The sequence below is a fragment of the Alligator mississippiensis genome, chromosome 1 (genome assembly GCF_030867095.1).
Source record: "Alligator mississippiensis isolate rAllMis1 chromosome 1, rAllMis1, whole genome shotgun sequence".
Classification (NCBI taxonomy): Eukaryota; Metazoa; Chordata; order Crocodylia; family Alligatoridae; genus Alligator; species Alligator mississippiensis.
In genome coordinates this window covers 292,301,573-292,589,930 of record NC_081824.1, presented here as the reverse complement: position 1 = coordinate 292,589,930, position 288,358 = coordinate 292,301,573, and the positions used below count along the sequence as shown (strand labels likewise).

The 288,358-nt window shown below is 42.5% G+C and overlaps 4 protein-coding genes across 7 annotated transcripts; 3 read left to right on the top strand and 1 right to left on the bottom strand.

The window, feature by feature from the left end:
- Window positions 1-21,532: 21,532 nt before the first annotated feature.
- ATP5PO (ATP synthase peripheral stalk subunit OSCP) lies at window positions 21,533-29,853 on the top strand. The gene is made up of 7 exons (XM_059720727.1): window positions 21,533-21,629; window positions 21,753-21,803; window positions 26,150-26,260; window positions 26,937-27,066; window positions 27,315-27,427; window positions 29,363-29,449; window positions 29,664-29,853. Exons 1-7 carry the CDS (start codon window positions 21,600-21,602, stop codon window positions 29,775-29,777), a joined length of 636 nt encoding a protein of 211 aa, XP_059576710.1. The 5' UTR covers window positions 21,533-21,599; the 3' UTR covers window positions 29,778-29,853.
- Window positions 29,854-49,525: 19,672 nt separating this feature from the next.
- Window positions 49,526-236,065, bottom strand: ITSN1 (intersectin 1). 2 transcript variants are annotated; one of them, XM_006259443.4, is made up of 39 exons: window positions 235,919-236,065; window positions 187,695-187,754; window positions 175,106-175,198; window positions 172,906-172,969; window positions 161,073-161,233; window positions 159,868-160,047; window positions 159,068-159,161; window positions 156,142-156,242; window positions 154,598-154,661; window positions 152,009-152,146; window positions 150,764-150,879; window positions 147,877-148,139; window positions 145,181-145,330; window positions 144,763-144,903; window positions 140,058-140,145; window positions 139,757-139,896; window positions 123,464-123,588; window positions 117,013-117,242; window positions 113,566-113,687; window positions 104,292-104,539; window positions 101,866-102,025; window positions 100,368-100,573; window positions 98,645-98,727; window positions 94,414-94,580; window positions 91,049-91,094; window positions 88,603-88,724; window positions 84,154-84,271; window positions 79,562-79,753; window positions 66,360-66,481; window positions 64,887-64,993; window positions 62,464-62,647; window positions 60,962-61,060; window positions 59,747-59,914; window positions 58,244-58,456; window positions 57,551-57,672; window positions 55,611-55,693; window positions 55,422-55,505; window positions 53,364-53,537; window positions 49,526-51,775 (listed from the first exon to the last, which is right to left on the bottom strand). In XM_006259443.4, the coding sequence occupies exons 2-39, from the start codon at window positions 187,720-187,722 to the stop codon at window positions 51,627-51,629; spliced, it is 5,145 nt and encodes a 1,714-aa protein (XP_006259505.1). In that variant the 5' UTR covers window positions 187,723-187,754; window positions 235,919-236,065; the 3' UTR covers window positions 49,526-51,626. The 2 variants fall into 2 exon arrangements, with proteins under 2 accessions (XP_006259505.1, XP_014454616.1); XM_014599130.3 differs by lacking the exons at window positions 49,526-51,775; window positions 53,364-53,537; window positions 55,422-55,505; ... (6 more) ...; window positions 64,887-64,993; window positions 66,360-66,481 and adding an exon at window positions 77,718-79,246 and having other exon boundaries at window positions 235,919-236,060.
- Window positions 236,066-236,734: 669 nt separating this feature from the next.
- On the top strand, window positions 236,735-269,122 carry CRYZL1 (crystallin zeta like 1). Of its 3 annotated transcripts, none has more exons than XM_019476406.2 (13): window positions 236,735-236,796; window positions 237,082-237,153; window positions 242,360-242,437; window positions 244,236-244,308; window positions 245,537-245,581; window positions 250,834-250,902; window positions 253,566-253,699; window positions 255,531-255,642; window positions 263,514-263,612; window positions 265,202-265,323; window positions 265,806-265,911; window positions 267,232-267,277; window positions 267,939-269,122. In XM_019476406.2, exons 2-13 carry the CDS (start codon window positions 237,088-237,090, stop codon window positions 268,036-268,038), a joined length of 1,050 nt encoding a protein of 349 aa, XP_019331951.1. In that variant the 5' UTR covers window positions 236,735-236,796; window positions 237,082-237,087; the 3' UTR covers window positions 268,039-269,122. The 3 variants fall into 3 exon arrangements, with proteins under 3 accessions (XP_019331951.1, XP_059576708.1, XP_059576707.1); XM_059720724.1 differs by lacking the exon at window positions 236,735-236,796 and adding an exon at window positions 236,876-236,984; XM_059720725.1 differs by lacking the exons at window positions 236,735-236,796; window positions 253,566-253,699; window positions 255,531-255,642 and having other exon boundaries at window positions 236,870-237,153.
- A 4,807-nt stretch (window positions 269,123-273,929) lies between these two features.
- DONSON (DNA replication fork stabilization factor DONSON) lies at window positions 273,930-287,642 on the top strand. The gene is made up of 10 exons (XM_019476077.2): window positions 273,930-274,233; window positions 274,979-275,056; window positions 278,006-278,209; window positions 279,502-279,680; window positions 282,004-282,182; window positions 282,277-282,400; window positions 282,495-282,593; window positions 285,030-285,228; window positions 286,719-286,931; window positions 287,231-287,642. The coding sequence occupies exons 1-10, from the start codon at window positions 273,976-273,978 to the stop codon at window positions 287,366-287,368; spliced, it is 1,671 nt and encodes a 556-aa protein (XP_019331622.1). The 5' UTR covers window positions 273,930-273,975; the 3' UTR covers window positions 287,369-287,642.
- Window positions 287,643-288,358: the final 716 nt, after the last annotated feature.

Here is a 288,358-nt window from a genome sequence, read left to right as displayed (position 1 = left end):
GCCTCCATCCCATGCCCCCCTCCATCCTCCCTGGGAAGCGCCTGGCCTTGCCCCCTCCCTCACGGCAGGGGGCCTTGATCTCCCCCCGCCACACCCCTTCCCTCCCTCCTCCCCTTCCACCACACTGGACTTACCACCTGGAGGCAGCTGTATCAGAACGGTGTCAGCCAATACGCCTCCTTATCAGCCCCCAAAATCTCTATCGGTTCACCCCTAGTAAAATACAAACCACCAGCTACAAGAAACCCAAGGACCAACATACATATCTACAAAGAACCAGCAATCATCCAAAACACACTAAGAAAGCTGTAATATATAGCCAAGCCCTCCATACCACCAAATTTGCACTGAGAAGAATACCTGCAATCATCACCTTGTAAGTCTCCAAAGGCCTTTCATCCAACAAAGACACTCCTCCAGAGAGAGAGATATTTTTAAAAGAGCCACCCGGATACCATGTGAAGAATTGCTGCTGTATAAAAAGAAAATCCCCATGAATCTCACACCCTTAGTTATGACATGTCATCCTTCCCTGGAACTTATACAGAAAATCTTCAAACAATTGCAACCCATACTAGAAGACCCAATTCTTAAAAAGATCTTTCCAGAACCACCCACCCTAGCCTTTAAACAAACACCAAACCTCGCCAACCTTATCACTAGAAGCAAACTTCCTATGGCCCAAAGCACACTGAATGGATCCAGATCATGCTGGGACATGAAATGCAAAGCCTGCCAACACATCTTCATCATCCCCACAATAACTACACCCAACAACAGAACCATCACCATTCTAGGATCTTACACCTGCACCTCCAGAAATGTAATATATCTCATCCAGTGCACCAAATGCCTTGATGGAAATTATGTAGGAGAAACCAAACAACAACTCTGTACCAGAATGAACATACCCCAAAAATCTAACAAAGACAAAAATACCCAATTACCTGTGGGTGCACACTTCTCACAAGATAACCACTCTCTCTCCAATCTCTCAGTTCTAATCCTCAAAGGGAATTTACAAAACACCTTTCGTAGATGAGCTGACAAACCTGACTTCATAAATCTACTGGATACAAAAAATCATGGACTAAATGTAGACATTGGATTTACAGCACATTATAACCTGCCTGCCATCTGATAACCCCAGGTAACCAGTGCAGACTCTCCCAATGCCTGAAGAAGGGTGTTTGTGCCCAAAAGCTTGCAAAAAACTTTTTCCAACTATTTTATTTGGTCTAATAAAAGATACCACATTTACCCAAAGAACTTTACTTGTCTATGTCCTTAGACCAGCATAGCTACAAACAACAACCCAGGTAACTTGTCTGCATTTTACCAGGTACATTCTTCTATCAACAGTTCAGCATTTCCACTTCCCCTTCCCATCCCTTCCTATCTTACGCCTATTGTCTTCCACCCCTCTGATCCTCACTGCCAGGCTTTTGCATTTTCACAAACCAGCTTTTTGCATATTGGCTTCTCTTCTACACAGAATAGCACACAGTTCACCAGCAGACTCCCTATGACACCTGAAGAAGGGTGCTTGTGCCAAAAGCTTGCAAGGAACAATTTTTCCAACTATTTAGTTGGTCTAATAAAAGATATCACATCTACCTAAAGAACCTTGTCTGCCTATGTCCTTAGACTAACACAGCTACAACCACCAACACCCCTTGTCAGTACAAATGTCTTACAGCAGGCCTAAACTAATTAATAGATTCATATGTTATGAGGCTGGAAGGGACCTCGGAAGATCATTGGGCAAGAAAGACAACTAGGGTCAGGTGAACCCAGCAAGGTGACTGTCTTTTTTCCTCTTGAAGATTTCCAGGGTAGGCCATTGCACCACCTCTGGAGGGAGCTTCTTCCACAGCCGGAACACCCTAGCTGTAAAGACTTTTTCCTTATGTTGAGCCTGAACCGGTCTTCCAGGAGTTTATGGTCATTACTCCTGGTTTTCCCCAAGGGTGCCCTGATGAACAGTTGCTCACCAAACCCTTGATGTACGCCCCTGATGTAAACTGTTACCAAGTTCCCTCTCAGCCTTCTCTTTTTCAGCCCATATCTCTCAGCCTTTCCTTGTATGGCTTGCTGTGCAAGTCTCTGATCATATGAGTGGCCCTCGTCTGGCCTCTTTCAAGCTTTACCACATCCTTGTTAAAGTGCAGAGCCCAGTACTGGATGCAGTATTCCAGCTGCGGTCTCACCAATGCCAAGCAGAGTGGAAGAATCACTTCCCTAGTTTTGCTGGAGATGCATCGGTTGATGCATGTCAGGGTATTATTTGCTCTGTTGGCTACAGCGTCGCACTGCTGGCTCATATTCATACTGAGGTCTATTATTACCCCCAGGTCCTTTCATTCATGGTGCTGGTCAGTTTGACATTGCCAAGCCTGTAGGTGTTTGGGGTGTCGTGGAAACACATGCAGCATACTTTTGGGTCAGGTCAGCAGAAGCTTTTATTCAAAAGAAACTACAGCTATAGGGGGAGTTTTAAAGTGACATGGATTTTCCAAGCACTTGGAAAGGGTCCCCCCCCAAGAGCAAAATCAGGAGGCTTATATACTTTTTAACAGTTGCTTACAACTCACGTGATCATATAGTGAAATTAGCATGAAAAGCGGCTATAATATTACTTCATTATTTTTTGCTGTAATCAGGATGGGAACTAATGGGGGAGGCGAGATTAGTTCACAAACCTCCTTGCACCTGGAAATTAACTTTGTATATACTTTTTTTTTGCTACCTTCAAGGCCACGGTGAGCAAAGCAGTTGCAGAGGAGTTACAAAGAACAAACACTTGCCCTTATCTGTTCTACTGTACAGAGCCAGCAATTCTACACAAAGCGGTTATGTCATCTTATAACTAAAATAATCAAAGTTTAAGGCATATATTTTTTCTGATTCCACAGCCCCCCCCCCTTTGAGACTATTTAGTCTCACTTTAGCCTTAAATTTTCATTCTCATGAGCCCCTCTATTTTATCATGCAGCCTTTTATGTTTTTTTTAAATATGTTCACACTTTTGTAACACCATTATTCTAGACTCTGCTGTGGGTTTTTTTGTCTTGCTAAAGCTTCTTCTGCTGGCTTTCATGCAGCAGAGGATCAGTTGCACTAAGACATAGAACATTATCAGAACTATTAAGACAAACAATATTCCATACAGGATTTTTTTGCCAAGGGCCCCGAAATCTGGAAGCCAGGAGGTTAGCCAAGACCACATTTTTTCTAGACCCCAGTCAGTATTTTTTGAGGCCACTTGATGTAAGACCCTTAACTGATTTCGGATTTTGCGAATGTCAGTTACGATTCGCATGTCCTGATTGGCATAGACACAACAGGTGGAGTTTACTAAGGCACATACTCCTCCCTGGGATACCAATAGGTAATCTAGGGCTATGCGGTGTTGTATAGTTATTTGTGAGATCTGGGAGATCTCTTTTTGTAGAGCCTGAATTGTATCTGCAGTGGCATTTCCCATAGCTTTCATTGTGGCTGAAATGTTAATTATGCCTAGTTCCAATTCTCTTACTCCAAGCCACGGTATGAAGGTTCTCACAAATCGATGGAACCCTGTGTTTCTGGTAGCTAAGGGGTTAACCGCCCTTTTTATGTGATGGTTGAAATTTTATACTTGTTCCAGATATATTGCACTATGCATTTCGAAACCAGGGATAACACGTCCAAGAGTGCATGCCCCCACCCAATTCCAGGGCAAGATTTTATGAGCCCTGTTTCCGCAGAGCCAGTAAAGGCCTGGGGCAGAAAGGGTACTCAAATCTCGACAGTTGTTGTGCCCTATCCGGCACTTTTGATTGATATGCATCGTATAGGACAGACCACGTTTAGCTGCTATCCTGCTGGATCGAGATATATTACAAGAAGTAAAATTGGAGTCAATGTGAAATTCCGATCTGTTTGTAATGAGAGCAACATGAGGTTCCTTAGAAAAGTTGTAAACCATGAATCCTGTACAATTGAGAGAGGGTACGTTATCCAACAGGATTTCACTGGTGCTACTAGGGTTATAATCTAGAGTAGTTAGGCAATGAGGGTAGTGTCCTACAGGTGTGGCTTTATTATAAGCTCCGGTGTTGTTGGATCTGTAACAGAAAGGCGCCTCTACTCTTGGGGAGATTATCCAGTTAGCAGGGGCGGCCCTCCATTCTTTAGGAGCGGACCGATGGGCAGCTAACGAGTAGTGTCTAACGAAGCCGCCGTTTATTGTTCCCCATTGCTGGAGGGATATTGGCACTCCAATCACTGGGATTCCTTGGTGTAGGTGTGCTGGGCTGTGAGAGCATATCCAGCAGTCACTTTTATTTCCAGCTTGAGCCACTGTACGGGAGATCTGCAAATACAAATTTTTCTCCCACCCCCCCTTGGGTGATACTGAGATACCCAAGTGTGATATATAAGGATATCGGTGCCATTTTTAGATACAGGAGGGACAAAGAATCTTAACTACAAACATAACCAGCACCAGTAAGAAAAAGATCACTACCAGCCAAACCCAGGATGGCAGCCAAAGTCTTTCTTCATCCTCTGGGCTCAAGTTACCTAAAGGACTGATAATGTCGGCTCTTGGTCTTGATCGAGGTGGTGATCTTCCGAATGGGAGCATTCTCTTTCTTCGAGGCCGAAGATGATATCTTCGTTCTTCAACTGATGAATCCGGCTGGGCTGAGGTGTTGGGTGCAGGGGAGAGGTTACTAGCACTTGCACCCTGATGCTCCTCACTTGCCTGAGTGAGGTCCTGAGGGTCTTTGTCCTTGGCCTCAGGGAAAGATCCCAACCTTGCTTGGAATACAGCTACTTCGGGGTCCAATGGAGGTGATACCTTCTTGCAGTGCGAGGCGTGAGTGCACGTTTGGTGACCTTGGCAACGAACAGCAGAATTAGTGGTCAGAAGTACCTGGAAAGGTCCTTTTTATCTGGGTTAAAGTGCGTTTTTCCGTTGATAGACCTTTACGTAGATCCAATCCCCTGGTTCGAGATTGTGACAGGGAACATCCGGTGGTTGAGGTAAGGCTTCTTGGACCTGTGAATGAACAGACCTGGCATACTTTATTAATGCCTTGCAATAATTTAGTACAGTTTCATCAGTTAATTGTAGGTCTGTTTGGTGAGGGGCAACAGGTGGTGTAGCTGGCATCCTCATGGGTCGTGTCATGAGTATTTCATAAGGGGTTAGGCCATGTTTTCTGTTAACAGTGTTTCTAATGTGCATAAGAGCAATGGGCAGTGCATCAGGCCATTTGAGGCCTGTTTCAGCACAAATCTTCGAAATGCGCGTTTTTAAGTCAGAGTTTTTACGTTCTACAGCACCACTTGATTGTGGATGATAACTACAGTGTAGGTGTTGCTGTATGTTGAGTGTTTGGCAGATGTTTTTTACTATCTGTCCTGTGAAATGGGTGCTGCGGTCACTATCTATTGCGAGGGGCAATCCAAATCTAGGGATGAATTCTTTGAGCTATTTCTTTGCTACAGTGATGGAATCAGCATGTACGCATGGGTAGGCTTCCACCCATCCAGAGAACACATCAATAATAACAAGAATGTATTCATAAGAACAGCACTTAGGTAGCTGCACAAAATCAATTTGCAGATTTACAAATGGTCCCCATGGAGGGGGATGGGCTGCGGGTGTTGTTTTTACCCGTTGCCCAATGTTGTGAGCTAAGCAGATGGGACAGGAGCTACAGTACTGTTGTGTCATGGAAGGAAAATTTGGGGCAAACCAGTTTTTTTGTACTGTAGCAATCATTCCTCCTTTGCTCGTATGGGCCACAGAGTGGGTTAAACGAGCAAGATGTGGTAAAAGCTCTCTAGGCGCCACCAGGCGGCCATCCAGGGAGCGCCAGAGAGAGTCGGGGTGCAGTGAATATCCTGCACGCAGCCAGTCATTTATTTCCTTTTTTGGGGCCTGATTTTGAAGAAGGGCCAGACTTGAAAGGCTAGCCAAAGGAGACTGGTCTGCTGAAAAACAAACAAGAACACAGTTAGGAGCCTGTGGGCCAGAAAGGGCCGCATTTCTGGCAGAACGGTCTGCCAGATCATTTCCTCGTGTGACATCATCAAAGGGTTTCTCGTGAGCTTTATATTTAACAATAGCAATAGTAAGAGGCAATTGAACAGCTTCTAAGAGCGCTTTTATATAACAACCATGACTGATTTGGGTCCCTGATGAAGTGAGGAACCCTCTTTGTTTCCAGATTTGTCCAAAATCATGAACAACACCAAAAGCATACTTAGAGTCAGTATAAATGGTTGTGGTTTGATTTTTTGCAAGAATGCAAGCACGTGTTAAAGCAATGAGTTCAGCAACTTGAGCAGAACAAGCTTGGGGTAAAGAATAGGCTTCCAAAACAGCATACTGAGTGCATACTGCATATCCCGCAACTAATTTGCCTGCATCATTTCTAAGACAGGAACCATCAACAAACAAAACAAGGTCAGAGTTCGGGATAGGAATGTCCTTGAGGTCAGTTCGAGGGGTTAACAATTGAGTTGTGATAGACAGGCAATCATGAGGCTCACCATCAAAGGCAATAGGCAGAAGTGACGCAGGATTCAGAATTGAACAGCGATTTAAGGTTACATTTGCAGCTGACAGTAGAAGTTTCTTATATTTAGTAAGACGGGAACTGGAAATGTGCTGAGTTTTGCCCTTGAGCAGAAGGGCCATCACAGCATGTGGAACTGCAACGGTTAAAGAGTGTCCCAAAACTAGAGAATCTGCCTTTTCAACCAACAAGGCAGCAGCTGCAACTGAACGGAGGCAAGGAGGAAGTCCCGCAGCTACGGGATCAAGGGCAGAGCTGTAATATGCAATTGGGCAATGCTTTTTACCATGCAGCTGAGTGAGTACTCCTAAAGCGATTCCTTCCCGTTCATGACAAAACAAGGTAAAGGGTTTCTTATAATTAGGAAGTCCAAGAGCAGGAGCAAGAGTGAGGGCTTGCTTAAGGGCCACAAATGCTTGTTCGGCTTTAGGAGTCCAAGGGAGGGGTTCCGGGGTGGTATCATGAGTGAATGCTTGCAAGGGTTTTGCAAAAGCAGCATAACCCAGGATCCACTGTCTACAATAACCCGTTGCACCTAAGAATCCCCTCATCTGTTTTTTAGTCATAGGTTTGGGAATGTTGAGGATAGCTTCAACTCTACTAGGGGAAAGGTGTCGTTCTCCTGCTGAGATATGATGCCCTAAATAATGTACCTTAGACTTGCAGAGCTGCAATTTAGATTTTGAGGCCTTGTGGCCTTTCTGAGCTAAAGCTGTGAGGAGTGTCAAAGTATCTTGCTTACAGGCCTCCAAAGTGGGTGAGGCTAACAATAGATCAACGTACTGAACAAGGGTGGACCCCCCTTTGAACATGATAGGATCCAAATCTTTTTTTAGGATCTGGGAAAACAGGGTTGGGGACTCTGTATATCCCTGAGGGAGTCTTGTCCAGGTATATTGAAATCCCTGATAAGTAAATGCAAACAGATACTGGCTATCCTTATGAACGGGGATAGAGAAAAAAGCAGAACAAAGATCCACTACTGTGAAATATATAGCATCTGAAGGGATACAGGAAAGAATAGTGGCAGGGTTAGGGACCATGGGGAAAGTGGGTAAAACAGCGGCATTTACAGCTCGAAGATCTTGCACAAAGCGATATGTATCTTTACCAGGTTTTTTGACAGGTAGGATAGGTGTGTTGCAAGGGGAACGTATTGGGACAATAATCCCTTGCTCAACGAGTGAGGAAACGACAGGCTTGATCCCTTCCTCAGCTTCCTTTGAGATGGGGTACTGTGGGACAGGAGGAAGTGGCTTGGCAGGGTTCAGGATGATACGCACTGGTTCAGCACTCAGCATGTGCCCCACTTCATTCGCATGAGTGGACCACAGCTGTGGAGGTACTCGTGCCAACAGTTCTTCTTGCAAGTAGGAAGTGTCAGGATCAGAGTACTCCTGGGTTAGCAAAGCCACAAGCTCGGTTTTCCTATGTTCCGGTACCTCAAGGTAAACACCATCTGGGCTATAATAAATCACACATCCCAGTTTACACAGCAAATCCTTACCAAGAAGGTTGACAGGTGCACAGGGGCTAAGAAGAAAGGCATGATTTTCAGGCAAAGGGCCAATAGAGATGGAGACAGGTTCAGAGACGGGATGTGGGATAGGTTGTCCACCTATACCGACAGCATTTACAGTTTCAGGAGAATAAGGTAGAAAAGGAAACTCAGCAGCCTTTAGCGTGGAGCGGGACGCTCCAGTGTCAACAAGACAGGAGACAGGTTTACCAGAAATAAGGCATTCAACAAACGGACCAGATTGGTCAGTAGCAAGCAAAGGAGCAATGATGTCACTGTCCCTCAGGCTGTCCTATTCAACACTGGGAAAATTGACAGGAAGTGGAGGTGGGGGTGGGGTCTGGGTCCTTGGCCGGGGCGGTTGGGGCATTTTGATTTCCAATGTCCTTCTTGCTTGCAATAATGACATTGGTTCCCATAGCCTGGGTTTTGTGGGCTCAAGGATCTCTCTCTTCCCCTGAATCTACCTGGGCCTCCCCTTCCCCGTCCTCGTCCCCTTCCTCTACCTGTACCCTGCAACTGAGAAATCTGTAAGGCCATTAACTTAAACTCGGCATTATCTTTAGACCGTTTCAATTTGTTATGAAAATAGTTAGCCGCAGCAAGGACTTTGGTCAAATCTTTAGTTTTCCAGCCAATAATTACTGTTTGAATTTTCTCAGCAATTTTAGGGTTAAGTCCCTGGACGAATGCTGCCACTATTGCTTGTTTAGCATTTCTGACTGGGTTATCCATTCCTGAGTATCGAAACAGGAATGCCTGTTTGAGGCGTTCTAAATAGTCACTGGGGTGTTCATTTTTGTTTTGTTTACAGGTATTTATTTTGGTCCAGTCTGCCTTTTTTGGGCAAATTGTGAGAACTGCCTGAACCAAAGCATTTCTCTTGTTAATAAAGTCTTGGCCAATCCCTGGGTTTTGATCTGGCCAAGTACAGGCAGCGTACAGACGTAGCATAGTTTCCTTGGGCAAAATCGATCGCATGAGCTGATTAATGTCAGCCCATGTTGGATTATAACAATTTATAACAGTCTGCAATTCTTCCTGAAATTTTTCTGGGTCTTCCCTGATTTTTGGGAACTTTTGAGTTAAATTGTAGAGATCACCTGGAGTCCAGGGTGCATGCACAGTTACTATATTTTGTCCATCGGTGCCAATGCCTGGCATTTGTCTTAGGGGGTAAACTTGTGCAGTTCAGGATCTCAGATTGATGGGAGATCTTTCCATGCCTATTCCCATTTTTTTTAAATACACCTGTGGTGGGTTGTGACCCAGGAGTAAATTGCCACACTGGTGATGATTGAGTGGCAGATATGGTGGATGAGTCCGGACTATTAAGCTCCGTGGATGGATTTACTGAAGGAGCTTCAGCTAATGGGTCACTAGCCTGGGCTGCAGCCTGATGTTGAACCGGTTGTTGCTGATGTGGGAGTCCCAGGAGAGCAGGGTTTGAACAAAGGTCAAGGATATCCTCTGCTGGCTCCGGTGGTGGGGGCGTCCCAGGCAATGCTGGATACATCGGAGCGGTGGCCAGCGTGTAATTTGGGGGAGCAGCCAATTTTTCCGGAACAGCTTTTAACTGCTGTTTTAATTTTTCTTGAAAGTCTTTTAGGCTCCTAGTTTGAGATTCTGTCCGCCTTTTGGACATTTCATCATACCAATAAAAGAACGCGTCCCACTGATTTTGTGGTGTTTTGGATCCACGGGACTCTAACGCCCCTCTCAAGTGCACTATTTTATCCTGACCAAATGTTCCTTCCTGTGGAAAATGCTTCACAGGATCATCCCTAGTATACCAGTTCCACTTATCTAGGTACTTGCAAGTCTCGGGAGAATAGTGTGTGTACATAAAGTACGCCGGAGTCCCCTTAGAGGGGACAGGAACTTGTTTAGACTGACTTGTTCCCATTTTTAGTCACACAGGGAGACGTAGGAGAGGCTTATTTAGGATGTCCGGGCCGCTCAGTGCCTTGCCCCGCAGTTTTTCACTGCCCAGACAAAAGGCTTCTGACCCGACACCGGCTCATAAAATGGAAATGGGGAGGGAAACACTAGAGGGATCCTTTCACTCCTGCTTTCGGCAGAAGCTACTGGGACAAGGGGTTTGGAAAAGACAAAATCACTCAGACGCCCTGTCCACTGGGTCACGAGGTTCCAGCTGGGCCCCCTTGCTTTCAAAACTGCCCTGTCAGGAAGAATTGGGGTGGCTGAACCCAACCGAAGTCTCAGTCCTGGTCAGTGGCTCATATTTCTAAATACACACACATGCACATTTATTCAGTCAGCCAGACCTCCTACCCCACACCGCCTTAGTTAATTAACTACAAGCCCGATGTGCTGTTGGATGAAGGTGCCTCAAACAGTTTCTCCCTAAATAAAACGTACATTACCAGACACAAAATGGGATCCTTTACCAGACAGAAAATTTTAGCCGGCAGTAAGGTTCAGACTGACCTGTTTTAACAAGGTTCAGATCCAGTTACCATGGCCAAGTTGGGAGCCTACAGGCAGTCCTCCTCCGAAACCCCAATAGAGATTTTGAATTAGGTCTCTTACCTCTCAAGTTTGGCGCCTCGGGGTTCGGGGGGGGCCGCCTGCGGTCCTCCTTCCTCAGCCTGTGTTATGGATCCGAGTCACAGCACCAGGAACTGTCGTGGAAACTCATGCAGCATACTTTTGGGTCAGGTCAGCAGAAGCTTTTATTCAAAAGAAACTACAGCTGTAGGGGGAGTTCCAAAGTGACATGGATTTCCCAAGCACTGGGAAGGGGTCCCCCCCCAAGAGCAAAATCAGGAGGCTTATATACTTTTTAACAGTTGCTTACAACTCACATGATCATATAGTGAAATTAGCATGAAAAGCGGCTATAATATTACTTCATTATTTTTTGCTGTAATCAGGATGGGAACTAACGGGGGAGGCGAGATTAGTTCACAAACCTCCTTGCACCTGGAAATCTACTTTGTATATACTTTTTTTTGCTACCTTCAAGGCCACGGTGAGAAAAGCAGTTGCAGAGGAGTTACAAAGAACAAACACTGGCCCTTATCTGTTCTACTGTACAGAGCCAGCAATTCTACACAAAGCGGTTATGTCATCTTATAACTAAAATAATCAAAGTTTAAGGCATATATTTTTTCTGATTCCACAGCCGGAGGGCTGCCCCCAGGTGGAGCACTTAACATTTCTCTATGTTGAACTTCATTTGATTCCAGTCTGCCCAATTTGCTAGCCTGTCTAGGTCCACCTGTATCTGAAGCCTATCTTCAAGTGTGACCACACTTCCTCACAGCTTGGTGTCGTCTGCAAACTTGGCCAGTGAACTCTTCACCCCCACATCCAAATCATTGATAAAAATATTGATGATGATTATTACTGTGCCTACTCAAAGGCCCCTTAACACTGTGTAAATAAGAATCAGGCCCAATGCATTTTGCTTCCCTGTACTGCCTAATATATAAATGTCAAAGGTACCAATTCTCTGTCATTTGGGAGCTTCAGATTTGTCTCTGCTTACTTTTTACTAATTCATCTCTGTACTTTAATAAGTGATGGAAGTCTCCTGTTTCCCCAATGAGCTACTAATGTGCAAGGGTGTGAGCCTTAGGTACCTCCCACTTGCTCTTCATTTGCCCAAAAGCATAACAACTTAAGTGTTTTGTTGAACGCTTGAGATCATTTTATAAAACAAATGTGAGATCTTAAAAATTATGGTAAAATTGTGCAACATGATGATGCATCAAGAACTTTTGTGTGACATTTGTCGGTATTTACTGTAAATGCTTTATGGAAAAGACTCCTCTTTTGCCATATATACTGTATATATAACTAACCAAACTAGTCTGGATATTTGCTAAAGTTAAGGCCTTTTAAAAACTAAGCAATATCAGACCATCAAAAGACTTCTACCCAGACCTACACTGTTGCTATTATTGCAAGAGTTGAAAAGACCAAAACTACTTTCTAGTGGATATTTGTGTCTAAGCTAGAGCAATGGAAAAATACTGATTCCCATGTGTACAGTACTGTTTTTCATCTGAGACAAATTCTGTTCTCAGTGAAAAGTCTTATTCCATTGCAGTGGGCTCATGTGTGAAAAGGGATTTAGCTATCTAATTACTTTTGAGGACCAGAGCCTTAGCCACTGAACTCACTCATATTGTCATGGGGTGAAGGAAAATATTAAATGGAAGAATGATTGCTGACTTTGTTCCACATTTGTACAAATGCCACTGAATGATTGATATGAATTTGCTTAATTTGGCTAATAATTTGAGAGTGATTATAAAAATTAACTGGATACTGGTTTCCCCTCCTCCATACTCATGTGAAATCTTTAAACATGTACAGCTCTATCCTAGAGCAGTTTGTTGTGCTGAGCACACAGGGTTAATTCATACAATTTTAAGTCAGCAGGTATATATTAACCTAGAATTAAACTACTGCTCTCTACAGAAATATCTGCAAGATTTAAAAAAAAACCCTACCGTTAATATTCTACCAGTGTTGTAGCTTCTCTAAGCACAGGTGAAAAATAAAAGGTTAGGGTACTGCACACAGAGGACTTGCACTTCCTACATGCAGCTGTTCATCTCACAAGCTCTTGTATAGTTTAACAACGCAGCTTCTCAGGAAGTCTACGTCTTGCTTTTCTCCTTATTTGCTTTAATAGAGACTCTGCCATGTATAACTTAGTCCTCTTATGTGCAGAAGAAAAGCTCAAGACTCAGATTCCAGAAAAAAATCTGCTACTGTTATTCAGCTCCTTGTCTTCCCTTCTTATTACCAGGAGATATCCTCAGTATAACGATTCATTCAATGATAGCTATTCTATACCCAGAAGTTTCCGTATTACTCAAGATCCTGTTGCATACTATACAAGCAGATCCCTTTTTGCAGCCCTAGGACTAGAGAAAGCAGTAACTGATTCTTGGTCTGATCTTGGAGGCTGCTGTGCACCTAGAATGAACTGTTGACATCAGTTATTTGCTACCCACTAGGATCAGGCACTCTGTTGTTTACCTGATGTGACAATACCTCAGTTTCTTGAGGACTAGGATACTATTTCCTTGTTTGACCATGGAACAACGATGTTATACAATCAGAATAGGAGGAGCTCCAGAAGAGGAGGGTTTCTTAGGCAGCCTCCTCCACTTGAGTCACACTCATCAGGTAGGAACAGATCATCTGAATTCTTGTCCATGATGAGCTGCTAAAAATATTAACAATATACTAAAAGGCTGTGTATCCAAGCCTGCTTTGTATAGAACACCACATGCCACTCACACAAGGATTTGTGCATATGGGCTGCTAAAGGGCTATTGTACATATACTTGATTCCTTTACATTAAAGTCACATAACCTTCACTCTACCATGTTGAGCGGTGTTCTACACACATCATCTTCTTGATTTTATTTAGTAAAGCCAAACTGCATTCCATCTTAGACAGGAAAAGTGTTTCTACCTTATGAATCATGGCTATGTTTGATAATACATCAAGATAAATTCAGCTTCAGGCAGCTCGTGATTCCCACCAAATCCAATGGGAGTGGTTGTGTCCACCCAAGGGGAGATGTCCTTTGTAACCCCTTGGTGCTTTTTCTATTTGCAAGCTGCAAATTAATATTTTATAGCTAAGAAAAATAATTGAAATCAGCCCTAGTACAACACAGTAGCCAACTCTGTGTGTGATGTATAGCATACTGCCTAGCAATGTTGCTAAGCAACACGGCACCATCCAAGAAAATCCTGCGTTAGTAGCTGGTGGGGTTGGTTAGACGTGACATTGTGCACACAGAGCTATGCAGAAATATGTGCACTTTCCTCAGGAATATTACAGTGGTCTCTCATTATAAATAAGTCTCTTTTATTACTCTCTGCATACTGGCAAACTACATTACAAGGCACAGTGCACTGAAATAATTTCCCACTGAAAAATATCCCCCGTCTCCTAATTCTCTCCAAACCCAATTTAGAGAGTAGTGGAATTTTACAGCTTAATCCCATGATTCTCTCTCTCAATCCCCTGGCCTAGCTATTACCTCAGCCTAACCATAAAGCCAGATCACAATGATGTGACTCACTATAATATCTAAAGATAGCTCTTGTCAAATCACCATGAGTCCTGAATACCAGGGTCTTCTTTTTCAACTCCATAACTTTTAGCATGTGGAAATCTATTTTGTACTGATGAGTGGGAGAATGAGCAGGTACTGTAAACATTATTGCCAGTCTCAGTACTGGAGAACAGCACATAGGACTGCACAAGAAACTGCTTTTTGAGTCCTGGGGATTTATAACCCTAGCAGACCCAGAGGACTGACTTGGTAGGCTGGCAGCAGAGGCACCTAGAACTTTTAGACCACAGTGGCAGTAGGGAACAGGACAGCTGTAGAAAGGGGAAAGAAAGCCTGCAAAGAGATGTTTTCTGAAGGCTACTAGTCATAAAGATTTCCAGATTCTTTTCTTCACTGTTTGCTTAAAAACTGCTTTATTGAAGTGTGAACACTCACGTGGAATGTTTAAAATCCACACACAATAAACTGGTGGTAGGGAATTAGAACCTGAAACTGACTGGAAATAACATATAGGCTAAGGACAGAACTTGCACATAAACTGGTTTAAGTCATCAGAAACTGATTTAAACCTGTAACAGAACAGAAGCTCAGTGCAAATAAACCAGTTTCAAAATGACTGAAACTGGTTTAAGATAAACCTGGTTGAATATAGTATCAGACTTAACTGATTTAGGTCAAACTGTTTTATGGAACTTCTGTCCCAGACCCCTTCCTGGTTCAAGTTGAATCACAGTCCCCCAGCATCCCAGCATGCTTTCCAGCTCTGAGCCAGTCTGGCTGCACTGGCTGCTCCAGCAGAGAATGGTTGCTGGAAGGCGGGCAGGGGGGCAAGAAATACCTCACCCCACCCCCAGGCAAACCCTGGCTAGGGTCTAGGGCCAGGGAAGCAACCCTCAAGTATAGAGCTGCCCTGCTGCTAAACTAACTGAAACTTATTGCTGTCTGTGACTGTGGGCTGCAAATCCCAGAAGCACCTGGAAGCAGGAAGTGAAGAGCAACCCTGGGGAGTCCTGCTCCTGTGACTGTGGGCTGCAAATCCCAGAGTCTTTGGGGACAGCAGGAAGAGGAAGTAAACACACAGCCCATGCCAGAGAGGTGTGCTCTAGCATCCCCCTCCCTCCCCCAGCTTCTAGCCTGAGCCACTGAGGCATGTGGCTATATTTCCTGAATCAGAAGTAAATGTGTGTCCAGTTGTTTCTCAGTTTAATCTCTGCAGTTTAGACTAACCCACAGAGACTGAACTGGTTCAGCCTCAGGCTTTTTGACTATCTGTAACTAGCCATAAACAAAGTACTAAAATCAGCTCTGGACTCCGCCCCATGTATCCATGGCCCCAGGGCAGTGCAGTGTCAGCCGAGGAGACGTGGCAGGGTTGGTTTCCTGTAAGTTCATACTTTGTAGCGGACAACAATTAGCCAGCACAGCCCCAGTAATAGATACCAGTGGCCAGGGAAAGGGCAAGGCCAGTGCAGCATGGCAATGCATTTAATCTAGGCTCCTGTTCAGCTCCCCTGGCACATCCCCAGTACCACTAAAAAAAGACACACCATCTGCCACCCCTCAGGAAATCACTCCTGGATGCTCGCAGCTTCCTGCTGGAGCAGGGTGATTGTCTAGCTTCACTGACCATGCTGCACATAAGGAGAAAAGAGGTTTTTCAAAAGTGTGCCAGTTTTAATGGTGCCAGAAACATACATAAGGATATTGAAAGGCAAGGAGCAGGAGATAGCTAGCTGTTTTTAATGTTTTGGGTCACATTCATCTCCAGTGTAACTCCATGAATTTAAAATAAGTTACATCAGGAATAATACCAGCCCAGTTTACTTGGTTATTTCCTGTAGAACCTGCAAATATTTATGCAAATGCAGGAGTACTCATGTAAGTAGTTCCACTGAAATCAAAGTCACTACTCACATGCTTAGAGCTAAGCACATGCATAAGTGCCTCCAGGATTGGAGGCAATGGCACTGTTTCCAGGAAGGGAAAAATTAAGACAGCAAGGAGCTATCGGTTAGAGTGATATTATACTTTCCACCTATAATTCCCCATTTTAACCCTCAGAAATCTTTCTTAGATCCATAACCACTTTTGACAATGTTGAACCTTTTAAGATGTGAATGTTGTGAGAGGGGAAAAGGAGCAGGAGCCAAATATGACAGAGGTCAGAAGACATTCCCCAAATTTCCCTAAAAATGAAGTTATGCAAGTATTCTTTGATTACTCCAAAATATCTATGAACATTCAAAATTTTGCCCTGATCTCCACTCCTTCACTGACAGGGTATGGACTAGAGGTCCTAGTGCAACCTTTCTGTTTTCATTTCTATTATTTCTTACCCTGTTATTTTCGTTTCTATGCATTTCTGTCTCGTCTCCAAATTTACCGTGGCAAATACACAGGCCAAGTCACGACTTACAAATATTAAATAACGATGAGGCCCAACTGCTTTCACATGTTAACAATGCCCGATGCTGTACAAGGTATAAAGAGAGTCCCTGTCTAAAAGGCTTGTATTCTAAAAGACAGACTAGGAAAGCATCAACCAAAGCCATTTACTTAGCTAAAGCCTTGTTTGATTCCTGTAACATCCAACTTTTTTTTTTTTTTTAAATGTTTATGTTCTCAGCAGCCCTACATTTAACATTTTGCAGCACCCCTTACAGGAGGGCTGGTGTGCATATTAAAATAGCTGGGCCCCAAACAAGCTGTAAAATAAATCTTGGTCTGTCATGTTTTATCCCACATCATCTGATCTAAATAAGGGTGACCTTCTCACATACAACAGCACAAAACAATTGAGTTGATGAAATGCCTGAAGTCAGCTGAGTTACTCTGGGGTAAATGAGATCAGAATGTGGCCCTGAACCAGCAATGGCACTCACACAGCAAGTAGGCAAAAGATCCAAGAGCTCCATTTTCAAAACACCCTCTGAATGCTATTGTAGTTCTTGCAAGAGAGACAAATTACTAGGAATTTATGTGCACAACTCTTAGAGTATTTTTTTAGTTCTTTCATATTTAGCCAAAAGAGGGGGAACAGAATCTTTATTTTACCAGGCTTAACATGAGATAAGATTCCCCTTTGTTTGCATGTGGGTTCTTCAACTTTACTATAAAAACACGCAACTCAATTCTATCCTAACTTCCCCTAACAGCTATATTTATGCTACTAAAACAAGCCAGGCAAATCCCTGAAATTCATTTCACACTATATTGAACAAATGGACTGTGAAATAGCTGTCTTCAGTTGTTGACATATGTTAATATGTAATGACATAAGGTGCAGGGATTTGCCTGGCTTGTTTTAGCACCCTAAAACTAGACAAAGATCTTCCCTCAACTTCCATGGTTAATAAATAAAGCCCTACTACTAGTATTTGTTTCCCTCTTGTGGTAACAAACAAGCTATAGTGCCACTATATAATGAGAATCTGCTCTGTGTCATATCTAAGGCCACAATTCTGCAAACTGCTCCATGAGGGCAGATCATAGTACCTTAGGAAACAGGATCCATGCAAGTACTGAGAAAGAACCAGCCACACAGAGCAGTTTGCAGGACTTTTACGTTAGCATGACCCAGCACATTTAAACTTTAAAGATAAAAAGTCCTTTCCCCTTTCTTTACTTTTCATTCCATCCAGGAAGAGCACATACCAACCGCTGAAACTTCCTTAGCCTGACGAAGGGTTTTTGAACCCGAAAGCTTGCTTAATAATTATTTTCCAAGTATTTGGGTTGGTCTAATAAAAGATATCAGATTCACCGAAGGAACCTTGTGTGCCTATGTCCTTAGACCAACACGGCTACAACCTACACCCCTGTTCCCCTTTGGAGTGCATTTTTCTCTTGTGAAAAGGCCTCGGTTACTAACAGTGTAGCACAGCAAGCTTACCTTGCCAATATGTCTCATCCCTGACCTGAAATAACCACTTCAGCAGCTCAAGGGACAGTTCACTTTCTGTGTACATTTAATCGATGACCTCTATGCTGAGCCTGCCAACTTCAAGGGTATTTATGCCAGACACCTGTCTGCTAGAAAGAGAGACCCATACCATTAATTAGCTGCACATTACCACTCAGGCCTCCAAGAGGAGCTTTTGAAAAATAGGTTTATCACCTTCTTTCTAGCTGCAACCTTAGTGATTTCAAAGAGCCCAACTTGACTCCTTTTTCTGCCCCCATGTTAAAACTCAGCTCATTTCTATGGAATTATACCTTGTGTAGCAGAAAGCCCCCTTTTCCTCTTGCCTGCTTTTGCTCTCCCCTCTTTGGATATGTTTCTCTTTTTCTACCTTTTCTTCCTTCCTCTCTCTTTCACTTTAAGATAAGGAATTGTATTTTAAAATTTGTATGTGTGCATTTTGTATCTCCCCTTGTAGTTTGGTATTTTTATCTATTTGTGTGCCATGGCACTTGTAGCTTATATTTTATACTCCTCACCTTTCAACTTTCAACTAAATGTGTTTTAGTAAGTTATACATTGTAACATTGTTAACAAAGGCAGGAATCAAACTGTCCTTCCCTGTATCAGGCTGGCCTCTGAAAGAGTGAGTGAATCAGTGATTGAATGTGTAACATGGAAGCAGGCAGCAATTATCACCTGGAAGCTGAACTCAATAGAAGACAGTGTAACAACCGGGAAATCTCTATACCTCACTGATCAAGGGCTAGAAGCCCTGGCCTGACTTAATCAACACCAGAGACCAACTTTTGGGCTGAATATCTCCAGATCGACCACTCCCAGATCCCTATTCTAAATTCATCAATGGACTCCCAAACCTGCACATACATGCGGACGCCTGGGGCTGACAGATGCTGTTCAGTAATCACCGAGGGGGGGAAGTCCCACGAGGGTCAATGACCCCTGGATTGGGCAAACCAGAAAACTGGGGAGTCACCAAAGTCTGCCAAGGACAGATAAAAGGCAGTGAAAAGTGACCCTCAGCGGTGCCCTCTTGATCTCCAACTCGACCAGACCTGTCCAGCCAGAAGGACCAGCCAGCGACCCCCTTCTGGAAGATAACACCACACTGAAAGAAGCCTCAACGACAGACTCCAGCGCTTGTAGGATAGGTATACCTGACTCTGTAGCCTGCTACTGCGTGCGTGCGTGCGTGCGTGCGTGGACCAGCCCCAAGGTTTATGATTACAGTGTTTCAATCCACCTAATAAACTAGAATTTTAAGGATCCCGAGTTGGATATTTGTAACTGTTCAACACTTGTTTACAACAGCATATGTGAAAAGAGAACAACAATAATACCCAATATTTATACAGCATGGCACTTTTCACCACCAGATGTTAAAGCTCTTAACAAAGGAGGTCTGAATCATTAGCCCCATTTTACAAATGCAGAACCTGGGGCACAAAGAGACAAAGGGACAACTTGTTTAAGGAAATGCAGTAGGCTTCTAGCAGCTGGGAGAAGAACTCAGGTGTTCTGAGTCTCCATGTGGTGTCCCTTAGAATCAGATCTCCAATGTCCACCTTCAAACTAGCAAAGTTTAACTCCCAGTACAAATTACCTCCCAGCTCCCCTAATAGCCATGTTCATTAAAATACAAGACAGTTGTTCTAATTAGAATTTTTGCACAACTCAAATAGCCAAACATTTGTATGAAAATAACTAAATTTGTATAACATCACACCTATGGATAATTCCTCGCACTTATTATTGCATATAAAAACACATCTATACAAACAAAAAAATATTTCATCCCCGTTTCCCCTTAAATTACTGTTTCCCCTTAAATTACTCTAAAGGACTTTAATATGTTAACTTAAAAGAATCAAAACTGTTATGGGTATTTTGCTAATAAAGTTAGAAATCCCTAACTGTATGTTGTTATTTTCTTTTGCAACAAACTGGTACAATAACATGAATTCGAATTTTACAAGCGCTCTAGTAATATTATTCCTGTAATATAGTAACTGCATTTACTACATTAATTTAGAAGAGGAAACCCCAAATCCTCCCCTGCAAAACAACATTTAGGTATGAGTGCACACTTCCAGCAAACCAACCTTGGGAAAATTTGCAGAAGACTATTCTGGTATCACAGTTTGAAAATTAATCAGCTGCAGAAGTTAAAATTGTTGTTCCTGGATTCCCCTGTTAATTTTCAGGGTTTTATAACTCTATTTTCCTGGTTTAAAAAAACATTCTTTCTCCTGCTGATAAATGAAAAACAGACTAAGGGAAAATATGAAAGACCCTAACAACTAGCTCTAAGGGAGTGGACAATTATACCTGTCAATGAGGGGCACATATTTACCCCACACTATTCTTGAGGGACACTCCAGATTCCCTTCCTGCCCCATCTGCTGGTCTGCTTCCTACTCCCTGTTCCATGCTCAATCTCCTGCTTTCTGCCCTGTGCTGTGCTCCCTACCTGATCTCCTGCTCTTCATGCTCCTGCCCTACCTGCTGCACTTCAATTGAGCCCAACGCTTGCCAGATCTTATAAGAAGCGCACCTAGCTAGCTACTGGGTTTTTGGTTATAGCCATCATTGATCTAAGGACATAGACAGGCAACGTTCTTTGAGTAGATGGGATATCTTTTATTAGACCAACTGAGCCTAGCTAGCCAAGCATTTCAGGGCAACAGTCATGCGAGTTTAGCTACACAGGCCATGAGTTCAGGACAACTGATTTCCTAGTCCATTAGCAGATCTCTCATAGCATCATTTTTTCAAGAACAACGGCCCTCACCCACCGCCTTTCCAAACCAAAGTAACTCTTTGTTAGGAAGCTCTTGGTCTAAAGACCCGGTCACATCTTCCAACTCAAGCTGAAAACCAGCTAGAGAGCTCTCACAGCTCTTAACTTTGTAACTAGCTGGTTGGCTCTTTCTTATAGTAGAACAGACATTTTTATGGTGGCCTGTCTACATGCATTGCTTGATTCGCCAATTAACTGTGTGATTGTCCCTTTGCACCTGCCGCCTGTCTACATTTATTGTGCGATTCACAGTGAAATGGCACAAGGTACGTAACGAGTGGCAGGACCCTGACTCCTTACAAAGTAACTGAAACAACAGCCTTATGTTGACGTTGGTGGCCTCGAACCTAGCGCCCCGCCTTCCCCCTCAGCAGGGGGCCGCGTAGTGCTCGCGTGGGGACATACCCTGGCCCTGAGGGACGTCGCTATCCCACCCCCTAGCATCGCACGGCCGCTCCTGCCCGGACAACGACCCAGACGCTGAAGCAACAGCGGCCCCTGGCGGTCCCGAGCAGTCCAGCAGCCAGGCTGACTTGCGTGCGGCAGTTTCCGGCCCGCCAGGGCGAAGAGCCTGCGCAGAGAACTACAAGCCGCGACCCTGAGGACTCGCCTCCCCAGCCTGCCCCGCGGCGCGCCTGTATCAACTGCGCATGCGTCCCGGGCACCGGCCACAGGAGGCTTCGCTGTGACCTCCGGCAGCAGCAGAAGATGGCGGCTGCCGCCAGGCTCTCTCACAAGGTGACAGGCACCCCACCTTCCCTGCTGGGCCTGTCTCTTCAGTCCGGCCCGGCTCCTCCTCGGCTGGCCCTGGGCAACCCCGTGCTTCTAACCTGTCTGACTGCTTTTCCCTTCCCCCCTCAGGTCCGCTTCTTCAGCACCGGCCTCGTCCGCCCCGCCACCCATCTCGTCAAGGTAAGCCGTTGGGGTTGGGAGGGTGAAGGAAGTGCTGTGGGGGCGCCCCGGGGAGGGGGACCCCCACGGGCCGGCGGTGCTGCGCATGCGCGGGGCCACCCCTGCGGGGGAGGGGACCCCCACGGCTTCGCAGTGCTGCGTATGTTGGTGGCCCCTGCCCTAGCCCTTAAGGGGCGCCATCGGGCTTGGGCCCTTGGCGGGGGGCAGACCAGCCTTGCCTGTGGCTGCTCCCTTGGGTGCAGGGAGATGGGAGCAGCTGGGCCCTATGGGAGCCTGCCAGTGGGTTGGCAACCTCTGGCGGGGGTGATGCAGGCAGAGCTGTACCCTGTCTTGTTTTCTCAGCTTCACTGGTTCCCTCCTCCAACACTTTCCGCCACTGCCGTGGCAGTGGTGTGATTTGAACTAAAACATGTTTCATGCACTTAAGTTCAAAGCCCACTGCCACCACTTTCTTAGTGTAGATGAATGTGACAAATGGGTGCTCTTAATAAGCATGGGTCGCTAATTAAAAGAACCTAGCACCACATTGGAAGCATGTGTAAAAATGTCCTGGGTGTTGGCTACAGCCAAGGCTGAGGACTGGCTGGGGTCTTCCAATGCTCCTGCTGGAAGCAAAGCCAGAGGTTCCCAGCTAGGGGGGTTTGCCCCTCTGCTCAGGGACAAACTGATCACCAGGTTTGGGGTAAGGAAGGAATTTTACCCCGTGGTCAGCTTGGTACGGACTGAGGGGTACGGGTCAGGGGTTGCTTTCCTCTAGCAGGACACAGTCTCTGCCCAGGACCTCCTGAAAATATTGCCAACATTTCATAGAAGCAGGATGCTGGCTGCCATGGCTCCTTTGCTTTACCTGCGGCAGGTTAGGGTGTTAGATCTGTGTTGTGTCAGGGTTGACAACAGTATACGTAGAGTGTAGATGAAGGATGGTGCAGGAAAGTTTGGCTAGGGTTGGGGGGTTGGACTAAATGACCTCTGGAGCCCCTTGTCCAGCCTGGCTTTTTTAGGATGCTGAAAAGTCCTACCCTACTCCCCTCCCCTATGGCTCTAACTAGATGCTAGCTCAACAGCTCTCAACTGGGGGTGCAGCACTTACTTCAGAGGGTTATTGGAAGGGGACACGGAGGGTAGAAAGATGGAGAACCACTGAGCTCAACTGTGAGGCATGGCATGTTTCCTAGAGTGCACTGGAGTGGGATGACAATCAAGGTGCCCTTTGACCACTTCAGACCAGGTTGTTTTCACCAGCCCCTCTAATTGCAGGTCCCCAGAAAAACATGCTGATTGCAGATTACCTTTGTTCTGCTAGTGCTTGGTTCTTAGTTTTCTGCCTCCAGCCAGCTAAATGCAGAGGTGTCTCAGCTGCCCTAAGATTTCCCACTCAGTGTGACACAGACATGAGGAAGCCATAGTATGTGCACTGAGAAACGGGTCCTGTCTGGGAGTAGGACAGGCTTCCAGCGGCTCGTGGCCTCTGCCCCACTGCAGACCAATCCTGAAGGACATGGAAAGACCTTGCTGTGGGGCTGTTCTGAAATTTCCAACATCAATGCTGATAAACACGTTATTTATAACCGTAAAAGTACAATATGGACTTAAACTTACTGCTTTTTATTTCATACTGGGGAGGCACCACAAGTTGGTTTTCCAAAAATTATAATTAATGTTCTGTTAGATCTTATGTGAATTTCCTGTTTGAATCTTAGGGCTGGAGCTGCATTTTCAGAGATTACTTCTAGTCAGAACGATTGTACCCCCTGATGCAGGAGGTACATAGTCCCACTAGGGGGAATGCCTTGCTAGACCTGGTATTGGCAACGGGGGATGACATGGTAGGGGACCTACAGATCGATGGTCACCTGTGGGACAGTGATCACCAAATAATAGAATTCATCATAAGATGTCAAGTGGGTAAGGTAACTAGTAGGGTGGAAGTGCTAGACTTTAGGAAAGCTGATTTCAATTAACTCAGGCGATTAGTCAAGGACGCACTGCAGAGTAGGAGTTTTGAAGGGATGGGAGCCCAGGAAGGGTGGCTGTGCCTTAAGGAAATGATCCTTCGGGCACAGAGGGAGACGATCCCAATGCGAGGAAAAAGAGGGAAAGGGGCCAGAAAGCTTCCCTGGCTGACCAGAGAAATCCAGAGCAGCCTACGGGCTAAAAGGGGAACATATAAAAAGTGGAAACAGGGAGAGATTACCAAAGAGGAGTATACCTCCTCTGCTCGCGCTTGTAGGGAGGCAGTTAGATGGGCCAAAGCTACCATGGAGCTGAGGGTGGCATCCCAAGTTAAGGATAACAAGAAATTGTTTTTCAGCTATATAGAGAGTAAAAGGAAGGCCCAGGGAGGAATAGGACCCCTACTAAATGGGCAGAAGCAATTGGTGACGAACAGGGGGGACAAGGCTGAACTCCTCGATGAGTTCTTTGCCTCTGTGTTCCTAAGTGAGGGGCAAGACGAGTCTCTCACTGGGATGGTAGAGAGGCGGCAGCAGGGTGCCAGACTACCGTGCGTAGACCCTGAGATGGTGCAGAGGCACTTGGAGGAACTGGACGCGTTCAAGTCAGCAGGCTCGGATGAGCTCCATCCGAAGGTACTAAAGGCACTGGCTGACGTCGTTGCGCAGCCACTGGTGGGAATATTTGAACACTCATGGCACACGGGCCAGGTCCCGGAGGACTGGAAAAGGGCCAATGTGGTCCCCATCTTCAAGAAGGGGAGGAAGGAGGACCCAGGCAACTATAGGCCAGTCAGTCTCACCTCCACCTTGGCAAAGTCTTTGAAAAAATTATCAAGGCTCACATTTGCGAGAGCCCAGCAGGAAAAATTATGCTGAGGGGAAACCAGCATGGGTTCATAGCAGGTAGATCATGCCTGACTAATCTAGTCTCTTTTTATGACCAGGTTATAAAACGACTGGACGCAGGCGTAGGGGTTGACGTCATATACTTAGACTTCAGGAAGGCCTTTGTTACGGTATCCCACCCCATACTGGTGAACAAGTTAAGAGGCTGTGACTTGGATGACTACACAGTCTGGTGGGTGGCGAATTGGCTAGAGGGTTGCACCCAGAGAGTTGTAGTGGATGGGTCGGTATTGACCTGGAAGGGTGTGGGTAGTGGGTTCCCGCAGGGCTTGGTCCTAGGACCAATACTCTTCGATGTCTTCATCAGCGACTTGGACGAGGGAGTGAAGTGTACTCTGTCCAAGTTTGCGGATGACACAAAACTGTGGGGAGAAGTGGACATGCCGGAGGGCAGGGAACAGCTGCAAGCAGATCTGGACGGGTTGGACAAATGGGCAGAAAACAACAGAATGCAATTCAACAAGGAGAAATGCAAAGTGCTGCACCTAGGGAGGAAAAATGTCCAGCATGCCTACTGCCTAGGGAATGACCTGCTGGGTGGCACGGAAGCAGAAAGGGATCTTGGAGTACTAGTGGACTGCAAGATGAACATGAGTCATCGGTGTGACGAAGCCATTAGAAAAGCTAATGGCACTTTATCGTACATCAGCAGATGCATGATAAACAGATCCAAGGAGGTGATACTACCCCTCTATCGGGCACTGGTCAGACCGCAGTTGGAATACTGCGTTCAATTTTGGGCGCCGCACTTCAAGAGAGATGTGGATAACCTGGAGAGGGTCCAGAGAAGGGCCACTCATATGGTTATGGGCTTGCAGGCCAAGCCCTATGAGGAGAGACTGGGGCACCTGGAGCTCTTCAGCCTCCGCAAGAGAAGGTTGAGAGGTGACCTTGTGGCTGCCTATAAGTTCATCACGGGGGCACAGAAGGGAATTGGTGAGGTTTTATTCACCAAGGCGCCCCTGGGGGTTACAAGAAATAGTGGCCACAAGCTAGCAGAGAGCAGATTTAGACAAGACATTAGGAAGAACTTCTTCACAGTTTGAGTGGCCAAGGTCTGGAACGGGCTCCCAAGGGAGGTGGTGCTCTCCCCTACCCTGGGGGTCTTCAAGAGGAGGTTAGATAGGCATCTTGCTGGGGTCATCTAGACCCAGCACTCTTTCCTGCCTGTGCAGGGGGTCGGACTCGATGATCTATTGAGGTCCCTTCTGACTCTAGCATCTATGAATCTATGATTGGACTTTCAAATGATTGGTATTCTGGTTTGCTGAAGGTACCACAGGCCTGGCACGCACAGTGTCAAATAACCAGAAACTCTAGGTTTAATTAAATGGTAACCGTGGCAGCTGCTGTTGTAGACCTCAAGCAAATTCTTATCAGCTGTGGGAGCTGAATAATGCCTTGCTGTTAAATGTGAGCAAAAAGGAGCATTTTGCTTAATGTCATTCAAGGTCCAGGGAGTTTGATCCTTCTTGTTTTTTCAAGCCTCCAATCCAGGTGTATGGAATAGAAGGTCGCTATGCTACTGCTCTCTACTCTGCTGCTTCTAAGCAGAAGAAACTGGAGCAGATGGAAAAGGAACTGAGTCGAGTATTGGTAAGGGGAGCTTTGTTCTGTTGCATTTTTTTTTTAAACAAGATAGTGTGGTTCTTGTAACATTTAATCTTAAATTACTGTAGAACATGGATCATTCTTATCAAAGTGGTTAGCAACCCACTTGGCAGGTTGCTGAATTAAAAATAAGCTGCTATTTCAAAGAGTGTGGCTTCTCCAGTTACCCAGAATTGGTCAGTGTGTTGAGGAACTGATGGGAGAGAAGCCCTTTAAAATAAAAGCAAACAGCTGGAGTACCTCAATCAGAAATTTATGGTTAATTTGCAAACGCTCGTTTTCATGGTGGGTTAGGAACCTGTGTGAAGAATCTAAATGATACTACAGTTGTTTGGGGATAACTTACTTATAGTTTCCAGCAAAGGACAAGGAATTTCCCTAGCTCTTTAGCAAATTCTGAGCATTGCAAACTTTAAAATTATGCACGTACATTATATAGAACATGTGCTTATAATGCTCTTGCTCTCTGGTCTACTTTTTTTTTTTTTCATAAGCTTTACAGTAGGACAATGGGAAAGTTTCTACTTGGCTTTGAATACCCAAATTGTCCATGTTCTGCTTAACTAAACAAACGTGGAATTTCCAAGTATATGTTACCAATAGCTATACAGTGTTCTTTCTATTTGTAAGCCTGTTTTTTGGGTTTTTTTGTTCTTCTTAGACTCTTATGAGGGATCCCAAATTGGCCAGTGTTGTCCTGAATCCTCACATAAAGGCTGCAATTAAGAAAAAAACTGTAAATGATATCGTAGTAAAAGAAAGATTGTCCCCCATCACTGTCAACTTGGTCAGTAAGTAAGCATTTCTCTTCTAACTAGTCTGAACTTTTGATTGGCAATTATTGTCATGCTCTGGCAGAATTAAATACTACAGTGCCTTCATGCTGAAGGAGGTCTTCCTACGTAAAATAGTTATAGAAGTTCTTGGGTACATGCTATGGATTTCTGTTACACACCGTGTATTGAATGTACTTTCTATATATATAACTTAGCAAAAGATCTTGCTCACGTATTGTTTCTGTGTGTTCCTCTTTTTCCAGATTTGCTTGCTGAAAATGGTCGCTTGCATCAAACTCCTGATGTGATTTCTGCTTTTGGAAAGATCATGAGTGCATACCGTGGAGAAGTGCTCTGCTCGGTCACCACAGCTCAGGTAGATAAGGAATAGCAAGATTGAGTTTGGCAGGAAGAGATAATGTTTGTATTCTAGTTTATTGTTCTGGAAAGCCTAAGCCAGGAAAGTTAAGAACATATGTGAAATGAGGAGCATGACATGTTCACAGCAATAAGAGCAGAGTTCTTACACACTTTCTTTACTTTTTCCTAAATAAAGCTTGTTAGATTTGTGTTGTTTCCCAGTGCTTGCACTATGCCAGCTCTTATAAACCGTAAGTTCGTTTTTAATAATGCAATCAACCATGACAGTAGGAGGTTCACACTTAAATAGCCTACTATTTTAGTAGGCTTTTGTCTGCTGTCGTTGCTACTTCTTGTTAACTTCTATAGCAGGGGCAGGCAATTATTTCAGGCAGAGGGCCACTTACTGAGTTTTGGCAAGCCATCGAGGGCCACATGACAGGCAGCCAGGGGCAGATAAATACTAATTTTCTAAATTTTATAGGGGCCCCACAGGCTGGATAGAATGGCCTGGTGGGGCCGCATTTTGCCCCACCCCTGTTAAATGGATATCTTTCTTCCTTGTAAAATAAGAGGAATGCTTTGCCAGCTTAGTAGACTAAAATTTACCGTTTTTTAGTAACTGAAAGGTCAACTTTCTTTCAGATATGGGTGCTTCACTTGTGGTTTTTTTAACCACAAAAAGGGGGGACTTCATTTCCCCCAAATGTCACGTCCCTTTCATCAGAGCAGTAGCTCATGCTAGTAGTTAAACAAAATTTATAGTCACTTGTGAATGTTTGTCTTAATAGATAGAAATCAGGAATCAACTTTCCATGCAAATGTCACTGAAAGCCTATGGTGGCCTGTACTTTGCTTTAGGGAGCTGCTTATAGCTTATCTTGTATCTTTCACCATGTGCAGTACTGGTGACAAGGGGTGTTTCTCAAAAGTGCAAGCAGGCCTACTCCCCTTTGCTGTTGACATGCTCAAAATGAAACTGATGCAGGAGCCTTTTCAGCTTTAGAGCTTGTGGTTGGAGACTCTTAGGTCTGGCACTTTCCCAGATAAGTTATTCACTTGTAGGTAAAAGCTTTTGTGTCCCATCTCCCCAAACTGCTAAGGTTGGAAAAGTCAAAACCTTATGCAGGGCTCTGATTTGCCTAGCCAGATTTAAATAATTCATTTCTTTTTTCTGTTTACAAGCGTACAGTAGGTTTCTGTGGTCTCAGTTGTTGGACATTAACTTGCTGTCCAACCAATTTAAAAATTGTTGTGACCACAAACACAGTTCTGTATGTACTTTGGGTGCATGCATTTCTTCACGCTCTTTAAAACTTCTATAGCCACACCTGCTGTCGTGTGGCTAAATTAGACTGTTGTTATCACTTTTTTCAGTGTATCAATATTGCAGCTGGAATCTATGTGGGTCTCCATATTGCTCTCATCACTGCAGTATCCAAGTCCTCCTTGTAAATGTTTTGGAGTTGATCCTTGCTGCTACATGTACATGGACTAGGAAAATTTCTCTCAGTACTTGAGGAATTGAGGTGACTGCTCAAGGCATGCAAGAAGTCATTTGCAAAGCTGGAAACTGCACTCCCCAATGACTACTTTTCTCTGTCCTCTGTATTCAATGTTATCAGCAAAAAAATAACTTCCTTGTGTAGTGTAGGCAGTCTTGCCAATCAGATGCCAGTGAAACAGGAGCATTGATAAAAGAATTTAATGTCTTGCTCACAAGGTGTTGCTTTCAAAGTATTGCTGGAAACATAACCGTAAATGGTAAAATATCTAATGGAATTGTGTGGAACTAAGAGACTGTCCCAAAGCAAAGCAAATGCTACTCTGCTGAGTCTGTTAAGACTCAAAATAGAAAATTTCAGGTATTTAAAGTGTTGGGAAAAATGCTGCTTCTTTTCTATTTCTTTGATTTTTTTTTTCTTTGCTTTTCCCCCCACCCCTCCTCCAGCCCTTGGATGAAGCCAGTCTTGCTGAGCTGAAAACTACTTTGAACAGCTTTCTGGCTAAAGGAGAAATCCTAAAACTGGAGACCAAGGTATGGATTAATGAGTTGTGAATTAACTTTATTAAGTCTTGCCATAACCAGTAGGTAGACCCTTAGCCACAGTCTTCACTGAAAGATGTTATACATTTTTTCAAGTATTTTATGAATTCTTATTTTTTACAATTTTTTTCCTTCACTGCATAAAAGAAGTTGACCACTGACTATCTGGCTAATAGAATGTTGTTTAATCTTTTTCTTTTCTTAGACTGATGCATCAATCCTGGGTGGAATGATTGTCAGCATTGGAGAGAGATATGTTGACATGTCCACAAAAACCAAGATTCAGAAACTGACCAGAATCATGAAAGAAGCTGTTTAACACATTATCCTACTGTTTTTTTCACAGTGAGACCTATCAATACAATCTGGAAACAATAAAAATATTTGTCCTTGAATAGACTGTAGTGGTGTTCATAATTCAGAGTCTGCTCAGTAACTCTGAAATGCAGCATTTGGAGGCAGTAACGGCTCTAATTAAAGTAATAATGAGCTTTAATTACAAAGCCATACTTCGGTGCTGTTTATTACTCACCTTAGCCTGAGTGTTGCTAATAAGCTAAAGGAAAAACTTAAAATTGCTCAAGCAAATAAGAGTTCTTGTATATTACAGCCTCTAGCACTCTAATTCAGGAACAGCATTTAAATTTTGCTGTTGGCAAAAGGGTTTTTATGAGTACCAGTAAAATAGATTTTGCAAGGGCAGGAATGGGTTAATACTTAAACTCCCAGTAGTTGAAAATGAGACATGTTCAGTACTGTAGCTGCCAGCTGAACATTGTAGAATAGCTACCTCACCAGTTAATTTTCTCCTCTTTTAGCTACTTACAAAAGCCAAACTAGGAAAGGATTGATGTCCCTCAGAAGCAAGGTGCACTGCTGAAACTGCAGCATTTTGTGACAAGGTAATTCACTTCAGGAAAAAACTAACAAAATCGGACTCACTGGACCCTTGGGGCATGTCCACAAATGCAGGCATATGTACTTGCAGCAGTTCAAATAGAAGTGGCGCAAATTTGAGCTGGGGCTTTTGCCTCACTGCATGTGCCTGGACATGTACTTTGGTATGGGACAAATTGTACCACTTGGGGCAAAATAATGCTGCCTGGCTCCTCCTGGATCTGCAGCCAGGGGGTGCTAGAGGCTGGGGCCAGCACAGGTACTGGCTCCAGCAGTATAAAAAGCCCAGCAAGTAGCTCAGGACTACTTGCTCACAGGAGCTTTGGGGGCTCAGTCAATTGGTACCTGGGGACACTACCTCTTGTGCCAACTGGACTGCTGAAGCAGCCCTGATAGTTCCCTGTACCCTCTACCCACTGCAGCAGTCTGGCAGAGGGGGCTGCTGCCTGACTGGACCTGCTACCACCCACGACAGCATGTGGCCCTAAAGCTGCACACCTGCCAAACCCGGATGGGGACTGCGTGGCCAGGGCTGCAGCAGGGGCGGGCAACCACCTGCAGCAGGATGAGAGCAGGTTGGGGCTAGTGGTGGCACCAGGCTCTTCCTGGTGCTTGGGATGGGCTGCAGCAATAGGAGCGGGGTTGCTGCCAACCCAAACTCTCCATAGCTCCCCGCAACCTGCCCTAGCAACGCTGCCAAGCGCTGGGAAGAGCCTGGTGCCACTGCCGGCCCCAGCCTGCAGCAGCTGCCAGCCTCTACCTGCTCGCGTCCTGCTGTAGGCTGCTGCCTGCTGCTGGGCTGCACTGTGCTGGGTGGGGTCCAGGGCACAGTGCAGCCCAGTGACTGCAGGCAGCTAGCATCAGCCACTCCTGGGGCTCCTACAGTAGGGGCCACGGTGAGTGGGGAGAAGTGGGGTAAGTGGGGCTGCCGCCCAGCCCGAGCACTGCAAAGAGCCCGGTGCTACCCCTGCTGCACCCCAGGAGTGGCAGATGCCTCCTGCTTGTAGCCACTGGGCTGTGCTGCACCCCTCTTTCCCTCCCCTTCTCTAGCCTCACTCCCTCCCCTCCCTCACTACTGCAGGAACACATCCCTATCTGTTTCATTGTAAACTGGGTTCGCTTTATACACCATTCCCTGGGAACGCATCTACCACATAACTCGAGGGAAATTTGTATTGCCCAGAAGATGTTCTCAGTGTGGTGACCTGCTTTGAACTGTCGCTGCCACTTCGAGCCAGGAGGTCAGCCACTTCCAGCTGGGCCCTGGGTGCCAGTTCTGATCAGGCTTCTCTGCCTCAGTCCTACTGCTTACCTCACTAGCAGGAATTCTAGTGTTCCCTATTTAAAAACTACAAAATCCTTGATAAAAGACATCCCAAAATCATTCATAAACCCCCAAATCCATGTTCTGCCACTATTAAAACAAAAGACCACTATATATAGAGAGAGAGAAAGAGATCAAAGCAGTGGGGCAATGCTTTATTCATATATTCACAATATTAAAGCAATTCGGAAGCCTACCAGTGCCTCTATCATCATCATAAAATAAATTCTAAATAGCTGCAGTTTGGCATTGACTTTTGGTTTTTTTGTCATAGAAAAATCAGAGCTGCCCTTACCCACTTTGCTCACCAGGATGTGCAGCGCTGAGCAGCATTGATATGCCAGTGCCCTGCCCCTACCCTTGCCCCTCTCAACCCACAGCCTGTCCCTCACCCCTGACCCACAGGGCCAGCTATGTGAGGGTGGTGTGGGGTTTGTGGGTGGATTGTAGGGGGGATTCATGGGGGCAGCTGTTCAGGAGGGGTGGGTACCCTGCCCACTGCAGGGCACAGCCCCCCCCTGCACAGCTCACAGAATGCCCCCAGTGAGGGCTACAGCCCCCCCCCCCCCCCCCCAACAGGAGCCAAAGTCCCCCAACAGGGGCCACATGTCCCCCTGCAGAGTCTACACCCTCCCTCCCACAGGGCCCATCTGCACCCACACTCAGCCCCAGCCCACGCTTGTTCCCCCAGCCCCCAATTGCTCCCCCACCAGACCCCAGCATCCCCATACTCACTGGCTGTAGCAGTGGCCATTGGGGCCACATGGCACAGCCCCCTCCTTCCCCCCCATGCGGCACGGGGCTGTCGCATCAAGCACTTGCAACCTGGCTCAGCAGGGCACTGCGTGGCACTGTGTGTTCTCTGGTAGCTCAGGGCCACTGCCGCTGTCACCTGGAGCCTGGCACCACTCAGCCCAAGCAGCCCTGAGCTGCCACACAGCCCTCAGCACTGTATGGTGCCCTGCCGAGCCGCGCGGCACCCGTGTGATGCGACAGTGGCAGTGCGGGTGGCTGGGGCCGATCCCTGCTGCCCCCTGCTATGCAGCGGGGCTGCGCCATGAGGTCCCAGCTCTGATGGCTGCTGCTACAGCTGGTGAATGTGGGGATGCTAGGGCCAGGGAGGCAGCAATCAGGGCTGGAGTGGGGGCTGGTGCTGGGCATGGCCCCCCCATGGTCTCCTCCCCCTTCTCTAGCCCTCCCCACCCCTACTTACCCGGCATGGAGCCCAGGTCCAGGTCCCTGCAGCCTGCACACTGCTTGCTCTGCGTGGGCAGGCAGTGTGCTTCAGCACTGGGGCGAGGGCCAGCCATAGAGATACTCTGGGGGTGCATCTACACATGCAGGCATGTGCGCTTGCAGAAGCTCAATAGAAGCGGTGCAAATTTGAGCCAGGGCTTTTTGCCTCTGTGCATGTGCCTGGACATACACTTTGGTGTGGGACAAATTGTGCTATTTGGGGCAAAATAACACTGCCTGGCTCCTCCCAGATCTGCAGCCAGGGGGAGCTAGAGGCGGGGGCCAGCACCTGTGCTGGCCCCAGCAATATAAAAACCTTCCCTAGCAAACAGTTCAGGGCTATTCGCTCTCAGGAGCTTCTGGAGCTGGGCTAATTGGTATCTAGGGTCACTAGCCTCTTGTGCCAGCTGGACTGCTGCAGCAGCATCCCAAATCCATTTCTTTAAAAACCCCAAAATCCATGTTCTTCCACAATTAAAACAAAAGACCACTACAAACACAGAGAGAGACAGAGATCAGTTGGGCAATGCTTTATTGATATATTTACAATGTTAAAGCAATTTGGAAGCCTACCAGTGTCTCTATCATCATAATAACATAAATTCTATCTATATGTGTTGATGTGTACTTTTGGTTTTCTTCTCACATGATGGGTGTGTGATGGGGAGAAGGGGGGTTTGCAGAAGTGGAGTGGGAAGGGGTGTAGGGGAAAGCGGGTGTGTGTGTGGGTGGGTGTGGGATGCGGGTGGGTGTGTGGATAGGTGTGGGGCGATGGCAGGGGAACTGTGGGTGTGGGGGAAACTGGTGGGGAGGCTGCTCAGGAGGGGTGGGACCCCTGGCTCCCACAGGGTGCAGCCTCCTCACACAGCACATGGACTGCCCCCCTGCAGGGCCCCAGCTCCCCCCTGGAGGGCTACAGCCCCTCCCCACAGGGTCCCAGCCACCCTGCAGGGCCACAGCCTCCCCACCAGGGTCCCAACCACCCTGCAGGGCCACAGCCCTCCCATGCAGGGCCCACAACTTACCCCTGCAGCAGCAGTGGGAGTGAAGTGCTCAGGGCCCACTGCTGCCAGCCCTACCATGGCATGGAGTGGCCCCAAGCAGCTCAGAGCTTGCGCTGCCTGTGCCACTTATCGGGGCCTGGCGCCACTCACTGACATCACCCAGGGGCCAGTGCCACTTGCAGGGAACGTGTGTCGTGCCAAGCAGGGTCCTGCCAACACTGGAGCCACTCATACCACCAGGCCAGGCCAGTTTCATGCCAGCAGGATCTGGTGCAGCATGCAGGGACAGTGCATTGAGCCAAGCTGGTTCCTACCAGCACCGGGGAGCTTGCACCGCCAGACCGGGCCAGTTCAATGGCAGCAGGACCCGGCTTGGCTCAGTATGCTGTCCCTGCATGCTGTGCTGTGTCCTGCCTTCGGCGGCAGCAGTGCTTACCCCGCAGTGCGTGTGGGAAGGAGGCGCGTGGCAGGACCTGGTCCAGCGCAGCTTGCTAGTCTGTCTTTGCATTGGAATGGAAGGCGCGGCTCCTGTGTAAATGCACGCTAGCTGCACAGCCCAGGCCGGATTGGGTCAGGTTGGGCTGGCGGGATGTGTTTCATAGAAAATGTGCCCTGATGGATGTGTTTCATAGAAAATGTGCCCTGCTGGCCTGACCCGGCCCAGGCTGCACAGCTAGCATGCGTTTGCACAGGAGCTGCACCTTCCACTCTGGTGCAAAGCCAGGCTAGCAAGCCGTGCCAGGCTGGGTCAGGTCCTGCCGCGTGCCACTGGTTCTTCCGCAGTGGCCACACACCACCAGCTCTGCCGTGGCTGCTGTGTGCCGCTGGCTCTGTGCTCTGGGCCAGTTGCCCCCGACCCCGCCGGCCCTGCACACCTCTAAGGACGGCTCTGGGCCTGCCACATGTCTACTCTCCAACCCAGCAGCTGCTGTTCCAGTAGGCAAGCAGAGCTATATGGAGCTCTGGCTCTACTGCAGGCACAGCAGGCTGGGCGGCGACACGGCATTGTGTGACCTGGGCTCCATAGATGCTGAATGGATGCATCCCGGCCCATCCAAGGCCACGTACTAGCAGGCTGGGCTGGGACATTCAACATGTACGGAGTCTGGATCACACTGTGCCGCACTGCCGTTGGCTATGCCTAGCGTTGCTGTGGTGTGCCACAGTCACGCTGCCTGCTGCAGCCAGCATCATGGGGGCCAGTTGTGGAGGCAGGCATGTGGCAATCCCCACTCAAGCCCCTCTATGAATCCACCCACATACGGGACATCCCCCCCGCCACTCCCCACACCCCCCTCAACATCTCCCTCCACTCCCCATAGCCTCCAAAAACACCCTCCACTCCTGACATCCCCTGCCACTTCCCATAGCCCCCAACACCCCGCAGCATCCTCCTGCCATCCCATAGCCCCTGACAACCCCGTCCACTCCCCATACTCCCCTGACACTCCTCACACCCATAAACCCCCCCACCCTACATCCCTAACTTACCCTTGACAGCGCCGAGGGCAGCAGGAGCACCACAGAGATGCTCTGGCCATAAACCAAAACATCTCTCCTGAAGGACCAACTCCCGGGTTTCCTCCAGGACCATGCCTTGCCTCGCTGTTCTGTGGAGCATATTTTTTTGACCCCTGGGTCTAAGTTTTCCCCTGTGCTGCAAACTTGCAGCGCAGGGAACATTTTTTCATTCCCGCACATGCCTGTTGCAGCATCTCAAAGGGCTTTGAGACGCTGTAAGACGCATGTGCGCGCTCGTGTGGATGCACCCTGGCTGGCTATCAGAACGTCTCTGTGGAGGACTGAGCCTCCGGTTACCTCAGGGCATGGTCCTGGACCATGCTTTTTTATCACGGGTTTTATTTTGGTGCCTGGATAGCCAGGTGTCAAATTTTAGCCCTGCACTGCAAATATGCAGCGCGGGGATGTTTTTTTGTTCCTGCACGTGTGTCTTGCAGTATCTCAAAGGGGTGGGGGCTGGAGGAGGAAGGAGGGGACTATGGAGGGGCCCACACCAGGCCCCATCCCCTGCCTGCTCCCCCATCCCCCTGAGCACCCCCTGAACCCTGCCTGCTCTCCCAGCCCTGTCAATGGCTGCCCTGCCTGGCCCCAGCCCTGGCTCTTCAAAAAAAATAAAAACCCCACTCACCAGCTCCTGCCAAGCAGGGGGGGGGGGAGAGAGAATTCCTGCTGCCCTGCACTGCGTGGGGGGCTCTGCCACAAGCTGCCATCCCCTGCCCGCTCTCCCAGCCCTGTCAATGGCTGCTCAACCCGGCCCCAGCATCCCAGCTCTTTAAAAAAAAAAAAAGCCCCATGCTCACGAGCTGCTCCAGCAGTCATCAGGACTTCTGGGGGCTTGTGGCAGAGCCCCTCCATGCAGTGCAGGGCAGTGGGGGGCCGCAGGGATCACCCCTGTCCCTACCTGGCAGGAGCCAGTGAGTGCGGGCTTTTTTTTTTTTTTTTTTTTTTAAAGAACCAGGACACTGGAATCAGACAGGGCAGCCATTGATGGGGCTGGGAGAGCGGGTGGGGGATGAGGCCTGTTTGATTTGGAGATTCAGCCGATTCAGCGGTGGCCAAATCTCCAAATCGGATTCAGCCAAATGGATTCAGGACAGTGATTCGAATCACCAAATCAAATCACTGTCCCCCGAATCAGCCAAATCTGAATCCGAAGCGAATATTAGCCACTTCGGACAGGCCTAGCTAGTAACCTTTATTGCTGCCTTATGCAACTTTTCTTATTCTTCCCATCTGAAAAGTAGAATAGCACTTTACAGTTTTGTCAGGAAGCTTTTCTAAAACACTTGCACGTACAAACAGCACTTCTTATGTAAATCTCTCAAAGCACTGGCAACGCATAGGGGATGCACTGTGATTCACGTGCACCTCCTGAGAGTGCTGGTGCACCTCCTGATTGGCTGCACTCTCTGCTTAGGCGATGAGTGGGGGGGGGTAGGTGGGAGTGCCAATGACCCCCCTGCAAGCACCATCCTATCGCCGCCACCACTCCCAGAAGCGGCTGCAGCAATTGGCTGCAGCAATTGGCAGTGGGGGAACTCCCTCCGGGCAGCAAGCTCTGCCACGGGGGACACCCCCTCCCCTCCCGGGCAGCGAGATCGGTTATGGGGGGGCCTCTCCCCCAAGTAACGAGACTGGTCGCAGGGAGGGGGCACATGCCCCTCCTGACTAAAGCAGCACCAGTCACCCATGTCTCAAAGTGTCAAACACTGCCAGTTTTTTCCATTACTGCTGGGTATATTGCTCAGTATACATTACTGTTGTGATACTTTTGGTAAAAAAAAAAAACATGCAGTGAGGGATTACACTTTCTGTGCAACATCCAGGTCTCATATAGTGGGTTTTTTTCTACATGGATCTCAAGAATGCATAGAATACACAGGTAAATGTTTTAGAAAAAATTGGGTTTATTCTCGCATAATTTCACTTGCACAACTATAATCTCCTTTGTGTCAAACAAAATACACAGAAATAGAATCTTATTTGCAGTGTTAATTTCAGTGAATGCAGTAGGGGAAGTTGGTGTAACTTCATGTACAAACAAACACATAATAACTTCTTTAATGTACCTCATAGATGAATTAAACATAATTAAGTAGAACAGAGGAAAGAGCAGATTTTAAAAACATCCAAACATGTTTGAAACTAAATCTCCACTGGCATATTATGGAGAGTTTAAAAAAACAAGACTTTACAGTATAGAAGTGTTACTGCAAAATAGCTAAACATAATATAAATTAACAGTACAAACTTTTCAAAAAAAAAAAACCCCAAAAAAATGAACAACCTCTATTTTCCCTGTTTAGCCCGATCTTAGACAAATACCTATGACACAAGAATTTTATAACGCCTTAGTAACTTTTAGGATCTTAAGAACACTACATATAGTACAATACTTCCTTTTTTAAAAAAAATAAAGAAAACTAAATGATACTATTATTTGGCAACAAAAAGTGCACTAGAAAATACCAACACAACCATCAAGAGGGTATTCCCCAATTCTAAGTATTAACATTGAAAAAAAAATACTACAGATAGCTTACCCCCCCAACATTGTACCAACACTAAGTGTAAAGTACCCATTAGAAAGTTGTAAAGGCTCTGAACTCTGAATTCCTTTTCACTTAGCTAAAAACTGGAATAGGGTATTCTGCAAAAGCTGTTACGTGTGAACTAGCATTCTAAAAAGCAGCTAACCCTTCGTGAACTGTAAACCAGTTGGGAAGAACTTTAATGCAACAGTTTATACTCCCGAACAGCATTTCAATTTCCCTTCTATTTCAGTTCCTTTTTTTTTAATAAGCTGAATTGACAGCAACAAAAACCTCTAGTTTCTATATCTAAATGTTTGTCACAGTAGCAAATGACTTCACATTTAACCAAAGCCCCCTAGGAAACTGTCCTCATGAGAAGATGCACTCTCCAAGCCACATCTTTTACATATATATTTGTTAATTTGATTTAATGTATGTATGTGTGTATATATATATATATATATATATATATATATATATATATATATATATATATATATAATATATAGGTATAAATTACATGAAAATGTACCCATGTGCAGAGGGCCAGCAGAGGCTTACCTGTCACTTGTAGCCTCTGTGTCTTGATCCTCTGTACAAGGGTAAACTTCCTTCGTGGATCTCATCACCACAAACTAAAACTGTAGGATTATGATGGAAAGCTGTACCTAAGATGGGCAGCCAGATTGTATTATTGGCAAAAACCTATATATGGTATCCCTTGAATCCTGGCTTAGTATGCAGACAGATGTAACAACTGAAACATTACAAATGCTTCAAAGGGCCAGCTGTACAAATGTTGCAGAAGTCTGACAACCTGCCAGAATATCCTGCGACTGGGGCCTCGTTGGAAGCCTTGTGTCCATTCTCCTGCCAGATCCTTGCTGACCCCTGTGCCTGCCAGAGCTGGGTTCTTCAGCCCCAAACCCCTCCCCTCTACCTATTCCCCCTGGTGAGAGACAGAGAGGAGAGGTTTGGGGAACAAGCCTGGAGAGCTGGAACCTTGGTGGTGGGGAGCCCCCCGCAGACCTGCCAGACCCCAGCTGATCTCTCTGCTTTGGCACCTCCAGTCCCTGTAGCTCTGCCTGGCTGTTGCACTTGGAACCATTCAAATGTTAGTTCTGTCTGCACCTTTCAAGACCACAGCAGAACGGACAATGCATGATGAACAGGAAAGAGTCCTCAGATGCTATGAAAACAGAAGGGTTGGAAATGAGTCCTTGGAGAGTCACAGGAAAGAATTAAAATTCTTTGATCCAACTTGATCTATGACAATCTGTACAAATAAAGGAGCACCAAAGTGATAAAAGTGAAAGCAATGGACAGCTACTTAAACAAAACCCAGCTTCTGTGGGTATTTCCAGTACGCCTCCAGCCAAACTTCTACACAAGTGGGAGAGGGAGGTCCTAGTGTTTTCTACATGCAGGATCTGAGCAACTTAAGTTTCCCTCTGGACAATTTCTGGCTAATAAGGGGGCCAGTACAAAAGTTGAAATTCTGACTCCACTGAAGTCAATGGAGCTAAGATTTCACTTCAGATCCTTATGCCTTTGAGGTAGAGATCGACCACAAATCTTTTGTGGTGAAAAGAACCCTTTAGTTTACAATCTCTCTTGTTAGGCTCTGACCGTATTTCATACAATACTGCCATTCTCACCTGTGCTCATTACAACATTCAGTAACTGTCTGACGGTCTCATTAGATCACTGACAAAGTAACAGTTCCCTTTTACTTGCTTGGCATTTTAAGATCCTAGAATTTACTTTTAAATACAGAGCAGTCCTATATAGAAGTACAAGGAATTCACTGACAATCTCAACAGAACCTCTTCTGAGTCAAGCAGCTATGCTAGGTGAACATATTTTTACCACAACTTTTTATGCACTTAAATTAGGTCCTAAAAATATCATCATACATGCAGAAAAATAATTTCTCCAGGATGATTCACATTTTAAACACTGAAAAAAACAAAATGTTGTGCCTACAGTCATTTTTCTGTTAGACTGATGTAGTACCTGACAACAGCATACTCACATTTTTATACCGCATACACATAGTCACCTATATATGAATATATATGTATGTATTTATATATACACTGATATATATGTTTGTGCAAAACAAACTCCAAGTTTCTTGTGGAATGCACATATGGGGAAACCCCTCAAAGCTAAGGCAAACTGGCCTGATTCCCAGCTTTTCTGTGTTTCAAGGGTTTTCACTGTGAGATTAGACTGTACCGAAATTCCAAAATGGCAAACAGGTCAGTAAGAAATTAAACACTAGTGTTCCTGTAAAACTGCATGCTTGTTATGTTTCAGTTTGGAAAATGTAGTTATTAAGGATACAAAAGTTGTATTACCTATAATGTTCCCCTTCCCCCTTTACTTGCCTGTAACAAAAGGTGGTCTTTTAAAGGGTAAAAAAATTGTAAAATTAACATTAAAAAACATTCCATCATAAAAACTCATGTTGAGAAAATACAGAATCAAGTACAACTAGAAAAAGTTTATGTAATTTATCAGTCATTTGGCTTAGTATCATTTCAGTAACTTGCTGTTTCATTCAAGGTGCCTGAGTTGGTTCACAAACAGTGTAACAAACTTCTCATGTTTATAGTCTGGCTTTGAACCGGTATTAAACCTGGCAAAAATACGGTGCTTTTGAGTCCTTGTTGGCATACAATTTTCTGTTACTATATTTTAATTTGTTGCTCTATGTCAAGATTTCAATTATGATTTGCACAGTAAACAAAATTCTTGAGTGTTCAGGGGTTACAAACTCAGTATCAGCTTGTTCAGAATAGCAAGGGAGAAAAACTGATATCAAAACAGCAAAGACATGAAATGCTTTGATTCTGAATCAGCTGAATCCTTAACTTTGTTTGATGCCTGGGCAAACACTGCAACTTTCCCTTCCCCTTGGAGTCAGGCAATTTTGATGGGCTGTGTCATTTAAGCCCTAAAACAGCAAAGACTCTTTAACATGTGATTAAGTTCATCCATATTCATCACAGCTCTTAATTGTATGCCTAAATTTAAGCATGTTCTGTGATGGATATTGTCAGAGTTAAGCACCTGCTTAAGTGCTTTGTTGAAGCATGGGCACTGCCCATGGCAGGGCTGCCAGATGAGTTGCAAGTAAGAAGCTTAGAAAGGTGTCCCTACCACAGAAATCTTTATGGAGTAGAGCTACTGTGTACTTAAAGGGAGCGAGAGACTGCTTACCTTCCAGAGGATTGTGTTTCTGACAGAGGAGGCTAGAACACCCATGTATTCTGCACCAGAAAAATGTGCAGTGGATTATTGTGGAGAAATCTGGACAGATGAGCTGAGACTCCAGTTGCTAAATGCTCCCACATCACGAACAGAGATATTTTGGAGCCTCCAAGAAAGATACCATAGAAATCAGCTAGCTTCATAGTGTACCGTAAGTATCCTGCCAAAACTCAGGAGAAAAGATGAATCTGCCCTAAGCTTAATTACATCCATCTACATCCAACAAAATACAAAAGGGAACAGACTATGATTCAGAAAAACTCTTCAGGAAACTTCAAAAGTTCTACTTCCTGGTACAAGGTGACCTATCTGGGTGTATTCTCAGGACAGCCAAGAGGCCAAATCCAATTTTAATTACAGTCAGTAAGAGGTTTCTTCTTTACTTCAATAGAAGATGGCCCTCAATACGGATGAATTGGGAGAAAGGGATAGATGCCCACCCTGCTGGTACCTACATACACAAGAAAATGGTTTCAATGACATGGTGATCAAACAGGCAGCATAGCTACAGGTGGGAAGTGAGTCCTGTAAAAAACATATTTGGCACATTCATGCTGGTAGAAAGATAAATGGGTCCAATTCATTTTATAGAAATAGCACAAGGCCAAAAAGACATTTCTGTGACAACTGGGTGCTTATTAGGGCTTTCTAATATGCACCAGGAAACTGAAAGTACTTATGCATCTGTCATATTGCTGGGAGAGTGGTTTTAAATTCCTGGCTGCACCTTCTTTGCACCTATCTGCACTGCAGAGGAATTTCTCCTATGAAAAGTGACAAGGAAAACACATTAAGGCCCAGATTGTGCAAAGAGATGCACAGCACTCCACTACATTCAGCATAGCCCAGCCTAGGTACATGGATGCATCCACATGGCACAACTTGCAGGATTAGGGCAAATCTCATTTACCAGTGGCTTGTTAATTATTTTTTAGCAGGGTTTGTGTGTGTACAACCCTGGATAATAATGAGGTTCTGTTACAGTGCTCTGGAGCTCAGATTTGGTCCTCAGATGCCCGAACAATCTACCTTGGAGGATTTGCTCCTCCTGTACTCTGCTCTGTCTGACCCACTCTGACTGGAACGTTTCAGAAGATACCCCCATCTTCCACTAAACTATTTCAGTTGTTTCTAAATCTTGTGTCTGGCCACTTCCCCTTTCTGACTTGTTAGCTCACTATTACTACAGAGCTTCAAAGTGACAAGGTGTTGGGAGAAATGCCATTCTCCTTGCTAAAATAAGTAGATGTATGTGAATGGAGTGAAGAAGACTTCCTTTTATGACTCCTTTGTCTTGCTGAACCAGATGGGGCAACTGACAACTGACGCCCAGGAAAAAGCCAACTTATTAAATAGGTACTTTGCATCGGTCTTTCATCAGCCCCATGGGACGCCCGTGCCTGCTACAGGGCCGGGAAGTCCGGGTGAGGGTGATCCCCTGCCCTCCATTAATGCTGACTTTGTGAAGGAACATCTTGAGAAGCTGGATACCTTCAAGTCAGCCGGCCCTGACAATCTTCACCCCAGGGTACTCAAGGAGCTGGCAAGCATCATAGCCCAGCCTCTAGTGAGGATCTTTGAAAACTCTTGGCGCTCTGGTGTAGTGCCCGAAGACTGGAAGAAGGTCAACGTGGTGCCTATCTTCAAGAAAGGGAGGAAAGTGGATCCGGCTAACTATAGGCCCATCAGCCTGACTTCTATCCCGGGGAAGATCTTAGAAAAGTTTATTAAGGAGGCCATCCTTAATGGACTGGCCGACGCCAACATCTTAAGGGATAGCCAGCACGGGTTTGTTGCGGGTAGGTCTTGCTTGACCAATCTCATTTCCTTCTACGACCAGGTGACCTATCACCTGGACAAGGGAGATGAGATTGATGTCATATATCTTGACTTCAAAAAAGCCTTCGATCTGGTGTCCCATGATCGTCTCTTGGAGAAACTGGCCAATTGTCGCCTTGGGTCCCCCACGATCCACTGGCTGGAAAATTGGCTCCGGGGTCGGACCCAGAGGGTAGTAATTGATGGAAGTCACTCATCGTGGTGTCCTGTGACCAGTGGGGTCCCCCAGGGCTCTGTCCTTGGACCCATACTGTTCAACATCTTCATTAACGATGTGGACACTGGAGTCAGAAGCGGACTGGCCAAGTTCGCCGATGACACCAAACTTTGGGGCAAAGCATCCACGCCAGAAGACAGGCGGGTGATCCAGGCTGACCTGGACAGGCTCAGCAAGTGGGCGGATGAGAATCTGATGGTGTTCAACGCCGATAAATGCAAGGTTCTCCACCTTGGGAAGAAAAACCCGCAGCATCCTTATAGGCTCGGCAGTGCTATGTTGGTTAGCACTATGGAAGAAAGAGACTTGGGGGTCATCATTGACCACAAGATGAACATGAGCCTGCAATGCGATGCTGCGGCTAGTAAAGCGACCAAAACGCTGGCTTGCATCCATAGATGCTTCTCAAGCAAATCCCGGGATGTCATTCTCCCCCTGTACTCGGCCTTAGTGAGGCCGCAGCTGGAGTACTGCGTCCAGTTTTGGGCTCCACAATTCAAAAAGGATGTGGAGAAGCTTGAGAGAGTCCAGAGAAGAGCCGCGCACATGATCAGAGGTCAGGGAAGCAGACCCTATGATGACAGGCTGAGAGCCCTGGGGCTCTTTAGCCTGGAAAAGCACAGGCTCAGGGGTGATCTGATGGCCACCTACAAGTTTATCAGGGGTGATCACCAGTATCTAGGGGAACGTTTGTTCACCAGAGCGCCCCAAGGGATGACGAGGACGAATGGTCACAAACTACTACAAGATCGTTTCAGGCTGGACATAAGGAAGAATTTCTTTACTGTCCGAGCCCCCAAGGTCTGGAACAGCCTGCTGCCGGAGGTTGTTCAAGCGCCTTCATTGAACACCTTCAAGATGAAACTGGATGCTTATCTTGCTGGGATCCTATGACCCCAGCTGACGTCCTGCCCTTTGGGCGGGGGGCTGGACTCGATGATCTTCCGAGGTCCCTTCCAGCCCTAATGTCTATGAAATCTATGAAATTACATATAAAGCCAAACTACCCACATTAATTCTGCCTCTTGGCATCCTCTCTATCTTTTCACAGCTATGTACAAAGCAAACTCTTTTTTTTCCCACAAAGGCAATAAATGCATTAAAAAGTCACAGTATTATATTTAGAAAAGTTTTATAGACAAATATTAGAAACACTACAGCACTAATCCTAATGCCAGCCAAGAAACTGCTACTGAAGTATTACTTCTAAACCAATGTATTTCTCCAGTAAAATAGAGCTCAACAACAGAAGGACATTTAACCCTATGCCAAGAGCTAGCACAAGGCCTATGTACCACTTCTATCCTACTTAATTCTCTTTTTGAGAGCTAATACAGAGCTTAAATGATGTGCAGGCCTCATGCTGGTCCCCTGAATAGAGGTGAATTTTACCTGATAATGAAAAGTGAAGACGAATGGGCATCCCACAGTTCTGAATCTGCAATTTCAGTCACCCTGATGTTTTCTTGTGAAATAAATGACTTTGCTCTGGGGTGGGGATTCTGCCTGATCTCTGTGTTTGTCTCACTGAGGATAAAGGGGGCTCTGTTAAAGAAAGGGACACCAAACCCCACCTGCAGCATTCACTCCATATACAGCATTGGTGGCATTCCCCATAAATAAAACAGGAAATAAAACACACTTATGCAGCACTGCACTAGGTAGATTTTAATGGTGCCTATTGTGTTATTTGTAAATGTAGGCTGGGATTTTCAAAGAAGCCTAAAGGAGAAGCGATAAATCGGACCTTCCCAGATTTTTTATTACATTCCCCTGTATCATGGTTTTAAAATCCATATATTTATCCTTTTTTATTCTGAAAAGTAATGGTCTGTTTCAACCGCCTTGTGTGTTTGGAAAAGAAAACAGTGACCTCCATCTTTACTTCTGTGGTGTATATTTTTGCTCATCCACCCAGAGTTTCCTAAGACTTCTCTATGGTCCCTTCAGCAAGCGAAAATGCCATTTGCCTCTTGAGCTTGAATTACAACACGGGTTTGTTTTTTCCCCATAATTTGTTTCCTGCTTATTAAGATGTCCTGTGCAGCGGGATGAGGCTGCAGGAGCCACTAAACCAAGCCTGCACTAGACTGGCTGATTGGGTGACCAATCATATGACCTGCTAATACACAGAAACTGCGCAGTTATGCGTGTAAGCCACTTTATTTTCTAGAGCCTGATCCTTAGAAGCACTGAGAACCTGCATGCCTCACAGTGATGTCAAAGGGCCTTTTGCTTGGCAAGCCCCTCTCAGGTTCAGCTCCTTAGAAGAGTTAGCTCTAGATCCTCAAAGGTATGTTGGCACCTTGCTCCCAATGATTTCACTGAGAGTGAAAACCTAATACCCCTTGTAAATCCATGGCCCTGTTTCATTTTTTCAGTCTCTTTTTTGATGCCTGTAACCCATAGGACAATGGATAAATCCATGTGTACAAGTTAGGGCAATGAAAATGGTTCATGGGCTGGGGCACACGACTTATGAAGAGAGGCTGAAGGAACTGGGCTTATTTAGTCTAGAGAAGAGAAGACTGAGAGGGGATTTAATAGCAGCCTTCAACTACCTGAAGGGGGGTTCAAACGAGGATGGAGCTAGACTGTTCTCAGTGGTGGAAGATGACAGAAGAAGAAACAACCGTCTCAAGTTGCAGCAAGGGAAGTTTAGGTTAGATATTAGGAAAAAACTTTCTCACTAGGAGGGTGGTAAAGCACTGGGACAGGTTACCCAGAGAGGTGGTGCATCTCCATCCTTGGAGGTTTTTAAGACCTGGAGAGAGAAAGCTGGCTGGGATGATCTAGTTGGTGATCATCCTTCTTTGAGCAGGGGGTTGCACTAGATGACCTCCTGAGGTCCCTTCCAACCCTCATTTTCTATGATTTTAAGTCCTGTTGGGCAGTCATGGGAAAAGTTTACGAAAACTGTAACTAGTTAGAGTTAAAAGTTAGCAGCCTTTAAGATGAACTTGAGTTAAATATTTCCACTTTCAACTAGTTAAAAGTTAAAAAGAAAGTAACTAGTTAAAAGTTAAGTTGATTCATGAGAAATGCGTGAAACATAGTGAATTGCCTCTTAGCATCATTTTTCATTTTCAGATGCAATGAGTTTCTTTTCCATAAGCTCACAGAAGCACACTAATTTACTCAGCACTCACCCTGCTTTACCTGAAAACAATGTTATGCTTGTCATATAGTTTTCAGAATAACAATTTACCAATACCTATGTAATAATTAGATCCTTCTCACCCTCTCCATGTGAAGTACTTTATAAAAGTCAATGCATCATATAGGTATACCAGAATACTAGAAAGGAGATATTCATAGCCAGGTGACAAATGAAAGCTGTTTCCACAGAAAACCTCTGTTGTTACAATTTTTATTGCTCAAAAGGTAACAAAAGAGTATGAAATACATTTAAATTAGAAATAATGAAAGTGTCTGAAAATCAAAATTAGACTGAAATGAGAAAATCAGTTTAAATGAGAAAAAGAACAGTCAGTTGCATAGCAGAAGCTGTTTAAACATGCTTACTGAACTTCAGCAAAAGCTGCGTTTCAAAATTTGCATCTGACAATTTTCCTCTTCTGTCTTGCAAAACTAAGCCCCACTACTGAACAATCACTCTACGTGGGCGAATGAGGGAATGCTTATGTTATAACGGATGAATAGTTTTTTCATAGTAGGTGACTTCTCAGATAAGTTTCTCACAGATGACAAGTAATGCTCAACTCAGGGGCGATGCATAGGGGGTGCAAGCGGGTGCACATGCACCCCCTGTGCATGGCAGTGCACCCCCTGAAAAAGACACTGCCAGCACTGCTGGTGGCACCTGCGGGCAGTCGCTGCTCGCCACCCTGCCGCTGGCACTGCCGGTGCCATCTGCAGGTAGTCCACTATCGCCCCTGGCTGCTGCCGACGGCACCTGCGAGTGGTTGCCGAGCCCTGGTCGGCACTTGCCACCCCCTCTCCTTTGCCTCTCCCTTGCTGCCGACAGTGCTGGTGGCATCTGCAGGAGCTCCCCGCTCACCGCCACCGGGCTGCCGCCACTGTGCTTCTGCCACCACCGGTGCAGCTACGCCCCCCCACCCCGCAGCCGCTGGGGGCACGTGCTGTTCATGGCTCAACTGCTTGGGCTCTGATTCGGATATTCATTAAAATTAAAAAAGTCATCATCTGCTTCACCCTCTCTACTTGCTCCCACTCTTACTGGGATCAATGTCTCTGCTTGCTTGTGCTTGTTCCCTCCCCTGCAGCCAACTGGCTGCCCTGTTGACTTCTGCAAATGCACAGAAAATGCCAGCATGAACTAAGGAACTCGGGGACTTGTAGTTCTTAAGAGACCGTATCGCATAGGAAGGCACACTACTCTCTGTCTCACAAACAAGAAGTCCTAGAGTTTCAATAACGAAATACTGTTCCATGTACGTCCTGGAAAGTGGCTGTATCAGAAAGAACTCTGGGAAAGCTGCATTTCAATTTTTTTTTTAACTTTTAACTTGTACTTAAAAAAGTTAACGTTAACCTTTTTTTTAACCAGTTAAAGTTAAAAGTTGACAGCAGAAAAATGTAACTAGTTAAAGTTAAAAGTTAGCCATTTCTTTAACTGTTTAATTAGTTAATTAACTAGTTAATTCCCATGACTGCTGTTGTGTACAAAAAAGCCCAGGTAAACAATAAATTTTCTGGCTGTTGAGCAGGAGGAGGATGTAAATAGTAACCAAGAGTAAACGGGTCTGCAGTGAGAGTTCCCACCTGCTCTGGACTGGGCAAGAAAATGGAAAGGGCCTCCCTGTCCCCAAAGGATGGTAGGGGAGGGGTAGGGAGGTACAGAGGGTGAGGGACTGAAATGCACTCCAATCCCTCAGTAAAGAAGAATGGGGTGAAGGATGGTTTCCTTGACTGCCCACAGATTCAAGATTTTCAATAACCCCTTTGATTTGGTACCTGAATCTAGGTGTTACAGTGCCTAAATAGAGGCCCCTTAGGAGCGGGGACTCTTTGGGAAGGGGCTGTGTTACTGCTGCCTGTATAAAAGACCTAGCATAAAGGGGCTATGACCCTTTGAGAGCTATTGAAATATAAATTCTAATATGAAGTAGCATCACCCAGTGTAGCACAGTGTGACTTGCAATGGGTCACCCATCTAAGAATGCAGGTCAATATTCTATCATTATGGTAATGTTGGTCTACCTTGTAAATATGCTCAGATAATGTTTTTAATTCATTTCCATGCAATGTATGATACTGTCTCCTCTGAATGTCTCTTGTCCTCCTAACAGTTAAAACATCAGTCCACACTGATCTCTAGGGATAGATTACATAAGCTTTAACAGCACTGTGGCTAACAAAGACCTTAAGTAATAGTGGCCTATGCTTTGGAGAATAAAGTCCTTGATGACTGTGAGGCGTGTCACTATGATGAACAAAAGAGCAGACAACTCTGACATCCTGTGTGACCACCGAATCATTATGAATATTATACAAGGTTGTATAATTCCTGAACAAGGGAAAATTTATGACAACTGATCAGTAGGTATATACTTTTAGGACTTTTGGTTAACTCTAAATAAAAAAAAATTCTGTTCCAGAAACTGGCAGTGCCAATATATTACTGAATCTTCCTGGTGAACAGGAGAAAAAAGGACAACTCTGTGCACAGTAGTCTGGCACTAATGATCACATAATCTCCTTGATGCATAAGATTTAATTCATGATCTCCATATAATTAGTTTCCTGTGATTGTAGAGAGATGGGTAATAATGAAGCACACTCCCAAACTTCTCCCATCACCTCCCTTGTTTGGTTCCTAGTCACATCAATATGAAGTAGATAACCTAAATTCATGTGCATCAAGATTAAACTACAGTTTGAGCTTTCAAGTGATGTTATCACTTGAAGATGCAAGTAAGAAGATGAATTTAAGATGCAATCAGACACGTTAAGGATTAGAGCTGCTGTTTTTGCAAGATCCTACAAGAGTTAAGTGGCCCCTAATCTCAACCGAATTTCACAGGGATTTGGGCACCTTCTTAGGCTCCTTTCAAAATCCCAGCAGAGATTCTTCTCTTAAACCCAAGTTACTTTTCTTACGTGCCTATTTATTTTGAATAATTTATGCTAGTGAAATGATGTCTTCAAAAGGGATCCTGAAACTACTTCTTAAACAGTGAGATACAACATTAAGCTTATTTACAGCTATTGAGAAAAGTTAGGACAGCAATAAAAGGTTAGAACAATGACATTTAATGTTACTCCATTAATAGATTTTATCACTCTTCCTACCACGACAACGTGTATTTTCATATACATTATATTTAATAAAATGTATTGATATGGAAATAGGAAAGCATGGGTTTAGTACTATTTACAATTTTTAATTGAAACAATTTTCTTAACAACATTGAAAAATAGAAACTTAAAAGTTCTTTTAACTGTGTTTTCAGCCAGTTAGTGGTAAACAAATGCATGCCTTGAAGTTAAACTTCCTCTAAAATGTGGTCAGTTGAAAGTTTCTAACTAAAGTGTGTATCTCTGCTTTGTTCAAAAAATACATAAGTATGTCATTTCTGATACAAAATTCTACACTATCTTCAATAAATAAATAATAAAGCGATTCTTAAAAGTATGAAATGTAAACTTTGTTGTCCCTCCAACATACAGGATTATGTTTTCAATTGCTTGAAACATTACAGTGGTCTTGTGGGAAATTATAATACACAGACACTTCCCCTCACGTTTTACACTTATCACCATACTAGATATCCATTATGAAGATATCCTAATTTCCTAAAGGAAATTGTAAAGACTTGCAGTGCTAGAGAATACCATCTATACAGGAAAGGTGGAAACTAGTACCAAAACAACATGCAAAGAACATCAAAACCTAACAGCAAGCTCCACAAAAACATCAACATGCTAGTGAAATGGTTAACACCTCCCATTCTGAAATGAAGCCATTACAAAAATACCAGTTTATGCATGATCATTAGATAACGAACAAAAGGACTCCAAGCAGAACAAAGAGGAATGTTACTCTCAGGGGGTCTACTGTCCTCTTAAGTCCCAAATCAGCAAACACTAAAGCATGTGCTTAAAGAAAGTAGAACTTAAGCCTGTGCTCAAGGTTGCTGAATAGGGACGTTTTGCCAAATCTCAGCTTGCATGGGTGTGGGGAGTTACATGGGAAAACTCCTGTACTCCCCTCCCCTCACTAAGATAACAAGACCCTTTTGCTTTGGGGTTACTCACTCTGCACAATCACAAACAAAGGTTTTGTTTCTGGTCACATCAAATATTACAGTCAACAAATTTATAATAAACCTGGTTTGCAATGAATGTCTTTGTGAGCTACAATATGCTACTGCCCTGATTTCAACACCATGATGTCAAATATGTTTAGGCACAGTACAATTTAATAACCAGTCACCACTAATTGCTTTTCTAACTAGACTCCATAGGGTATAAATTAGCTTCCTGAGCTAGCGCAGTGATTTTTTTTAATTACAGCTGGTGACCAGATTATCCATCAGTTTACACACAAAGTAGTATTTGAGTGATACAGTTCAACATTCAGCAGGGCTCTCTATCACTTGTGCTCATTATTCAAGCATTTACAACCCTACAGAAAAAATGAAACTTCAACAGGTATTGAAAGTCAGTGCACTCTTAAGGTGAAATTCAGCTCTGTGCAGAGGGACAGTGCAAAGCCTGTGCACAATTTTCAGTTCCACTTGAACCCTATTTTGAGAGGCTGAGTCTGCACGTGGTGCACTAACAGCATCAGATCTGCTTATTATGCATTTAAAAAAAAAGAATATCTTTGCAATAGTACCGTGAAGATCTACAGGTAAATTATTGGCGATCATCTTACCTGGTAAGTGTTCATTCACGTTATGTTTACACACCACTTTTGTGGGGTAATAGGCACAGCATTCTTAGGGGGAAAGTTTACAGAAAACCTTCAAAGGTAGAGACACTGACTGCTTCATGAAAGTTAAATAATAGTGTAACTGGTGCAAGTGCAGCTATCTATACGGTTTGTTAACCTTTCAAACTGGAGCACAAGTTACCACTATGTTATTTTCAGGAGCCCTGAAAATTATGGTAAAGTTCCACGTATAGGGTGAGAAAAGTTTCCTCACAAAATAGGGGTGCAGTTTTCAGCAAGGATTATCAAGGCACATAGATGCTCCTGTTTGCTTTGATAACCCTCTTGCACGTGAAGGGCAAGCAGTAGTTTCATATAAAAGGGATAAGGATTTTGAGAGCTTCTGCAGACACCTATTGCAGTGAACTCAGATTAAAATGAAATACTGATTTCCCTCTAAGGCTCATCAAACAACTGCAGATCTAGTCGGACTACTATCTCTCCTGTTGGGACTTCATGAAGAAGGAGACACTTTGTGACTGGTCCTTTTGAGCCCTGATCCTTCTTAATATCTGCCACACGGATTTCTGTTCTGCCCAGAAAGTCTGAAATGCAAAAAAAGCATAAGCTGAAGTGAAACACATTTTATTTTCCAGTTTATTTTGTGACAACATGTTACTATGAAGAAAGCATTAGGCTTTCAGGCATGCAGAATACAGGGAGGTAATGGGCCAGTTCCTAATCTACCTATTAGGATCTAAGTGGCACTTAGGTGCAAGCATGCTTCAATTCCACCCTGCTCTGAGTCCTGGAAAACCCATTAATGCAGCTATTTCTACCAATTGAAGCCTTAAGACTAAGTTCCAAAAAGCAGTGAGGAGAAGGAGACCACCCCTCTTCTGCCTTAATGGGTTTTCTGGGACTTGAGCAGGATTATACTTAGATTATACTTAGATACCTAAGTAGTGAAAAAGAACCCAGCTCAATAAGTCTGCTGCATACAGTAATTTTATAGCAAATACAAATGGAGTCTTAATGTCTCCTGATTCTAAATATCAGTTGTCTAAGTCACTTCTGTGCACCTCTAGCCTGCCTCTCAGCCTGGAGGTGGATATCATCCAGAGCGCATTAGGCCACAGCATTGTAAATAAAACAGCACTTGACTGGAATAATCCATCATCATCACATATCTCTTTGCTGCGTATTTAAATGGCTTCTTTGTTTTGTAGCATGTTAGAAATAAAAGGTCAGAGCAGTTCAAAGTCTGCAACATGACTCAGACCAAGAACAACACCCTTCTGAGCACAATAAAGCCACGAAGGAAACCAATCCTGAGGTAGGCCAATGTGCTCAACTCTACCGAATGACTGGTGTGCTCTCAGCTCTCCCTAAGAAAGGATACCACCCTCCTCTTTCTCTCTCTTTCATACACTTGCGCGTGCGCACGCGTGCACACACGCACACACTATTCTGTGCTACCAATATGCTCACTGAATTTTCTAGTGACTAAAGCTTTAAGTAGAACTTTATTTCCTTTCTCAATAGCTGTGGTTATGGGAATTTTATTTTAATGAAAAAAAAAACCCATCCCCTAAGAGATTCACTAGTCCCACAACTCCCTCTCACTTTCCTACTTAATCTCTGCAAGCACAGGTATCTCTGATAGGCAGGTTTGTATCTCAGGCTAGGAGAGGAGATTTTTCCCCCGTACACCTCCCCTGGCTAAAACAGTAGCACCTCACTGCTATGAGCAACTTTCACTTTCTGCACAGAGGTGTTAAATAAAGGAACCGGGCATCAAGACTCTTGGGTTTCCAGCCACAATATTGCTACTAACTCATCATGCTGATTTGAGCAAGACCCTTCTTCTCTCTTCTGTTTTACTGTTTCCATCTACAAGTGACGTCTACTTCAGAGGGGAACCTGGGATTTTGATTAAAGACACTACAAAATTGCAGGTCATATTTCAGGTTGCATCAGCTTCTACACGAAAAAGAATCAAAAACACAGGCAGCTTTATTCTCCACCCATTTCCACTGAACAGGTTCTCCAGACAGGAAGTGTGGCAGATCTACACCTTGGGTGCTGCTTTGTTGGTGAAATGTTTCACCTCGGCAGCCATGAAACTCCTAAGGCACGGAAAGGCGGGAAGAAGTGTACACATTACCAGAAGCATACCAGCTTCCTACTTACCATCTGGGGAGAACTGATCCCTCTCAAACACTGTTATGCACAGCACATCCTGCTCTAGGTCTTTGATAAAGAACTGGCAGTTTGAATTCCATTTAGGATTGAGAGTGTCCTGTATAGTCTTGGTGATGTGACACTGAGAGCCCATGGTCACTTCACAGTAGGGGTTACTCTTTCCTGGAAGGAGGAAGACAGGTGCAGGGATGTGAATGAATGTTGTTGTTTCATGGATATCCTTCTAAATATCCTCTAGCCTCCTCTATCATGAAACTGGGGAAAGGCTGCAGTACTGCCCCATGTTGAAAAAACAGGGAAGATCCTGTGAAGTACTGAGCACCCTCGGCTCCCATATGTGGGATTAAGCTTGTCAGGCCCTACCAGACGTTCAAGAGAAGGCTTGATGGGATCTGATGATGGATCCCCACAATCACACCACCTGCCATGCCACACGTGCATGGCATTGACATATTGAATGTAACATTTGAATGTTTGTAATAGTTGCCCATTAGCCAGTTTAGGAAGAAGACAAGATTCATCTTCTTATCTAGGCCATTGTTTTGGTCTACGTGCAGAAGGTCCTGACTTTGCTCAAAGTCTTAACTCTTGAATTTTATCTCTAGAGGCCTTTAACAAAGTTAACCTAAAAACGACCCTTAAGCAAACATCCCACATTCCGAGAAATCAAACCCTAGGAGCCTTTGAAAAGATTGGAAAGAAAGGAAATTCCCCAAAGTAATTAAATGATCAACAAAAGAAACTGATTACCAAGCAAAAGAATCTGTTGAGTAAGATCCGAGCCCAAATTTGGGAGTAGTGACAGGTTTGGGTAGGAGGGGCCCAAGACGGCAACTCACTCAATAAAAACTGTGACCTACTGTCCCAATTTGGAGGTAACCTCACTTGCAGAACAACGAAGGAAGAATCGCAAGTGTAGGCCGGATCACACTGATCACCTGAACCACCCTCTCCGTGAACACGAATCTCTTAGTTCACGCTGAAGCCGCGGAGCACCCGAAAGGGACTGAAGGAAGGGCACTTAGTCCTATCAGTATTGAGGCCAGCCCATTGAACCATACTGCTGAGGCGAGCCCATTGAACCGTACTACTGAGGCCAACCCATTAAATTGTACTACTGAGGAATGAAACCATATTTAGGTGTTTGGCTTCTCGGAATTCTAGGATTGTAAGTATATTATGAAAATAATAGTATTGATTCAAATTTAACTTTTAGTTGTAATTGTTTTAAGGAAGTGCATTTGGATCATTGTTTCTGATATATGTAGTTATTGTGCTCTTAATGCTTGTGGTATTTCTTAAAGCTAAGCAGTGTTATATACGTAGCAAAGAACTTTAAAATAAAATTGTGTTGTATGAATTAAGTGTGCAATCATTGTGAAATCGTGCAATCAACTAAATACTCCCCCAGCCAGGCGCATCAAACGAATCAGTAAGTTGTGTGGGATCTTCTCTATTCCATAACCCACTAGAGACAGGCACGAGGTGTGATTGTGGAATCCAGCATTAGATCCCACCGTGCCTTGTTGCTGGTGCAAGGAGAGCTTGGGATCATGATCCTGGGTTCCCCATGCACGGCAAGCTAAAAAGCTCCTGCGGCTGGAAGTCCTACTGGCTGATAGGGCTGCCAGCCAAGGGAGTACACACTGCAGCCGGCAGCCCCAATCTAGCCATGAATTCAATGAATGGTGTGATAGGAACCAGACACAAAGTTATTACACATGTTTTGTGTAATAACTTTGTGGCTTATTCCTTGTTTTATCACACTATTAATTGCATTAATGTGTAGCCATATACCAACTGGTTAATCATGTCTTAAGTGTAATGTGTGCCAGTGGCCTCACTCAAATTAAAGGACATTTGTAACAAAAACTTAAAAACATGACACTTGTGCAAGTTTCCCACAACTGCAAGAAACAACTGGTGTGAATATAAAGTTAATTAAAACCGCTTTCATGTCCTTTAAAATATGCAGGTGACAAGGTCTATGGAGAGCTTCCTTCTTTAGAATGCACATGACAGAGCAAAAAAAATTAAGAGCCTCACCATGTGACCTGCAGGGTTTCAGTTCAATACCTTCTACGATGTTCACCATCAACCTTCCAATGCCTGTTGCCCTTTGGGAACGAACTGTAGTGGGGGAGTAGAGGAGGGAGAAAGTGGAAAATGAATGAGTATGTCCTTGTCTTGTGACATTGCCATGACAGATGGTAAGCACTGTATTCCATACTGTACCCAAGTAGGCCTTTTCCCTCTTCTTCTTCTCAGTCTCTATGTAGAGTTCTGAAGCAGCTTTAATTTTCTGAACCCAGGCAGTCCTTCAAAACGAAAGCATGAAAAGTTGTGCACAACATTACTGTTACTATTTTATTTCTCTTCAGAGCAACTCAGCATTCAAAATTAAGAATGCTACCTGCTTTCCACTAAAGTTCTGGGCCTGGGATCGGCTCTCAAGTCCTCCACTATTGATCACTCTGCAGAGGTGTTAACGTTTATAGCTGGTGGATCCTAAAAGGTCTTACAAGGTAGAATCATGGACAAGAAAGGATGTGCTAAGAAATCAAAAGGTGGGGAAAAGAAACTTTTCTTTTCCATTCTCCTTGCATTATTGTAATAAACTTCTTAGGTTCAGCTGATGTAAACCACCACTGCTCTCCTGACTTCAGCAGAGCTTCACTGAGGTTTTAGAAGAGATGTGAATGAGATGATGCTGAGTTTGGAAACCAGGGTGGGGAAACCTTTCATACACAGTAGGCAGCTGGGAAAAATGCAGAGAGAAAAGAATGGGAGAGGGGCAAACACATCAAACCAGGTGTTAGCAATGTCCAGAAGGACACACACGATACATCAGGAAGCCTGAGATACAAGGGCAAGGAAAAATTTTGGGAACCTAGAATACAGCCTATGACTTGGTTTTAAGTCCTGCTGTAAATAGGTTCAATTCTATTGGTGAGTTTCACCTCTGTACACCACACTCTGGGTTTGGCCCTGGGTAGCTACTTCTAGTTTGCATAAAACTGAACAAGAAAGTGCGAGTCTGACAAACACCAAATAAACATCCATAACATAACAGCAAATTGAGAACACCATGCTCACAGTATCGCAGTAATATAGCAGTAGCCACACAAGCACCCACTGGGATTTCAACACAGTTGTAAATATACAGCTTTTCAAAAATGAAATAACATATTTATTCCAATCTAAGATGACCCCCCCCCCCCCCCATTAAATTCTATACCTGGAAAATTTACAAATTTGTTATCGTTTCCCATGTATAGGATCTAATTATTGGAGGGTCATCTTTAATTTATATCCCACACCATGAGAGGTCAAGCAGCTTATCCCCTGTTTGTACCTGCCCCCTCGCAGCCTCAGGCCTCCTTTCCATTTCCACCTCTGCTCCTCCTCCCCTCCCCTCCAGCTTCTGCTCCCTCTTCACCTTCCCTCCTATGCTTCAGCATTAATGGAGCTTGCCAATGCGAAGCAATGGTAAGTGGGGGAGGGAAAGGGACAGGCAGGGGAGTAAAGGCTGCACTGTGGGGGGAGACAGAGGAAGAGGTGGCAGGGGAGTGGGGGGGGGAATGGTAGGATCAAATGTTCAGCTCAGCCATCAGTTACTCAGCTCTTACTTCCTTTGCCACTGACACAAACAAGGAGCCTGTCACATCTTAGTATTTCTAAATTTTCAATCTAGAAATGCTGCCATGTGCTATCTATACAAATGACAATTATTTTGGCTGGGGCAGCAAGCAAACATGCTGGAAAATGTATTCAGGGTGCTGAAGCTCTAAATTGCTGCACTAACCCCTGCAGAACTGCACACACAACTGCTGTAATGGATCTGCATGTTCAATACAGGGACAGATTCTCCATTCTCATGAGCAGCTGCACTCTTAAGGTTAATCAAGGCATGCTGATTTTCACAGCTGAGGATCTGAGCCACTATGTTTATTTCCTCTGTATTTTACAAATGGAGAAAGTACCAAAGGGAATGTGATTCTAGCATGGTATGAACTTCTGCCACAGATATTTTTAACAGCATAGAAATCCTCAATTCCATATGCTAGGGTTTCTTTATGTTCTCTTCCCTTCAGGGAGACTCTTGAGTATGTCTGCGATTTAGCATGAACCTCAGACTCTTTACACTGAATGCCAAGGGGGCTGCCGTGACTTACCTTTCATTTATGCTTTCTGCACGAAGTGTGTAGACTCTATCAATGTGGGAGATATGGAAGATGGGCTCATCTCCAGAAGGGTCTGTAGGTAATTTGACTAGTACCTCATTCAGAAAAATGGGCTGTAAAATATTAGGCAAAGCTAGGGTAATACAGTATGATATTAGAGTAAGCCAAAACACTTAACATACTGCAAGGTATAGAAAGTTTGCTTTGAGCCTCAAATACCCTTTTTCCCCTTCTCTTTTTAAATTCCCCTTCTTCAGAAGCCTTGCGTCTCCACCACCCTTCCTTTTCCTTAGAGATGCAACTCCCTTCAGATCTGTGAATGCTTCTTCTCATCTCAAAAGCCATCTTTACAGAGACCATTCCAAGGTTTTTTCTTCCCAAAAGGAGCAGAGTGTATTGCCCTCTGCATCATCCCTCTCTTTTTGTAGTTGGACTACATGACCACTCTCCAGGATGTCATTACAGCTGTCCAGAATCAGATGAAGGGAATGCTTCGCCCTTCTGCAAATGAAGACTGCAACCTGTTTGTTCATCATCATCCCCATGGAGCAGGGGTTCTGAGTGCACTCTGGAGTGTCTTTCTTTCTGATGCAGCAACAGAGAATACTAATGGTCACACAACCAAATGGGAAACTGCCTCTTATAAGACCAACAACTTTGTTACTGTATGAGAGTGATACTTACAGTTTTGTACATTTTATATTGCAGATTAGACTTGGGGCTGAAGACCTTGTCGGTACCAGAAGAGCCAAGGGGCTTTATGATCTGAGTCAGCAGGAGGAAATCATTGAACAGAAAACCATACAGCTCCTTGTTGCTCTTGGCTTTGTAGAGTTTCCCGCTGTGCAAAAATTTGCGTGGTCCCAAGCAGTTGGTAACTGAATTAAATACAAGTTGCTAAGAAAAGAAGAACAATAACAAAGCTGTAATGTATTAAGTAAATCCATTAAGGCTCCTTTGAAGAAAGTCAAATATAAAGTTGAGTACTGATATTTGCCTTGATTCATGTCACAGGGACGATGGGTCACATCTTAACCTCGCACAGGACAAGCTGCATAGAAAGGTAAGAGAAAAACAACTAACTGGGTTCAGGGCTCTTTCAGACTGGGCAAGTCCTTGATGATGGGAGGAAAGACAAAAACACTTGCACCTATGTTAGATATTCCCAGCAATGTACTCATATATTTGTGTGTGGAAGAGGATGGAGTGGATGGCTTGTTGTGGATTGGTACTTTCAATGAAGAAATGGCATGTCAACAGGCTGATCCATCTGCAGAGTGGTCATACAAGTTAACATGTCATTTTGCTCTTAATGTCTGCATTTCACTATTAGTCCGTACTCAGGAGTTTCTAGATAACCACAGTTTCTTTCTTTTGTACAGGGTTAACAGGGTATCTGCTGGTCTGTGGCTGAGGTAGGGCTGGAGGGCATTTGTGCAAATGTGCAAAGTATTACCAGTTTGCTCTTAGATCTTCCTGTTGGTCCTGTGTACCTTTTAGGCCAGGGGCAGGCAAAATACAGCCAGCAATCCAGATTCGGCCCACCAGGCAATTTCATCCAACCCATGGGTGCCCACCAATTAATTGTACCCTGGCCCAGCCCACGTGATTCACTCCCACCTTCCTTCATGGGAGGGCTCAGGCCCTGGCCAGCATACACAGCTTCCAGGTGGGGCTGCTGCTGCTACTAGGAAGCTGCAGCTGGGTGGGAATGTGGAACAAAGGGCTGGGGCTGGCAGAATGTGGCAGCCTTTGGCACAAATCTAGGGCAAAGATCGAACTCACATCTCTGGTGTGACAGCAAGGCATTTTGACTGTTCTGTCACTGAGCTCCTTAAAGGCAGTATACAGATAGCAGCAGTAGTACTACAGCACAGTTAAGAACAGTAGAAATTGAAGTTGTGGTTCCAAAAAAAATTGAAGGATTACATTTGGAAACATTCCAAATACAAGGAAAGAAAGCACTATTTGCCAAATAGAAAAGGACAAAAGCAGCAGCTAAAAGGATAATGTATATGAGTGAAAGAGATGCCCAATGCAAGGAGGTAAAAAATCATGAAAAGTTATGCGACTTGGTAATATTCTTTTTCTCTTTGGATGCAGCAGCGTGATCCAACTTCTGTTTCTTCCCAATTGGGAAGCAGGCATGCTCTCGTTATGTCTGTGAATACACAGGACAATGTTTACCTCAGATAGACCTTCACATTGAACGTGAGCCTGGATCCATTCCAGCCTGTCTGAATTTTCCTTCTCACGCACTCCTTCGTTTACTTGGGAGCACAATTCCTCAGCTTTCTCCAAAGCATGCTTCAGGTGACTGTGGTCAGGGTGATTTTCAGGAGTATTTTCAATGATCTACAAATAAGTAAAACAATTTAATTCTTTTCTGGTCCTGATGGCTAGAAATCTACCTATCTTATCAGCTCTGTATTTTATTTTATTTCTTAACTGGGCAGAATGTTCCAAAATTTCAAATGTCATGACAATTTTCTGTTCAGATGTCAACGCAGGAGATGAACTCAGGGTCTAAGTGGTGAAACACTTGAGCAGATGTCAGGTAGGGTATGACAGGGGCTGGATCACTCTAGATATGCCCTGTTCATATGCTCTCTCTTTAAAACATGTACTATTGTCACTGTAGCAGACAGGATACTAGGCTAGATGGATCACTGATCTGACCCAGTCTGGCACTGCTTATGTTCTTAGCAGTTTACATGCACAACAGACAAAACACTGGGCAATGATTTTTTGATGGCTTCCAGGCCAAAGATTCCTCTTTTATCTTCACTCTTCTGTCTTAAGAGGTAAGCTCTGGTTCAATACAGAGGTATGCCAGGACTGATAAAGGAATCTTTGACAGCCAAGAGCAAAATTAGATATTTTTAACCAGTCTTTCTCCTAGAGAAGCTATGGGCCAAATTTACTAGTAATGTAAATGGTGATAAGAGTTAGACATCAGCTGTAAGTTAGAAAATGAGTGTAAGTTGTATAGAAATAGAATTTGTACTGAATGTAAAATGAATATAGATTCACAAGCCAAGGGAGAGGCAAGGGCATATAAAACAGCAAATTCTAATAGGAGAGTGTAGGAAAAATCATTAATTTTCTTCCATCTCCTATGTTTACACTTTGTCCCCAACTTTTACTGCTTCCTGTTCCTTAGCATACAACTTATTCTCATTTGTAATGTAAATCCAGAATAACTCCACTGCAGTCAACTGAATTATTCGTGATTTACACCAGTATAGCGGAGGTAAAATTTCTGCCTTGTATTCTGCATCATAGCAGATGTCTCCAGCATCTTGACAATGGCGAGACAAGGCGTACATACATAAGCTATAAGTAAGTTAAAAGCCAAGAAGCACTGAAAACAGATTTCAGCATATTTGCAAAGGAACGTACATTTTTAATTATTAGTGGGTATCTTGTTACCCGTTGCATAGGCTTTAGTAGAAAACTTGACAGTGGCATTCCTTTACAGCGCGGATCCATTGCTAACCTCTGAAATATTAGAGAGGTAAAATTGTGTTAGTCAGCTTGTTTAAAACCTTGTAAAAAAATTCCTTTAAGAAGGTAACATATAAAAAGGTAGTGACAAAATAATTAATAGCGTGCTTCAGCTAAACCTGTTCTTGGCCAGGACAAGATGTCTGATACATAAAATCAGAGCAAAATAATTTCTTACATATTTACAAAACACAGTAAAGCATATTAGAGGTAAGAGTAACATGACATTTCCCAAAGATCGGGCCTTGCAGGCCCCTTCTGAAACTCTAACTGTGTGAATATTAAAATGATTAAAGTTTGAAAGATGTCATGGGAGGGAAATGATCAGATTATTTAAACGCAGGGTTGAAAAGAAACCATTACAATATCCTCTCTCTATGAATAGGCATTTTCACAGTTTCAGAGAACTATGAATAAGCAATAAGCTGAGAGTCATAGGCCTAGATTTTAATCACAGTTCTACTGCTCAGCTGATACATAACCATGGGCAACCCAACTTACCTCACTATGCCTGTGTTTCTCCTCCCCTCTAGCTGCCTTGCCCATTCAGGGCAGGGACCATTTCTTACTATGCATTTGTCTACAGCCTCAGTGTGTTGCTGGAAAACTACCACAAGTAAAACAACAAAAATAATCTTTATTTTTTTGATTCTTTGAATTAACTGATCTCCTTAATGTGCATTCCAGTCAGTGGTTTTCAACCAGGGTGCCACAAGACCCTTTCAAGGATGTCATGGTGCCAGCATTGTTGCTGCAACTAGATGAAACTGCCCTGCGTGCCTTGTGTGGAGCCCGACTGGAAAGTGACTGCAACAAGAGTGGGTGCTCCTGCCTGCATTAGGTTTATTAGGTAGGTTCCTTCCACAGCCACGTCCCAATTTGGCCCTTCAGGCTCCTAAAAACAGACACGTGGAACAGTTCCACTTGGCAGTGGTAGTAGTGGTGTGGCAACCTAGAGAAACACAAAGAAACACAGATAAATCTCTGGGTTGCCACACCACTCCCAGGTGGAGTTGTTCTGTGTGCCTCTGTTTTCAAGAGGAAGGTGCAAGGACAGACTGGGAAGGGCAGTGGCAGAAGCAACTGCTCCTGCCATAGCTGCTTCCTGGTCAGGCTCTGTATGACACGAGGCATGAAGCACTTTCACTTAGCCATGGTGTTGGTGGCCTGACTCGTGGCTGAGAACCACTGAGGTAGGCTTAGGCAGTGCAACTGTGGTTCTCAACCAGGGTGCCACTAAATTCAGAAAAGTTACAGAGCGGGGTACCTTGAATCTAAAAAGGTTGAGAACCATTGAATCAAGTCTAAAGGTCCGTAGCATGGCACCATTTTGTAACCAGTAAAAGTTAGACAAGCTTTCTAGGTACAAAATTCAATGTGGTTCCTTTGTGTCTTACTTTAACAAATTCCTTGAACTCTGGGACTTCATCTGTTTTCTGCTGGATGAGTGCAGCTCCATTAAGCTGGCAACTACAGAATCGAATGTAAGGTTGCATGTGTGGTAGCTGTGCCGTCAGTATATCACCAATCATTTTCACTGGCATCTTCTCTCCAGACATCTTCTTACGAACACGCAGTGCCCTAAACATGCAGTAAAAGATGTTGAGCATATTTTGTGTCTAACTCAGTTATTAAAGGGTGATCACTGGCTCCTGAGCTATTGCATTATCATATTTATTTTATACAACATGACCCTGAATAAAACACGCACCTTGTTTTTGAAGGGCACAATGAAGAACAAAAGATCTTATCATGAAAATAGTGGTAAGTATGGTATTTTCCCAGGAAAAATAAAGTCAGCAAACATTGTGGCTGCTCTGCTAACCCTCTAGCTGTAGGATGCTGCAGGTATTGCTGGCTGAGCCCAAATGCCTGGCTCTCTTCTCTTCTTGACCTGAACCAGATGAGCAGTCAGCAGCACCTGCCAGGTTAGACGCAGACCTAGTCCTAGCAAGCAGCACCTCAGCTCTACTTTAGAAATATGGCACAGCTAAGCCCCAGATCATTCGTTTTAGAAATGACAAAAACCACACTGTCTCACATACAACACACCCCTTTTTTCCAAAAATTAGCTGCTGGTAATTACATGTGTATCATAAGCAAGGAAGTATGCAGCTTCTTCAGCAGGAGTCTTTCCTAGAGAATTCTGTGGCAGGAGAAAAAAGGAGACAAACAGTGGAAGCATTCACACTCTGGACTCTGGAGCCATGCAAAAGTGATGGTTCCAGCCAGAGCCTGCACTGATATGCCAGTGAGCTTAGAGAATTCACTGTGCATGTGGAGCTCTAGCAGGAGCCATGCTGACATGGCTTAATACCAGGCTTAATACCAGGAAAAACTCCTTTACAGTCAGAGTGACCAGACTGTGGAATAAACTCCCTCCAGAGGTGTTGCAGTCACTTACGCTGGAGGTTTTCAAGAGGAGAGTGGACAGTCACCTTGCTGGGGTCACTTGACGCCAGTTATCTTCCTGCCTGGAGTGGGGGGGCTGGACCCGATGATCTGCAAGGTCCCTTCCAGCCCCTAACATCTATGAATCTATGACTGTATGACATGCCTATGACAAGTGGTTCATATGGGCTTTAAAGGGTGCATCCAGGCTGCAGGCTGTAGATTGAGCAACACTGTTCTAACTAATGTAATGGATACCAGAAAAGCTGTCTCCAACCGCCAAGGAATAAAGATAGCAGATATCCACAGATTCAAAGCAGGTAAGCTATCCATCCAATCAATACGAAATCAAGGTCCCAGGAGGGCAGGAAGTCCCAGACCAGGGGTAAAGTTTGGATGAGTCTTTCAGGAAATTTTGTCACCTGCAATGCAAGATGATGTGACCTTGGATGGGAGGATGATTAGCAGAGGCAATTGTTAGACGTGGTCTGACTGAACTGAAGGACAATACTAATTGCTTTACTCAAAGTAAACAGTCTTATATTGATGAAATTGGAGCTGTTGGTGGAGAAAACTGCTGCTTCACTGCCTAGATAGAAACCTTTTTTCATTTAAAGAAGCCTGGGCTAGTGCTTCCTCTGCAATGGAACACTTAGTATCTGTTGTTGTGATGTTTTGTAAAAAAAGGTCCACTCCTGGAAACCCTCATCTGTGAAATGTGCTATGGAGCACCATCACACTGAAGGACCACAAGGGATTATACAATCTTTGGTTAAGAGCATCTGGCCCTTGGTGCTGTTGAGAATGCAGGGTTTTTTGCATACAGAAGGCAGTGATCCTATGGCAGACCAGTATAGTCACAGCTGATAGGGCTAGTAAGGCTAGCTGACAGGGCTGGGGGGGGGGGGGTTTACCAAGTGGGATGTTCTATACAGGCCCCTTATGGTATCCCTCAAGGATTCCTCCCTTTGCTGTCTAGCAGACTCCCATGGTAAGACCTATGGAGATGAGGAGCCACATTCTCAGGTGCAGTTTGTCTGAGATCAGTACCAAGTCCATCTGACAGCTGTGGGCAATAAAAATGGAATTATGCATGGGCTGCAGTAATTATCTGTTTTATGCTGTCAGGAATGGGACATACAGGAGTCCCAAGGCCACATATAGCACCTCAAAAGATGCAGCTATACAAAAGAATCCCATCTCACAGGTAGGGGGTGCCAGGACACCAAGGGTAGAGCCGGCATTACAATCTCCTAAATAATCAAGCAAACATTTAATACATTTTGCTTTTTTCAACCTGAAAAGATAGGATGCTTTTCTTGCTATTCTTTTCATAGGTGGTAAACATTATTTCCAAAAGATCATATGGAAAAATTAGGAGGGAGAGGCCTATCATTTTGCCTCTGCTCAATACAGAAAAGCAACTTACTTTAGTAGCTTGATATTGCACATAATAAGCTCCTTCCAATTAACAAAAATCATAGCCACTTCCTTTTCTGTGAGCAGCTCAGATTCTATCAGTGGTTTCTGGAAAATCTGTAGATGAAAAAAATGAATCAGTTTAGAAAGTGTAATGTTAAGTATGTTGAAAGCAACTGACTGCTGTTCACAGTTTCAACTTAGAGAGCTGCCAACTTTACACCAGAGAAGCAAGTGATACTGCCTGGAACAGATTTCAAAGGTTCTGCAAGCTTTCCTGATAAGATGCCTGTGAAGACTGTATCACATTACAAGGTATAATCTAAACTTGACTCAGTGATGTTAATTGCAGACTAGCTAATCTCTATTTTAACCCTTATGAATGTTATTTAGCACTAGTCGTCTCTTGCCAAATACCTCAGTAAACATATATAGTAATCTACTTTGGTCCCTTCTCTACTTTGAAGAAGTCTATTTGGATTTCTGACTCATGGGCTTGAATTCTGATTTATCTGATCACATATCTTGCTTGTATATCTTGTCCACCTTGTGAGAGAAGGCCTTTCCTTCAGTTCAGATCATTTATTTTCAGTGTCCACAGGGCTTCTATTTTCCCTGCATGAAAGAGGCACATAACAATGTTTAAAAATTGGATTTTGGCACTGAAAAGGTGACCACTGAGTGTCACTGCTGAACAATGAGTACAATGAGTTCTAATAGGTTCATAACATCAGTTCTCAACCTTTTTAGACTCAAGGCACCCCTCGGAAAATGCCAGCTCGTAGCTTTCAATTGTTTTTTGAATACAGAAAAATAACAGAGTAATTCTTCTGCTACAAAGAACTCAGAAAGACCACAACAGGTCTTTTGGCAAGGTTAGAATGTTGTTGACACTACAGATTCTTAATGGAAATTTCTGGGTTTATCTTATGAATCGTGTAGGTGTTTGTACACCTAACAAGACCAATCTTGCACAGCATCCCACAGTACCTTTACAAGGTTTTCATGGCACCCCAGGTGCCATGGCACGCTGATTGTGAATCACTGGTTTATAAGTTAGAAGTTAAAACTCAGAACCAGGAGCAAAAAGCTTGTATTAAAACAGAAGATGTTCATTTTAATGCCCAAATACTGAAAACAGGAAGCTCAACATATTCATAGATACTAAAAATCCCATTCAGTTCTTTCCTACCATGTCAAACATGAGAGGGATTTCAAAGAACAGTATTTGATGAAACTACTGCTCGAGATTGTTTCAAAAAACAAGCAACTAAAGATTGGCTTATGAAAACATGTTTAGAACCTCTGAACAAACATCTAGACCATCAAAACAGCTGAGTGCCCAGCAGCTCCAATGGGGCCTATATGAGGTGGTTGGTGTTTAATAATTCTGAAAGCCAGCTTAGTCTGTAGGTATCTGGACATGGATTTAAGATCTTAGTATTAGGTACTCACTTTTGAAAACTTCAGCTATTGTTCTTACCTCTGTGACTAACTGCAGATCATTCACATAGTTCTCTTCTGTTACAATAAGTTCATGGATATACCCTTGCCTTTTTCTTTCCGTAGGTGTCAACATGTCCAGGAGATGTAAATCTGCACACCCTGGAATACACAAAAGGGACAGAGAATTCACTGGGGGATATTTAGAAACTGAATCAAACTGAAACTGTGGTAGTTCAAATAAGGTTTAAATGATAATCACTGCCTGCTCATTTAAATCAGCAATCATTTACATATATTAGTATAAAACTCTAGTGTTCTATCTTTTCTGTACTTGAACAATCAAAATGCCTCCATAAAAATCACAGTCCTGCTATAGTGTGTTTATTAGTTCCCTTTTCCAAATTCCAACTAATGAAGAAAAACAAATTAATGAAGACCTGCTTAAAATAAAAGTCCATAGGCTGAAGACTGAATTATTAGTTTTGGTGGGTATCATCGTACAAACTGGTTATCACAGAATTGTTCCATGGAAACTGCCCATATGCATGTTCTTACCAAGCTAACCAGAGCATTTTACTCCTCCTTTACTCCTTTACTGAGGACTAAGCTGCCATGGGCTAGCTTCCACTTACTGCAGGGTAAAAGTCAGCACAAAGGAAGTTTAAAACGAAGCATCCTACATGGGATTAGCTCAGGGGCAGGCAATTATTTTGAGCAGAGGGCCGCTTACTGAGTTTTGACAAGCCATCGAGGGCCACATGACAGGCAGCCAGGGCCAGATAAATATTAATTTTCTAAATTTTTTAGGAGCCCCATGGGCCGGACAGAATGGCCTGGCAGGCTATATCCGGCCCCCAGGCTGCATTTTGCCCACCCCTGGATTAGCCCCATGCTCACTGCAAAGCATCTTTATGTTTGTGTGCCCGTGCCATAAGTTTCAGGCACAAGGACAAAAAGTGCTGCCGTTGATCTTAAAAAGTTGTGGCAAGGCATACAACAAACAGAATAATAAGAGCAGGAATGAAGAAGTAGTCACTCAAGTCACACTGCAGCTTCAACCCTCAAAGGGTTGTACAACTGAGAATATATTCTGCTTTAGTCTTTATCATTCTTTTTATGGTAGACATTCTGCCCAGTAACATTTTTTCTTTATTTCTTTCTCCTCGTTTTTTTTAACCTGTCTATCCAACACTCTAGAGACCTGATCCAAAGTTCACTGAAATCAGCAGAGGTTCTTCAATTGACTTCTCTGACCACACACCTAAAACACTGATCAGGCCCAGGGAATAAGTGGTTATTGTTTTGTTCTCATTTATCTTGAAAAGCTTCTCAAAATGAAAAGTTTTGAAAAGAAAATGCAAAACATTTCATTTAAAAACTATCAACATGATATCTGACATTATCAAAATGCCTTTTTCTTTCCCAAATTAAATTTTGGCAAAATCAACATATTCCTATAGAAACATCCTCTGATAGGAAAATGTCCTGTTGGGATTTTTAAACAGGTCTATATTGCATGGAGTGCCATTGTTTTAATTTCTTCATTTTTTCACTGACACTATTGCTATCAATGTACTAAGCCCTGCCTTTAAGGACAGCATTTTTATTTTTTAGATCAAGTGCTCTCAAATGATTTAATCCAGTGAAATTTTGGTCTTCCTATCCATATCAACCCTTTAACAACTATGGTGATTACTTACTTGATTAATTGGTATTTATCACTTGTAAAATTAACACCAATTTTTTTCGGTATTTTAGTAGCTAGAAACAAGGAAGATCCTAGGCTATGTCACCAACCAAGTTTACATGGATCACATTTAAATGATCCATGAACTACAGTTTTAACCAATTTGTGCTCCCTGTTGACTGATTAATAGTCCAGCAAAAATGTGTTTTTGCAGAAACAATTTTTAAATGGCTGGAAGATCTAAACAACATAATTAGATGTGAATACACTGAGGAACCTCCTTTGTAAGTGTAATATCTTTAAAGTGGTCCTTTTGGGGGCCTAATCACAGAAAAAATATTACTTTCAGATACTGTCTAGTTTTTTAAGTGAGATACCTTCTTGTTTTAGCAACACATTTTAAAGTAAGAGTGGAAAATGACCAATAACATAATACAAACTTCATACCAAACTATTATTTTCAATTGTACTCAAGAATAGATGCTTTGAAAAAAGTCCCTTGATTACTACATACAATAAAACAGAAGTTTAATAAACAGATTTTAAGTTTTCTTTTCTTGCTGACTGCCAGGTTAAAATACTTAAGTATTTTCCTCCAAAGTTAAAATACTTAAGTATTTTCCTCCAAAGGCTTGGTAAATTTTCTCTTTAAATGTGCTGGTGACCTTGAAGTGTTATTTAAAACCCTTAACATTTTATAGGAAGCATTTAACATTTCAGACAATAATATTTTACTGGATAGCTTGACAGATTGCCCCTAGGGACCTTAAATAGACAACTTTGAACTTCAACCATTGATCTTCTTTTGCATACTTAACAGCTAGTGAAAAAATGACTTCAGATAAGAATAGGTGGAAAAGACACGTCTGATAAAGGATTTCTCTTTAGGTATGGAAAGATTAGGAATTGTCTCCTTATGACATAAAAACAAAACATTGGGTTCCTTTTCAAAATGAAATGTGAACCCAAAGGACTCTTAATAGCCTTTCAACGAAGCCAAGGACTGTATAGAGTACTTTTATAAATGTCTAAATTCCGTTTGCAGCTGTAATAATATTATGAATAAATTCAGCCAACTAAAAGAGATCCCATAAACTGCCTTGGATAAGTGTGTGCTGCTTCCATTGACAAACAGAAATCCTGCTGTGGATGAAGGGAAGGATTTCTTTCTAAGGTCCTAATTTAGCAAGGGACTTAAACATGTTTTTAACTATCAGGACACAAGTAGCCATTTGTGCAACAACTTGCGTGCTTAACATTAGGCATGTACTTAGGGGAAGCGGAACAAGCGAAAGCCTGTTCCTACTTAGGTCAATGACAGATGGGGTCCACTGAGATATTTTCCTTCTCCTAGCAATTAGAGAGTCCTGTTTTCTCTGATTTTCAAGAATTTATTCTCCATTTCCTTGTTGGAACTTTGGGCTCCAGCTGTAGTGTGAGAAGCTGAGCCTATATTTTAAGCACTGGCCAACAGCTAGAAAATTGAGTAAATCAGAAAGATTACTATAGTTCAGGGGCTGTCAACCGGGAGTATGTGTACCCCCTGGGGTACTTGGACTGGTCCTAGCAGGTACGCGTTGGGCAGGCAGAGACAGAGCACCACCACCTCCCAGGAGCAGGGCCAGGGCAGGGCCAGGGCAGTGGTGCCTCCCTGCAGGGCAGGGAAGCTGGCACGTAGCAGCCGCCACCACCACACACTAGCCTGATGAACTTCCCGTCCTGCAGAGGGGTGCCACTGCCCTCACCCCAATTAGGTAAGCTTCCCCATCCTGCCCTGGCCCTGCTCCTGGGAGGTGGCAGCATTCAACCCTGCCCACCCACGTGACATTCCCACCTCCCACGTGCTACCCTCCCCCCTTGCTCGGCATCTGGCTGCCGGGGGTACTTAGACTAAGCGAGGTTGAAAACCCCTGTTATAGTCAATTAGAAGAGAAAGAGTTGTATATTCACAGAATGGAATAGAAACTAACCACATAGTAATTATACAAATCCCTGCACTTTGATTGGTTCATGTATATCAACCAAAGTATATATATGCACATGCACTAAGTAGGTATAATTAACTAGAATGGTTATGGTAATTGGATGCCTAGAACCAGAAAGGGGGCTACTGTATTGCTAAAGCTCCATAGGAACAAGACTGCTTGATTTGGAGATACTAGAAGATGAAAAAGAATCAGATTTAATTTAAAAAGTAAATGTTCTGTCTCTTATCTTTGCAAAGACAGCCTTGCAGTGAATAAAAACAGGGTTGAAAGGAACATGCAGCTAGGTTCTAATTCCTTCAGGAAGATTTTGGTGCAGGCCTAAATTTCCCATACACACATGTGCATGCATCTAATGCAAAATGAGTTGGTTACATTTGGAGAGTGCTTTAAACAATCAGCCTGCTAATTCTACGGAATCCTTATGGCTAGGGACAGACATTCAAAAAGGCTGAACCTGACTTGATTCAATCTTTGCAGGTTAGTCTAACCTGGCTAGGCTGAATCGGTTTGTAACTGGACAGTCATTCTCTCTGGACTGAAGCACATGCCTCCAGTGGCTCAGGCTAGAAGCCAGGGGGTGCTAGAGCAGCCCTCCCTTCCACCGTGCTGAGCTGAGGGGGACATGGCCAGGCCCTGGCAGGACATTCTGATTAGGGAGGTCTTTTCCCTGCTGGATGCTCAAGGGGTGGTTGCCAGAGTGTTGCCAGCCCCCAGCCCCCTGCTAGCACTCTGAGGCAAGGGGGATGTGAAGTGCATGCATCTATTGATGATACAGAGCTTTTCAATTTCCCTCCCTGCTTCTTTATAATACCTGCAGCAAACTGACAGGCAAGCAAGCCAGCAGGGAGCTGATAACAGTGTTTATCACCTCATCAACAAAACAATAGCCTCTCTCCATTATTTAAAACTCTTCTTAAACAATTTACCAGCTCACCTGTTGATTAGCTCCAAAATGCCCTAAGTGGTCACTGTTCTGTCTGCCTGTCCTAGTGAAATTGGAGACACACACAGACACCTCTTGGCATTAGCTAGCATACCACATGCCTAGGGTCCGTGGTCCATGCTGTGGGAGATGAGAGTGGGGGTGGGATTCCTGCTTGAGCAGCAAGGCAGGGGAAGCCAGGCAGACCCTGCTGGGTCTGCAGTCTCTGCCAGAGCTCCAGCCAGGGAGCAGAGGGGAGGGGCCAGCCCTGCTGTGGAGCAGAGAGCACCACCCAGCCCAGAGAGCATTTGGGATGCTGGAGGAGTATGGTTTATCTTAAACCAGCAAGGGGTCTGGGACAGACATTGCATAAACTGGTTTGACCAAAATCAGTTAAGTCTGATACTACATTCAACCAGGTTTTTTGCAAACTGGTTTACGTGCACTGAACATCTGTTCTGTTACAGATTTAAATCAGTTTATGTGTAATGCCCCCATGGGCTAGGGACAAGCAAACACTGGTGAGATCACTGTGGATGAGGAAAAATTTGGTTTTGAGGAGCAGAAAGCAGCACAAAATTGTCTCACAGGTTTGTTCCAAATCACCAGTGAGGGAAAAATGATTGTCTCTCTACCTCTTAAAACATCCCTGCACTCTGATTAGATAAGATAATCCTGTCTTGCAATATCCTTTCTTCTTGATTTATCAGCTAACTTCAGCTGTATTACAAATGCTTGGCACTGCAGTTTAGGAGATTATATCATAGTATTGCTGAAGAGGTCTGGACTTTGATAATCCAGTAAATCTCTTTCCTTCTAACCTTTATGATCCTACACAGTTTTTTCAAGAACATTTTTCATGGTCCGGTAAAATCACTATCCAACTGTAGTCAACAAGTCTTAGAAACAAAATCTAGCTCTCCATTTAAAACACGTATTTGACTATTTTGCACAGATAATCCTAAGAAAAACTACAAAATGGTGGTGGGGTGAGTGTGAGATGGGAAAAGTGCTAACTTGAACTAGCTGCTGTGTATCAGATCTGGTTATCTGAACTCTGATAGCGAGGCAGCACTAATATACCAATCAAATCTAACAGAGGGAAACCTGAAGAACATTTTTGTCCTGATCAGTTTGTCCCAATCATCAGGCAGGACTACAACAGCATGATTTGGTGAATGCCAGTAGAAATATAAAGCAACATAAACAAAAGGGTGTGAAATGTTCTGATGCTTTCATCTACCTCTTCTTTTCTGCTCCAACCTGCTTTGTTAAATAAGTTGCAAGTCTTGCCCCTCAGCTTTTTAAAAAAACAATTTCAGAAGGTGGTATGAAGCAGTGGCAATGTGCTTCTTTAAAATAACACGTAGGCCAAATAGCAGGGTTCAAATAACACTCTGATTCTCGGTGGGGGGTCTGTGGCCGTGGCAGCCAGAAGGAGCCACTGAGCTTGAGCTGCGTAGAAAGCTGTGGGGTGGGCTGGGGGCTCTCATCTCTTATGGGGAGGTCTTATGGGGGGCTCTCATCTCTTATGGGAGGGTTCTAGACTGGGGTGGGAAATTATTTTGGGCAGAGGGCCACTTACTGAGTTTTGGCAAGCCATCAAGGGCCACATGACAGGCAGTCCAGGGCAGATAAATATTAATTTTCTAAATGTTTTAGGGGTGCCACAGGCTGGATAGAATGGCCTGGTGGGCCACATCCAGCCCCCGGGTCACATTTTGCCTACCCCTGTTCTAAACTCTTAGGCGGGTGGCTCAGCCCTCCCCCCTCCCAACCCCGAGCCCCACTCTGTATTTCGAACCCTGCCAAATAGCCATAGTCTAATTCAAGAATACTGCTCCCATCATAAACTGATACAGGTATGTATTTACATATGGTGCTGAAAATGTGACAGGTACTTTATCAACAAATAAAATATAGAGTCTGCGCCCTGAAGAGCTTGTACAGGTACATGATCTCATAACCAGCCAGTATATTGATCTATTCATAAAGCACAGCTCCCCTCTAAAATTAACCAAAACTTGGTGTTAGGAGGGAGGGAGGGCCCCAGGAATTGCAGGTTAAAAGAGCAAACCTGTAAAGTATTATCTGGGCTCCCTTTTTTTTGTCAACACAAATCACAGGCACAACAACAGAGGCATAATGAGCAAACCCTGTGGGACAGCAGGGGTGGTATTGCTGAGCACTAGCTTTGGGAGTCTAACCTGCTCCAGGGACTCTAAAAATAGTCCCCAGCTACTCCTGCCACAGCATGGTCTACATACCCCAGTTGCTGTTCCTACAGCAGCAGCACAATGTCTGTGTACCCAGCTGATGCTGTAACAGCAATGCTGTGGGGTTGCTTCTGCTGCTGGAAGCATGACTCTGGGGCCCTGCCCAAGCTGGGGGCTGGGACTGGTGCCCTGCTCACCCATCCCAAGTTACCCTACTGAGTCCACAGCCCTCCACTGCGATTACACCAAACACCTGCAAGAGACAGGGTTCTCACTCCTGGTACAGAAATGGCAGATTCTGTGATTTTCTACAATAGTCACAATACATTATTATTCTGAAGTGTAGATGGTGCTGTAAAGTGCAACTGCACACATAGCTATCATTTCACTTCACAACCAGAAAGCCCCTTAACATTTCATTTTTTAATGTTATCTTACTAGGATGAAATGCTGATTCGGTTCAACAGGGTAACAGGCTAGGGGATGAAGGTTACGCACAAGGCAGAGTAGGAAGTGTATTAAACCCCTCCAAAAATAGCAAGGGAAAATGATTCTCCCTTTCCCCCACCCCTTAAATTTGTTAGGACAGAAATAAAGTCCCCAGTATGCATCTAAAAATATCAATTGGAAGAGTGCCATTAGCTTCTGGCCTTGTTTACATCACTGCAGTGAGCTATAAATCCAATCCTTTATTCAGGACCAAGTATCACCCATCGTGGGCCTCTGACCAGCATATACTAAAAGTCTAAGTAATTTATCTGAAATTCAAAAATTACTCTCACTTTGAAATAGGAAATTATATTCCAATTTTTACATTTTCTGCAACAAGAAGGTTGCCACTCGGGAAACTCCCCCACAATTCCTCAGCGGAGCTGGGATAATCAGATTCCAAAACCTTAGAAATAAAACATTTTACTAACAAACTTGCTGTTTTATTTCTTTTCTAGACTACATCTCTTCCCACCACCTTCTTTCTTTGGCTTCCGTTCCATGCACAAAGGAGAAACAACTATCAGTTCCTCCATTTGCAAAAGAGGTCAAAACCCAGAGCTCACCACACATGCCTCCAACTTCTAACAAGCAGTTGAGAATAAATGCTGTTGCATGCGACTATAAAAACATGAAGTGGACTTTTCAGGGGCTAAGTAAAGGCATAAGGAGTTTTCTGCTTCAGGCACTGGTTTCAATCTAGTTTGGCTTACTTGTTAATAAGATATCATCCTCTCACAGTTGCTTGAACAGGTGCTGGTAGTCCAATACCTTCCACAAACCAGTGCTCATCAGTCTAACCGCAGAAGTCAAAGACTTACTGGACTGTGAATACTGGACTTACCTCCTGCCTTTGGACACAACTGCTGAAAGATCAGTGTTTAAACAAACCAGTTGGGAATGAAGGGCAAGGAGAGCGGATGAAAGAAACCTCACCCTGGAGATCATCCAAAAATTCCTGTCCTGTGATTAGAAACTTATTTTGTTACATCATATCCAACAAGTGGACTTCAGGCTTTGATTTTTGCCCTGCACAAAACAATGTGGCTTTCGCTTAAGGCAGTGATTCTCAACCTTCTTTAAAACTCAAAAGCACCCTTCAGAAAAAGCCAGCTCTCATTTTTATCTCATTTTTTTTACTACAGAAAAAAAATTGAGTTATTTTTTAAAAAAACTCAGGAAGACCACAACAGGTTTGAATATTAATTGCCACTTTGGATTCCTACTTGAAATCTCTGGGTTTATCATGTGCAGGTATGTGCACACCTAATGGTGCTAATGCTGCATGACATCCTGAAAAGGGTATCGTTGCACTCCAGGACTCTCTGGTTGAGAATCACTGGTTTAAAGAAGTATGACAAAGATAACTAGAAAAACCAAAAGAATTCAGGTATGAAGTCTGATGCAAAAAACCTCTGAAAACTTGTTGCCTTAGTACTCCATTCATCTGCAATGTCATGGTTAGTGTCTTCTGCTGCATATTTAAGGTAATATTAAAACGCTTGCTAAACTAAATGGAACATAAAGACCAAGCCCTCCTCAAAGGGGACATATTTCCCTTGGAGATATTTGTCAGAAGACAAACTTCAGATAAATCTTATCCCTGGGATGAGGTCTTTTGTGAAAATAATTACTGCTAGAACTGGCACAGAGGACTCCACTGAGGATGCTCAAGCAGTCCTTCCCCAAAAGCTTAACAAAAGGGAAAGCTCTTCTGGAAGTGGAAAGATGGGGAAACTCCTTAAAAGGGGCTATACACCTCATTTCAGAGTGGGCCCTTTGAATAACAACTTTTTTGGCTAGCCAGTGAGACTGAGTAACGGTACACCATGGCAGGAAGACTGCATTTACCATACCAAAAGTGTGTCATTTTTGACCACTGCATCATGTGGTTGGAGATTAAGTGGCAAGATTTTCCCTTTTCTAAATTTTGGTTGCGAAATATAAAATTAAAAGCTCACTGAGTGATGAGCCCATCCTCCCTAATCTGTGTCCACACAGCTGTTACTTCAGCCTGAGCAGGATTAATGTTGGCTTTGCAACTCCAGGTATGGGGACTGAAGAAACAAGGAACTGAAAGTACTTGATCCCAGAAAAGGTCTAAATCTCTGCTTGTTTGTAAAGAGTGGTGCTTGTTTTATCTGAGACACCATGGCAGGCCAATGTTTTTCAGAATTGGTTTCCTTTCTGCAGAACCAAGAGATCAATTGTCTTGTGGAGATTGTGTGGTTCAGGAGGCCAACACTCTTTTCAGATAGATTATTAGAGAGGAAAGCAATCAAATCAGATTGGAGACACGGCCCTGAAAAGCCTTTTCTTTTGCTAACTTTAATATAGACGCTTTCATGCTAAAGTCTTCTATTTTCCTTCTGATTTTGTTCTTACTGTTTACAGAAGTTTAAACTTCAGAAAGGTGACAATGGACATGTGTCATACTGCATTCTGAGACACTGCTTGCAAAAGGAAATATAACTGCTACAAAGCAGATTAAAAGCGATCACGTCAATCTGCAACAGTGCCCTTGGAAATATTGAAATAGATGGCTCACTTGAAGGTCTTGTTCAGGACACTTCAGTCTTTGCTTTGAGATTTTTTTGGTAAGTCAATTATTCTTAACAATGGACTGCTTTATAAAGCTACTGCTGTGACAAGTGATACACAGCACTCTTCAGCAAAAGGATTTCTTGGCACACTATACACCAATGTGTCTATAGAGCATACTTAGATTCATCAGATCATGGATCACTAACCCCATGAACTTTTGGAGGCACTGTGATTTTTTAATCATGTATCAGCATATCAACATTTCTTACAAAATAGATCATCAGCAAACTATTATTTCATTTTTGTTCTTTTTTCTTGTATGTAAAAGTACAATGAAACCAGCAGCCTCTTAAACCTTTATTTCCTGGGAGAAAAGAAAAACAATCCAAATAGATTTATTGCCAAAATTTGGAGAAAATATGTTTCTGGACTGGAGTCATATAGGCCAATGGGGCTGTAGGACAAATGTTTGTAGTTTAAGTAGTAACATCTTTAACCACACTGGCTCAGCATGGGGATGCTAAGAAAGCTGTAATTAAAATTACATTTTAACACAGGATTATAAACATGAAAATTATGAAGACTCAAATCTAGCTGATTTGCTCTCAGATTAATTGGCCATGAAATCTATGCTCAAAACAGCATAAAGTTTTGTGGCATTTCAGTGAGTTACTATGCAATATATATACCTTAAGTCAGGGCATGTCAAACTCACCCTGGGCCCCAGGCTGGATCCAGATGGCAGGGGCTCCTCTCAGGCCAGATCCATGGGGCCTCATTTGGGCAGAAGTGTGGGTCTGGGGATGTATGGCTGCACAGAGCTCCATTCGTGCAGTGTGGAGCTGAGGGCATGCATCTTCAAGGAGCCAGGGCATGCAGCGGTGCAGAGTTCTGGACACACAGTGGCACAGAGCTGGGGGTCTGCAGCCACATTCAGTCAGAGCTCAGAGCTACTGCATGCTCTTGGCTCTGTGCTGCATAAACATAGCTTCAAGCAGCCACATGTCCCCAGACCCACGCTGCTGCACACCTCTGACACTACTGACCATTTGGGAGGGACAGTGCACTTCCAGTAGCTCATCAGACTACCAGTAGGCTGGATGCTATAGTTCCACAGGTCAATCTGGCCCATGGGCTGTATGTTTGACACTTGTGCCCTAAGTAGTGATGCTGACAGAGCATGACAGAGCATGGAAGGACATACTGTATAGTTCTGAATATATTCCTAGAAAAAAGATGTGTAGCATTCAAAAATGTTATGCCAGAAGTTATCTTAAAAGTAGGTTTGTAAGTCAATGTGAGATTTATGATAACAGTGTGGAGAAATCATACCAAGTGATTTCAGTTTAATATTTAGCAAGCACTGAAAGTCAAGAACCAGGCTTGAGAAGTTGTGATCAATTATGAACAATCTCAGTGAAACAATACTAATCATCTTCTGTATCTAAAGCAGGGCTTCAGACTATTCTGTACAATGAATTTGTCACATGCGCAAATGCCACCTGGTGAATTCTGTTTGTACACAGCAACAAGACAACACATTTTCATCTAGCTTTTATATGAAGAATTTAATTATCTATACATGTAACTAATTGTAAAGGCTGTATTACAGTTGTTAAAGCTGCAGGTTTTATATATTTATATATTTTACATTCATATCAATGAAAATACTGAAGTGCAATTGAATAAGGAGCTTCACTTGTTCTTTGCACCACATGAATGGAGAAAAGGAACTCTACAACACCGCCAGAATGAATTTTAGGAATAAAAGGAATACATAAACAGAACACAACTATAAATGTTAAAGTAATTAGTAAACTGCTATATTGTGCTTGAGGCATGGGGAGATTTTCTGTGCCAAGAGCACCTGGCATTTCAAGAGCTTGTAACTAATATTTGAAAGACAAACATGGCGTAGGCTACAGCACATTTACTACATAAACTTGACTGTAAGCTCCATTTAATATTAATTTGTATAAATTCCACAGTCTAGTTAAAAAAATGTAAACATTGGAAATTAATTGCAGGGAGATATTTCTATACATTCTTTCTTGTCAGGATAATTACTTGTTCATAAAATGTTGTTCCATAGTCGCAAAAAGTAAAAATGGTAATAAAACTTCATCTAACAGGTTGAAAAAAAATCAGGTTAATTCTTTCTCACATACCACATGAATGTAGTATCCTACTGATTTCTGATATGAAAATGCAAAACAACAACAACAAAAAAGAAACCCAAACAAATCTGAGACAAACACAAAACAAATGTTTTCTTATTATTTGTAGCTACATGTAACTGTGCAAAATAAAATGTAATGTAGTAAGGCTAACAACACTATGTAAGGATAGCATCTGTCGCATTGGAAGGAAGTTAATTTCTTCTGTCCACAATGAATTACACACTCAACTAGGAACACCTGATACATACAATATAAGAACTACAAGGTACAAAAGACCTTTTCTGTCATTGGGCACATTTTAAGTTCTTTAAAAACTGATCTATTTCCTTCTGTTGTTTTGTTTATAGGAGAAAAGAAAACAAGACATATTGACAACACCAGACAAGTGGACAATAAAAAGATACATAAAGTCTCAGATTTATGGACATTTGGAACAATTTTAATAGCACATGCAGCATTCCTTGATAGTGGGTCTTTTTGCAAGAACAAAATTGCAATGAAGAAACTTAATTTATACTTTTCCTTTAAAAGGCTAAAATATACATTTAAAAATAATTTTAAAACTACTGAAAGCACCTGTGCAAAGGTGGAAAAATTAGTTCAGTAACTATGAAAGCCACAAAAGGACCCACTATCCTGTGTAATTTTTTTTTTTTTTTGTAATTTTGCTTCTATATCTGTAGATAATTAACTCAAACATTGTGATTACATGCAACTAATGTAAAATGAGGTAAACTGCTCTGCAGTGTGTTCTTCTACTCAGAAGGCAGTAGATGATCATGCTGGAAGCCACATGATCAAGGCTGCATCTCCCATCATCCCTCTGGGCAGTGATATGGGATAGTGGGTCTCTTTGAGGACTTTCAAGCCTGAGTGGGGGATGGACAACATATGATTCCTAGAAAAAGGAGGAAAACAACACATAAGCAAAACAAAACAATGAGCAAAATTCAAGCTAGGAAAATGAGTCAGGCATGTAAACAGCATGGTGCAAAAATGATAAAAGGGAACATGCCACAAAGGGAATGGAACTAAAAAAAACCAAACACAAAATAAGGTTTGCATTACAGAAGGTCTTCAAAGAGACTGGCAAGTGCAGCAGTGGCGAAGCTTTGAGTTCTGCAAACCACAGCAGAATCACAGCAATGCTGCATGTTTCTTTTTAAGATACTACCTAAGCAGTAACGGTAAGAGAGTAAGCAGGGACACTTACATTGCTGGCTGGGGTCCATATCTGTTGTCAGCTTCACATAGTTGGAGGGGAAGAGACCCACTTGTCCATTCACTTCTCCTTTCCACCAGTCTGGGTCTTCCTTGTTAAGGACGTTTATGATCTGGCCTTTATTGAATGCCAGTTCATCATCGTTCTGTGCAGTGTAGTCATACATGCCAATTACTTGGCACACTGTAAGATAAATGAACAGATCTGTGGCACTGGCAACATTTTAGTAACATATAAAATTATCTGTAAGTAGTCAGTTTAGGTTGCTGTAATTGCCTTGTGCAATAATTCTTCTTTCAGAAAACACTAAAAAAAAGAGATGGCCTAAAACTTCAAGGTCCCTTTCAGAAACTCAAATTACTTTCAGATTCAATACTAGCGTTCTACAGCCATTTCTTTCCAGTTTTATATTTATTTCATTCACAAAAGATGTGCTGTTTTTTTTTTTATGGGGGCAAAATCCCACACATTTTGGATCTTCTCCAGTTTTAAGATGCCTACTTTTTCTGTTAGAACTGGTCAGCTCACATATAACTGTAGGCATTTGATTTCTAAGCTCCACTTCTACCATACAGGCTCTTTTTTGAAATACCCTGTCATGAAGGGGGAGAAAACCTCCATCTCACCTCAGCTCTATCATATATTCTTGAAGCATTAAGGCCCACGGAGATGTTTTCAATATGAAAAATCAGAAAGGAGAAAAAAATAAGTCATTCAACCCATCCTTGTGCCACTGCAGGATTGTTGCCTCCAGTAAGTATTATTATCCTCTTATCATGAAGCTCGTTATATCTGAGCAGCTATTAGATCACAGTGGGCTTTGTGCAGTTACAATTGGCCAGTTTTCTAGCTTTCCTCCCTCATTCTCTGAGTCAGGCAGGGCTATGTTGTTAGCAAAAAATAAAAGCCACTCTCTTTTTTTCTCTTGTGATCTGTGTTCCAAGCAATGGGGATTTTGGTACATTGCCCGATCTTGCTGTCAGAAAACATCTATGATATTCAGCCTTAATTTCAATCCAGTACTCATTTGGACAGTTCTAAATAGCTCCTCTCTGTTTTGGGTATTTACATTTTTCAAATGATTTTATAACTTTTTAGTTATTTCTTTGCCTTTTACTCTTAATGAAAATCAGATGTTTTTAAGCTATTTTCCATTTTTACAGTGTGGAAATAATGCACATATTTCAGCAAAAAGTTGATATATTATAGATATAGCATTTAGATCCTTGCAAACGGAAAAAGGTAATCTGTCATTGGTCATTATGGCTAGGGACAGAAGTTACACATAAGCTGGTTCAAGTCATCAGAAACTGGTTTAAACCTGTAGCAGAACAGAAACTCAGTGCACATAAACCAGTTTCAAAATGGCTGAAACTGGTTAAAGATGTTGAATGTGGTATCAGACTTAACTGATTTAGGTCAAGCTGGTTATGAAACTTCTGACCCAAACCCAGTCCTGGTTCAAGTTAAATCACAGTCCCCCAGCATCTCAGCATGCTTTGCAGCCCTGGACTGGGCTGTCTGCTCCAGAGAGCGGGACTGGCTCTGCCCCTCTGCTCCCTAGCTGTAGCAGTGTGAGCTGGCTGACCGGGGCGGAGGGGGGCAAGCCTGGCTGGGTATGCAGCCCAGTCTGCAAGTGGGGTAGGACTGCCCCCCCAAGCAAACCCCAGCTGGGGTATAGGGCCAGGAAGGGGTATTAAACACCCCTTCCCCCGCTCAAACTTAGTGCTGGCTGTGACTGTGGACTACAATTCCCAGAAGCACCTGGAAGCAGGAAGTGGAAATAATGAGCAACACTGCAGAGTCCTGCAGCTGCAATTTTGTACTACAAATCCCAGGAATCTTGGGGGCAGTAAGAATAGGAAGCAAACACACAGCCCATACTGGACGTGCCAGAGAGCCATGCTCTAGTGCTCCCCGGCTTCTGGCCTGAGCCACTCACTGCAGGCATGTGGCTGCATTTTGTGAATGTCTGTTCACTTCTGTTTCAATTTAATCGCTGCAGTTTAGACTAACCTGCAAAGACTGAATCGATTCAGCCTCAGGCTTTTTCACTGTCTGCACTTAGCCTATTTGTCCCAACTGAAGTTGCATTCACCTAAACAAAATCTGAGTTTGGTTTGCCTAGCCAAGGTTAACAAGCATGCTTTTAAGACGCTCATGACGTACAGCACATCTACTCTTAAGTAGCTCAGCATTGAAAAGAGTAGAGAAACCGCATTAGAACTGGAGCCTTACACTCTGCTTCAAGGATTTGTAAAACTGAGCTAACAAAATTCTCATGAGTGTCTTGGAACAGATTAACAATATAAATGGTAAATAAAGGAAAAAAAATATTTAGCTACATAAGCCACGCCATACCTATTTTAAAAGTTAATGTGTGATAGTTCCTTCATTTACATCATTCATCTCCATCTGGAAAAAATTAGTCTTATTTTATTTTAGGCATATTGAAACCTGGTGTCGTCAATCAGTATTGCCAGAATTTAGAGAAAGAGCATCCACTGGGATTCTAAACTATCCTATAAAACATGGGCTTGGATCGGACCCTCAATCCCTTCATCAGCTACAGCAGCTAATGTGAATCCTTAAGCAAAAGAGCAATCCTTGATGGACGGTAGAGGACTGATGCTAGTTGATCCTATGACACCACTCTGAAGTTTGTTAATGGAGCTCTGAATACACCCTAACCCCATCCAGGATGCCCATCAGAATGCACCCAACTGTGATCACATTCCTGGCTGTGACAGCTCCAAAAGCAATGGAGAACTATGAAAAAGGAATGAACCTGTTCTAACCACAGCTGCTGTTAAAAAGCCTTCTGTGGGCTCGGTGGTTCTCTATGATATATCTGATATGTCAGTTTGAATCAGAATCCACATTCTTCTGCAATTCTCTCCAGATCAGCACAAGCCACACACACTATGAAAACAACATGCAATTATTTAAATAAGAGGATGGCTGGAAAGAAGATTCTTACTTTTAGCAGTATGGGAATGGAACTGACAAGCTTTAAAGGGAAAGTTCCATTCTTTCCCTAATGTTAGAAAAAAACAGAGCTCTTGATAGGTTTGGAAAGGAGCAGTGGGAAATGGAGAGAACCTCCAGGTACCAACAGGCAGAAAAATTCATGCAGGAGACTTTAAAATGCTGTCCAAAATCATGACGTCTGCATTGACAAAACCAGGAAAAAAAATATAACATAGAAAAATAGCGGGGCAGCAGAAGCAGAAATAAAATACAGTTACAAGAAAATCATTTAATGTTACCAGCCTCTAATTGTTCTTTCCCTTCAAACTCTAGACATGATGCTCTTACAGTAATTTATAAGACCCTCTGTCCCATCCTCTCTTTCATTTACTACCCCCAGCTACTTCTCTACTCTGTAGATATTTTCCCCAATATACAGCTTACTCCCCACATACATATATTACTCCTTTACACAGAAAACCTTTACATTTTGTTCTACTACCCCATACCTCAGACTTCTTCCTTTGAAGACACCTCTTAAATGCTCATCTACTAGTCAGGCCACATGATAAAGAGGTCACCAGTAATACAAAAGGGAAGAGAAACAGCTTCTTCTGATTTGAAGAAGCGTTACAATTCTGTTTATGATGTGGATAACATAAGGAAAATAATATCCTGTTTTGCATAAAAGATTTCTTAGTGCTTAACAAAGGTACCAGACTGTCAGTCCTGCAATACAAAAAAAACCTATCACCTCCATGCTGCCAACAGCAGCGAGAGGGAGTACAACCTTCAGTCTAGTCGATCTTTTGCTTCTCCCGTAAACCTACCAATAAGGGAGCCAACCAGCGCCATCTGGGACACTGGCTTCTCTGATTCAGTCACTCACTTACACCATGAACTGAAATAAGACTTATTTTGTCCTTTTTAACTTGGGTTGCTGAATACATTAGATGATATCTTTCAACCGTGGCTTACTGGGGCTAGATCTGAATTGTTAGTACCTCAGTATTCCATTATAATTTCATAATCTGGGTACTCTGGCATTTGAACCTTATGACTATTTTTCCTTAGATACTGGAAAGCAGAAAACCAAGACAGAAGTCATGCTCAGGATCAGTGTATATTTCCACATTTTTTATTCATGGTTAATTTGAAAACTTATCATCCAGAATGTAAAGCTTAGTTGTGAGATAAGAGACTGAAGAGATAAGGACTGAAGGGTCATGAAAAATGGACTTTCTTTTTAATCCTAGATCTAGCCCTGCCACACATTTGAAAGTATGGTTTATTACTGCTTGTGCTGGGTCTATAATGTACCACTCATTCCCTTCTTTGGTTACTAGTCATACATCCTTTTCTAGTCTTGAAACAAGATAGTCAGACATATTCAATGTTAACTCAACTGGCCCTCTCTCCCTACACCATCATATGATCAAAGATAGAAATGAGAAAACATTTTCCAAATGAACAAATTAACAATCAAAATATTTTGAAAGGGAACCCTGAAATCCAAGCAACTGTTATAATGGCCGTTAATTCTCTAGAAACATTCAGTTCTCACCTATACAAGGTACACAAACACATTTTGAGGACACTGCCACATTACTCACCTGAAGGTAATGTTGTTGATTTAGGTGGCTCAGTTGGTGTAGTTTTACTGGTACCGGGGCTTAAAAGTTTTACATAGTTAGCAGGAAACCATCCTATCTGTCGCTTTTTCCCTCGTGCCTAGTAAAAAAATAATTCTTTTAAGATTATTTACACATGTGAACTCAGCCTACATTTGAATTATTGTTTGAAGGTACATTGACTCCTTCAAAACAGACCAAATTATTTTTTAAAGAAAAAAACCACCTAATTTTATATTCAAAATGTAATAGTATTTGACCTTCCGCTGTGAGAAGCAATCTTTCAGATTCTCAACGTTTGTTTTTTTTTTTGCTACTAATTTGTCCTTTTTCTATTTAGGAAACATTGATTTCCCCATAAAATCATAGGAAGTTGGGCCGGAAGGGATCTTATAAGGTCATCTAATCCAGCCCCCTGCTCAAGACGGGACCATTCCTGACTAAACCATCCCAGCCAAGTGTCTATCCAACCTGCTTTTGAAAGTTTCGAAGGATGGAGATTCTACATTTTCTTCAGGTAGCCTGTTCCAATGCTCGACTTCAGTCAGAAAGTTCCTCCTAATCCCCAACCTAATTTTCCCTGCAGCAGCTTAAGGACATTGTTCTTATCCCTGTCTCCTACAGCTATAAAGAAAAGTCCATCTCCCTTATCTCCATAATCACGCTTCAGGAATGAAAGACTGTTATCAAATACCCGGACCTCCCTCAGTCTTCTTTTTTCTAGGATAAATAACCCTAGTTCTCTCAGCCTTTCCTCATAAGTCATGCTTCCCAGACCTCCGATCATTTTTGCTGCCCTGCACTGGACTCTTTGCAAACAGTCCATGTCCTTCTTGCAGTCCACCTCCGACCCTGCACTGGATCTACCCTGAGCCACTCATCTGGCTTGTGGGGCCAGGCATTTGAGCACTACTGAGCTAACAAACTCCAGATACAGCATTAGAAACATGTGATGCATGAAGATTTACCGATTTCTCCAAAATTTTGACCAGTGCTGAGACAGAAGAAGTGTTCGATGTTTTAGTTCAGATATCAAAATTGGGTGTTTATAAAACAAAAGCATCCTAGTACGATTCAAAAAAAGAAGTGGAATGGTATATGGATATCCAGAATATTCAGAGTTATTAATGCAAGCAAAATAACTAAATCCTATAGTTCTTGGTTTACCCTAGTTTAAAACTGGAGACTAGGACAAGACTTAACACTGGGGCAGATTACACATCTGCCTACCGCAATGTTCTCACACCTTCCCCAAACATCTGGAATTGGCTACAGTCAGGATGAGGGATCAGACAGCCCATGGGGCTGATCTGATTCAGTATGACAGACCCATTGTTTTTGTAGCATCTGTAAATAGCTGTGTTATTTTATCAAAGCAGCTCTTGATACTGAAGGAAATGAAGGAGGAGTCTGAACATAAAAGTTTTTTCTAATTCTAAACCTTTCTGAAACCCAGTGTCATATTGACAGCTGCTTAGTATAACTGTTTTTTGGGGTTTTTTCCCCAAAATAGTTCTTTTTCTTAGCTGGATAAAAAACTTTCCAATATGCCAAAGTTTTCTGCTAAAAGCATATAAGAAATAGAAAATCTAGTGCATTCTATAAAAGCAGCCATCTATGCAGTATTACATCTTTATCACCTACTCAATCCAGCTTCTTTTTAAATTTAATCTGAAGTCTGTTATTAATTTGTAAGTAGTTCTTTAAGACTTCTTTAAGCCTAACACAATGTAATGTTTCATACTGGATACTTGCATATTGAGGTAGGGCAAGTCACCCTGCCCTGCCTTCTGCCTGACTTCAGACCAATACCTCTCTTTACTTGCATATCAGTTCTACACTGTTTGCTTTCTTTTGTCTGCAAACAGTAGTGAACAAATGTTTGTTTCAATACTTACTCAGCCTCTCAGCTAATGACTGTGATTGTTCTTGTTTGTTCTGTACTTTTAGGACAATTTTGAATTAGAAGCAATACACTTAGGTTGCATTTTTTAAGTTATAAAATAAGAGTGACATACCAAGCTACTGAAACTGCACAGTGACTGAACCTGAAAATGCATTTTGCAGAGGAAAATATTTAGATTTAAATTATTTCAAATGGGTGAACAACAGAAATAATGTAATTTTGCTATTCTGGGTGATACCTTCACCACAAACATGCTTCACCTTGAGATGTTAGCTTTGTACTAAGATTCACTGAGACAAAGTTTCAGAGACCTCTTTACATATACTTGCTTATTTTAGCAATATTTTATTAAGGATATTTAATTATTTTTAAATAACTTCAACATTTTTCTAACATTGAATACTTTCTTTTGATAGCACTAACTCATTTTCACTTCTCTTGCATTAAACTGCGCTCATGCTGGGAAGGCTCATTAAAATGATAGTCCCCACTGAGACACAGTCCCATTCATTAAGTGAAAAACCTGAAATAGTGACAGACACTTCTAAAGCCAGCTGTGAAGATTCTTTTTAAAATAAATATAGGATATAGTCTCTTGAGTTTTCTTTTAGATTGAAATTATAAGATCTATTTCTAATTACAGTTTGCTTGCATTTTTTCCTTTAAAAAGATGGCTTAATCATGCTTAATTTTTGGTCCAAGTCCAATGGAGCAATGAGCAATGCATTTGAAACTGTTCCTCTTCTTCCTAAAGCCAGATGCATCGATCATCTGTTTCAGAGATTTGTAACTGCTGCAATAGTAGATTGCTCTTCAATGGCTTAAACTATTAGTGTTTAGAATATAAGAAATACACGTGATGGATAAAACTACGCCAACATTGCACGTCAGAGAGTCATTCTATATTACGTGGTCTGCTAGCTCTTGATTTACTTACTGAGGAGATTAATGGTGAAGAAAGGACAGATGGAAGAAATTAAAGACAAGATTCACAAAAGAACTTTGTTGTCTAAAATGGGACTCTGGACTTTTGCTTCCGCCTAAGGAACTATTCACAGAAACCCTGCCAAACTGCCTTGGGCTCCTGAGACTCCCCAGGTGCCTGTTTGTGTCAGAAAACCTACATAAGCATCTACAGTTCAGCAGTGTGTCTACTCCTCTCTCATGGATTAAGGTCTTTTGGATTCATAGACTACACATCATTGTGACTACATCCCCCCAAAGGGCCCAATACAGTAGAGGCACACTCCAAGCATGTCTAATACACACTGGAAGCACTGAACTCAGCATTTGCTGGCACTTCCATTCAAAGTGTGAGTTTTGGTCCCTGCTCCAGGGACTGCTGATGTATTTTGCACTAAAGTGTGTTTGGGTACAAATGCATAAACAGCACTGGGAACAGGGATCAAACCCTGAGGACTCCCCACTTCCACAGGTATGTCTTCCTCAACTGTGCTAGAAAGTCATCTTCTTTCTTGTTCTTTCTTTGGGCTCATGAATCTTTCACACCTATCTGCACAGCCAGATTTGAATGGACAGTGCTCATTCCCAGACTAGCTTGTAAGCTAGATGGTGACTAGAGCATTTACCTGAAAGGTGGAAGATTTAGTTATGAACTTCCTGACCTGTGAACTTGGGTGGGTGCGGAGATACTTGGCCACATCAAAACTTGGCCACAGGTGAGCTAACTAGCCCTGTCACTCAGCAGAGCTATGGGAAAATGGTTACACTGCTTCTGGTTCAGGAGGTAGCTCAGAGCAGTACAGTATATTTGAGGGTGCCACTGCCTGACACAACCAGTCTGTAGTGAAGGCATGTTTTTAGGCACCCAACTTGGGTTTATGAATTCCATTCCCAAATTTGGTTGTCACACTCCTAGGCACTGGAATGCTCTGTATTACCACATATTTGTGAACCTTACCCTAACTACTGGACTGGAGACCGACTAATTTTCCCAATGGAAGAAAGAAAAGAAAAGTTTAGAATGCCCATCCAGACCAAAGGAAACTGAGCAAGACTATCTGAGAAAACAGATTTGACTTAAAAAAAAAAAAAAATCTCTTTTTGCATCTTGCATCTTTCTTTTGCATCTTGCACCTATTGCAGTGGCTCCCAACCTTTTTTTGCCACGACCCTAAATCCAGGTCGCGACCCCTGCTGCTGACTCACTTATGCCCAGCGGTGCCAGCAGAGCCTGGGCCAGGCCGGGATCATGGCAGGCAGCGGCGGTGAGAGCCCCGCAGGTGGGAGGGGAGGAGTGGAGCGAGCGGCGGACCTCCAGCAACCCTGATTTGGGTCGCAACCTGAGGTAGGGAGCCAATGACTTACAGTATAGCAAAAGGCCTTGCTTTTACCTCTGGTGATATATTTTCATAAGAGCCAATGTGTGAATGTGTATTTTTGTAAATAAGTTAACTTGTAATATCTCAGATGAACAATTAGTAATGACATTTTATACTTCAGAAGGATGAATACATTAGAAGATTTGGATAAACAATTTCATAAAACCAAAAGAAGTCACTAACCTGAAGTTCTCCTTCCCACCATCCGCCTGGATTCTTTTTTCTGATGAGAATAAGCTGACCAGGAGCAAGGGTAAGTTGTTCGGGACCCGTTGCTGTGTAAGAGGCAATAACCTGGGCAATTTCTGTTAATTTGAGAGAAAGAAAATCTGCCATTTACTCCTAACCTGAAACCATGGAACCATATCCTAAGTTATTATGCAATATTTACTGTGTCATGTACCATTAGACCAGTAGGTCCATTATATACTTTTTGTCATTAGATTGTTTTTTATTTTTTACTTTAGTTTCTACTATTCAAGTCTGTGGAGGCACAAAAGTCAAAGATCCTGCTCCAAAGCATTCCCAACAACTTAACAAAACAATGGGAATAGTTGAATAGTCCCAAAAGAACATTGTGGACATGAAAGAGATAGTCAGGGGATAGAGGTTTCAGAGAGTGTTGATGACAAGAACAAAGACAGAGCTTTAAGCCAGTTAGGGTGGTAATAAGACAGCAATGAAAGGCAGGGAAATGTTAAACACAACCATTGCATTTTGCAAGGAATATTTTTATGACACTAATTTGGACAAACTTCACAAAGGAATAAGGACATTTTGGAAAAGCCACAATGGAAGGGTTGCAATAGTAAAGATGTGAAATAAGCAATGCATGAAAAAGGTTCTAATGGGAAGTAGACAGGAAATGAACATTTTGGAAGGGAAGAGGCAGGATTTATGAGGAAGCAGGTATTTAATATATAATTTAACAATTCTTGATAGACTTGTCTGCATGTTGTTTGCACAGATAGCCACTTCTGCACGGAACAGTCAGTCTTGGAAGGGTTTAACTTTTCTAACACACCAGAAATGGGAGACTCCACAGGAGAGGTCATACCCACACATTTGCAGATGTGTTTCTGCATAAAACAGCAGGAGGTGACCGATGGTAGAGAGGCATGTCTAAGAACCAATGATACAGAACTGAGAATTAGGGAAGCTATGAATGTGAATGACATTTTACTGGGGCAGTGTGGGGAGACAGAAAGACTGAGGGCTGAGAATTTAGGGAAAAGGAGCAAAGTAGTTACAGAAAAAAAAAGGAAAAATAGTAAGAGGTGTCATGCAGGCAGAAGAGAGGTTTTGAAGTCAGCAAATAAACTGAGACACAAAGAATAAAAGAGAGAGCATGTGTTTCTGACCAGCAAGAGTTTAGTAGAAACTTAAAGCGGAGACAATATATTATAGAAATACAGGGCGGGGGAGGAATGGGCAGGGGTGGGGGCAGAGAATCAAAAGGGGAAGTATTCAAAATGAGTAAAACAAGATATTCAGAATGAAGAGAGAGACTGACAGCAAGGACTTGAGATTGTGGGGAACAATGGCATTTTTAAATAGAAAGGAGAGAGGATAAAAGCGAGAAGCTGCTAGGGAGAAGGGCAAGGGCAGCTGGAAAGGCATAGAGTCCAAAGGGAGAGGTTGATTGATGAAAAGGGGAAGACTTCAGGGCTGCAGGTGGTCTCCAGGCACAGCTTATGAGACGTGAAAACAGCAGGGTGCAAGAAACATTTTTTTTTTTAGTCAGTTGGAAAATGGCAATAGGCAAAAGAGTCCTAGGAAGAGAATAGCCGATGGCTGTTGGCTTCACTCTGTGAAGCTCAACATTCAGCTACTGCATGGAGAAGCAGGAAGTTAAAGCTCTTCACAGAATGTTTTCAGAAAATAAAGAAATAGCTCTATAACATTCAGAATGTATTCTTTATGATTACCAAATGTTGGACATATGAGAAAAATTCCAATATTTTGTGCCAGTAGTGCACCTATATAGTACAACGGCACAACATCCTTCTCTGAATAAACTCCTTCACATCATTTCTCCTTCAGCTCTTGCATTGCTTCTGCAAATTCAGGAAGCAGCTATTTCTATTCCCCCACCCATTAACAGTTTCTGCTAAGAATACCCAGTCTTTCTGCTGCTCCTCTATTTAGAGTAAGTAGTGAAAACACCCCAACCACCTCACCAAATTTTTTTACTTCCTCTTGAGTGGGCAGTTAGAGGTAAACTACAAAAAAAACTGCTGACACCTCCATGCTTAGAAATATGCAGGGCCACCCCTCAGCTCTGTGGCATACTTTGAAGCAAGTTGTACAGTACCCCAGGAAGGCAGCCATAACCTAGACAGGGAGTGAATTTCAGCTAGGGATCTGCTATTACCAATCTGCAAGTGTGCATTCACTTCAGACAACTGTATTTCTGAAACCATGACCATTTAAAAAGTACAATGGTGAATCTTTACAAAATCCTAAAATAGCGGGCAACAGTCTCAAGAATGTAAATGACTAAAGGTAGCAACACAGAGAGAAAAACCAGCATGAACTCACTAAATACTTACAAGGGAAATTTAAAATCTATTTAAGAAGCAAATAATACCATTTAAAAACAAAAATGGTGCCATATTCAATAACTCACCAGGTTTCTTTCCTAAACTTCCGGTCTTTCCAGCAGTTCCAGGGACCTTAAAAGAGGGAAAAATATGATTTGTATACATTCATATATTTATTGCTATGGTATAATAAATGATTTGGGGACAGTATTTTGCAAAACAAGGATTTGAATAATTAGCAACTCTCTCAACCAGACTCTATCCTCAATAATTCTCAGCATCTCTAACAACAATCCATCCATCTGTAACAGTAAGTGTGGATTAAAAAAGGCACATCATGAAAATAGCTGATTTGATATGGTAAATTTTGTGGGCATCTATAACACCTCCCTCCCATACACAGACATATCCTTCCTGCCCTCATGGATTGCAAATACCAATGTTTCTCAAATTATGTAGCTTTTTAATTGCAATTGCAAAAATCTCTGGAGTGTATATTTCAAACTGTTTTGAAAGAGTAGCAATAATTGAGATCTTAAAATAGGTCCAAGGAACAAGTTAGAAACAACCACTTTTGTATTGCTCTTATCCCAGTTCTGAAACTTCTTCCAGAGGTAAATCATCATACCCAAAGAAGTCTTTCATTATCTAAGACGAGTTATGGGTCAAGGTATATCACATCCACTACTCTCCTCCCTTTCACAGAGGCTGCCAATTAATCATAGAAAGAAATCAGTAGGGGTGCACCAATAAAGATTTTCTTGACCGATGCCGATGGCTGATTATTAACCAGCCATATTGGTCAATATCAATCTGATAGCTGATTTACAGGAATGCAGCCCCACAGCTTGGAGAGCAGCATCTGATGGTAAATCTGGGAGGGGGGGAGCATGGGAGGGGCCAGATCAAGTCCCCCACAGTGAGGGAGGGAGTGGGGCAGAGGCTGGGGCAGGGGCTGCCCAGTTAGGGCAGTGAATGTGACCACAGGAGTGGGATGGAGCCGGGGGGCGGGGGGAGCTCCCCGCTGCTCCACACACCCCCATGGGAAGCATGTGCCCCCTAGATTTGTGTGTGGGGCAAGGGTGGGCTGCCTGCTGCAGACTTGTGTGTGGGGCCAGGGACTGCACCAGCTTCTTCCTGGTGGTGGGGCTGGGCAGGACACGGTGGTGCTGGGAGGGATGGCTATGGGTTATAGCCACCCCAAAATTCCCTGCAGCCACCCCTCCAAGTGTTCTCCATAAACATGTCCACGTACCTGTGCATTCAAAACAGATCTTAGTCAGCAATGTCACTGATAAAAGCACCTGGGCACTAAGCATCCTTATGCCTCCAAACTCCAGGTTTACAAGCTGGGAGGTTTCAACCACCTCTCAGCTCCTTTGTCACACAGAATTGTGATTTTAAGAGGTTCCACAGTAGCAGGAACGGGGTAGTGGAGGTTGGGTCATGATATATTATAGTTATGGATAACTTCTTGAAGAACCAGTTTCTCTAAGGTAAATATTCATAGATTGTAATAGACTCACAGATGCATAGTCACCACTGGGTGAGAGAATGCAGAAAGGATGAGAGGATTAAGAATGCATATGAACTGGGAGCTGCTGATATGCTAAGATAAACAAAAGATCCCATTAACAGCCCTGAAGTTAACACACGAAGGTAGTCTAGAATGTAAAGACCCCAAGTTATGGAAGGGTACAATGGTGCTGACATGTTCATCAGAGGCTTTTTTAGATCTTCAACAAGCATGCTCTTTTGACATAGGTAGCCTGCTCACTTCCACACCGAAACAGCAAATGTATGCATTGGGAAGCAGGATACTGTTGCAATTCTGAGCGTATCTGGACACGGTAATACACTTATTGGTTGTTGTAGAGAGTGGTTTCTGAAATCCAAAATTTCCTCAATCAAGCTGCACCGGAATCCCAGCTGAATTTCCTGTGAATCCTTACTATGACTGAAATTGGGAGAAATGCAAAGAAAGCCTGAGGACAGAATTACACATCTATCTAAAATGGATCTGAAGCTCTCACCCCCTTCTGAAGGAATGTTGTATGCTATTAGAAGGAACTGGGAATGCCAATAGGATCCAGGATAAGGAGACCCTATTTGATGTTACAGCTTCATTTATGGAATACTTGTGCCTGTCCACTAGTTGTACCCCGAAAGGACCTATCATCCTGTTTTGTATCCCTGAAAATGAACTGCAATGTTTTAGTGGGTGGAGCAAAAATTACATAACTTTGCAGTATCTTGCTGTAATGGAGTAGAATTTGTTCTGATCATTTAAGTATTGTACTATACATTTTTCCCCAAACTGAAAAACGAACTATAGCCATATACAAGCTCCAATACTGCAGATACACAGTCAACAAAGAAAGCTGGATCCCATAAATATAGAAGCCAAGACTTTAAAAATAAATGCATAAACTTAGGCTGTGTCCAGGCAAGCGTGGCTGTGCAGTATGTGGCACTGCAGACATGTCTGGGGGTCAAAAAATGCAGACATGGTCAAACAAAACCACACCAAAAAAAGCGAAGCGGCCCATGCAAGGGAAGCATGTGCCACTCAAAACCAGCCAGGCTGGCCAGAGCCAAGCTTCGGCTGCCAGCCAGGCTCCGAGCGGCCTGATTGCTGCTGCTGAAGCCCCAGAAGGGCCCCAGGTAAGGCTGCTGGGACCAGCCCAGTGCTGGCCTCTGCCTCCTCTACCCCACCCAGGGTAACCTGCCATGCACCAGAGGGCACATGGCATAGGAGATTCCTGGGGACAACTAGCAGTGGCACAAGGTCCCACTGCTAGTTGTCCCCAGGGAACGAAACATCCACGCTCATGTAGATGCAGTCTTAGGTTCTCAAAATCCTTACTTATGTACCCAAATCTAATACAAACAAGAATGTAGAAGCCTAGCTTCAACAATTCATTTTTAAAGATGTGATCATATTATCATCTTATTTAACAAAGTAGAAAAGAACTGTCCTACATTTCTCATCTTGTGATGAATGACAGTTTTCTCAGACAGTGATATTGAGATCCTGAGGTAACTTCCACTGATCAGCTGAAATTGTATTCTCAAATAGCTGAGACACTGCTAAAAGACCTTGCAGTGAGAGGAAGTTTAGTTTATGTTGAGATATCCCCCCAAAACACACAAAAGTTGTATTTTATTGCCCTTCTCTTTAGTGATTATAGTGTTAAATGTAAAACCACACCTCTGATTTGGCTCTAAAGGACTACCGTGTGGGACACTTCAAACTATGTAAGCGATACAGGAATGGCAATTTATATAGAAGGCTTATAACCATAGTTTTTCCCCCATGTTCAATAAAGTTGTAAAACAATCATATGAAGATTTTTTTCTGATTTGAAATTACACATATTTCAAGATAATAAGAAGCACAAATGAAACATGGAAAGGGAGAGATCTTATCACATGTCAAAAATCACTTTACCTCTGAATCTTTGAGTCTCACATAATTAGAAGGAAAGACTCCTGATTTATCACCCAATGTTCCTGTCCACCAGTCACCATCTTTCTTTGTCACAAGAATCAGATCTCCTTGTTGAAAGGTTAAGTCTCCTTGTTCTGAACTCTCATAAGTGTACATAGCAATGTATTCTGGAGAAGACAAATAATTAGAAAAAAGGAGAAAAGCTTGATCAGTATAATTTGTAAACCCTACCTTTTGAAAGAAGAATCATAATTTAATACCGTCTGTCAATGGCAGTGGTTCTCAGCCTTGTTAGACTCAAGGTACCCCTCTGAAAGTGCCAGCTCTTAGTTTTCACTTGTTTCTTGACTACAGGAAAATAACAGAGCAAACTTTCTGTTGCAAAGAACTCAGAAAAACCACAACAGGTCACAAGGTTTTTTATACTATTAGAAATAGCTGCATTTATACTGTGAATTATGTGCAGGTGTTTGAACATTTAATATTGCAGGGCATCTCATGGCTCCCTTAAAAGTTGCTCATGACACCCTGCTTGAGAGTCACCAATCTACAAGTCAGTTTACCATTTTCTTTCCTAAAGCTTCTGTGTGGGCAATATTTCATGCTAAAACATCAATTTTTTTCTTCATAAAAAAGATTTAATATTTAATTTCTGAAACGAAAACTGTTCCAGGATTAAACGCCTTGAAAGCTTTTCACAGTTAAAATCTTCTAGTACATTTAATTAAACTAGCCACAAACTGCCAACATGATCAAAATGTATACAGACTCTTTTTCTTAAAAAAGTTTCAGCTGAATATTTTCTATAGCTTCAACTGTATGTTGAAAATTAGCATTTTCAGTCTTGGGGATAGAAAACCCCAGTCTGACCATCTGTAGATAGTCTTAATTTTATATATGTTGCTTGGCTCTCATGTACAATGAATTCTTTCATTATTGAAGCTTTGTATAGAGAATGCACATCTCATTACACCCTACACAACAGATGGCTTGCAAATGTTACAACAAAACTGGAATACATACTGTTTTGTTAAAACATGGTCAGCTACTTAGTATTCAAGTGCAAAAAATACTGAAATAGGCTGACACTGACAAATGCAAAAAAAAGAGAAGATTCATGGTTAAGAGGGTAAATGTGATTCTTAGACTAATCAAGAGCATGCCACCAATGTGCAGAGATACATAACATATTCCCAAAGCTAATATCTTCTAAAAACCACTGCAAATTATACACTCCACTTATGTGATGAGATTTAGAGGCTGGCATGGTAAAAAAAAAAAAGGGAATGAGAATTTTGCAGCAGCCTGCAATTCTCATATATGTTTGGATTTTAACTCTGACCCAAAAGCTTAATTCTGTTGCTGAAAAGCAAACAAATGTAGAGCAAATATTGTTCTCTAAGATCTCCTACCTAGCATATATTTACACCCCCCCCCCCCCCCAGTAGCTTGTAATTTCTCTAAGAGGACAGACACAAAGGTATCAAAATCTATACAACACATTTTTTCAAAATTAATATTTGAAAGTATATATTCTTAAAAAGTACTCATATAATCAAACAGCACACTATCAAAGTTATGACTAAGGACACATTTCGCTTAAATCCATATGGCAAACAGAGGGACAGTATTTGTTATTTTGGCATTTGCTTTCTAACAACATTAAAAAACATAAAGCAAAACACATTTTAGATTCTTTCTACAATTTCACTCTCCATAACAGAACAATTTATAAATGTTCTTTTTAATTTTTGTATTATTCTTAGCAGTAGCAAAATACAGATGCTATTACAAGAAAAGTAAATGTGTTAAAATTGTCTGAAGTAATTTCTAGTATTTTTTTAATCAAATGTAGAATTCTAGTTAGAAATATAAAGCATTGTGAAGAGGTCTGCTGCTCTCAAGACATTACTATTTTATAGAGTAAATTTTGATTCACACATACATGAGAGTGTGTGCATGCATGCACACACACACACAAACACACACAACTGCCCCACCCCTACCCCAAGCTTTCATCCTTTGCTCTGTGTCCTTCTTTGGTACCCTTCTGCCCCACCTGCATGTGAAAAAGAATTCAAAATTTAGCTGAGTCCCAGGGGTACACCAAGAAAGATCTATCTCATGTCATCAATTAAAAAGTGAAAGCCCTGTAACCTCCACGCTGATTCTAGGTAAATATCTAGGACAGTGATCACCAACCAGTCAATCTCTATCGACCAGTTGGTTGTGGAGTCTCTGTCAGTCGATCTCAGTCTGTCTGAGGCTAAGTGAGTGGGGTCTGAGCCTGGGTGGCTCCTACAGGGGCATGGGGGGCAGAGACAGTAGATTCTGGGATGCCTAAAAGTGATCATCACCATAAAAACGTTAGAGACTACTGAACTAGGACATGAGAGGTAGGGTAGACAGTGTCCCTTCCCAGTGTCATGTTGATGTCTATTATTTAAGTCTTCCCATGCATTTGTCCTGCATACCCTAGTCAATACTGATATGTATGCAATTCAAAAAGCTTAATGAAGTCATTCCTACTTGTTAATTATTTTACACAGTTAATGGTCCAGGGAGGTCAGAATTAAAAATAAAGACAACACAAATGGCACTGAAACTTTTATAGCATTTCAGGAATCTTCATTAACCTTTTGGTGGGCACAAGTATTGATTTAGCATCACTTTTTAGAAAGCAGCGGCATTGGTCTACCCCAGGGGTGGGCAATTATTTGGGCTGGAGGGCCACTTAGGGAGTTTTGGTGAGCTGTTGTGGGTCCGGTCAGCACTCCCCACCCCTACAACAGCTCACCAAGACTCCCTAAATGGCTCTGCCCTGCACTTGGCCAGGTGGATGGGACAGGACCACTGGCAGGCGGGTAGCAGCATCTGGGAGCAGCATAGGTGGGCAGGGCTGGGGCCAGGATCGATAATACTGGGCAGTGACAGCACAGAGCCACAATCCAATCCTCGCATGCCCATGTGATGGGTGCTGGTTCCACAGGCAGGGAGTGTGGGGAGCAGATCACACCTCTGCCCCGGGCCCCTGCCTGAGTCATCACTCAGAAATCTCAGGGTCTCCATGGAGATCAGCCTGGGACTTGTGTGGGCAGGGTGTGCTTGGCCAGGCAGATGGGATGGGCTGTGAGTGGACAGAGAGCAGGGTCCAGGAGTGGGACAGGTAGGTGGGGCCTAGAATCTGGATTGAAGGGCCATGACAGTGCTGGGCTCCCTGTATGCCTTTTCCCACGGAACCAGCATCCGTCACTGGGACACGCAGAGAGCAAATCGTGGTTCTGCACTGGGCACCAGACTCACACTGTCACCACCCCCAATCCTGCCCTGAGATCCTGGTCACAGCCCCACACCATCCGTCCAGCCATGCACCCTGCCCGCCCGAGGCCCAGGTCAGACTCCATGGAGACCCTGCCCAACCAATCAATCCAGCACTCTCAATGATGGGTGTGGGGCAGACAGGCTGCAGTGCCTAGGCAGCACGGCCAAGTCCAGCCATGGTGCAGACTAGCAGTAGCAGCTGGAAGGAACCGCCACTGCTGGGAAGCAAGTCTAGCTGCTGCACTGCCCTAGCCCCACTGTGCGCCTGGGGGCTGCAGAAGTAGCTGCACATCACATACCCCAGGCTACCCACTGCACTGGTGGGGCTGAGGGACCCACTAGGGACTGGAGAAAATCTCTTGGTAGGCTGGATCTGGTCTGCAGGCTGCATTTTGGCCACCCCTGATCTACCCAATATTCAAATAGGGAACAGTGCTCTCACAGAAACTGAATGATTAAACGTATTCAAAGAAACATTCTGAAAGGGGACACTGCTTTTTGAAGCTAAGCAATGAATTAAATTAATAGCCTTGATTATCCTAAAGCCTTCATATTCATTTAAAAAGAATATACATCTTTCACAAATCTTCAGATGGTGTGCCCATCCCAAGCCCAGTAACATACCAAAATTGGGGGTTATTTCCAAAATGCTTATAAATGGCATGACAAATATTAATGCTATTATAAATAATTTGAAATTACTTTATATATATTAGTAACATTATATGCAGGACATATTCATAGTCACCCTCCTGGAGGTTATCATAATTTTGGGGGTAAGTTCAAATCTATATTCTAAATATTAGTGGAGCTGATTTTGCAAGGCATGTAGTACCACCAACTCCCACTGGGTCTATTAAACATTTTTTTAAAATTAACAACACTACTACCAATCAATTTTAATTCTTACCTTCACCTGACATAGTAGATTTTGCTGCTGGTGATGCTACTCTTTTTAAGCTAGCAGGACTTTCTGAGGAACCAGAATCCATGCTTCAGAGAGAAAAATTAAAGCATTAACATCTCTAAATTTAATAAAATATAAACTATCTTAATACATATACCCTGCAATGCATTTTAAGCTACCAAGTATCAATTTGACAAAGAAAGATGACGAAATCTTTATTTAATACTTCAGCATAACAATAGTCTGAATGATATACACAAATGCAAACATGCTCTCATCCCCTCTCCTCCCAACAGAAAAATCTACATGTATTTCCAGTAGGGGTGCACCGATAGAGATTTTGGGGGCCAATACCGATAGCCGATTTTTAAGGAAGCAGATCACCTGATACTAATCCGATTTCTGATACAGCTGCGTGCATCTGATAAGTATGTCGTGGTAAAAGGGGAGGGGAAGGGAGAGGGAAGGGGTGTGAGGGTGCAGATCAACACCCGCACGGTGAGGGAGGGAGTGGGGCTGAGGTAGGCGCTGTGCAGCTGGGGCAGGGCACGCGCGGGATGGAGTCACGGCTCATCTGGGGGGAATGGCAGCTCCCGCTGCTCGTCTGGGAGGGCACTGGGGGGGGAGGTATGTGCCCTCAGATCTGAGCTGGATGGGCCAGGCAGCCTGCAGTGCTGCACCTGGGATGGGCGACAGCGGTGCTGGGAAGGGGGCTATGGGGGGGCTCCAACCACTCCAAATTTCGCAATAGCACCCCCATAGCTCCCTCCTAGCACTGCCACCTGCCCTGACAGCAGCACAGCACGGCCCCAGCCCACAGCTGCAACCCAACCGGCACATGAAAATCTGGACGCACATGCCACCCCCACCCCCCCGTGCCCTCTCAGACAAGCAGAGGGAGCAGCCAGAGGAGTGGTGTGCAGTGGTGGGAACCTCCCCCCAACATACCTCCAGATGAGCCGTGGCTCTGTCCCACACCCACATGGGCATTTATCGGCCAAATTATCAGCCACATCAGGCCAATTTCTGATATAGTCAATTTTCTTTATATCAGTGCCAATCCAATATCAGACCGATGCACTGGTGCACCTCTACTTTCTAGTTTTCACTGCCAATGTGAATTTTGCTTTTCTGTTACATACTCTGTTAGAATACAATCTGTCTGAAACAATGCCAGCCTTTCACAATGTTTTTTTTCAGTTTCTAAGCAGTGTGCTCTAAAACTAAAGTTTGAATCTCCTCTACAGTAGATAGTACAGAATTGGTTGCAGTTTATCTTTGATGATAACAATCATTTTTCAGTTGTATGGAGAATTCTCAAGCTTGGTTCTGTATTTGGTCTACATAAAACAAATAGTGCCTCTTTTAATACCTTTTTTCCCCTGAAGTGACTATATAAAAAGTGGCACTATGTTAGCCAATGGCTCTGCCCCCTAGTATTTATTTAATGCTTTTGCTTAAATACGATTTTGCTAATTTTGTTACTCAAAACAGGCAAAAGAAAATTAGTTGTATCCTATCCTCGTTTCTACATCAACAGAACTGTAAGCTAAGTTCACACTTCATATCTCAGGCTGGCACTTAAAAAAACAAGCCAAGAAAACTAAAATTAATTTTAACAAAATCAGCTTTACACTTTAAAGTGTAGCCTACAAATATATGTATCTTAACACTTTAATGTTTAAACAAAGTTTTTGTGAATTTTAACAAAGCCAAACTGAAATACCTTGTTGACTTCCTTATTGGGCCTGAAATAAGCTTCACATATGATTTAGGAAACCATCCTTTTTGACCTTGGACCTCTCCAAACCACCACATATCTTGCTGCTCCAGAACTGTTATGATATCATTTTTGTTAAAATTAAGGTGGTTGTCCTTCTTGGCTCTCCAAGGATACAAAGCCTGTGCTTGAAGCCCTTCTACTTTTTCACCCTAGAGTGATGAGAGGAGAACATTAAATTAGGCAGTGCCTTTTGCAAGAAGGCTGCTTAAAAAAAAAAGATATTCTGTATCCAAAAATGAATGCAGCAACACATATAGGTGCATTTAGTCTCTATTAAAATGTTTTTTCTCCCAATTGAATAAACCAAATAGACCAGTTAAAAATACATGCATTGTACACTGAGCTGAATATGTTAATACTAATTACCAGTTTTTATGTCCATTCTTATTAAGGGGAACAGGCTATAAACACTTTGTAAGAATAGTAGTTTTCAACAAAATATTTTATCTCATTTTCTATACTTCTGTCATAAACCTCTATAAATAAAGAGACAAGCCTTCCTGACAAATGGCTTCCAGGCAGCCTCGCAGCAAAGAGTATGTGAAGGATATATGTTTGCTGGAATGTATTCATTATGCTCTTCTGCATTCTAGTTGCTTTATGCAGCTATGGTACCTAACGTATTTCAGAACGTTAAGGAAATGGATTAGGACTACCAGGATTACCTTCTTACCTTGCATACAACACACACTCCCCCCCCACCCCACCCCCCCAGGCCAAAAAAACCAAAACAAACCCAACTCCTGGAAATTTCAGTGCATGTTATATGGAAGAAATATAGTAAGAACAGTTCCTATCATAAAAGCAAAAGTTAAACTAAAATCAGTGCATGACTCACAGGAAACAGAAAAGTGAGCAAGTTCTACTCCCTATCTCTTGCTACTCAGTGGGCACATCTACATGTTCAATAATGCACCATAGTTACTGAGCATTAAATTTAGTACTTGGTTAACCAAGTATTGAATCGATGCACAACAACTTGTGCTACCGCACAGTAGCACCAGTGCACAGGTTTTTAGTGACGCTTCCTGTACAGCAGCTTGTTAGTACAGTTTTTGCCCAGCACGCTACTATGAAGCATTATTAGGCTACTGCACAGTTAGTGTCTCAGGTAGATGAACCCAGTTACAAGGAAAGATCTTTTTTCCTTCATCCTGCCTTTCAAAAACAAGGTGTGTATTATATTCTGGGGTGTGTTGTATGCAAGAAAAAGATGGTACTGGGGTCTAAATGACTGCTTGCAGGGTTTGGATTGAAGTTCCAGGAATTTCTAACTGCATTTTGCCACTCCTTTCCTGTAAGACTTTGGATCCTCTTTCCATCTTGAAATAATTTTCCCATATTAAAGGAATACTGCAAAGACAGCTTCATGTTTGTACTTTGTTTGAAAAAGTTAAAATGCTACATCAAGCATTATTCTTGAACAATTATAGCCACTTACTTGACCCAGGACAGGAGAAGGAGATGATCCAGTTACAGTGGCTGGAGTGAAGGCTGATCTTTGCCGCAGCTGTCCTGCACTTGGAACAGTTAAAGATGGCTGGGTTGCCCAAGCATCCCAGTTATCAGTTTCTGGCTTCTCACTAGTGCTAGTTGGCCACCTGAAAATAAGAAACCAATGTTATTAATTTTTCATTTCTACCAGTACATCCACTTCTGCATCCAAACAAGCACTGTGCTGGTAGAAAAAATATTGATGCTGGACTTCTATTGTTTAGGGAACTGGTATAACTACACCAGCAGACTGTGTCATTAGTAATACAGTTGAAAATGAACATATGCCAGGCTGTGCCAGTTGAATATGAATATATTATAGACTAGTTTTGCTGGTAAAAACTTTGCATTCTAGACTAGGCCAGTGGTTTTCAACCTTTTTTCATTTGCAGACTCCTATAAAATTTCCAATGAAGGTATGGACCCCTCTGAACTGTAAGTGTGGGTATTCACATACTTTTCATTTATCATAGTCATCTTTTGCGGCATCCTTAGACAGTCTGCAGACCCCCACAGGTCTGCAGACCACAGGCTGAAAACCACTGGATTGGGCCTAAAAGCAAACAAAACTGATCTCTGTTGGGCCTGTCATATAAAGAACAGATTTAATGGTGGAAGAGTTCTAAGATTCAGTGTGCTTGGGTACATTTTAGATCAGAAACTGGTTCTAACTTGTATGGGTTTTATTTAGTCTTCTATGATAAGCTAAATCTATGTATGGGATCATCTTAAATAATCAACCAGCCCATAGATATAAGTTCCCATTCACTATCAGTGCTTTAGAAAAAGGAATATTTACAATACTCAACCAAAGTAAAGGAAATCCAGTGTCACCCTACCCTCAACACACACATTAAGTTAAAAGCAACAAATCATCCTGAGAGTGTACAGAAAACATCTACATTTAAATGAAATTCTTGTTCCTGGCTTTTGTGCCATTCATTTACAATATTTACTGGAATTTAAGATGACCCTGAATATAAGATGACCAGCCAATAATTTGATTCTATACATGGAAAATTTATAAATTTGTTATAATTTTCTATGTATAGAATCTACTTATCGGAGACCCATCTTTAATTCAGCCCCTGCACTGCTGCAGGGGGCAGGCAGTGGGGGGCAGCAGGTGGTGTGGGGAAGGTCAAGCAGCTTGCTCCTTCTTTATGCTTGCTCTTTGCCACCTCTGCCCCCTGTCAGCCCCCTGCAGCCTCAGGTTCCCCCTTCCCCTTCTGTTCCCCCTCCTGTCGCTTCCCCTTCTGCTTCCTTGGTCCCTGTATTTTTATAAGACCCCCCCCAACACATCCTCCCAGCCTCTGCTTCCCCCACCTCCCCCTACCCTTGTTCTGTGCTGGCAGGCTCCATCCAGGCTGTAGCTTGGGTCACTGAACACGGCCCAAGCCCCTGTAGCATCTGTGCAAGGCTAAGTGCTACTGTTAGGGACCATGCTGGGGCCAGGCTCACTACCCCAGGCTGCAGCATGGACAGAGCCTTCCAGCATGCAGCAAAAGTAAAGGAGGAGGGAAATGCCCAGGCAAGGGAGCAGAAGCTGTGTACAGTGGGGAGAAGGGGGAAAGAAGCTACAGAGGAGGAGATGGTGGGGTACAGGGGCAGTGGGGTGGGGGCAGGGACAGAAAGCAGCTGGAGCTATGGCCCTGACCCCAAGTAGAAGATGAAGCTCATGCTGCAGCAGCTGCCTGCCACCCCCTACCCTTGTACGGGATTCTAAGACAAAGGGCTTCCCTCCCATGTTAAATGGGGGAAAAATGCATCTTAGAATCAAGTAAACATAGTAATATTACACTACACACTGAAGCAATGCCTCACATTCACACCCACACAAAGCCTCACTGCACCAAGTGTCGTACAATCATGGTATGCAGTAAGCACCGTGGGCTGCAGAGTGTTTTTTTTTATGTTCTGTTGCATTAATTTTATGCAAGGGCATTAAAAAATGCATTATTCCCCTAAGGCCAGAACAGCTTTGCCCTGAGCCTGTTTTCTTTGTAATAAACTTCCTTTTGTATTTATTTGTTGGACTGGTACAGTGGAAGCATGTCTTTTACTTGGAAAATCTTTTTCTCTGAACGTTGTATCCTGTTGCTGAAGGAGTAAAATATTTTACTTAAAAATGAAGGAGAAAGGAGTTACGGAAGCAGCTCCTACTAGAGACGGTCAATCATTTATTCTTTTAAAACATGTTATCTGTAGTGTCCTGAGAAACTCATTTGCCATGTTAACTGTCTGCTTGCTTCTTATCCTAAAGCATGAGTAAATTATCAGGAATTTTAACTTAATGCAAATTAACTACCTGAAAACCAGCTTCATCTCAGCCCAAGTGCTACTCACAACTACCTGCCCCCCCACCAGACATACGTTGAGCTGAAGTCTGCCCAGTTGTTGGCGGTGGTTGTAGTAGATTCTGTAGAAGCTGGTGCTGCCAGAGATGTGGGAGTTTCACGCACAGAAACTTTAGGTGCAGCTGTAGTGTCAGGTACTGGTTTAACAGAAGCTGGGACTTCATTATCAGGTATTTTCTCTGCATAGTTTGCAGGGAACCATCCAGTCTTTCCCTTCAGTTCACCTCCAAGCCACCCTGGTTCTCCAGTCTGGCTTTCATCTACCTGCAGGCATGTTAAGACACAACGATCACAAACATGACATACAAAATGGGTGGTTTATTTAAAAAGTCCAGCTCCTGTTCAGCTGATTATGTTTCTCTAATTACTGTGAAACTGCACTTTGTTACAGAAGTAAATGATTCATTTGGGCAAACGTTAGTAAATGTTACTCTTTCTTTAATTCATGGGTGTCAAACATGCAACCCCCAGAGCTATATCACCTGGCCCCCAGTGCTTCCCACAGGTCTTAGAGTGACCCACAGGCAGCATGCAGAGTGCTCTGGACAGCCTTGTGTGCTGCACAAGGAGCCCATTCCAGATTGCGTCCTGGAGCATTGGAGTGGCTGCCACAAGCAGCACAGCTTCAGAGTGGCCACAGACCCATGCAGAACAGCTATTGCAGCAGCGGCTCCGAAGTCTTGTAAAATGGCCCCATGGTGGCTGGAGCAGGATTGCACTGCAAAAAGTGCCCAGTCTAGATCCAGAAGGCAGGGAAAATCTGTAAGCCTGGGTGAGTTTGACACCCCCACTTTAATTGAATTAGTAATTCTTTGTAATGGATTGACTATTGTAGGACCAATCCCTCAATTTTACAATTATTTTTTTCATGTCCTTTTCAAACACTGCCTAGTAAGTAAAGACTTCCTATTTAAATCCCAAAGAATGAATGAAATATGGACTTGGAGAATTGTTCCTGAAAAACTTACTGTAGCATAGCAGGCTCTTAAAGCCATTTACTCCTACGAAATCTACTATAATTTAACAAGAAGTCTCAAAATATAATATAAAAGACATTCAGGAAATTTGTTATTTAGTGGGTTGTCCTACAGCCTTTTTTCACCCTCAGAAAGTACAATAAAAACAGCAACTTAATATCAGCATACGTAAGGCCACTAAAAAGAACATTATTTTTCTTAATATATTTATGCAAACTATTTTGGCAGTAAATACATGTTTCCTTGCAGACAACTGTTCATTCTGCTACAATCTTCCTTTATAATTCTTCTCAGATAAGAGCCACAAGCTATAATGAAATCAAGTTGTTTTTGCTACTATTCTGTCACTTCAACTACTGTAACAAAATCTGACAAACCCCAGATTTTTGTTAACCTTCCCTTATTGTTTTATATTCACAGTCTGAAAGCTTTCAATTGTAGTCCACAATCTTAATTTACTGTTTCAAGAATAATAGACAATATTCTAAGATATGAAATCAACTGTATTGGGCAACACAGGACGCGCCTGGGACAGTAACTCACAAATGTTATCTGCTAGTTAGTCATCAACACTGGATGGGCAAATGAAGAAAATTTTCCTGTTTGTATGCCGGACGCTTCATGCACTATGGAAAAAAATGGAAGAGATCTTCTGAGCTTTTACCAGTCAGGCTCTTCTTCCATGTGCATGACTGGGGATGGGCTGGCTCCTCCACAGGCCACAGAAACAATAGGGAGGATGGGAAGAGTGTCACAGAAGCAGGACAAAGTTATAAAAGCCCTCTTCTATTTTTTTCCTATTGCTTAGAATTGAAAGATATTGCAAATGGAAAGATATTGCAAATTCAGTACATAAGTTGATATGAAAAGCGCACATAGGCATTCCTGCCCAAATAAGCTATGCCTACTTCAGAAAGCTTTTTCAGATGCAGGTAAACAGATAACGGTTTTAGGTGTGGTTTTGTTCCATGAAAATGTATGCCTTTTTTACCCAAGCAGTTAAAGCTGGTTTCATCTAAACATAAATGCAAGAAACACTGATTTAAGTGTTTCATTCACTGCTAAAAAATGTATGTGGATGCAATTATCTTAATCTGTTTTAACAATGTTGTCAACAGAACTGAGGAACTAATTCTATTGTGTCCAATGAGCTGATATTTTTGTAATGAAGGAAATTCAAGCTGGAAACAGCATTGAGCAAGTGAGCACCAGAGAGCTTGTGAGGGTAGATACCTGATTAACAGAGGTGAGAACAGCACATGCCTAGAGTGTAAAAAGGCAGCCTAATTAGGCAATGGCCTCAAACTGAAATGCAATAATTCATAGTAAAACCAGATCAGGGCAGTGTCCATGACATAAAACCATTAATATTACCTGAATTTAAATCAATTAAGAAAAATTATTTATAAAAAAAACCAAACAAACTCATAGCTGGATCCATGCCAAAGGTTGTCACTTAACTATACCAACAACAGCAACATGGCGTCTTATGCTTTCATCACTTGTACTTTTATAGGGGAAAAAATCTATTCTTGAACCATTTCTCCAAATAAGACATTCTGAGCACCACAGCTAAGACATATGCAGAAGGGCTGGGACCTGTGGGAACGGAGGTCACCCCTTGAAGTTACCTGCAACACTGAGCTCTCTCATCACTGGACAATTCCTGTTAGCCCTAACTGATGTTAAGATTAGCTGCTGGGGAAAAAAGTTTCAGACACCTCCACAGGGAAGAAAGTAGATGCTGCCCACTGTACTAATCTAAATCCTGCCATCTCTGTCCCTTGAAATTTGTAGGCGATGATTACTTGACAGCTTTCATTTTTCAGGCACTATAAACAAAACGCATCCATCACTTCTCTTTTTTGACACAGACAGTGAGATTCTTTAGTCAGCACTATCTACCTATACAGAAAATACATCCAAGGGCAGCAGGTCCTAGACCTTCCTTTAAAGAGAAGCTGGTCACAACATGGTGAAGTGGGGAAAGATTTTAAAGTTAGAGTGCAAGCACCTTCCATGTGAAAAAATGCAGTTTGTCCACAGACTGCATGTGTAGGGAAACCCAGTTTCATTTTTTTTTTAATTGAGCTCACAGTGAAGCCTACCCAGTATAGACAGCCTGGCAGAATCTTGTATAAATAGATTTGCAGGGACCTCATTTTCCAGTAGGCTGGTCAGGTCACAGACAGCTTGAGAAGCTAGTTAGAACTGGAGGCAGCTGTCCCATATCCTCCTCTGTCTTTCCTGCTGCCAGGATAGGTCAGGCATCAGTAGTTACCTGCCTGGGTTGCTTGTTGAATGCATTGTTAAACAGGGCTGTGGTCAACTGGCCACAACTTTGAGGTATCCACCTCCATCCTTAGTCGTCCCATGCCATTTGCAATGAATTCCAGTTTTGAAGGATTCAAGATTTCAAGATTCTCTTCTATTTAGTAGACCAGAGGTTCCCAATGCAGTGCCCTCAGGTGCTACGGTGCCCCCCCCCCCCCCGAGGTTTAACCAGGTGCCTGCGCGCATTTTCAGTAAAAATCATTATTCCAACAAAAAATGCTGTCATATTGGTGCCCGCTGCCTTTTCTTTTAAATTTGAATGTGCTCTTGGGCACATAAAAATTGGGAACCCCTGTAGTAGACCACTAGAGGGCCATATTTTAGGGCAGCGGTTCTCAACCTTCTTTGTACTAAGACCCATTTGTAAATATCGATGACCAGTCCTGACCCAGTGCCCCTCACTCCTGACCTACTGCCCCCTGTCCTCAGGCCCTAGCCCCCCAGTGTGTGGGGCACGGGGTGGGTGTGTGGGGCGGGATGGCCTCAAGCAGCCCCTTGCAGGCTGCAACTCTGCCAGTCTGCAAGGGAAAAGCCACCATTTCCTATGTTTTTCTCTTTTAAACGAGAATCCATTTTTAAAGTTTGTTCATGACCCTTTTATATGTGACCCACTTTTAGGTCGTGACTCAAGGGTTGAGAAATACTGCTTTAAAGCATATCAGAAATCCAATGCAAAGCATGGATTGTACTCTACTGTTGGCTTGAGTGCAGCAAAAGAGAACTAGGATCCTTTCCATTTATTAGTCAAGGGAGGATTTTAGCAGGTTTTACTAAGTTGTGGCAATATTACACGATAATAGCATGCAATAATGTTTCATACAGATGGATCTAAGGGGACCATCATAACACCAATGTATTTCTGTTCTGCTAAAACTGTTAATCTATCAGCAGAGCTTCTTTGCAGAAATGCCTGTCATGACACTGTAAATAAACTATTCTCTATTCAGGGTGGGAATGGTGTATTACATACAAACTACTCAATCTGTAATACTAAAGCTTCTGGCTGCAATTGTCCCTGGACTACTCCCCCCTACTCCTGCTAGACTGCTCTGCCTTAGGCCATGTCCTGATTCTTTTGCCCATCTGCTACCGAAATGTGTATCCCACGCTCTTCTTTTGGTGCTAACCAGTCCATTATTTCTCCTTTCTGCTGGTCCTGTCTTGTGCCTCTGTCCCTATTAATTCACAGGGAAAACAAATAAATGGACCACATGCTTGACCAGTTCAGTGTGGCTTTGCTGCAGTGCAGAACAACATTTTCACTGCAGTACAGCATAGACACTAAGGCATTATAATGGAAGGTCAGCAGTAGAGGGTGAATCTTGCCAAATAAGGGGAATACATGTAAATAGCAGCACCTGACTTGTGAGGCTGAACAATCCAAACTGCATATCAGTAGCACTCCCAGAAAGTTGCAAAGGTAGTAACTAGAATCACTGATATACAGGGTCAGCAATAAAAAGTCATGACTGATCATTTATTCTATAAAAGATGCCATCTTAAAAACAGACCACAAGTACAGGATTATCAGTCAGATTTTCAAAAACTTTTTACACAACTCTGATTTTAAAATAACTTATTTAAGGTTTCACTAATCAACAGAATTAAAAGCTCTCTCAAAAAACAGCCTAATCATGCATGTAAAAGATTAATTTCTTCAATCCAGTTTAGCTTTTCATGCAAGTCTGTATGTATGACATTTTCCCCTTTCCACTTCCCATCTATCCAAAGGACAGTTATTGTAGAAATTTACTGCAAAATTAATTTATTATAGAAAGGATTTAAAATTCAAATATGCCTCATCTCTTACCCCTTCCAGAACAAGAAGTTTATCATTCTGTAACTGCCAACTTAACTAATATCAGCCATTAAAAAGAACACTTAGAGTTGTGAGGCAAAGGAAAGCACTATGCTATTTTGCAGTATCCATTTTCTGCATGTGTTCCACCCTCCCAATAAACCTACACTATTTAAAACACAAATCTATACACAGTGTTTTAGGAAGAGGTTTTGATTCACTGTAAACCTTACTTCATGTAAAACTTTGCAGTGGGAATACTCAGGGTATGAAAACAAAGTCTCACAAAGTATTCTGTTAAACTGGAAGCGAATACCACCATTATATCTTTGTTCACCTGACCTTTGTACCAGCTGAAACAGGGTGTCTCTTTTTCAATTCTACTTTACCAAAAACTGGTACTATTTTTATGTTGATGCTAGATTGGCTTTTACTACTACTCTGAAAGTCAGCTCTTTGGGGTAGAAGCTCTTAACTGTGTGGACATGCTATGCCTAGCACATCAGGTTTTGCTCTTCAGGTCTATGATACAGAGAACAATCATTCTTTTCATCATCATCAGAAAAAATGACAGCCTACAATGAATCACTATGAAATGACTTTAGATTTGGGACAGAAATGAAGCTTCCTAATTGGTCTCTCCATTCCTCTGATACCCAGGCCAATGAATTTGGCAATTCAACAATCCAACTTTGCTTCATGGAATTATGTTAAATTAATTCCAAAATCATTCAGATATAGAAGTTGGTTTATGTCAACAATATTTCCCCTTGAACAGAATTGCCCTCCTCCAAACCTGGCCACGCTAACATCCAATTTACAGACACAGGAAAGATTCATCACTACCCAAAAAAGCAGTTTAGGGGTTATGAATTTGTGAGAAAGCCTAGAATAGAAGGAATAGGAGGGGCTGCCTAGACCTCAACTATTATTATGCTCAGTACTGCTTAAGCAGTACTGATACATATATATAGTAGTCTCAGCCTAATTGCGTGGAAAGTTTAAGAAACTTGCAAAGCTTCTACATTATAGTAAAAACTAAATAGCTAAACAACAGAAATAACAGAGATAGAAATAATGTACTTCAAAAAACTTTAACTTTTCCCATCATGCCACACAGATTCTGTAGGCCACTACACGTTCATAACATAGCATCACAGTATTGCAGATAATCAGCGTGTATCCAAGACTTTCAGAGCAAAGCATAAAGAATACATCTACTTTTATACAGAGCAGACAGACACTGGTGTAGAAGGACTGCATGTAGAAAGTCTATCTGAATTTTTAGTGATCTGTTTATACCCTAAAAATTAAAGCCCCCTACCAACACTCCCTACAGGGTTTAAACTTGTATTTCACTTTTGTTATAAACTACCTGCAAACTATGGAACAGCTAAAGCAATATTCAGTCCAATCATGTTTTAACCACGTCTCCACACCACACTACAGTCCTATTTATGCCCAAGGATTGGACAAGTCGCGGGAACATGGTGAAAAACAATATATCTCCTGTCTACACTATCAGCCTGACCTGTACCTTTCAACATAACAGTTACAGCATAGGCAGCATTGGAGTTGTTGTTGGATGCTGCTCCAATGTAGACTTGCCAGGAAGCATGGACAAGCCAAGTCATAGACAATGTTAAAAATGATCACTGACAGTTGTTCTAAGTTAGCATATGCCTTTGCATATTTGGTATTCTTGAACATAAAACACACTGAAAGTCTGACTTTGAAATTAAGAAAACAAAACAAGGGTATATATCTACAGTGCATACAATTTTTTTATTCAAATTTAAGATGCAGGCCATTTTAGAAGAAAAGTTTAGCTTTTAAAAAACCTGTTACATATAGTCAAAGGAACATGGATGACTTATTCTATACCACCCTGGCTGGTTTAGAACTATTATAAGCTTCAAATTTCACTACAGAATTTAGGTTGTGTTACTGGACACACACATATGTGATCCTATATACATCTTAGAATGTAAGCTTGCAAACCACTGCTCTCCAAAAACAAGACTGACATATAACTCTTAAGCAGCACAGAAAGGGACACACATTTTTAAGAATGCCTACATGATGGAGGAGTCCAAATCCCACTGTCTAAAGTAACTTCAGCTCTTAAGTGACAGCTACCCTGGGAAATGGGAGTTTGGTATATCTGATAATTTAACTTTAGATAATTAAACACACATGTAAACTAAACATGTAACAAAATTATACTTAAAAAAATGCATGAATAGATTGTGTAGACTTCCTAACAGTCATACAAGCACACTTACCCATTCCCTTTTAACCTCCATCAGGAAAGCAATGATGTAAAGTAAGGCAGAATTATAACACATTTCACAAAAGTCACTTACTTGTATTAGTGTTTCGAAGCTTAGTTCATTTAAGCAATTACTACAGAGTAGGAGAGAAATCCCACTGGAATCAGTTTTTAGGTTTAATTATTGTCAAAGTTTTATTTAAAATTTTAAAAAGCAAGGGCCAGAGTACAGTTTCTCCTTGGTATATCATGAACTAGAAGTGAAGTCTAAAGTCATTGAAAAGGGGAATTCAGGCAGTCCAAACCATTATTTGAAATCCAGAAGTGCCCCCTAAAATCAAATTCTTATTTTTCCAAAATGCTGATTTTCCTCAGTTCCAGTTTGTCTCCCAAATCATTTAGTTAACTGGTGCCTAGGTTTCCTCAAGCAAAGCTCATAGTATGCTTGTACTTCTAGAAGATACTTTATTCCCTGGGAAAGAAATGATTGAAGAGTTCCTCAATAACCTAGGGAGCCCCATATACCACATCTGACAGGTGACTTGCCAACCTCACATCTTTAGGTTAAAAAAAAATTATTAAAACACTGCACTCCAAATTGGTTTGGGTCTTTTTTTTAATCATTTGCATTTTCTCATATTGACAGTGGATTTTGAGGTCATTCACAATGTATTGTGACATTGTTGAATAAACCAAAGAGGAGAAATAGGCTTTTTTATACATTTTAGATAGTTATTAAGAAATGTTACTATATTACAGAGTTGTTTTTTTTTCCAAAACCTAAATAGTTTGCTAGGATGCAATAGTTCTTAATATAACTGGGAAGCTAACAGTGAAATGCTTTTTACCAACCAAGCTAGATTTTCACTGAGAATATTTTGAAGTGAAAAATGACACTAGGATGTTATGAATGCATTAGAGTTATGAATTTCTTAATTATCTAATAACTGTAGTAACAGGCTTGGACACATCTTAAGTATTCCAGTGCTCTTTTCTGCCCAGGACAGGGGCTCAGACTTGATGATCTGCTAAGGTCCCTTCCAACCCAAACATCTATAAATTTATTATATAAAGCTAACTGAACATTTTAAGCAGGTTCAGTGACTGGTACCACTAGGCACTGCCACTAAAAAAGATACATTCTAATATTTCTCCAACCAAATTTTCAGTCTCTCATAATTTTAATTTTTCAGACTAACATTTTCCTTATTTTATCTTTGCTTCTAAGTTTGCTGCTGAAGTGGTTCAGCAAGAACCATATCAGCCATTTTAAAGTAAAACATAAGGAATAATACTGGAAAAGGAAAGTTATTCTACAAATGAGTCTGAATCAAAAAAGCTATGTTGGAACATTATGCCAACAAACAATAGCGTGTGTGCACGCGTGTGCACATATATAGCTGATTTTTAATATGGAGATTAAAGTAGTTCACGCAGCTCCAGGATCAGTTTTAGATCAACTTAGAATTCCAACTAGATTTAGTAAAATGTTCTGATTTCAACATATAGACTCCATTCTCAAAACTGACAATATTAATTATGGAACTTCTTTGTTTTGAGAACAAGCGTCTCACTGAGGAATTGGGAAACCTGTCTACAAACACTTAAGACTTCACAGCCAAGCTGATTAACAGATGGCATACTAAGATTGATACGCAACAGTTTGTACACTAAAATTGATGGTTTCTTCAGTTATAAGCTACAGTACTCTATGTTACAGTGAACTTGATGGAAGTTGACCATTTTTCTCACAGAGGGAATATGGAATAACAACAAATCTTTACAACTTGCAAAAGCTCCTGTATACATAATTTCAAAATTAAAATGCAATTACATTGGTATAAAAGGCTAAGTAGATATGTAAAAAATCTATATATATTTTCCCCCAAGAGTCATACTTCCTTCTTACCATGACAATGTCACCAGGCTGAATAGAGATTTCATCATGGCTTCTGGATTCAAAAGGATACAATGCTCGATAATATACTATTTTTACATCCTCCTGAGCAGAAATGGTTAGTGGAGCTTTTTCTACATACAGAGTGAAAAAAAAGTATTAAAATGAAAAGTATCATGTTTGCTGAACACCAAAGAAATTTGAGGTAAACAAACAAGAGGGAAAGTGTTAACAAATCAATCTCCACTATGCTCCTGAGAGGTAGAGCAAACACTATCCTCATTTTACAGAAGGAGAAATAAGCAATTAATAAACTTCCTTTCTTATTTTTTCTAGCTACTTAAAATATTAACATGCTTTCAGTTTTCATAAGGCTACATCTGTTTTTACAGAAAATAGCTGTATCATTAAAGACCCTGTCACAAAGTCTTATTTTTAATTAAGCACACAGTGGGTTAATTGATTAGTAAGTTCCAGACTCAGTGGTCACTGTTCACATATTAATCTTGGCTGTGTAGTTCGTCAAATACTTTTACAAAACAGCTTTCTTTGTGACCCACTTATACTGCTGCAAACTATAAGATGCTATAAGGTGACCTAATAAATATGCATTAGGTTAGGTAAGATAAGAGGTGACATAGGTGTTGTTATAAGAAAATATATATCAATCACACATATGTGAGAAATCTCGTGGTAAGGGAGAGAAGAGTGTAAAGGAAAAGAAACAGAAAGACAAGACATTAAACCAACTCCCCTACCCCACACATTCCCCTACCACAAAAAATGTCCTCTGCTTTTCTGCACATTGTTAAATGCATATACAGGTCAGTCGCATCTTACGCAGGGGTTACATTCTGAAGTCAGTGCGTAAGGCAAAAATCGCGTATAGTCAAATTGCGATTACCGTGCCAGCGATTTGACTAGTGCCTCCAAAACCTTCCACTGCCGCCACAGAGCCTTGCTTAGAAATGTGCGGCCGGCAGCAGCAGCACAGCGCGGGGTGGTGGTGGGGATGGCTGCGTGCCGCCCAGCCACCATCACGCTGCTGCTGCTGCCTGCTGGCCACACAGCTCCGGGCACCGCTCCATGGTGGCAGCGGGAGGTTTTGGAGGCAGAGGCAGTCACGGCTGGCAAAGTGGTGGTGGCCGGACCTCCAGGTAAGTGGCAGCACCACGTGCAGACTCAAGCCCCACCCCCTTCCCACCCCACGTATAGTTGAATTCACGCAAGTTAAATGCACATATGATGTGACTGACCTGTAATGCTATAGTTTAAATCACTTCTAGACTGGAGAGGACATAAAAGAGTTTAGGGACATATAACTCCTACCCCACCTTCTACCCAAATGTGTAACCAAACACTGCACTCCCAATGTGCTAGTACTGATAGTTTTGTAGTTGGCTCTTGGTTGCTGCAAAGAGTATCACATGGGTATGCAGGGAAAAAATTAGCAAGGCCAAGGCATAATTTGAGATGAAATTGGCAAGGGATATAAAAGGAAATAGAAAGGGAGTCTATAAGTACATCAAGAGTAAAAGGAAGACCAGAGAAACTGTCCCTCACAGATTGCAGAAGACAATCTAGTTATGACTGATGTAGAGAAAGCTGAAGTATTTAATGCCTTTTTACTTCAGTCTTCACAAACAGGATCAGCAACCAAATGATGAATACAGCTGGCAGGAAAGATAGGAAAGAGTAGAAGAGCCTCAAGTAATGACAGAATAGGTTAGGGATTACTTAAAGAAGCTAGATGCCTTCAAGTCAGCAGGGCCAGAGTGGATACACCCTAGGGCAGGGTAAGCAAAATACAGCCCACAAGCCGGATCTAGGCTGCAGAGGGTCTCTGTCCGGCCCACAGCAGGTCCCTTGGTCCTGCCTGGCACAAACGCCGTCCAGCCCATGATGTGTCCCACTGCCCCCTGGGCATCCAGTGGGGTTGGGGTGGCTCCACAGCTGAACTGCCTTTCTAACCAGCCCAGATAGCGGTGGCTGTTTCTGGCTGCTGCCACCACTGGCCCCAGCTCCTTAGTACTGGCAGGAAGCCATGGGCACAGCCCTGACCCCAGTGCATCATGCGCCTGCTCCGCACCACCCACCCACACTGAGTAGTGGCAGCAGCTGGGCAGAAGCTGCTGCTCAGTGCAGGGGAAAAGTAGTCCTTTCCCCACACCACTGCAGGTTTGTTCTTGCTGCAGCTCCCCAAAGCCTGTGCCTGGGCTGCCCTGCAGCTCCTCTGCACTGCCACCACTGCCCTGAGGGGCAGCCGGGAGGCAGCGGTGACAGCAACAGAGAGGAACCGCAGGGCAGCTCAGACGCAGGCCATGGGCAGCTACAGCAAGAACAACCCGGCAGTGGTGAGGGGGAGGGGTGGCTTTTCCCCCATGCCAGCAGCATTGGGGGGGGAGGGGGGGAGAGGGGCGGGTGCATGGCAGGCCTGGGCCGAGGTGACCCCAGTCACAGTAAGCAACAGTGTGCTCTTGTTGCAAAAAAGTCAAAAGCATACTGGGTTTATCAAAAGGAGTGTCACTTGCAAATCAAGAGAAGTGCTTCTTCTTCTCTATTTGGCACTGGTGAGGCCTCACCTGGAATACCGCATCCAGTTTTGAGCACCGCACTTCAAGGAGGATGTGATAGATTAAAGAGTCAAATGTAGAGCAACATAAATAAGGGGCCTGAGAAACATGACTTAAGAGGAATGGCAGAAAGAACTACAGATACTTAGTTGGGAGAAGAGAACACTGAAGGGGTTATTTGTTAAGTGTCTTCAAGTAACTTAAGGGTGATTATAGGGAGGATGGAAAGCAGCTTTTTTCTATGACCATAGGACTAGGAGCAATGGCCTTAAGCTGCAGTAAAGGAAATGTAGATTAGAAATTAGGAGGCACTTTCTGACTATGAAGGTGATCAAGCATTGGAAGAGGCTATCAAGAGAAGTTGTAGAAGCTCTCTCCCTAGAAATTTTTAAGAGATCAGGGTGGACAGAGAATTGGCTGGGATGGTTTAAGTCAGGGATGATCCTGCCTTGAGCAGGAGGTTGGACTAGATGACCTTGTGAGGTCCCTTCCAGCCCTAACCTCCTATGAGCCTTATGAACATATAAAACTTTCTCCCAGCACTTCCAAAGCCCAGCTTTGATTTAAATATTAACTCATATTTTAAAATAATATTCTGTTTGACACAAATCCCACCCTACTGCTAAATTCACTTTTCCAATCTACATTGTGGTTCTTGTCAGGTCACTTCTGTTCTCCCTAAATGATTTCTACTAAGTTCAACACCTGTAGGTAGAGTGAAAGCTCTATCATGCAGAGTTTGGCACTTGCATCTTGAATCGCATTCATTACAACAAGATTAGCGATCTGATTTGGATATATGGTATAAAGACATGTTACTTGGGAAAACAAGACAGGAGGTTGTTTAATCAACTACATGCAATAGGATTTATTTGCTTTTCCATACCTGCACTTGACCAAGGAGCCTGGACTGCTGGCTTGGCTGGCTCTTGATGTTGTTGGAAAAGCTTATTTAGCTTTTCTTGCATGTCCTGCTTGCCCTTCTCCTCACTTTCTTTCTTCTTGGTTATTTCTTCCCTTTTTAGCTTTTCATCTTCCTGAAGTTTTTTTTGCCGCTGGTGTTCCTCCTCCTGTTGAACTCGATCAAGCCACTGTTTATCCCGTTCCTGGATTCGTCTGTTAATTAAGATAATTTTAAAGCAAAGTGAAATAAGCTTAATATTTAACTGTCCCTGTGATTTGATCATTAATTGTACAGCTATAGTTTCTCTATGCGCTTCTATGTTTCTATTAGTATTAATAGAGCTATTAATAGAGCCGTGATACCACCCAAGTGCTGGAAAGAATCCTAAAGAATAAGGCAGACTTGTTGGTAGAGATCAGTAGCAGAAACTAACTTGGCAGTGACTCTCACCAAAAAAAGGCAATACTATTGTATTTTACAGGAGAGACTGACCTCAGTGGGATCCAAACGTATTGCTTACACAATGCTAAGGATTCTAAGGGCATATAAACATAGCCATAGAGTTCTTGGGGAACTGTAAGATTTTACTCTCAACCTGAGCCATGATCTTTCATTTTCCATACAGCAAAGTTAAAGCAGAGACAAACCTACTTAGCCTCTCATTTTTTATGACAAAACAGATTTACATAGACATCTGCATTTACAGTTAGTATTAAGCTGGTATTATTAGGAGAATCAAAAATCTGGCTTTCTCCAATTTCTGCAGATCCCAGTCTTTCAGACCCTGCACTTGCAGATTCAAAAATACTGTATTTATTCCTATAGTGTTGCACAGCAATGTAAATGTAACCTACAAAAAAGTAATTCTAAGAGCAAAGGAATGCAGGGAAAAATCCACAAAACCCATACATCTAGGAGCCTATAGTTAGGAACTTTAGTGTCCTGCGAAAACTGCTTCTCGAAAATCCCTTTCCTACCCAGGACCAAGCAACAGCACATTCATAATGATTTGAGTCAGTTCTATGGTTATCACTTTCACTTGCCTACAAATGCTTTTTATTTACTCTGTTACAGATAAGAGCTACAGCTACAACCAGATATTTTCAGTATTGAATTCTACCCCAGATTTTCCGTCACTTATAATCAGAAGCACATTACAATCCTCATCCCATCTACATAAAATACTGTGTTTAAGTGGCTTCACAATAAAGGGGCCAAGCAAGAGAACCAGGCAGCCGCCTCTCACGAGCAAATATCCAATACCAGTGCCACCCTACTGAGCAACAAATTGGCCAGTGCTACAGACAGCAGATGGAAGCTACTACATTCCTGCTCTGACAACTGCCCCATATAGAGCAGTCTTGCCTAACTGGCACAAAATTTTCACAGTCCAGATGTAAAATGCTACTTGTCCATCCTTACCTCAGTGGATGCAAGGGGGGGGGGGGGGGGGAAGAGGAGGTGATGCTCTGCCAAAAACACTGTTTGCCCCAGGATCAGTGGATAAAGGGAATCTTGCAAGAACATAACAGATGTTACAACCTTTACCATTTTGCTCCTCTGACCTATTCCCATGTTATACTTTTTATTTTATTTTTTTAAAGGAAAGAAATATGGGCCTGCATGTGGCAGTTATGAACTTGACCTACTGTACGGTATGTGTCTTGCTCAATTAAAAGGACCAGAGCATGTGCACATGGGGTTATACTTGCTAACAGGCAAAAGTTGCTGGTCAGATACTAGGTTGATGCCTAGTCAGCAGAACCACTCAGCAGGTGCTAAGGTGAGATGAGTCAACAAGCATGTTAAAACTTTCTGTACAGAATTTGAACCCGCACTGTGACACCTAGGCTGTAGGCATACCATAGGCCTCAACAGTAACAGCACCAGGCTTCATGGGGATTGTGAAAATTGGTACCACTTTCAAAATATTGGTATGAGTAAGGGTGAAGACCTAGAATGGTTAAAACAATACTGTTTCCTCTTCTTTGAAATTCTGCCAGATCTTTCTGCTGCCAGGTTTATGTCATTTAACTTTATTTAATAAAGCCGCAGCCCTGTCAGCCATTTGCTTCAAATATTAATTTGTATCTGTCCTCAGCTGTATGCTCCCTTGCAAAGGCATGTAGACTGAGAATCAATTATTCAGCAGTTTTGTTACAGTATTATTAAGACTGCACTACATAAACAGGGAAAGCCATCTTTTGACAGCATGAAGCATCATTTAATGATGTTATACATGCTGAGTTTGTTCACAGAGGGTTTTGCTGGGGTGCTGGGAGTTTTTAATTCCGTGATTAAGTCTATCCAATCTTAAAGTTAACTGTTATGCAACTGACGTTAATGTAAGCAGCAGAGAATAACCACTTCAAACAAAAGCTGCAAGATTTGTCCCTTTGATGAGCGTGTAAATCAAAACAGTCCACTACTTCTAGCAATAGGAAATACCTCCCTGCAATCACCCACGCAAGGTAGTTTGTTAGAGTTTGACCCAGCACAAAAAGGACACAAGAATTGGATGAATTCCATGGGGCAGAGAAAGAGGACAAAACAGATTGTGCCCCTCTCTGCATTACACATAAACCACAATGCCAGAGGGTAAAGGTGGGCATAACAATCATATCAGAAACCAATCCAAGCAATTATAATGCAACTGCTACATATGCATGATTCTGCAGTGAGACACAAGTGCAGAAAAAATGTTCCAACTTTAACCCTGCTTCATTCAGAATCAAAGTTAAGGTGGTTTGTTTAGTTTACCTGTATCACTACAGGACTGTGCAGATGTAACATAACAGCAGCTGCACACTTTTGAGCAGCAGCTCCCCCTCTTCTTTTAAGATTGTAAAATATTTGTTTGTGTGCGCCCAGAATTTGATTACTCTGGCCTTTAAACCGGAATTCATAGTGTAGAAGCAGACTTCAGCTAAATTTCTTATTTACCAATATCACATCTGCACTCTTCTTACTCCCAAAAGCTAAGTTCTGTCACACTACTCAAAACTTGATTTTCCTGTGCTGCACAGTGCCATATGATCTTATCACTCATCTTAGGCATTCAGTAAAGATCTCTAAATTCAAGAAATTTGGGTCATCTCAAATTTCTCTGCTAAACTAGTAATGTACAGTTACTTCTGCTATTCTCAGTGCATAATTATCAATATTAAAATCAAGTTAAGAACATTTTCAAAAGAAATTGGTTGCTACTGTCAAGCCCTGAATATGCCCAAGGGTTGAGCCAATGTATTGATGAGTATAAATTGTTCTCTTTTATTTTACTACAGATACATGGTTGATTGCAATTTAATAAAGTACTTCAAATCCCATCCTTCTGCCCTATATTCATGTGGGATGTCTTTGCCTAAGTATAATACAGAAACACAGATACTATAAAAAAATTCCACTGACCTAAGAGTTGTTTGAATCTTTTTTTACTTTATTTCCTTCTCCTATTCTCTGCTTTTTCTCACCTAGTCTCTAACCCATTCTGTCCAGCTTCATTCCATTCTTTTCTCTTGTATATTGCTCTTATCCATCATTGAAAAACAACCACTTTCTTTTAGTCTCATATATTCACTCATCCTCTCTTGCTCCCTCAGAACAGATTTTGTTCCCTTCTCCTTTCAGTCATCCTTGTTCCCATCTGTGTTGCATTGCAAAAATGCAAGAAAGATCAAAATAAGGAAAACGTAGAAGTCTCAATGAATATATTATCAATTATGTTCTATTCACTTGCTGTTTGACCTTTCTGCAGATTTCTGCAAGGTTTAGAAGGCAACATTAAGGTTACTGGTGATGTAAGCAAGACGGGGCAAGCAAGTGATTAATAATTATATGACTGTGGGAAATTAAATGAATTGTTAAACTGTTGTTTGCAAGACTGAACATTAGAGTTTAACATAGGAGCTGCAGGATTTGCCACCTTTATGAATGTAAAGATTTTTAAATACTGTATTTACTCAAATCTAAGTTGATGCTGAATTTAAGGTGACCCCCCCCCAATAATTAGGTCCTATATATGGAAAAACTTACAAATTTGTTATAATTTTCCAGGTGTAGAATCTAGTTATTAACAGGTTGTCTTAAATGTGTCCCCTTCTCACCCCCACACTGCTACAGCAAGAAAAGCAGTGGCCAGGAAGGGAAGGGTCAGGTGGCTAGGAAGGGTTTCTGCAAAAAAGATTTTTTTAAACAATGTTTTAAAAATTGGTTTGGCTGAGGAAGCAGTAACACAAGTCACTTGCCACAGATCACTCAAACAATGCACCATGGGACATGTTCAAATTTAAGGATTCCTACTTTCAGTTCTTTGTTATAACCACCTGGCCAGTTAAGACTAAGAAGCCACTACTCCCAACATGCTACAGCATGCACTGGGTTTCAAAAGAACTTCAATAAAATAAGTTTAAGTGCTGACAGCCTTATTTTCATAACTACTGTAACAAAATCTCTCATGGAAGATAACTGGCTTTTAGTCTGCATATCATAGATTCATAAATGTTAGGGTCGGAAGGGACCTCAATAGATCATTGAGTCCGACCCCCTGCATAGGTAGGAAAGAGTGCTGGGTTCAGATGACCCCAGCTAGATGCTTATCTAACCTCCTCTTGAAGACCCCCAGGGTAGGGGAGAGCACCACCTCCCTTGGGAGCCCATTCCAGACCTTGGCCACTCAAACTGTGAACAAGTTCTTCCTAATGCCTAGTCTAAATCTGCTCTCTGCTAGCTTGTGGCCATTATTTCTTGTAACCCCCAGGGGCGCCTTGGTAAGTAAAACCTCACCAATTCCCTTCTGTGCCCCCGTGATGAACTTATAGGCAGCCACAAGGTCGCCTCTCAACCTTCTCTTGCGGAGGCTGAAGAGGTCCAGGTGCCCCAGTCTCTCCTCATAGGGCTTGGCCTGCAAGCCCTTAACCATACGAGTGGCCCATCTCTGGACCCTCTCCAGGTTATCCACATCTCTCTTGAAGTGCAGCGCCCAAAATTGCACGCAGTATTCCAACTGCGGTCTGACCAGCGCCCAATAGAGGGGAAGTATCACCCCCTTGGTTCTGTTCGTCATGCATCTGCTGATGCACAATAAAGTGCCATTAGCTTTTCTGATGACTTCATCACACTGCCGACTCATGTTCATCTTGGAGTCCACTAGGACTCCAAGATCCCTTTCCGCTTCCGTGCCACCCAGCAGGTCATTTCCTAGGCAGTAGGTATGCTGGACATTTTTCCTCCCTAGGTGCAGCACTTTGCATTTCTCCTTGTTGAATTGCATTCTGTTGTTTTCTGCCCATATGTCTACCCTGTCCAGGTCTGCTTGTAGTTGTTCCCTGCCCTCCGGTGTGTCCACTTCTCCCCACAGTTTTGTGTCATCCACAAACTTGGACAGAGTACACTTCACTCCCTCGTCCAAGTCGCTGATGAAGACATTGAAGAGTATCGGTCCAAGGACCGAGCCCTGCGGGACCCCACTGCCCACACCCTTCCAGGTCGATACCGACCCATCCACTACGACTCTCTGGGTACGATCCTCTAGCCAATTCGCCACCCACCAGACTGTGTAGTCATCCAAGTCACAGCCTCTTAACTTGTTCACCAGTATGGGGTGGGATACCGTATCAAAGGCCTTCCTGAAATCTAAGTAAACGACGTCAACCCCTACTCCTGCATCCAGGTGTTTTGTAACCTGGTCGTAAAAAGAGACTAGATTAGTCAGGAATGATCTACCTGCTACAAACCTGTGCTGGTTTCCCCTCAGCATAATTTTTCCTGCCGGGCTCTCGCAAATGTGAGCCTTGATAATTTTTTCAAAGACTTTGCCAAGGATGGAGGTGAGACTGACTGGCCTATAGTTGCCTGGGTCCTCCTTCCTCCCTCATGTGTATTAAATAGTGATTCCCAAAGTTGTAGCAGAAATTCTTTGTTCAGATCTAGTGGTCAGAACTAGTCCAGCATACAAAGAGTGTAAACAGACACTGCATTTCTCCAACTGGTCACGGAGCAGGAATGAAACTTGGAAGGGCTATATGTGCTGCTCCTGTTTTGATCCAAGTCAAAACCTGAGACAATCACAACTGCCTCAAATGACAAATCTCTTTACAACCAGTATAAAAAAGTTACAGCATCATCAAATAAATAAATAAATAAAATGGCGCATGGAAGCACATCAAGTTTTCTCCCTAAAACTCCCTACCAACACTGGTATTAAATAGCAATAAATGAACTTTTCCCCCCCAGGTTTGAGTGCAGTCTCCAAGGCCTGAATTTTCTCTCCATTTTGTATATGGATCTGGGCTTGTTATTTAAGATAAAATTGTCATATACACACTAGGAGGCTTGTTATTTAAGATAAAATTAAAGTTCTTGGGGTTAGAGAGTCTTTCTTGCTTGTGAAGTGTTAGGTACTCATAAATAGTTTACCATAAACTAGAACTATTACCTTTGGGCTTCCTTTTGCTTTTCCAGTTCTACGGTCTTCCGCTCTTGTTCCTTCTGTTTCAGCCTCTCTGCTTCTAAACTCTTTTGCTTCTGAAGTTGCTGTTTGTTATGTATCTCTCTCAGTTCCTACAGAAAAATCAACAAATATGTGGCATGTAACCATACACTTCATAGTAACAGCAGTACAAATGGCTCCACATTTCTTATTGTGAAGGAAATCTCTGCTCAGGCTTTTAGTATTTTCAAGTAATTTGGCAGTCATGTATGATAGATTTGGAAAGCTCTGAACCACTTATCCTCCATCCACTTTTAGCCATATTCAATAAAAGGAATAAAAAGTAAAAAAGTGATCTATTTATTTAAAAAAACTGAAAAAGATAAAATGATTTAGCTATGGTTTAATTTTATATATATAAAAAAAGTTATTGGCAATTCTTGTTACATCAATTTATCAGATTTCTTATTCTTTCTGGCAATTTTTTCAATTGATTCTTAAGATACTTTTACAAATTCTGGGAAGTATTGTTCAGTGTACTGGTTTCAGTTCAAAATCCCTAGTAATTTCACTGCCATACTAACTGCTAGAGCATTTTCAAGGTAATTTTCTATCTAGGAAATTGAATTCTCCAAACAGTGTGCCTTTGGAATTAAATGGAGGCATAGCAAGAACACTATTAATTTGTCTGAAAGTGGTGATTTTACCACAATTACAAAGACAATGTTGAAATCATATGGGTTGTAACTAATGTTTAAAAAAATGCAGTATTTTTTTTTTAGAAAAACTGAATGTTAGCATTAACATTAATAACTTTTATTATTCTTAATATCATTAAACAACCCTTAATTTTGAACCTAAACTTTTTGCCAGCATTCTTCTAAATCAATGATGCTCAATCTATCTGGCCTTGCCAGCCAAAAGATTGACACGGGGCTGCTCCATGAGGCAGATCCCATGGGTGGGGTTGGTCCACAGACCTGATCACTGCAAGGTGGATCAGTGCCTGGGATATGACCCTATGCACCAGATCAGGTCCCACATGCCAAATGTGGCTATGGAGTAACCCTGAATGACAGATACAGCAGCAGACTGACACCGCATGTCGATGTTATCTGGAGCATGGGGCCATGTCATCTGACTGGCAGGGCTCCCTAGGGGAGAAATTTGGAGGTAGGGGAGCAGTGACAGTGTTAATTGCTACGGCTTCCAGAGCTGTGGCAATTTATGCTGCCACTGCTTCCCTCCTACCAAATTTCTGTACCTGTGGGGTGCCCTGAGGGCCAGATGACATGGTTCTGCAGGCCAAATCTTCCCCACTGGCCATACAATGAGCAACAGACCTTGAGGTACTTATAAGAATCACTGATGTCTTTAAGATAGCTGACAGTCTTCCCTTTGAAAAATCCTTGCCTCTTTGAAAAATCAGTCACACCTTTTTTAAATGACCACGTGACCACTTGCAATCTGTGACAAAAATGTAGCTTAGATTTCAAGTGTGAAAAAAAAAAAACTTAAAACTTATCTATTTCTGTCACAGGGAACTCTGAATTTAATAAATTATCCTAATCATTTCTGTGCCTTAAATATATTGCAACATGAACCAGAACAGACAGGTTTGTATTATTTTTACATGCTTGAAAATTTAGCCTATATCTCTTAAAATTAAAACCTCCCTCACATGTATTATTAATAGACTGGGCTATTTTAGTCAGAATTTCATAACCTGAAAGTTACTTTACAGATAAGCTCTCTCCTAAGATGTAATTTTCCTCTTATTTGGATTTTTTTGTATCAACTGATCTGGAAAAAATGTGTATGAGCAACAAAAAAAATGAGCACTGAAATCACACGACTGATTCAGACAAAGAGCAAAGGGGTGAAAATTTGACAAATAATATTAGTGATTACTCTGCTACTTTTTAATAAAAACTTAAATGTGATATTAATTTATTCTTTACCCTCTCAAGTCTACAGAACTGCTTTTCATTAAAAAACTGGGTCAGTGAAACAAGCAGGTATATTAGCAATCAACTTTATACAAACAACTGGAGAGACCAGACTCTAAAGTAGGCATCAAAATAACTAAATTGTAATAAGTGGTTAATGATCTCTGTAAGCCATTACAAAGCTAAGAATATATATGTGGCTAACAGGCAACATATAAATGCCCTAGCTCACAATTTAGTTTTACTTCTGATCCTCAAGTTTAACTTGAGGGAAACAGAACTAAATGCTACAAAATAAAAACCCATATTCCCTAAGAGTCATCATTACACTATGCTTAGCCTGAGACAAATCTGTTAAGTATGGAAGGGGCAATTTGGGCAAGGCTATAATCAATGGCTACTAACAGAAAATCACAATGAAACAGGCTAATTTAGGAGAGAGATGAGAGAGAACATACAGTACTGTAACCTTGCAAAACCCTCCATGGAAATCTACCATTCAAGCAGCGTATATACTTGCTTACACTTTACCATGAACATGCTAATGCTGTCTGTAAAATAATTATCCCAGAATAAGAAAATCATTTTCATTCCAGAATATGTACCTACAGGGAAAATTACACTAACATTTTAATAGTAGTACAAGTAGTTATGTGGGGAATTTAAAAACAGCACAAAGAAAAGTCAAGTCAAGCACAAAAAAGGTAAGTGTGGTGCAGTGGTGAGGTCTATTACCAGCTCTACTATGGGCTTGGTGTGTTATCTTGAACAAGTCACTTCAGCTTTTCTGTACTGTGGTTTTGTCTAGGCCAGTAGTTCTCAGCCTGCAGGCCACAAGCAGCCCAATGAGCACACACCCACTATGGCAAGTAGGTTGAGAACCACTGGTTTAGAATGTAATCTCCTTTGACCAGAGACTACACCACTACATGTCTGTACAAGGACCAATACAGTGGGGTCACAAGTTGCTCCTGTTCCTTGTGCAAGGTGACTTTCTAAGGTTATTCAATGTTAACCTAATTTTATAGAAAAATGTATCATGACTTCATAGGTTAGGTTGCAACAAAGCTTCCAGTTTAAGCCTTATTTGTCACTGTGACTAACTCACAGAGTTAACATTTCCCTCTGAAAACTGCAGTTATCTATGTAGAATAAGTCAATTTTTCCCCCATTAACAACTATGAGGAAAGGTAACACTATGAACAGCTTAAAAATCATGCTTTTTAAAAGTTCTAGAATGCAGCATGATTTTTGATCCTGCTCTACAAAAGACAGCGATGTACAGAGCTTGAAAAATCTAATCAACCAGGGAAAAGAAAAGAAGCCACTGGCTTTTAAGAGAGAAAGGCAGGAAGAAAAGAAGCCATCCACACTGACCCTTTTAGCATAGAGAAGAGAGAAAATAGGGGGTACATCCAGTGGCAATGCGTAGGAGATGCACGGGGGTGCACACATGTGCACCCCCTGACTGGCCATGCTCGCTGCTTAGGCGATGGGCAGGGGGGGGGCAGGTGGGAGCACCAGTCCTCCCAAGTGCCGGCTGGGGAGCAGAAGCGCCATGGTGCTCCCAGAAGCGGCTGCTGCTGCAGCCACAGCAATCACCTGCAGGGGACCCCCCCCCCCGGTCAGCGAGATTGGCCCCCCTGGCCGCTGACTGGTTGCTGGGGGGCACATGCCCCCCCCGACTAAGGTGGCACTAGTCACCCATAGTTACATCCAGAAGATCAGCAGGGGAAAAAGAATCCTGTGGAGGGGACTAAGCTTTATAGATAAGAGGGCCACAAACTTTATTGAAAGGCTGGAGAATTAACTGGGGAAAATACTAATTTGTTTGGAGACAGACAACATTAAAAATATTTAAGAGGGTGGAAGTGATATCTGCTAGTGTAAAAATCCATCTGTGTAGAAAAATGTAAGGCATTTTTTCACCCAGGACAGCATCCCTAAATCTTCAACCTGGTAGAAACTTTGCCAACATTTTCAAGCTTTGAACATACTTGCAAACCTATAAATGTTCATTCATTGCATAATTTTGGAATAAGAAGAGGAATCTGAAGGGAGACTAGCACTGGCAATATTCACAGCTGCTGACAGGATCTCTAGTCAGCTAGCAGCAAGGACAGTGAGAACACAGAGTATAAACAATTGCAGAGGAAACTGAAGCTGGAGGCAGTCTCTGATCCTACTGAAAAAGAAGTGGTAAGCTGTGCTGGTGTTACTGCTAGAACAGCACCTGTCATGCAGCCTGTACTAGAGTTACCCCTCTCACTGTTACTGCTCACCCATCTAATTATTCAGTGTACAATATATTGTAACACTAAGGATTTTGCCTCCCTTTCAAACTATTTCATGACATTTCAGAGGAAGTCTTCTCTTCATGCACATCTTAAATTTTTCATTCATAAAGACACTATGCATATGTTAAGCAGGACCATGTCCAACACATTAATATAGTCAAGAGCAGTGAATTGTTTAAAAACATTCTTCAAGAGGGAAATACAGATTACACAAGGTCACGGATTGGCTTCTAGCTTTCTCAACTCCTGTCACTATAGTCATCTCCACATGCAGCCAGGTGTAAGGACCATTAAGCCTCTTCACCCCACAAACCATCTACATTGCCACTAAATATGTCATTTTATTACATGTTCTCGTAGTTAAAGTTTAACTGACTTCTTTTTCTATGTGATCAACTTGCCATTCCAAGCGTGGAGGGTGAAGCTTTGATCAACTCAGATTAGTCAAGGACTGAAGCTACTTTTGTGACTTAATGGATGCTCCTCTACCTTTCCTTTTGTCCACCCTTCCTTCTCTTTCTTTAGCTTATTTTAGCTCTTTATTTAGCTTAACTGGCTCAATTTCCAAGCTGCAGTTTAAGTCCTGGCCTATGAGAGCTAACTTTTACCCCATTATCAGATTGGTATGAACTGTGCATTTAAATGCCTTCTTCATAGCAGAGGCCATGGCCCTCTACCTGGGATTTCTTAAGCATATGTTGACAACGTGTCATAGAAGCAGGATTTTGGCTGCCATGGTTCTCCTGCTTTCCCCTGTGGCAGGTTGGAGTGTTAGGTCTGTGTTGTGTCAGGATTGGTGATAGTCTTATGCAGAGTTTAGATTATGTCTTGTTCCAGATGGTTTGGATAGGGCTGATCGTGCCTCAGGCACAGGGTTGGACTAGATGACCTGGAGATGCTTTCCAACCCCACTTCTCTAGGATTCTAACATCTAGAGAGAACATCACCACAGCTACTGAAATAGGATTCAAATAAAGTGATTCTATAGTAGAAACACTGAAAATGACTTGCCATCAGTTACAATAATTGTAGCTATTTAGACTACAGCAGCATTCCACAGGTCTTTTTTCTTCCTCCTGATGTAAATCTATTCAACGTATTCTGGTCTTGGACCTTCCCTAGTTAAATGGGAATCATTTGCTGGGCCAAAATGTGAAACTAAAATCATTAAGTCAATCATGCTTTTAAAATGTGCAAAAATCAAAACACACACATCAGGAAGACTCTTAACTCAGCTATATAGTGAACACTTTTGGAGAGGAAAAAAAAAAGACTATAAATGTCTCAAATCCCTAAGATTACCTTGAAAGACCTCCGTGCATCAAATCCCCATTCACTTCACTTGGAATTCTGTTTGCAAAGAAACTTCAGGATTGCATGTTTTATAGTTTTCATATATATAAGCTTACCTTACATAACACACACACACACATACCCCCACCCTCCCTGAGAGTAAAAAAAAACACTGCCACCTTTACCTGCCAAGAGCAGAGTTGGGTAATTTTACTACAGGAATGACTTTTCCATACTTGCTTGAGGATTAACACTGCTGCAGCACAAAATCCCCAAGGGTTTGAACTCTGATCCAAAGAGTAAAAAATCTGTTCGTTGTTATAAATAAAATCTATTTTATTTGCAGCTATACATTTGGTTAATCTAGGATCTTAGGGCTTCTCCTTTTTGTTTGTAATATAGTCTTTTAAAGGCATTTAAATTCACCAGACTGTTTTCCCGACTAAGCCAGCCCACTACTGTACTTTGCTGAGTAGGATTTTGAGAGACGCATAAGTAGGCTTAACAAAGTCTGGGTAACCAGCACTTGATGGAATACAAAAAATATTATATGAAGGGGAAACTGCAATATATAGCCTCTTGCACCAGCTAGGAGGAAATGAGAGATAATGAGAGATAAATGTTCAGAATATTATTTCAACAAATATTGTATTGATTTGCCTAACATAAAAATCTACATCTCCCACAGGTCTGTAAAGACATCCAGTGAACACAATACTAATACATTTCAGCAGTCAACTGAGTACAATTCAATACTTTTTAAATTAAATATTCAACATAACCTTATATCTGCCTGATCTTTACAAAGATAGGTAACTAGCAATTTTAAGTTTACAAGTATATTTTTGTTGAGAGTCAAAACTTGAAGAGTTCACATTGCATCCATGTAGTATTTGCCAGATTATATGTTATCCAAAATGCAGAACACCACATTTAAAACACAAGCACCTAATTCAGAACTATAGATTAATAGTTTCTTTAAAAAAATTCAGAGGAATGTTGAAGTTGTAAAAGTAAATGGTCAAGAAGCATAACTGCAAAGGCTCTGATAGCAACATTATGATACCCACACATGGCACTCCTACTAGACAAATTATTAATAGTGCACAGGAAAGTAAATACACAATGTGGGTAAGTAATATTGCTATGGAAACCTTAAAACGACTGCATCCCTTGACTTGAGGCCTAATTTTGTCTTTTCACAAAAGGGTGAGGCCTAAGAAATTTTTCAAGGTTACTCCATGGTGCTTCCATCAAATCTTCCCTTTAAGGGTAACAGATAGAAGGCCTATGGCAGTCATGGGTCTTAGGGAAAAGAAACTTTTGAGTTTCACTACTCACTGAGGGCTCTACTGCTCCATACCTAGCTTCTGAAGCAGCTGTGCTATTCTTGAAAGTGATACAGCTCCTCCCATCACTTGCTGAAGTTATGGGAGATCCAATGAAGGTAAGTTGGGTTTTTTTGGTTTTTTTAAAGCCTCTCATAACATAACCAGTATCGCACAATATGCTAGTCTATGTAAATAAAGCATGTAACATACAGCATAAAACAAATAAAATTTAAAGTTTCTAAACATAATGGCCAGAACAATAAGACTTTCTTGTTTAATATTTAAATGTTATGTACAAAAGGTAAATATAACCACTAGTACCTTGTTCAAGTTGTACCAAGTATGGAAGGCATACAGTAAATCCTACTCTCACCTAGGCAATAAGTAAAGATAAGATCAGAGTCCACATTTTGATTAATATAAAAGATGGTTCTAGCGCCTTCTTATTAAATACTAACTTAAACACTGCACACTCATCTGTTTATGGTAAAGTGAAGCACATAACTGGAGATGGTTCATCACTCAGATTGAGATAGATGTGTACTGCCTGTGTAGGGCATGGAGACCTTTAGAAAGGAGTCTAAGTAGTTGACGCAGCCCAGAAGAACTGCCAGGCACTGCAGCATTGCATCTTCCATTGCCAATGACTGGAAGAAAGAAACGCTCAAATGTAAACAGGCATTCATATGCAAGACTTGTCCAGTGCACACTGACTAGACAGGGACCGACAAGGACTGGAACATGACAAAAAATGTGAAACATTTCTCAAGAACCTGGTCCTAGTTCTGTGCCACTTTTTTTAAGGCCCTGAGAGTAAATTATTGATAAATCCAGCCTACTTTCACAAGAGCTGGTTACATTAATTTTCCAGTTTTCACCTACCACATATGTATTAATAGAGAGATTAACCTTAAATAGTTGAATCACCACTGTTATTTAATCTTTGTAACCAAGAATTGCATTTAAACATTTTTTTTTAAACTTGATGTTATTTTAAAGAATTTTTAAATGACTGATCTTTGTAAATGTCAGGGTTTAGGAGGAAATGTAAGATGTGCAACAACTGCATTATGTACCCAGTTACCTAATATGTACTTTTCTTTATAGCATTATTTTAAACTACTAAGTGGAAAAGTTGTGTCATTCTTATTACATATAGAAATTCAGTTCAGATGCATGTAAAATACATTTTTAGATAGATAGGCCAATATTTTCAAAATCAAGTACCTAAATATGGATTTAAAATCTGCAATTTAGCTATCAAAATAACCTGATTTTCAACTATGCATTTAACTTACAATTCCCGCCCACCCCCAACAAAATAAAAAGTCAGCCTCTCTTGGTAACATGCCTCATAGCTGACCTACAAGGATATTTGGCCACTAGAAAGCTAACTAAGAGCATTCATATATGCCAAATAGCTATTAGATTATAATCACTTTCAGACATTATGGATCTGGGCCAAATTCAAACAGGTGATCTAGAACAGTGTTTCTCAACCTTTTAAGTAGCAAGTACCCCCTAACTTCTGATAATTTTAATAAGTACCTCAACACTCAATTTTCCAGCAGATTTTATATTTATAGACTAATGTGTGCCACATGTTGAAAGAAGGGCTGTGTATATGAGGCCATGATATGACAGATGTCTGATCTGGTGTGGGTAGGGTTGCCATCTTTTACACCAGGGGTGCACAACTCAAGTATGGACTTGGGCTAGAGGTGATATAGGCCAAAGCTAGGAGGACTGAACCCAGTGCTGTACAAAGCGTGGCAAGCCAAATTATCACTGGGGAATTTAAAGCACCATGCAATGCGGAGCGCACCAAATTTTTTGCCATAGTGTTGAGAGGAGGAAGGGGAGAGAGACAGAGGAAAAAGAGGGTGAGAGAGAGTGTTGGGGTACCCGCATACCCCCTGCCTGCATCTCGCATACCCGCAGGGGCATGCATACCACAGGTTGAGAAACTATGATCTAGAAGCTAAAAACTGCATATTGTTTACTGCCGATTACATCAACTATTCAGCCCTAGCTGAGATATTCAGGAATTCAATAAAGAGCTATGAATTTGCTGCTTTTGAATGATGGAGAATAACGTTTTATATTCTAGAGAATTTTCAAAAATCCATGCAAGGAATGTCCAGTTTTCAAATTTTGGCTTGAAAGAATAGGCAACTGTAAGCAGCTCAGCCATCAGAGGAACTTTAAACAGTTTTTCAGGAAGAATTAGAAAACTGCTGGCTGAAGAAGCCTCATTTACCTAAATAGTCACTGATGCATACCAGTAAGAATCGAGGCAAAGATTAAGGTAATTCAGATCATTTAGCTTCATCTCTGTTTATCCTGGGTGCTCCCTTTTTAAAGAGAATGTAAACTACTATATAAGATGCATGCAATGGTAGTGTGACCCACTGTATTTTAAGCAGTTAGAGCAGATCTGTAACCTTAAGCACATTCAAACTTTAGAAAAGATCTGACCTATGATCTCAGCAGTGAAAAGACACACTAAATGCCTTTGTTAAATTATTCAGTTTACCTTCTCTTATCTTACAACAACGTTGCTTTGTATTAGCTACTGCCAGAGAGAAACAGTGGCCTCTGTTTCAAGAATAATATTAATTAGATTTTTAATCTATCTAAATTACTTAAAGATATATCAATGCCAAGAATATGCAATTTATGTTCAGAGCTAAAGATGTAGGGCATAAACCTTAACAAAAAGGTATTATGATCAAAAAGTCTGTTAAATCAATTATAACTTTTTAAAAGTGTCTTGCAAACTTATCTGCACCTTCACTAATTTTGCTGAAATACGTAGGTACCTTTATATTCACGATGGCTGATAACTAGCAGTTCACATATATCTCTGTTATTAAATGATGTGTAGAGTTCACTTAAGAAAGGAACTCAGAAATTTCTACTGTCTTCCAATAAACAGCTACAAAGAGTTGCAAAACACCTCTTTCTGTTATAGGAAGCAAAAACAGCCTTTTTCTAGGCTCTCAGCATGAAGTTATGCCAAACCAGTTGCTATACAACATCAAAAAGGCTCAAACAGGAGCCTTCTCTCTCGTCTTAAAAAAAATCTTCCCTTTAAACTCGCATACAGAATTCTAGAAACAGAAGTATTACAAACAGAGTCTTTTGATAAATGCTCGTCTTTGTGTAACTTTAAGAAAAATTTGTACAATTGTCAAAATTCTTGTAAAAAACCCTTAGCTTGCTATGTTACTAATTGCTTAGAAGCAACAAAAGCAAAGAAGTATTAATTTGCAATTGTTTTATAGTTAACTGAAAACTTCACAGAACTGCCTTGAAAGCACTACTACATAAAATTGTAAGATGCTTTACTGACAAATATGTTAAAGCCACGTGGTACTAGCACTGATTACTAATTCAAGACATCATTTAAATATAAACTATAATTTGGGAAATTTATTATTTACCTGACAATGCCAGATAGCTTCCTTACCAAGTTCAGAAAGACTAAGATCCCCTCTCCAAAGATAGTCAAGAATGGATGACAAATTATTTTGTGGTGTTTTCAGTTTAAGAAAATTTCTAAGAATTATTAATGTTGAGAAAAACATTTGAAAGAACAAAATATTTCCTATACAATCTATAGAAAATGAAGGTGTTTGAGACTTGTACAAAACTAGAATTTAACTCTTATTAAACCTTAAGGCAGTGGTTCTCAACCTACATCCCACATGTGGTCCAATCAGCACACTGCCCATGTGACATCCTGTTAACAAAAAAAAAGAGTAAAGATTGCCACCTGCAATTTGTTAAAGTCAGGGAGAAAAACGTGGGAAACCCCATATTTCCCCTTGCAGGCTGGCAGAATTCCAGCCTAGAAGAGGCTGCTTGGGGCTGGGGGGAGAGGAGGAGAGTAATCGGAGGCAAGGGGCACCATGTGCATGTGCACACATGCACCTGGCAGCCAGAAAGGGTGGAAACCAGCTCTCACTGCTCCCTCCAGGTAAGTCTATCAGGTGGAGGGGGAAGAGCAGATTGAGGTCCCCATGGTGAGGGAGGGAGGGAAGAAGGGAGTAGAATAGGGCAGGGCAGGGTAGGGCACAGTGCCCAGCCAGCATTGTACATGCGGTCCAGGGCCAGGATGAGAATGTGTGGTTATGAGGCCCGGCTGGGAAGCAGATCAAAGCCATAGACAGCTCACCTGTCAAGCAGCAGGGAGCTGGCCCTCCGCTGCTGCATGCATTCCTGGGGAAGGAGGCATGGGGGGAGGGGGATGTGCCCCACAAATTTGTGCACAGGGCAGGGGCAGATGCAGACTGCCTGCTGCGGGCTCAGGGATCCCTGCCCTGTTGCCCTTCTCCTGGGGGCTTCTGCAGCAGAGCAGGGTGGGGAGGCTCTGTACCACTGCTGGGAACCCCACACCAGCTGCAACACCATGGCAAGTCACCCCCTGCCTGCCCGGCACCAACTGGGGCTCAACTCCATGCCACCGCTGCTGCCGGGGTGCCTTGCTATGGTGGTGAGGCTGTCATGAGGCTCCCAGCAGCAGCACTGAGCATCCCTGTCCACTGGCACTGGGTCCTGCTTGCTTGGCTATGGAGGCCCTGGGGGGAGACCAGCAGGGCAGGTAGCCCCAAGTCTGCAGTGGGCAGCATACATCTGCCCCCTCCCCATGAGCTTCGCTCTGGCTGTACTGTCCGGGGGGAGCATTGTGGGGAGATGGGTTCCAAGCTCCGCTTCGGCTGCAGCAACTGCTGCCTCCTGTGCGTGGTAGCCAGGGCTTAGGTGCTGCTGTAGGGGGCTGCAGGCCCTGGTCCCATAGCCCTGGCAGCTGGGAGCCCCTCAGCTGTGGGGTGCAGCCCACGTAACACATTGAGAGCTGCAAGTGTGGCCCACTACGGCAAATAGGTTGAGAACCACTGCTTTAAGGAAATCAAAGGAATTGCACAAAAATGGACTGAATAGAAGAAAGAGTGGCAATTCTTAAAAAAAAAAGTGTTCTGAGAGTTTCTTCCACAAAAGCAAAGGCAATTAAATCCCTGTTGCATATGTATTAGCAAAGTGTAAATTCATGATCTGAAAATGTTACCAGCCCCAGCCTGTGAAGGTGTTGAGTCAATGAAAGGATTACTGCACCTAAAAATTAAAGCCAACTAAGCTATTAAAGCTGTGTTCCATCTCCAGCAAAATTATATAAGGACACGGACACCCTCAATTAAACGGTACGCATTACTTCCATTTCTCTACCTTAAGAGCATACCTGTATTGCTCTTATCTCACCTTAGCCTTTTAATCTTATCTTTTTCAAGCAAGCAAAGAAGCCATCAAAGAACACCAAGAAACATCAAGCTTTCACTCTTTTTGCATACAGGGGCAATACCAAGATTTCAACCTCACTGGTCAGAGAAACGCAGCCAAAGACCTGCCAGAGTATTAGATTGACATCTCTTGTCATGATTTTAATGAAATACTGAAATACTATTGCAATTTAACATAGTTAATTCATCAACAGCTTCTCCTGTTAAACAACAAAATGTATAGCTAGAATAATTTGAATTCACAATTCTTTGTAGTCTTTCATTTGCTGACTTAAGTCAGCTCATTAGACTTAAGGTCACTCACCTTTTATAAAGAATTAATATTATCAGTGATTAGGGACCTACCTAAATCACAGTGAGACAAAGGGATTTTTGTGGGCTGCTCACAGTGCGTGGAGCTAATTTTGCTGTATTTTCATAGCAAGCCTCTCCTTGCTGCTGATTGGCTGAGGGGCTGCACTGGCCCTATGCCTTGCCTGCTGCTGATTGGCTGAGGGGCAAAAACTGCGGCATAATTAAATAGCAAAGTCCGTAGAAATATCAAATAAAATACCGTATTATAAATCTCAGTGTTAAATTTAAATCTAAATTGAAATATAGGTATATAAATTTATACACAACATGAATTGTAACTAATATCATCATAATTTATTATTAGCATTCTACAAAAAGTTTAGTAATACTAAATAATGCTAACCTTGATAGAAACAATTCATGTTAGTTGTTAAAGGCTAGCATGCAGTATCCACTGGCAGTTGCGGCTGACTTCTGTCTCTGTGGTATAATAAACACTTGTCGATATACTGAGATTGCACATTCTGTGTCCACTGAATTGGTTGGAATGGTAAGGCAGCATTTTGCCAAGTTGCAGACATGTGGAAACCAATAAAAAGCAGACTCCCAAAACAGTTACAGTCAAAGGCATCTAGAACCCTTTGATGAAGTTCATGTAAGCAGCACATTCCTTGTCATGCTCTTCCTGCCATCCAGGGACTGATTTCAGTAGCTGAGGCTCAAACCTCAGAAAAGGCACCCAACTGGGGTAAAAAATGTAAACAAAACTAAACAAGGAGGCAGTAGGTTGTTTAAATCATTGTGGTAGTGACTGATCATACTCGTAGTATTGATTCAACTTTGCAGCTATTTCCTGGAACAGTTCTGGTCTCCACTGGTTTTCACATTGGTAGTTTGAAAGCTGCTGTGATGCCATGTCTTCAACCCAACTTATATCCATCAGCTTGTTGTGTGCTTGGTGGATCAAAGCCTGCAGACTTTCAAGCCACGTTAGAAGCTCCATGAATCGGATCACATTTTCAGCCACAAACTTAACTTGGTCTTCAATGTCGCCCTATCTTAAGAGATCATGTAGTTTAAGCAGGCACCATGTGCTGGGTGTGATTTCAAGATCCTCGCACACAAACTGCTGGTAGTACTTCATAATCCTGGTGTGGTAACAAACTGCATTAAACCACGAATTCCACCCTGTAAACACTGACTCCGGTGGAAGTGACATAGTCACATGTAGATCCCTGCTTTCATTGGCAATGGACTCACTGTATCAAAGCTTATGACCTGGACAATGTTGGAATGCTTTATTAAAAGAGGAACCCCAGAATGTCCATACCAGGAAAATGTATGCGCCAGATGTCACTTACTAAAGAAAGGATGTGAACACTGCTGGTGACATGAATTGCATTGGGCACCATTCCTTGGAGCACATCAGAGAAAGCTTTGCACATATACATTGCATTATCAGACAGATATGCTACTATCTTGTTAAATTCTAAGCTGTAGTTTACAAAAGGCTCCACTGCAGCTTGTGCCACAATAGAAAAATTGACAGATACAAGATGAACCGGCTCTGTTTGAAAACTAGGCAGGTCGTGGTTTGTCCAGCTCCCAGAAATATACAGAACCTAGTTATCTTGGACATCTGTTGCTTCATCTGCTACAATCAAGACTGATTCATATTCTGCCAATGCAGGTTTTGTAGACAGAACATGCAAAGCAATTACTCCTGGTAGATGATCTTGGCAAAGTTTGTTCACAAATGGGAAACTGCCAGCATTTGGCATGTTTGTTCAAGTAGTCCCTTAATTTAGGGTTATCAATTTTCTCCAGAGGAATGTTGGCAGCTGTGACTGCCTCCACTAGCGCAAGTGTAGCCTCTCTTCTTGTTAAGCTGCTTTCAGTGGTTCATGAACTATGTCCTCGATCTTTAGGGCTCTCACCTTCAGCTTCTATAGCAGCCTTTCGCTTTATATGCAAATCAGATACTGTTTTTCCTCTACACATCCAGAGTCCCATTGCATGATAAACAAAACAAATTACCACCCAGGCAAATTTCCTACAGGGAACTGCCTTACATGATCCTGAGCTGAAATGTATTTAGCTTTCTTGGATTTACTTCCACTCATCATCTTCAGAGTGCAGCATTGCATCTGACTTCTTAAAAGATGGCACCAAAAATCTTTTGCTTTCCTGACTGGCGCTTTCACTGAGTCTACATTACTAGCTCAGCATCTCTCTCTCAAACCCTGTGCCCTATGGCTGCAGGGATTGCCACACTTTCTTTGTATTCCAGTAAGCTTTTTATTTCCAAGCAATTTTGTGAAAAATCAGGGGAAATGCTATTTTTCACAGTAATCATGGATACTGCCATTTTTCACAGTTTCCATGAAAATTGTGAAATGCAATTTAAGTAGGTCCCTATAAATGATAAATCAAACCTACCTGCACAAGTTTCCTTTGCCCATCTATAAAGCTGTTTAAGTTATAAGATACATCAAAAAAGCACTTTCCACTAATTTTGGAAACCTTACTTTTGTCTTAGTTTAATTTCAACTGAACACCCCATGACACATGGGCCCAATTTTGAAAGGTGTAATCTCGGTTCAGAGCTCTCCAGAGATGCATACAAACAGGGACTGTAACTAACAGAACCATAGTTTTTATTTATTCTTTAATAAAAATTAGTCAATAATGTTGGTTATATAGCTTGCTTTCAGTCATGGTATCTTCTAAAGCATAACAAGGAACTCTATACAACTAAAATACTGAGAGTCAGATCCCTGATTTGGCACTGACACACAATTAAGATATGGCCACCCACTTCTTTTATCGACCAATGGTTCCCAAACTATAGTCCAAAGCAAATCTGTAGATTATATAAAGCCTACCCAACAGTTAGATTTTGATAAGGATATGTTCATGGTCTGTGAGAAATTTTGAGGGTTGACAGTGGTCTATTGGTCCAAAACATTTTGGAACCACTGCTCCAGACTATCCATTTTAGCAATTTTAGTATCAAGTACTTGGTACTTAACCTGAATAACCTCTTTCTACCTCACAGACACAAAATAAAAATCCTGCTAGATCAAATTTCAAACCAGAATCAGCTATAAAACTTTATTCTTGTTACAAATTTTTCAAACCAAGGAAAATGATAGAAAAATTATATTTTCCAGGAAATGCAATACAATTTGTCTTGGAGCCTGATTCAGCAAAAAGTGGGATACAAAGTTAATATAAGGCATTTTCCCCCTGTCTTAAAATGTGACTGCTAGAGAAATTTTATCCACTGTTTTTGAAGGTTGCTCTTCCTCTAGGGGCTGTTGCAATGTCTAATTTTCCTGTACAAATATGACAAACCACACAATTTTATTACTAAATCAAAAATATGAAACCACAAAACAAAGACAACTACAATCAGGAACAAGCATGAGTTTATGACATGGCAGAAAAAACTTACAGAATCCAAAGTCAAGTCACTTTACCGGTGGGCTTAAAATGGAGGGAATATGAATTTGCAGAAGCATGGATTCCAGATTTCTTCACACTATATTCTTTCCCTCCGTTTATGAATATGGGAGGATAGAAGTGTACAATTTTGCAAGTGTAACAGTAAATCTGGTATCTGACAATTTATCTTGTTCAAGAGGCTTCAGATTTACCAAATTTTATTGTCTTAAGAGAAGTATAATATACTTCAGAATGTCATGTTGCTTCTAATAATGGTATTAACGTTGAAATTCTGAACAAGTAACAATATAGTAAAATGTTTCTGCTTATGACCAAATTAGCAGCTGATCAACAAAACATTCAGAAAGCAGGCACTAGAGAGACAGATTACCTTCAGTTGATTATTGAAAATATCAATCTCCTGAAGTTTAGATCTGGTTTCTTTTTCTACTTCATCTAACTGATCTCGAAGCTGCTGGCGTGCTAGTTCCTTGGCTTCTAAGGCTCTTTTGATAGTAAGAAGTGAATCTCCTGTTTTTAAACATATTGTCAAATAAATATTTTCAACCATTGACATTTTTATGTCTCAAAGAGCATTGTTTTTCAACAGGTCAGTTGCAAAATTAAAGAAATGTATTATCAGTATGGATGATACATTGTATAAAAGACTCAAACATATAAAATATACTTACTGTGCAAACTGTTTTGCTGAACTTGCTTTAACTGGTCATTGAGTAGCTGTTTTTCTGGAATTAATCTTCCAAGCATCTGCTGAGACTCCTTTGGGAGGAAACAAGAGAACAGGTGATTGATCTTCAGTAGAACTAGCCACACACTTCCCACAGGCCAGTTTCCCTTTTACCAAGAATGTCTTTTTCAACTCCAACACGAACAAAGAATTACCCAAGTAACTTTTATGTGATACCATTATTCAGTGACAGAACTGCCTACCAGTACATTCAAGCTCCTTAAGAAATTAGTCAACTCGAAGTATCTTACTTAGCAAATCCTGAACTGAAAATTTAAAAAAAAAGTAGGAGAGAGATCAGGATAGACTTCATGGAGTTCTGAATCAGGTTGTCAGTAACACCTTACATAAAAAGTAATTTCACCAGGATTAGTATTATTTAAGGATTGCCAATGTTATTAATATATTTTTTTAATTATGACTTTTAAAGAAACCAAAAATTAGGAAGCATGTAGACAACCAGGTAAGAAAAAAACGTAGTTTTAAATATCTGCTTAGTGCCCTAGTAGAGACCACTGCTTTACTGATATCCAGAATGTTGCCAGCAAATAATCTGGCAAACTGCCTGTGAATGAGATTTTCTTCGGTGGATCATAAATAATCCCTGTTGTTTCAGGGGGGATAACATTTTTCATTTAAACTTGATACTTTTGTATGCCTTAACCCTCAAAGTCAAGCTGTCAGAACCAATTACGGAAGCCTGATGTGAAATGACTTCGTTTCTAAAAGTGGTCAGGGTATCAGTATCTCAGTCTTAAAACAAACTTTCTTTTAAGCAGTTTATTTCAGCAGCACAGTGCTGAAGTCACAGTTCTTTGAGGAACTAAAGACCTGACAACTTGCATTTGTCACAAAGGAGCACGAATGACAACTTAGCCATCAGCACAATCTTCACATAATTGTTTAATCCTATTACAAGTCCAGTGCAAGAACACTTGTTACAGTGGTATATAAAGGATTTATTTCATGGCTATCCCACTTCATGTCTGGTATTCTTTATAATTGTGCCACCACTATATACAATTCTCATATTTGTTACACGCTGTAACCATGAGCATTTCTAACACACTACATTCAAAATGTACATTAAGACAGTGCAGTAGAGTCAAGCACTCAAAGTTTATTGTTGCACTGCATTCTCAGTTCTGGCATTTCTTAATTTGGCCTCCTTGTGCACATGCATTATGATACAGACTTTACTTACATCATCCTCTATCCTCCCCATCTCCCCTTTCCTAGGAACCTATCTCATTTTATAGTTGCACTTACTACAATACAAATAAGTCTGTTTCAGCCATTCAAGGACATGTTAATGGCTGTATAAGTATGCCATGCAATCCTCCTTTATGAAACAGAATAGATGAAATACAGAAATGCATAACATATTTTCTTACTGGTGTTGAAAGTTTTCAGAAGTGTACCATACAGACATTATAGAAGTGAAACTTTAATGCTTCCCCCCCACCCCAACATGCTTCAGCTTTCTTTCACAGTCACAGGTAAACTGATAGCATATGATCAGTACAGAAAAAAAACCGCAGAGGATATAACCCCACAATTAGTACCTCTATAATACTTAGGATGCATACAGACATTTGGGGAGGTTAGATCACATTAAAAATGGCCACCTGATATAACTTAGTTCACCCAGATATGGTCTTAACACTGAGATCCCTAGTTATATTAATCTGAGTATGAACTGCACAGAAGTTCTGGGACATTTAGATCAGTCTAAAAATGGCCAACCAATCTAAGTTAACCCTACCTCCAAGGTAATCTAACTTAGATAGGGTTGGCCATTTTTAGACCGATCTAACTTCCCTGAATTTCTGTACAGTTCCTAGTACAGCCCTAAGGATGGGAAAGGCCAGCCGCTGGCTACTTGGCACTGGGCTATTTTTAGTTCCCCTAGTCTCTCCCCCACCCCCAAAACAGTCAACTCCCTCCCCAGCCAACTAGCCAGCCCCCATCACCTCCCCAAGTCCTCCAAACCTCCCATCCTGCAAGCTGCTCCCACTGCTGGTTTTACCAGGATTCACCAGTGCTAGGAGCCAAGGAAGTAAGTTGGGGAAGGGTTGGGGGAGCAGGTGGGGGTGGTGGTTGTTCATCTGGGGTGGTGGTGAGGGGGTTAAAAACAGCCCCTGGTCCTGGGGGAAAGAGCCCCTCCATGGACCCCATAACCTCCCCTGATCCCACCAAACCCTCCTGGACCTCATCAACCCCCTACAGACACTGCCTGAACTCAATCTCCCTGACCCTCCCAGAGCCTGCTTGCCTCCCCCCAGATCCCCACTAGCTCCCACAACCCGACTTACCTTACATTGAGTGACCATTTTTTACTTGATTCGATCTCCCCAAATGTCTATACACACGTCAAAAGAGAAAACTTCTAGCTAACATCTTGTCACATTTCAATACGCTACTTGAAGCGACCAACTCTCATGCAATATATCTATGCAACTCTTTCCCACTTCTGTTCATTTCAAACTCTTCCTCCTCCTTCACCTTCTGTTTCTTACATTTGCTAGTGTTCTCAGAAGGACTGTGTCTTAAAAAAAATCTGCCCCAGTATAATGGGAATCTGATCCCAAACACAGAATTCTAGACATTACTCTAATATAAATAAAGAACCAGCATCTTTTTATATAGTAAAATCTTGCTATTTGTTTGCTATTGCATTAGACAGGCATTGCAGACTCTCTTATCTTTTCTCACCATCAAGGCCAACCAGTGAACACAACCGTTAGTCCGTTTAATGACTTGTGAATTAAGATGTAAAATACTGTAGCTCATTTGTTTCCCCACTCTACAGAGGTGCCTCTGACTTGCATCATGTACTGTCATGCTTAAAAGCTGAAGGCTTCTGTTTGTTATTTGTATATATTGTATATCCACTTTATGTTGCCCTTATTTCTTCTCTTATTTTTCTCACTCTGTAGAGAAAAACTTCACTGGTTGTATAGAAATCTGTTTTTACACTGGCTAAATAAAACCTTTCAGTCTGCACCAAAGTACACATGTCTAGGCAAGCATCCTGGAGCCTCAATGACCAGGTATTACATCAGTCACTATATTAGGCTCTGCTTCGTTTTCAAAGCATAAAGCTAGAGAGTGGGAAGCTCATGAGCTCCACAGGAGCTTGGATTTAGGTCTGTGGTCATGCTTATGTTTTAAGAGAATGAATTCTGTTGTCTAGGCATTCTCAGGACTAAATGTTCATTTCTTTGGTTTGGCTTGGCTTTCCCTCAATTTTTGTACACACTAAAATACGACCACAAGTAAATAATACAAAAAAAATCAAACAAAACATCTTAAAAATAAATAGGCTATTTTTCCCTGGAAGGGGGAAAGAAAAACAGCAAGGAAGACTCTTAATGGTATTTAAAATCTAAGACTGTGCTTAAGTATTTCAAATACTTGGGAAAACAGCATCAAGCATCATAAACGCTTCAGATGTCAGTTTCTGAAAGAAGTTTCATGCATACATTTCAGACACTGAAGCAGTTAGTGATCTCATGCAAGTATAACCAACAACTGTTTTGTTTATGCACTACTTTCCATCCTGAAGGATTAAGAAGCTTTGTTTTTTTGTTTTGTGTTTTTGGGGGGGTTTTTTACAAACTACATATGAGATGCTTGCTTTGTCCGTTCTGAGGGGACTGGCGATGACTGTCAACAGTTTGCAGCAATAATGGTGCAGTGGAAAGTGAACATATTTCAGAATACAATTACATAAGATAGCCTTTGTCCAGGATATGGGGACAAACACGCAACGTACAAAGTTGTAAAGAACAAATACAAACTACAGCTATAAATACACCACAACTTACCTAAATTTACATTTCTCCTCTGAGGTGAAAAGTACACTATTTCTGGTACTAGCTCTTAAAGTATTTAGGAAGAAGAGACATCTTTAGGTGGCTATTACTTTTACGTGCAGATTTGGTTCTAGGAACATTTTGTTGGCAGCTCTTTGCGCATGTAGGAAAAGGAATCTTACTATATACACTTCCTTCCTTGCAGCCAGATTTTCCTTTGTTCAGCTGCTATTTGTTAGCTTGTGAGAAGAAAGATTTGTGTAGTAATATCTTTCACTAGACCAGACAGGACCATGCTATATGATATAGTATAGTTGGCCCAATATCTGTCATTAGAGTAACTAGAGAATGCAAGAAGAAGAGAGAAAGAGCAAAGGGCACTAGATCAAGCAAGAAACTAAATCAAACAGAACACCCTGTTGTGCTTTATTTGCTAATTTCATTTTTGAGGGTTGGAAGGATTTGGTTAGAAATTTATATGAAATATTCATATTTGTAAGATAAATCCCCAAACATAGAGACTTTTAACTAAAACTTTTTATTTCCCTAAATTCTTTTGGAGACTTTCCTACATTTTTAAAGACTATTTAAGGTTGCTGTATATAATCAGAGGCAGCCACCTTCAGTAATTCCTCAGCATAGTTGTAAGAGCAACATGGGATCCATAGGGATGAAAGACACTATATGCATGAACTAGAAGTACTGTTCATGAAGTGGCATATAATGTTGAATGGGAAAGCCTGATCAGAATACTGCCCAAAGTGGTGGAGAATAAACAAAACCCCCCACAAGCCTAAATGCTAAGCGCAAGAAAAAAACTAGAATGCTCACCTGTAACTGCTGTTGCAAATGGGTAATTTCTGCAATTCTCAGTTCTCTAGATTTGTTTGTGCTCTCAATTTCTTGTCTTTGGGTAGACAGTCGACACCTGATATCTTGAAGCTTTCCCTCCAACTGATGTTTTTTATCATTCTTCAGGAAAAAAATGTTTTGATTACTGAAATAATTTAATTAAATTGTAGATTTCATGTGCTTTCTAAAACTAACAATGTTTTAATTCTACAACTGACTTACTAAGATGTAATTATGGCAACTAACTAAGATTATATAACTACACTCATTACTGTGGTCTTGTGCTGTGCATTATAAGCACCAGCAAATATTTCAAATGCAAAATAGTTGGAATTGGTTGTCCTTCTATACAATAAAATATTTTAATCCACAACCTTTTAAAAAGATCTGTACTTACTAGAGCTTCCAACTCAAATTCTAACGTCTTTTTCTTTGCTTTCAGAATGACTATATCTTCTTGTTCCTTGTTTCTTTGATTTAATAGCTCTTGCCGACGATTACGCTCCCATTCAAGTTGTCTTTGCCTTTCAAGTTCCCTTTTTGCAGCCTGTAGTATTTAATAAAAAGCCCAAAACCCCAAAACACAGATTATTTGAAGAAACGGCTGGTCAGAATCCATCCTACTTCTTCATCAGAATACACATGTTGTAAGGTTTCAGTTCAGCAAGGTACACAAGTACATGCCTATCTTTAAGCAGAGTAGTTTTATTGTTTAAAATTAGGTACTTGCTTAAATCCCATGATAGATTAAGGTCAGAGTCAGGAAAGCGTGCCATTTTTAAAAGAGGTGCATCTCTTCCATTACCATAAATTAATCAATAATTTAATTTGCTGAAATGCCATATTTACCAAAATCCAAGATGAGGTCTTTTCCCCAATTTCAAGGTGGGGAAAAAAGCCTCATCTTAGTGTACTCATTTGAGTATAGGCCTGGGGCAGGCAGCAGTTCAGCTCCAGCTTTGCTGTGAGGTTGGCTGAGCTGCAGCCCACTGTCAGCCAGGGCAGCATGTGTGGTGGGGAAGGGGGTTTGCAGTGGAGGGCATGCAGGGAAGGCCATATAGTGGGGGGCAGGGGAAGACCCATGATATGCAGCTCAGGGGAAAGCGCAAAAGAGACCGCACTGCCTGTTTTCCCCTTCCTCTTGCCCCAACAGCTGCTTACCTTCAGCTCTGGCTCCAGTCCCAGCCCTAACCTGGCTGGGCCCAGAGCTGCCACCATGTCTTCTCTCAGCCTGAGTTGGGCCAGACCAGTGCTGCCACTGCTTCTGACTATCCCAGAACAGGAACTTGAGTTGTATAGAAGGTTGAGAGTTGCAGGGGGGTGAGAAATGGGAGGCAGAGGGTAGGCAGCAATGAGACAGAAGTGGCAGAGGTGGAAGGCACCAGGGCAGACAAGCAGCAAGTGGGACAGGCAGCAGGGGAGCAAGCACAAGCACAGAAGTAGGGGGGCAAAGGGTGGGGATCTGGCCCCTTGCCCCCTGCTGCTGCTTTGTGGAGCAAATTTAAGATGACTCTCCAATAATTAGCTTCTATACATGGAAAATCATAACAAATTTATAATTTTCCATGTATAGAAGCTACTTACTGGGGAGTCATCTTAAATTCAAAGTCACATTGGATTCAGGTGAATTCAGTATATAATCTGCTTCTAACTGACAGACACCAAAAACAAACATCACAACCACCTCAAGTATAGTTTCACAGAAAGCTAAAGTCAAAGGCTGTTCCACCCAATTCAAAATTCTGTTGATGTCTTGAGATTTCAAACATGGTAGCTTTTCCTAGGCCTACCATTAAGTGCAGAAGGATGATGAAGTTCTATTCCCATGGAAAAGTTTGGTTCATCACCAAAGCAGAATCACTTTATATTAAAAAAAGTTTTGAAGTCAGAGGTTAAGAACCATGTACAGCCATACATTTCTAATGTTTAGAATTTCTCAGACATTCTTACTGGTGGAAACTTAGACTAGAAACAGGAATGTATATCTGGGCAACATATGCAGCATTGAAAGCCTGCAGGACTGTGAACTGGAGTGGAGACAGCTTCTCCACTTCTTGGCTCCTAGGGCTTTTCAATCCCTACCCTAGCTCCCTAGGGGACCAAGCTTGGGGACAGCCTCCCTGAGCCTGACTCTCAAACCGTGGGAATCTCTTGCACCTGCAAGGTTGCTGGAGCCCAGGCAGCCTTGCAGCCACAGCACTAACATCCCCCATCCCCCTGCACACCTCCCAATGGAACTGGATGCATGTGGGGGGTGGGAGACAATTCTCCTGCTGCTGCTGCAAAGTTGCCCAAAGCTGGCTATCCTTGCAGCTGCCAATTGGCTGGAGGGCTCCTGCCCTGGATGCTATACTTGTCTCCCATTCTCTCACTCCTCAGAGTTGAACCAGAGGAGTGCACTGGGTAGGGGCTCTTCTCCCATGGCTGGAAACCTCCCAGGGCTCTGGGAGGATTCTTGCCTCAGGAGAATATCACCCCTGTTAACTGACTGGTGATACAGAGGGCAGGGTCCCCACAGGGTTCTCTGACAGCTTGCCCCTGGAGAAGGAAGAAGGGAAAGTAGAGGACAGTGGGATAATGGGTATCTCTCTCTCCCAAGAGAGGTGTACAGGTAATTAGATTAGACTGGAAGGAAGAATATCTTCCTTGTTGGTATCTGATCAACTTCTTGCAGAAGAACCATTTTTCTTCTGCAAGAAAGCCCTTGAACTTTTGTAAGCTCTTCTTTTTGTACCAAAAGAAAGGCTTTTCTCCTGGCACAAATGGAACGTCTGTAGATGGCCTAAGAGCTTTCTGTTCTGAACCTGTCCGACCCATTCAGATAAAGTGAGATATTTCACAATATCCTACTTTTACATGAAAGAAAGGATGGTTATCTATCTCTAGCTCCAGGAACCTAGACATTTGAGTATGTGTCCTAAATATCTTTCCTTGCTAGAAGTCACTAGCAAACAAATTCGTTTCCAAGGAAACGTAAGAAGATGCAAAAAGCCTTTTTCTAAAGATAAAGCATATTTAGGGTACTTTCTTTATTTTGTTCAGCTCAGGTGACAATATCCAGTAATGGAATCACCCTTGAATCCACCCACTTACCTCTCGCCTTTCAATTTCTTTCCTCCTTTCTTCTTCTCTCTGACGTTCTAATTCCCGTTGTTTTTCCAGTTGCTTTTCCAGCTCTAGTTGCCTTTTACGTTCTTGCTCCTGTCGTTCACGTTCTTTTCTTTCCTGCTCAGCTCGTTCCAACTGTGCTAGGCGCTCTTGCTCTTTGCGTTGTTGCTCCAGAAGGGCCTGCCTCCGCTTTTCAAGTTCCAGGTTGCCACGTTCAAAATTTTCACGTTTTTTATCTTCAAACGTTACTTTGAAGCAAGAAAGTGCATATGTTGAGATTAAGTATTGTTAATTGTCTTTAAAATGCCCATGTAAGCATAATGAAATGGCAATAGTTTGCAATATGGAACAAGTTTCCAAAAGTATTACATGAGACTTTTAACAATCAGTATTTTTACCCAAATCCAAAACGACTTCCAATTTAAGGCAAGCCCCCAATAATTTAGTTTCCAAACATGGAAAAATATTAATCTGTAAAAATTTTCCATGCTAATTATTGGAGGGCTGTTTTAAATTAATTCCCCTCACTCTTGCAGCAGGGGTCAGGCCGACTAACTTCTGCCCTCATTCCACTTGCCTCCCCCACTCTCTGGTGCCTGTTTCCCCCAGTGTCTGTCTCTTTGCTCACCCTACCACTTGATGCTTCAGTGCCTGCCCCCCAGCCACTTGCCCCCTCCGCTTACCCTACATGGTGGCTCTGGCTCTGGCTTTGGCCAGAGCACACAATGGCTCCAGCCCTGGCAGACAGAACCAGTAGTGACAAGGTTGGGACTGGAGCTGCAACTGGAGCTGCAGCAGCTCCCCTGCCATTGTGTTGTCTCCTCCACACTTTCCCTGGACCACAACAAACAAACTCCCCGTGCTCCCCACAAAACACATGATCTCCCCTTGTTCCCCTCTTCCCACATTGCTTTATCTCCCCCAAACACCTCCCCCAGTACCACTTCCTACAGATCAGGGCTGGAGTTGGAACCAGAAGAGATGGAGCTGCAGCATCCACTGGCCCCAAACTGTAGTTGATTATTAGACAAGATGTTTTCCCCTCATGCTGAATGGAGAAAAATCCTTGGATTCGGGAAAATACAGTAACACAAACTGCATGGGTGCTTTTTGATCTTGTCACTGACACATACATGTTAGTCCCCACGACAGCCCATGTCCTGTCTCAGCCCCTGAGTTCTTAAGTTCTACAAAGCCCAGTTTCTACTTAACAGTGTGCAAGGGAGCTTAGGCTATCCACACCTTTGGTTTTCCATATTCTACAGTCTGAAACATCTCATAACATTTGGATGGGATAAATAACAATAATTTGTTGCTCATCGAGAACCAACAACCCAACTTTTAGGGGGTGGGCACAGAAACAAGTTACTGAGAGGAAAGAAGTGTGGTGTTTTACCACATACTCACTGTTCTGCCTTAAATATTTATGTGCCCACTCTTACTCCATAATAAATAATAGCTAACCTGTAAGAGCTTAGCCTCAATGAAAGAGATGAGGATAGAAAACATTAGAAATTTCCTGAAATATTGAGAACCACTATAATGTAATATTATGGAGGTAGAATCTAAGTTACTACAAAGTCCAGAGACTACAAGCCTGAATGCATTAATTTATTGAGACAACTTTTGAAAAGAGCACCCAGTCAGCTCCAAGTCTACTGTATAGCAGTAAAGAGCCTCACTGGACTGCACCTGGATGTTGACATTAAATATGTTCACCAACTGCCATTTTATTTGCAGTACTTATTTCACAGTAGACCATATGTAGAAGAAAGTAAGCTTCAGTTAGAAGTACAATCCATCAGTTTACAAACAATAGAATGGGAATTGCAAGAAATCCTGCATAATTTGAAGCCACCACTGTAATACACTAGGTTTGGAAAACATGACACAGAGCTGGTCTTGTTCTACTTACATGTTGTTTACCACTTGGAACAAAACATTTCATGTAAAAAATAAATGAGTTGAGAGACCAGAGCAGAGATCCTCAACCAGGGTGCCCTGAGATTGTTTCAAGGGTGTCATGGAATGTCACGTAATGTTAGCACTGTTAGGTATGCAAACACGATTTACACGATAAACCCAGAAATTTCCAATAGGAATCCAGAGCATCAAAAACATTCTGACCTGCTGTTGTCTTTCTGAGTTCTCTGCAGCAGAAAAACTGTTCCATTATTTTTCCCTAGTCAAAAATGAGTGAAAACTAAGAGCTAGCTTCATCCAAGCAATGCCCTGAGTCTAAAAAGGTTAAACCTCTTGCTCTAGCACTGGCAGTAAAGCACTGCAAAAGTAACCTGGCTCAGGTGTCTGTTGGGGGTTGTCACTACCTCCTATCATGCTAACATTACCCCCATCTGGCTGTTATGGAGAGATATAGGTGGGCTCTACCAAGTTTGTTTCAAATCAATTGAACACCTTTACTAGAAAGGCATTTTGGCAAACAAGCAGTTGGCATAGAAAATGGGAATCATTGGCACTCTGAGTGCTGCTGGATAGCACAAAAAAATTTGTCTCTCTGGATTTCTAAAAGCAACAGCCAAAATTTCAAGATCAGCCCAGATGGCTGCTAGTTCTTACTAGCACTTTCTCAACTATGGTGATGGAAGCGTCAATAGTTCCTTAATAGATTCAAGTATCTGAAGTCATTTATTTGTATTCAGAGAACTTTATACCTTTTAAATAGAGAACTAATAAAAAAGATATATTAAAAACATACAATTTGCAATGAAAAAGGTCTGTCCATACATACCTAACCTCAGAACAAAATCTTAAAAGAAAGTTTTAGCGGAATATAATCTTATTATTGCACATTATGCAAGCAGTTAATAGTGCTTTCTGCTAAGTGCAAAATGTATCCAAAATTTGCATTCACCTGGCAATTTTTTTTCTGGTTGCTGCTGTTCTTCTTCCAACACTGGTTCTTCTGGTAACCTTTGGTCTACGGACACCGAGCTTACAGCAGAGATGCCACTGCCAGAGCGTACTCTTCTGTCAATTAAAGATAGTAACAAATTATTTGAAGCCACCTATGCCCACCCATACGTGTGCTTTATTGTTATAATTTAAGCTCAGGTGATGAGGAGCTACAGGAACTGCCACGTTCAGAAAAAAAAATATTATGTGGAATAAGCGCGTTATCATCTATAACGTAACATTTTTAAAAATCTGACAATATAAGCATATGCCAACGTATATTTTCACTGGATTTTTTTTCCTTGGAGAAGCACAATGGAAAAACATATAGAGTAACTCAACATTATAATTCCATAAATACTACTGAACCATAAATCAGAATTTGCCACTATAAAAGTCCAAGGCAAGCTTTGAATTTTTAAATATTTCAGCTGAGGGAAGAACAACTAGATTTTTTTATTTGAATTATAAAGCTTTCAGCTCTGTTTCTTAAAATTCAGGTGTCGGCAAGAGCTGTACCTTTAAGCAACTTGTAGCGGCAAAGTTTTAATTTTCAAGTAACTAACACAGCAAGCCAACATTTTTAAAAATTAAAGACGTTTCCCAATGAGAGGATATTGCAAGACATCTGAGCAATTATAGGTATGGACCTACTCAATTTACAGTTTCTGGGATTTTGCAGAAATTGTGAAATTGGGCACTGTCTGCAAAATCCACAGGGGAAAAAAACCTCACTAAAAAGAAAATGCTGGCTCACCTGTTGGTTCTCATGGCCACTGCAGCCTGGCTGTATGGCCAATCAGAGGTAAGGGGCAAAGCTGTGTAAGAGACAGCCCTCTCAGCCAATTAGCAGCAAGAGGCAGGGGGTGTATGATGGATGGCCCCCTTGACCAATCAGCAGTGAGGAGTGAGGCCACCAGGGTATCCTTGGCCAGAAACACGAGTGGGCCCCGCCATGATAAGCCCACAAAAATGACAGTCGGCCCCACAATCAGCATGCAAAATCAGCCACCTGCCTCCTCAATTTCAGCAGGTCCCTAATTATAGGTAACAAGCTAAATTAGTCTCTTCCAGAGCTTCTTGTCCTTCACATCTACAGTACTGAATTGAAAGGTTTCCTTCCCCCCTGCCATGCACTCCCGCTAAAAATCTCCCAAAGAGTAATTCATGCAGAAACAAAATGACACAATTACAATAGTTTTACCTAAATGAAGGTGGAATATATTCTGGAGGCAGTACAGGTGGCAATGGCTGGCCGGACATGGCCACATCAATTAAATGCATAGCCAGAATAAACTCTTCTGCTGTAAGTTTCCCATCTTGGTCAATGTCTGAAAGATTCCTGTTTAACGAAATGACCCAAATAAATACTGGGGAGGGAATGGGGGGAGGGGGAGAAAAGAACAAAAAACCCCAACAACAACAATGTTGTGGCTTTAGGTAGCACCATTCCTACACTGTCAAGTCTGAAGTAAGTGTTACTACTTTTTAGACAGACAACAACAATTTTCATCCAGTTTAAAATATATTGCACATTTATCCCAAAACCAGATACATCACCTTCCCTACCCATCTGTCATCTCTGCTCCTCCTCAGCTATATCTCTGGCCTAGCTTCTATTGCCTCAAGCCTTGAGTTACCTCTTTGATGCCTATGCCCCAACTCCATGGGAGAAAACTCTCCTGCTCCTCCTAAAAATACCCACCTCATAACAACATTCAAGTTGGGTTAAATTGGACTGGTCAGTAGTGATACGGCAAATCAGTACATGCCCCTTCAGGCCGATATCATGTGCTAGGATTTATGAGCATTTATATATATACTTTATTTCTCGGGATGCACCAGAGATCCCCCGCTTTGAAATAGGCTCAATTAATTGAGTCTGCTCCGCACACAAGCTGAGGCATACTGCACTGCACCACATGCAGTTCTATAAGTGGCAAAATGCATATCAGTGTGCAGAAAGTGGAGGCGGTGTGCTTTTAAAACTAAAGCACCTCTGACGTGTTTTAGTTCAGAAGCGCATTGCCACCATTCTCTGTGCTAATGCACATTTCACCGCTTATACACTGCATGTATCGCAGCTCCCAGCTCTGCGACACATACATGTGCAAAAATGCCCTACGTTTCCATTTAAAACAAGAGTGGAGTCCTGACAAGTGCAAGGAAAATTTAATGTTTACCAAATATAATCTGATTGCAACAATCACTGCAAATGATATAAAACAGGAGTTCAGACAGAAGAACAAGATGCCTTTATCCATACTAATGTGAAAATCTGATCCTTCACTAGTACACTGGTGATTCAAAATACACAAGAAGAGCTTCAAAATAGGAGTGCAGCATTATTCTGGATGTCTCCAGGGCTTTGCTTCTGGATAGGTTTTAGAAGAAGTTTTATTCCCCGTATCTGAACCCTGTTTCTGCCTCTCAGGTGCTTAGTCAGCCCAACAACAGCACCAGCATCAGCTCATAAATCTTACCCTTACACAGCAACCACCCTGGCTCCACTTCTAGGGGAAAAGACTCAGGAAAAGTGAACAAGATTCACCCTTATGAAAGATGTGAATGCCCTCTGTTAATCTCAATAGAGTTCTGGCAGTGTTAAGGGGCAAAGCTGCCAAGCAGTTATGTTCAGAACTTCTGGAATGTGTCAACCCTTTTCCTCTCCGCTCTATTTCAAGCTCCAGTAAGAAGTATAAAGTCTTCAAGTTTGTGATCTGCTGGATGACTGCGCTGCCATAAAGTAATTGTTTCTTATAGCAACTTTGTTAGGAGGCATAAGAGAAAAGAGGGCATTCTTTAAATTTTATGCAAAACAAAGGATTTTGCCCAGAAAGCAAGTGCAGTTGAGCCACTATGTAAAATGCGACAACTGTCATTTTTGCTTGGGAGAAATCACATGCGACAGCAGTGTGATAATGAATTTCAAGTAGAGAATTAAGAAGAAGGAAAGTTAATTAGAAATAGCCTGCGGAGACAAATTAGTAAGTTAAAACACAAAAGCAGCATGAAGGCTGTTTAAAAAGCCACAGAAGGTAGCTGTAAACTAACAAGAACTAACTGGCAGATTAGTTAAAATGAGGAATGCTCTGTAAAGAACAAGAATTTGTTCACACTGAAAAAAAAAGAGCAGCCAGGTCACAGCACAGGTGAAAATGCAGGGGAAGAAAGAAGGGGAAGCACCTTTAAAAGTACACAAAAGAAAGTAAACTCAATGGGTTAGTAATTTTGGTAGCCTTTACTCCTGGACCACAGTAACGACAATTTTAGAGACTATGGCCTTCTTTTTTATTATACAGTAAAAATGCTCCTCCCTATTGTATTTTCTAAGGTAACATTTCACTAAAGGCTAGAGAAATAAAGTGGCCTTTTCATAAATTAAAAACAAAAAAGAACCAAAAAATAAAGAGGGCAGGTAAAATTTCAAATTTGCACAAGAGACAAAGAATACAACAGGTATCCAAATAGAAGTTATACTTGACAAGTTTGCATTTTTTAACTCTTCCTTATATTTTTAAAAAAATAGCTGACTTGTCCAAAAACTGCAGTAGCAAGCAATTCTTTTGACAAAGCCACTTATTAGATAATGTTGTTAATATGTACGAGAATGAAGCTCTTGTTATCCACAACCAAAACGTTAATAGCAAAACATTAAAAGCAAAACGTTAAAATAGCAAAGCAGAGTGAGCTAACAGTTAAGTGGGAAAAAGGAAGGGGAAAAAAGAAAGGGCAGTCCAGAAAGATAAGTATAAGGTTCTGATTTAATATAAGTTAAAGGAGTTATCTTTACCATATTGTAGCCAACTGAGCCTGTGGTAAACTTGATTGCATAAGGATAGTTCTTGCTTGTGGACCTAATGAATTAAATTAGAACAAGAATTAACACAAAAACAAGAAAAAAACAGTTTCCCTCTCATCTCTCACAGCCCCAAAATCAACAAATGTGCCTTCCCCTGTAGGGTTCAATTTTGAATATCTGATCTTGAATATTTTTAATTAAGACTATTTGAAGGGTCTGAACAAGCCACTACAGTAGACCAGAGCCAAGATATTTTACAAGAACATGTAAGATTAATGGATGTTATCAAGATTAATGTCCCCCACTACGCTGAATGTGTTTTCCTATCCTTTTTGAAGCTGCATGTTTTCTACCACGATGCATTTGTTGTCCCTCAGAACTGAGTTAATAAGGCCTCAGATAGCCAGGGATGTGCCCTCCAGGAGTCAATTTGCCACAATCAATTTTCTTTCTTGGTAATCTCCTGGAATGCACATGAGGAAGGCACCCCGAGTATGTTCAGTGCCTCCTCTGAATTGGGCTGGGTGACAGAGATACCAAGTCAAATGTGATCTCAAAAGAATTGTTGACAGCCTGCCAGCATGAAGTGTTACACGTTTTCCCATTAAAGAAACACTTTCACCCTGACAAACTTCATCACCTGGACACCAAGCTGTCAACAAAGGGCAGGAAGAATTCAGTCCTGGAAGCCTTTCCTCTTTGGGCTGTCAATAAGGATTCAGAAGCCCTGCCCAGCTATGCCAGCAGGAAAATGATGGGAGGCCCTTGTCCTGTAAAAGGTTAAAAAAAGGTTCAGGGGGCCTGGATCCAGCAGTCCCTCCCCACTGGAACCTTGAAATAGGGCTACTATGAAACTCTACATTTCAAGTAATTTATTACCCAGAAAATTAAATGATACAGAATCTGGTGTAATATTACTACTGCTCATGGAGCTATTGCTTGTTCCCCACCTTTTACACACCTGGAAAACTTATCCACTGGACAAGTTGACCTTTTCTATGCAGCTGACTTACAGCCTTTTTAGAACCAATGGCCAAAGCTCCATATGACTAGAAGGTCAAATGAAGTCTTAAGGATAGCCAAATCCATTTAATTTTTTATGCAAGTGATCCTACATAAATACTCCCATTATGATTATTTATTAAATAGATCCCAATAGCCTAACCACTTTACAATAAACCATTACAAAAGCAGAAGGGGAAGAATAATGTCAGCAAGTAGGCAAGGGAACTTGCAGGTATCAAGTACTTCTCAGAAACTGGCTCCAGGTTCATCAGATGGCTTTTGAATTTCCATTTTTAACTTCTGTCCATTCATTAAACAACCACCCTTCACAGGTGATCATTTGTTTGCTCTTAACTGTGACCACAGGACAGGTGGAAAACCTGAACACAGACAATAAGCACTTCTTTTCTACTGGATTACAGAAGGAGAGTCCCATACTAAAGTAGTACTTTTCCAAGCACTATATTAACTGATTCTGATAACTGCAATGAAGGCAACAAATAGTCTGAGAATAAGAATTGTTTTAATACCTGTTAAGTGTCCACTCATTGTTTTATCATGGCTATTGAACAGCTGCCTATATTTCAGTCTTGATGATTGAGGAACAGCCCATTCTGCCACAGGAGGCGCACTAGAATAAGGAGAGGAAACAACAAACAAACAAAGAGAGGGTACTGTGATACCTGAGAGCTTGTCTAAGTCTATCCCAACCATGTAGCTGGTCCAATGAAAGATAGCCAAAAAAATCTCGTCTTGCATATTTCCTGGACTATCATGACTACAATATCACTTGAACACTATCACATTTCATTACACATTTAATCACATGATGCTACAAGGAGGCTATATAGCAGTGCTGTTCAGAGTTCAAGTTGAATGCCTCATTTTCTTTTTTTCCAAATTTTCCCTTCTATTCTTGAAAATCTGACACCACTAAATTTGTGTCTCAGAATAATTACCCTGTCCAAAAGCATATTTCTTAGGTCAACTGCTATGCTTGCCATGAATTGTTTGGTTTTTTTTCTGAATGATGGAAAGTAGTCGGAGTAAATGCTTTGGAAAAACCAAAATGTGCAAAAAACATGTTCAACAATGCAGTGGGAAAGATCTCATTGCAGGTGCTAGAAGCAGCATTTCTTATTTTACATTAGCCTTTGCTCTAGCCTTTTTAACCAGGTAACAAATCCAGAGGCCTACAATGGAAAACAGATTAAAAACAGGCCACTGAACAGATATAGCACAGTCATGGTCTTTCACTAACGAAGTGAGAAGGAAACCAGTAACCTAGTAATTATGAATACAAGCAGTATCTTGTACACCAGTGGTTCCCAACCTGCGGACCAGCATGGAAGTGGGACGGGGCGAACAGAGCCAACTGCCTCCCTCCTGGGGCTTCCCAGCCCCACCGCTTTAACCCTGTATATCACTGCCGGCAGCGGAAGCCACTTGCCCAGGCAGACAGATGGGGGTTCAAGCAGGGGGCTTGTGCCATGACCCAGCAGCCAACCCTTCGCAGTCCAGTGGTTGGGAACCTGTTGTACACTATACAGCTGTTTCCAAGTCATCACTTATGCTTTATGCTGGAACACAAAACAGAAATAAGTCTAAGTAATGAAAAGGTGAACTGAAAAGATTTAATAACACTGATAAGCGAAAAGCCACCATAGTTGAGTACATTTGTCTTCTGGCCTCTCTATTTCTTTCCTGTCATTGGTGTATAATAATGTAAGAATACTGAGATGTAATAATTTTATGGAATACTCTTTGCGAGTTAGTGAAGTGAGGTTTCTGTGTACTGGATAAATAGCTCTCCTGTCTGACGGTACTGATTTGCTTCTAATGCTTCATCCTGAATTAAATGTTTCTGCTTTGCCAGCTGGGTGCCTACAGATTGGAAGGACACTGAACACTTAAAAAGCTCTTCCAAGAAAGGCATTGGAAGAAGCTGAATTAGGAGGGGCTGCCCAAGAAAGTAGGTTCAGACAGAGAGAAGCTCTGCAGAGTTCTTTAGAACAGTGGTTTTCAACCTTTCTTCATTTGAGGACCCCTAAGAAATTTCAAATGTAGATTAAGAACCCTTTGGAAATTTTGAATGGAGGTGCAGACCCCTTTGAATTCTAAGTGTGGGTATTGACATGCTTCTGCTTGATCATAGTCACCTTTTGCAAACCCTTTAGACATAGTCAGACCCCAGGAGTCCATGGACCACAGGTTGAAAACCACTGATTTAGAAGAATTATGTCCATTCTTGCATCTAGAAGAGGGTAAATCTTAGGGAGTGGAAGGCACACATATAGGCTGGTTTTTCTAAACATCTGTTTTCTCTAAACAACGTTGCTTTAATAAGGCTGTGTTGTTATTGGTTATGACTGCCACTGGTCTATAAAGCTGTAGGCACTGAAGAGCTGTTTCTAAGTCAAACCCACTGAAGTAAGCACTACTGGTTACTGGGGACTGCAGCCCAGAGCCTGGTATGAGAGTGTTAGAACTGTATGACCCTACTGCAGGAGAAAAGTGATGGACTCTGGAAAAAGTGGGGTGACCAGAAAGAGGCTAAGGTGCAGTTAGCACAGAAACTGTAACAACTATCTTAAAGAATATTCAGGTCTTTCAGCTAAAGTATCCCGGATTTGGCTCCCCTATGGAGATAATCATTATTACACCAGGTTGACTGCAGGGGGTAATGGCCTTTCCCTGTGGGGATTAGATCATGCTGTTTCCACTGCTTCCAGCACTACTGTTTTTGAGATAACAGTAGGTTTATTTGTGTTGAGGCATTTTTTAATCTGCTTTATATAAAAGTAATAGGGGCATTTAGCACCTAGTATTATGATGCAAAGAAACCTTTTAATGAATATTTACTAGAGGAGTGGAGATTAAAAACAGGATTTAGATAGTTAACTAAGTGCTTCTTCCTACCCTATTTTCTTTTCCCTGAAGAATGTTTGGGACTCCCATAAGAATGCTGAGCACTGAAAGTGGGCTTTCAGCTATACAGCAAATGCTAACTCCTCTCTCCCCATAAAATTCTATTGAGTTAAAATATTTTGTGTCTGAAAGTTCTCTTCACAGTAAATGCTTGTAAAAAGCACACTACAATTTTTTTAGTTCTTAAAAGCTACTTCTCTGCCTTCTAAGAATAATGTAAATACATTTCCATACTAAAAAAAGGAATAAATGTGTGATAAAGAAATACATCGTCCTCAGCAGACTGATGCTTTTCTGCAGAAACTTAAAAAAAAAAACTCTAAATATTTGAACATGACTTGATACTTTTAGAGCAGCTACACATTACATTTAAATGGCTTGTAACGTATTTGGTATTTCACACTGAATGAAGACATTGTATAAAAAATCCTCAGAAGTAATAACTCAACAGGCTTTGACCGTCAATTAAAGATGTTATTAACCTGTTACAGTGCACTGTGTGCGCAAACACACTCCACAGTAACTTACCTAGCCACATCAAACGATTGTGCCTTTTGCAGTTTAGTGTTTAATTGTGACCCTGGACCAGATCTACTAAAGGAAGAACTCTTTGGCAATGTGGCTGTAATAATAATAATAATAGTGTTAATACTAAAAAGTAAAGTTAAAATATAAAACTGCACAATTCAAGCAGCGAATTCCTACTAGAACAAATCAAGTATTATGATCTGAAATTTTGATTTTTTTGTAATGTTCTTGTTGAAATAACGAGATTAATTAGTCTCTCTCCTGTTCCACAAAAATAAGACACATGCATATCTTTGTGCCTTTCAACATTTCCAGATTGTTACAAAAGTTTAGTTGGTAAATTGAAAAGGACTATAATTATAAAATAATGTGGGATTTGTGTATCCTACTATTTTAAAATAATCTAAACAATGGCATTACCTTAATAATTAAAAATAGGCAACTGTACCATTTTGTAGGTATTGGTTCAGACTAATGGGCGAGCTAGTTTTGCCACGCTGCCACTACAATGTTTACATTTTGTTCAAAATAATTTATGGTTGGCTTGGACACACAAAGATCCAAAAAAGCCAAGTAGCCAAATTTTGAAATCTAAACACCTATGTTTCTTCCACTGAAGGCTTACATTTGTTTTAGTTCATAAAAGAGCTTACAAACTTCACTGGAATTAAAACAACATAAGTGAAGTCATTAAATCAGCTATAGATGCTAATATCATGTTCTGACACTTTGGACCCAGAGAAAACTGCACAATAATTTGTTAGTAGCAAGGAAGTAAACAGTTCCAGTATGCAGCATACCAGGATGAGCAAAAGCAGGCAGAGGTTGTATAACAGCAGGAGCTCCATTAGCCAGGGGAGGCACTGCTGCTGTAGGAACAGAAGATACTAGTGGTGGAGACATCCCTACTACTGGAATGGATGCCATTGGCACTGGGGCGACAGCTGTAAGAGACGGCATGCCAGCAATACCCCCAATACCTATGTACAAAACAAGGAAATATAATTTTTTTGCATTTAGAATCTTTTGTACCAGACCAGAATATTAGGACTGCAGTTTTCAGAATTTCTAACAAACCTAAAATAAAATAGGTTGAGGTGAAAAGGAAGACTAATAAATGTCAAAGTTACCAATCAGCTAGTGTCGGCAACATGAAATGACTCGGGAAGAATGACGTGCATACACATTATGGGAACCTACTGACTGCAACACTAACCACAGAACTATTAACATTTGGTATAGTAAGTAGCTGACCTGGAGCTACATGAAGAACAGTACTGTCAACTACTAGTAAGTGATGAGATCACAGTCTATATTAGACACATTAGAATGATCTTCAGACAAACTGTTTATAAACCATTGTTGAGATGAAACAGTGCAAAGCGAATAGGGTAAACGCACAGTAATGAGGTATTTCAGGGGTGAGAAGAGTTGCACAGGTAATACGGAGCTTTAGGAGATCTAGTGATGCCACTGGAGAAGAGTGAGACTAGCAGGCAGGCAGCTGGATCAGGTTCTATGGTAGGCTAAGAGACTAACTGACTGCTGGATTTCTTCATAAGAAGGTTTCAGTTTTTTAATATGCTATTTCTCCCTTAAGTCCAATACTCAGTATGTTCATTTTCACTGAAACATTACAGCCTAAAATTAAATCTGACAAACCAAAAGGCAAAAGTTTTAGGAAAAAGCCACCCATGCTTTAAAAATGGAGAAATTTTATGCAATACTTACCACTTCCATTAACTATTTCTTTTCCTTTTTACGATGGCAATGTTTCCCAGGTACCTATCATATCATGAGCCATGGCAAACTAACAGAGAGTACAAGTAAAGGAGTTTCCACTAGTGGAGTGCAGCAGGAGAAACTCAACAGGTTAAGCATGAGATTTTGGGTTTCCACCCATTTATTGTAAGCAGTCTCTTTCAGCTCTGTCTTATCTCAATATAAAAGTTTTGCTCAATGTCTTAATATAGGTTATCACCACAGCATATAATTCTGCTCTTACCAAACCCTGGTGCACCAGAAATAGCAATGGGTGGTTGCTTCATGACAGGGGGCAGTGCAGGGGGAAGCTGATAACCTTGTAGTTTTAGTTTGATAAGTTTCATAGCTATAGAAAATTCCAACTGGTCCATCCTCCCATCATTATTCATGTCAGCCAGTGCCCTACAAATAAGGAAGATTTGCAATTATATTTTTAAATTATGAATTTGTGAATTCTCTGAAAAAGCAAAGGGCAAAAAAAAATCACATATTCAGGAACTCAAAAAAACCTCACGTAAGTCCTACACAGGACGACATGCAAAAAAGAATATAGCTAGTAAATAGTAGACCACAAGCTTCCCAATTTCTTCTTCTGAATGATGAAAAAAAGAGATTTCTAAAGTTATATATCACTTTGTAGTAGAATTGTAATGCAGCAACCTGAAAGGAAGGATTAGTGTAATTCTACAAGAACTTTGCTAAGTTGCACAAATAAAGCTACATGGTACCGCAAACAGCACCACAGGGATCCAAATGACTTAGTCAACAAATTTGTACTTCAGCTACTCCCATAATAAAATGCTCTTTAAATTCATGCCTTGTACTAAACACCATTATAACTGCAAGTGTACAAATGCGTTTTCAGTCAGACAATAGTATTCAAGTATAAAGCAGTAAGCCCAGTTTCTGAATAGGCTTTCATGTAGAGTAGTCTCTGACTTAACAGTACATCAAATGAAGAAACAAAAAAGATATTGTTTCCTTAAACAGTGCGCAGCAGGGAATAGTGTTGATGAGGAAGAAGAAGCTGGAGACAGAATACCAGTTCTTGCAATAGGAACAAGATAAAAAAACGAAATACCCATTAATGATTTAAAAAACTGTAAATTTAGTTTATGGCATCAGACCACTTTCTTTATACATATCTTAAACATAAAGTACAAAATACAGGATTCTTTCCAAAACAAAACTAAAAGACAGTTTATATTATTATGTTCCATATTAATGCTATAGCAACACAAATTGACTACTTAAATCATAGGAGCCAGGCAGTTAAACTACAAGTTTATATCTAATTAAACCTGCACCAAGGAAAGCATTTATACCAGAGGTGGTCAACCTGCAGCACACATGCCACAAATGGCACGAGCAGCCTTTGTGTATGGCACACGGCAGACTGGGGAAAGGGCAGGCAGCACAGTGGCAGACAGGGCAGGGAGCAGACGTGGGCACAGAAAGGAGATTAGAGTGGTACATGGGGAGGGCATGGGGTTTAATTTATGGCACACCTGTCAAAAAGGTTGGCCCTCACTGATTCATCCAATTAAGACAAAGGCCAACAAAAAATGATCCCTAAGAATTGGCAATAATGAGCAACGTCTGACAACTAAATGCATCATGTGACCCGGAAGGGGAGAGACCATCCCAAAGTAAGCTAGGAAGATTGCTAGAATAGGCAAAATCTATCTACTGCCATAGACATTTATATAGGGCCAGTCACTACTGCCCCGCACATCTGGTATAAAATAACAGTAACTCCTCAAGCACAGGGATGCTCCTGATGCTCTGTAATACTGTAGGCCAGATTCTCTTGAGGTAGAAATAATCACCAGGTCTCTACTGACTCTTTATGTAGCCAAGTTGATTTCTGTCATTTGAGAATCTAGCACTAAACTTTACAGGGGAAGAGTAAAAAGGCCTGGCTGTGGGTTCTGTGGTGTAAGAGTTAGGGGGAAAAAAGGTATGCCTTATATCTATGGAGCTACGCAATTCACGATTTCATAGACATTGTGAAATCAGGCATTATCTGTAAAATCAGGTAACATCCACAAAATCCGCAGAAAAAAAACAAAGCTAGTAAAAATAAAATGCCAGGTCCCCAGTGGGAGCCAACAGTCTCATGGCTGCACATGAGAAAGGGGGAAAAGGCAGGAGGGAGGCTGCTGGCACAAGGATGGCTGCCACCCCCGCCCCTCATCACTCATTGGCTGAGAAGGCTGCCTGTCATGTGACCCCACCCCTCTCCACCAATCCATGGCAAAGGGTGGGGCTGCATGACAAACAACCCTCTCAGCCAATTGGTAGCAAAGAGTGGGGACACCCAGGCTTCTCAGCCAATCAGAAGCATGGTGCACTGGGGTGGGGGGGAAGCTGCTGCAATAAGCCCATGTATAATCATTATTGTAGGAACAATAATACTAGAGAACTGCTGTGGAACATGCTGAATACCACTGCTGTTCCAAGTCTGCATTCAGGTCATGAAATGGACAATGCAGTTTGTTAGAATTTTCCTCTCTATCGCCAATATTATATACATATATTTACTAGTAAAAATGGATGTAGTGGTTATGTTAGATTCCTAGGGCTCCCAATTTGTTATAAGTGGTACTTCTCTCTGGTGATCTGAACAGTTTCACAAAAAAAATACTAAAGATGAGGCCAAATACATTTGTACTGTCAGAATTTCTACCCAGAAATCCAAAGATGTAAAGGCTTAAGTTCTAACCCTTCTACAGTACCTATCCCACCTGGATTTTGCATTTGGAGGTAAATCAATGCATTGGAGATGCGTAGGGGGTGTACGTGCACCCCCTGAGATTGGCCGTGCACCCCCTGGAAGCACCAGACACAAAACTGGAAGTGCTGGTGGAAGTGCACTTATTATTTCACCACTGGTGGTTCCAGGCTCAGCCGCTGGGGAACACCACCCCCGTTAGCGATAGGCTGAGGGGGACCACCCCCCATCAGCGATCTGGTGCCCCCCCAGACTCAGGAGGCACATGTCACTCATGAATCAATGTACAATTAATATAGAAGAGGCAGTAGCCTTCCTCACAGATTATCAAGCTTTAAAGGAGAGAGAAGGCAGGTGCAGACACTTAAGTTACTTTGATGTTTACAAAAGAACACCATACAATTTAAAGGCAAATAAAAAGCCACTACATAAAACTGTAAATAAACTTTTCAACAGGGTACATATCTTTCTTTTGGTTGATGTTTTATTCAAGGGTTACTTACCCTTCCTTCAGACCCCAACTTCCAACTGGTAGGTTAAAAAAAAGTTTGTTTATATTGGTTCAAATGGTTAACTATATAATAAATCAGAGAAAGAACTGGTCAGGACAAACCTACCCTAGCAAGTTTATTTGATCAGGCAGTGGCTTTCCCATTGAACAGATTCCCCTTCTTTTAGAAATGTAAGTTTGTCAACTTTGCCATGACCAAGAGCATTGTTGGATTCAACAATTAAGACTGATTGTGATGCTTGATGTAGATGTATGTGATGCTTGATGCAGATGTACAACAATGGGCCAAAAATAAAATAAGCAGGCATCTACATCTGTAACAGTACTCATTTGTTAAGTCTGGAAAACTACCACATCTGCATCAGCTTGTATTTACTAATTACTTTGGAAACAGGGGCAGGGAAAATGTGGCCCAACTATCCAACATACACTACTTTCTCCCTTTCTGGCAATACATTTTTACTGTAAGAAAACACTGCGCAATTAATAATAAACAGAAATTTGACAGGCATGCATCTTATTACTACAACTGAATAAGGCTACTCCCTTTCTGCTTACTTAGTAAAATTTTTCATTTCCAGTTAGTGTCTGCTGCTCAACTCAAGTATTACAAGTCAACAGTTTTGCCATTTATCTGGCTAAAGACAAATTTCAGTGAGAGACACTAAGTTCAAGGTGAAGGCTACAGGGTTTACATACAATTGCAATAAGCTGACAGATGTAGAACATTAGCTTTTTATATCTTAAAGGATTTATTTAGAACAACTGCCTATTTCTATTTTTTTAAAGACTCTAGCCCCACGCTATATGACTGCAATGTTGCTTTTGTATAAATGTCACTTTAAATTTGGGCAACTGACAGTAACCACCACCTAATTTCACTAGTTTATATATAACAAAATTAGGAAGAACTTAATGTACATTAATTCATTTTAGTTAAGACCTGGCCAGAAGCCAGTGTAGAAGAGTAAGTTGATTACAGAATTATTATATCTATAAAACATGTCTGTGTTTATCATCATGGATTACTTTTAATTTGAATAATTGCTAGGAACTATATTATCTATTTATGTATTATCTATTTATTTATTGATATACTGTTTACCAATCATCAAGCTCCAGTATGCTGATGATGTTATAGTGTGTGCTCACTCAGAAGCAGACTTTCAGGCAATCACTGACGTCTTTACTGAGGCATACAAGAACTGACACTTAACATTCAGAAGACTAAGGTCCTCTATCAACAAGCTCTTAATGAGCAGTTCCCAGCTCCAGTAATTCAGATTCACAGTAAGACTCTGGAGAATGTTGAGAATTTCCCGTACCTCGGAAGCCATCTCTTACAGAAGGCTGACATCAATGAAGAAATCCAACATCACCGCAAATGTGCACGTGCAGCCTTCAGACATCGGAGGAAACGGGTGTTCAAAGATGGCAACATCAGATCCGAAACAAGCTCATGGTTTATCAAGCAGTTGTGATCCTCACCTTACTGTACAGAGCTGAGATGTGGACAACATACAGGAGACATCTCAAGCCACTGAAGAAGTACCATCAATGCTGCCTATGGACTATTTTACATAGCCAGCAGGAGGAGAAATGCACCAATGTTAGCATCTTCTCACAAGCAAACACCATGAGCATCAAGGCAATGATCATACAGCATCAATTTCACTGGGCCAGCCATGTCACCCAGTGTCCAACTCCAGATGCCCACAGTTAGTTTTATTCTCTCAGCTCAGTCAAGGCATATGCTCAAGAGGAAGACAGAGAAAGTGCTTCAAGGACATCCTCAAGGCCAAATTGAAAAAAATGCAATATCGACGTCAACTCAAGGGAGAATATTGCCCAGGAGTACCCCAAGTGGAGGAAGATCCTGGTGCAAGGATCTCAGTACTTTGAAACCTTACGACAACAACAGGAGATAGAAAAGCAGGAGCAGCAGATATGGTATGTTGCAGATTGAATCAAGAACCTATAGCCATCCACCTCATACAGAAACATGTGCCTGAGCTGCAATAGAGTCTGTCAATCCTAGATGGACCTCATCAGCTATCTTCAGACCCACAGATGAGACATGGAAGACAACCATCCTTGCCTGCAAGATTGCTGATGATATCCATAAAATATGTCTGTGTTCATCATCATTGTTCAACATCATTGTTTTTAACCTGAATGAGCTTGGAAATGTATTATCTATTTACTGATTGATCTATGCATTACATTTCTTTGTAGCTCTTTCCAAAAAAGGCTCAGGGTGGCTTATAGCGAGAGAAAACTTAAAAAGACTGGAACCAATTTAGAGTGATCCCATGAATACGCACCAGGTCATGTAAGTGTTTTATCAGAACCTCATGATGCAGAGCACAATTTCCCCATGAAGATCATCAACCAAGACTACAAGTGCAGTCTCTGTGCTATAACCAAGAAAAAAGCTGGGCTGCCAAGGGTCCAAGAAACTGATGACATTGGGATGTGCCTGGAGCTGTTGGGTGATCACCCATTCAATGCCCTTCCCCAAAAAGAGGAATGGTTTTAAAAATCTTCTTAAATAACTCCAAACATTTAGGAAGAGGGTCTCTACACCAGTGATGTTTCACCTCATATGCATCTTACTTAGACTCTTAAAAGTGTTCTCCAACATCCTCTCAGAGACTAAGTACTGGCAGGCAAAAAGCCCAAGGCTGAATCAGTTCAATCTTTGCAGGTTAGTTTAAGCTGTATAGATTGAATTGATAAACAAGTGAACAGATAATCACTTATGATTCCAGAAATGCAGGGGGAGGGGTTATAAAAATTAAGGATTGGGCTATGAATGTGAGGTGGGGTTATGCGAAATGACAGCAAATGGAATGGAGGTGGGGGGCAGAGGCAGCTCCGTCCTGTCCCCCAAACCCATTCCCTGTCATTTTATGTAACCCTGTCTCTCTTCTATAGCCCTGATCCTTCATTTGCATAACCCTGCCTATAATCCCACCCTTCCACTCCTCTCACTCCATCATTTACAGGGGAGAAGTGGGGTGGCTCCCATTCAGTCATTTGCATAACCCTGCCCAGATTCCATCCCCACCTCCTCTCTCTTTGGGAATCACGCCACCTCCCTCCCTCCTCATTCTATTATTTGAATAACCCCCACCCCCGTAGAGGCAGTCCCACCTCACCCTGTGCTCCAAGACTGCAAGATTTCCTGTGCACTTCTCTTTGTCAGTAAGGGGTTTTTTTGTTTTTGTTTTTTGCAGCAAGCCTGGAGATGCCCCAAAACCATGGCTTAATTACTCTGATTATTACAAGTATAATATGGCACGGAAACTCAACTGAGGTTAAAAAAATCAAGACTGATCAACAAGAGATTAAACTGAAAGTGACAGACTGAACTATTTTCTACGTTAAGCATTAAACCTACCTTAATATTATCCTCATTACTCCATAAATTAAGAATATTGAGATTAAAACAGAAGTTACAAGGGAGGAAAAATATGCTCTGCTGATCCTGCTTGACCTTTTGGTAGCCTTTGATACAGTTGACCATGAGATACTAATAAAACATTTACATGATCTGGTGGGTATTCAGGGGACAGCTCCAAATTGGTTTCATTTTCCCAGAAGCAAGGTCCTAGAGGGTGGTGATGGGTGAATGCTCACCTTCCCTTAAGACCTTTCCTGTGGGGCTCGCCTTAGGACTCCGTCTTGTCTCCTTATCCTGTCACAAAATTATTTTAACACTCCCTAAGCCCCAAAATATATAAAACAGGTTACATCAATTGTTTTTAGTAGAGGTGCATCAATACATTGGGCCATATCATATCAGCACAAATAAAAGGAAAATTGATATTATCAACAATCAGCTTTTTTTTGACTGATGTGGCTGATAATGTTGCTGATAAATGTTGCATGCATGCACGCAGCCACAACACGTATGCAGCCAGCCCACCTGCTTGGAGAGCAGTATCCAGCCAGTACGTCTATTGTGGGGAAGGGGCAGGGGCAGATCAAGGCCCCCACAGTGAGGAAGGGAGTGGGGCTGGAGCAGGGGCAGGGGCTGTCAGGCCAGGGCGGGGTGTGGGATAGAGCTGTGAGTGGCTTGTCCATGGTGGTGCTGGGGGCGGGGGGGACTCCTGCCATTGCACGCACCCCTGGGGGAGGCATGGGAGATACATGCCTCCCAGATCTGCATGTGGGACGAGGGCAGGCTGGGGCCAGAGGAGCACTGGGCTCTTCTAGGCAGGGGTGCTGGGCCAGGGCTGCATCTGGGGTGGGTCGTGGTGGTGTTGGAGGGGAGCTACAGCTACCCCATAATTTGCAATAGCCCCCTGAAACCCCCTCCCCACCAACACCCTCGTCACCTGCTCTGAGCGCAGCCCCAGCCCACCCCCACTAGGAAGAGCCCGGCACTGCCTCCAGCCCCAGCCCGCCCTTGCCCTATGCACAGATCTGGGAGGCATGTGCCCCCCATGCCTCCCACAGGGTGCACACAGTGGTGGGAGCCACGCCCCTCCTCCCCCCCCACCAGATAAGCCACTTGCAGCTCCAGCCCTCACCCCACCCTGGCCTGGCAGTGCCTGCCCTTGCCCCAGCCCCACTCCCTCCCTCACCGCGGGGGCCTCAATCTTGCACCCCCCACTTGCCCCTTTCCTCCCCACCCCTTTCCCCCCAACAGGTTTACCAGTTGGATGCTGCTCTTCAAGCTGCCGGGCTTGCATATCGGCAATTGTATTGGTATTGGCTGGTATGGCTCGTTAATAATCAGCCATTGGTATTGGCCCAAAAAGTCTTTATCAGTGCACCCTTAGCTCAGATTAAAGTGAAGAAAGTAACTTTGAACTACCTGTGAGGGAATGAGAAGAAAACCAGATAATAGCCTACTTAAAATAGTTATTACCCCTTTCAGCTATTATAGTCTCCAGTCAAAGCCTATTTAGCTTATTCTTAATAGATTAAAGGTTTTGTTCTCTGTCCTACCACTAAAGAGTAGGTTAGTAAAGGTATTATTGCAAAAGACCAGGGCAGTTCTATTAAAGTCCCAGCCTTCAGAGGGCATTTTCTCTCTTAAAGGAATGCTGAGCAGTAAAGTCACAGTAAATCTATAAAGATACTGTTTACAAGATGGGTGTGAATTCTAAAAAGCCTTTGTTAAGAATTGAATTACTGCTATTACATCAAATAGCCTTTATATAGTCTCGTCTTTAAAAACAAATTACTGCAACTACAGCATATTTTCAAAAGATCTTTTGGGGAAAAAAGATATTTAAAACATTATTTCAGCTAGCTAGTATTTTTTGGCACTTTATTTTAGTGAAAACAGATCCTGCATTACTCAAAATGGCAAAGTGTAATTTTGCACCTTAAATCAAATTGGAAATACTGTAGTAGATAAAAACAAGCCACATTCTCTCTCCCCCTTTCCCTCTTATGAGAAAGTGTTTAGCAATTCTAAAACACGTTGCTCTCTTTACAAAAAGATTTGAAGACTATTTAGGGTATAAGTCAGCAAGACCAAAATCCTCTGCCATTTTTGTCTTCTAACTGTACTTCCCCAGGTAAGGGTTTCCACAACTAACAAAGGAACCTACAGAAATAGATATAACAGTCTGCTTTACTTGAAGCCATGGGTTATTCTTTACATAACAAGTTAATGAGCTGGGTCCCAATCCAACAAGCACAATCAGAAACATAACTTTATGTAGGCAAGTAACTTCAATGAAGATAAAAGAAAGAGTTAGAAAAGTAAAGATATGCATGTGTTTAATTATTTCAGGAATCAGGAGTCTTAAAAATTCATCTGTTTTTTTCTCTCTACAGATTGCTCTCTCACAGAAAACAACACAAAATCTAAACCATACTCTTAACAGTCTTAATAAACTAAATATTCCCATGGGAAAATTCCATGCAGGTAGGGCAATAAAGAATATATCAATGGGGAGAACTAAGAGTTGTAAACAGCACTCATCCCCAAAAAGGAAACTCTTAGCCTGTAAGTCTAAAACAGTGCAGTGGACACTTGGGATAAACACCAACTCAGCTAATTGTATTGAATCACTCTTGTAATGCCTCGTGAAAATATGTCTGCATATCTGACTCTACAAACTAATTCCTTGAGCTGACAGACTTTCTACAGCTGTAAACATAGTAATGGAACCATTCAAATGCACATAAATGTTTGGAGGAGTCAGAAGACCTTTAGAATTCTGCTATTTGCTGTTTAATCCACCATAAACTGGAGTGCAAATCGGGGACTTGGTCATATAGGGTGTATACACACATACTAACTTTCTGACAGTTAAGTCAGCTTAACTGGGATCTGGTGGCTGTCTATATGCTCACCAGGGGAGACCAGCGGAAAATAGGTGAGGCTCTGTTCCCCCGGGGCACCACCTGGGATAACAAGGAATAACAGCCACAAATTGATTGATAGCAGGTTCAGGCTTGATATTAGGAGGCATTACTTTACGGTTAGGGCTGCCACGCTCTGGAATGGGCTCCCAAGGGAGGTGGTGCTCTCCCTTACCTTGGGGGTCTTCAAGAGGATATTGGATAGATATCTGACTGGTGTACTATGATCCCTGCACTCGTTCCTGCCCAGGGCAGGGGGGTGGACTTGATGATCTGTTCAGGTTCCTTCCAACCCTAGAAACTATGAAACTTTTTAAGTCAACTTAACTGTCAGAATGTACATATGTAAGTGGAGCAGAGTCCATTTAAATGCGGTGCAAGATAATACATCTCTGAGGTATATTATCTTGAGTTGCATTAGTTAAGTCAACTCTAAGACTTAAAGTACGTGGTGATGGCTGCCACCATGTCAAGGAGCTGTACATGTGTACACTACAGTGTGGCTTAAGTCGACTTAGTTAAGTCACCTTATTTTAAGCCGACTTAGACATGTACACACTCATATTGACCAACTTCCAGCCATGCTGAACTATAGCTGACATCCTGTGAAGGCCAATATAAGAGACTTCTTGCCATTGAAATGAGAGGCTCAAGACCTGACAGAGTTGTTAACTTTTTACAAACAATTCTGTTTCAACTGCTGATAAAGAAAGCTTCCCATTTGCTATAGGAAAAGCCACTCTGGGAGTTCTTTCCTGACACCTGCTATTTTTTTTTTTAGGATTGCAGTAATACATGCACGGCTCTAAACACAGACATTCACTTCACTTCAAATGGAAGAAATTAAATCACTAGAGTTCTGGAAAGGGAAGTTTTTCTTTAAATGGCTGTCTTGCCCTATCCTCCTATTCAGTCTTTCTTATTCCAAGAGAAAGGAATGCAGACAATCTGGACTCTAACCTAAATGTCATCTTTTCTTAATTCAGAGGTGACTTGAAAAGGGAAACAGCTTTGTATTCACTCTTTTTGCACCCTTATCCCCCCTCCTACATTATGACTTACATAGCAGCCTGAATGAGTTTTATGTCTGCTTTTTTTTAATGTACAAATTCAGGTCTTGTCTCTATGACAACTACAGAACCAGTGGAATGATTCTACTCAAGAGATTGAAAAGCTGAATTCAGACGGGAAGAGATTTTTAGTCACAGTATTTGCAACTGTTTAGTTTTGTTAGCACCTATTTAAAATAAATGCCTAGGGAACATTCTATGAGAGAGACTCTCTCATTTAAAGGAAAAATTAAACATTCCTTCCTTTCCAATTAAAAAGTAAGAAAAGTTCCAAGGGAACATCTGAAGCTTTCAACTAGTCTTTTAGCAAAATAAGACAAGATTTGATTTTCCTGATCTCTGTAAGATAAAAGATGATCAGATACAAAAAAAATCCCTCTAGTTATTAAAACACAATGCTAAAACACCAACTATAAGACAGGATTTAAACTGAATAGACAAGCATGCAAGCAAATGAACCCTATACTACTCGAAGCTGTCTTTGTCATTAAGGAGCAAGAGGACATGTACATTTCCAAAGCAGTTGTGTCTAAGCTACAAAGGAACTCTCTTTCCTCCAAGATAGGAAGCTACTCTTTCTCTGAAAACTTCTCCTAGTACAAAAAAGGGACCACGGTCATGATAAATACGCCATTTTCATTCTCTCTAGTAATTAACATTAACTTTCAACCCTCACAGGTACCATGTTAATTATTCTCCTATTCCAGTGCAGTGGACAAAGGAAAACCACATCTTCGTCATGTAGTTCAGCAGTGAGACATGACAATTTCTCCAAGATTTTCATGAGAATCAGCATTTCTATGAGTTAAGCAGTAGCAAAAATCTGAAGTATAGTAATTTTTAACAATCTTACACAAAGAAAATAGCTACCAGATTTCAAAATTGATTATAAGCAGCTTTATATAGCATTGCAGATTTCTACCTATCCACTCAGCTTGCCAAAGGAACAGTAAAATCATTGTTTCCCTCCAAACATTTTATCAGCTAATTACAGTAAGAGTATTTATTTTGGATCCTACATTTCCATGACAGGACTTTCATGTTTGGCTTAACAGTCCCAAAAAATAAATCTAACATCTTAATTTTTTTTTCATTTTTATCATTACTTTAATATTGGCTGAAAGTTGGAAACTTATGTAGTCTTTTAAATGCAGTGGCCTAAACCACCTTGTTACAAATATCACATTCCAGCAAGATGACCACCTCTAGGAAAAGGCCTGCCAACAGTCTTGGTAACTTAAAAAAAAATCCCAAAGCAAAATCAGAATACGAAGTGCTGCTACCTTGGTGAATTTTAGGACGTTTACTTAGGAAGAGAGCAAAGTTTGACTGGCATGTTAATTGACAATATATTAATTGCATTACTATGCAACATATATTAGCAACTCCCTTTAATATAATTCAAGATTTTTTTCAGCCAGATACTTACCATATCTGTGCTAACACCGGTTGAGGTAATCCAGATTGAAAAAAAAAGTTTCTAGCTTGATCACCTGGAAAATAATCAGAATATCACTACAAAAAGGACACCAAGAAGAAAGAGCTTAAAATGAAACTACACATCAAACTATTCAGTACAGACCTACCATATAAAGAAGCAGATATTGTAATAGCGAGCATATTACCTGTACAGTTTAAATTCAGTTCATCAGTTCATCAACAAGCAGAATGTACATAGAGAATTTTAGATACTGCAGAATAGCAAGTTCTTGGCAATACCCACACGTTTTTCATATTTAAATTTGCACCAGTTTTTACCATTTTAAAACTACTAGACATTAACAGTATTTTTGAAACAGCATCTATGGAGATAGAACACTAGGAAACACATGGTTCCTGCTCCCTATTCCACATTAATGGCTCTTTTATTTATTGGAATGCCCTGCCTTGTGAAACCATTGAAGTACATACTTCCTCTATGGGAAAAACTATTTCCCATCAATACAAACAAAACTTTCCATTTTTCTTAGGTTTTTTAAATACAACACAGATCAATCTGTACAAACTGAGTAAATCTGGTCTTCACTCATCACTTGAAACTAACTAGATACGAAGAAGCAAGAAAAAATTAAGGCAGTTCACTTATCCCTCAATCTATAGGCATTGTAAATATAAGGATAAAAAAAAGGTAAGGTAGTGCCATAGAGATTAGATAACTGAAGAAAAAGAGATTTAGTAGTTTTCTGAAGGAAAGGAGTAGAAAGACTAAAAGAAATGGTATTAAATATCATGAAGTTATGAAAATTAAGTTATACAAAAGAACTGTGCCAGATTTTGTAGCATCTGGCATATAAAAGCAACTGCAATAATCAGTTTGTACCCCCCCTCCCCCCAAATATACATGACTTTAGGGACCTTGATAAGGGTCTTCAGACCATGGGTCTAACCTGATATTCTGAGAGCTACTAACCGGTAAAGAACAAAAGCAGGAAAGCACTTGTGCAACTTTACTGCAGCTTCATCAAGAAAAGGTGACATGCATGCAATGTTGAAAAGAATCAAAGTAAACCAAAAAATAAGTATCACACTTGTATTAAGCTTGGTCTGCACCTGCAGTCTGCACTAGTTTTAAAACAAGCCCCTAAGTATACACTTGCTGGCTTAGTTCTCACAAGTGAAACTGGCATAAGTCATTTGTGAAATAGATAGAAAGACATCGACACAGATGTATGTGCTGGTTTAAGTAAACTGTTTCTTAAGCAGATTTAGATAATATGGTATATCTCACATTTAAACGATTTAGTCTATTTTGATGACCCACTGTAACAGAGGTATTGAAACACTGATCAATCAAAAATCATGAACAACATCAAGGTATAACTCTAGCACAGTGGTGATCAATCTTTTTGACCACTGGTCTGGATGGGCAGTGCCCAGGCCATTTGCGGGCTGGATCTGGCTGGTGGTCCCAATTTAGCCTAGGGCACTTGGGGCAGTGTGGGGAGGAGGGGGCATAGCCCAGCCCGGCAAGGGGGGAAGAGGGGCATGGCCCAGCCCTGTGGGGAAAGGGAGCCCAGCCCCACATGGGGGGGGGGGGGGGGGGGGGCTGCAGGCCTGGTCTTTTCCTTGGCCTAGCCCCAAGCCTGCCCAAAGGGGAGAAGGGGGCTTGAGCTGACCCCAACCTGGCCCCACAGGGGAAAGGGAGCATGGCCCAGCCTTATTCAGCTGTGGGACTGAAGGAGGGGCATGACCTGGCCCCAACCTGCTGTGCAGGGCTTGGGTTTTGGGAATCTAGCATCAAGAAGGGTGGCTGTATTTATTGCCACTGCTCCCCTGCCATCAATTTCCCCGATTAATGGGGAGTCCTGCAGGCTGAATATCTATGGCTCTGCAGGCCACATCTGGCCTGTGGGCCAAAAGCTGTGCACCTCTTCTCTTGCACGCTCAAGTTCTGATTTACCTGATCCTTTCTGACAGAGAAGGAATATCAAGATTAAAGTAAAATTCCCAAAGAGATGAAGGTGTTCTGGTAGAGTGATACAAGAATGATGAACGTGAGTTTGCATAAAATCTGCTTTTTTAGAGACAGAGAGAGACCCATGTGCCTGTATATCTCCGATACACATAGGTATACATATTCACTATGAGTTTCAGGTTTTTTTAATTACATGTATGTGAAAACTGATTACCAGTGATAAATCCAGATGTTGGTTTCAGACCATGGAACTGCTGATCATGCTTAGCTCTCTCTTCCACAGTTATGGCCCAGATATCCAGGTTGCCTAGCGTGGAAAGGGTGAAAAAAATATTATATAAAAGCAGCACTATTTGTTCCTCTGCAACACTTCTGTATAAAAATGTGGTGGTAAAAAGGCAGTGGCAGTGTTAATTACCACAGGTTCCAGAGCCACAGGAATTAACACTGCCACTATTCTGGACCCATGAGTTGCCTTGTGGGCTGGATGCTGTTGCTGAACCACGCTGCAGCTGGCACGCTGACACCATGGTGGATCAGGCCCGTGGACCCACTCCACCCATGGATCTGGCCCTCGGAGCAGTCCCATGCCACCCATCCTGCAGGGCTGGAAGTTTGAGCACCACTGGTTTATACCATCATAAATACAGATATAAACTTTGCTTATTTAACAAGGAAGTTCAGGGATACCCAAAAGGGTATGAAAAGCATTTGTTTAAACAGGCAAAATAAAAACCACAAGGTCTGAAGAAAAACATATCCTAAAAATCCTGAGCAAAAGAGAATCTTCATAACTTGCTAGGGTATTTGGTGAGATTTGAAAGTTTGTAGTTCATCATTTAGTTTTACATTAAACTGCTCTTCTACAAAACCACAATGGTAGCAATGCCTTCTTCAGGCAGAATGCTTGATTCACTCCTTCTACTGTTTCTTTTTTGTACCTCCAGTTAATTTTCCTTGCACTTATAGCAAAAACAGCATCTTTCCCTTGAGAGAAAAGTCAAGGTAGTTTGAGACAATGCTGTATTTGAGGCTGGTCTCAACAATTTCTAGATAGATATTACAACATTATACCTTTAGAATTCCTAAAGGCATATGTATGTATAACACAGATCAGCTCTGATGCAGCAGTTTGTAATGTTTGCTGCCCATGAGCTCAAGAAATGGAAAACATTTATGCTAATAACACCCAGTTCTCCTGAAAGAACATTAGAAGACTGAGATAGAGCTATAGTAATGAATTATCTAGGTCTTCTCCTCTGTTTGCATATCTCCTAAATTTATCTGGGAGATGCTTCCCATACCACTTGCAGTTTGTGACAAGAAAACAGTTTACAGCTTTTCTAGAAAGTCTGTTATAAATTATTTTAAAATTACTGAAGCCTAGTGTCAGTTCAGTTCAGTTCAGTTCAATATCATTCATCACAAATGAAAGTGCTGAACAGCTCTAGCCTTACGTTTTTAGAACAGAAGAGACAAAATTATTCCAGTATGTAATGACTACAGACTCCAAGTAAAGAAAAGTCTGAGTTATGACACCTAATTCTCAAAGGAGCTCTGTACACCAGTGCTTCCCAAACTATCTGATATGGCAGATCAGCAATTTTTTTTCCAGGGACCGGTGCCCGGTTCAGCTGGTGGCAGCAACTGCGTGTAACAGCGCTACACAAATGCGCAACCAGCTGTTTCTTTCTCTTTCCTCAAGTCGCATGACGTGACGTCACCTGGAGTGATGGAACGTACGAACTGTGGCGCTATGACATATCAATGTTATGCTTCTGAAAATATATTTCTTTCTTTCCTGGCAACTCGCTGCGGACCAGCGACCGGTGACTCGTGGACCGGCACCAGTCTGCAGACCACCACTTTGAGAAGTACTGCTGTACACTGTCTAGGCATTGTTTCAACACAACGTTCTCATAATTCAGTTTGCATACTGTCAAGCAAATTAGTTACACAGGATAGACCTGTGTTTTAAAGCTAATCAAACACACCCCCGCAACTGCTTTGTGAATATAATTCCAACATAAAACATGCTGAGCACTTGTAATACTGGGCTGTACTGCAGACATGTTAACCAACAAGATTTCTGGACATTATCCCCATAGGCCAGCAGAGCCATGGAGTCAGTGGGATTCGATAGACCCCTGTCTAATAGTTTCAGAACAAGGTCTCTCAGTCAGTGACAATGCCAAAGATAGAAGAAACTTGCAGAAATTGAGCTTCAACAAGTTTTATGTTGAGATGAGACAACTAACATCTTCCCAGCTCGGTAGTGTAGGGATGCAGCCAGGTGCCCGGGGAAAAGCAGAAGCAGTGACTTCCAGTTCAAAATCATGACCATGCAGCTGTCAGCAGCAGTTGTCTTTTTTCATGCTCACTCTCCCCCAACCAAGTCACCCCCTGGGGTGGTTTGCCCCTAAAACATGCTCCCCCTTGTTACACCACTGCCCAAACTACAGAAAAAAAAAGTATTGTCAAAATACAGAGGAAAAAAATTAGCAAGAACTGAGTAAAATAAAAAAATATAAAACTAAAATAAAATAAGAAAAGACAAAGAATGTTTAGGAGTTGACAGAAGTGAGCACTGTTGTTCTCACTGCTACCTCAAATGTGCCACAAACACTCATGACTATACATTGTTATAGGCAGTTCTTTCTTCTTCACAGTTGCAGAAAAAACCTTGTCAATACTTAGAACTGAGAGAAAGCAGAAACAAAAAAACAATAACCTGGAAGACAGAATTTCAAGTAATAAGGCTCACAGACTAGTTTAGAACGAGTGTGTCTATACAAGATGCTTTACTGAGCAGTAGTGTAGTTTACTGTGCAGTAAGCACGTGTCTACATGTACACATGCTTACTATGCACTAAACCTCGTTAATCATGAATATATTTGCTACCTGAAAATGCAAGTAGCAAATTTACTTGCAATAACTAACTGTGTAACAGTGTTCATGTAGACACCTGACTGGGATCAAAACTGACCCAGTCAGCCGACCACCAGGGGGCAGGAGATTGGTCCCTGCTCTGGGAGCTGCCTGCTGCTGGGGCAGGCTCTGCCACCAGAGCCCAGGAGGGGACTATATCCCCCTGCCCTAGCAGCAGGGAACTCCAAGACCCCTGCTCTGAGATCATGATGTTCAAGTGGGGGCTGGGAGATCTTTACTTCCCAGCCCCTGTTGCACCATCTTGATCAGGCAGTGGGAGGCTGGGAGATCCTTATCTCCCAGCACCAGCTCTGTGACAGCAGAGCTCAGGTTGGGAGATACGGATCTCCCAGGCCAAGCTCCACAGTCGCAGAAATGCCATTGGGCACCTCCTGCTGGGAGGGCTGGGGAGCCTGCTCCCCACCCAGTTCTGTGCTCATGGAGCTGAGCAGGGAACAAGCTCCCCAGCTTCTTCCCTGTGGTCACTGAGTGGAGGCTGGGAACTGTCCCAGTCAGGGGCAGGTCCCAGCCCCATGCCCCGATCAGGTGATCAAGTCACGAAGCTTGGAAAGAGCTGCAGGGGTGGGGTAGGTCCTGGCCCCTTGCCCCGATCCACTGGTGGGACAGCTAGCAGTGAGCTAGCTTCCCTACCAGCATATCAGGGCAGGGCCTGGGGCCTGGGACCTGCCCTCCCCTGCAGCTCTTTCCAAGTCCCCTGACCCTGATTGGTGAGCTAGGGCTAGGAGCTCTTGCTGCCAGAGTAGGGGGACCTTGTCTCTGGCCCCTGGCAGCAGGCAGCCCCCCAGAGGCAGAGTGCAATGTCCCAGCCCCAGCAAGGAAACAGCTGTCTCCTGGCCCAATGTTCCCTGCCAGCCCCTAGGCTAGCACCCAGGGGGAGCCTAGAGCTCCCACTGGTGACAGTAGGGTCCCATTGCAGGGCCCCAGGAAGTGGGAGCAGTTTGCTGCCACTAACAGCAAATTTGCTCCTGTTTCTCTGCACATACAGATGCCTGCCAGGGAGCATTTACTTGCAAATAAACTGCTCCCGGATCTAATCCATGTGTAGACATACCCAATGGGTACTTCAGCTTGCTCAAAGCTTGCAACAGAACGAGACCCAGTAACTGAACAGCACAGGAATGCCTTGCCTCTTGAAGTTCCTTACAGTTGAGATAGCTTCCATAACTAAGATAATTCACAAATTATATATTGTGCTAGATATCTTCTTGGGGAAAAAGACAATTCCCCCTACTACAGAACATGGTAAATTCCAGCTCACAACAATAAACAAACCCAAATCCTTTGGTGAAAATTTCCATTTCTATTGTGAACGATCTATTCATCCCTAGGGTAGGTAGGGTTGGTGGAGCTTATTATTTTAAGAAAAGGCATATTTAGGCAAGCACATATAAATTCTAACTCTTTGAACTAAGATCCACAGAGAAGTTATAATGACATTTTCAGAGCTACATGTTCCCTGGGAGAGACGCAGCACTATCCTTTAAACACAACATCTAAAACAAAAGTGCACCACATAGAATTCTCTTGCCTAGCTTCTCCTGAGCACCAAGGTGGGATGAAGTCCTCTGCTAGAAGAAAGGACATGGTATTGACTTAATTTAGATAAGCAGTACACTGCCAGTGCTGCTAAGAACTAGGCTTTGAGACTTAACTAAAGAGTCTTTTTTTAATTTTCTTAGGAAATGAAAGCAATGAAGTTTGTGGGAATCTCTTGTCCAAATTAAAAGTGCAATACTGGAGTCTTGTTAGAGAAAGCTTCTAACTTAAAAAACAAAAACACTCACTTGACTGGAGCTAGTAGCCAAAAGGGAGGCCTATTTTAATAGGTAGGCAAAATAATGATATCTCCTGCAAAGGCTCAGCATCCTACAAGGAACAGAATGATGTTCAAAGGTCATGCTGTATGACCTTGTAGGGTTAGAATAAAGCTAACATTATAAGGTAGCATTTACTGTTGGGATTTATCCAGTATATCCCTTTCCTGAACATGCAACTACAGACTTAGCTTTATTGCTTAGACACACAACCAAAACAGTCACCCTGAGAAGACTGGAGGCCTAAATACTCATTCCCCCAAATGGAAAACTGGCCTTGCAATAGTAGGTCTCTTCTAAGAGACAGAAACGTCTGAAGATTCAGTGGTAGGTTAGTCAGAAAGGCATGAATAGTATCACTGCTACTGCCTTGTTTCTATCTTTTGCTATCCAGGGCATCAGTGGAAAAAGTGGGAAGACATATCAGGAAATTTGTCCAGCACTTAAGAGACATCATTTACCACCTCAGATCCTGGGCCTTGACAGAGAGATACTGAAAGGCACTTGAGCTAGATAAACAGAATGCAGAATATCATGAATTACTGTTTTTTTTAAATTCAAAGAGGGCAGTTACCATCCCAAACTGACCTATGAGCAAGTATTTCCAGGTGGAGCAGCCATCCTGCTCATCAGTCTTTCCCCATGCCAATCCTGGTGTTTATCCTTGTGGAGGAAGGGATGCACAGAGCTATAGGAATCTTTGAAACTTCCCCACCCAATGTGGAATACAATAAATCACACGCTTCTGAGTTATGAAAATGCAATCAGACACATTAACTCTTGTAGCCAGAATGGATCTGTTATCTGAGGTCAGGGAAGCAATCCAAAAAATTGTGTTACAGAGGGCAAATACAATACTCTTTCTGATAAGTATTCCCTGAACTGAAATGAGGAGGTGCCCTAGAAAAGTTACCATTATTTTCTCTATTTATAGGTAGGGGAGAAGAAAATACAAGTGAAGCTAGATTCTTCCAATAGCAGGCAGAAGATATATATTCCCCTTGAAGTAGAAGCAGAAGATACATAGGGAATACCTAAAGTTTCTACACAGATGAGGATGTAAATTTGATCACAGAAACATGAAGGTCAGTTTTTCATCAAGCTCCTGTAAGAATGAGATTCTCTGTGACACCACATATTTTTTTTATGACAGTCTTAGTCCTTTGGTAATATTCTTCTTGCACCTGATAGTACTCATCCACAGAGTAGGCCTACAATTTCCTTTCCTGGCACTGTGAGTCTGTGTCTGTTCCAAATCCAAGATGCTCTAGGATATCTATTACTACTTTCTTTCTGTAGAGAATCCTGATCACAAAAGGCTGCCTAGGAAGAAGTTATATGATGTTTTTTTCTGTAAAGTAATTATTATTGCTACTATGATAAATGAAGAGAGACTCAGTGAACACATGTAAAATCAAATGGTAATCATTGAAGCTGGGAAAAGAAAAAGCTGCCATCCATCTGCAAAAATATAAGAACTGTCTGAGGATGGTAAAATGGGAATGCTTTGAAGACAAGTTTCCATTAGGAACTTAACTGGGCATTTCCAATAGGGCCCTGTTTTGCTTGTCCCTCATTCTTTGATGATGAAAATACAGTATGGAGTGGGGTATAATATGTGAAGGCGGAAATACACACTGCACCATTTGTTCATGCTGTGGACTTTTCATGGGCTGAGAGACTAGGAAAAGAATAAAGCAGTTCCTTTGATTCTTGCACAACTCCAAAGGGTATCCCCTCCACAGTGTCACCTTATTTGACCAGAGCTTTATAGTCATCCTTTTTGCTCTTAAGAGACTGCCCCATGCCAAACAGCAACCTAATTTCAGACATGACTGGTTGGGAAAAATGTAGGCAACAGAGGACAGACTCCTGGAGTTGGGGTAGAAAAATTATTTTTCTAATGATTCTAAATAGTCTCAGTTTTCCATACTCTCTCCCCCTTGTATCATTAAGACATCTAGAAACTGATTTGTCCCATTGTAGGATCAGAAGTACTAACAACTCATATGGCTGTATAAAATAGAAACAAATGTCCTCAGCCCTCACATCCCAGAAAAAAACACTAAATTCAAGCAATTTTTGGCTTGAGAACAGAAGTATGCTGTAAATCTGTCCACCCACTTCTGGTAGGCACACTTCTTATAGTAGTAGTATGTGAAGGCACTTTCTGTGTTGGAATTGGGAGACGGTTTTGAGTTAGCACCTAGCTAGCTAGTCAGTATGTGAGAGAGAGAAAGAGACATGGGGTCTGTGGAGGTTGCTTAAGGCTCCATGATTAAAGTTTGTTGGTAGTTCTTCTTATTCCTCCTATGCCTGTATTTCCTGAACCCGGTGATCACCCAGTGATGTTGTCAAATGTAGTTAATGATAAAGAATTTGAAATCCAAACTGAAAAAGAAGTTGGAAACTGAGAGCAAGTGGAGTAACTCAGTCATGTGGAATGACAAGGGCCTCTAAGTGATCCTTCTGCACAATTATAATCTAAGGAAAAGGATAGCTGGTCGTGGAAGTGCTCCAACCTCTATCTGCCCTTCTAGTATTGGGAAATATAGCAGGGAACTGGAAAGTGTTCAGACAAAGGTTGAAGTGGTACCTAGCAGCCAGAGGGGCAGAAGCAACAAGTGACAAAGTCAAATAATTTGTTTTCTTACACATTGCAGGAGAGGAAGCTATGGCTGTTTATAACACCTTTACATTTGCAAAAGGTCAAATATTAAATGAAATTTAATACTGTCCTTATTTGAGGAATACCCCATGCCAAAAAAGAATAAGACCCTTGAAAGGCACAGTTTGATGTGCAAACAAAGTATAGATCATTATGTTACTGAAGTAAAAAAAAAACCTAAGAACTGTGTTTTCGGGAACTTGACAGAATCTCTGATTAGTGATAAGATTATTTTTGGCAATCCTGACACTGCAATACAACAAAGACTATTGCATTAGGAAGACTTGCCCCTTGAAAAGACTGTCTAAATGTGCAGGGCAGCAAAAACTGAAGGCTCAGACTGCAGAGCTAAATGCACCAAAAGGGGGTCATCCATGTAGAAGGCATGAAAGCATGTGACCAGAAAAAGCCACCTCAGAGGGTGCAACTTTCCACTAGTAAGAAGCACCTCACAGGGTACAATATTCAATTAACATGGAGAGCATTAAAGGGAAAGAAAGCAAATAAGCAGGCATGTACCAAGTGTGGAAGGCAACATAGCCTCAAACACTGTGCTGCATTTAGAAAGCTCTGTTTTAACTACCACAAGAGAAACCATTTTGTCAGGTGTTGCAGATCCCAAACAGAAAAATCCTGAATGATTACAGTTGACAGCACACTAGGATAATTTCACAGATATGGCAAAACCAAGCAAAATCAATGAGAGGGACTGGATTTTGACAGTGAAAGTACAAGGAACAATGGTTTAATTTAAATTGGACACTAGAGCTCAGCATGCATCTAGAAAATTAAAATCGAGACCAAAAGTGAGTCCAACAAGCATCAAAATAACTGGCTATTCAGGACCAAATATATAGGCTTCCCCTCGCTTTATGCAGGTTGTGTATGAATTCGCTCTTATGTGATGACCGTTTTTATACCAAAAATTCGTTATATCCAAGGCAAATTCACTTTTATGTAATCGATGTGGTGGAAGCCCGCAGCCAGCTGCTTTGTGAGGTGCATTGTGGGAGTGACACACGCCAAAATATAGTCTCCTGTGTGGAACTGTGTTCCTTGCTCACTGTCTGCAACATGCATTTCTGTAGTTGCCACCCCCATTATGGCTTCTAAGCATCCCGCTAGCTTATCTCTAACTGTCTGCTGCTGGTGAGTATCGAATTGTCTTGTAAAAGTGGTAAAAATGGGTCTGAGGGTCAGTACAGTCAAGGTCTTGGAATGTATCCCTATTTGTTACATTGTAAAGTGGGTTCCCTTTATGCAAATTCAAGTTATGCGCCGTTTCCCAGGAATGCATGTACTACATACTTTTGTCAGTGTGACACAAAAGTGAAACCTCCTGAAAAGCTCAGAGAGACTTGCTAAAGGAGTTGTAGAAAAGGGTAAATATGAAAGTGAGTGGTAAAGACTCACTCCAGAACACCGTGTTAGCAGTCTCTTCTCTGCAGATGGGTGTTGATGGAATTTTGTGTTAGTAGGTTCTGTTGCACATGTAGGGCCTGAATAGTCAGGCAGCCATGCTATCAGGGGTGTCTTCCTCCACTGAAAATACTGAGTTCTTGATGAGCAAACACCTAGTTATTTTGTACTGCTACCAAGCTAAAACTGGTATACTATGAAGAACCTTCTGGTCTTATTAAGAGGAGGGAAGGAGGTCTTGGAAGGCGGAAGAGAGAAAAGATAAGCATTTAACTCTGAAGGTGCAGTCTACATGTGCACTTTAATGTGCATTAGCCTATTTTAATGTGCATTGTGTCATAAAAAAACATGGGGCATTTGTATACATGTTTGCGCTACAGCACCAGGCGCTTTTAAAAGCACCCAGTGCTGCGGCACATACATTTGTATAAATGGCGAAATGCACGTCATCGCTGTCACGGCGGGGTCCTCGCGAAGGGCCGTGATCTCTTTGAGGCCCTCTCACCGCACTACTTCGGCCCGAGGGCACCCTCCATTCTCGCCCACCACGTCTTGCTGGAATATGTAATAGGGAGGCTGCCTTGTGTTTTCCTCGGGCACGTAAGCTCCTGGACCCCTCGTGGGTCGCCCCGTACGATGGGTGCTATTCAAGCACCTCAGCCTTATGGGCTGTGCGTGGCTCCTACCAGCCCCTAATACCACGCCCCAAGCCTCACAGATGTAATAGACGTTATTAGGTCTGTACGCCCGCTTCCTGGGCCTCCTCTAAAGTGTAGCCCACTCTGGGCTCTCTCTCTTACACCCAGCCTCTCACTGGGACTCTCCTGATGGTGCGGTCCCGCTCAGGGACTCCCTAGCAGGCCCCGGCCCTTCCGGCCAACCGCACGGGTACCCTCTCTGACCCCCGCTCACCGCGCTGCTACTCCCTGTCTTCTCGGGGCAACCGCAGCGCCCTGCCTCGGTCTGAGGGGTGTTGCCGCACTAGCCTGCGGCCGGGCTCGCTATGCCCATCTCGGGCTCCTCGATATGGCCCCTCTAGGGCTCCTCAGTAAATCGCCCCTCCCTGGGGCTGGGGTCAATGCTCCCCCACCAGTGATGCCCTTGCTAGCATCTGCTGCGCCCGTCCTGGGCTCCCTGATCTGGCGCTCCCCTTCCTCGGGGCTCACCGTGCCCCCACGGGGCTTCTCAATAATACAACATGGCGCTCCCCCTCTTTGGGGCTCGCCGTTCCCACCCTGGGCTTCTCAATGAAATTGCCCCTTGCTCTGGGCTGGGGTCTATGTACCCCGCATGCGATCCGGGGTCTATGTCCCCTGTCTGCAACCTACTGGTTGCGCCCGCGACCCACTGGCCACGCTCCTTGCCGCCAGTTGCTCCCGCACTGGCGTGCAAGCTGCGCCTTCACTGGCGCTGTGAAATTAATGCGCCCTCTTGGCGCTAGGGCACCCCACACTCTCTGGGGTCCCTATGATTGAGGCCTCCTCCAACCCCTACAGCCTCACCCAAGCCTCCGGGTGTAATAACAAAGTCAAACAAACTCACAAGCCCCTAGGCTGTAACACAAATGCAAGCTCAAGCCGTCTGGCTATAACTCAAACCCGAAGCCCTATGGCCATAACAACATTGCTCCATATGACCATGGTACTTGCTGCTAGACTCCTTTCCACATCCTCACTCCCAGAGCTCCTGCCTCCCAGGCTGCTGGCAGAGAACTGCTAGCCTGGCTTTGGCCCTGGGCTTTATAAAGGCCAGGCCCTGCCCCCTTCTGGCCAGCTGGCTCCCCTTAGTTGCTCCAGCAACCTGCAGCTGTGCTCCACTGGCTCTGCCAGGGCTCTCTCCCTGGCAGTTTCTCCTCTCTAGGAGCAGGCACTAAGGTGCCCTGCGACACACCTCCCCCCTTAAGATCCTGACTCACCGAGGCAGATCTTCCCTTCTCCTCAGGTGTTGCCGGATTCGGGGTTTCTTCTTGGCCTGTCTTCTGGCACCTGCAGGTAATTCCTACAAGCGGCGGAGGTTTTAAGGCACCTCCTCCTCGCCTTTTACCCAGGGGCACATCACGTGGGATTTCTTGGGAGCCACCCTGCCAAAATCGCTGAGAAAATGGTGGGAGTGCACTTTTGAACTAAAACACATCAAAGGTGTTTTAGTTCAAAAGCGCACCGCCACCATTTTTATCAGTGCTGACATGCATTTTACCATTTATATAAATGCGTGCAATGCAATACTAGGCACATCAGCTCGCCTGTGGAGCAGAGATCCGGCGCATCAGAGCAGACAATGCATGTCTATAAATGTCCATGCTCTTTAGTTATTGCGCATTATGACAGGCCAATGTGCATTTTCCTAGTGCCACACAATGGAGGTACTAGACTTAAGTGCATTAACTAAACTGCGTTATTGCACATGTGGACATGGCCTGAGCTAATGTCTCCCTCTCTTTATTCCAAAGCATATGCTGAAGGAGAAGCCAAAAATAAAAATTAAACTGGCTTTGGAATACCCTTAGAAAATGCCTGACTTAGCAGTCACTGGGTACGTCTACATGAGATGCTCTACTACGGAGTAATGCTACATATGAAGATGCTTACTGCGCTGTAAGTGGCTCTAACCACAAGTAAATTTGTTACCTGCAAATGCAAGTAGAGAATTTACTTGAGATTACTTACTGCATGTAGTGTACATGTAGATGTCTGACCAGGAGCAAACGTGCTCCCAGCCAACCAGGCAGCAGAGGGGCAGGAGATTACTTCCTGCCCCTTGGAACTGTCTGCTTCCAGGGCAGGCTCTACCACTGGAGCCTGGGTCTGGACAATGTCCCCCTGGCCCAGCAGCAGGGAGCTCCAAAGCCCCTGCACCACGATCATGGGGCCAGGACTGGGAGTAAAGGATCTCCCAACTCAAGTCCTGCAGTCGCGGGGCCCGGGCTGGGATATCCTTATCTCCCAGCACCAACTCCACAGTATGCATACCCCTGGGAGTATGCGAGACACAGGAAGGGGGTACATGGGTACAGCTGCAGGGCTGGCATGGGAGATCCTTATCTCCCAGACTGAGTCCTGCAGTTGCAGGGCTTGGGCTGGGAGATAAGAATCTCCCGCAGTGCCAGCTCCACAGTCAACCACAGGACTTCAGCTGGGAGATAAGGATCTCCCAGCGCTGACCCCATGACTGAGGAGCTGGTACTGGGAGATAAGGATCTCCCAGCCTGACCCCACATTTTCAGAGTGGGGGATGGGAGCTTCCTGCTGCTAGGGCAGGGGGACATTGTCTCTGCTGGGCTTCAGTGGCGGAGCATGCCCCAGCAGCAGGCAGCTCCCAGGGACAGGGAGCAATGTCCCAGCCCCCGCCAGAAGACAGCTGTCTCCTGGTCCCTGGGCTAGCACCTTGGAGAAGGTCCCTGGGGAGCTGCTGCAGGGACCCATTGCAGGGCCATAGGGAGCAGAAGCAGTCTGCTGCTAGTAGCAGCAAATCTGCTCCCAGGTCCCTGCATGTGTAGACATGTGCCCGAGAGAGTTTACTTTCAAGTGATTTATTCAAGATTATTTGCACATGTAGATGTACCCACTGAGGAGCAATAAACTGGAGGGAACTTCAGGGGATGCAGTAACTGTCTTTCTGTAAGTGACTGACAGGCCTGGTTTTGCCCTGAAGCTGCAATTAGGCTAAAAGATCAATTGTAAATGGATCTATGGGGACCTTGCTACAAAGGAAAACTGTAGAAGTTCTTCAGTTAACTAGGTTCTGAGTGAATGCATTTCTTCTCAGTTTTATGTGTCTTCTTTACTGATTCTACAGGAGCTACATAGTACTAGGAGTACAGCTGGATACTCCTGCTAGATTAGTATGTTTTATAAACATTTTGGTATAAAACATATTTTGAAAGGAACATAATTTTTCTGAGTTAATCCAAAAAACAGAAAAAAATTACACATCCTCTGCATAAACAACTTACCCCCAAAAGGTGTTGGAAACTGAGCCATGGTTCAGTCACTTTTAGCTTGCTAATGGAGGCCTGGAACAGAAAGAGAGCAGAGTAAGATAAACAGATTTTCATGACATAATATAACTTCCATTTTAAGCAACTATTACCTCTAGAGTTACATGCTCAGTTACTATGTAAAAAATAAGGGAAACTAAGATGGGAGATTGTATAATTGTAAAACATTAAGGAAAATGACTACTAAGGGAGAAATTAATGTATAATTATTTATTATTATCCTACACATTTCTGACATTTGCTTTCACTTGTGTACCAAACATATCCACAAGAGCAAATTACCTTCATTTATAATAGAACAGTGATGTAGTAAGAAATGGAGTTAAATCAGCCATACAACAGACAAGATTTTAGGAAAAGCAAACACCATGTTCCTCAAACTACATTCCTTCCACTGAGCATGACTGCTCTGCTCCTATTCAAGTGCATGGGATGATCCTCCAAGACCACAGTTGATGAAAGAATCCCATTTTTATTTTTAACTTTTGTTTACCAAAGAACCCATAAACTTCACTGTCTTGCTCATCTAGTATCCTTTCACGGTTGTATAAAAAGCATAAGGAAAAGTGGCGACTAAAGTGCAAATAATGCTTGTTATTCTGTTAAAAATGTACTCAACAATAGCACAGGCTAAATTGCTGGCACCACAATTCTAAAGGGAATATTACAGGCAAAATGCATTAGAGTGGGATAACCATACATACATTAAATGTGTTAAATACAATTTCTGTTTTCAAATTAAAACTACGCCCCAGGTTTTTTGGAATTTTTTAAAGGGTAATTTTTCTTATTCCACACAAGAAGTGACATGAACTGTCTGAGCCACAGGACAATGGCCAGTGTCAGAGCCACAAAACAATGAAAGAACAGCCTCCTGTCCTACTAGATTCCACTCATGTATTCCAGGCAACAGAAGAAAAGCAAAAGAAAACAGAATTGAAAGGAGAATAGTTTAGGCTACTTAAGTTGCAGCAGAAATTTATCAAAATCATTTAAGAAAACAAACAAAAAGGGCTGAGAGAACTGCATTAAGCCACATGAGTTTTCTTTTGTCTGATTTCCCCAGTATTCTTCTAAATCTCCATGATATTCTGATTGCACATGCCTAAATCTACTGTATACATGGCATACCACTACCAACACTGCAGAGAAAACACTTTGCTACTATTACAGTAATCAGTGTAATGAAAACCAGACTTCCTACTTAATTGTAATTTGGGGAGCAAGAAAAGAAACTGACAAGATGTGACAGATCACTTTCTCAGATAAATCATTTTACTACCATATTTGTCTCATTCCAGAAATACTGCATTATTCTGAATTCTCCTTTCAAACTGCAGGCAAAGTTTTGTACATGAGATAGAATGGATTCTAGTCATTAGCCAAGAAACCTGAAGTCATAGCAGCTAACATAAAGAAATTTGATGAGGTCATAATCCAACACAGGTTTTACCATTTAACCATTCTGTTAGCAACGGTCATTTTCTCAAAGGCTTTCAAACCTTCAGGAATTAGCACTTTAACCATTGCAACTGTTCGATGATCACTTAATCTATCCCCGCTTATTATTCTAGTTTTACTTTCTAAAACTAACAGCAAATGATAACACAGATTCCAGTCCAATGTCTTCCAGTAACTACTTACATAGACATGTTGCAGCATGAGAGTGTCATAAAAAATTCTACTTGTTTAAAATGTTAAACGTAATAGGAAGAAAGATGAACTCCTGCCCCCAAACGCTTACCATGTGGGACTGTGGAAAACCCCCCCAAGGAATGCAGTAGGAAAAGAAGAGATAGGAGAGGAAGAGAGTCAGAGAGAACGGAAGACCAGACTTGATAAGGGAGAGAATCAGAATAAAAAATTAACAAAAATGCAATTCAATAATTCATTCACCTACTCACATTTCACAAGTTTAAAAAAAAAATCAAGGATTATGATTATTGGGTCAGAACAGGGCTTGCAAGTTCAGCCATTTAAGGGAAAACAATCTCTTATGTAGAGTTCAGGAACTCCACAGGAAGAAGTAGCTTATCACTCCTACATTGTATGCACCAAAGTAAGTCTCATGACTAGTCACCAGCTGGATGCTGAGGAATGCATAAAAACCATACCAAGCGGAAGAGAGAATGGCAGTGAAAGGGTAGTGGACAGAAAGAGAGAGAGATATTAATCATTAGCAAGAGGCACAGAAGAAAAGTGTCTTGAAGAGACACAAATGAGGGAAGTAGAAAGTAAACTTGAGAGATTGGAAAAAATTAGACTAAAGACAGACAGACATACCAAAAGATTCAATGGGAGGTAAACAAAGGGAGAGAAAGATCAACATACCAGAGAAAGACACAGTAATTTAAGTCTGCTGATCACTGTCAGTACAACGCTTATCTATTATGAAGAGTAATTTGATTTTACATCCCAGGAGATGCTAGGGACCTATGGAGATCTGACTGGGAATGCAAGCTGGGCCCAACAGCTCAGTGTTCTTTTATATTCAAAAAGCATGAATAATGTTTGTTCAAGCTAAGGAGTCAGAGTTCGAACAGCCTTATAACAATGAGTTTGGAGGAGGCAGGGTTGTTTTTTAAAGAATCTTTTAGATAACAAGCATTTTGAGGCAGAAACTGTGTTCTACGTATTCACTAAATGTCTATAGCATAATCCATTCTATTAAGACTTTATCTTATATTTTAATAGGATTTTAAGGAAAAGTAAGCACTCAAGAACCGAATTTCATTTTACAATTTAATTTTACAATCTTAAGGTGGAAAAGAAAAAGAGACTTTCCATAATCAAATTATTCCAGTACAGAATTTATAAACATTACAAGACAAGCTGGTATTTATCTGAAAGTGTCAAATGATCGTGACATTTTAAGTTAGAATATTGTGAGAAGAGCAATAAAGAATTCTGGACCAGTCCTTCTCGCTTATTTGTTTCTTTTTCTTTTCCCTTCCCCTATGTCACTCTCCCCCATGCCTCCCCAATTTGCCCCAAAAAGTCAAATAAAGTTCTCTTTGGTCAAGTCCTGCTGACATATATGTGACTTAATGTACAAACAATAAAGGACATTTACCTAAAATATGCAGGGTGACACAATCCATTTGTCCTGACTAGTAAAACTATTCATAACAAATTTTACTCTCAACTCCATAAAATTGTGCATATACACTTTAAAACATGCAGTCTAGGGGTTCACATGAAACTCGTCGCTACATATTTCTTCCACCATTTTTACCTAGCATCAGAACATATTTATTTTCTTAGACATGTCCACGCGGGCACTTTCATAAGTCACATTCCAATGAAAGCACATGGGCATTAATCAATAATCTGCAGGTGAGTGTGGCTTCAGTTGCATACATTTTCACCTCACATCACCCACAGTGAATCAGTTAACAGAAACAGCCTGAAGATTCAATTCCATCTCTGCTTAAGACGTTTACACTATGAAGAAAAAGTTTGCAGGAAGGATGTCTACTGAGAGGAGACTGACTTTACCACACCTTCAGCTCTCCTGTGAAATATGAATTTTCATCTCTACCTAGGAGAACGTTGACAGTCTTTGCAATCTCCTATGCCTGATGAAGAATGCCTGTGCCTGAAAGCTTGCAAATAATTTTTTTTTGCAAATATCTAGTTGATCTAATAAAAGATATCATCTCTGCCACAAGTTTTGATTCAGTATTTCAAGTTTTGGGGGGTTGCATTTACGAGAAAATGCCTTGCTTTTCTCTGTCCAGGTTCTTCCTCCCAAACCATATCCTTGTGCCTATTCAGAAATATACCCAGCAACACCTTATCTCCCCACATTCTCTTCATACTCCCCCATCCTTGCAGCAAAGCCACATTCAGCCAAAACTACCTCCATAGCTCCTTGTGCCCCCTTGATGACCCAAAACCCTTAAATGCAGGGGGGGATGTGGGCATGCTAGAAGGGAGGAATAGGCTGCAATCGGACCTAGACAGGTTACAGGGGTGGGCAGATGAAAACAGGATGGGTTTCAACACTGACAAGTGCAAGGAGCTGCACTGGGGAAGAAGAACCAGCAGCATACCTACAGGCTGGGGAACTCCCTTCTTGTCAGTGCAGAGGCAGAAAAGGATCTTGGAGTCATTATTGATGCCAAAATGAACATGGGCTGACAGTGTGGGGACACGGTCAGGAAGGCCAACCGCACCTTGTCATGCGTCCACAGAGGCATCTCAAGCAGGTCCAAGAAGGTGATCCTCCCCCTCTATGCAGCACTGGTCAGGCTACAGTTGGAGTACTGTGTCCAGTTCTGGGCACCACACTTCAGGAGGACAGCATTGAGAGGGTCCAGAGGAGGGCCACCCGCATGATCAGGGGCAGCAGGGCAGGCCCTACGAGGAGAGGCTAAGGGTCCTGAACCTGTTCAGCCTCCACAAGAGAAGGCTGAGGGTGGATCTAGTGGCCTGTTACAAATTAGTCAGAGGGGACCAGCAGGCATTGGGGGAGTCCCTGTTCCCCCGAGCACTACCAGGTTGACTAGAAATAACGGTCACAAGCTGGCAGAGGGTAGATTAGACTAGAGATCAGGAGGCGCTTCTTCACAGTCAGGGCGGCTAGGACCTGGAACCAACTTCCAAGAGAAGTGGTGCTGGCTCCTACCCTGGGGGTCTTTAAGAGGAAGCTAGATGAACACCTTGCTGGGGTCATTTGACCGCAGTACTCTTTCCTGCCATGGCAGGGGGTCAGACTTGATGATCTGCTCAGGTCCCTTCTGACCTTACAAACTATGAAACAGGAATTGAGAGCTTGTCTGCACTTTTTCTTTTATTCTTGTCTGCACTTGATAATTCATTCTAATTAAGGCGCTTTGTGAATTCAAAGTACAATAGCTATTATAGAACACACAGACAATTGTTGATCAGTCTATGGGCATGGAGACACTCAACGCTTAGACCAGTTTGAATGTAGTTTAAAACTGAAGCAGACAGACATACAAGCCTGTTAAACTGGTTTAGAGATGGCAAAGTTCAAAAGTGTACCTTGAAAATGAAGTCTCTCTCTAAACTGGTTCAATGTTACATGTGGACACCAAGCATTCCACCCCTGAACTGAAGAACAGCTACCATCACTGGTCCCAGCCCAGGCACCATCCCAGCCACCCAAAGGAGAGAGTAGGATGTGGCCAGCCTGCAGGCTCCACAGAGCCAGCAGGACTCCTTGGGTCAATGCCCCTAGGCAGTAACTGAGGGTGGCAATGTTGATGGGCACCCTTTGATGTTGCCTCTTGGCAGTGTACAGGGCTGAAATGGAGCATCTTTATTTTGTACTGTTTTTTGGAATTTAGTGTTGCATTTGGTAGGAGGAGGGGAAGGAGCTAGGCGTGCTTTCTGAGGAGAGGGTGACAGCCCCAGCCTGTGGCAGAAGGAGTGGAAGTTTGGAAGGGACGTTGGAGAAGGGCGGAAGACGAGAAATTGTCCTTGGGGTCAAGACAGGATGGTGGAGAATGGAGAGTCGGGGTGGTAAGTTGAAAGAGGTTTCTTGTATCCAGATGTGATCAACAATTGAGAGGTGTAGTTGGGATTGGTGGGAGGGTTTGCTTGTATTGGGGGTTTAGGCAGGGATGAAGTGGCTGTGGGAAGAGGGGGAAACTTGAAGTTTTTAGGTTTGGGGTTGTTTGTAGCTTTTGGATAGGATGGGCTATAAATAGGGACCTACCAAATTCACAGGCCCCAGCTGTTAATTACACAGCTGTAACACAGCCAGCACTCCCCGATTTCACAGCTATATCACAGCTAGGGCTGCCATTTTGAAGGTGGAGCAAAGCAGGGGCCCCCCACATCTCTGCTTGGGAATGGGGTGCTGAAAGTCCTACCCCTCCCAGGCATCAATTGAAAGCCCTAGCTGGAGCTTCCTGGCTTGTTAATTCAGTAATTCTCTCTCTTCAGGGAGCAGAGGACAATAATTACTGAGTAATACTGATTTGCTCCGCTCAGGCTGTCATCCCCCCCACTTCAGAAGGGGACTTTTGGCGGGCTTTTCCCTGCTCCTTGCCCTGCTTCTGGAGACAAAGAGATGGGAACTTTTCCCACCTCTCTCTTCCCCCACCTTCACCCCCACTTCAGGAAATGGCAGTTTGCCTTTTTTCCTTCTCCTCTTTGCTCCCTTCCCCTTTCCTCCACCCTTCTAGGAGACAGCTCTTTTCCGGCTTTTAGAACATAGCCGGTTACCCACGGTTTTTTCATAGAGAACTGGCTATTTCACGGGAGACTGCCAATTACACAATTTCCATGAAATCATGTATATGATAGGTCCCTCGCTATAAATCTAATAAATAAATAAATATTCTGGGACATGGGTCAGGTCAGTCTTCCAGACATCCCACATTGCATTGCTCCTCCCTTCCTGCCACAATTGACCACTTTGGTGTGTAGCCAGGACTCTACTGTTCCCCCCCCAACACCATTTTTTTCCTTTTGTTGGCACCATTTATCAATGAGCTCCCTTGCATTGTTTATTAAAAAAAAACCCTCTTCCTAACAACCAGCTGTGTGTTTACTCCCTATTCAACCGTACGCTCTCATCATACCCACCCGAGCCTTAGGTTGCTCAAAAGCACATGGGTTCAAGTACCTCCTTCTCCCAAGTCGGGCAAGCGCACTTCTGATGTTGGTCATTTGGAGGCTATTGAAGTTTACTGAACTCATGTTTAGAAGGGAAGGGAAGGGAAAAACAGAAAATTTTCCCAGCCACAGGGTTACCCAGCCCTTGGGTCCCCCATTCCCTTGTCCGTTTCAAGACATGCTGGGTTGGATACATGCTCCCACCAGATGACAAACCACAGCACTTCACACAATTGTGAACTCGTTCCCAGTCAGTGATATTTTGCAGCAGTTCAACTATTACATGTGCCCACACCATTTATGTACAAATGGGTCACTGATGTGTTATCTTGACAGGAAGCCAGTCCATGCTAGTAACATTCTACACTAAAAATGAGCGTGTATCTGTGTGGGAAATTAGAATTATGAGAATTTACTCTTAGTAAGCATATATATGGAGTTTACGGAATGAGAGAGACTTTGTAATTAAGTTATTTTTAAACCTCTATTATTAAAAAAAGTTTTTTTTTTAAAGTGAAAGGGCAGAAGTGTGTATCCTCCACACACCACGAGCTGAGGATGAAATGCTTGCCAGTAAAACGCCTGTATCACCAGAACTTGAAACGCTCTCCCCCCCACCCCCCCAACACCCTTCTGGAGTCACCCATTTAGGATTAGCCATCCATCTTCCACCTTGATGGCCTAGCATGACAAAGTGATCCACATTTGGTTGCAAGGTGAAGCGTCCAAACTCAAATGAGACATGCACCTGGCCCAGGAAACAGAAGAGTTGTAAGGCATCATTGCAGCTGGCCCCCAAAAGCCAGTTTCTGCGGCTCTTCAGGGTCACCATCTTAATCCAGCCCAGCCCAGCAGGAAGATGGTAAGGACCATGCTCCCTTGGTTGCTCGTTATGGGATACAGAAAATATACACAATGTCAGAGAAGTTCTAAATTGAGCACAAGACAGAGAGACAAACATGAGACTCAAATCAGAAGAAGTTATAATTTCTAATTAAATGTACTCCTAAGGTGTTTTATACATGCACTATTGATAAAATAGCTAAAATGCTTTTAATTTGCATTTTCCATTGTTTCTGTGCAAGTCTGTATATGGACACAGGTTTAAGAATATGTACCCTACTTTAAGCAAAAGCAAAGTAAGAAACTTGTCTTATGAAAGAAAGGACTACCCAGACTTGTGCAGAAGCAACAGAAAGTGCAAATTAAGATGTTTATCTATCTTATTACAATTTTGCACATAGACAAGCCTCTAATTACTTCTTCTAGAAGTCTGTGGCAGAGCACCTTTGGTGCCTGTCACTTTAAGGGCTCGGAGCAGGCAGCAGGGCAATCAGCAGGTGCAGGCCACCCCGATGAGGCGGTCACATGACTTTAGGAGGATCCTGAGATAGGAGGAGGGAGATGAGCAGCCTCCATTTTAAATCCAGTCCTTCAGGGCTGAGGCAACAGTCTGCTGCTAGCAGCCCGGAGAACACTATGTGTCTGGAGCTGCTGCTCGTGACATCCTGGAGGTAAGAGCAGGAGCTATGGGCATGGCAGGAGGCTCCTGGTCCTGGGGAATGACCAAAAACTACACCGTGCTGGGGTAGCATGGTATGGTGGGCCCGCCCATGGTGGGGTGGTCCCCAAGAAATGCCATGCCAGTTGCCTCCCCAGTGAAAGGTAAGTAAGGGGCACCTTACAGCCCCAGCCCCCACATCCTGGTGGGTAACCCAGAGTTAAGGACAGACAGTGGGGTTAGGCATGGCTTTAGACACCTGAGTTTGTGGGGTGCAAGCCCTTGAGGCCCCAGTAAGAGGGAACATGGAGTTGACCCGTGAGGGGGCTGAAGACTGGCCCCAGCAAGGGAATGGAGCATAGTTTCTCAACCTGTGGTATGCATACCCCTGGGGGCAGGTGAGACCCAGGCAGGGAGTACATGGGTACCCCAACCCTCTCTCTCTTGCCCCTTCTTCCTCTCAAAACTATAGGAAAAAATTTGGTGCGCTCCGCATTGCAAGGCACTTTAAATTCCCCAGTAATAATTTGGCTTGCCACACTTTGTACAGCACTGGGTTCAGCCCTCCTAGCTTTGGCCAATATCACCTCTAGCCCAAGTGCATACTTGAGTTGTGCACCCCTAGTGTAAAAGATGGCAACCCTACCCACACCAGATCAGACATCTGTCATATCACGACCTTATATACACAGCCCTTCTTCCAACATATGGCACACATTAGTCTGTAAATATAAAATCTGCTGGAAAATTGAGTGTTGGGGTACTTAAAATTTTCAGAAGTTATGGGGTACTTGCTACTTAAAAAGTTGAGAAACACTGGTGTGGAGGAGTCAACTGAAGTTTAGGCTGTGCAGAGTAGGGCTGCAAGGATGGCCTGAAGGGCTGCATAGGGGCACACAGAGTAGGGTCATGGGCAAACTGAAGGACTGCATACAGGCCAGCCTCAAGAGTAGCTAGCTGGGTGTGCGAAAGTGAGAGGGTGGTGGAGTAGCCCCAGCAAGGAGGCAGAGGAGTTGGGACCCCAATAGGTTCCAGTAATGCTTTGAGGCAGAATTTTGGGTCAGATGAAGAGTGTAGAAATAGCGGGTGTTGGCTTAGAAATGGTATTTAAAAAGGTTTGTTTTTTGTGAATTGGCTAATAAGTATAAATATACATAAAGGTTTCAAGATGGGCAGCAGGAGTTAATTGATTTCTAAGAAGCCTGGGTGTCTCAGTCACACAACAACATCACAGCCTTGGAAGCAGACAGGCTGTCTAATACAACAAGGCCAACAAATGAACACACAGCCTGAGAACTGAAGAAATGTGTGCCATGCTGTCCCATGAGAGAAAAGTGACACCAGCTAACAAAGCCCCAGAGCAGGGCAGCTTGAATCCCAGTTTTGGGGGAACAGACCAAATTAGGAGAAGGGTCGGAAAGACCAAGTTAGTATGTGTGCATGTGATGAACTTGGAATGTGCCAATGACACAGTATATAGACTATGACAACCACACAGAGGAACCAACCAGAGATAGCCATGGATGAAGAGTCATCGAAAAGGAAGAAGAATACAAAAGCAGAGACTTGAGAGCAACAAGGGTCCCTTCTCCCTTTGTCCTTTTTCCTCCCCATTCCACCTGGTCTCCATCCCCTGGAAGGGTCCCTGAGGCCACCATGGAGGGCACACAAGCAGCCCATCCTATATACCTCACTAGAGGTAGGGAGTGGGCCTCGGCATCCCACCTCCAGCCTGCTGATATGCTAACATCTGACACCTAAGAGACTGCCTCAGAGTGAAGACTGCATCCTGGCCAGATGTACTTTGACTCAGATGACAGCCCTAGGATTTGGCAGATACACAGAATTGCCTGATTGTTTGTATTGGTTTTTTTTCTGTTATCACTGCGTATCAATAAATTATCGAATGGAAAGGTCATGGTCAGTCTAAGGGTGGGTCCCCACCCTGGAACAAGGCCTCTGGGTCCTAAACCCAGAGCCAACAGTCTGGGCCAGTGGAGCCCAGTATTTTGGATACCATCTACAAGGCATGGGACATGGTATAGGGAAGGTCAGAGCCATGTGTAACACCCTAGGCATCAGGGCATTAAATGGGTAGCCTCCTGCATTTTAACATCCAGTTTTAAAACAACTAGCCATGACAGGTGAGACAGGGCAGACTGCCTTAGAGGGGCAGGCCCATATGGTGAATGGCCACATAATTGCCTCCTGTCACAAAGTCCCTGAAAAATAATACATTTTCAAAACTTATTTTATTCATATTAATCTGCAAACAATTCATGAGGTTTTACAAGTTTTAGACAAGGTAGTAAAACAGAATTCAGAGGACTGCATTACCCATACCTTTAGACATCAAAAAAAATCCTAAAAATGTTGGGTATACTATATATTAATCACTAGACACTTTGGTGACACTTTTTGATTTTCACTGGGTTGATGTAGTAACAGTTTTAGGGAGAAATCAAACTGGAATTTTTTCAGTTATTACAGTCTCATATACAAATATTATGCAAAATGCTTGTACTGGACCATAGTTATGAAAGCATTCCTAATGCCTATTAGATTAATTAGTAATGGTGCAAATCAAACAGTAATACTACTCAAGACAATTTTACGACCCATCTTTCCCATCCTATTATAGGAAACAAGCGTATAAAAACCACATCCTTCTCAAAGATGACAAAATTATGGCAAATTATCCCTCGGTAGAATATCATCTGAGATGATCACAGCCTAACAGGTGTTTTTGTTTCCATATAATCATGGGAAAGTCATCAACTAAACAGAGAATTTGAAAAATCCACTTCTCACTGGTGTGTGGGCAGTTTCTCTTGGCAAGAGTTTAGGACCAAACTTTCAGTTTCTGTAGAATTTATACTTCTATTTATAAGAGGAGACTAAAACTTTCTGAAATGGCTAGTTATTTTGCACACTTCAATTTTTGGGTGCCCAATTTGAGACAACTTTAAAGGAGCCAGACTTTTAGGCAATGGATTATTCTCTGAAAGTCAGATCCACCTAGCGTCTCAAAGCTGACAAACAAAAAACTATTTATGTGTGGTCAACATTTTCAAACATATCAGTCACTTACTTGCAGACGTAACCTTCTAAATGTCAACCAAACCTGGGTAATATCTTCACAAATCTGAGAAGCACCACTTTTGCAAATCAAGGCAGGTGAATTGAATGGGGTCAGTCAATTTTATTCTGTCTTTTGAAGTCCTGTATGCAGCCATGAGGCTTTGAAGAATATCACTGTATGCCGACAGAAAAATTTGAATTATCCAGAGAGGAACCCCATTTACTCAGAAAAATAAGGCAAGAATAAGTGGAGCAAACCCTTCCCTTTCCCCAATCAGAAAAAGCCAGAAGGATTTACAGCCTAATGAAAATAGATCTTCTTCCTTTCCATCAGCAGCAAGAAGGGTGAAGCTTTGAGCTGGTGAAGCTTCAAGCTGTATCGGTCAGTATCTATTAGCGTGAATCTGATAGTAGACCTCTGAAACCCAGGAAAAGGACAAGAACCATACCTAGATAAAAATCAAAACACCTCCCCAGCAGCTGAAGAGATTTCTCAGGGTATCACTGAGCACTGCCCCCAAGTCTTGCTTGATGGGTCACTTACATCTTTGTAGTCCTCCTAGCCTTTAGCTATCTTGTATTTCTTCTTTCCCCCAATCCTTGTTAAACAAAAAGTTGCAAACAAGTGCCATAAAAATACATCATTACACCATAACCTGACAGCACTTATCTACAGGCATAGACTTTTAAACATTGTACATTTCAGCCACAAACAAAACACACAGGCATTAAAGATGGTTCAAGTCTTGTTAGCTTTACTCCTCTTATCAAAAATCTGTTTCTAGAGTAAGCAGCAGTGATTCGGGTTTTCCATTTGCCATAGAAAAACATATTTTCTCCTTTAAAGGAGAAAAACATGGAAAACTAAGTTTCCCCTTGCAGGCTGACATAGCTGAAGGTTAGAGGTAGGAAGTGCATCTACATCTACTGCACAACTGAGCATTTCCTGACTCATTCTTCTGCCTTTGTCTGATCTCCCCTTCACTATGCCACAAACTGCAGTACAGGCCCACAGGCCACAGAGTCCTATCATTTGGTCTGTGGATCTTGGGGTTGCCCCACATGCCACGTACAGTACATACTGGATTGGCCCCATGCAGTGCATACAGCAGCCACACAGTGCCAGTCCAAATTATGTGCTGGATTCAGTCTGTGGATCCAATGTGGCCTGAAGGCCCCACTTTGCACCAATAATCCAGCCCAGGGACCAGCCCAGCACTATTCATCCAGTCCAATGGGCCTATGAGTTTGACACCCCTGAGCTAGGGAACAGATTTGTGAGCAGTATTTTTAAGGGAAAGCAAGCACAGATGGTTCCACCTTACTATGTCTAGTTATGTCAACTTATCCATCATTATGGTTCAGCTCTATCAGTACTTCTGCACTGTCAGAGAAAAAAAAGGTCCCTTTGTGAATTATCTATTATTAGTTGGGGAATTCCAAGAAAAGTACTTTTGACAACCGCATTCCAATTTCTAGGCATAATGGGTTTTTTTCAAAAAAAGTTTTGAATGTGCCTTAAACAAATACTCATCCAGGAATGCTGTGACTGTTCAGCAGTAGAATAGCCTAAAGGAGCTAAAGGTGGTTGAAAGAAAAGAGACTCCATCACCCTATACTCCCACATAGGGAGTTGCTCATTGCTCTCATCCATCACAATCCCTAGCTCTGAAGTGTGAACCAGAAAAGTTATGACAGGTTCTTAGGAGAAATTCATGTTAGGAGCACTTGAGTCACCTCACTTTTCCTTAAATCACACTCATTCTCACTGCCAAATGGTTGAAGGATGCGATTATGTTAAGGTAAGTGCTTACTGCTCTTTCATCTTCTCTCCACTTAATTAGCACCGATTTCCTTGACAACGAACAAAAGAAAATCAGACTTTGCAAGTGGATTTCAGAGCAAGAACTTTCAAACACTGTTCCAATTAGAAACTTGAGTGTTGGGACAAAAATCTACTAAGAGTCCCCATAAAATACAGGAAAAATTAAGATAGGAAGTTTCCCAGGCATGTCTCAAAAATAAGGGTAACCTAAGCATGTCATCTCAATCCACTCTGCTTCTGTGTTAGACCATCTGCTCAAAAGACTCCTTATCTTGTGCATTACACATTCTTGTTGGCATATCAGTTAGCTCCCAATGACATGATGTTCTACACCCAATTCTTAACTTTTTATTGCTTCTCTCAAAAAGGCAGCATCTATAGTGCACTACCTAAGTTAAGTTCCAAGCAGTAGAGAGGAAAGACTTGAGCCACAGTCTAAACCACAGCCATATGCAACAGTTGAAACCACCAGATGCCTTTGTAAACACCCTTTTTTTTTTTCTTAGGGAGATGTATCTCAAGAATCCCAAGTGAACATGAATTTGAGAAACTAACCCAAATCCACTACAAGACATGGCAAATTTCAAGACAATCTAGGTCAACAGAGATTTTACTGCACTTAGAAAGTAATCTTAAATAGAAAGTGACTTTTAATTATAATGACAGCAGTGTAGCTTGCTCTCTCATAACTGATACTGCCACTTTCTCTATCCATATAGTTTTGAGAATTAAAACAAACACACCCAAATATTACATATTCTCATAATCCTAAACCTCCCTTTCCATCCATTTACTGCCAACAACCTTCCTTCCCAACACATCCCTTTTAGGAAATAAAATGGACATATGACCCAGACAGCAGCTGACATGCAAGGAGGTATAAGAGAAAGTCAAGATGAACCTCAGCTGCTCCTAACTTCCAGGGAGAGCTGGAGGCGCATCCACTTTTGGGGGAAAGCAGCACTCCTCATCATAGTGAACAGCCCAGTCCCACTGAGCAGATCCTTTTAAGATGGGGTTTGCTCTTTGGCCTCAGAGCAAAAAAGACACCAAAGAGAACAGCAGGAAAGATTTTAATTTCTGGATTCTTTTTTCTGTTTGCTTGATACCGAGGTTCTGAGGGAGAAAGCTGTGCCATTGCTTCACAAAAGAATAGAAGGAGAAAACAAACTTGAGCTTTTAGACCATGCAGGACAAAAGCATTCAGAAGCAAATGTTTTCTATTTTTTCAAGTAGGTTTAGTTAAAAGAATCCCCACACTCTGCAGAGAAAGGTTTCATTGTCTTCTAGTGCTACTGATGCAGAACAGACTGGCAGACTTCAGTAGGTTGGACTTGACCGTGTGCCAACAATATACAGGTACAGTCCTGTTCCCCAAGCTGCAAGGAGACTGCGTATACCTAATTACAGAGAAAGGACAGAGACTGTGTTCAAGAAACGCTGCATTCATTACCAATATCTAGTCACTTTGATTTCACCACATTCCATTTATACTTACACCAGGTCAAATCAATTGCCACAGACCAGGAAAGTTAAACTTCTTGTAACAAAAGAGGTTTAAATGGCTACATTGCTGAGCATATTAACTTATTTAAAGAAATCAGTGTTCCAGCTGTACATGATCCTGACCCTTTTGTGGGAAATATTTAAGGCCTACATAAAAGGCTGTATTATCTCATTCACAAAATTCTGAAAAGCATAAACACACAGAGAAAGCTTTCTGAATTAGAAAACTAATTTTAATCCTTTGAATGAAAGCATGTGTCCACTCATACTGGGAAAGATTACTAAATTTTGGCCTCCACTCATATGGCATACAAAAGGCTTTAAGAAGACTCAACTGAAGTACTCTGAAGGAGTGAATAAATTATCAGGGCTACATTTATGAGCCAAAGAGATTGAAAAAACAATTCTGGGGAGAAGGGAAAGACTACTAAGGATGATACAAATACTTTCATGTAGAAGTTTAAGCGCATAAAACAAACTCCTCAATATACCATACAGAAGATACGGGACAAAGTTCACTTCTGGCCATTATGTCAACTTTCTAGCTCAGTGGTTTTCAATCTGTTTAGACTCGAGGCACCCCTCCATAACTTCCATGAATTGAGCATCATCCTATTTCAAAAACTATCTTACTTATTACAGTGCTTACCTCCTTGCAAAGGGCCTGTGCAGGGGAGGCGGAAGAATGGCCTGAGTCTGGCTTATCTGCTCACCCCTATTTATCTTCTCCTGCCTTGGAGCACCATTCAAAGGATCTTGTGGCACTCTTAGATGCCTCGGCACTGCTGGTAGAGAATCACTGCTATAGCCTATAGCTGCAGATGTTAGCTGCTTAATATTTACAGAAGATTAGTTAAAACTATTCCAGTAATAACTGTTTGGGGGTTATACCAAATAAGTTCTCAAATGCTATAATTAAAGGATTAAACTAAATTACTCCATTTAAAAGCAGACATAAATTTTATTAAAAACAAAAAAGAACATTAGGTTTGTTTTCTCCTTTGACTTCTATTTTAGAACTCAAGATAACTGATGGCCTCTATTCCAACTCAAAAAAGCTTCTCAGTATTGGACCAAAAAAAAAAAAAGAAGAAGATATTCTTTTAAACCCAGTCTAAATTGGGGTACAATTTGAGGTGAAGGAAGGGAGAAAACAAGGGGCGGGGGAGGAGGAGAGTTGCACAAGGCTGAAGAAACTAAACAGCAAAAGGAACCTTGGGGAGGAAAAAACTGACACCACCTTACTAGCATGATCCAATATGGAACTGATGAAACACTATATCATTTTACTCCATCACTAAAATTTAGTAGTCTGGCACAGGACGGTGTCCACAGAAGAAAGAGGATAAAGAGGAAGAAAAAAACAGTCCAAATTGCAGTTTTATTGTAAATATGTAAATTTATGTTGGTTTAATGCATTGCTGGCAGTGAAAATGTTGACTTTTCTTGTGGCTTCTTGTGAAGTTAGCTTCCATGTAGTCTTAACAGCCTGAAGTAGCAGCCAGGTTCTAGACATGTATGAACTAAAATGTTTCCTCGAACCAGACAGGTACGTATCAGAGCCAACACTGTGAAGCAGAAGCTTTTACAGAGCCTTAGGAAATGGGCCACTCACAAACCTGCAATTGTGCCCTCAGGAATAACTAATACCACATATAATTACACACTGCATTCAAAGAGTCAAGAGACAGCTATTTATTAAATTGTTTATCCATGCTTCTACATATCTGGAATTAAACAATCTAAGTTCAACAGTTCAAGATGAACTGTTAGTGCATCACTTACTTGCTATATTTACAACATTACTTTTGAGATAATCACGTTCCCACATACACCACTACTCCCCTATCGTGAAATAGATGGAAAAGGACTTGGTTAGCAGGGAAACTGTCAAAACAAAATATCCTATTTCTGTCTACTTCAGGCTGAGGGATGCCTGTTTAAATATATTTACACTTCTTGAAAAAGTCTTTTACAAGCTTTATGGCAGAGTAGGGCTATTTCAGCTCACCCTCAGAAAATGCCTAGAGCCACATCCAAGAGATGGAGGAAATGAAGTGCATTTTGATCAACACCTTTTGCAAACTGAAACAGTGAGGACTAACCAACCAGTTTGGACAACCTTCAAACCTGATTTAGACAAACAGAACCATGAGATTGTCACAATGAATGGAAACAAATCCAGGGCTTGGCAGATCCTTTTGCTGAGATATACCAGAGTGGGTGCATCTACACATGCACTTTGCTGTGGAGTTGGCTAATTACCAGTGCAAGAAAGTGTCACTGTCTACACGTGCCAGTATTAGGGTGCAGTAAATTAGCTAATTTTACCATAAGATAGTCTCATCAGGGACAGAACTCTCTTACAGCAGAGTCCCTTGCAGCACAGAAAGTATGTGTAGATGATGGCCAAGACCGTTTGAGCTGGGGCAGAGCAGCCTCAGGCTGGCAAGTATGCTGGGGGGGGTCAGCTACATGGCTCCGCACTTTGGGCACTCTCATGCCCCAGCCAGCCCCTCTGCTGCCCAATGCTGCCACCCAATGCCCAGGACCATCTGCCCAAGCCTATTACCAGATTGGGGCTGCTCTGCCTGGCTCACACAGCTGTGGTCCAGGGAGAATGTGAAGACACTGGGCCCAGGAGCAGCTAACTCCAGCACAAACTGCGCCAGAGTTTACTGAGACGTACTAATTGCACATGTAGATGAGCCCAGTGTCTACCATAAACTGCTGCCAAAAGCAGCATGTGTTCAGTAATGAAAACCAACTAAAAAGCTGATTAAATGTAGCCACAATTGAGCATGCCTATAAAACACATAGCCCATATTGGGCAAAACATACTGGTGAGAATTTTTTATTATTATGATTATTTATAAATTGTATTAAAACACACACTTATTACTCTACATTTACAAAGCTCCACATATTGAGCATCCTTCTTTTACCAAAACTTCATATCACAAAAACAACTACATATTCAAAAAATATACAACTAAATATATTAAACCTTTAAACAACATACATCAACTTCCTACAAAAAACACTTGCAGAACTCTCTCTCATCATACAGAAGCCCATAAAAACTATTACCTCAATAACCACCAGAAACTTCCCACCCCTTCCATCAGCCCCCTCTGTTAGTTCAGTGAAACAAGTGTCTCCAAGTTCTTTTCTCCTCCACTTCTTCTCCAATCTCTTCCTTGTCCCAATCAACATAGCATTTCAGTTCATAAAGCCCCAGCTTCAGGCACTCTTTTCAGTGAAAGCCAACCCCTTAAAAACCCTGAAGTTTCTTATGTTCCATAAACTAGTTTTAACACATGGTAATAAAGCCCTTAATAACATTTCCTCCAGTCCCTTTGGTACAAGTCTCCCATAGTACCAAACAGTCCCATGTCCCATGCTAACAACAGGTTTATGTTAGTGACACTCGGAAAGTGGCGGACACCTTCCCACATCCCCTTTGCATAGATACACCCTCAAAATACATTCCACCATTTCTTCTTCCCCACACATTACCCTTGGGCACGGTGATGACCTTGCCAGGCTCCACCTGTATTGCACTTCTGTCACCAGCAAGATATTTCTTGCAACTATCCATACTAGGTCAGCATGTTGTTGTTCTTGTTTACCCACCACCACACCCCCACACCGTCTTCACTTGTCCTTCTGTGAAGTTCCTCACCATCCCATCTCTCTCCCTTATGCTCTCATCAATTTTTTGTGATCCTTCAGAATCTCCAGCCCTATCTTCCCTATTTTATACCTCTGCATGAAACCTTCCACCCCAATGCAATGAATCGTCAGTTGCCATGCCCATGGATTCTTCATTTCCTCAAAATTTCAGCTGCGAGAAATCAGTGAATGCACTGCTTTTCCCTCTCCCTCCATTACTGCCTTGAATACCACACTTACATATTTCACATAAACTAACAAGCTCCCATCCCCCACATCTCTCTTGCCAGTTTGGCTCTATCCAGCCTCTCTCTTCTGGAATGCCAAAAGAACATGCATATTTCCCTCTCTGTTTTTGCTATCTGCCACCATGTCATTGGGAATACAATATCTGTATATAGAATAACTGGCAGTAGCACAGCTTTAACTGCTGTCACTTTCCCAGCAAAGGACAGTGTCTTTCCAGACCATAACTAAAGTATCTGCCATATCCTCGCAGTCACTTTTTTCCATGCTGTATTAACTTTCCCCTCCGTATCCATCGGGAACCCTAGCACTCCGATTTCTCTCTCTTATTTGAAGGCCCAACTTCTCCAAGTCCCTCCAGTTCTCCACTCTCATTATGGTCCTTTTTAATCTATTTAGTTTAGCCTCTGGCACTTCTCCATTTTCTGACGTACGCTTCAGCACCCTTTCCATCAATAGCCTCTCTCTGCTACATTTATATCCTCTGAGTAGAATATGCATTTTACCACTACCTGTCCCAGTACCTTTACTTGGCTTATGACCTTGTCTTTTCTTATTTTTGTGCTAAGGGTTCCATGCCACACACAAATAGTAGTAGTGACACAGGGTATCCTTGTCTCACCCCATATAGATTTTAAAAGCCCTGTTTAGATACCCATCAATTTGGACTTAAATCTCCAATTCTCTATAAAATAACCTTATCCAACATATACATTTATCAGTAAACCCCATTTTTCCTAGCACTTTGATTTTATAATCATGATCCACTCAATAATATGCTTTTTCTTAATCTAGGTTTACTATAACTCTGTTTTCCTCTTGGGTGTAGGACAGTATTTCTGATCATTCCGCTTGCTTTGAGATCTTTCTACCTTGCACTGCACATACTTCATGTATTATCTTCTGGGGGGGGTTTCCTCATCCTCAAAGCCAGCGTCTTGGCCAGTAATTTATAGTCCATATTAAGGAGTGTAATCCGTCTCCAGTTTTTCAGGAGTCCCTTCTCCCCTTTCTTGAACAGTAAGATCATAACACTTCTTGTAAAATCTTTCCCAGCCTCTCCTGTTCCTATTTCCTCAAAAACTACCACTACATCTCTCCCTACCCATGTCCAAAACCTCCGTCTGCTCCTGGTGATTTCTCTCCTTTTAAGGTTTTTAAGCACTCCTCCACTTCCTTTAAGCTTATTGTTTCTTCCATCTTCTTTGCTTCCTCTTCTACTTTCTCTTCAATCTCTTTCAGCAAAACCTTCATCAGCTGCCTATTTCCTTCTTCTGATATAGTTCTTCATAAAATCTTGTTTTAAAAAAAAGTGTGCCCATCCTTTTAAGATTCATTGGTGCTGCTGCTTGCAGTGGTTGACTCCTCCCTCTCCCCCACTATCATGCCTGTCACTTTTGCAAGCTGTCCGACTGCCTTTGCATTCAGGAAAGCTTCCATTTTCCCACCTCTCTGCAGCGTACTGCCTGCAGCTCACCACTCCTGGGGGAGCCCAGGGGATTTAATGGCGGGAAGCTGCTCTCTAGCGGTGACTCCAACTCATTCAGTGCTGTAACACCACAAGGGGAGTGTACACGGACAGGTGCCCCTGCTTGCTGCATCTGCTGCATTACTTTGGTTTCCCATGGTATATTATAAAACCCTGGTGGGGCCCCAGCTGGATCACAGACAGGAGATGCTGTACCCCACCTAGGTTCTACTCATTTGCTCTCAACATGACTCATGCCCTCTATGATGCTGTGGCAGCTGCAGCCGCTCACGGGAGCCAGGGGCTCAGGGAGCCTGCTGTGGGAACCCTGGCCCCAGACAGGGGAACCCGGGGCAGGTAGGGAACTCACCTGAGATGAGGTAGGAGCCGGAGTCAAAGCCAGAGCGGTGCGTGACGCCGCTGCACCAGCTTTTGAACCAGCTGTCAATTAGGATCAGTGGCCCCCAACTGATGACGTCAGCCTCAGGCACCGCTGCAGGAAGTTTAAAAACCCCAGCAGATGCCAGGCAAGGAGTGCAAGCTGAGACCTAGCTGGGGTGGCCCGGAGGTACCCAGGCTGGGGGTCATTTCCCCAGCATGCTGTCCCCTCAGAACCGGACATGGAGCAGGGATAGCAAGGCTGTAAAAGCTTTCCTAGCTGGGAGTAGCCCAGAGTGGAAGCCAGGGGAAGGCTGTTTGTCTTCCCGTTATCCATCTTTTTCTTTATTTTATTGTTTAATGGGGTTGCTGCTTGGAGGACCGGGGCAGAGGCAACCATCACAGAGGTGGACATGGGAGAGGTCCCTAGCCCGAACCTTCTCACACAGGAGCTGGCAGGGAGCCCCAACGAGGAAGCTCCAGAGGCCTGAACCAGTGGCTGAAGACCATGGGGTCCCAACTGGCACGTGGACTGGGGCAGAGGGGAAGCGCAGCCCCAGGACCATCAGCACTGGTGATGTGAGTACTACTGGCAACAGGTGCAAGATAACACCACTAAATCTCTCCTCATTACACTTTGGCATCAAGGTGTGTCAAGCTATTGAAGGAGCCCACTCTTGGGTACTGGGCAGCACGCCCAACACATGAGCCATCACTGCAGGGACCTGTCTTCACAGGCCCTATCGAAATACCATATTTGCCCCACACCATCTCTACAAATGTTATTCTTTGCACGTGCAAATCCATCCACCTTTTATATCTTCTGCCTCTAATAAATCCATATACGTTCTTGCTATAATCACTCATCCAAACTTTTCACTTGCTATAAACTTTATCCCTCTTAGTTCCTCCCTTCTACATTCCTCTGCATGTTCCTTCCAAAATCTTCATACTCTTCACTGTTCCAGTAAGTAAACTCCAAGTCTTTCTGTTTTGGAAACCAATCAGGCTGGTGAGATGTTCCACCTGCAACTCCAATATCTCAGACAGTACCTCTTCTATGAACTCATATCTGTTCGTTGTCAATCCCATCTGCATCCCATCACCTATTGATTAGTTTTTATCTACAGTCTCTGATCCTCCCTGACATCTCTTGGTGATCTGTGTCTTTCTGCCATGCTGCTCTTGTTGTGCTCCTGCCACTTTCTGCCCTTCATCTAACATACCTTCTCCTGCTATTCCCACTATCTCCCATTCTCCTTTGCTCCTGTCCTCCTCCCTCTGGCCTTGTTCCTCTCCACATCACATTCTTTGCTGCTGCTTCTGTGCTCAGTCCACCTCAGCACCAACTTTTTTTTCACATCATGGTGAGCTACTAAATTGATTACATAGTGATTTCTTCACTTCCACAGCTGAGCTGCACCTTTCTTTCCCACTTCCAAGTATTTCTGTTTTTTCACCAGCCTTAAATGTCTGGCAAACATGTCCCTATAGAGTTCATCTGAATCCCTCCATCACCCCCTCTTAGCTTATTCCATATGATTAGTGTGGCCCTGCTCTCCACAAGGTGGAGCCGGACCAAGTTGCCCTGAGCCTCATCTGCATATACATTTTTGGAGGATCCCAGGACTTGTGATAAGAACACCTGGTTCCAGTCATGAGTGGGGGAGCTAATTAGCACATGGATCCTTTGCTGGGGGTGGGGGAGAGGGTAGCTGGAGAACACACATACTGAGCATGCTGAACCATGGGGTCACCGTGGTTTGAAACACTGTTGACTCTATAGGGGGCCCAGACCAGTGAACTATATAAAAAATCATGAGCCTTTTGGCTTTAGACCCAAATCATGCAGAGTTTGTACTATATATAAAGTAGATACAAAAACACTGCTTAAAAGTATGTTTATGGAGGATCTGTGCTAATATTTGTACCACAGGTCCTCCATAAAAAAGGTAAAATGCATCAATTCTGAATGAACTAAGTCTGTGGGTACCTGTAGTAATTTGACTATATGTAAAATATAGCACATTTATTTCAAAGTCAGCGTTTTCAAATTTGCCCCTCACTTCTTTGTGCTCAGGGAGAACTAGGGTCTGACAGTAAGGATAGGATGGAAGGGGCTACAAGGGTAAGAAGTCAGAAGAGCAGAGGGTAAAGGGGGTCACCTAACACCACCCCCCTCCCGGATTTATTTTTCCTGCTGTATCAGTGGAAGGGGGACAAATTCAAGGCAAACCTCCAATAATTAGATTCTATACCTGGGAAATTATAACATTTATAAATTTTCTATATATAGAATCTAATTATTGGGGGGTCATCTTATTATACTTAGGGTAATTTATTTTCATGTGAATGCAATTTTTTTTAAAAAGAAAAAAGTATATTTCCTGAGCTTAGAAATCTTTACCATTCTCTATATGAAAAAAATTATTTTGATAAGGAAATTAGTGTGATCAGTGATTTATTTACTACAGACTTAAAATCTTCAGTCCAATAGTTTCATCTTCTGTCCCAAAAGAGACGTTAGTGGACGTATCAGTGATCTATTTCCAGCTCCTAGAAATGCAAATTTATAATAACTAACCAGCACCTATTTTGATTAAGAGCACTGTGAGACTGTCTAGAACAAGGATGATCAAACTAAAAAGTTATATCAGCTGATAAGACTATAGTTGGACAATTCAACAGATCTAGGATATAATCTGTAAGAAAAAACATTTCAAACTTGAGAGTTGGTGTGAATTATAATACTTATGAGAACAAGCATCCTAAAATATGCACGTGAAATCTCACACACTAAATCCATCTGTTTAAAATGAAGCTTTTTTTTTTTTTAATAGTTTAGCATGACATGCACATTAAAATCTCAGAAAGTGTCTGATCTAGCAGCTCACTTAAAAAAATAAAACAAAACAAAAAACATAATGCAATAAGAAAAAACCCAAAAAAGACAACATCTAAATGGTTGAAGGTGTGTGATGCAACACAGCAAAGTGGACAAAAGATGCAAACATAACTGTGAGGTCCAATCCGTTCACAAAACTACATCCTTTTAGCAGTCTGGAGGGGCATTAGTCTCTCCACAATTATCACTGAGGTTGGTTTCCCATTATAACACCCCAACTTGATTTGTCTAAAGCCAAGTCAATGTCCATAAAGTTATACAAGCGGTATATAATTAGCACATATAATTTTTGTTCTTAGGTTAACCACATCAGAACTTAGTTACAGGTAACTATTTACTTTCTAACCCCATAGCAAAGGCAGGGGTGGGCAATTATTTTGGGCAGAGGGCCGCTTACTGAGTTTTGGCAAGTCATGGAGGGCAGCATGATAGGCAGCCAGGAGTAGATAAATATTAATTTTCTAATTGTTTTAGGGGCCCCGTGGGCCAGATAGATCTATCCCTGGTTCTCATTTGTTCTGTGCATTTTATTAAAAACAAAAAACGTACAGCCATTCTTCAGCAAGTCAAGTGTCAGACCTCAAGAATTTGATAGTGTCTCTAATTTTAAGTCTATACATCTCAGAAAATAAAGTATTTAGCTTTGTGAACCATAAACAACTGAGGATACATACAGGGAACATAACAAGCTGTTTGGAATAAAATTCAAAAGCATAGCTACAAAAAACCAGGTCTGAACTTTTGTAGGTCTCTGAATCAACTTGCCTTTAGAAAAGGCGTATCAGTCATGGGTATCAGTCATTCTGATATCATATAGGTTAAAACACTTAAGTTCCACATCAGGTATACAAGCACATGATATAACTAGATGGGCCATAAGCCAAGCACATATATAATATCAGTATCTGCCAACTACATACAGAAAGTTTGGAGACTATGATCAACAATCACAGCAGGCAGGGTTGCCAACTGTCTATAAATTTATGAACAGTTCATAAAATAAAGCTAAAAGTCCTTGTCCATAGATTCTATTAAAAGATGGAAAAAGCTAACAAACTGCGAGTTCGAATGAAGATCTATCTTAGGAAAGAGGCTAGATGCAAGTGTTGATGGACAGACTGAGCAAAGCAGCACCACCCTGCGTCTGAGTAGAAGCAAAGCCTGGCATCCTACAAGTTCTCCATCAGCTTTGTGGCCACATAGCCTCTCCTTTCCCACCACCAGTCACATGCTGCTGCTGCCTCCCATCACCTACTTATAACGGCTGCTTGCCTCAGAAGAAGGGCATAGCCATGTGACGCCAGGCAGTCTGAAGCACCAGGCCATACAGGGAGGAGAACAGTGCAGTAGGGCTGGGAGGGAAGTGATGCACAGTGGTCTGTGCTGGGACAAGGAGAGTGAAGAGTCAAGTTAGGGGGGTGGTGAGGAAGTGGGCTGAGTTGGGGGCAGCAAGGTTTAAAATAATTGCTGCAGTCAAGTAAAGTTAACTGTTTGGGTTTCCATTAAATGTTTAATGGTTATGATTTTCTCTGAAATTGTGTTTGTTCCCTTTTCCCTTGTAATAAGCTCTATTTTTAGTTTAATTTTGCTTGCAAATGGAGAAGTTTGGTCATGTTAGAACACTCAGTTAAAATGCATTTTCCCAGGTTCCTGGGTAGGGACTCGAGCAAGATTTAGCAAGTTGGGGGTAAACCTTTAAATTGGAAACTGGCCCTTGTTAGTTACTGTCATCCAAGGCCTGGCAGAAGGGTAACATTTACATAATGTAAAATACGTTAGTAAAAAAAGTTTGGTTGTCAGTAAAATGTTTGCAGATTGTCAGTAAAAAAATAAATAAATAAATAAATAAAAATTAAATCCTGGGTTGACAACCCTTATAGCAAGTACCATGAAAAAGCAAATCTTTTGCACATGATGAGCAAAGCAAAATAAATAAAGCTATTACTGTCACGGTATGGTTTGACACACACAGTTTCAGAAATTAATATGAAGGTACTAGTATTTATATTACAACAACTGACTGTTTCAGTTACTGTTTGTGTAAGCATGAATCTGGAAAGATGCAAATAGGTTTACAAAAGCAGCACAAGTATAGTTATGCTGCCATGTTAAGGCACCAAAAGAAATCAGAAGAACTACATTTATTCACAAATAGTAGCAAGAAAATTGCTTAAGTGGAGAATAGATTTGCTTTGCAAACACGTTTCAGTTCTCATTTGCTTAACTGTTACCCCTAACAGTTTCCAAAGTCAAACATTCACATCATCCCTTTAAATGCAAAGCCTGATTTTGGTACAATCCATCCCCCAATCTGTCCTCTGGAATTTTTCTCCTGTGTATATTTAAAGGGGGGGAAAGCAACAGCAAGTCATTTTCAGTAAGGTCTGCCAGCAAGCACTGCCAAGAGATGCACTGACATCTTAGAGTGAATGAGCCATTTCCTCATGCTGCCTTTTTACAATGAACGATGTCAGTGACAACTGTATTGAAACACAAGATTTCTACTATATGGCAGCAGTTCGCATTTTTACTTCAGTACACAGAGAGCAACCTCACTTTAATCAGTTTTGACCATGTCAGTATTCTCCATGGCTTAAGAACAAAAGCGTGAACACTACAGAAGTTGAAGACAGGGAAATGTGACAGAATATATACAGGAGATGGTCTCTCCTATGGAGCACTCAAGTTTGTGTGTGGCAGGAATTGGAATACTGGGGGAAAAATGCACCTTTGGTCTATTCAAGATATGAACAAACTAGAAACAAGCTCTTAAATTAGCCTTTACAAAAACCTGCAGCTTCCAACCCTGTAATCATTGATTTATCCTTTGAAAAAAAATCTGACTGGCTTAAAAGTCCAATCTGAGAATCTTAATAGAGGTCTTTCACAAGAAATTTGATTGACAGCAAGTTAGACACTATCGAAGCATTCAGTGCTAAGAACCTCAGAGAACGGAGGTTAATCAGCACAGAGCCAAACTGAAATAGTGGCCAAGGATTTAGCAAACTCAGAACAAATGTATTAAGTCTCTCACAAAAAAGGAAAAATAGATGGAGAGAAAAGACAGAATCAACACCTTAAGAAAGAATGGCATTTTCAGACATTAATAAACTGGGAGAAAGTCAGAAAAAAATCCTAATGCCCCCCCCCCCCCCCCCCCCCCCGAAAGTAATAAAGCAGGCACTTGTTGCTTTAACAGCTTCCTGGACAGACTTGCTTGAAGCACTGACTGGCATGTCCAAGCACAAGCTAAAAATGCAACTGGCCTTTTTTCAGTATCCTTGTAAACACCAAACAGTAAGAAAAATGAAGTAGCTGTCCAATTTCTATTCCCACTGACTCCAATGGACTTTGAATCTGGCCCTAAATGGGGGCCACTCTGTAGACTTTGGGAAAGTCATTCCTTCGCTGGGAAACTGCCATAATCAGGCTGCTTCTGACTTAACAGCATCTGTAAAGCCATATTAATCTGCACTGTTATTTTGTAATAAGATCTAACACCTGAATGGCAAAGTAGCACTGAGCCAGGCATGTTCAATTCTTTTGCCTCCCTCTCAAAAGGTACCAGTGAAAGCAGCTAGCTCTTGAGAAGGCAAGCCATCCTGAAGGAATTCTAGAATACCCAACACAAAATACATGGACAATCCTGCCCACAACCTGAATTGTGGATTGTTAGTTGACTCACTTCCGAGGATCGAGACAGGGTGGTTTACATGAAAAAGTGCCTTTGAAGATATCAGATTTAGATCTGGATCCTAGCCACATAATAAGGCCCTGGAAGAAATACCGTCTGTACACCAGAAAGACTGAATGTGGTCTGCATGCTCAGAAGCAAACCATACCTAGCCAGTAGGGTGCTAGCAAGAGTGCTCTTCAATCTCCTGTGCTCATTTCACTTAGAATTTTCTCTCTAAAAGTTACATCTACCAAATTTTAGGCCAATTTTTATTAGTTTTCAAAGGATGTTAAGTGTCAAGCTTAACAAAAACAGAGCTGCAAATTTATCTTTGGAATGGACACTGCTAATGTTAGAACAGATTAATTTATATACAGTTAATCCAGAGATGCACAAGAAAGTGACCTATGATACTAAAATGTAGCCTAAAATGCTGACCAGATTCAGAGTGCCAAGGGTCACTCACAGTATGCACCTATAGTATTATCAGTGCAAGACACTGAAATCTATAATAGAAAAACCCAACACAGGAGCAAGAAACCAAAAACACCAAGAAAGAGAATTTTGTACTGTTACAATTACAGTACTTTGCCAATAACTTCACCACTATATCCAAACGCAACGAACACTAAAATCTGGATGTGCTATAATGCTTCTATAACAACCTGCTGCTGAGAGATTTTTCAAAACTAAATGAACTGAATACAACTGCCAAATACTTTCCCAATGAGTTTTCTCCTGTCCCTAGAAAAAAGGGTAAAGTTAGTTAGTCTCTGCATATGTAGTAGTGTTTTAAGACCTGTAACATGACTAGAGCAGTATGGAATTAGCCCTCAACACAAGACATCTCTATGAAAAGGGGAATTCAGAAGCATAAGGTAGCTTCTTAAAGTATCTGAAGATAATAGGACCCTGAAAGACATGTGACCCTCAGCAAAACCCACCCTGCTTCCCATCTGCTACTCCATTAGCACAGCATTGGGACAACTTTCCATACCCTCCAAAGAGCTTTCTGGACTGCTCAACCACTTTGGTAGCCACCTATTTTTTAAGCCTGCAACTACCCCAAACAAGTCCTTTCTCTGTAGAGACCAGGATGGGTGACCAGTAGGATTTCATAAGGAAAATCCTGTGCATTCAGAAGGCAGGTGGTCCTCGCATCTCCCCTGTGAACTTCCAGCTCCCGCCCACCCAAGTCATGGTCTGATGGCAGACCACACCTAATAGCAGGACTCCTGGCTCATGAATTAGATCAAAATTCATCTGAGGAGCTTTCGCCCTTCTCAGAAGCTGAAGGACCTTATTCCTTTGAAAATGGCTTAAATAAAACAAAGCCCATTTCAGTATGGCAGAACTCAAAGGGTGCGACCGGACAAACATGCGTGTGCCTCTTGCCCCGCCTCAAACCCCTTTGAGGCGGGGCAAGAGGCACGTGCAGGAATGAAAAAAATATGTTCCCTGCGCTGCAAGTTTGCAGCACGGGGGGAAAATAAGACCCCTGGATATCCAGGGGTCTATAAAAATCCACTCCGCAATAGAGCAGAGCAAAGCATGGTTCAAGACTCGCATGATCAGGGGGCAGCAGGGCAGGCCCAATGAGGAAAGGCTACGGGACCTGAACCTGTTCAGCCTCCACAAGAGAAGGCTGAGAGGGGGTCTGGTGGCCATGTATAAACTTACTAAGGGGGACCAGTGGGGAATGGGAGAGACTCTATTCCCCTGAGCACTACCAGGAGTATCTAGGAATAATGGCCATAAGTTGATCGAGAGTAGGTTCAAGCTGGACATCAGGAAGTACTACTTCACAGTCAAGAAGGCTAGGAGCTGGAGCCAACTTCCAAGGGAAGTGGTGCTGGCTCCTACCCTGGGGGTCTTCAAAAGGAGGCTAGATAATCACCTAGCCGGGGTCATTTGACCCCAGCACTCTTTCCTGCCTATGGCAGGGGGTCAGACTTGATGATCTGCTCAAGTCCCTTCTGACCCTACCAACTATGAGACCATGTCCAGAGCCAGCAGGGAGTTGGTCCTCCAAAAGAGACGCTCTGGTTTCAGCCAGAGTCTCTTCGGTGCTCCTGCTGCCCCCAGCACTGTCCAAGGTAAGTGTGGGTGGGAAGGGGTTCATGGGTGTGGGTGGGTGAGGGGTAGCAGGGGGATATAGGGAGAGGGGGAGGATGTCCCCGGGGCTGCAGGGGGTAAGGATCTGGCTCAGATCCCTGCGGCTTGCTAGTCCAGCTTTGCAACGGAGCGGGTCGCACAGCTCTGGGACCCGCCCTGGTGAAAAGCTGGACTAGAGAGCCATGTGGGGCTGGGCCAGGTCCTCACCCCCCCACCGGCACAGTGGGGCAGAGGCAGAAGCCAGCTCTGGGTCCCAGCCCAGCTGGGCCTGGCCTATGGTGACAGGACCTGGCGTGCAGCGCCAGGTCCTACCGCCTGGCCAGGCCCTTCCTATAGTGGCAGGACCAGGTCCAATGTGCAGGAACTGCGCGGAGTCGAGCCGGGTCTTGCCGGCCCTGGGGCTGCTCATGCCGCCCAGCTCCACACAGTCCCCCGTGAGCTGGGCCGGGTCCTGCACTATAGGAAGGGCCCTGCTGGGTGGCAGAGCAGCACCAAGGGTGACAGGGCCCAGCATGCAGGGACCGCATGCTGCACTGGGTCTTGTTGCCCTGCCCAGCAGGGTGGCAGAGTGGCTCCAGGACCTGGCTGGGCCTGGCACCAGGTCTTGGTGTCACGGGGCCAGCCCAGCCGGGTGGCAGAGAGGCCCCAGGACCCAGCTGGGTCCAGCATGCAGTCCCCACATGCCACGTTGGGTCCTGCCACCACAAAACCAGCCCGGCTAGGTGGCAAGAGGAGCCCCAGGGCCGGCAGGACCCAGCTGGGCTTGGTGCACGGTCCCCCCGCTGCTGCTGTGAAAGGTCAGTTACAGGCCCTGGGTGGAAGGGCTGGGGCCTCCAGGGTAGAGCTGGGACCCTGCAGGGGGGGGACCTCCAGGGTGCCTGGGACCCTGGGCAGGGGGGTTGGGGCCTTGTGGGGGATAGGGGCTGTGGCCCTCCAAGGGCAAACTGGGACCCTGGGCAGGGGCGAGGGGACATTCCATGTGCTGGGGGGAGGGCTGCACCCTGCGGGGGCCAGGGGATCCATCCCTCCTGAGCAGCCCCCTCACAAGGTCCCCCACAGCCAGTCCCCCCAGCATTTGCCCCACACCAACCCACATCCCTCCACACACACACACACACACACACACACACACACACACACACACACACACACACACCCATTCTCACCCCCTTCCTGTAAACACATCCCTCCCAATCACACACCCATCATGTGTGAAAAAAAACAAAGTACACATCAACATATATAGGTATTTAGAATTTATTTTTTCATGATGATAGAGACACTGGTAGGCTTCCAAACTGCTTTAACATTGTAAATATACCAATAAAGCATTACTCAACTGATCACTGTCTCGCTCTCTCTATAGGTGGGTGGGTGGAGTGGTTTTTTGTTTTAACTGTGGAAGAACATGGATTTGGGGGTATTTTTAAAAATGGATTTGGGATGCTGCTGCAGCAGTCCAGCTGGCACAAGGGGTATGTCCCCAGGTACTAATTGGCTGGGCCCCAGAAGCTCCTGAGATCAAGTAGCCCTGAGATGCTTGCCAGGGCAGCTTTTTGTAGGGATGGGGCCAGGACAGGGAAGCTTTTTATACTGCTGTGGACAGCACAGGTGCTGGCCCCGGGCTCTAGCTCCCCCTGGCTGCAGACCCAGGAGGACCCAGGCAGGGTTATTTTGCCCCAGGTGGCACAATTTGCTCCACAACAAAGTACATGACCAAGCACATGCGCTGAGGCAAAAAGCCCCGGCTCAAATCTGCACTGCTTCTATTTGAGCTGCTGCAAGTGCACATGCTTGCATGCATGGACACACCCGAAGAGAGAATACGTAAGCTGCAAGATTCTGTAATGCACTTCAAGGGTAGCCATTGAACTCTGTGGGCAGAAAGGATGTCAAAGATCCTACAGGCCAACTAGGCTTCCAGTTTTCTCCTTCAGCTAATTTACCTCTCCGTTCAGTTGCTCTAGCACCAGTTTGCATGCTTTGCCATCATGGTCAACCTGCTTTCATAGCAGTCAAGCTCATCACTAGTACCCATACCTAAGTAACTCCTTTTTTCACTGTCTTACACAGATCAGTGCCACCAGATCTTCACAGTCTCATCCTCTGCAATCATCTAAAAGGATAAGACAGGTTTAAATTATTCACTAAGTACTGTATTTAAAAGCAGGCACCAAAATATTTAGTTTAGAAAGTCCCCTCCTCCCACTGCTTCACCTTTCCCTTCTTGCCCTCATTACACCTTTGTAACAGACTAGCACAGAAGGTGGTAGGGAGGGGGACAGAGACATGTAGAACTTCTTGCTTGCATGCTCAACATCTTCTCCTTCCCTATGTTGTCTGCCACAGCACCTCTTTCTAGCTCCCCCTCCATTACAGGGAACTCTCAGAAAGTCCTCTTCTTTCTTAAGGGTTACATAAAACACACTTACCCTTCCTTAAACTAGGAAAGTGCAGGACAAAAGCATTCACATAAAAGAAATTAAGGTTCCACAGCCAAGACTGCCTGTATACAGCTCACCCAGTTTGTATCAGGTACATCAGGTTTAGCTTCAGCCTTACATGCATCAGGCTTCTGCGCCTCCATAACCAATTTCCTGCTTACACTCAGGAAACCCATTCTTACTTACTAGGCTCTTCTGTCCTGACTAGCACATCCTCTGCCGTCTTCATCAAACTTCACCTGGCTTTAGTCAGGATTAAATCAGGGTATTTAGTTTCTGCTTTTCTTGGCTAATTGGTATTGCCATAACAAAAAATAAGTTTCCAGATACCAACACACCAAGGGCCTGAATTTTCATTCATTTATTTATTTAGGGAAAATGAAAGTGAAAGCCAAACCAAAACAAATAATTCTATGCAGCAATATTTTCAGAGGGAGGGTGGGGGAAGAGAGAGAAACAAAATACACTTAAACTGACTTTCACTTAATCTATTTTACCACATGCATACCACTCACTCATATAACACCTTTCCTTCAGTTAAGTGGGGGGAAGGGAAGGAAACATTCCCCCAATTTATACAACCCCACAAACTCCAGACTACTATTATAAAACAATCACACTTCTCTTGTAACGTAACTTTTCAGGTACAAATCTTGGAAATCTTACCAAAAATTCAAGAGCACGGACACTTCTTACCAAAATAATGATGGAGTCCCTCCATCTATCCATAGTATCTACCAATGAAGGAACCAACGTCTCTGGACTACTCATGTCCTTCTCTATCTGTATCAGCATGGATTGGTAGGAGCCTAATAAATGTGAAGTCTCCTACAACTACTGAAAGACAAAGGGATCATTCTCATCCTGGCCTTTGGATATAATGAAGAAATATATCTCTGTTAGCCTACATTTTCTTAATCTACTCAACATCCCTACGCTTCAAGGTGGTTGGGGCACTTTAATGAAAGCCTGTTCAATTAACTTTCGTTAAAGCACCCCTGCTGCCATTTTGAAATGTGGGACGCTGAATAAATGTGACACTGCAGGCGCTTTAATTAGAGCACTAATTAAAGTGTTCCCATCCCCCTACCTTGGAGCATGTGTGAATACGCCCTGAGTTTCACTGCTGCTGTTTGTGGTACTGCAGCAAAGTGATGGAGTCACCTACAGACTCAGATGGATGCCACTACCTTATAGTTTACACTGTTCAAGTTTAGAAGGTATTCCTCACAAGTGTAAGGCCTAAAAACAACCTTTTAAAGCAGAGACAGGCAATTATTTTGAGCAGAGAGCCACTTGCTAAGTTTTGGCAAGCCATCGAGGACCACATGACAGGCAAGCAGGTGCAAATAAATATTAATTTTCTAAAATTTTTAGGAGCCCACCGGGCCGGACAGAATGGCCTGGTGGGCTGCATTTTGTCCACCCTTGTTTTTATGCCAGATCATGAAGAAGCAGCTGATGTTCACATGGAAAAGAGGTCTTTAGCCATCCATTTTAAAGAGAGACTCCTCTCCTAAGAGAATTGGGGAAGCAGGAAAATCTTTGACTTCTCAACTCTAATGGCCATAGTCTGGGTACACTGGCTAACTTTTCAAAAGATTTCCCCAGCAGCAGATAAAATTATAGACACCAAATACAAGCACTAATTACTAATTTAGACAAGGTTCTTTTGGGTAGATGTGATCTCTTTTATTAGATTAACTAAATAGTTGAAAAAATTGTTCCTTGTAAGCTTTCGGCACAAACACCCTTCTTCAGGTTTAAGGAGTCTTTTGGTGTTTGTGTGCTCTCCTGGGTACAATAGAGCCAATATGCAAAATGCAGGTCTGTGAAAATAAAAATGCCTGGCAATAAGGATCTGAGGGAATGGGAAATGGTAGGTGAGAGACAGGTGGGGAGGGGGATGGAGGAATGTAGAACTAGTGATAGGAATATAGCTGGTAAAATTCAGACTTGGTTACTGGGGTTACCAGATGGCAGGTGTTACTAATGTAGACATAAAAGGACTCTGTATTTCTCCATTTGCCATTCTTAGATGATTAACAGGTCTTTCAAACATTAGAGGGCTGTTTGTGAAAGATTTCCACTGGCCTGTAAGGTGGCAAATGCTTCCTTTCTAAAAGGTAGGCAAGGTTCTTTGAGTAGATGCAATATCTTTTATTAGACCAAGTGAGTAGTTGGAAAAAAGTTCTTAGCAAGCTTTTGGACACAATCACGATTTCTAAAAGTGAAGAGTTCCAAATATGGTATCTTACACAAAATCCACATTCACCAGTGTAAGTGTCCTCAGGTCAATTCCTGTTCCCCTTCACTGGCTGTCCAGTAGCTCAACCATTTAACAGTCAGAATCAATTTTTGCATATTTGCTAGGTCAAGCTGGGTACTAAGAACTGGAAAATTCTCCAAAAGACACAGCATACCCAAGGGCACTTCTTTAGGCTAAGCTAAACACTGAGACAATAGCTTTGATTCCCGGGGATCCACTGTTGTTCTAGTTGTTGATGATACTTAAGTTTCTGAAAGGGAAGATTAAGTCTATTAACCAACAATAGTTAGTGGTTAATTGCCAGCAATTACTGATACTCAGGTAGCAGTTCTTACTTGATCCATTCAGAATGACAGGTTTGATCAAACTTGTATAAAAGATCTTCATTAAAGAGTATGAAGCAGCCAAGTGGCTGTGAAGTAATTCTTAGATCTATCAACATCTATTCTCAATAAAGTGCCTGAGGAACCCCACTGAGGCTTTTTTCTTTTCAATAATGCCAAGACCATTTTATTATCCAGCTGAGATCAGAGGTTAGCGAGAGGCAGAGTAGCTGCCCAAGTTATTTGCCTAGTTATTTAAGGAAACACTTTTAAAAAAGTACAAAATAAGCCTTATTATTAACTATATACTTTATTTCATTTAACACCTATGGTCAGGACAAGTTTCAAATACAGATTTAGGATTGATACGCTATTAAATTAAAATCAGATTTAGCTACCCATGCAACCCCTGCTACAAATCAGCTCATACTCTCACTAAAAACACCAGCAATAAGCCTTGTGTGTTATGTAGAAAGAGATTAATGTGAAACCTTACCAGAACTTTTCTTGAAAGGGAAAAAATACCAAGTAATAAAATAATGTACGCTTCAAACAGATGTCATGAAAAAGTCATCCAAGTTCAGTTTCTATATATAAAAGGTGGGTTTACTTAGAGACATCTGTCTGAATTGCAAACACTGAAGTAAGCAAGCTCTCATCCAGCACTTAATTAAATAAAGGCCTCTACTGACTTTATATTTAAACAGTCCTGAAACAGCAGATATGAATAAACTCATCCAACCAAAATCATTTGGATTTTCTAAAGTCCACAGCTTACTCTCTCAGCAGTCTGGGATTCCTTCAGCCTATTAGGACCCAAACTGATTCACATTTTTACCCCAAAACTCCAACAGTGTCCTTTGGTTATCATGCAATCTACAGTTGATACTAATTTTCTGAAGTTTTATAAGAGTTAACTGTTAAATAGCAGCACATTACCTTTGTGAGACATTTAGAGTCAGGCTTGTGCTCTGCTACATGGACAACTTGTTAAGAGTCAGCACTGAAGATGCCTGAAGTATTTCTATACATTTGTTCCACAAAGAGCTGACTCCAATTACTGTGTTGAACTAGATGACTCAAGGTTCAGTCTTGGCTAAAGGCTTTTAAATGAGGATGACTAATGAATGAAAAATCAGGATAAACTATTCCTTATGCACTTAAGTTACTGCACAAGTATCAGCCACTGCTTGAATTACTTGTATAGAGTTGTACTGAAGTCAGGTACAGACAGGGATAAAATTCCCCAGTTACTTCATACCAGGGAGCCTGATTCAGAGATTATAAAGTTCAGTTGTGCCAAATTTAAAAAGAAAACAAAAAAATCTTTCATTAAGTGTTGGAGGGAATTCTTGGCGCGGGGGGGGGGGGGGGAGAGAAAAAAAAACCCCACATCTGAGCATTGTGAAAAGGGTTCCAATATCTCCACAAGCAAGTGTTACTCACTGCAGAGTACATAAAGTTTAAACCCATCCCCAACCCACGACGCCTGCTCCCTCCCTCCCAGCGCACCAGCAGCTGCAGTGGAAAGGGAAAGGCATTGCCTGCTACTGCCACCCAGTTTCATATGGGCTGCATTGTCTGGCAGGGCTTGCCACTACCACCTCCTCCCCTCCACTGTAAAAGGCCTTGGGGAGCAGCTCCTAGCAGCAGCTGTGTCCAAGTGGGTCTGTGCACAGCCTCCGGCTACACATGCTGCTCCAGCCAAGAGATGGTACCCCTCCCTACCAGCAGACTGGGGCAGAGCATGCACTCATCCAGGGCTCTGCACCCCCACAGCCAGGACTAGGCATGTGTTATTGGTTAACCATTTAACCGATATAATTAGAGGTTACACAGACCCCTTTTTAAATGATATTTACATCCCGACTTCACATTTGGTATGTTTCTTTTGTAACCTGTTGTATTTATTGGCATTGACTACAATACCAACATATACACTAGGGGCAGAACCTGCTCGCTGTTCCCACTGGGCGAAGCCAGTGCTATAGCCCCAAAGCACCCAGCAGCCAGGGTGTCTCCCACTACTGTCCAGACCAGCTCGCTGCTTGAGCTCCAAGGGGCCCAATCCTTTTTTCTCCAGAGCTTGCCCCACTGTGCTTCTGCCAGCGGGAGCAGTGAGTACCCGGTCCAAGTGGCAGTGTGAGGCAGCGTGGCTGCTGGGTGCTCTGAGATTGTGCTCTGCCTGATGTCCCTGGGGGGTGAGGCACCATGCCCAGTCCCGCTGCGCTCCAGCATCCCCACTTACCCACTGCATCCTAGAATACTGAAGGACTTCAATTTGGGCAAAATAACTGTGGGAAGTGGCCACACCTTAATGGAACAGGAGCAAAATTAGAAGGATTAGAGATAATCCTGCCCTGGAGTGGCCTACCTTTAAGCCAAATAATGACTGCTTTAAATTCCTTAAAAAGTGTTAATGTGCAGCCCATCCAGCAGTCAAGAGCTCCAAAAACTGCCTAAAATTACCAGATAACAAGGCCCAAAGTAAGCAGTATCTGCTGTAGGGGAGGGAAGGCGAGATGAAGAGGTTGTAGAGGGGGATCAGTTGCAAGGCACATGGCAGGAAAGGGGATGCGCTGGGTTGAGCTTCCTGCAACTGATCCCTGGAACTGCGGATTGCAATTGGCCATGGGCCACAGGCTGGGCTCCCACTGGTGTAGCCTACCATCATTAAAAGCCAGCTCTTCCCCCACACTATGTACCGACTGATGCAACCATTAACTCGTAATATTACCAGTGAATGATTATTTATAATTATTCTATAAGAGCAAAAGAAAGTGCAAGTTAGTTTAACTGTTTATCCTTCTCCTTTCCTCACACTGTCCCAGAAAAATAAATTGACTATTTTCCCATAAAAATCCAATTACTTTCCAGAAAACCAGTAACAGCAATCACAAGGCTACAAAACCAGCTGAAAAACAGATAAGAATTATTCAAATCATCATACAGTGCTCTAAGAAACAACCTATTGTGTTTTAGTACAATGATGTTTTTGGTTGGTTTTACTGTATTTCTTGATACAAACCCCTTTTCCCCCAAAACCAGCTATTTGAAACTGGGGTAAGCCTTAAGTGCAATGAAATACATTAACAGCAGTTTCTTCCACTTAAGCTTCTTCCAGGCAAAAGCAAAAGCAACTCTGCACATCATCTACCGACAGCAGGACAATGAGTGGACAGACACAGCTCCCTTCCTGGTACTCAGTTACTGCAAAGAAAGATAATTTTTAATTCTGCCTTTTAAAAAACAATGTGCGTGTCTTATTCCGTGCATGTTGCATGCAAGAAAGCATGGTATTTATAATTAGAAATTACAAAACAGGCAGAAGGCCCGTACGACGCAACGGATGTTTCCAGACCTTCTCATTAAATACCCCCAGGATCCACACACACACACACACACACACACACACACACACACACACAAATACAGCAATTTAAATTAGTTTTTACATACAGATGTTCAGCATGGTCAACATTGGTTTGTGTCATTTTTCTTATTTAGAAATCAGTTATTCCTACTGGACAACAAAGCTGAAAAGAATCATATGCAAGAAAGGAAAGGTATGGAAATCAGAACAGGAAAAAAGAGGTACAGCTACTCCTCGCTTAACACTGTAGTTACGTTCTTGAAAAATGTGACTTTAAGCAAAACGATGTTAAGCGAATCCAATTACGTCACAGTACTTACCTACTAGCAGGCAGCAGCCAAACAACGTTAAAACTGAACACTGTGTGACTTTAAACAAGTATAATCTCTAATAGATCAGCGATGTAATAACGAAACAACATTAACTGGGACAACATTAAGTGAGGAGTACCTGTATTTGTACAAACGTGTGTGTAAAAAGCAGTGCTATTTTGAATTTCTGCAGAAGCTTCTTTCTGCGCTACTTTATCCCAAATAATTTTCTTCATTCTGTTCTTTGTAGACTATTACACCAATTGGCTTGCAATTTGAGCAGACTATACAATACGAAGGCATGAAACAGTATGTTTCTTTAAGAGGGACAACTTGAATGTACCAAAAACTAAGTAGAAAGAGTTTGTAAAAAGTTTTCAATCAACTTTGTGCATATGATAGCACTTTGCATAAAGTCTACTTCATTATTTTTCATTATGTAGCTACTATTTCACATGCACTTCAATTTAAGACCTCCTTTTTCAAAGGGAAAATGTGTTTTATTTACCAAGAAATATTCAAGGGCTTTTACCATAAACTGGACGTTAGTAAAAACCATCCCCAGGGGCTAACTGGTGCTGTAAGGTTAATAAGAAAAATTAAAGCTATAGTACTTTCTAGTCTAAGGGATTCCAGAGTGCTTTACAAATCAGGATGATCTGTACTGAAGTAATACCTAAGAGCCCTAATCATGGACCAGGATCCCATTGTAGTAGACACCGTACAAACAATAAGATGGCCCCTGCCTTCAAAACTCTTAGGTATAGGATAAGAGATAGCACAATGATAAAGAAAAGGGGACCATGATGAGCAATCAGCCACCTCAGTATACAGATTGCCTAATGACAGTCAAGTTTTTTGTTGGCATCAAAGCAATCGAATATTTTATAGTGAAGCAAAAAAAAAGGGCAAGATTTGAACAAGTGGCTTTGCAGATGTACGTGGGCAGCAGTTGCCATATATGAGGAACAGAGAAGAAGGTACCTGATCACTTAAACAAGTGCGGCACAAAAGTCCTTTGCATCTCAGCTCTACCGATCTCTCAACAGTATCTGATGGTTGATAGGTAGGGTGGAGATAGGTCATGAGGGGCACATAGCTTATGTTTGGTGATACAGAGAGAAGTCAGTTAACAGAATGCTATGATTAATGATATTAGCAAGAAAAAAAGATATTTGCAAGAGCATTATTAATAAACATAACGGGAAGACTGTTTTTTGGTTGAAGTCAGAAAACAGTCACCTTTGGAATGCCAATGTTTCATGGCCACAAAGTAAAAAGTGACTGGACATCACAGTTTGCCTACTTCCAGAGAAAGACCAGAGTCAAACCTGGGGGTCCAAAGAATAGTGAACCCACTCTCAAAATCAGACCACTAAGCATTCCCCTTTGGTTTTTAGGCAACTGTAAAATGACTGCCATTTTATGAGAGAGAGGTTTTTTTAACCCCTATGTTTGGCAACTTTACCCCATAACGTCTGTAAAGAGTCTCTTCCCTATGATACACGTCATATTACGATTAGTGGTAGTTTCCACTTCTACAGTAAAACAGAGCCCTCCAAGCCAACTTGCTCCCCTTTCCAACTAAATTACACCCATTCTCTCTTTATAAGAGATATACTATAATTCTACAAGCACAGCAACCTTTCTAGCTTACATCACAACAAGCATTTATTGAACTTCCTTTCTACCTATATAAACATCCCCATAAAATGAGACCAGCAAGTTTATTTTAGGGATCTATAATTTAGTTGAAGAATGATATTTTTCAGAACAAGATGTTCACTTTACATCTATTCATCTAAAATTACAGTACATTGTACAATTCCTTTTTGATTTGCGAACGCTGGACTACTTCTGGAGGTTCAACAAGCACTCTAGAAGGTACATAAACTATCAACATACAACAAAATGAAAAGGAAAAATCATACAAGGTTCATTATATATTGAAAATGCTCATTAGCACATAATATAAATATCTAACCCAAACACATACCAATGAACATTTTCAGAGATAAATCCCCCTCTTCCCTCCCCCGTCCCACAGAGAACAGCAGTTTTAGAAACATGAGCCTGAGAGAATCAATTTCTCCAGACTAGAGGATCCTAAGTAAGGTTTTCCCCCTTAAAATAGACTCTGCTGGCCCACTGTTATAAGTGCAGACATCCTTGCAGAACCTATACTGCATACCAATCCAAGACCCTACAACAGACTCTGTACAGGTGAACCCTAGCACTGAAACAAATCTGCACCAACTTCAGGCTTCACATGGGTACAAGCACACACACACACAAAGCAGCTTGCAGGATCAGGGATTAGCAAACTAACATCTCAATGTTTAATATAACTGGAACTGGGTAGCTGAATAAATCTCAATCTGCTCTCAGTGAAGGGCTATCAAAATAGAAGATTCTTATCATGACCTATAAAATAAAAGTATTACAAACTACCATATTTTAATTAATGGAGAAATTTAGCAGTCCACATTTGATGCTTCCATATTCCAAAGTCCAAATCTTTCACCTATTACATACTCGGAAAAGCTTTAAAGACTGAGAACGAAAGTAAATATTGATTAGTCCCAAAGGCTACTTGCAGACAAGGGGGGGGGGAAAAAAAAGGTGCTTTACTTTAAACTCAGCATGCTCCTATGCAAGCACAGCACAGGCCCAGAAGAGGCATCATGTGAGTTGAACCTGGCTCACCCAATGTTTGTATAGATCAGACACTTCTTTGGTGTTTTTATCTAACAGCTGATTGAATCAACTATTAGATAAAAGTACCAAAAACCCGTGCTGAAGTGCCTGGTCTATACAGATGCTGCAGACCCGGATCAAGCCAACATGCTGGTGCTTCCAGTAAAGCTCCTCCTCCTTGCCCAGATCTACTCCACCCCCAACAATTCTTCATTCATTTAACTTCTTGAAACTTTGCACTTCTAGAGAGTGGTAAGGGCTTGGCTCTGTGTACACAAACTTGTAAAGAGAATAGGGCTAATGGGTAGGTAATCAGGTCTGTTATCTCTCATTTCCATATACTGCTGGTAACAAGGGTGTTACCTCTGGAGAGACAAATCCACAGTTTGAGAACTGAAACTAAGCAGCACAGAGGTGCTTAATGGGATCTTCTAGATTAGACTGAGCACTGAATCCTATTGGGCAGAGTAATTATCTTTACTAATCTATAAAGGAACCTCTGGAAACCCCGTAAGATTGGGCCCCTAATATAGCCCATGGCCTGCTGTGACCTATTTATAAAACTTTTCTAAAAAGGTTACATGAATATACTGTCTCAGATGGTATATAATTAGAAGTTATAATCCCTATTCCATGATGATACCTTTGCGCTTCAACATGTCTTAAAAAAATCTATATAAAGAAGGTTTTAATTTAAATAAGCATCTTAATACAGACTATTAAATTTAAAAAAATGATTTAAAGATAAGCAAATCCATTTTTTTTCATTTAAAGAAAGTTGTTAATTTTTATCCACCCTGACTGTACCAGAAAAACAGAAACTATATAATTAAAGACCACCAAAACAACTGTCATCCCCTAACTTCTGAGTGCTTAAATGAAAACCTAAAAAAAACAACTACTCTATCATAAGAACAACATAGGTTCTTAGTTATGTAAAATAATTAACACAGGGGTAAGCCCTTGGTTTCCTACACTGCTTGCTGGATCTGATGAAAAACGTAATAGTCTGAGCTGTGTATCCGTTATGTTAATTGACAAACCAATTTTCTTATAAAATGTAGCAAAACTAGCAATCCTTTTAAGAAATCAATTGAATCTTATTTTGAAGAGTCAGATTATTTGTTTTCCCTTAATATCTGAATTCAATCCTACAAATCTCTGATCACACAGCCAAACTAAAAAATAACATATGTTGCATTGGAGGGGGGGGGGGGGGAGGATATTAATGCAGTAGTCTTCAAACTCACATACTGTAGTCAATCCAGAAATTTCTGCTATCCATTTTGAAAAAGGAAAACTATGAAATCTCTATTACCTGTCGCTTATTTTCTTTGGTAAGCCCTTTAATACACAGATTTCATTCTGAAGCAGAATGTTTATTTTTGTCCTTTATTTTGTCCTTTTGACTCCTAATTGGAGAGTTCACTAGAAGGTTACTATAAATGAAAGCAACATAATGTACACGGACATGGTGCTTAGAAAATGTTTATGCAAATTACAAGACCATCAGGCAACTCAGTGCAATACAACTGTTTCTTTCAAGAGATGTTGGAACCAGATCCAGAAAGAACTACAGCAAATTGACAGGGCTGTGTCAGGAAATCTACACACCATCAGCTTATAACATGTGTGGCTCTAGCCAGCAGTTTATACTATGAAACCTGTAAGCAGAATGGATAAAAACCAGCAATTAAAAAAAAAAAAATTGGGTTTTTTTATTTAAAGAGGATTTTTTTTAATTTAATATTTTTTTATTTTTAAGAGGTTTTTTTCCAAAAAAATAAACCCATATAGTTTTAATTTAAGATAAGTTAAAGCTCAAAGATATCAACATGGAATAGGGATTATAACTTCTAATTATATACACTATTTGAGACAAATATATTCATGTAACCTTTTTAGAAAAGTTTTATAAATAGGTCACAACAGGCCATGGGTAAGTCAGGCCATGAATAAATCAGTTTATGAACTTTTACTACTATTTACAGCACTAGTAGTACATGTTACTCTTCTGCCTTTCCCTTTTTTTTTTTTTTTTTTTTGTGTTGCCACTTCAACAATATTAGGGGCCCAATCTTACGGGGTTCCCAGAGGCTCCTCTATAGATTAGTAAAGAATAAAGAAAACCACTTAACCCAATGGGATTCAGTGCTCAGCCTAGTTAGGAGATTCCATGAAGCAATGCATCTGTGATGTTTAGTTTCAGTTCTCAAGCTGTGGATTTGTGCCTCCAGAGATAACGTCCTTATTAAGAGTAGTATATTGAGATAAGAGATAATAGATCTGAGTGATTACCCACCCATCAACCCTCTTGTCTCTCTGCAAATTTGTACACACAGAGTTAAGCCCTTACTTTCTCTAAAAGTGCAAAGTTTCAAGAAGTTAAGTAAATAAGGGATATCAGACAACAAGAATGCACTTTTTGCAGAAAACAGTGATTAAATTGAGGCTTCCTGGCCAGCAATTTAAATCAAATCCACCCTGCCTGTAAGCAGTTCATTTCACTTTTGTGATTTTGAGTCTCTCTTAGGGTAATCCAAGAATGATTTACCTTTAGAAAACTAATCCTTTTAAAGTAGTGCTAAAATATAGTTTTGCAAAGCTAAAATATATGCAGCTTTTCTACCAAGACAGAGGTGTTTTCTGTATATAGAAAGTATCACTCTGTCATCTGAACCCAAACTTCCTTTTAATTTATGCAGTATTTATTACAGAATGTACTTGCGTACCACATGCACTCCTTCCCCAAGTATCAACCCTCTAAAACTGGAGGACGGAAGCAAGGAAACCGATTTTGATTTACTGGAATAGAAACACGGAAGAACAGAAGTATAGGTGCTGTGCTGTAATGGCTGCCAAAATAGCTGTTGCTTCTCTCTAGGTCAGCAAGCAGCAGGAGCAGAGTCCAGTGTTAATCTTCCCACAGCCACTGCTGTGCTGGTAGTAGCTTTTGGATGTGAAAAGGTTAACACAATAGCTTTTGCCTGAAGAGCCACTGAACTGGCTGAGGGCAAGTGAGCTGCTGCACGCAGTCAGCTCTCAGGCATCTGGAAAAATCTTGTTTTCTATATTCTGCTGTCCCAAAACAAGGTGTATGTCTTATCTGGGCGTACACATGGTATGTGAGAAAATGCAGTGGTAGCTATTACTCAAGATGTATGTTTATGTGAAGCTCAAAATAAATGTTTCACAACAGAAACCCTTACCTTTCCTCTATAACTTACAATAAACCTGTTGAAGACAGGACCCAAATATTAGATATTAACCTCACTGAGAAACCATTTTGATCTAGAACAAGGGTGTTAAACATAAGAACCAGATCTGGCCCATGGGAATTCCACAAGAGCCAGAAATTTGGGGCAGGGCAAGCTGAGGTAGAGCCTGCCAGGGTCCAGAGCCCTACTGGAGATGCATGTTGGCAGCCAGGAGCCAATGATGCATCTCTGAACCACCACGGCTCAACCCACCACCACCACTGCAGTCTGGATCTGGCCCAGTATTCTGATTGAACATGATTAACACACAAGACAGGTTATTACAAAATCCTGACAAATTTCAAATGCACTCACTTATGGAAAGATACTTACAATAAGCTAGCTTTGCAGGGAACAGATGAAAAACAGAAAAAAAAAATACTGAAAAGGCACTAGAAATAATTAAGTTAATCCTAAAGACAATGCATTAAAACAGAACAGAACATTCATTTTCCATAAGTAAATATGTTTAATACATTCCACAATAGAAAGCCAAATCAAAAAATGTATCATTTCATGGCGGGTTTTGCGATTGTTGGGGTTTTTTTTTGCAATTTTACTGTTCACCACTAAGTCTTGCCAGTCTGGAAGATTCAAGAATTTGCTTTTCTTGTTCTGCTCTTTACGCTTTAGCATTTCTACGATGCTTACCAGCACTTTCTCTCATCAACATTAATTCTCACACCCTCTCTGTGAGATTGGGACAGTGATGCTTCCCTCCCTATCTGTAGAACAGACAAAGATAAGCAACACTCCCAAGGTCACACAGTAAGTCTGTGGTATACTTAACTAAAACCCTATACTTACACCTGTGTTTCATAGCAAAATCATTCTTCCTGATATGTTACTTGCATAATAACAGCAAATAGCTAGGAGTTTTTCAAACCCACATTAGATGTCCATAACAGTTTTTCACTCTCCAATGCAGAGTTCCTCTTACAGGCAGATACACAATTTTGAACAAGCTTTCACAGAAAAGTTATAAATGGGAAAAAATTCTCCCCTCAGATTTAGACTCCCATGTCTGATAGTCAAGGCATACAGGGAGATTAGACAGCAACTCAAAACTGTATGGAATTAGAATAATTTTTTCCAAGATAAATTAATGGAAGGGTTTAAAACTGATGAGGAGTAAGAGCTTTTCTTCTAGATAAAACACACAGAATCTCCTCCTTCACCCCTGTACTTATGTAAAATTTCAAGGTTCAGCCACTTCTATGGCTTACAGATAAAAAGCATTTTCTTTCGACTAAAAAGCTAGGACAGACTTTTGGATATGTACAAAATGCTATTGTCTCAAAGATAAATAAGGGTTAAAAAGTAAACATAAAAGCCACATAACTAGTGTACAATTAGTCATATAAATAATGTAATATTCTAATATAAATTCTTAAACTGAAAGGGCACCATTTATGGTTTATTCCTGCAAACAGTTATGGTTCATAACTTTACCTATAGCAGTGATTCTCAACCAGGATGATGGGGTAATTTGAGATGCAATGAGATACTTTTAAAGGGTGCCCCAGAAAGTGTGAGTAGATATGCAAGATGTAAAGAGATAAGCAGATACCAACAGGCTCCAGCTTCCTGGCTGCTCTCCTGTCTCTAATGCCTGGCTCCTCTGCAAGGAAGTACACACTGTAATGAATAAGTTTTTGAAACAGGATGCTGCTGCTCAATTCACAGAGGTTTTGGAGGGATGCCTTCAGTTTAAAAAGATTGAGAACCACTGGCCTGTAGGAATAGTTCCACTAGGTGTGGTAGGATTTAAATCTCTGAGATGCAAAGTCATAGACTGTGCTCGTCTCATATAACTATTTATTTTTGCGTGAGAATGTGGATCAACTATTTAAAGCCTGAGTATAAACGGTTACAATTAGCATCTCAAAAGTCAAATGGTAAGGCTACAGAACACCTAACATCCAAAAAGAGAAAAAGAAATTTCAGGTTAAGAGTAATACGTTCCTAAGATTTTTTAAGCATTTCTATCCTATTTTGAAGGGCTAATTTTGGTACAACATACAGGAAGTTTTAGTGTAATAAAATACTGCATCATCAGATCTCATATCCTACTGGATTTCTAATTGCGTAATAATTGCATGTTTTTTTTTCCTTTCATAAGGTACAAGCATAGAGACAATTTCAAATTGAGCAGCTATTTTCAGTGCAATAACTGTAAGTATACAAAGTCTTTGGCAGGTTACAACTTAAAAAATAACTATGTTTAATAAAATAATAAATTATCACAAAGAGAGCTTCTTGGGCCATTAACACAAATTTTACAAGCCCAAAGTGATTAGATTCTCAAACTGACCCAGAGCAGAGATCTAGCACAGGTCCTCTACACAGGATCACCCCAGACATGCATAATAAACAAATCTTCTGATTACAGTTTGTTTTACACTTTAAAAAAATACTATGAACATTGAAATTAAAGACCAACTGCTACATGAATGTTATATCTATAGTTAAATTAACTCTGCATTAAAAGATCTCCTTTAACTTCCTTGGGCTGCTGCTGTTTTGACTTAATTTGTTCTGTTTTCTCTTTTATTTTTTTCCTTTTTTTTTTTTAAATAATAATGGAAGTTAAGCTTTTTTACATTTTTGCTTTATGCAGAATGTTCCCTTAGTGAATATGCTGCCTAAGACTAAAAGTTAGAATCTGCAATTACACTAGCACAGACAAAATGACAAGAGCCATTCAGCATGATTCAGGATATATACCAATCACTAGGTAATGATCCCTTTCTGAAGGCAGGAAAAACTACCTGTACAATTATGGGAGGAAAGGAAAGGTTATTTACATTTCCCAGCAAAGGTTACAGCAACAGCTAGAGACAGGATCCAGATGACAGACCATTGATCTACTGTGAAATGGCAACTCTTGTATTCCTCAATCTTGATAGACGGTCTACAGAACTAAGTCTTAAAGGAGACTTGTGAAGAAAAGGTAACTACCTAGAAAGAGATCTTATATCTAAATAAAGTAGTAGTATACTATCAAAGGAACAGAAGAATGAAAAGACGTAACTGTAGCCTGAGGCAAGAAGTGGAAAGTGTTGCCTGCCTTACTCGAAAGAAGTTGGAGCTTAATACCCTAGAGACATTTTTCAGAAGCAGTTCATGCCTGTGAAACATGACCCCATAAGGATGCCAATATCATCAGCGAGAGCATCCAAGTACTAATCACCAGCAAAAAGGGGGCGGACCAGTTTACCTTATGCACCCACGATTCACGTTGTCATGTTCACCTGTAGCTTGTATCTAAACTTTTTAAATGACTTCACCCGCCTTCCTACTTTCTCTATAGCTGCAAACTGATGCCAACCCTCTGCGCACAACAGAATGGAAGCCGGACACCTAAGAAAAAGCCACACTCCCTGCTTCCAATTGCCTGCAAATCTGCAAAAAGAGATAAACCATGGGCTGACGTGCTTTCCTGGCCTGGCAGCCATATCCCCTCAACAGGGAGTCCGAAGTGGAAGGCTGGCTGCCTGCTTGCAAGAGTGAACTGCTTTGCTGACCTGTTAACACGTCCAATATCATAGAAAGTGAGAGTTGGAAGGGACCTCAGAAGGCATCTAGTGCAACTACCTGCTCACAGCAGGACCATCCCCAACTAGACTACATCTATACAGATATATACACATACATACACAGTGGAATATATACACACACAATACACACACAACTCTTGTATTCCTCAATCTTGGCAGCTGGTCTACAGAACTAATTCTTAAAAGAGACTAGTGAGGAAAAGGTAACTACCTACAAAGAGACCTTATATCTAAATAAAGTAATGGTATCCTATCAAAGGTGCAAAAGAATAGAAATAAGTAAATGTGGTCTGAGGCAAGAGATGGAAAGTGGTGTCTGCCTTACTCAAAAGTGTATGTACATACATGCACACACAAGAATATCTATCTATATCTAGATATAAACATTTCTCAAAACTGACCCAGAGCAGAGATCTAGCAGAACCTCTCTACTCGGGATCACCCCAGACATGCATAATGAACGGACAAACCTGATTACAATTTACAATATATGCAGACACCCACAACACACATGCATACGCACAGATGCAATATATCTGTACTATATATACAGACACTATATGTAGAGATACCTATCATTCTACCTAGCTTTCTATGTGGGTATGTATACACAGGCACAGACTACAACCTCCGCCCGCAAAAGCCAGACGAAAAAGGCCGGGAGGTGGTAGATGCCAGCCGCACCACCCAGCCCGGCCGACACCCGCCCGCAGCCCCGGCTCTCGCGGCGCTGCAGCGCGCAGCCCCTGCGGGCAAGAGCCGAGCGCGACGCCCAGTGCCCGGCCCGCACGAGCGCGGGGGCGGCGGAACGGGACAAAGGAGGAGGCAGCGAAGCCTCCGGGGTCACCTCTGCGTCGCGCGCGCCCAGCCCCCGCCCCGGCGCCGCTCGGCCCGGCCCGGCCCGGCCCGGCCGGACAGACACCGGCTCGGCGGGTGGGCAGCACCGCCAGGGTGACCGCCGCCCCAGCCCCGCGGTACCTCATCCCTGCGGGAGCGCCGCCCCGATCACTGCCGCGGCGATGGCGGCGGGGACGGAGACGGAAGAGCCGGCGCGGCAACCGCCACCGCGAGACACACCATCCCTCCCGCCGCCGTCTGGGCCGGGGGGGGGGGGGGGGAAGGAAAGGGGGGCGGGAAGGGCGGGGAGTGGACTCCCTCCCCTGCCAGCCGCCGTACTGCCGCGCAACCGAACTGCCCGCGCAGCCTACGCCCTGGAAGGGGCCCCGCCCCCTCCACCCTGACAGACATTCACACCGACCCATCGCTGCGGGGAGAAGAGGGCAGCGACGCGAGGCGAAGCCGGCCGACGCGTCGCGGGGCAACCACCAATCAGAAGCGAGCCCCGCCTCTTAACTCGCATTGCGGGGCGGGAAGTCAGAGAGAGGAGGTTTCGCCTGCCCCGCTCGGGCGGAATAAAGGGACCAATCCGATTCGCCTTGAGGAGGGAGGGGGCGAGGTCCTAAGGGAAGAGACCAATCAGGTGCTCCCTGAGGCGGGGCTTCAAATGGGCCCCTTACATTGGACGCCCATAAAGGGACCAGGCGAGGGAGCTAGTGCCCGTAATGCAGAGCTGCATCTCCCAATCCCTCGAATGCGTGGACTGGCCGCTCTGCCTGCAGGGCATTCTGGGAGCTGTGGTCTTATCCCTGTCGGGTAGCGTAGTCCCCGCCCCCTTGCCTCGCATTGGAGCCCCGCCCCACCCCTCTGCTTAGATTGACAGATACTCTAACCAATTGCCCGGTTCGCCCGCTCTCTGACTGTTGGGGGCGGGGCCCCGGGCGGGGAGGGGGCGGCGGTGGCTCTGGCAGGCGGCTGAGGGGTGGCTCTGCAGGGGAGAGCGGCGGAAGTCACTAACGGTTTGTCATGGCAACGGTGGGCGGCCGGAGTCGCCTCCCCTTTTCCCCCGGGCTAGTCAGGAACCCCTGGCCCCCACCCCTCCCCGCGCGTCGCGCCGAATCCCAGCGCCGTCACGGGCGCCACGGTTGTAACGGCCGTGCGGGCGGCGGTTGGCGCTGGGGCCGGGCCCGGGACAGCCGCGCCTCAGGTCTCCGCTGCTCCCTGCGCCCGCCCGCGTCCTCCGCCAGTTACATGGCGCTTTGGCTCCGCTTGGTTTCTAGCCTGTGCTCGCTGTTGTTTTGCAGGGCGGGATGAAGGCCTTGTTCTGGCAGCGCGGGGCGTCCGGCGGGGCCGCCGCCTTCGTCTTCCAGGAGAGGGTGCGTCCGCTGGGGGGAGCCGGAGAAAGAAGAGTTGTTGGATAATTTGGGTGGAAGAAAGGGGTGAATGAAATACTTGTGGGGGGCGGTTTCCTTCTGTGGTAGTATGAGAGGGGCGCTGTAGTGGGGCAGTCCAGAAAGGATTTCTTTTATTGGGCCACCTACACAGTTGTGGAAAGGTTGTCTTGGGGCATTTTTCCTGGACCGAATACGTAGCTGGTATCAAGCATTTCTTGAGGTAGTAGTTTTATTGGACCAACTGTGAAACTGATCCAAAGGATTTCGTGGGACAAAAGGTTTTCTTGAACCAGCTGCGTAGTTGGGATAAGAGATTTCTTAGGGCTATCACTTTTGGTTGGTCCAGTCAAAGCGAATTGCCCTAAGGCATCCTTCCCTTTATACATGGGGTTGATCAGATCAGTAGCGGGATGCCGCACATAGCTTTGCTGCCCATGTTTTTTTTTAAGGATGTTGACAAATGTATTTTAGTGGCAGTAGCAAACTTAAATGCCTTTGTGGATCCAAGCCCATGTTCCTGTACAGATCGAGTGTTGAGTATTGTTTAGGGTTGCACTGATAGATTTTCTTAGCCAATGCCAATAGCCAGTTATTAATCAACCGTATCAACCGATGCCAATCCAATAACCCGTGTACCAGTGGCAACATGTAGCAGGTGCACGTGCACCCCCTGAGAGTGTCAGCCACACTTGCTGCTTAGGGGATATGCAGGGGGGCAGCCGGGAGCTCTGGTGCCCCCCCTGTGAGCGCCAGCTGATTGCTGCTGCCACAGCCACTCTTGGAAGCAGCTGCAGCGATTGGCCGCCGCAATAGGCCGTTGCAGGATTGGATGTGGGGGGTCCCCCCGGGCAGTGAGATTGGCCATGGAGGGAGCCCCCCCCTTCCCCCTTGGTTGGCAGGACTGGGGGGGCACATGCTACCCCTGACTAAGGCAGCACCAGTTGCCCATGCCATGTACTGACACACTTTTTTCGGCAAGATCCAGCAGCTTCCTGTGTCACATGTATCAGTATCCCGGTGCTTAAAAATGGCAGCAGGGGTGCTTGAACTGAAGCTCATAGAATAAGCTTTAGTTCAAGCATTGCTGACACCATTTTTAAGCAGAGACCCTTTTAAGCAGAGCAGAGCCTAGTGGGGCAAGGGCAGGTATGGGCTACCTGCTTGGGGCTCTCTGCTCTGTTGCCTTTGCCCTGAGAGCCCCACACCAGCCGTGTGCTCGCTGCCTGCCCAGTAGTGGGGGGACAACTTGCTGCCCCCACTGCTGCTGGGTGGGCAGGAGGCTCATAGCTGGTGCGGGGCTCCTAAGGGAAACGCAGCAGAGCAGAGAGCCCCAAGCCCACAGTGGGTCCACTCCACGTACAAATCGGTGGGGGGTCACATGTTTCCCCCCCCCATGCCTCCCCAGGGGACACGTAGGGGGTGCACGTGTATCCCCTGAGATTGGCGGTGCACCCCCTGCAATTGGCTGCCGCTGCTGGTGGTGCCTGAGGACGGTTGCTGCTCGCCACCCCCCACTGCCAGCAGTTGCCATGCCCTTCCCAGCTTCCGGGGACAATCATCATTCATGATATCAGAGATAGGCAAAATATGGCCTACAGGCCAGTTGGAACCTTCCAGGTGACTGGATCTGGCCCATGGCCACCCTCACATGGGGCCATGCCGCACTGGGCTCCCACCAGTGCCAGTGACCCAGCCCTAGCCAGAGTGCAGAGCTGCTGTGCTGCCCCTGGGCACTCCACATGGGGCCAAGCCCTGTCTACTCTCGCTGAAGCAGCCTGCACCACGCTTCTGTCAGCACCCACGGCCCAGCCAGGCCCTCTTCTGTTCCTGCTGCCTCCAACAGCAGCTCCTACCCCTGCCACTTCCAGCAGGGCTGTTCTGAGTGCAGCTGCAGCCAGGTGCTGCTCTGCTCCCCATGCCTCCAGTGCCGGCTACTGATCCTGATCTTGCTCCTTCTATACCGCACTGCTCTGGGTGAGCAGCTTCAGCCAAGCATCTTCCCCAGTGCATAGGGCTCCAGTGCCTGGCCACCCTCCATCAGAAGGCAGCAGGGAGCTGGAGCTAGAGCCCCACATGCTGGTGCAGGAGCCTCCCGGCTGACGCTTCCCACTTGTCCAGTGGCACAGCAGGGGCAAGATCAGGAGCTGCTGCTGGAGGAAGCAGGAGCAGAGCAGCACTCAGCTAGCTGCACTGGGAACAGCCCCGCCAGAAGCTGCTTGGTGCAGTAGAGGCAGGAGCTGCCACTGGAAGCAGTGGGAGCAGAATGGCACCCAGCTGGACTGGGCCATGGGCACTGGCAGGAGCATAGCGCACACTGTCCCAGCATGAGCAGGCAGGGCTTGGCCCCATGTGGTGTGCCGTGGGGGTAGCACAGACCACACTGCCTAGGCAAGCTCTGCTGCATGCGCCCTCTGCCCAACCCTGCCTCCCCTCCTGGGAGCTAGCACTCAGGCAGCCTTCCTCCCACACATGCATCCCCTCCTCCTCCCAACCCCACAGCCCCCCAGAGCTGTAACTGCCCTGTGACCCAGCCCCATGATTCCAGCCTTGCCTACCCCTCCCATTCCTGAACAATGCTCCCTAAGTGCCTGTAACCCCATAGCAAGTTTTGGTGAGTTGTTGTGGTGGGAGGGGCGGTGCTGACCTAGCCTGCAACAGCTCATCAAAACTCCCTGGCACTTGGGCCCAAATACTTGCACCACCCTTGCAATACATAATGGAAGGTCTGGAACCTTATTAAAGCCTGAATAAAGAGCTTAAAGTAAAGGTATCTTTGTGTTGTCAGCTGATCACCAGTGGCCCCTGCTCCATGATTCCCTTATCTAATGAATGTAAAAGACAGTCATCAGTAGCACTCCTAATATGAGATGGGTGGAGTTTTAGTTATTCATGAAAACGGAGTGTTTCTTGTGTTTTATTGGGATAGTGCTTACACTCCCCAGTAAGATAAGCTTATCTGATTAAAGGACAGTCATTATGCCAGAAGTTTAAAGTCTTACCATGTTTTAAAATAAGGTTATCAAACTATTAATAACTTTGGTTGCAATTAGTTGCTCAATTAAAAAAAAAAATTAGTCTCAATTAATTGCAATTTTAATTGCACAGCTACAAACTTGTAAATGTTATGCATGGAAAAACTCAAAATTATGCAGGTACTTCGTATGGTTGGGTGATGGGTGTGGGGTGTGTATGTAGGGGGAGTGGAATTTGTGGGAGGGTGTGTGGGGTCTGGAGCCAGGGACAGGGGGTTGCCTATAGAGGGGTCTGGAACCCAGGGAGGGGGGGACCCCCCGCATGCCTTGGAAGGATGTCCAATCTGAGCAGGATCTCGCGGAGTTGCGAGAGGCATGCCCGTAGCCCAAACATGGCCCCAGCAGCGGTGGGCTCCCTCCACCCTTGCCCTAGTAGCGGCAGCCCAGTGTGGGGGTAGCTGCTCCAGCCCGGACTCGAACTTCCTCACTTATTTGCAGGAGGTGGCTCCATGGGAATCCTGCCCCCACCCTCTGGCAGCAGCTTCCTCTGCAGAAGTGCAGGGCCACTGTCGCCACTGCTCCCTGGGGGCCCTGACTGGGGATGTGCCCAGTAGACCTGGAGGCAGCTTGTGCTAGAGCTCCCAGGCAGTCTCAGCCCGCCCTGAGCCTGAGCCCTGGGGCCAGAGGATGCCAAGCAGCCCTGCCATGGCTCAGCGCTGCCTTCCCCAAACCCCTGCCTCTGCCAGCCTTGCTGCTTAAGGGCCTGGACGGGGGGGGGGGGGGCATGGGTGTGCCTCCCCTCTCCCCCCTTCCTGCTGCAGTGGTCCAGAGCCTGCACCTGGGCTGCTCTGCAGCTCCTCTGCACTGCCACCACTTCCCCACTGTGTGGCCCAGAGGCAGTGGTGATGGTAGCAGGGCTGGGCAGCCTGGGTGCAGGATCCAAAACCATGTGCACAACGCATTAGAAAATTAACGCATTAATTGGTTCTTGCCTTAATCATGCATATTAACTGCGATTAATTGACAGCCCTATTTTAAAATATAAATTTACTTAGTGACTCTTGGGCTTCACAAAAAATATAATTAACTGAATTAAATATTCATCTATTTGCAGTGGTCTGGCAGTGTTGTACCTTGTATAACAAAGGGAGATTGAAGTTACACTGTTAAGCTGACTTGTTGTTTATCAGACTGACAAAAAGCCTGTGACCCACAAGTAGGGGATGTTAAACTTAGGAGAAAATTGGTAGCCATGATTCTATGATAAAGGACCTGAAACAGACAAACTGAAGGAAAACCTAAACAGTAAAATTCTACCCTTTTACAATCAATAGCAAAACTCCCATGGACTTCAATGTAGATGTACTTTCAGAATTCTGTCTGCAGAATAATCTAAGGAAGTCTGAGCTAAATTTAAATGAGCTAGTTTGGTTACCAGAAGCAGTCTAAAATACAGCAGCACAGAATTTAGGGGTATGGACTAATTTACCTTGTTAAGAAGCATTGTCTTTTTTAGATATCTTCTTTAATGCTCATTCTTGTATTATATTGCAGTTTACAGTGCAGACCTAATTTATAATCCTCGGGTCATCCTAGAAGGGATGTCAGGAGAAATTTTCTAGCAACTGAAGGTGTTTTAGTGATTCTGTAAATTAAAACGATAATCCCAATTCTTGCAGATAATTACTTTGACTTCAGATCGATTACTTAAATGTGACTGCTTGAAGGATTAAATATAACAAACTAAGACCCTAACTTTAGTCTTAGAAGTTTTTAGTGACATAAAATTCTCTACGTTTACTGTTATTACTATTTTTAATTATATAAACTTTACTTCATTTTTTCTTCAGTTTAAATTACAGTTATTTAAAGAAAATTTATTGTGCTGATTTTGCTACAAGTAGGTTTTGTAAAGTTAGTTGCTAAATGAAAACGAAATATTCGGAATAGTTCAATATTGGGGTTTATTAAACATTTTAGTGTCTGTATCATAAAAGTATATACAAAATTAAAATGTGATTATATATGGTATAACACACATAAATTTAATGCTGTTTTTCTTTTTTTCTTTTTATGTGAAATCATTCTTGACACGTGAACTATTGTGTACTAGGGATTTAGGACTCCGAAAAAAAATGTTCCCTAAGTCTTGTGTTGATTTTTACCAGCACATTCATGTTGCATTATATAATGTAATATGTGTAAATTTGTCTTAGGAAAACCTTCCTGTTGCAGGAGACAATGATGTGAAAGTACAAGTTAAAGCCTGTGCTCTGAGCTGGATGGATACAAAGGTATTTATTTTTACAAAATTTAAGTAAAGCTAGCAGAGTTGACTCTTCCTATCTGGAAGCTTAACCAGATCCTCAGCTGATAAACTGGCATGGTTCCATTTCCATGCCAGTTGAGAATGGAATCATATTGCAGTGTTGTAGTTCATTTATTTAATGTAAGTAAAATAAAAGGCACCTGTGCATTGGTACCTAATTTTTTTTTTTGAGAGATCAACCTGCCAGCTGTGAGCTATCTATAGTAATAAAACTAATTTGTTAGGTGAAGTTGTACCTATTGTGGAAGGTAAACGTGGCATCCCAAGTGGCTGGCTGGATAAACTGGAGAAATTATCCAAAATCAATCGCATGAAATTCAGTAAGGCCAAGTGCAAAGTCCTGCACCTGGGATGGAATCATTGAAGTTAAAAATACAGACTGGCAAATGATTGGCTTGGCTGCAGTACTGCAAAGAAGGACCTGGAGGTTACAGTGGGTCATAAGCTGAATATGAGCTCACAATGTGCTCTTACTGCGCAATAAAAAAAAAAAAAAGCCAACAGCATCCTAATTTGCAATAACAAATGTGTTGCTTGCAAATCAAGGGAAGTGATTCTTCTTTATGGGACTAGTGAGACCTCACCTGGAGTATTGTGTCCAGGTTTGGATCTCACACTTCAAGAAGGATGTGAACAAGTTGGAAAGGATCCAGTGGAGAGCAGCAAAAATGATTAGAGACCTGGGAAATAGACTTGCAAGGAAAGGCTGAAAGTATTAGGTTTATTTAGTCTGGAGAAGAGAAGACTGAGATGGGGTTTTACAATCTCCCTTAAGGTACTTGAAGATGGTCATAGAGAGGTTGGAGATGGGTTTTTTCCTTGTCTATAGGGGACAGGACTAAGAGTAATGGCCTCAAACTGCAACACACTAAGAGGAACTTTGTCTTTGAGGGGGTATCAAACATTTGAACAAGCTGCCTGGAGAAGTGGAATCTCCATTCTTGAAAGTTTTCAACAGTAGGTTAGACAGACAGTTGGCTGAGGTTGTCCAGTTGGATGGTCCTACCCTGAGCAGGGGACTGGACTAGATGACCTCAAAAGTTTTTTACATTATGTAGGGCTTTAATTTCTGTTGAAGAGTACAGAATATATAGACTTCATTCTACATTCAGGCTTATGAACATGTGGCCTGTATGTGCTAATGTCACTAAGACCTAAATTACAACTTTAATACAGTAAAAGCTGTGTTAACCGGCATTTTATTAGCTGGGAAACTCTATTAACCGGCATCCAAGCGACATGGGAAAAGCGAAACCGGAAGTACTACTTTCGGGGGACTTCCCATTTCGCTGCCGTGAGCTGAATTTTTCTTCGCCACTTTTTCGGCCCACAGCCCAGGGCAAAGCAGCCTGCACAGGAAAAAGCAGCCTGCGCAGGGGCCCCCTCCGCATCCCCCAGCACACAGACAGTGCACATTTGATTAACCAGAATATTTGATTAACCGGCATCCCCCATTCCCAGGAGATGCCGGATAACAGAGCTTTTACTGTACTGGGAGACTGATTTTGTTCATGTACTTACTAGCTTTGTTAATGTTTATAAATGCTTCTTATAAATAAATTTTTAGAAAGAGAGACCTTAACAGCATCAACTTTTTAATATTTTTTAAAATGTGGTACATGCCACTTTTATTTTAATGATGTTTTTGGTTAGGGGACATTTTTTTCATTTTTGAATTCATGTTCTTATAATATGATCCCTAGTTTATGGCTAAAGGGAAAACGTTTTGGCATAAAAGTTCTAACCATGACTTTGTAATTTAGCTTTTGTCAGAAATTAAGTTGGAGAAGGAATTTCTACCTGTTGGAAGGGAGATTTCTGGAGTGGTGTTGGAGGGTGAGTCTATTGACAGTGATGTAATACATTCATCCTTGATAGGAGGAATTTATGTGCACTAGTTTAAGGTTAGTGAGAATTATCTGAATTCAGTGTTAGTCTTGGGAGGTAAAATTATCTGGAATTTATTTTCTTGAACTATTAATTAAATAATGTAACAGTTAAACTGAATGTAAAAGATTCAGAGGTAAAAAAGGCAGCATGTAGCAAAGTGTTAAATGGAGTATGCTAATATATTTACTATAAATGTTGTAATGGGCTCCAATTTATTTTATAAGAGTATTTGTTGGAATTGTAAGGACAAAATAAGTTTCAGGAATTTAAGCTATTGTTCAATGAGCATCCACCTTTACTTTGCTTAAAGTGCAGATGCTGCAAACATTTATGCATTTTCTTGTTTGTGTAGTGTTTGTAGGGGTGGTGTCTATTAGGGGTGTGCAAAGCAGGCAGTATTCAATTCAGCCCGATTTGGGGGACAGTGATTCGATTTGCTGATTCGAATCGCTGTCCTGATTCGATTTTGCCGAATCTGAAGATTTGATTCTGATTTAAAAAATCAGTGATTTGGCCACAGACACAGCTTTATATGTTTTTTCTACATACTTTGAGGTACCAGGTGACTTATGAATGCTGAGATGGTGGGGCACATAGAGCGTCCCACAGGAGTGCAGGGGGTCCCCCATGTATTCAGCAGTGGACCTGGAAGTAGACCAGTACTTCCGGTTCACTTCCGGGTCCACCACCAAGTGCGCTGGGGACTCCCCCACACTCGCATGGGACACTCCATTCACCCCACCATCTCAGTGGTCACGAGCCGCCTAGTACCTCGAGGTATGTAGAAAAAATATATAAAGCTGTGTCTATGGCCGAATTGTCAAATCTCTCCGAATCAAATCGGAGACATCCAATTCGATTCGGGGAAATTAATGGGTCTCCTAATTAGATTCAGAGATTCAGCTATCAAATTGGGCCAAATCTCCAAATCAAATCAGCGACGGAAGCTTCGCACAGCCTTGGTGCCTATGGTAAGTGTTCACGTGCTGTGAAAAAAATTGTCTGTTAATTTGCTTAATGTATATGAATAAGATATAGCCTGTCCTGCATGAAGAGTTTATTTTTGTAAGGGAGAGCTAGTATATAAAGTTCTCTAAAAAGTTTGTTTTAAATTAAAAAATATTTGCTTCTGTTTTCTCTCCTCTTGCCCAAATTGAAATTTTCCCCCCTGAAGTTGGAAATAAAGTGTCCTCCTTTCAACCAGATGATGAAGTAGTAGGTAAGTTAATATTGGTGTTTATCAATTAAAATAATTTTAAAAATAAATTAATTAATTATTCAAAGTTACAGTGAATGCTTTCATTACAAGTTAGACGTTCTGATTTTTTTTTTCCTGAAAAAGTTGTAATTTGATGTCATAGTAATGTTTTACTTTTGGCAGTAGTCAGTTTTCATTAACTGGAATCCTAATTGAAAAGTTACTGTTGTGGAAATTATCTGAATGAGACAGGGGCAAATACTCAGCTGGGTTGGGCTTAAAGCTTCACTGCACCGAGTAAATTTTGCATATCATCTATACCACTAGTGCAATTGTATACAGATTTTTTTGGTTTTTTGGTTTTGTTTTTTTGTTTTTGTTTTTATAGATGTATATCTATTTCTGTGGGCATGCAAGGTGGCATCAATATTTATATTTTATATGCCTATTACTGGTCTCTAGAATATATTCATTTGGTAACTTCTGGTAATCAGAATTTTGCTGCTTCTTGTAGTTTGCTGAGGCTTGGTCACTTTGACATTCTAAATTAAATCTTGATCCAGCAAGGCATTTGAGTTTTGGAGCTTTAAGCATATACTCATTAACTTCCACGGGATTATTCATAGATCCAAGGCTGACTCAAGTTTAATAAACCAGTTTAGGATACTTTTGTTCTAGAAATTTCAGTTTATTACACATTTTTTGTTCTGCATGTCCAATTCTTAATATGTAGCAGATTGCATATATAAAATATGTATTTTATACATCGTGTTTATAAAGTCCTTGTGTAACTTTAAATTTTAATAACTTTGGATATACACATGATAGAAGCAAACTGTAAATGGTGATTGGAAAGCATAATGCATTAAGTTTTTTTAGCATAGTGTAAGCTATGCATAGGGTAAGGATTGCAAATGCAATTCATGAAATCACTCAGCAGCAACTGGAATATGTTTTCTATGAGTTGGAAAATTGGATTGAATGATGCATCATAAAAGAGGGTGGTTATGTTGAAATTTGAGGTGTATTGTGTTAAAACTTAATGAATTATGTTTTCAATTGCCATTTACAGTTAGCTTCTTCATGTGTACATCCAAAGTTACTAAAGTTTAAAGTTGCACAAGGACTTCATTAAATGACTTGTATACAACATGTGTTGATTGTTGTTCCAAAAAGCTCTAAATCAAAATCCTAAATCAGTTAAAAATGTCCAGGATTATCTAAATTTTGAAAGCCCTTTATTAATTTCAAATGTAGTGAAAGAAAATTTGAAATCACTCTTTCCACATAAAAATGTAGTGACTCCTGTGGTTTAATAATTGATGATGACATATTGTACAGTTCATAACATTTAGATCTATCTGATAAAGTAGCACCCGATTTATATTCCAGACTCTTGTAGATTACAGACAACACTTAACCACAGTGGAGTAGACAAACAATAAACAGTTCTACTGTGCTAAATCACTTGAATACTGAATAAAGATACCCCCAGAGAAATATGTAGTAACTTTACTACATGCCATATATCAGGATAAAACTGACTACAGGAATAGGTGCACAAGATAGGCATTTGTTCAGTGCAACTTGGCTTCCCCTTCGACATACTAGCCAGATGCTGAAAGAACGCCCACTGCAGGCATCTCACTTGGGAGAGTTGGTCATGTGACTGTCCTTATGGAGTAAATTTACTACCTGGTAGAAATTACTCAATAAATTTACTACCTAGTAGATATTACTTTTGTCAGAAAGGTGCATCATTAACAATCACAGTATCTTTGCCAAAATTATTTGTTGTAAACTGAAGTTTACAACAAAAGTTATGGACAAACAAACAATTCACCTTGGCTAAGATAAAAGGAGTCAGGGCTGTACTATGTATCAGTTCCTCCAGGTAAGCTTGCATGCTTCTTTTATATCATCCAGAGCAGTTGACCCTGTAGTAAAGTGAGTACCCTGTTCAACTTGCTGTTATTTCATCATTTGTCCATACTGAAGTTAAATAGATGGAGTCTGATAATGCATCCCTTATTTATGTGCCAATTAGTCCTTGATTGAGACATGGCAACAGTACAGCTTTCTCTAGCATGATTTTAGTGGGGGGGAGTACTTTAAAGCAAGCAGTTGAAGAGTCAAAGACGATAAATCTTATACCACCCACATATTAAACACAAGCACTTTATTCTTTATTCTTTTCAAAGAGAATGCATACTGCATCACAGAACAGCATTAATTGTGCCTCTTGAACTGGCAGGAGTTCTTGGAGCATTCCTGATCTGCAGTCCACAGAAAAGCCAAAACCTACCCCTTGACCCAAACCCTGCAATCATTAGTAGCCTGGAACACTTCTGAGCTCTCCCTATATAACAAATGAGATGAAAATTAATATAAAGCACTAATCTGTAAATCAAAATTAAATGGAGGGCTGCATTTAATAACATGAAGCCTTCTGGCAATGACATTGGGCCCTGTTCTTCAAAGGGCTGACTGTCCATAGTTGTGTTTGTGTTTTTCTGCAGAGCCCAAAATATAGTATTGAGACTCTTCAGAGTACTTAGTACTCTTGACTTCCATTAATTTCCAGATTCCTACTTCTGATATGATGCAGCATCTCAGAGCTAGCCAGATATAAGTTTGGGCCTGGTGTTTACTTAAGAATATGTAACATTTTAAAATCTTTAAAAATTCTAAAAAATGCACAACTTTTTATATCAACGTTTGCATCTAATTGTCAAGAAAGGCATATCTTAATTTATTGAAGCTTCATTTTGCTCTTGGTACAGTAGAGCTACCTTTAAGTTAAAAAATGTAAAATATCAAAGTCTCTTTAAACATCTCTTAGGATTGTTCTAGGCCTTTTTTTCTGAAAGGATTGTAAATACATTTTTTCATATTCAAAATTTGAAGTGAAATACAATCAATGTTGAACTGTCTTCAAAATCAGAAGTCTATATGTAAACTGCTAGGGGCTTGTATTCAGAAGAGAGCTGTCTCCTTTTCTTTTGGATTTGGCATATTAAAGTAAGGGACTGAAGGACTGACTAGGTTATATAGGTAATGGCATCCAGGTCAAAACGTATTATGCAAAGCAGGATGATAAGACGTTTCTGTCCTTGGTGCAAGTTCATGAATTATCTTGGCCTCTATAATAAATTAAACCATGAAAGGGATTTTGGCTGCAGCCAAATCACAGTGAGGTCTAAGGTTTCATCTGTGTAGTAAAGCAAAACTTGGGTTTTGCTAAGTTTAAGCACATCAGTTATTTTAAGTTCTTCATTATGTAGATAAATGTCCATGCAGGGAGGTATTGCAGAATAGCTATTCTGGAGCATAATGAGCTGCAGATGCATATAAACACAACAGCCGATTCACCATTGTACAGAGGCAGCACAATGGTTAAAGGAAATGGCAGATAAATTGGCTGGTAATTTTGAGCCAAAGACTTTGCTGGTGTAAATGGATACAGCTCTTTGTTTTCAGAAAGTCTTCAGATCTGGGTAGGAGAGGGATACAGAGATGCCTGAGAAAATTATAAGATCTGGGGGTTTTAATATGCTCTATGATGCCCCTCTTCCTTTCATCTCTTGCATATTATTTTTCTTCTCTTGGGAGTCCAGAAACTTAACCTAATGCCAAAATCTTTTGTTCTTCAACCCACAACCTTCTGTCTTCAATTGAAAAGGCATTGTTTTGGTCAGGATAGACTTTTTGCCTCCCTTCTATGTCTCCTTTTTTTCCGCTTCCAGCTTTCTTTCTTTTTTTTTTCCCTTTCCTTTTTTCTGCCCCTCTCTTTGCCTGTTTTCTCTTTTCCCTTTCCCATCAATTTTCACCACCTTCTTGCTCTCTGCCCCTCCTTGCCAACTTGCCTTCTATCTGGCACTCATCCTATTGCTTCCTAAACATAGTGCTCCAAAACACCTTGCCCTTTCTATGCCCACCTGCAGTGTGACAGCTCTTGTTTTCCTTTTCTCATTGCTTTCCTTGCTATACCTAATCCACTTGGGTAGGATAGAAAGGGGAGCAGAGTGAAATAGCATCTATTCCTCTTCTCATAATGCATGAATCTAACAAGAGAACAGTATATTAGCTCAAGAAAAGAAAATGCTAACATTCTCCTTGAAACATACTGGTATCTTGCACCATTGGTCTTTGCTTAGAGCTAGGTGGTTTCAACGTGTAGCCCACGAGCTGCTTGGGGCCTGCCAAGGGTTAATTTGGAGCCTGCAGACTCCCACCTGGGCATCACTCCCCCCATTACTCTGGCTGCTGCTGCTCTTGGGGTTTCTCCCTGCCTACTCTGGCTTCTGCTTCCTGCCTTTTGCTCTGGGGGCAGCGTGGTATGGATGAAGTGGTGCACTCCACAGAGTCCAGGGAGCCTGCAAACTCAGTTGAGAAGAAGAGTGCTGCTGGTGATGTGTCATGTAGCCTAGAGGGCACCTGGCCCATATGGCATACAGCCCTAGCCACTCTCAAAGTTGGACATCCCTGACCTAAATCATCCTAGTAAGAACCATAGTCATGGCATTAGAAGGGACCGACCACAAGAGTCCTCTAATCTGACTGCCTACAAAGATTTAAAAAGAACTATTCCTAAACCATCCCAGGCAGTTGTCTGATTTAAACATTCATGTTTTATTTGAATGAATATTCACAAGGCTCTCCTCTTTTCCTTCCTAGACTCTCTTTGCTAATCATTGACATTCATGCCACTTTTGTGATTCATAAAGACAGAAAATAAAATAATAATAACTATATTGATTTAGTGTGACTAATGTATTACCCTTTCCACCCTTGAATCAATTTATAATTTTCAATTACAGATGGATGTTTGGAGTTACCTTAATATTCTCAACCTTTTAATGCAAAACACTAGCTTAAATGGAGCAGATGCCTGTCTGTGTGCACCTTTGCCTCCCAGTTGTGTAAATTAAAAGTATCATAGTGCTAAACCCTTATGATTGCAACCCCATATGCTCCCACTGCTCTTCAGGACAGAAACTCTCCCTTGGCAGAGGGATGAATTTCATCTTTCTGAGATCATTTAGAAACAGACAGTTCCACATCAGTGCAAAGGGCTTAGACTAGAGAGGCCTTGTTGCCCCTTCCAGTACCATGATTCTACAATTCTTATTAGGGAGGTAAACCAGATCTATATTCTTTCCGTTTGATTATGTAAAACTGAGAAGAAAAGAAATGTGGTTTAAAGCTATGCTAATATTTCATTTGTAATACATGCCTGGTCTGAATTGAAAGTTTATTTTCAATATTCTCAGGAATTTTACCTCTAGATTCTGAAGAGTCTGGTGTCTCTGAAGTTATTCTGGTTCATCAGCATTATTTGGGTATGTAATTGCTATCACTCTAATACTTTCACAGCCAGTTAACTGGATCTCTGATCTGTTTGTGTTTTCCCAGGTAACAGCAGTAACGCAGGGATGTCAAAGCACTGGCCTGTGGAGCACTGTCATCCAAATCATGGGTCCTGAAGTTGACCCACATGCAGTGCTCTCTAGATTAGCCCTGTGCACTGCCTGTGGCACCACGTTGGGCTAGGCTACATGGCATCCTTGTTGAGCTGGTCTATAGGTCTGACCTAGCCCACAAGGCTGGTCTTGCATCATTTATTCAGCCCATGAGCCCAATCTGGCTTCAGCACCTGATAAGCCTGCAAGTCCTGATATGTTTGACGCCCCTGCAGTAAGTAGTTATTTAGAGGGACCAGCATGTTGTAGCTGTGATGGTCCAGAAAGTATGCAAGAAGCAAGGGCTTTTTGGTAATATCTTTTATTGAATCAACTGTATAGTTGGGAGAAACGTTGTTTATTTGACTTACTATATTTACCCACATCCAAGATGACTTAAAATTTAAGAGAACTCCCCAATAATTAGATTCTGTACATGGAACAAGACAAGCTTTCAGGCATAGTTTTTCCCAGACTAGAGGAGGGGCATTTTGTGCCAAAAACTTGTCGAATATCTCTCCCAGCAGTTTGTCCAATAAAAGACATCACCAAAAAAGTCCTTGGTTTCCTCTTTATCACTTAGAGGGTTAATGTTCTGACTGAACCGTACAAGCTGACTCATGCTTCCCCCCCCACCCTAACTTTCCTTCTAGTTGCTTCACTTTCTCTTCCTGCTGACTTCCCTGACCTACCACAGAGATAAACATTTTAAAAACATGCTGTTGCTGAGAAATTTAATATCTTCTCTCCGAACCTTGACCTCTGATCCTGAATTATCATCTGGGATCAGAGGAACACCTGGAATGTATACTAACATCTTAGAAGTGGAGGGAGGAAATGTCAAAAGATGAAAGTCCAGGGAAAATAGTACTGTTGTTTTCACCTGCATTTCATTCCTTAGCTGCTATAATGTTTTCAGTTGGCCTTTCATGGAGGTAATTTGCTCTAGTGGAGAGAGCACTGGACTGAAAATCACAGAAGTTTGGCTCCATTCCTGGCTTTGCTAACGATGCAGTGCCACCTTCAGCAACTTCACTGTCTACATGACTTTGTAGTGTATCTTCCTAGTTTCTTTCTGTTCTGACTCCATCCTTGGAGAAACCAGTCTTTACAGTTCTACAAGGTATTTTTAGAGTTATTGAAGGGTGTTTTAGTGACAACAGACTTCTCCTTTAACTATAAATACTTGGGAAAATATCCTTGATCTCTCCTAATTTTGTTTTATAAGTTGAATCACTTAGGTTAAATCTTTCAGGTTATGATTTTTTTTAATGGCTGTGAGAAGTCACAAGTTTATGGAGACTGAAGATAAAGGCTTATTACTCTTCCTGATACAAAACTGCAGGCTAAGCAAAATGAAAGCTAGAAGAATTTGCTCGCAAAGTAGATGTGGTAGTTACGGAAGAAAAACACTTCTCTCTCCTTTGTTTTTGATTTCCTTTATTTTCTTGCTTGGTCTACATACAGTAATATGTGTTGCTTCAGACAGCATCTCAGAGAATTCCAGAGTTCTCTTCTAGTTCATCAGCATAGCTGTTTTGGATGTCACAGTAATTACTCTCTGCTCCAGGGGTATTGGGGGAAGTTGTGAAACTGCAGTCCCTGATTTGTAGATCGAAAATATATTTCAGGGGGGCTTTTGGTGCCTTAGGAATGTAGAATTCATTGGGTTAACTGTATGCTAGGATTTTAGCTAAGTTAGCACCGCTTCCTAGGTCAATGCTAAATTCTCAGCTGAACCATTTAGATTGCCTATATGAGAAACAAATGCATTTCTACCTGGAAAGTCTAGTTTGCAATGTGACTCTGGATTTATCATGCTCTACCAGCATGTGGGTAAAGCTCAAAACTCCATAATACTTTTAATGGTGCAAAATAGTGACATAGCTTCCCCAAGCATTGATATCTTGGCCTTTATATGTTATGCATGGTTGCAAGTTAAAACACCCCATTGTGAAATATAAGGGTCCAAAAATTTAAGATATACATATGTTATAAAAACATTTGGAAAAAGTTCCAACATGTGCTGAAATAAAGCCTTCAGCATATGGGTTGAACCCATTTTTTCATTCTCTTTGAGGATTCTCAGTGTAAAAGGAAGTAGAGAGAACCTTTTAAGATTTATTTCTGTTGGGAACTTTTGAGGGGCCAGGGTACAAGGGGTTCTTTAAAAAAAATCAACAAAAAAAACCCCCAAAACCAAAAACCCACAGTATTTTAATTTGAACCGAAGGGCTCAGTTTGCTGCAGAGATGACATGATCTGTTCTTTAAGGCAGCAAATGCCTTTCTCCACTCAAATGATTCCATCTGTCCATGTAATAACAACACATGCAGCAGCATTGTGCTATTACCTTCAGGAAATGGAAAAGTATTTATTTGGGCAAATGTCCTGGTTTTTGATAATTTTTTTTCTCTTATGTGAAGTGGTAAAAGAGCCAGGAATAAAATGTCATAAAAATTGTTCTTATTGAAATATCACAACCTTACCCACCCACTGCTTTTTTCCCTCATTTGTTTATTTGTTTTTCTTTTTTCCAATAGTTCACAAACCAGAAAAAGTCTGTTGGGTTGAAGCAGCAGGGACCCTCCGTGATGGTGTACGAGCATATACAGCTCTACATTACCTTTCCCATGTCTCTCCTGGAAAAACTGTCCTAGTAATGGACGGAGCAAGTGTAGGTAACACTGCAGTTGCCCTACAGACATGCCTTTTAAAATAGTTTAGGAATAGCTTCTTAGTCACATTTTATAATTTACTTACCTCTGCCACCTAGTTATCAAGGAGGGGCAGAGGATTTGCCATGACCAGTCAGGCTAATAGGATCTGCTACCCTACTTCTGGTTGTGTCCTTTACTAAGCAGTTCACACAGAAAAAAGGGAAAAGGATATTCCATATAATGCATTGGGCCAATCTTATACATGTGGGCACAGGATTGGGAATTATTACTTGCTCTTTACTTTTAATGCTGTATGCCAATTATTGCTGGCAGAAGCAGTCTCTAGTTTGACTTCCTTTTCCCACTTCCACCTTTAATTTTCTCTCATGTTGTTGTTTAATTTAGTATTACCGTCCTGTTAACTGTCGATGAAGCTGTTAAGCTCACTGAAGCAAAGTACCATTAACGTAATTGTGGCTTTGCAGTATACACAAGATACCAAGTGATTGGAGCTGGTCCTTTGGGAGCAGTTCATCCTTAAGCAGCCAACCTCAAAGACATCCTCTGTGCCATTCCCTGTAAATGCAGCTGTCATTTCTTTTCATCACTGGGCCTGCAGTTGGAGCTATGGCTATTTAAGCTGTTTCTAGAGGTGCACCGATACATCGGTCTGATATTGGATCAGTACCAAAATAAAGCTAGCTGTATTGGATATCAGCCTGATGGGGCCAATAATTTGGCTGATAAGTGCACGTGATGCGCGCAGCCACAGCGCAGCACAGAGGCAGTGAGGAACACAGCCCAGCAGCTTGGAGAGCTGCCTTTAGCTGTTAAGTCCAGTGTGGTGGAAGGGGGGAGGGGGGCAGATCAGTGCCCCCCCCTGTGGTGAGAGAGGGGGTAGAGGAAGCAGCTTCTGCCACTGCTTGCACACTGGGAGGGTGGAGGCCATGTGCCCCCTGAATCTGCACAGGGTGGGGCGGTCTGCAGCTGGGGCTGTGTGAGGCTCTTCTCAGCGGGGGCTGGGCTCGGAGCAGGTGCCTGCTGCACTGGAAGGAGGTTGCATCCGCCCCACATTTCACTGCAGCTCCACTCCCAGCACCGCCACTGCCAGCCACCTGGCACAGCCCCAGCTCTTCCTGGTGTATGGGTGGAGGCGGGGCACTGAGCCGGGGCTACATCAGTGGCTGGCAGCAGCAGCACTGGGAGCAGAGCAACAGTGAAATCTGGGGTGGATGCAGCCTCCTCCCAGCACCACTGGCGCCTGCTTTGAGCCCAGCCCCCACCAAGAAGAGCCTCGCGCAGCCCTGCGCAGATCTAGAGGGCACATGCTCCCCTGCCCTCCCGGGGTGCAAGCAGTGGCAGGTGCACCTCCCCTACCCCGCCTGGGCAGCCCTTGCCCCTGCTCCCTCCCTCACCACAGGGGGTGTTGATCTGCTTCCCCCACTCCCCTTCCCTCCCCTCTCCCCATCCACCACACTGGACTTGCCAGCTGGAGGCAGCTGTATCAGAAATCTGGTCAGTATTGGCTGATATGCCTCCTGAAATATTGGCTATAGGTATCGGCCCCAAAAATCTCTGTTGGTGCACCCCTAGTTGTTTCCTTATCTCATAAAACCAGATGGGAAAGCTCTCTGAAGTTAGTGGATTTTTTTTCATTGACTTCAGTAGGAGCATGAGTAGACGCCCTAAAGATCTGATTTATCAATTCAGCCATATTTGGTTAATATATCAAAAAAGTTAAGCCTGTTCTCAAGATGTTCTTCTTTGGTCTTTCCAGACCTGCTCTTTCTTTAAAATTTATATTGGATTTCTGTGCTTGTAAACAAACCGGTGTAACTTCCTCTACAGCCATTTGGTACGATAGCTGTTCAGTTAGCACAACACAGAGGAGCCAAAGTAATTTCTACAGCATATAGTCTTGAAGACAAGCAGTGCTTGGAGAGGCTGAGACCTACTGTGGGTGAGTTACAGCCTTTTATACTAACTTTAGAGAAATTCTTTCAAATATAATTTTCAGCTTTTCATTTTATTTTGGGAGCTGAATCTAAAATGGAAACTTGGAAAAAAAATCTTGTTATACAATATAAAAATGTATTCTAAGCTGTATTCAGGTGCACGTAGCTTATATTTTTAGATGCATGTAAGAGGGTTTTTATTCTCCAGGTCTTGTGTTGGCTATCTTCCAATACTTCTCAGCTCACAATTGTGCTACATTAATGTTTGATTTTGGCAAACTATTTAGGCAGTCTCTTTGTGTAATAAATAGCATTGCTTGAGATTAGTGTTTACCTGACCAACCAGAGTAGGGAATCTAAGCTCTGTACCTGACCTAGAGTTTCAGATGCAGTCATATGCCTGAAGTGAATATTCAGGAGTCTAAAATTAGAATTAAAAAGGACAATTTCTTTGTAATATGTTTATTGAGTCTGGCTTTAAGGTAGTGATATAATTTCTTTGTAGAACTTAATAGATATCTGACAGTTTGGGGCAATTAGGCCTCAAGCGTTCAGTTGTCTGTGACTCCTTGGTTTCGTGCTTGTTATGATATGCATTAGGATTATGGTCTAATTTAGGGCCATCCGGCTTCTTACTAGCTGGGTGCTACATGCCCCATAAGCTACACTAGCGTGGGCCACAGATCCCCTGGTTCCTTCCTCCCTGCACCAAGCACGTGGGTGCTTCTTCCCTCTGCACTGGGCATGTGGGTGCTCTGCCCACCCCACTGCACGAGTAGGGTACTGCCATCCCCCCCACCATGCTGCACCAGGCAAGTGGGCACTTCCTCTCCCCTCCCTTTGCACCAGACATGGATATTCCCCCCAGCCCAGCTGCCCCATGCATATGGGTGCAGGTCCCCAGCCCCACCTTCAGCTCTAATAGCATCTGATGAAGTTAGCTGCTGCATATGAAAGCTTACACATCTCTGGTTTGGCCTATGAAGTGCAAATCTACCCTGCCTTCTGCCTGACTTCAGAGTAACATGGCTAACTACCTCTCTGCATAAAACTTTTGCAGTCATCTGTATTTTTCTAATTCTAATACATCCAAAGGAAAGAAATAAAGTGTTTCTTTATACAGACAATCTTCAATCTGAGGAGAATGGTGCGTATGATAAATCCAAAACTGTTGCCATCATTCACTTCATAGGGAAGGATCATAAAGATAAATCTTGAGTCTGATTATTCTTCTTTCTCAAGTCACCACCACAGCTACCAAAATAACTCCATTTGTTAAGAATACTTAAAACAAAACAAAACAAAAAACCAACAACTTATGTGACTCCTTTAGTTAGGTATATTTCTGTTGCAATTAAAATAATTGCATAAATGTTGGCTGTTATAAAATCTGTTTCAATGGCATATTTATAAAGAAAACAATGTAATAATCACTGCACATATTGATTGATGTAGTAATAGAAATGATACATGTGTGTCAAGATGAGATCTTAATAAAGGGATTAAGTTGAGGTTAACTGTCTGAATCTACCCCCCCCCCCCAACTTTGCTTTATTGTTTTCTAAGTTAGCATTATTTTTTCCATCTTGGTTTTCCAAAAGGAGGGTTACAGCAGTTTTAAAATCCCAGCTGTTGGTCTGGGTGACCCACTAACAGCAAACATTGCTGACATGCAGGTGCACATAGCATTGTCCTTGTATTCTCCCTGCTGGCTTTAGAATTGTAGAGCTGGCAGGGGAAAGAAATTAATAAATAACTGTTCTTTGAGATGCTCAAAGACCAGGATTCTTGTCAATTTTAATTCCCTTTGGCCTCGCAAGAAAGAGCTGTCAGTACGAGCACAGCAAAAACAGTGTGTATGTGCACACCATGATTGCACATTCACACGATTGCTATGCTGGTGGTTGCTTTGCTCCCAGGCTACCAGGTGGAATTTGGGTTGGAGTGTTGGTAATGTGAGAGGAAATAGGTTGCTATGCAGAGGATGCTGTGCAAAAGTTTAAAAAAACCCTCTAATTTTTAATGTTTGTTGACCTTGGCTACATTCTTTAACAGGGACCTGGAAATTTTTTTGTGCAGGTGAAAATGATTTCAAAGCATTAACAAAATAAATGTGCAGACTTCTGGTTGCTGCTATCCCCTCATACCTTGAGGAAAAAGTAGTAAACAATGCATTTTCTTCTGTCCTTGTTCTCTTATCTTTAGTATTCTGTTTTTCTGTAATAGTAGATACTATCACAAGCATCTTAAACAGAGCAGAATGTTTTCCTGCCCTCAGAGTGTTTAACTGTTTTTGATGCCTCCTGTCATAAGGTAGTACAAAATTGTGTTTACCAGGTACGTGAAAAAGGAACTAACTTTCAAATATATTGTAAATTGTCATTGTAGTATTTGTGTGTGTATGTTCTGCTAATGCTATTAGAACATACTGGTCTACTTATTTAAAAAAATAAAATAAACCTGCAGTTTTCTTAAGTCATGGCACTATTGGTTGTGTTTATTATTATCCAGTCCTATAAAATACATATACAGCGCTGACCTTGTATGTTCTAATATAATGTGAATGTAACACATGTCAGCTGCTGTTGGATAGAGGCTTATGGCAAACCTGCCAAATTTGATTGGACTGCCTGATTAAAAACATTCTAAATTTGCAATCTTTGAAATAAAGAAGCCATTCTTTTGTTGCTTACTGGTATGTTTTTTTCAGCACCAACTTGTCTTCATTTTACAGTTTTTTTAAATATATAAATATCTTTTTCCCATTCCAACAAAAGAATGGCCTCTCTATTTCAAAGATTGCAAATATTTATATCTATCTATATCTGTAACTTCTATATCTTTAGAAGTCAATGGACTAAAATCAACAGCAGAACAGAGAAAAGTGTATTGAACTTGGTTATTCTAGTTCTCAAACTTTGGAATAGGGACAGATTATAAAGACAAGGAAGAAACTAAAAAACTTCATGTAGTACCCAAAAAGAGTACTAGCTGAAAACAGTGCTAAGGAAATCTGGTTAATTAGTCACTAGTCAAACGTGTCACTGATTCCCTTAGTCATTGCACCATATTGCTCCTTGTTGATATGTGGACAAATACCTTTGGCCAATTTGTAATCTATTAAAGTGTAATTAGTCACACCTACATTTATGCACATATGAAAACCCAGTGGATCTTGCTTCCAAAAGCAGTGGATACTTTTTCACTTTTTTTCGTTCAACAAGACATTAGATGATCTAGTGTTCCATTTTCCAGAATTGTATTTTACTAGCAATGAATACAAATGAAAAAAACTGACTGATTTTACTTTATCACAATCATGCAGTTCTTACTACAAAATTTTACATTAAACATTTATCCATATAATCATGCAGTTCTCATAGCAAGCCACATGCTCCCAGTTTGCACTCTGGATTTTTGTAATGCGTATCTTCATTGACATGTCAAAGCATACAACATCCATATCATGAAAAATTTGAAAATGGCTAGCTACTGATAATGAATTGCTCATGGATTGTTAGTCATTTCAGTCTCCTTGGCACAAATAATTAATGGCCTGTTAATATAATTTTTCTGGTCAAAGAAGAGAAGGATGAACCATGTTAAAAATGGTTTTATGAGAAGTTTGTTCTAACGTTTAGAGGACAAAGGAGAAATCATTTTACAAGATCATAACAGTACATACTCAAGTACAGTCTTCACCGACTAGGAAACTGTCGCAGCACCTTGTTAACAAAAAGCATGCTGAAACAGTATTGTGACTAATGCCATTTAAACTAGGAAGGGGTCACATTGACTCATGTTGCCAAATTCTAAGTGTTTGTTAAACATAGCACCACATCAACTATGATGAAGAAAGAGTTTCCAAATAACTAGCCTATCGCCTCTCACTACAACAGTTACGTACCAATTACCCACTTTGTAATACTGACTTCAAATAACTTTGAAACATATTTATTCCATAATTTACACTTGTGTGTAGGTTGTAGTCATGTTGGTCTAAGGACATAGGCAGACAAGGTTCTTTGGGTGAATCTGATATCTTTTATTAGACCAACTTAAATAGCTGGAAAACAATTATTAAGTAAGCTTTCAGGTTCAAAAACCCTTTGTCAGGCTAAGGAAGTTTCTGCAGAAACTCCAACCCAAGTTTCTGCAGGAACTTCCTTAGCTTGACAAAGGGTTTTTGAACCCGAAAGCTTGCTTAATAATTGTTTTCCAACTATTTAAGTCGGTCTAATAAAAGATATCAGATTCACCCAAAGAACCTTGTCTGCCATAATTTACACTTGTAATTTTAATACCATCTTGAATTGCTCTTTTTGTCATGGTATGATTTTTACTGATTGATCAAAGACAGTAAGAAGAGAACACCCAAGGTGCATCCCACTGAGATGTGACACTTGGGCATCCCTTCTGCATGCAGGAAATATGACTAGATATTAACTATTAACTAGAGAATTTTAAACACCACTGTGCTTTCAAACTACCGGAAGATTTGTCCTTATTTAAGAATTTGAATAGACATCAATTCTTAAGAAAAATGCATAAATAAAAGTTTGCTTTTGTTTTGATTTGGTAATTCTTTGAATTGCCCTCATTCATACATCCTTCTCTCCCCTTTCTTTTTTCCTTTCTTAATTTCAAAAAGGTACGAGGCAGCCTTTAGTAGGTAAATCCAGTTTGCACATTTAATTTTAGTCTCTTACGTTTTGTATATATGCTTCTAATTTGCCTTGTGGTTTCAGTTATGGTGATATTAAAGGGCAAAAACTTTATTCCTGAGGCTTATAGACAATTTGTCTACTTTATTCTGCAAGCTGGAGGAGGTTTGCTACTTCCTTATCCTGGAAGTTCCTGATATCTTTACTGTATAGCTAGTGCAACATAAGGGAAACCTTAACGACAACTTATAGTTCAAGAAAGTTTTGGGAGCCTATAACGCAAAATTATATAATAGCATATATAGGACTTAACAGGTTAAAAGTAAAAATGACTATATTAATCCATACAGCACCTCTGTGAAGTAAGTAGCATTATTATCACCAGGGATCCTGGTTTTCCATGTTTTAAAAATCCCAAATGGTCTGATAAAAATCCAAAATTATCTGATTAAAAGACCCAAAATCCTTATTTTTTCTCAATTAAAATGAAGCACCATTATATAGGTATCAATTGAACACAATGTTTTATTGATATATTTACAGTTTTTAAGCAATTTGGAAGCCTACTCGTGCCTCAATCATTATAATAAAATAAATTCTGAATACCTTATATTTTGGTGTTTGCTTTTTGGGTTTTTTATCATAGAAAATCAGAGCTCCCCTGCCCCTTTCACTCACCAGGACACCTATCCAGTTGCAGTAGTCGCCCTACTGCTTTGTGGCACTGAGCAACCCTGATGTGCTGGTGCCCTGGACATGCCATTGCCTTTCACTCCCAAGCCACACCCCCTCCCCAGACCTTTTGGTGGCCCACACCCTCCCAGGCCTGGTAGTGCCCCTCTCTTCCAACACACAGCCTCCTGGCCTGCAGCCCCCTGCCCCCCTCCCTTCCCCTCCCCCCATCTCTGCCAGAGAGGGCCCCCAGTTGCCAGGGCTATAGGACCTGGCAGCTGTATGCTGCCCACTCCCTCCTTCATGGGCGTTGTGCGGGCCGGGCGCAAACCCAGGCCCTTTGTCGCGCTGCACGCAGGCTGTGGCTGGCAGCCCGGGCATGCCGGGTCAGAGAGGGCAGGCGCCAAGCTAGAATTAGGCACAGACACTTAACGGTTGATTTTAAGATTGTTTACTTACACCGAGATGGTTGTGGTGCAGGCTGAAAACTTGCTTGGGTTGCGGTTACAAACAGAAAACACGAACAATCACGTGGAGTTTGCTAGGCTCCACGCAGACAGAACTCCGGATGTCCAGGACAAGCACGCCTCAAAATAGAAAACTCGTTGATACGTCTTATAGAAAGTTACTGCTCGAAGACGGGAAGAGGTGGGCGGTGGATCAGGCTGCCAAACTCCTCTGAGTAACACACAGGGCTTCTATGACCCTGCCGCGCACCCAGAGTCCCCACGAGATGGATGTGGAGTCCTCTTCGGCTTGGGCGGAAACTGCTCAAGCCTCTTATACGGCTAGCAGGCCAATCGCTAGCGGCCACGTGGGAATAATTTAGCACTAGCCAATAGCAGGACACAAATTTACATTCGAAGAGCGGGAACTCTTTGCACCGTGCATTTCTGTGTTGCAAAGGGAAATGCACCCTGCAAAGACAGCTGCAAAGTGGCGGGAACTCTCTCCCTTGCACGCGGGTTCTCTGTGCAGCAGAACTCCACCATGCAATGAAGCTGTAATCCCACGGGGATAATTCTAGTGCCGAAGCACACACAAAAATCAGACCTTTGGGTCATGACAGGCGTCAGCAGTGCCCAAGTCCTAACTGCTGTATGCAGGAGGATGCGGCAGCTGGAGCTAGGGAACAGAGCGTGGAGCCCTGGCCCCACTCTCCCCAGCTCAGTGGATGGCAAAGCCAGAGCAGAGCCCATGGCAGGCTGGGGAGGATGTGGGCTGCCCGCTGCAGGGCTCCCCACCCTGCTGCCCTCCCTTTGGGGGGCCTCCACAGCCCAGTGGGCAGGACCCAGCATGGAAGGGTGGAGCAGGGCAGCAAGACTTGGTGCCACTGCTGCAGAGCACACAACTCTGCACAACTGCCCCTGCTGCTGCTGGGCAGGCAGCAGTGCATTGCCGTGGCAGCACAGTTGGCGTGGGACTCCCAGTAGCATCAGCAGCACTGAGTCTCGCCAACCTGCTCTACCCTCACACACTGGATCCCACCTGCTAGGCTGAGGAGGCCCCCAGGGAGAGGGCGGAGAGCCCTGAGCCCTGCAGTCTGCAGCCCACATCCTTCCCCACCCAAGCATAAATGGGGAAGGGCACTCCCTGGGAGTGTGCACAGTGGCAGGGAGCCAGCACATCCACCACCCCCCTGGTTAAGACCCCCGTAGCTCCATCCTGCTCCCCAGCCAGGCCCCATGGCTGCACATTCCCACCCTGGCCTTTGGACCCAGACACTACCCCACCTGGGCAACACACCCAGCCACCATCCCTGCTCCACCCCACCCTCACTGTAGCCATCTCAATCTGCACCCCCACGCATTGCCTGTGCTCCCCACTATAGACTTGCCTGCAGGCTGCTGGGGGAGCTGCTCTCCACCCCTGTCTGGCTATATTGCTAGCAACATGCATGTATGCGTGCACACATGTGTATGTAGCATTCCCTGCATCCCACTCGGCCAGCCTGCAAGGGCAAACCCATGATTTTCCACATTTTTCTCCTTTTAAAGGAGAAACCTCTGTTTTTGTACGGCAAACAGAAAACCCAGATCTCTAGTTATCACTGTATTATTTAGATAAAAGAAACCAGTACCATAGAATGAAAAGCATTGGCAAAGGAATAAAACAGTTTAGTGGTGCAGCCGTGTTAGAATGTATTGCATCTTGATTAGCAGTAGTAACAGAGCTACAAGAACATAATATAATTTAACTAATTACTCCAGAACTTCGAGTTACTTGCTTTTGCTTTCGAACGTTGCTAGTAATGAAGATTTTAGTTAGCCTACTGGAATGCCAATATAGTTTACTACTTACTAACAGTATATTGTTGTTATACTGCCAAACACTGCTGTACGTTTCATTTTTATGTTGTGTTAAGTATCATGTCTAATTTTCTGAAAATTCAGTCATCAATTTTAAGTAATTGAAGAATAGAAACTACTGTTTTTTTCTTTGTTGCAGTTTTATTTCCTAAGAATAGAAACTTAGTCTGCATGTGTTCTGCTTTTAATCTAAGCTTTACTGTAACTGACCAAATACCTTGTCCTGTCCAGCTCGAGTGATTGATGTTTCAAATGGAAAGACTGATGTTGCAGAAAGCTGTTTGGAGGAAACAGGTGGCCTGGGAGTAGATATTGTCCTAGATGCTGGAGGTGTGTAACTGTTGGAAAATTTCTCTATTGAACAGTATTAAATATTTCTATTGTTAATATATTGTGACATGCCTCTTTGAAATCAGAGCTACCAAACAGATTAACAGGTTGGTTGTCTGTTCCCCTGTTGTATACATGTATACCACCACTGGATGAACCATCTTAAATATTTGTAGTCATGTCACTCAAGGGAAAGCAAACCGGTATGGCTAGATAATGTTGAATGTTTCACAGATTAGTACTAGTTGTGTAGCAGTCATTTTAGTAAATGGATTGCTTTTTAAATAAAGGTAATTAGCTGCTTGCTCCACAAATTATTTTCTGTGGACATTGTACAGCTCTTCAATTAAATTCAACATGTATTTTTCTGTTGTTAAAATAAAGCACTACTTATGCAAAAGGACAGTGTTGGGACAAGAACAAATTGTTGAAAGCCCAGACTAGAAATTTAAAAGAATATTTCAAACTATCAAAAGTGACATTTGGAACTACCTTCCAGCAGAACCAGTGGGAGCAAACGCTGTAACTTCTGGGGGGATAGAAGGTTAATGTGTTTAGCAATGTAGTGATGTGACATGGTTGTCTACTGTAACCAGGGACTGGACTTGATAACCCACAAGATCCTGTCTAGTCCTGTATTCTGAAAAATTAATCTCCCAAATTCTTCATCATATAATTTGTTTCAGGTTGAAATAACAGAAAAGCTGTCAGTTGCAAAGTCTGTCCTTATCACTGTTTATGTTCTCATAGTTTAATGCAGGGGTGGCCCACCAATGCACAGGTGGCACAGGCAGCCTCCGCGTGACACACAGCAGGTTGGGGAGGGGCCAGGCAGCACCATGGCAGACAGGGCAGGGAGCAGAAAGCAGAGCATCAGATCAGGCAGGGGGCACAGAACAGAAAGCTAAACAGCAGATTGGGAAAGGGATAGGTGAGGCACTTGGGGCTCATTTGTGTCATTCCAGCCAAAAAAGGTTGGCCCCCATTGGTTTAATGGGTAAACCAAGGGACACAAATCTCCAGTGCTGTCAGTCCAGCGTCTTCTGTGAGTACTCAGAACCAGAGCGAAAGTGAATAAATTAGCTGAGAATACTTGTTATATTATTATTTTTATTTTTAACTGAAATTGTAGGACCTTTTGGAATAACTTCCTCTGAGACTTCTTTTAGTGTGCATGTATGCGTGTGCGCATGTACACACGCACACACAATTTCATAGGTACTCTGTTTTTTGTAGTTATTTCCATTAAAGACACATTCAGGTGTAACTATTCATTGCTACATTACCAGGTATCAATATTTGGTTTTATTAAATTGCACACTTTTACAAATAAATACACCTTAAAAGTAATATTTACTCCATTTTAAATAGCTTTAGAATCAGTTTAAGGTTGATTCCTAAAAGTACAGTATTAAAAAGAAGGAACTTATAAATGTTCCCTGGCTATATAGTTTTTAGTGCTCTTCAGGGAAAAATACTGTTTTAGTTTAATGTATACAAAACATTTTTCTTCTTATGGATGCTTTGTGCTGAATACTAATTTTTTATAATTAAGTTATGAATTGACCATAACTTTCATATTTTTTTAGTGAGGTTATACAGCAAAGAAGATGAGTCAAACTTAAAATCGCAACTTCTGCCACATAAGCATGATATCATTACACTTCTTGGTGTTGGAGGACACTGGATAACTACAGAAAGAAATCTCCAGGCAAGGCATACATTCTGCAAGTTAGCATTAACCACAGCAGTTATTTTAGGACAGAAGTCCATGGAGCACTCTCACAGCTTAATGGTTTCCCACTGTTAAATATCAGCTTGATTCATACAAAAACCTTGATATTTATTTCCAAAGCAGCAGGAAACACTTATCTTGTGAAAACATTAATAATAGTCTTTTTGTTTCCTTTATATAAGATAGAAGATTAATTTTATAAAAAGTGGTTGAGTAGAAAAGAAATGACTGTCATAGCATAGTTTGCTGTCTCATTTTGTAAAGGTGAATTCTGTTGGGCTTGGAGTACTAGAACTTTTTCCAGTTATACAAGTACTATTTTTAAAAAATGTATTTTAACTGTTTTGGATTGGCTAATTTGTGATGTGGTTGGAAGGGTTTTTCATCTTTTACTGATAAATTAACTAGCCAGTTTTTGGAAAATGTAGCATAATGGTACTTTTATTATTTTATATAAGTTGGACCCTCCAGACAGCAATTGCCTGTTCCTTAAAGGAGCAACAGTCTCTTTTCTGAACGATGAAGTTTGGAATTTGTCAACTGTACAGCAAGGAAAGTATCTTTATATCCTTTTAAAAGTGATATTAACCATCACCCAGTAACCTGCTTGAAAATTACTAGCATAGACTCTGATCTATCAAAACACTAAATCAGAAACCTAAAATTTAACACTACTTAAAATATAATTTCTTTATACATTTATTGAAATTGAATGTCACCTGCTTATTGTTTAAACCAGGTATTTATTTGGATTCCATCTGCATATATATTGATGTAAAAAAAAATCTTAACTTTTGGTTATATTTTTATCTTCATAAGGACTGTACTGTAAGACAACATTCCTTATTTGCCAATTCTGTTATCTGTATTTTGTTGAGCAAATTGTGTGTATATTGGGCAGACAAATGACTCCATATACATATTGTCTGCATCTTTTTCTTGCATGGTTACACACTGAGCTGCTTAGTAACATAACAGTCCTTGGCAGTGGGTCATCTTGAACAGATGAGCCACTGCTCAATTTTGGTTGTCATAACCCTCCCTGTTTCTGTACTGCACTGCAGATCATGAGATCTGCTGAATCATTTTCGCAGTTCAGCAGAAAAGCATAGGAAAGTAAAGACTAAGTCACTGCCTTCTAGAAAAGTGCTAACTGTATTAACACTCTTTGGGAAAGGGAAGTTCCTCCTCCCTTTTCCACTAAATTGCACGATAGTTTAGCTAAAGTCGAGCAGACCAAGGAAGTGTGGGGAGGGAAGCAAGTAATCACAAAACTGCTTCTTAAAGATTATTCTTTGACATTTGTGTTTAGTATAACTGAATTAGTTTTCCTGATTTTTTTTTTTTTTTTTTTTTTTTTTTTTAAAGAGTCAGTCTGAAAAGTACAGTTTCTAATTGTGGCTTGTAATAAGCTATCTAGACAAATAGAATTTCTTTTGTCACCCCTGAAGTTTTAACCAGAAAACATATATTTTAGCATGTTGGATATCATCAGATGGTTAAACAGAGTAACCTCACCTTGAATTCACACATTGCATATACCTGTGTTACAGTATTTGTGCTGCTTAACTATTTTACATAAATAACAGAAGAGACCATATGGAGAGCAGATTGAAATAGCTTCTTTGAACTAGCTAATACATTTCCCTTAAAATTGAATTAACCTAACTTAATTTTTTCATGACTGATAAAATGCTAACAACTAAAACCTTCTTTTTCCTGTTGACATGAAGGTAAAACTCAGATGAGCTCCGCTTCCAGTTTTTAAATCATCTTATTTTTAGGCCCTGAGCTTGGCAAAGCTGCACAGATACAGGTGCATGGAGAACTTGGCCTTAGAGCCTTGTGGGTATGTGTTATCACCTTGACAAACCCCTCAGATACGTATCTTAGAAGATATAATGGAGAAGTTATCTAGTAATGTGTTCAGGTAAGACAACAGAACAGTGGCATACAGTATAATACAATGAAAAGAAACAGTGTGATTAGAAATACCTGTTTGGCAGAATCTCAGCACTATATAATGAGAGTTTGCTGTATATAAAACTTGTTACTGTTGTCTGAGTGGTAATGAGGCAGGTTGACCAAAAAGATGGTTTGTGTCCTATTCCTATTCCAATTCCTTGTTTATGTACTGAGAACCAGGAAGTCCCTCAAACGCAGCCCTTTCTTTTCCTATGGAAAGAACTCATTACATAGCATATGTAATTGAGAAAGTGGTATTGGCTGTAAAGAAAGACAGGTCTTTGAGGTTTTTCTCTTTCAGAAGAATGACAGTTTTTGTAGAATTTGAAGCTGCCACAAAAGCACAAAATGAGAGATTCTCATACATGGGGTGGGAAGTTTAGCACTCCCATCCATCAAAAAGGATTTCTTTTTCCAAAAGGATGTCTTAATTAAACTTCTGTTTCCTGTTTGCTTTAGACCTTTGCCTCTTTTCTAGGGATCCTAGCAGAGCTATAGAACTTTTCACTTTGTTCAAGGAGTAAAGTTTACATTGTATAAAGTAAAGTCTATAACACTAGTCCTGGAATGGTTTTATTGATCTGAGTATGTACACCAGACGCTTCTGACAGATGTCTCCTTTCTAGGCCTCAGCTGGATGAACCAGTCCCATTGTATGAAGCCAAAGTTTCTATGGAAATGGTTCAGAAGAATCAAGCAAGAAAAAGACAAGTCATCCAGTTCTAAAGCACAATTTCCTGGTTTCCAAGACAGTGAAGGACATTGGAGCTATGTAATATATTTGAGAAGTAAAGTAATGTGCAACTAACTAGTTTTCAAATAGCTCTGTAACTTGCATTCAAGGATCCTTTGTATTTCAGGATAAATGATCTGTGAAATTGCTGGTGTTGAGATTTATGTTTCCCTGGATTATATCCAATAGAATGTTCCATCGGTAACTTTAAAGAGATACCTCCACCCTGTCACCCTCCTCCCAACTAATTAGTTAACATCTTTATCTGAAAGATTAGAGGAAAAAATATTTCTGGGGGGTTTTTTTCAATGGGTTTACATTTTTGCATTTGAAAGCATTTAGTCTTCAGTGCTATATGTAGCCTCTCCAGGTCTTTAATCTGTTTTAAATGGACAGAGGGAAATGAAAATGTAGTCATAAACCAGCAAAATAGGCAAGGGGTTCTCAGGGTAGGCATGTGCTTGACACAATGTAAAATTTTGTTTTGTAAAGACTTATCATCCCTTCAAGAAGTGAATTTACCACCTATGACTTGTAAAATCAGCACCATCAAACTTCTTATATACTTACATAAAATTAGAACATAAATGTGGATGGAAGCTTATCTGAGCCTTTTTCATGGTTCAATGCACTTTACTGTACATAACGTATAACTTTTATATTATTAAAAGGCTAGGAAATGTAAACTAGTTTTCAACCACTGACACTTTCTCAAACACCCTCTGTCCTCTCACAACCTTTCATCTCTATGCTTTAATTTCAACTATTCCCCATCCTCTAGGAAGAAACCTACTTCTCTCCTTTCCTATGGCTGATGGCCTCCCACTTCTTACTGTTTGAGATCTGCAGCATGCTGTTCTATTAATCTAGGTACCATTTGTTGGTAAGGATGACTCAGATTTCTGTGCACCAGCACTTTGAACCACTGTAACAACTTTGATATCTGTATAAGACTCAGGATCAAATCTATGTAACAAAACCTTGGTGAATATTTTTCCTTCCATGCACTGGAATTATAGTGTATCCTTAGTAAATCACATAATGCAGGTTTATAAGAATATAAAGCAATCTTGTTTATTGCTGTGTGAGGAGGTCTTATTTTACTGCTTTTGTGATGCAATTCAGGCTTACGAATAAGCACTTTAACATACAAAACCTTTAAAACTACATCAAGAAATTGATTCTCCATTTGAAATGGGTCCTAAACCCATGATCTGTCCAGCTGTGTTTATTATGATATTTTCCTCCTGGTTATGCCCCAATTTGGCATTTGCAAATAGAAAAGCAGAAAAAGAGTGGGAATAGAAATAAGTATAGATACTAATCTAGATCAGGTTTAACAAAACAAGGAAAAATAAGTCACTAACACAATTGGAAAGAGAAGATTTGTGATGCTTACAGCTCCTTGTCTGTCTAATTTTACTGTAACCCCTTCTTCACCTTTGCTTGCAGATAACAACAGTTGCAGGAAACATGTATTCAATAAGCTACAGGTGGAATACCCCTAACCTAACCATCTCTTGGTTTCTTTTTCAGCTGAATTAGTTAAGAAATTAATCTAATTTATTTTATCTGTTGAGTTTTATAAACTCCTGTTTACATTTTTAAATTAGTCTGAAGTTGTTAGTATGGTCTTAAGTAGGATGTTTTTCATGAAAGTTTAGGCATACCTAATTTACTGCTAGGGTATTTATACACATGCTCCAGGAGTGGGGTGGGAGGTGCTTTAATTAAAGCAATCTTACTGACATAAAAGTCTCAAAACAGGGTGAGGAATCCAAGCAGGATCCTTCAACTTTCTATACAGGCAGATATTCCCTGAAGGCAAGATTAGAAATCAAGGTGGCAAAGCCCTTTGGAAGTAAAGGGACTAATTTAAGATCCCTTTTTTTTTTTTTTTTTTTTAATCTTGGCATAAAGCCACACTGAAGATAAGGTAGAGTTGCAGCTTAAGGGTGCGTATGCATGAGCAAGAGTCTCAGTAATAAGTGGCAGGCTCTAAAGTGCCTGGAACATCTCATGCATCAGCGTCTCTGTTCAATGAGCTTTAGATAAAATACCTCTGCCACCATTTGGAAATGTGGGGACACACATGAGACGCAGGATGCTGCTGGAGCACAGTAATTGCCACGCTCCAATGCACTAGACTTACAGCCTGTCAGAGCAGCCTCCCTGCCAGTGTATAGGCACCATTAAGGTGCAACTCTTAAAGTGCTTTACCACCTTGGTGTCTAATCTTGCCTTCAGGGAGTATCTGCCTCTAGAGGAAGTTGAAGGGTCCTGCTTGGATTCCTCAGCCTATTCTGAGCTTCTTATGTCAGTAACATTGCCAGGTATGAACTCAAAACCCATTGCAAGAGGCCTTGATTAGGCCTCCAAACATTTATTTCCTGAGGAGACTGTTTTGATTGCTTTCTGCTCTCAGACTGTTAGCAAGGTCTTATAGCTATTCTTGCATATCCCTCTAGTAACTTTAGATAGGAAATCCATATGCTTGGCCTCGTGGAATTATCCAGAGAGACATAAAAATAATTTGAGCTGTCTCATGGTTAATGACTACTTCTTGTCAATACAACACTTCTGCCATTCCTACTAGAGTGGAGTAGCTGCTTGTCCTAGAGTAATTAAGAGAAATGTAATATTGTAAAAAAAGACTTGGGTGTGAAAGGGCACTTCTCTGTCTTCTTCACATGAAACTTCTGCTCCCTTTAGCATGTGCCACTTTAATAAATCTGGAAGGCTAATGTATAAATAGATTATAATTAATGACTTTGATAACTCTTCAAATAATTGTTTTCTCTACTACTCATACCCATTTTTTTCTCAGCCATGAGTGAGCTGTCAATTGGAAACATTCCCTTGTATGTAGTCAAAGGTAGAGGGAAAACCTCACGTACCAAAAAAATTATGTAGGATATTAAAATTAGAGGGTATGAACTTTGTCTTCTTACATACATGAACATATAGATACTAGTATATTCTAGATCAGTGTTTCTTAACCTGTGGGTCATGAGAACATATAAAAGGGTCGTGAACAAACTTTAAAAATAGAGAAAATGTGGGAAACTCTGGCTTTTCCCTTGCGGGCTGTCAGAGTTCCAACTTGCAAGGGGCTGCTTGGGGACCCCCATGACTCCCATACCTTCCCCCTGCCTCACACTGTGGGGCTGGGGCCAGGGGATCAGGAGTGAGGGTCACTGGGTCAGCACTGGCCTTTAATGTTTGCAGATGGGTCCTGGCATAAAAAACGTTGAGAACCACTGATCTAGATATTAGCTGAGTGGAGCGTTATTTACTTCTCAGATTGTTTTGCATTTAATGATACCCATAGGAACAGCCTTAGTGGTCCTTCTCACCTTTGTGAGCTATTTTTGGCAACTGCTACTTTCCTGCTGTTCTGTCTGGCTGGAATTTTCCTTCTGAAGACCTTCATTGTGCCCTCTAGTCTTTTTTTTTCCCATCCTGTTTTGAGCATTTCTTAGACTCTCTCGAATGAGTTTGTAAAAAAATGACATGTTTGACATTACTTACAAAAGTTGCCTGTGCTGTTCTGAAGAAGAGGATTCCATGGCGCACACTTAGGGACCTTTTTCTCCCAGGGTCTGAACACCGGTCCTAGAGCACTCCCTTCTGGTAGAAAAGTATCACTGTACATAGAAATTATTGCTAGTTTAAAATTCCAGATTATAAAGGGAAATACTTTTCAAGAAAAATAATTTGAAATGACCCCCTTTGCTGATTAGTTTTTAGAGGAAAACTAATGAGTAAAGGAGGTGCAAATCTGGCTGTGCTATATGCTGAGTGGCTCAGGTATAAACGTGGGGGAAGTATGAGGTGCATCTCTGGGTGTATGTACCAGGGGGCAGGCATAGCTAAAATCCCCCAAGATCCCAGCTTGCGTGGCAGAATCCAGGTTTGCAGCTCTTTTTGGGTGGAATAGAGGAGGCAAGGATTTCTTAGGGTGAGATCTTTTATTGGACCAATGCTATAGCTGGGATAACAACTGGACAAGCTTTTGAATGCCAGGCATTCTTCCTCAGGTCTCAATGGAAAGCTTGTACTTGGGAGAATATTAGACAAGCTTCCCAATGAGACATGAGGAAAAGTGCTTTGCATTCAAAAACATGCCTGTTATCCCAGGTACAGAGTTGGTCCACTAAAGGATCTCACCCTAAGACATACTTGTCTCTGGCACAGTTGTGGCTGTACCATCACTTTTCAAGCTCAGGCTGTTCACTGGCTTTTATGGTATAAAGAAGTTTCTTGCTTAAGACCATAAGAGTTGCCATTTACTGGATGGTAGGAACAGGGTTTTTTTCCCCATGGTTCCTCTCACTTGCAGCCTCTAGCATTTAAGGTCTAGAAGCTCTGATTCAGAGGCTGAACCCCTCACTCCCATGCTCAGTAGCAGCCCATGCCCCTTTCCTTCAGCCATTGGTCCAAGCCCTGTTTGAATCTGGCTAAACTGCAGGCTTCCAGCACAGCTGGTGGCACAGAGCTCCACACTTGAATGATATACTCTGTGGGGGGAAAAAAAACTTCTTTCTGTTAAGTTTTAAACTGACTGCCTACTGGTTTCATGTTGGGACTCCTAGTTGTTGTCTGGGGGGAAAGAGCGGATCATAAATCCCCGTGTACTCTCTTCCCCCATTAGTATTTTGTTAACTGTTCTCATGTCCCACCTTCAAGTGTCTTTCTAAACTAACTGGTTCAGTTTCAGCTCATGTGGGAGCCCCTCTGTCCCACTGCACATCCTGGTTGCCCTTCTCTAGTGCACATGTGCCCCGGAGGGTTGCCAACCCTGTTTGACTCTATTCTGGGATGTTTCATCACATGATATAATGACATTACAGTGCAGACTTTAGGTCAGGAAGGCAAACGCACATTACTATTACATTTTAAAAACTCATTGGGCTCCTGTATAAATTGGATTCAACACTGAGTATTTAACGACTATTGTCTATCTGTGGGGTGACTCTCAGCAGTCTCTTGGAGATTTATCTCTAATTCCTGGGGACTCTAGGGCAATCCTGGAGTCAGTAACCCTGGTGATCCAGCCTTTCAGGCTGAAACCTTAGACTGGGAGACCTCCAGCCCTCACAGAGGGCCCAGCCGTTGCCCTGCATGAAGTGCCTGGGCATTAGTGCATACACACAAACTGACTTTCTGACAGCAAAGCGACTTTTTAAAGTTGACTTAACTGTCAGAGCGTACACACCTATGTGCAGCAGAGTTGACTTAAATGTGGCACCAGATAATATATCTCCAAAGGGGGTGTGTGTCCATGTGTGCCCCTACAGCATTCACTGTTACTTGCTGTATTAGGTAAGCGACTTAGCTCACAGTATGGCTGCCACAACCTCAGGGAGCTGTACGTGTGCGCGTTGCAGCCTGACTTAAGTGAATTTCATACATCTCATAGACATTAGGGGCTGAAAAGGACCTCCCGAAATCATGGGGGCCAGGCCTTTTGAAGTCTGCTGGGGTCAAACGATCCCAGCAGGATAAACAGCCAGCCGCCTTTTGAATGAGGCCGGAGACAGCGCTTGCCCCACCTCTGGGGGGAGTCTGTCCCTGGACACGGGCTGTGAAGCAGGTTCTCCTGATGCCCGGTCTAAATCCGCCTTCCAGAGGTGTGTAGACCTAGTGCTCCGTAGTTAAGCTCCCGGGTTTTTGGTGAAGTCGCCATTTTAAGTCGACTGAGGAGATGTGTGGGCACGGGACGAGCGGGGTGGGGGTCGCAGGAGTTGAGGCCGGTGGGGCCCGACGCGCAAGCCAGTGTCCCGGCTGCTGTGCCGGGTGCGGAGGCACAGGCCGCCCGCCTCCGCTGTGCGCGCAGCCCCGGCAGGCGGGAGGGCTGGGCGGGGCCGGCCGGTTTGCGCGCCAGATCTGCAGGGCGCTGCCCACAGGCGGTCCCGGCTCGCGCTGCAATGTGTGCCGCGGTGCCCGGCTACTCGCCCGGCTTCAAAAAGCCGCCGGAGATGCTGCGGCTGAAGCGGAAGAGGCTGCGGAGGAGCGAGGTCGCCGCGCCTGGGGCTGCCGCCGCCCGCAGCCCCGCCAGGGAGCCCGGCCCGCGCCCCTTCCCCGGCCGGCGCAACCCCTTCTCCAGCCTGGACAACGCGCCCCGCCCGGCCCCGGCCCCGCGGCGGCCGCCCCCCGGCGCCAGCACCCCGCACCCGCTGTGGCAGGTACCGGCGGTGTCGGTCTGCGTGCGGGTGCGAGACCTGGGGTGTAAGTTGTAGCCGTGTTGGTCTAAGGACGTAGGCAGACAAGGTTCCTTGCGTGAATTTGATATCTTTTATTAGACCAACCAGGTGTGAGTCCAGCACACGCAGGCACTGGGCCCCTCTGCTCTGCTGCCTCAGTCTGCCCGGCTCTCCCCGGGGCTCCAAGCCTCTGCCCACCCCGTGTGCGTGTTGGGGGCGGCATGCCTCCAGGCTGCCTCTCCTTTGTAAGCCTCGTGCTCAGGAGTCAGCACTCGTGGTGGAGGTGATCATCTTGTACTGGGCCAGCTACATTTTTTGCAAAAAGGAAAACAAATTGTTAATTGCAAGCTTTTGGGCACACGAGCCCTTCTTCTGGCATCGGGAAAAAAAAATGGAAGTTCTCCCAGGTAGATATAGGCGAGTTTCTTTGAGTAGATGTGATATCTTTTATTAGACCAACTGAATAGGTTGAAGAAAGAGGCTTTCGGAGTTCAAATTTTCCACTTTTCTGGCAAATGCTGAAAAAGCCTCTAAACTTCAGTGCATGGGTATGTAGAAAATGTCTTGTTAATGCTACCAGAGGGTGAAATGTTCTAGGGTGCGCTGCTGATGGTAGGTAGCTCTAAACATTTTTCTTGAAGTTTCACTTAAAAGTCAGCCTTGAAATGAAACTCAGTTCAGTTCAGTCCTTTTTTAAAAGTAACAGGTTTTTTTTCTTCTATTTTAGCTCTTGGATCCTCTTCAAGAAACTAAATCCACCTTGGAAGAAGAGTATTCTGAAGTAGATTTTCCCACATTAACAAAAGTATGAATCCTTAATTATTGCCTTTGGGTGTGTTTAATATTCCATCGTGCTCATAAGAACTTCATTTTTAATGTTTTTGGCTTTGGTTTCAATGTTGGGTCGATTTTATTAGAGCATAAACATTCTCAGAATTGATCTTAAACTGCCTTTGAAGCTCAGGGTCAGGTTGTCATCCACTAAAAACAGGCTTGCTGTTGTATTGGAACAGAAGAGGTTCTTTATAGTTTACCCACCTTGTGGCTCTTATGCTGTTCTGTATTGTTGGTTTCATTCTCTACTAACTAATCACTCACTCCCCCTGTTGTTATTTGTCTTTCATGCAGCAGAGAAGAAAAAAACACACACACAACCTTTACCAACTCTAACTAGGGTTAAGACAGGTGTGACTGACTTTTTGAGGCTGATTAGATTTTAGGCTAATAGAGCTGCTGCTTGAGAAAATGTAAGTTTAAGCCAACTCCTATTAAGGGATCAGGAAGAACCTTTCTCCAGGACAGCAGGCTATCGCATAGCTGCCTGCAAAATATTTCTTGCATTGGGTAATATTCAGTTGCTAGCAGTGATGACCAAATGAGATGGTGCTGGTCTGATTTGATATGGGAATTCCTACTTGCCTATTACCTTCTTGATAAGCTGGCTGAGGGCAACATCCTGAGGGACAACCAGCATGGGTTTGTCGCAGGTAGGTCTTGCCTGACCAATCTCATCTCCTATGACCAGGTGACCATATATCACCTGGACAAGGGAAAAGAGATTGACATCATATATCTGGGCTTTAAAAAAGCCTTTGATCTGGTGTCACATGATCTCCCCATGGAAAAATTGGCCAACTGCGGCCTTGGCTACATCACAGTCCGATGGCTGGGGAATTGGCTCCCAGGTTGGACCCAGAGAGTAGTGGTCGATGGTAGTGAATTATGGTGCTCCATGACCAGTGGTGTCCCCCAAGGCTCTGTCCTTGGACTGGTTTTCTTTAACATCTTTATCAACAATGTTGACAATGGTGTCAGAAGTGCTCTGGCCAAGTTTGCCAGTGACACTAAACTTCGGTGCATAGCATCCGTACTTGAGGACAGCTGGTGATCCAGGCCGACTTGGAAAAGCTTAGTAAGTGAGGAGATACAAACCTGATGACATTCAATACCGATAAATGCAAGGTACTCCACCAGGGAGTGGGGGGGAATGCAGCATGCTTATAGGCTTGGCAGTGCTATGCTCACTAGCACTACAGCTGAAAGACTTGGGGGTCGTGATTGACCACAAGATGAACATGAGCCACCAATGCGATGTCGCAGCTGGTAAAGCAAACAAAACTCTAGCTTGCATCTATAGCTGCTTCTCAAGTAAATCTCAGGATGTCATCCTCCCGCTGTACTCAGCCTTGGTGGGGCTGCACCTGGAGTACTGCATCCAATTCTGGGCTCAACAATTCAAGAAGGATGTTGAGAAGCTTGAGAGAGTCCAGAGGAGAGCCATACACATAATCAGAGGGCAAGAGATTAGGCCTTATGAAGAGAAGCTAAGGCTCTGTTCACCAGAGCGCCCCAAAGGACAGCAAGGACTAACGGTCATAAACTCCTCCAAGACCATTTTAGGCTGGACATAAGGAAACATTTCTTTACTGTCTGATCCCCCAAGGCCTGGAATAGACTCCCTCCAGAAGTGGTGCAGGCACCTACTTTGGACTCATTCAAGAAACGCTTGGATGCTTATCTTGCTGGGATCCTTTGACCCCAGCTGACTTCCTGCCCCTGGGGCAGGGGCTGGACTTGATGATCTTCAAGGTCCCTTCCAGCCCTAACGTCTATAAAATCTATGAAACGTTAATGTACACTTTAAAAAATAGTGAATAGGCATACTTCCAAAAGTCTCTTAACGTGTCAGTGAAAACAACTTATTTGGATGAAAATCTACTGTTTGTGATCCAATCCCAGGAATATGCTGCTAGTGTACTAGAGCTTGAAAATAATATTGACTTAAACAGTGACTTCAGCTAGTGTTCTAACAAAAACAACAGAAATGTTTTTGTGTCTTCTCATAAAACTTTCCCTAAACTTAACAATTCATAATATGCACTTATAAATGCATAAAGGCCCAAAACGTCATAAATTCACATGAATGGCTCGCAACACAAGAGAGACTGGGCATTTTTACTTTTACCATGGTAGCAGCTGGTTTGTAATGGGTGCTTTTGTCAAGATCAGTAGAGATGAACATTTGAATTTGCAACTATCTTCATGCAATGGCTATATTTCAAAACTTAGAATTTAGTAATATGGGTATCCTATCCATGGTCTGCCTCATTCCATATCCTATTGCTGTTGACAGCTTTTATCTAAGCATCCAGTGCTAAGCTTGCCTCATGCCTCAGGCTAGATCTGGCCACCAGACTCCTTATGAGACAGATTTAGCCCCAGGCACGCAATGGTTCTAGTTCTGAGCATGCAGTGGCAGTGACAGCGGCAGCTCTGGTTCTGGCACAGGGCTTATGGTGGTGGCTCCAGCGTAGGGTGATGGCAAGGCTAGCAGTGAAGGAGGTAGGGGGAGTGCATGGACCAAGTGGTGGCTTGCCACAGCTGTGGTGATGGGCCAAGCCACTGCAGGGCAGCCCAGGTTGTATCAGCCCTTGCTCGCTCTCCTGCTGCTGATTGCCATATCCATTGGGACTCAAGAGCCCCAGATTGTGCAGCAGCCATTCTCCCTGGCCACAACTCCCAACTTCTGGTTGCCTGCTGGTAGTTCGGCAGGCTGGATAGAGTGGTTCCTTAGGCCAGATGCAGCCTATGGGGCATTATGTTTGATGCCCCTGCTTTAGATGAAAGACAAGGAACTGCTTAGTGGCTAGTTAGTATATTTCTCTAACCCTGTCAGTGGGTAGCACAAGGGTTGATAGTTTTTAGGTTAAGTATGCTTCCCTCGCGTTAACTTACATTGTTTTTGTTTTGTAAGGATCACCATTTACCTGTTCCCGTACCTGATGTCCCCTCCTCACCATGTACAGAATTTCCTGTAGACTGGAGTATTAAAACTCAAATTCTTTTCACTTCCTCCCAACCTTTCACTTGGGCAGAACATTTAAAGGCTCAAGAAGAAGCACAAGGGTTTGCTCAGCACTGTAGAGCAACAGAAGTTAACCTGCCACAAAGCATACAGGTAATCTGTCTTCTTCCTTTATTGGCTATGCGGCCCAGATTATAGGTAACCTTGCAAGTTGGCTACTGATGAAGGAAGCAAAAGACAGGTTTATATTGACCTTATAATGCTTACACCCCAAAACACAAAAACAAATGCTTGTCCCAAAGTCCATCTCGCTACCTGTGACAGCACAATGTAGACCCCCACATACCTGCACTGGCTGGGGAGACATAAGAGGTGGGGAGGAAGGTGCCATGCAGGCTGGCAGTAGGTCTTGTTTAATTCTCCAAATTTTCCTCCAGCCTATACCCTATATTTATAGATGTCTTATTCTAAATATTCTAATAAATGTTCTCTGATTGGTTTTATTTAAATGTTTTGGTTTTACTGAAACTTTGGGAGCTGGACTGAACCAGGTTTCTTGCGGACTTGAAAATTGTCAGTTCAGATTTAATTCTTTGGGAAAGTAAATTGGAGGGTTTTTTATCTTACTTCCTATGCCATAGTGGAGTGCTGTTTCTTCTTTACCTTAGTTTATGGGCTTCTCTGACAAGGCTGTTTTATTTTTACAACTTATCTAAGAATCTTAAGACATTTTTTAAAGCAAAATAATATCTAATACATTTGGTTATATCAATTACTACTACTAATATTTTAGGGTAAAGCTGTTATACAGTATATTTGGATTATTTAATGTATGGTCCCTTATACTATTTCCTTTCTGGAGTTGTGCTCTAGTAGTTAATTGGATCTCATTACTGGTTTAGCTGGACATGTTGATTGCTTCCTTTACTTTGCTGACCAAGCTGGTTGTCACATCTGCAAAGGTTCACTCTGTGGTCACTTAGAAACAGGCTTTGGGGCCTTCTGCTTTGCCTTCTGCAGCTTGGCCTGGGTCCCTTGAAAATGGCCAAGGTTGGCAACAACTGGGATAAGAGATTGGAGTACCTTGTCCAGTTTGAGAGAGGAAAACTCCTTTTAAATATTAAATGTAATGCAGAATTTTGGGGAAAGAATTGAAAAGACTCACTTGCACAGAGAATAGCCCATATTGAGCAATTGTTGTGGCTTTACCAATGCCAATTCCTTCATGTAAACAAAGGTGACTCTCACTTGCAAAAACTAAAGCAGCAGAGTTTCTCTTTCTTGGCTGCGGCAGAGTTTCTGAGCTGCTGCCCATTGTTTTCTGATGTGGGATTATTCAACAGTGTAGGTAAACTGGTATTTTAAAGTGTTTAAAACCTTATCAGTATTCCCTTCTCCTGCAAGTGAGGCATTATGGATCTCATCAGGTGTTAATTTAAATCTAGGAACCAAAGCTGTCCACAGAGCTTCGCTGTGCATTCCAGCAAAGCCTTATTTATTGGCTTCACCCTTCACTGCCATGGCTGCAGCTGTTCCCTCGAATTGGAGCAGATAGGAAAATAGCTGGAAAGGCTAATCCTTGGTCCCATGATGAAGAACTGCAACAAGTTCTAATGAGTGAATGGTAAGTTAATTAGATTGAAGAACTTTATCCGTTGTTTCTATGGGAAATTCTTTCAGCAAGGAAGTTTGCTTTATGGATCTCTGTGTATTTCCACTTATGTAGTCCAAAAATGCTAATGCTGAGCTGTACTGGAAAAACAGTGTCTGGTGCAAGTGCATGAGAGTTTGGCATGAGGGTGATCCTACTCTGAAGAGGAACAACTCTCCAGACACCTCTGTTTCTTTGTTGCAGTTTCTTAGAAAGCAGGCTCCCTTTTTCCATTAAGTCTGCTTTTCTCTCTCCTCTCTCATAGGAGGGCATAGAAACATCTGTCTGGTGTCTTCTGCATCTGAAATAGACTAGCTCACTAAGCTGGTGTGCAGTTTGATAAACCTTTGCTGCTTATACTAGAAGGGGAAGAGATGTTTGATGTTCTAGGCTCATCTGGTATGTCTGTAGCAACAGCCTCAGAAATACAAACACTAGACTCCTTGCCAAGGTTTTCTGACACTAGACCCAAGATGCACCTGGTTATTCTGGGATCAGACTGCCTTTCTATCACGGGCCTTCCATCTGATTTTTGAGAACACACCCTTTAACTGGTGCTACTGCTGAAATCAAAAGTAGGACCAAAGACTGAAACAGCACTGCCTCCATAAGCTTCAGTAGCTTTGGTGATGGCATAAAAAGTTCCCAGCTTGTTACTTGAGTATTCATTATCCTTTCCCTTGGCACCAGCTCAGATCTGTCTGCTGCTGCTACACCGTCTACACAGTGCAAGCATAAAATGCATTTTTATCTGGAAAAGACTGTTGTCTAGGTTATTTGTTGCATGTGATAAAAAGCACCAACTGCCAAGAACAGCTTCCCCACTTTGCAGGAGAGCACTGCTCTCCTTTCTCATCCCTTCCCCTAGGCATCCCAGGGAGACCCAGGATTCTGCAAGAAGCAGGGAGCTTCAACACCATTTACTTAAGCTGTCTCAGGTCTCCCTGGGATGATTCACACTGCAGGGGAATGCCCTCCATATCTTGCATAGTCCTGGGGAGAGGCACAAATGTAATGCCTGTCCATGGCCTGAAGCAGGCTGCCTTGGAGGAGAGATTTTTAGCAGAAGTTTGCTAAATACTTTCCAGATACTGCTTCCTGGATTTAACATTGCACTTTGCCCAGGTAGGTGCAGTCCTGTCCTGTGAACTTGTATTTTGATGAACCATTGGTTATTAATCTCCCACAAGTGGGACTGCCCAAAGCTCACGGGGGCACAGAAGGGAGTTGGTGAGGAAGTTCATCATGGGGGCACAGAAGGGAATTGGTTAAGTTTTATTCACCAAGGCGCCCCCGGGGGTTACAAGAAACAATGGCCACAAGATAGCAGAGAGCAGATTTAGACTGGACATTAGGAAGAACTTCTTCACAGTTCGAGTGGCCAAGGTCTGGAATGGGCTCCCAAGGGAGGTGGTGTTCTCCCCTACCCTGGAGGTCTTCAAGAGGAGGTTAGATGAGCAACTAGCTGGGGTCATCTAGACCCAGCAGTCTTTCCTGCCTATGCAGGGGGTCGGACTCGATGATCTATTGAGGTCCCTTCTGACCCTAACATCTATGAATCTCTCTGAGCAAGAGAGGCTATATGACAGCGCACTGAAGTTCTGCTGTTCTTATCCACCCATCTTTCCTTCTGTCTTGGAGTGCTGTATGTTAGGCTTCTACAGCTTTAGAGAGGGATTTGAGACAGTTGCAGGTATTCTCCCTTTTAAATTGGACAGTGAGATTCCTGCAGTTTCTCACTTGCCACCCCCAACCTGCCACAGGCCCCCCATGGGAGTTCTACAGCTCCAGGGAATGTGCAGAGGAAACTTGAAGAACAGTAATTACTAATAAAGTACCCTTTCTGATGGCTACTTAAAGCAGACCTGAAAAGTTTTTTTTTCTCTCTCAAATTCTTTAGCCACATTAGATGTGTGAGGTTAAGACTAAAGCTACCTTATTGTGCTGAATGCCCCTCCATGTCTGGCAGCTTTTAAAAATTTACTAGCAGGCTGCTTTTACCATTTCACACATGTTAAATCACTTGTGAGTAGATGTCTCAGCACACCTCAGGGCCACGTTATCAAGAGACCTCTATGCTGGATGCCAAGCACACTTGAAAATCTGGCTGTCAATGTTAAAGGTATTACCTTTCAAACTTGATTGTGACAAGGTGCATGTTTCCTACAAAATCCTACAAATGAGTAACGTTTCACGGAGCATTTCATTATTAGAGATCTAGCTAGGAATTTAGCAGGTGGTGAGGAGGAATTAAAGATGGAAATAATCACTGTAAGTATATTTTACCAACTTGCAGGTCCGTCAGTTTTACTTCCCTGTATAACCTGCTCAAAGCCAAGCTTTGTCCCTACTTCTATGTTTGTACCTACCAATTTACTGTGCTGTTTCGTGCGGCTGGCCTTGCAGGAAATGATGGTATCACAGCAGTCATTTCACCCACGACCAGGGGTTTAAGAGAAGCCATGAGAAATGAAGGTAAGATGGAGCTTACATTTGACTAACCTACCAAACTCATTTAGCATGCAAAGTGTGTATATAATCACTTATTTGCATATTTTCTCCATTCAAGGTATAGAATTTTCTTTACCTTTCATAGAAGAAACTAGAAACCGAAAGCAGAGAAGTTCTGAGACAAACTTGGAAGCAGAAGTTGCTAAGAATTCTGAAGTAGGCAAGCACACTGAAGATGAAGAGTATGTAATCTGTCTGAAGAGTCTTGATGTTTTAATCTAGTAAATGCTGATGTGGACTATTGCTACCTTAACAACCTGAATCTGTATTTCCTAGGGAACAAGGAGTGAGTGATGATGAAGAAAGTTTTTCTTGGCTTGAGGAGATGGGAGTTCAAGACAAGATTAAAAAACCAGCTGCAATTTCTATCAAACTGTATCCTTTACTTGAGTTTCAGGATATACAGGATATAGAATCATAGAAAATTAGGGTTGAAAGGGACTTCAGGAGGTCTTCTTGTGCAACCCCCTGCTCAAAGCAGAACCATCCCCCAACTAGGTCATCCCAGCCAAAGCTTTGTCTATCTGGGTCTTAAAAACCTCCAAGGATGGAGTTTCCACAACCTGTGGGGGTAACCTGTTCCAGTGTCTTACTACCCTCCTAGTGAGAAAGTTCTTTCTAATATCTAAACTTCCCTTGCTGCAACTTGAGACCGTTGCTCCTTGTTCTGTCATCTGCCACCATTGAGAACAGTCTAGCTCCATCCTCTTCGAACCTCCTTTCAAATAGTTGGAGGCTGCTATTAAATCCCCTCAGTCTTCTCCTCTGCAGACTAAATAAGCCCAGTTCCCTCAGCCTCTCCTAATAAGTCTTGTCCCCTAGCCCCTGAATCATTTTTGTTGCCCTCTGCTGGACTCCATCTAATTTGTCCACATCCTTTCTGTAGTGGGGGGCCCAAAACTGAACACAGTACACCAGATGTGGCCTCACCAGTGCTGAATAGAAAGGAATAATCACTTCCCTTGACCTGCTGGCAACACTTCTACCAATTCAGCCCAGTATCAGCCTTCTTGGCAACAAGGGCACACTGCTGGCTCATATTGAGCTTATTGTCCACTGCAACCCCCAGGTCCTTTTCTGCAGAATTGCTGCCCAGCCAGTCAGATCCCAGCCTGTACCAGTGCCTAGGATTCTTCCATCCTAAGTGCAGGAGTTTGTGCTTGTCCTTGTTGAACGACATGAGATTCCTTTGGGCCCAGTCCTCCAATTTGTCTAGGTCACTCTGAATCCTAGCCCTACCCTCCAGTGTATCTACTACTTTCCCCAGCTTAGTGTCAACTGCAGACTTGGTGAGGGTGCACTCTGTGCCGTCTTCTAGATCATAGATAACTACATTGAACAAAACCGGCCAAGACCAATTTTGAACCCAGCACAAATCCCATATCCACAGAGCCAGTCATCTCATAAAAGGCAATCGGGTCGGTCAGGCATAACTTGACCTCGATGAATCCATGCTGACTTCCTAATAACCTTCTTCTTCTCCAAGTACTTAGAAATGGATTCTTTGAGGATCTGCTCCATGATTTTCCCAGGGTATGAGGTAAGGCTGACTAATCTGTAGCTCCCTGGATCCTTTTTCCCTTTCTTAAATATGGGCACTGTTTGCCTGTTTCCAGGGGTATCTAAGCAGCAGCCTGCAGGATGCATATGGCCCACAAGGGGTTAATCCCATCCGGTTTGCCCCCCTCTCCCCCTTCCCTACCCCCCAACTTCTCCAGCAGCAGCAGGAGTAGCTGGGGTTTCTAGACTTCCCCCTCCTTCCTCCAGCTTTCACTTCCTGCCCCCATCCAGGGGCTGGCACAGCATGGCCTGCAGCACCAGGGGAGTCAGCAGGATGTAAGGGGTGCCTGTGCAGTCTAGAGGCCCATGGCTCATATTAGTATGGCTCCTGTTGCTGCAGCCCATGTGTGTAGCCCTTGGATGCTTAGAAGTTGCACAGCCTTGAGCTATATACTGTATTTACCAAATCCAAGGTGACTTTAAGATGAGGCCCCCCCCAGTAATTAGATACTGTACATGGAAAATTTTGCCTAGCACTTGCCACTTCTGTTCCCTGCCTTCCTGGCCGCTTGCCTCCCCGCCCTGCTACTGATTACCCTGCAGCAGCTTTGGCTTTGACCTCAGCCAGGTAGCAATAGCAACTCCAGCTCCATCCCTGGCAGGTCAGAGTCAAAGAAGCAGGAGTAGCTCCCCTGCCTCTGTGTGGTCTCCCTATCACTACCCTCAACCCTGCACTGTACTCCCCAACTCCTCCACATACACACATATACCATGTAGTCTCCTCGGTGCTGCCTTCAGGCCATGCACTGGACTGCACTCCCTACACCACATGATCTCCCCTGTGCTTCCCCTCCCCTGCACAAGGTTTCCTCCCATGCTTTCCTTACCCTGCCCCATGAGCCCCAGCCAGGCAGCATGGGCTCTCCCGCCCCATCCCCAGCCTTGGCATTCGAATTCAGGACGAGACTCCCTCAACTGGTTAAATGCGGGGGAGAACCTAGTCTTGATCTGTAGCAGTGACTGTATTGATGCAAATCCATTTTAGCAACACCAGATCAATATGATCATCTTAGAGATGCCAAAGAAAATAATTGCAGGTATTAAAACTGGAAAACAGACTGGCTTCAGTGAAGTCAAGGGTTAAGTTTAAGCTATTTTTTTAGTTCATTGCTCTTCAAGAGAAAACTCTTAAAATTAGCGTAACAGCTTTTTTTTTTTTTTTTCAGTGAATTCTTATGTGGCTTTTATTCTTGCTCTAGTGTATTGATGATAAACTTTCTACATTTTTTTTTCTTTGACTTACCAACATAGCTGTAAAGAAAAACATGAGGTGCAAATGGATCATAAGCCTGAATCCTTGGCATTGGTGCGAGGAATAAACGCATTCACTTTACTAAACTTCTTGATAAATTGCAAGAGTTTAGTGGCCAGTGCAGGTCCTCAAGCTGGGCTTCCACCAACGCTGCTGTCCCCAGTTGCTTTTCGAGGCGCAACAATGCAAACACTCAAGGTAAATAGTGTAGGAGAAGGTTAGTAATCACTGTGCAACTGAACTATCAGTTTTCAGTGAAGAAAAGTTACAAGTTTCTTTACTTGAAGTCTAATATACTTAGGTAAGTAAGGTTATCCTCATTCCTTTGTAGGTGTTTGCTAGGGTTAACACTTATGCTGTTAAAGCTTGACTGGGTTAGCATATTAATTGCAAATCACCTCTGCTGGAAAGTCAGTTTTGGGGGTGAAGATTTGGTTGTATAGTCTAACCTTGAGATATGAGGGGTTAAACATGTAGCCTTCCCTATTTCTAATACAGTTGTTCAGGTGTTCGCTTGAACATTTCCACTGTACAGAACTGACGATTTAGTCTAGGAACAGACAATTACTTGGGTCTCTCTGTGGGCCAAATAGGCATTTCTGGGGAGCTGCCGTGGGCCAGTCAGCATTCCACCACCCAACAGTTCCTCAGCACCAACAGCACCCTGGCCAGAGTGTACCAGCCAGAACCTGCACATATAGCCCCAAACCCAGCCTGCTCCATGCCCGGTCTGGACCACCTGTCCATGCCAAACAGCTGTTGAGCAGAAGCTGCTGTTCCATGTGGGGGGAAAAGCAGCCCTTCCCCTTCACTGCTGCTGTGCACTTCTTGCAGCAGCTGCCTGGAACCTGTACCTGGGCTAGCCTGAAGCTTCTCTGTCACCAGCACCACTAGCTGGGCTGCCCAGCAGGATAGTGATTGCAATGCAGAGGACCTGCAGGGCAGCCTGGGTGCAGACTTTGGGCAGCTGCAGCAAGAAGTGCCCAGCAGCAGTGAAGGGGAGGGGATGCTTTTCCCCTGTGTTGAGCAGCAGCTGCTGCCTGGCCACTGTTGCTGCTCAGCATGGGCAGGCAAGTCTGGAGCAGGTGCAGGGCAGAGGGGTCAGGGCTGCATGTGAGGGTCCTCACCAGTACCATGGGGCTGGGGGCAGTAGAAGCCAGGACTGCAGCTGGACTGCTTTTCTAGGCAGCCCAGGGGACAGTGATATATGCTACAGGCTGGATGGCACCTGGGCCAGGCAGGCCTGAAGGACCCACTGCAGCCCCTGGTAAAGTCACTCTGGATCTGGTTCATCCCTGCTCTAGTCAGATCTTGAGGAATTCCCACAGTCCTAATTTTAGGTAGGATGTGAAATAACTCCTTGCCCCATCTTGCAATTGTGCTACTAATCAGGATGTTGCAACCTAGTTCCATTACTTGTTTGTTCTGCCTGCCTAAATCTCCTTTTTTGAATGTGCAATTGCAGCACCAGACAGTAGAATTCCTGCATATTAATAATGGGTATAAGCTGGGAGTGGGAATGTCTATAAAGAGCAAATAATAGCCATGCCTCATAAGGGCAAATGGGGTATTAATAGGTAATATCTCTAGATTGCTTTGACCACACTGAATTCAAACCATTACTGAAATGTAAGGGCAGATGTCAGTTGAGATGGATCAAATACTAATTTGTTTTGTCTTGTATTTAGGCTCGAAGTATAAATGTGAAAACCCAGGTGCACTCAAGTTATAAGGATATATTTAGTTTGGAGATCATGGGCCCTGTCATGCCTCATTCCCTGCACTCATTGACGATGCTGCTCACATCTGCCCAAAAAGGAGCCTTTTCTGCTGTACTGTACACCCATGAGCCCACAGCAGTGTTTAACACTAGTCTTGACATGGAGAGGATCTTACATAAGGCAAGTAGTGTGAGAGAGAGCCCTTCCTTTAGGATTAATACTTTTTATTACAGCTGCTCTTCCCTTGATGTATTAGCGAATGCCTAGTTATCTGCCACTTTGTAATGATCACGTTTAGTTAATGGCATTGTGGGCGGTGGTAGTTACAACAGCAGAAGAGGGCTTTTACTAAACTGATAGCTTTAAAACTAGAGTCCCTATGACAGTTACAGCTATTCAACATTTTTTGTTCATAGGCAGAGAAATGGGTACTGAGCACAATTCATTGTTACATGCCTATTGCAAATCATTTTTCACAGGAAACTTTATGCACAGACCTCACTAGATGTGGACTACATCCTAAAACCTTGGATCAACTGGCTGGGATTTCAGCATTGGGGAAGTCTTCTATAAGATTCCTAGAAATGAAAGACTATGTATATACTTGGAAGTCCTAAGTGCATTATTTTAGCTGATGGAGCAGGACTAGCTGTTATTTTATCAATGTTCTACAGATGCTGTTGAGCTAACCCAAACAAATGTGGTCTCCTGCAAATGTAGCCTACTTATAAAACCCCTTCGATGTAACAGATGAGAACTTGTACATAACAGCACTGGTAAGGCAACCTCAGGTAGAAGAACATTTTAAATCGTCCAGCAAGATCACTGTAGCTGCTTTCCAGCTCTGAAACATCTTCATTTTATGCTTTTAAAATAAACTTTTTAAACTAAGCCATCTTGAATGTTCTGCTCTTTAGAGTTAAAGTAGAGACTCCATGTTTAATTAAACTATAACAGGATCACTTCTAAAAAAAAATCTGGGGTGACATCTACTGCTGCTTTTGTGAATCTTGCTATATTTATTCATGTAGTGCCCATTTTAGTTTTAAAAACATTAGCACTTAAGCTTTTTACTTCATTATTTTTACTTACCTAAAATTCACAGGAAGCAGATCTGGCAACTAGAAGGATTTAGTTTGGTAAGATCAGCTGAATAATTTGTCTTCAGAGTACAAACATGGACAGCTTTTGCTTTTTGACATGCTATTCAGCTAAAATCCATATGTGGATTTGAATCGCGCATAGCGGTGGCAACATTCAGATTTACCTAGTTGCTTAACAGGTACCTTGTCACCTCATTCCATTCTGAATGAACTCTACACCTACCAGAAGTGCTTTAAAACTAATAGTAGTCTGCAGGATACCCTCGGTTTAGTTAAGAGGGACTCTGGTACTGATGTGGCTACCTAACCCTCTAGAACATTTTACTGTGTGTTTGGTGTTAGAACCTGGATAGTGACCATTAAAGTAGGCAGTTCTGATCTCTGTTATTACAATTTTTAAAAAAGTCAGTTTCTTAAATGCCTCAACAATACCAAGCATTTCATCTGTATCAAGTCTGAGGGGTCAACCACTTTTAAGCTGGATGGACTATATAACAGTGACCC

Coding starts and splice junctions, on each gene's coding strand:
- ATP5PO (XM_059720727.1), top strand. CDS start 21,600: ATGGCGGCTGCCGCCAGGCTCTCTCACAAG. Junction 27,067..27,314: donor CATCACTGTCAACTTGGTCA/GTAAGTAAGCAT, acceptor CTCTTTTTCCAG/ATTTGCTTGCTGAAAATGGT. Junction 29,450..29,663: donor TCCTAAAACTGGAGACCAAG/GTATGGATTAAT, acceptor TTCTTTTCTTAG/ACTGATGCATCAATCCTGGG.
- ITSN1 (XM_006259443.4), bottom strand. CDS start 187,722: ATGGCTCAGTTTCCAACACCTTTTGGGG. Junction 175,199..187,694: donor GTTTCCAACACCTTTTGGGG/GTAAGTTGTTTA, acceptor TTTCCACGCTAG/GCAACCTGGATATCTGGGCC. Junction 62,648..64,886: donor TGCAATATCAAGCTACTAAA/GTAAGTTGCTTT, acceptor CTGCATGTTTAG/GGCACTGCGTGTTCGTAAGA.
- CRYZL1 (XM_019476406.2), top strand. CDS start 237,088: ATGAAGGCCTTGTTCTGGCAGCGCGGGGCGTCCGGCGGGGCCGCCGCC. Junction 237,154..242,359: donor CCTTCGTCTTCCAGGAGAGG/GTGCGTCCGCTG, acceptor AATTTGTCTTAG/GAAAACCTTCCTGTTGCAGG. Junction 255,643..263,513: donor GAGGCTGAGACCTACTGTGG/GTGAGTTACAGC, acceptor TGTCCTGTCCAG/CTCGAGTGATTGATGTTTCA.
- DONSON (XM_019476077.2), top strand. CDS start 273,976: ATGTGTGCCGCGGTGCCCGGCTACTCGCCCGGCTTCAAAAAGCCGCCG. Junction 278,210..279,501: donor ACCTGCCACAAAGCATACAG/GTAATCTGTCTT, acceptor ATTTAAATCTAG/GAACCAAAGCTGTCCACAGA. Junction 285,229..286,718: donor CAACAATGCAAACACTCAAG/GTAAATAGTGTA, acceptor TCTTGTATTTAG/GCTCGAAGTATAAATGTGAA.